Source organism: Oncorhynchus nerka, linkage group LG10, assembly GCF_034236695.1.
Source record: "Oncorhynchus nerka isolate Pitt River linkage group LG10, Oner_Uvic_2.0, whole genome shotgun sequence".
NCBI classification, from domain to species: domain Eukaryota; kingdom Metazoa; phylum Chordata; class Actinopteri; order Salmoniformes; family Salmonidae; genus Oncorhynchus; species Oncorhynchus nerka.
Genome location: NC_088405.1, coordinates 13,895,553 through 14,158,185, shown reverse-complemented (window position 1 = coordinate 14,158,185; position 262,633 = coordinate 13,895,553). Strand labels below are relative to the sequence as shown.

At 43.7% G+C, this 262,633-nt stretch overlaps 1 protein-coding gene across 1 annotated transcript; it reads right to left on the bottom strand.

Annotated features, from left to right (window-relative positions):
- Window positions 1-22,336: 22,336 nt before the first annotated feature.
- Window positions 22,337-234,766, bottom strand: lmbrd1 (LMBR1 domain containing 1). Its single transcript, XM_065023036.1, has 18 exons — window positions 234,641-234,766; window positions 232,436-232,612; window positions 218,379-218,442; window positions 160,259-160,356; window positions 156,648-156,715; window positions 134,298-134,386; window positions 121,202-121,275; window positions 93,406-93,553; window positions 91,109-91,125; window positions 91,048-91,065; window positions 89,481-89,564; window positions 75,593-75,657; window positions 68,329-68,431; window positions 64,003-64,107; window positions 62,754-62,903; window positions 60,339-60,405; window positions 25,595-25,686; window positions 22,337-23,807 (listed from the first exon to the last, which is right to left on the bottom strand). The coding sequence occupies exons 1-18, from the start codon at window positions 234,749-234,751 to the stop codon at window positions 23,697-23,699; spliced, it is 1,641 nt and encodes a 546-aa protein (XP_064879108.1). The 5' UTR covers window positions 234,752-234,766; the 3' UTR covers window positions 22,337-23,696.
- Window positions 234,767-262,633: the final 27,867 nt, after the last annotated feature.

Below are 262,633 nucleotides of genomic sequence, written 5' to 3'. Positions count from 1 at the left end.
TTATAATAATGTCATCCTTAAACATAATATCATCCTTATAATAATGTCATCCATCAACATAATGTCATCCTTATAATAATGTCAATCTTAAAATAATGTCATCCATCAACATAATATCATCCTTATATTAATGTCATCCTTGTAATAATGTCATCCTTATATTGTCATCCGTTGTCACGGCCGTTGAAAGAAGTGGACCAAGGTGCGGCGTTGCGAGCGTACATTTTCCTTTTATTATAAAAATGACACCAACAAAACAACAAACAAGAAAACAACCGTGAAGCTTACAGTGCGAAATGCCACAAACAAAGTTAACTTCCCACACTGAAAGGAGGGAAAAGGGTACCTAAGTATGGTTCCCAATCAGAGACAATGATAGACAGCTGTCCCTGATTGAGAACCATACCCGGCCAAAACATAGAAATACAAAATCATAGAAATCAAAAACATAGAATGCCCACCCCAAATCACACCCTGACCAAACCAAATAGAGACATAAAAAGGCTCTCTAAGGTCAGGGCGTGACATCCGTATCATAATTTCCTCCTTATGATAATGTCATCCATCAACATAAAGTCATCCTTATGATAATGTCATCCATCAACATAAAGTCATCCTTATCATAATGTCATCCATCAACATAAAGTCATCCTTATGATAATGTCATCCATCAACATAAAGTCATCCTTATGATAATGTCATCCATCAACATAAAGTCATCCTTATCATAATGTCATCCATCAACATAAAGTCATCCTTATCATAATGTCATCCATCAACATAAAGTCATCCTTATAAAGTCATCCTTATGATAATGTCATCCATCAACATAAAGTCATCCTTATGATAATGTCATCCATCAACATAAAGTCATCCTTATAAAGTCATCCTTATGATAATGTCATCCATCAACATAAAGTCATCCTTATGATAATGTCATCCATCAACATAAAGTCATCCTTATAAAGTCATCCTTATGATAATGTCATCCATCAACATAAAGTCATCCTTATAAAGTCATCCTTATGATAATGTCATCCATCAACATAAAGTCATCCTTATGATAATGTCATCCATCAACACAAAGTCATCCTTATGATAATGTCATCCACCAACATAAAGTCATCCTTATGATAATGTCATCCATCAACACAAAGTCATCCTTATGATAATGTCATCCATCAACATAAAGTCATCCTTATAATAATGTCATCCATCAACACAAAGTCATCCTTATGATAATGTCATCCATCAACATAAAGTCATCCTTATAATAATGTCATCCATCAACATAAAGTCATCCTTATAATGTCCAACTTGATGCTTTTTTTATATACAGTATTATATATTTTATATTTTTATTTATAATTGAAAATATATAAATAAAGTTATTATATTCTACAGAATATGATTTATTGAATATGCACAATGCATATAATAATTTAATCCAGATCTTATACAGTAATTGATATCTGGCTGAGAAACACTTAATTATTTTTATTTAACCTTTATTTAACTATTAAAGTCAGTTAAGAACAAATTCTTCTTTACAATGCCGTCCTACACCGGCCAAACCCTGACGGCGCTGGGCCAATTGTGCTCCGCCCTATGGGACTTCCAATCACGGCCGGTTGTGATACAGCCTGGATTCGAACCAAGGTGTCTGTAGTGACACCCTGGTGTTACCTTTATTTAACTATAAAACATGTCTGAAATCCTTGCTTTCTCCATCCCTGTTTCCTTAATTCCTCTGAAATTTCATTGGAGGAGGAGGTCTCAGGGTCTCCTCCAATTCTCTCAGAATAATGTCAAGGACAGAGGAAGCAAGGATTTGACGGCTGGTAATGTTTATTTTAGTTAAACTATATTTGTCCAGGTAGTGTCACTGAGCTCAAATCTATCGGTCAAGAGAGACCTTGAAAAAGACACTGCTTCAGTCAAATGACATCAAATAAAATTGTATTTGTCACATGCGCCACATACAACTGATATAGACTTTACCGTAAAATGCTTTCTTACGAGCCCTTCCCAACAATACAACATTTTAAAATTAAAATTAAATAGTAACTAACACAAGATGATTGAAATAAAACACACAAGAACAGAACTACAGTATATACAGTACAGGGAGTACCAGTACCAGATCAATGTGGAGCTATAAACAGGGAGTACCAGTACCAGATCAATGTGGAGCTATAAACAGGGAGTACCAGATCAATGTGGAGCTATAAACAGGGAGTACCAGTACCAGATCAATGTGGAGATATGTACAGAGAGTACCAGTACCAGATCAATGTGGAGCTATAAACAGGGAGTACCAGTACCAGATCAATGTGGAGCTATAAACAGGGAGTACCAGTACCAGATCAATGTGGAGATATATACAGGGAGTACCAGTACCAGATCAATGTGGAGCTATAAACAGGGAGTACCAGATCAATGTGGAGCTATAAACAGGGAGTACCAGATCAATGTGGAGCTATAAACAGGGAGTACCAGTACCAGATCAATGTGGAGCTATAAACAGGGAGTACCAGTACCAGATCAATGTGGAGCTATAAACAGGGAGTACCAGTACCAGATCAATGTGGAGCTATAAACAGGGAGTACCAGTACCAGATCAATGTGGAGATATATACAGGGAGTACCAGACCAGATCAATGGAGATATATGGAGCCAGATCAATGGAGCTAACAGGGAGTACCAGTACCAGATCAATGTGGAGATATATACAGGGAGTACCAGTACCAGATCAATGTGGAGATATGTACAGAGAGTACCAGATCAATATGGAGCTATATACAGGGAGTACCAGTACCAGATCAATGTGGAGATATATACAGGGAGTACCAGTACCAGATCAATGTGGAGATATATACAGGGAGTGCCAGATCAATGTGGAGCTATAAACAGGGAGTACCAGTACCAGATCAATGTGGAGATATATACAGGGAGTGCCAGTACCAGATCAATGTGGAGATATATACAGGGAGTACCAGATCAATATGGAGCTATATACAGGGAGTACCAGTACCAGATCAATGTGGAGATATATACAGGGAGTACCAGTACCAGATCAATGTGGAGATATGTACAGAGAGTACCAGATCAATATGGAGCTATATACAGGGAGTACCAGTACCAGATCAATGTGGAGATATATACAGGGAGTACCAGTACCAGATCAATGTGGAGATATATACAGGGAGTACCAGTACCAGATCAATGTGGAGATATATACAGGGATTACCAGTACCAGATCAATGTGGAGATATATACAGGGAGTACCAGTACCAGATCAATGTGGAGCTATAAACAGGGAGTACCAGTACCAGATCAATGTGGAGATATATACAGGGAGTGCCAGTACCAGATCAATGTGGAGATATGTACAGGGAGTACCAGATCAATATGGAGCTATATACAGGGAGTGCCAGTACCAGATCAATGTGGAGATATATACAGGGAGTGCCAGTACCAGATCAATGTGGAGATATATACAGGGAGTACCAGTACCAGATCAATGTGGAGATATATACAGGGAGTACCAGTACCAGATCAATGTGCAGAGGTCCGAGGTATTTGAGGTAAAGCATGAAGGCAGGATAAATTGACTTGGCATCAGGATAGATAATAATAAGAGTAAAATAAAGAACAGAGTAGCAGCAGCCATTTCTGAGTGTAAAAGTGTGTTTGTGTTGTCAGTCTGTGTGTGTGTGTGTGTGTGTGTGTGTGTGTGTGTGTGTGTGTGTGTGTGTGTGTGTGTGTGTGTGTGTGTGTGTGTGTGTGTGTGTGTGTGTGTGTGTGTGTGTGTGTGTGTGTGTGTGTGTGTGTGTGTGTGTGTGTGTGTGTGTGTAGTCTCTCCCTTCCATCTGTTGTATTGAGGGAGTTGTTAGTTAGTTAGTTACTTAGTTAATGAAGCATATATTTATCATCTCTCCTCTCTGGTCCTTAGTGTATTATAAAGGTTGTGGTCTGGGGGCTTCTGCAGAGCCTTATACTGAGATCATTACAAATGCTTTGGTCCGGCATTTTACACATTTGAGTAATTGTATAGAACTTTCCTTAATCCTTAAGGGTTAAAGAGCTACATCCGATTAAGTTACTGCAAACTGTGAGCCTCTGATTGGGGTTATTCAGACCAGTGTTTCAGTGTTGTGTTCTGAGACATCAGAGCCTTTGACTGGGGTTATTCAGACCAGTGTTTCAGTGTTGTGTTATGAGACATCAGAGCCTTTGACTGGGGTTATTCAGACCAGTGTTTCAGTGTTGTGTTATGAGACATCAGAGCCTCTGACTGGGGTTATTCAGACCAGTGTTTCAGTGTTGTGTTATGAGACATCAGAACCTTTGACTGGGGTTATTCAGACCAGTGTTTCAGTGTTGTGTTATGAGACATCAGAACCTTTGACTGGGGTTATTCAGACCAGTGTTTCAGTGTTGTGTTATGAGACATCAGAGCCTTTGACTGGGGTTATTCAGACCAGTGTTTCAGTGTTGTGTTATGAGACATCAGAACCTTTGACTGGGGTTATTCAGACCAGTGTTTCAGTGTTGTGTTATGAGACATCAGAACCTTTGACTGGGGTTATTCAGACCAGTGTTTCAGTGTTGTGTTATGAGACATCAGAGCCTTTAACTGGGGTTATTCAGACCAGTCAGTGTTTCAGTGTTGTGTTATGAGACATCAGAACCTTTGACTGGGGGTATTCAGACCAGTGTTTCAGTGTTGTGTTATGAGACATCAGAACCTTTGACTGGGGTTATTCAGACCAGTGTTTCAGTGTTGTGTTATGAGACATCAGAACCTTTGACTGGGGTTATTCAGACCAGTGTTTCAGTGTTGTGTTATGAGACATCAGAGCCTTTGACTGGGGTTATTCAGACCAGTCAGTGTTTCAGTGTTGTGTTATGAGACATCAGAACCTTTGACTGGGGTTATTCAGACCAGTGTTTCAGTGTTGTGTTATGAGACATCAGAGCCTTTGACTGGGGTTATTCAGACCAGTGTTTCAGTGTTGTGTTATGAGACATCAGAACCTTTGACTGGGGTTATTCAGACCAGTGTTTCAGTGTTGTGTTATGAGACATCAGAGCCTCTGACTGGGGTTATTCAGACCAGTGTTTCAGTGTTGTGTTATGAGACATCAGAACCTTTGACTGGGGTTATTCAGACCAGTCAGTGTTTCAGTGTTGTGTTATGAGACATCAGAGCCTTTGACTGGGGTTATTCAGACCAGTCAGTGTTTCAGTCTTGTGTTATGAGACATCAGAACCTTTGACTGGGGTTATTCAGACCAGTCAGTGTTTCAGTGTTGTGTTATGAGACATCAGAACCTTTGACTGGGGTTATTCAGACCAGTGTTTCAGTGTTCTGTTATGAGACATCAGAACCTTTGACTGGGGTTATTCAGACCAGTGTTTCAGTCTTGTGTTATGAGACATCAGAGCCATTGACTGGGGTTATTCAGACCAGTCAGTGTTTCAGTGTTCTGTTATGAGACATCAGAACCTTTGACTGGGGTTATTCAGACCAGTGTTTCAGTGTTGTGTTATGAGACATCAGAGCCTTTGACTGGGGTTATTCAGACCAGTGTTTCAGTGTTGTGTTCTGAGACATCAGAGCCTTTGACTGGGGTTATTCAGACCAGTGTTTCAGTCTTGTGTTATGAGACATCAGAGCCTTTGACTGGGGGTATTCAGACCAGTGTTTCAGTGTTGTGTTATGAGACATCAGAACCTTTGACTGGGGTTATTCAGACCAGTGTTTCAGTGTTGTGTTATGAGACATCAGAACCTTTGACTGGGGTTATTCAGACCAGTGTTTCAGTGTTGTGTTATGAGACATCAGAACCTTTGATTGGGGTTATTCAGACCAGTGTTTCAGTGTATTCAGGACCTTGGAAAGCAGCCTGCAGTAAAGCAGTGTGGCCCCTTTCTTTCAATTTTCATCTAAAATGACATACCCAAATCTAACTGCCTGTAGCTCAGGCCCTGAAGCAAGGATATGCATTTTCTTGGTATCATTTGAAAGTAAACACTTTGAAGTTTGTGGAAATGTGAAAGGAATGTAGGAGAATATAACACATTAGATCTGGTGAAAGATAATACAAATTTTTTTTTTTTGTACCATCATCTTTGAAATGCAACAGAAAGGCCATAATGTATTATTCCAGTCCAGGTGCAATTTATATTTTGGCCACTAGATGGCAGCAGTGTTTGTGCAAAGTTTTAGACTGATCCAATGAACTAATTCTTTTACGTTCCAAATTTGGTATAAAGACTGCCCAAATGTGCCTGATTTGTTTATTAATAACTTTTCATGTTCAAAACTGCACTCTCCTCAAATAACAGCATGGCATTCTTTCACTGTAATAGCTCATGTAAATTGGACAGTTAGATTAACAAGAATATGATATGTCTATGTCCTGAGAAATGTTCATGTTACTTACAACCTTATGCTTATCGCATTAGCCTACGTTAGCTCAACCGTCCCGCAGGGGACCCACCAATCCTGAAGAAGTTTTTAATATGGAACAGAATAGCCTAGTTTGTACTGTATGTACCATTAAGACAACATGAACAGCTTTTATATCTATGGTATGCACCTCATTCATGTTTAAGTTTAGTTTATGAGTTTCAAAAATATAGAATCACATCATGAACTAGTACAATGCCCATATTGAATGACACAGACATTTCTGTAAGGACTTTCTGTGTGTCCTTTTAAATAGCCCAGCCAGGGGTAGATGTTCACTCCTGACAAGGACAGAGAGAGGGGGAAGAGACGGGGGGTGAGAGAAAGAGAGAGAGAGAGAGAGAGCGAGAGAGGGAGTGAGAAAGAGAGAGAGTGAGTGAGAGGAGAGAGAGAGAGAGAGAGATAGAGGGGGAGTGAGAAAGAGAGAGTTAGTGTGAGAGAGAGAGAGAGAGAGAGGGAGAGAGGGTAAGAGAAAAGAGAGAGAGAGAGTGAGAAGAGAGAGAGAGAGAGAGAGAGAGAGAGAGAGAGAGAGAGAGAGGGTAAGAGAAAGAGAGAGAGAAAGAGTGTGTGAGAGAGAGAGAGAGAGAGAGAGAGGGGGTGAGAGAGAGGGGGGAGTGAGAGAAAGAGAGCGAAAGAGAGAGAGAGAGAGAGAGTGGTTAGGGGGAGAGAGAGAGAAAGAGAGAGAGAGAGAGAGAGAGAGAGGGGAGAGAGGGTAAGAGAAAGAGACCTCCAGAGGGGGGTGAGAGAAAGAGAGCGAAAGAGAGAGAGAGAGGGTAGGGGAGAGAGTGAAAAGAGAGTGTGAGTGAGAGAGAGAGAGAGAGAGAGAGAGAGAGAGAGAGAGAGAGAGAGGGGAGAGAGAGAGAGAGAGAGAGAGAGAGAGAGAGAGAGAGAGAGAGAGAGAGAGAGAGAGAGAGAGAGAGAGAGAGAGAGAGAGAGAGAGACACACACACACACACAGGAACGGCAGAGAGAGAAAGCTGTGTATAGGGAAGTGGTTTTCTATTTTTGTGACCTCCATCTCTCTAGCAATTATCACTGTCACCATGACAACCATTAGGCCAACTCTCACCACAAGCAGTATGTTGCAGACCTGGGTTCAAATACTATTTCCAATCAATTCCCGTTGATCCCAGTAGATGTACTCTTTGTGGGTGTTCTCTATAGAACAAGGCTCAAACCCCTTCCAATCCTACACCGTTCATAGATCACTTCCTCTCTCACTCTTCTGCCTGACTATAGAAAAGCGGTCTTCAGTAAATTCCAGACCACTAGTAGCTTACAACTTATTTCCAGGGGAGATTCAAAGAAACACATTCAATTGCTAACCTTTCTAGTGAAAGGTAGCAGTAGCCACTGCAGGAAGCCTGGTGGGTGACCTTTCCTCAGCCGAACGATAATGATGTTACCAGGAGGATTATTCAAATCCCTTTCAAAGCAAAGAGGTTGAATTGAGACACGTTGGTCAGTGATAATAACAAGCCCATGTCCTCCAAGTAGGCTGCTCTCTCTGCATCTGAACAAACTGATAGTGACATTCTTCCATTTCATAATTGTGTTAAAATGATGTCCATCTCTTCAGACACGCTATTGATAATTTATTCAAATGGCCGTTTCTATTGATTTGTGTGTGTAAAAGTCCTCATCCTCCACCTTCTAATGCAGTCTGAGTAGAAAGCCCCCGCCTGGGGTCGTTGAGTTGACTAGCAAGTAAACACTGGCTCACAGCAACACAGAACCAATAGAATAGTCGCAAAAGTGTAATCTCCGCCCATCTGGCACTCAAGGCAGGCTAAAACAAATGCTCAAAGTATTTGAAAGATATTGAATAGTATTTAAATCCAGATTGGATATCTTGCTGATTTAGTCCCGCATCAACGATTCAATGGATTCGTCTTCCTTTTGACCTGACCTACTGAAGAACTAATGTCCTCTTAGATAAGGAGATGGAAATGAATACAGCACCGTGGCATTGTGTGGTATTTCTGAATTGGCAATGTGCCTGAGAGAGTAGGCAGACTTCAGGCACTTAAATGTTGTTCTCACTTCCCACCAAACTTGTTCTAACACATATATCTAAAATTTGTCTCCTAAAATTGCAGGGAGCTTAGCAACCAACTATCGCAGGCCCCACCACTAGCATACCACTTAGAATGAATCAAGGCTATTACAATTTACATTTTAACATTTTAGTCATTTAGCAGAGGTTCTTATCCAGAGCGAGTCAAAATTCATCTTAAGATAGCTAGGTGGGACAACCACATTTCATGGTCATAGTAAGTACACTTTTCCTCAGTAAAGTAGCTATCAGCTAGTAAGGTCAGAGCAAGTAAGGAAAATAATAAAAAGTCAAGTGTTGGTTATCTATGTATTTTTTTTTATATATATATTTTTTCACCTTTATTTAACCAGGTAGGCTAGTTGAGAACAAGTTCTCATTTGCAACTGCGACCTGGCCAAGATAAAGCATAGCAGTGTGAACAGACAACACAGAGTTACACATGGAGTAAACAATTAACAAGTCAATAACACAGTAGAAAAAAATGGGCAGTCTATATACAATGTGTGCAAAAGGCATGAGGAGGTAGGCGAATAATACAATTTTGCAGATTAACACTGGAATTGGGCTAGCATTGTGATTAGTTATCGATGTATTGGACTAGCATTGTGATTAGTTATCGATGTATTGGACTAGCATTGTGATTAGTTATCGATGTATTGGACTAGCATTGTGATTAGTTATCGATGTAGTGAACTAGCATTTTGATTAGTTATCGATGTATTGGACTAGCATTGTGATTAGTTATCGATGTATTGGACTAGCATTGTGATTAGTTATCGATGTATTGGACTAGCATTGTGATTAGTTATCGATGTATTGGACTAGCATTGTGATTAGTTATCGATGTATTGGACTAGCATTGTGATTAGTTATCGATGTATTGGACTAGCATTGTGATTAGTTATCGATGTATTGGACTAGCATTGTGATTAGTTATCGATGTATTGGACTAGCATTATGATTAGTTATCGATGTAGTGGGCTAGCATTGTGATTAACATGTATTGGACTAGCATGGTGATTACATCCATATTGACTTAGCATTGTAAGTGGTACAACTATCTAGCTCTGGGAAAATGTAGCTGTGATATATTGACTTCAGTATACAGTATGTACAACTATCTAGCTCTGGGAAAATGTAGCTGTGGCATGTTGACAGGCTTGTTGACAGGGCCAAATAGTCTTCATTGGGGAAATGACTATGGTAGACTGTGTCAGGTCCCAGCGGTTGTAGAGGGCAGAGAGGTTAACCAGGGGCTGTAAAACACAGCATCAACATAACCACACTGCTTCTGCCCTGCCTTGCCTGAATTCCCCTCTCGTTGCAAGTGTTCAACTCTCCAGAGGCCTGCTGAAGGCTAGAGTAACACAGTGGAAACGTAGTGTGAACTAGAAGTCTGTCATCAGACAGCAGGCGTCTCAGTGGAGGGACCCTACTGTAGTTCACTATGGCCTGGCTCCAGATCTGTTAGTGCTGTCTGTAGGGGTCTCAGTGGAGGGACCCTACTGTAGTCCACTATGGCCTCGTGCCAGATCTGTTAGTGCTGTCTGTAGGGGTCTCAGTGGAGGGACCCTACTGTAGTCCACTATGGCCTGGTGCCAGACCTGTTAGTGCTGTCTGTAGGGGTCTCAGTGGAGGGACCCTACTGTAGTTCACTATGGCCTGGTGCCAGATCTGTTAGTGCTGTCTGTAGGGGTCTCAGTGGAGGGACCCTACTGTAGCCCACTATTGCCTGGTGCCAGATCTGTTAGTGCTCTCTGTAGGGGTCTCAGTGGAGGGACCCTACTGTAGTCCACTATGGCCTGGTGCCAGATCTGTAATTGCTGTCTGTAGGGGTCTCAGTGGAGGGACCCTACTGTAGTCCACTATGGCCTGGTGCCAGATCTGTTAGTGCTGTCTGTAGGGGTCTCAGTGGAGGGACCCTACTGTAGTCCACTATGGCCTGGTGCCAGTCTGTTAGTGCTGTCTGTAGGGGTCTCAGTGGAGGGGGACCCCTGTAGTGTCACTATGGCCTGGTGCCAGATCTGTTAGTGCTGTCTGTAGGGGTCTCAGTGGAGGGACCCTACTGTAGTCCACTATGGCCTGGTGCCAGATCTGTTAGTGCTGTCTGTAGGGGTCTCAGTGGAGGGACCCTACTGTAGTCCACTATGGCCTGGTGCCAGATCTGTTAGTGCTGTCTGTAGGGGTCTCAGTGGAGGGACCCTACTGTAGTCCACTATGGCCTGGTGCCAGATCTGTTAGTGGAGGGCTATGGCCTGGTGCCAGATCTGTTAGTCTGTAGGGGTCTCAGTGGAGGGGGGTCTCAGTGGAGGGACCCTACTGTAGTCCACTATGGCCTGGTGCAAGATCTGTTAGTGCTGTCTGTAGGGGTCTCAGTGGAGGGACCCTACTGTAGTCCACTATGGCCTGGTGCCAGATCTGTTAGTGCTGTCTGTAGGGGTCTCAGTGGAGGGACCCTACTGTAGTTCACTATGGCCTGGTGCCAGATCTGTTAGTGCTGTCTGTAGGGGTCTCAGTGGAGGGACCCTACTGTAGTCCACTATGGCCTGGTGCCAGATCTGTTAGTGCTGTCTGTAGGGGTCTCAGTGGAGGGACCCTACTGTAGTTCACTATGGCCTGGTGCCAGATCTGTTAGTGCTGTCTGTAGGGGTCTCAGTGGAGGGACCCTACTGTAGTTCACTATGGCCTGGTGCCAGATCTGTTAGTGCTGTCTGTAGGGGTCTCAGTGGAGGGACCCTACTGTAGTTCACTATGGCCTGGTGCCAGATCTGTTAGTGCTGTCTGTAGGGGTCTCAGTGGAGGGGGACCCTACAGATCTGTTAGTCCACTATGGCCTGGTGCCAGATCTGTTAGTGCTGTCTGTAGGGGTCTCAGTGGAGGGACCCTACTGTAGTTCACTATGGCCTGGTGCCAGATCTGTTAGTGCTGTCTGTAGGGGTCTCAGTGGAGGGACCCTACTGTAGTCCACTATGGCCTGGTGCCAGATCTGTTAGTGCTGTCTGTAGGGGTCTCAGTGGAGGGACCCTACTGTAGTCCACTATGGCCTGGTGCCAGATCTGTTAGTGCTGTCTGTAGGGGTCTCAGTGGAGGGACCCTACTGTAGTCCACTATGGCCTGGTGCCAGATCTGTTAGTGCTGTCTGTAGGGGTCTCAGTGGAGGGACCCTACTGTAGTCCACTATGGCCTGGTGCCAGATCTGTTAGTGCTGTCTGTAGGGGTCTCAGTGGAGGGACCCTACTGTAGTCCACTATGGCCTGGTGCCAGATCTGTTAGTGCTGTCTGTAGGGGTCTCATGGCCTGGTGCCAGATATGTTAGTGCTGTGGAGTGGGGACCCTACTGTAGTCCACTATGGCCTGGTGCCAGACCTGTTAGTGCTGTCTGTAGGGGTCTCAGTGGAGGGACCCTACTGTAGTCCACTATGGCCTGGTGCCAGATCTGTTAGTGCTGTCTGTAGGGGTCTCAGTGGAGGGACCCTACAGTAGTCCACTATGGCCTGGTGCAAGATCTGTTAGTGCTGTCTGTAGGGGTCTCAGTGGAGGGACCCACAGTTCAAATGGCCTAAAGATCTGTTAGTGCTGTCTGTAGGGGTTTGGAAACTATAGTTCACTATGGCCTGGTGCCAGATCTGTTAGTGCTGTCTGTAGGGGTCTCAGTGGAGGGAACTGTAGTCCACTATGGCCTGGTGCCAGATCTGTTAGTGCTGTCTGTAGGGGTCTCAGTGGAGGGACCCAATGAGTCCACTATGGCCTGGTGCCAGATCTGTTAGTGCTGTCTGTAGGGGTCTCAGTGGAGGGACCCTACTGTAGTCCAAATGGCCTGGTGCCAGATCTGTTAGTGCTCTCTGTAGGGGTCTCAGTGGAGGGACCCTACTGTAGTTCACTATGGCCTGGCTCCAGATCTGTTAGTGCTGTCTGTAGGGGTCTCAGTGGAGGGACCCTACTGAGGTTCACTATGGCCTGGTGCCAGATCTGTTAGTGCTGTCTAGGGGTCTCAGTGGAGGGAACTGTGTCCACTATGGCCTGGTGCAGAAGTGCTTTCAGGGGATGGAGGGACTATAGTTCACTATGGCCAGCTCCAGATATGTTAGTGCTGTCTGTAGGGGTCTCAGTGGAGGGACCCTACTATAGTTTATGGCCTGGTCCAGATCTGTTAGTGCTGTCTGTAGGGGTCTCAGTGGAGGGACCCTACTGTAGTCCACTATGGCCTGGTGCCAGATATGTTAGTGCTGTCTGTAGGGGTCTCAGTGGAGGGACCCTACTGTAGTCCACTATGGCCTGGTGCCAGATATGTTAGTGCTTTCTGTAGGGGTCTCAGTGGAGGGACCCTACTGTAGTCCACTATGGCCTGGTGCCAGATCTGTTAGTGCTGTCAGGGGAGTAGGGATACTGCAGTCCACATGGCCTGGTGCCAGATCTGTTAGTGCTGTCAGGGTCTCAGTGGAGGGACCCTACTGTAGTCCACTATGGCCTGGTGCCAGATCTGTTAGTGCTCTCTGTAGGGGTCTCAGTGGAGGGACCCTACTGTAGTTCACTATGGCCTGGCTCCAGATCTGTTATAAGTGGAGGGCTGTAGTTCACTATGGCCTGGTGCCAGATCTGTTAGTGCTGTCAGGGGTCTCAGTGGAGGGACCCTACTGTAGTCCACTATGGCCTGGTGCCAGATCTGTTAGTGCTTTCTGTAGGGGTCTCAGTGGAGGGACCCTAGGATAGTTCACTATGGCCTGGTGCCAGATATGTTAGTGCTGTCTGTAGGGGTCTCAGTGGAGGGACCCTACTATAGTTCACTATGGCCTGGCTCCAGATCTGTCGAGTGCTGTCTGTAGGGGTCTCAGTGGAGGGACCCTATTGTAGTCCACTATGGCCTGGTGCCAGATATGTTAGTGCTGTCTGTAGGGGTCTCAGTGGAGGGACCCTACTGTAATTGGCCTGGTGCCAGATATGTTAGTGCTTTCTGTAGGGGTCTCAGTGGAGGGACTAGGCAGTCCACTAGCCTGATGCCAGATCTGTTAGTGCAGAGTCTGTGCAGGGGTCTCAGTGGATAATTACTGTAGTCCACTATGGCCTGGTGCCAGATCTGTTAGTGCTGTCTGTAGGAGTATTGGGAAAGATAGCACTAACAGATCAAATGAAATCAATATATATTTGTCACATGTTTTGTAAACAACAGGTAGACTAACAGTGCTCACTTACGAGTCCCGTCCCAACAATGCGGAGTTAAAGATAAAGATACAAAATATATATTTTAAATAGAAATAGTGAAATGAGGAAAGAAAACACAATGAATAAGAATAATGAGTAAATAAAATGGCAACATATAGGGAGTGGCAGTACAGAGTCGATGTGCAGCGGTAGGAGGTAATTATGTACATATACGTAGGGGTCAAGTGACTAGGCAACAGGATAGATAAGCAGTACAGAGTCGATGTGCAGCGGTAGGAGGTAATTATGTACATATACGTAGGGGTAAAGTGACTAGGCAACAGGATAGATAAGCAGTACAGAGTCGATGTGCAGGGGTACGAGGTAATTATGTACATATATACGTAGGGGTAAAGTGACTAGGCAACAGCATAGATAAGCAGTACAGAGTCGATGTGCAGCGGTAGGAGGTAATTATGTACATATACGTAGGGGTAAAGTGACTAGGCAACAGGATAGATAAGCAGTACAGAGTCGATGTGCAGGGGTACGAGGTAATTATGTACATATACGTAGGGGTCAAGTGACTAGGCAACAGGATAGATAAGCAGTACAGAGTCGATGTGCAGGGGTACGAGGTAATTATGTACATATACGTAGGGGTCAAGTGACTAGGCAACAGGATAGATAAGCAGTACAGAGTCGATGTGCAGGGGTACGAGGTAATTATGTACATATACGTAGGGGTCAAGTGACTAGGCAACAGGATAGATAAGCAGTACAGAGTCGATGTGCAGGGGTACGAGGTAATTATGTACATATACGTAGGGGTCAAGTGACTAGGCAACAGGATAGATAAGCAGTACAGAGTCGATGTGCAGGGGTACGAGGTAATTATGTACATATACGTAGGGGTCAAGTGACTAGGCAACAGGATAGATAAGCAGTACAGAGTCGATGTGCAGGGGTACGAGGTAATTATGTACATATACGTAGGGGTAAAGTGACTAGGCAACAGCATAGATAAGCAGTACAGAGTCGATGTGCAGGGGTACGAGGTAATTATGTACATATACGTAGGGGTAAAGTGACTAGGCAACAGGATAGATAAGCAGTACAGAGTCGATGTGCAGGGGTACGAGGTAATTATGTACTTATACGTAGGGGTAAAGTGACTAGGCAACAGGATAGATAAGCAGTACAGTGTGTGTGTGTGTGTGTGTGTGTGTGTGTGTGTGTGTGTGTGTGTGTGTGTGTGTGTGTGTGTGTGTGTGTGTGTGTGTGTGTGTGTGTGGTGTCTGTATGCGTGTGTGTGCATGTTATGTGTGTGTGGATGGATGTAGTGTGTGTGTAATGCTTGTTGAGGTGTCAGTGCAAGCGATTCTGGGACCAGCCTTCAACAAGCTTCCCACAATAAGTTGGGTGAATTTTGGCCCATTCCTCCTGACAGAGCTTGTGTAACTGAGTCAGGTTTGTAGGCCTCCTTGCTTGCACACGCTTTTTCAGTTCTGCCCACAAATTTTCCATGGGATTGAGGTCAGGGCTTTGTGATGGCTACTCCAATACCTTGACTTTGTTGTCTTTAAGTCATTTTGCCACAACTTTGGAAGTATGCTTGGGGTCATTGTCCATTTGCAACCAACCTTTAACTTCCTGACTGATGTCTTGAGATGTTGCTTCAATATATTCACATACATTTCCTCCCTCATGATGCAATCTATTTTGTGAAGTGCACCAGTCCCTCCTGCAGCAAAGCACCCCCACGACATGATGCTGCCACCCCCGTGCTTCACGGTTGGGATGGTGTTCTTTTGCTTCAAGCCTCGCCTTCTCCCTCCAAACATAATGGTGGTCATTATGGCCAAACAGTTTTATTTAGACCAGAGGACATTTCTCCAAAAAGTACGATCTTTGTCCCCATGTGCAGTTGCAAGCCATAGTCTGGTCTTTTTATGGCGGTTTTGGAGCAGTGGCTTCTTCCTTGCTGAGCGGCCTTTCAGGTTATGTCGATATAGGACTCGCTTTACTGTGGATATAGATACTTTTGTACCTGTTTCCTCCAGCATCTTCACAAAGTCCTTTGCTGTTGTTCTGGGATTGATTTGCACTTTTCGCTCCAAAGTACATTAATCTCCAGGAGACAGAATGTGTCTCGTTCCTGGGCGGTATGACGGCTGTGTTGTCCCATGGTGATACAGTGAATTATAAGTGATATAATCTGTCTGTAAACAATTGTTGGAAAAATGACTTGTGTCATGCACAAAGTAGATGTCCTAACCGACTTGCCAAAACTATAGTTTATTAACAAGAAGTTTGTGGAGTGGTTGAAAAACAAGTTTTAATTACTCCAATCTAAGCGTATGTAAACTTCCGACTTTAACTGTACATCATGTACCATACATTTCCCAACAAAACATCACTATCACAGTATAATATACATCATGTACCATACATCTCCCAACAAGACATCACTAACACAGTATAATATATATCATGTACCATACATCTCTCAACAAGACATCACTAACACAGTATAATATATATCATGTACCATACATCTCCCAACAAGACATCCCCAACACAGTATAATATATATCATGTACCATACATCTCCCAACAAGACATCCCTAACACAGTATAATATATATCATGTACCATACATCTCCCAACAAGACATCCCTAACACAGTATAATATATATCATGTACCATACATCTCCCAACAAGACATCCATAACACAGTATAATATATATCATGTACCATACATCTCCCAACAAGACATCCATAACACAGTATAATATATATCATGTACCATACATCTCCCAACAAGACATCCATAACAGTATAATATATATCATGTACCATACATCTCCCAACAAGACATCACTAACATTGTACTCTTTCTGGTAGGTGAAGAAAACTTCCAAAATAATGATAAAACTGGAAGACGTTTAGATACCGTGTAGGGTACATCTTGTCAGAGCAATTGAGAATGTACCATGGCAACATATAAATGTACAACACGTTGTGAAAGACTCAGACGTCAACGCCGTAAGGCTTGTAGCTTTATGTCTCGTTTCATGTGATATACAAGAGCCTTAGAACACTATTGGCTATTGAAAGATGGGGAAAAAAGCTGACCCAAAAAGCCAAGATAGACAATGTAATGTAAGCGAAGGTGAAACCAATAGGCCTCCAGCAACGTTGTGAAGGATTAGCTGTTCATCCATCCACAGTACATGTAATAAGTCTTTTTTTTCAGCTCAGGGAAGTTAGAGTCCATTACTGTCTGGAATACTAGTAATCCTTCCATTCATCCGTTCATCAAACAATGAGGATGTTATGCAGTGAAAGGCAACATGTCAAAGTTGTTGAGTTGATTTAACTGGGGGAACCACTAACCCCATGCTGGTCTCTCAAAGGAACAACACAAATTGACCTATTTTTAAGTGTAGTGATCTCAGCCAGCCTGTTTGTGAGAACTACAAGCTCTGGGGTCTGTAAAAACCACAAAGAAAACATTTCTGAGCATAGCCTAAAGGTCCCTCTGGTCAGGATGTCTGTTGTAGAAGGACGTTGAGTGTCTCTCATAGTGAGAAAGGTATTCTTCAGTCTCTATCCATCCCAAAGGACCACAACAATAGAATAGAAAACTGAACAAACGTGACCTGTGCAGAATATTGACATATTAAGTCACTTCCTAAGTGTGTTCTAAAACAGAAACAGAAACTGTACATTTGTATGTGTGTATTGTTTTGTATTGTTAGTTTTACTGCACTGTTGGAGTTAGAAATATAAACATTTGAACCTGCAATAAACAACATCTGAAAATATATGTGTATGAACCAATAAACTGTGATTTGATTTGAGCCTTATATTATTTTCCCTTGTCAGTATTTCTGTCCCACCTTTGACCCCCTATCTGAAATGAAAGATGACCTTCATTGTCTTATGAAAAAACCTATCAAAGAAAGCCTGTGGAAGGAATCGGCTCATTGTTCCATAACTCAACAAAACCACACAATAACAAAGGATGACCATAAAAGAAGAGTTATTACTGTAGGAACAGTTGTCATTTCCTCCAAGGTGATGTTAGGTAAAGCTAGAGAGTTCGACATAGGCTGTGTTAACACAGGAAGCCCAAGTCTGATCTTTTGCCACAAAATTGGTCTTTTGAACAATCAATCCGATGTTTAGCCAAAAAATGGGCAAAAGATCAGAATTGGGCTGCTTGTGTAAACACATCCATAGTGCTTGTTATTTCTTCTCCAGGTCCTTCCCATATGTTGTGTGTGTTTCATGTTCCCACCTGGAACAGATGTGATTCATGTCACATTGCAGTGCATTCTTGGAACCAACCAACCATCCAACCAACCATCCAACCAACTAACCATCAGATAATTGAGCTGCTTCAGAGAATGAAGAGGGTGTATCAGTGTACAGGGGCGAGTGGAGAGTTAATATCTTAACACCAGTCTTTTTAGAATACAAAACAACAAACAGAACGTGAAACTAATTACAGCCTATCTGGTGACTACAACACAGAGACAGGAACAAACACCCACGAAATACCAAGCGAAACTCAGGCTGCCTAAATACGGTTCCCAATCAGAGACAACGAAAGCACCTGACTCTAATTGAGAATCGCCTCAGGCAGCCAAGCCTATACCACACCCCTAATCAGCCGCAATCCCAAATAATACAAACCCCAACACGAAACATAACATATAAACCCATGTCACACCCTGGCCTACCCAAACATATGAATAAAAAACATAAAAATACAATGACCAAGGCGTGACAATAGTATGTAGCCCAGGGATCACCACTGTCTATGGAGATAGTGGAGAGTTAACATCTTAACACCAGTCTTTTTATCTATAGTATGTAGCCCAGGGATCACCACTGTGTATGGAGATAGTGGAGAGTTAACATCTTAACACCAGTCTTTTTATCTATAGTATGTAGCCCCAGGGATCACCACTGTGTATGGAGATAGTGGAGAGTTAACATCTTAACACCAGTCTTTTTATCTATAGTATGTAGCCCAGGGATCACCACTATGCTGACCCTTCATATTGTATATATGTGTCCTGGCATTAGTACTAGAAGCCATTGATTAAGCGTCACCGTGGTGATGACTAGAAGGTAAATAAATACTAAAGCCTGCGATGAGTTAGCACTTTTTTATATATACTGTACTGAAGCCAGCTACATGCCATCTTGTAGGCTAATAATGACCACTGTGACAGATTCAATGGATGCACTGGTATCTGGTATCTAGTGCAGTGATGAAAAGTGCATGGCACACTAAATAAGATGGGCCAACCTCTTTATTATCAACCGTTTTAAAGGATGCACTGGTATCTAGTGCAGTGATGAAAAGTGCATGGCACACTAAATAAGATGGGCCAACCTCTTTATTATCAACCATTTTAAAGGATGCACTGGTATCTAGTGCAGTGATGAAAAGTGCATGGCACACTAAATAAGATGGGCCAACCTCTTTATTATCAACCGTTTTAAAGGATGCACTGGTATCTAGTGCAGTGATGAAAAGTGCATGGCACACTAAATACGATGGGTGCAGTGATGAAAAGTGCATGGCACCATACGATGGGCCAACCTCTTCATTATCAACCGTTTTAAAGGATGCACTGGTATCTAGTGCAGTGATGAAAAGTGCATGGCACACTAAATACGATGGGCCAACCTCTTCATTATCAACCGTTTTAAAGGATGCACTGGTATCTAGTGCAGTGATGAAAAGTGCATGGCACACTAAATACGATGGGCCAACCTCTTTATTATCAACCGTTTTAAAGGATGCACTGGTATCTAGTGCAGTGATGAAAAGTGCATGGCACACTAAATACGATGGGCCAACCTCTTTATTATCAACCGTTTTAAAGGATGCACTGGTATCTAGTGCAGTGATGAAAAGTGCATGGCACACTAAATACGATGGGCCAACCTCTTCATTATCAACCGTTTTAAAGGATGCACTGGTATCTAGTGCAGTGATGAAAAGTGCATGGCACACTAAATACGATGGGCCAACCTCTTCATTATCAACCAGTGATTTTAAAGGATGCACTGGTATCTAGTGCAGTGATGAAAAGTGCATGGCACACTAAATACGATGGGCCAACCTCTTCATTATCAACCGTTTTAAAGGATGCACTGGTATCTAGTGCAGTGATGAAAAGTGCATGGCACACTAAATACGATGGGCCAACCTCTTTATTATCAACCGTTTTAAAGGATGCACTGGTATCTAGTGCAGTGATGAAAAGTGCATGGCACACTAAATACGATGGGCCAACCTCTTCATTATCAACCGTTTTAAAGGATGCACTGGTATCTAGTGCAGTGATGAAAAGTGCATGGCACACTAAATAAGATGGGCCAACCTCTTTATTATCAACCGTTTTAAAGGATGCACTGGTATCTAGTGCAGTGATGAAAAGTGCATGGCACACTAAATACGATGGGCCAACCTCTTTATTATCAACCGTTTTAAAGGATGCACTGGTATCTAGTGCAGTGATGAAAAGTGCATGGCACACTAAATACGATGGGCCAACCTCTTCATTATCAACCGTTTTAAAGGATGCACTGGTATCTAGTGCAGTGATGAAAAGTGCATGGCACACTAAATACGATGGGCCAACCTCTTCATTATCAACCGTTTTAAAGGATGCACTGGTATCTAGTGCAGTGATGAAAAGTGCATGGCACACTAAATAAGATGGGCCAACCTCTTTATTATCAACCGTTTTAAAGGATGCACTGGTATCTAGTGCAGTGATGAAAAGTGCATGGCACACTAAATACGATGGGCCAACCTCTTTATTATCAACCGTTTTAAAGGATGCACTGGTATCTAGTGCAGTGATGAAAAGTGCATGGCACACTAAATACGATGGGCCAACCTCTTCATTATCAACCGTTTTAAAGGATGCACTGGTATCTAGTGCAGTGATGAAAAGTGCATGGCACACTAAATACGATGGGCCAACCTCTTCATTATCAACCGTTTTAAAGGATGCACTGGTATCTAGTGCAGTGATGAAAAGTGCATGGCACACTAAATAAGATGGGCCAACCTCTTTATTATCAACCGTTTTAAAGGATGCACTGGTATCTAGTGCAGTGATGAAAAGTGCATGGCACACTAAATACGATGGGCCAACCTCTTTATTATCAACCGTTTTAAAGGATGCACTGGTATCTAGTGCAGTGATGAAAAGTGCATGGCACACTAAATACGATGGGCCAACCTCTTTATTATCAACCGTTTTAAAGGATGCACTGGTATCTAGTGCAGTGATGAAAAGTGCATGGCACACTAAATACGATGGGCCAACCTCTTCATTATCAACCGTTTTAAAGGATGCACTGGTATCTAGTGCAGTGATGAAAAGTGCATGGCACACTAAATACGATGGGCCAACCTCTTCATTATCAACCGTTTTAAAGGATGCACTGGTATCTAGTGCAGTGATGAAAAGTGCATGGCACACTAAATAAGATGGGCCAACCTCTTTATTATCAACCGTTTTAAAGGATGCACTGGTATCTAGTGCAGTGATGAAAAGTGCATGGCACACTAAATACGATGGGCCAACCTCTTTATTATCAACCGTTTTAAAGGATGCACTGGTATCTAGTGCAGTGATGAAAAGTGCATGGCACACTAAATACGATGGGCCAACCTCTTCATTATCAACCGTTTTAAAGGATGCACTGGTATCTAGTGCAGTGATGAAAAGTGCATGGCACACTAAATACGATGGGCCAACCTCTTCATTATCAACCGTTTTAAAGGATGCACTGGTATCTAGTGCAGTGATGAAAAGTGCATGGCACACTAAATACGATGGGCCAACCTCTTCATTATCAACCGTTTTAAAGGATGCACTGGTATCTAGTGCAGTGATGAAAAGTGCATGGCACACTAAATACGATGGGCCAACCTCTTTATTATCAACCGTTTTAAAGGATGCACTGGTATCTAGTGCAGTGATGAAAAGTGCATGGCACACTAAATACGATGGGCCAACCTCTTCATTATCAACCGTTTTAAAGGATGCACTGGTATCTAGTGCAGTGATGAAAAGTGCATGGCACACTAAATACTAAATGGGCCAACCTCTTTATTATCAACCGTTTTAAAGGATGCACTGGTATCTAGTGCAGTGATGAAAAGTGCATGGCACACTAAATACGATGGGCCAACCTCTTTATTATCAACCGTTTTAAAGGATGCACTGGTATCTAGTGCAGTGATGAAAAGTGCATGGCACACTAAATACGATGGGCCAACCTCTTTATTATCAACCGTTTTAAAGGATGCACTGGTATCTAGTGCAGTGATGAAAAGTGCATGGCACACTAAATACGATGGGCCAACCTCTTTATTATCAACCGTTTTAAAGGATGCACTGGTATCTAGTGCAGTGATGAAAAGTGCATGGCACACTAAATACGATGGGCCAACCTCTTTATTATCAACCGTTTTAAAGAGGACACAATAAATAGCACTAATGTCTAGTCCTTGAAAAACAAATGGCTACGCCAACCCCAAGTTCAAGGTCCAAAGCAATCCCTGAATTAACGTTAGAAATTTATAGATTAACAACGTAAATACAGCAATAATCAATTCAGAATTCATATTTTATTCCAAATTCATAAAGTAAATTGACATCGTGATCAGTAGTCAAGTGATATTATGCTCGGTTCATGTTCAGATAACTTTACAGCAAATCAATTCATCAACGCAATAACAGTTAGTCAAGCTAAGCCCAACCAAACACAACCAAAATCAGGGATAAGAGAATATATATTTTAACTCAGCAATGTGCATTATCAATATGGTCTCAAATACATGTCCATATTTGTTGCTGTAAGTTAACATGCTGAATGTGCTAAGTTAGTAATCTTAAAAATAATACATCTGTTAAAGGCTAAAATAAACATTTATCCAGCCATATATTACAGAAATGTACATGACAACAAAAATGTGCTGAGTTCAAATAAATCAGAAACAAAGTAATCCTGGACGATGTTTCCCCGACAACATCTGGTCTTTTCAGGATCCAAAACATCCAGTACCACAGGCTTGTTGAATAACTCACCGTTTGGTTCTCAACCAGGGATCTTTCTTAGGGTTGGAAAATGTTGGGAACGTTCCACAAATCACCTGGTTTTCTGGCTTTTTCGTCCCCATTTGAAGATTCCCAGAATAGTGAGGGAAATAAGCAGGAAATTCAGAATCCTCTCATTTTGGAAAATATACCAGAATTTTGCAACACTAAATATTTCTTTTTGGAAACATAAAACATGGAATTGGTGGAGATGACATTTGAAACAACAGGCACATACCCATAGTAACACAAAGAGGGTTGCATCTCAAATGGAACACTATTTCCTATATAGTGCACTACTTTTGACCAGGGTCCAATAGGGCTTTGGTCAAAAGAAGTGCACTATATTTGAAATAGGGTGCCATTTGGGATGCATTCAGGGTTTACATACTGCTTTGAACAAAGACACTTGACTGAACAAAAACAAAACGTTGCCCTAATAGAAAAAAGCAACCTCACCATCACCCTCTCCTGTTATAATAAATCAGTATCAACACAACGTTGTGGAATATTAACCAATCTCAGGCAGAAACCAGAAAACAACAGTTCAAATTAAAGTTTTACTGCCTTGTATGAACAATCCAAATGTCAAATTCTTATGTTATAGCAAACCAGCGGTAACAGAAACCAATCCGGTTTAAATGCAGGTAGCAGACCTGGGCCATATTCATTAGGGCACACTGTTTAAAATGATTTAAAATACTTCAATTGTATTTGATTAAGCCTGCCTTTTGCAGGTGAACCAATAGAAAAGTCCAGAACATGCAAACCCCGCCCACCCGACACTCCCAGGCAGGCTAAAGCAAATGCTCAAAAGTATTTAAAACATTTCAAATAGTATTTGAACCCAGGTCCGGCAGGCTGTGGTCTTGTCAGTGGACATATTCGTCTTCACTCATGTCAGAGTCATCTGCCTCCACCTCTCCTTCGATCACTGATTTCTTCCCCTTACAACATGACACCAACAGGCCAATGAGGAAAACCTACAGGTGGAAAACATGGAAAGTTACAATCAATCAAACAAACACCACCAGGTCAATGAGGAAAACCTACAGGTGGAAAACATGGACATTTACAATCAAACACCACCAGGTCAATGAGGAGAACCTACAGGTGGAAAACATGGACATTTACAATCAATCACCACCAGGTCAATGAGGAGAACCTACAGGTGGAAAACATGGACATTTACAATCAAACACCACCAGGTCAATGAGGAGAACCTACAGGTGGAAAACATGGACATTTACAATCAAACACCACCAGGTCAATGAGGAGAACCTACAGGTGGAAAACATGGACATTTACAATCAATCAATCACCACCAGGTCAATGAGGAGAACCTACAGGTGGAAAACATGGACATTTACAATCAATCACCACCAGGTCAATGAGGAGAACCTACAGGTGGAAAACATGGACATTTACAATCAATCACCACCAGGTCAATGAGGAGAACCTACAGGTGGAAAACATGGACATTTACAATCAAACACCACCAGGTCAATGAGGAGAACCTACAGGTGGAAAACATGGACATTTACAATCAAACACCACCAGGTCAATGAGGAGAACCTACAGGTGGAAAACATGAACATTTACAATCAAACACCACCAGGTCAATGAGGAGAACCTACAGGTAGAAAACATGAACATTTACAATCAAACACCACCAGGTCAATGAGGAGAACCTACAGGTGGAAAACATGGAACGTATGGAAATAAGTCATGGGCCATCTCCCAATACTCATACTAGCGTACTATATAAATAGTATGTGAAAAAATAAAGTTTTCTAGTATGTGAAATTTAGAAAATAGTACAGCAGGTCAATTTATCTGATTATCAGCTGTCGTCTAACACGTGAGTCAGAAAAGACCAATGAATTCTACTAGATCAAACGCCGAAATGAGTACGCAGTTTAAGTAAATGAGTACGCAGTTTAAGTAAATGAGTACGCAGTTTAAGTAAATGAGTACGCAGTTTAAGTAAATGAGTACGCAGTTTAAGTAAATGAGTACGCAGTTTAAGTAAATGAGTACGCGGTTTAAGTAAATGAGTACACGGTTTAAGTAAATGAGTACGCAGTTTAAGTAAATTGGTTTGCGGTTTAAGTAAATGAGTACACGGTTTAAGGTTTAAGTAAATGAGTATGCGGTTTAAGTAAATGAGTATGCGGTTTAAATGAGTACGCAGTTTAAATGAGTACGCAGTTTAAATTAGTACGCAGTTTAAATTAGTACGCAGTTAACGTACATGAGTATGCTGTTTAAATAAATGAGTATGCAGTTTAAGTAAATGAGTATGCGGTTTAAATGAGTATGCAGTTAAAGTACATGAGTACACGGTTTAAGTAAATGAGTATGCTGTTTAAATAAATGAGTATGCAGTTTAAGTAAATGAGGATGCGGTCTAAATGAGTGTGCAGATTAAGTACATGAGTATGCAGTTTAAGTAAATGAGTATGTGGTTTAAGTAAATGTGTACGCGGTTTAAGTAAATGAGTATGAGTATATGGTTTAAGTAAATGAGCATGCGGTTAATTAAGTAAATTAGTATGCAGTTTAAGTAGAACGCTAGTATGGCGGTCATCTTTAATGTCCAAACAATTTAACCAATCAATCAATGAATTGAAGCTATAATTCTAGCAGACTCAGCAGTACTCAGTAAATCTGATCTGCCTTTAAACTATAAATTGCACTTATAGTTACACCATCTGTGACATTTTTGCAAGAACATTGTCAACCAAATCTTTGAGTTTCCAACACATACCCCGATAAACACCCAGTTACCAAAGTAGTAGATGGTACTGAAGAACCAGAACTTGTGGAGGAAAAGGTACGACCTCGTCACTGTGCATTCGTCTGAAAAAGTGAGAAAACAAAAAAATTGAAAGAACATAATTGAGTCTTTGCTAACACTGCATTAGTTTGACATCAGGAGATAATCTTAGTTCTCTAAACTTAGTTTAGACTTCAAGTGTTGTGTGTTTGGAACGGCAAATGTATATTAAATGACACAAAAACAAGCATATATTTACATGTATATTTATATGTTTCAACAGCACAACATGGTCAGCCTTAGGAGTTCACTGAAGTCACTATGGCTGCGTTTACACAGGCAGCCCAATTCTGATCATTTTTTCAATAATTGTTCTATTGACCAATCAGAATTGGCTTGCCTGTGAAAATGCAGCCATTATGTCTTTAAAATGTTAAAGGATCTTATTCTGGGAGCAATTAGCGGCATTATACTAACTGGTAGTGACCCAACACCACCACCATTACAAGGTAGCCCCAAGAGACGCCTCCGACATTAATTACAGGCCCTGCAGCATCCGTTTGATCCATGATGTTAATGCAACAGTTAATGGGATGTAAGTAGGAGCCATTATCAACCAAATGCAGTAAAAAGACCAGTCAGACCAGAAATGGACATTCTAATGGTTGTCATTGAGATTGATAATCTAATGGTTGTCGGTTTCAGAACTAATAGGGACCCTCTTACACTTTTAGAAATGAAAGTAAACACGGAAATAGGAAAATAAGAACCTAGCATCCTACTGCATGTATTTTAGACTACCATCATGCAATGCAACAGTTAATGGAATGTAAGTAAAGCACTCAATAAACCAAATAACAGAAATCTGCATGTATTTTAGACTACCATCATACAATGCAACAGTTAATGGAATGTAAGTAAAACACTCAATAAACCAAATAACAGAAATCTGCATGTATTTTAGACTACCATCATACAATGCAACAGTTAATGGAATGTAAGTAAAGCACTCAATAAACCAAATAACAGAAATCTGCATGTATTTTAGACTACCATCATACAATGCAACAGTTAATGGAATGTAAGTAAAACACTCATAAACCAAATAACAGAAATCTGCATGTACTTAGCATACGAATGCTTTCAGTACCTTCTTATGAGTCAGAAAGGGGTTTGACATTATAACTCCAAATGCAGGGAAGGGAGATAAACAGCAGAACTTGGTGTGAATCCAGCATCCTAATGCATTTATATTAGACTACGTTCTTATGTATGAGTCAGTGTGTGAGGGGTTGAGAACTGGCAAAGTAACAACTAACTGTGTCCACGGGCGATATTCTCAATCCAAGGCGAGGCAGATGGAACAGGTTTAAGTAAATTAAGTTTACATCAAGTGTCACTGCGAGGTTAAGATGAAGCAGTGTGATTGGATCCTGTAAAAGGATTTTTTTTTTTGGGGGGGTGGACATCTTCAGGCCATTATTATATTTGAATATCTTTGCTTTTAGTCAATGTTATTATTCTAGTTATGAGTTTACTTCAAATGAGAGTTCTTCACTACAGTATGTAGCAATATATTCCATGAAATGGGAATATGGAGGTATTCACTTGTAGGTTTTGTTTTCCATGTTGAAGAAACATTGTTGTAAGAAACAACAGGGTGAGTTGGAAGGTTTCAACTGTCAATGAAAGTCCATAAGAAACACAGAGTGGCAGTGTGTGTACGATTAAGTGTGACAAAGCAATCACTTGCAGTGTGGTCAGGTGCCACAAAGAGGGACTTAGGGAAATTGCAGTTGGCTCAGAACAGGGCAGCATGGCTGTCTCAGAACAGGGCAGCATGGCTGTCTCAGAACAGGGTAGCATGGCTGGCACTTAAAAGTACACGGAGAGCTAACATTAATAATATGCATGTCAATCTCTCCTGGCTCAAAGTGGAGGAGAGATTGACTTCATCACTACTTGTTTTTGTAAGAAGTGTTGACAAGTTGAATGTACAAAGGTGTCTGTCTAAACAATGAACACACAGCTCAGACACCCATACATACCCCAAAAGACATGCCACAAGAGGATTAGTCACAGTCCCCAAGTCCAGAACAGACTATCGGAGGTGCACAGTACTACAGGAACTAATGGGGATCCATAATAAACACCAGGAAGAGTAGCTGCTGCCTTGGCAGGAACTAATGGGGATCCATAATAAACACCAGGAAGAGTAGCTGCTGCCTTGGCAGGAACTAATAGGGATCCATAATAAACCCCAGGAAGAGTAGCTGCTGCCTTGGCAGGAACTAATGGGGATCCATTATAAACCCCAGGAAGAGTAGCCGCTGCCTTGGCAGGAACTAATAGGGATCCATAATAAACCCCAGGAAGAGTAGCTGCTGCCTTGACAGGAACTAATTGGGATCCATAATAAACCCCAGGAAGAGTAGCTGCTGCCTTGACAGGAACTTTTTTTAATTTTTATTTTACCTTTATTTTACTAGGCAAGTCAGTTAAGAACAAATTCTTATTTTCAATGACGGCCTAGGAACAGTGGGTTAACTGCCTGTTCAGGGGCAGAACGACAGATTTGTACCTTGTCAGCTCGGGGATTCGAACTTGCAACCTTTCGGTTACTAGACCAACGCTCTAACCACTAGGCTACCCTGCCGCCCCAACTAATAGGGATCCATAATAAACCCCAGGAAGAGTAGCTGCTGCCTTAGTAGGAACTAATGGGGATCCATAATAAACCCCAGGAAGAGTAGCTGCTGTCTTAGTAGGAACTAATGGGGATCCATAATAAACCCCAGGAAGAGTAGCTGCTGCCATAATAAACCCCAGGAAGAGTAGCCTTAGTAGGAACTAATGGGGATCCATAATAAACCCCAGGAAGAGTAGCTGCTGTCTTAGTAGGAACTAATGGGGATCCATAATAAACCCCAGGAAGAGTAGCTGCAGTCTTAGTAGGAACTAATGGGGATCCCTAATAAATACAAATACTTGCATGCAGTCTTATTACCCAAGCAAAGCACTTGCTGTGCAACTGTGTAACTAACAATGGCCCTGTCCTCACTTAAGACTACAATCTGAGAATCTGTTCAATGGTCATTCCAATTGTTGATATTCACCTATGGATTCTTAATTAAAAAAACATTTTATAAATTAATTCCTTTTGAATTTATTTGGGAGGGGTTACATTTCCCTAGCCCATCCTTTAGCTGTATACCAAAACAAGTGGCAGGGCTACCGTTTTGTTGTTTTTCAAATCCCAGAATGGAACTTTAAGTGCCCCTGTCCTGACTGATGTGCCTTAGAGGGGCTGTTAACGCCATAGAGGAACCCAGCCTCGGGCTAACTGTGTCACGGTAACTGAAAGAGCCTACAACTCTTCTTGTAAAGTAGAAAGCTGTGTCACTGTCACTGTGGATAGGGCTGATCCCTGGATAACTTCCAATGTGAAGTCACAGTCGACAGAATCTTAAACACCACTCATATGTCATAATGTACTGCATACCTACACGTAATAAACTCAGCAAAAAAGAACCGTCCTCTCACTGTCAACTGCGTTTATTTTCAGCAAACTTAACATGTGTAAATATTTGTAAGAGCATAACAAGATTCAACAACTGAGACATAAACTGAACAAGTTCCACAGACATGTGACTAAAATAAATGGAATAATGTGTCCCTGAACAAAGGATGGGGGTCAAAATCAAAAGTAACAGTCAGTATCTGGTGTGGCTATCAGCTGCATTAAGTACTGCAGTGCAGATTTGCCAGTTCTCGCTGTGAGATGTTACCCCACTCTTCCACCAAGGCACCTGCAAGTTCCCGGACATTTCTGGGGGGAATTGCCCTAGCCCTCACCCTCCGATCCAACAGGTCGCAGACGTTCTCCATGGGATTGTGATCCGGGCTCTTCGCTGGCCAGAACACTGACACTCCTGTCTTGCAGGAAATCATGCACAGAATGAGCAGTATGGCTGGTGGCATTGTCATGCTGGAGGGTCATGTCAGGCTGAGCCTGCAGGAAGTGTACCACATGAGGGAGGAGGATGTCTTCCCTGAAACGCACAGCGTTGATATTGCCTGCAATGACAACAAGCTCAGTCCGATGATGCTGTGACACACGGCCCCAGACCATGACAGACCCTCTACATCCAAATCGATCCCGCTCCAGAGTACAGGCCTCGGTGTAACGCTCATTCCGTCGACAATAAACGCGAATCCGACCATCACAACTGGTGAGACAAAACCGCGACTCGTCAGTAAAGAGCACTTTTTGCCAGTCCTGTCTGGTCCAGCGACGGTGGGTTTGTGCCCATAGGCGACGTTGTTGCCGGTGATGTCTGGTGAGGACCTGCCTTATACAACAGGCCTACAAGCCCTCAGTCCAGCCTCTCTCAGCCTATTGGGGACAGTCTGAGCACTGATGGAGGGATTGTGCGTTCCTGGTGTAACTCAGGTGTTTGTTGTTGCCATCTTGTATCTGTCCTGCAGGTGAGATGTTCGGATGTACCGATCCTGTGCAGGTGTTGTTACACGTGGTCTGCTACTGCGAGGACGATCAGCTGTCCGTCCCATCTCCCTGTCTTAGGCGTCTCACAGTACGGACATGGCAATTTATTGCCCTGGCCACATCTGCAGTCCCCATGTCTCCTTGCAGCATGCCTAAGGCACATTCACACAGATGAGCAGGGACCCTGGGCATCTTTCTTTTGGTGTTTTTCAGAGTCAGTAGAAAGGCCTCTTTAGTGTCCTAAGTTTTCATAACTGTGACCTTAATTGCCCACCTAATTGTACTTAATTGTAAGCTGTTCGTGTCTTAACGACCGTTCTGCAGGTGCATGTTCATTAATTGTTTATGGTTCATTGAACAAGCATGGGGATTTTCTTTGAAAGACAGGGTCCTAAAAAAGGGATGTTTCTCTTTTTGCTGAGTTTATGTATGCTCTAGTCGGCTGGCCCTCGCTACATATTCATCGCCAGACCCACTGGCTCCAGGTCATCTACAAGTCCATGCTAGGTAAAGCTCCGCCTTATCTCAGTTCACTGGTCACGATGGCAACACCCATCCGTAGCACGCGCTCCAGCAGGTGTATCTCACTGATCATCCCTAAAGCCAACACCTCATTTGGCCGCCTTTCGTTCCAGTACTCTGCTGCCTGTGACTGGAACGAACTGCAAAAATCGCTGAAGTTGGAGACTTTTATCTCCCTCACCAACTTCAAACATCAGCTATCCGAGCAGCTAACCGATCGCTGCAGCTGTACATAGTCTATTGGTAAATAGCCCACCCATTTTCACCTACCTCATTCCCATACTGTTTTATTTATTTATTTACTTTTCTGCTCTTTTGCACACCAATATCTCTACCTGTACATGACCATCTGATCATTTATCACTCCAGTGTTAATCTGCAAAATTGTATTATTCGCCTACCTCCTCATGCCTTTTGCACACATTGTATATAGACTGCCCATTTTTTTTCTACTGTGTTATTGACTTGTTAATTGTTTACTCCATGTGTAACTCTGTGTTGTCTGTTCACACTGCTATGCTTTATCTTGGCCAGGTCGCAGTTGCAAATGAGAACTTGTTCTCAACTAGCCTACCTGGTTAAATAAAGGTGAAATAAAAAAATAAAAAAATGTGGTGTTAAGTCATATGTACTGCAGCCTTGTATCTTAGCAACAACACATCTCATATGTACTGCAGCCTTGTATCAGCAACAACACATCTCATATGTACTGCAGCCTTGTATAGCAACAACACATCTCATATGTACTGCAGCCTTGTATCAGCAACAACACATGTCATATGTACTGTAGCCTTGTATCTTAGCAACAACACATCTCATATGTACTGCAGCCTTCTATCTTAGCAACAACACATCTCATATGTACTGCAGCCTTGTATCTTAGCAACAAAACATCTCATATGTACTGCAGGCTTCTATCTTAGCAACAACACATCTCATATGTACTGCAGGCTTCTATCTTAGCAACAACACATCTCATATGTACTGCAGGCTTCTATCTTAGCAACAACACATCTCATATGTACTGCAGCCTTGTATCTTAGCAACAACACATCTCATATGTACTGCAGCCTTGTATCTTAGCAACAACACATATCATATGTACTGCAGGCTTCTATCTTGGCATCAACACATTTCGTATGTAGTGTAAGTATCTACCTAATAAAGGATGTTTTAGTCACAGTTAATGTACTGTAAGCTTCCATCTATATCTATATAATGTGTTTTAAAGACAGAGAGGTGAGGGACTGGATGGGCAAGCTAGCAACTGCTGCTGTTTTCTTTAGAATTTAAAAACAAATAAAAGAATGACTGACCTTTAAGGAAGAAAACCACAACTTTAACCAACACGATAGAAAAACAGTTTGACTATCATATACTGAATCTGGCCAGGAGATTTAAGGTGACTTCAAAGTGTCTGCAAAGAAAAGATCCAAGTCACAGAAATCCCACGACAAACTAACCATGCAAAACGTCTGAGACTGTCGCTGCAGCTCTAAAGAAGGTTAATTATGTGTGTGTGTGTGTGTGTGTGTGCAGACAAGGAGAATCCTGGGTAATAGCTAAGCGGCTCTCCAGTCGCCACAGTGCAACAAAAAAGAAAGACAAGAAAAAAATAGCATTTGAAAAGAAGTGGGTAAACTGTGTAATTCACTTGTCTGCAGGGCTGGAGGGCTGAGGTATCCATGACAGGCTAAGGCTGTTGTCCAAATGGAACTCTAGTCCTTACATTCTACACTACTTCTGATGAGAGCCCTATGGGCCTGGGTCATAAGTAGTGCACTCTATAGTAAATACGGTGCAATTTGGGATAGAGCCTAAGAGAGTGGCCAGTCAGTTGCTCTATTCAGCTCTAAATGGAGAAGAGGAGAGGCAGAAAGGAAGAGGAGGAGGAGGAGGAGGAGAAAAGAGGAGAGAGAGGAGACGGTCAGATTGCCCTTAGGCTTCAGAGTTTTCCTATTGTCAGAGTTTGGGGAATCCCCAGTCTTACCTGATGAGCCGGTCCCAGGAAGGGAAAGGTAGGGAGTTTACATGGATAAGAAGGAAATGAAAGGAGTTGTGATGTAATAAATAGGAGCTGTAGGGACAGATACTGTTGGGCAGAGGAATGGGTAGACCTTAAGTACAAGTACAAACAATGTGATTGGAAACAGGCTTTGCCAGTGACTTAAAAATAAACCCAACTCTGGAGAGAAAGCATTCAACAAGGGTCAAGAGATGAGGATGGAATAACATCCTATTCCATTCTAAAAGCTGGAGATGCTATATAGTAATTAGATATTTAGCTAAATATGGTGCAATATTTGTTCAATACTTTGCTCGGTCCCTGACATAAAACAAAGTACATAAAATAAAGAAACCAGTGCTTGGAGCCTACTGAAGACGGCTTAGCATGTATTTCAGCAGTTAGCTACATGTGAAGTATTGTATTGTAGCAGTTAGCTACGTGTGAAGTATTGTATTGTAGCAGTTAGCTACGTGTGAAGTATTGTATTGTTGCAGTTAGCTACGTGTGAAGTATTGTATTGTAGCAGTTAGCTACGTGTGAAGTATTGCATTGTAGCAGTTAGCTACGTATGAAGTATTGTATTGTAGCAGTTAGCTACGTGTGAAGTATTGTATTCTAGCAGTTAGCTACGTGTGAAGTATTGTATTTTAGCAGTTAGCTACGTGTGAAGTATTATATTTTAGCAGTTAGCTACGTGTGAAGTATTGTATTAGTTAGCTACATGTGAAGTATTGTATTGTAGCAGTTAGCTACGTATGAAGTATTGTATTGTAGCAGTTAGCTATGTGTGAAGTATTGTATTGTAGCAGTTAGCTACATGTGAAGTATTGTATTAGTTAGCTACATGTGAAGTGAAGTATTGTATTGTAGCAGTTAGCTACGTGTGAAGTATTGTAATGTAGCAGTTAGCTATGTGTGAGGTATTGTATTGTAGCAGTTAGCTACGTATGAAGTATTGTATTGTAGCAGTTAGCTACGTGTGAGGTATTGTAATGTAGCAGTTAGCTACATGTGAGGTATTGTATTGTAACAGTTAGCTACGTATGAAGTATTGTATTGTAGCAGTTAGCTACGTGTGAGGTATTGTATTGTAGCAGTTAGCTACGTATGAAGTATTGTATTGTAGCAGTTAGCTACGTGTGAGGTATTGTATTGTAGCAGTTAGCTACGTGTGAGGTATTGTATTGTCACAGTTAGCTACGTGTGAGGTATTGTAATGTAGCAGTTAGCTACGTGTGAGGTATTGTAATGTAGCAGTTAGCTACGTGTGAAGTATTGTAATGTAGCAGTTAGCTACGTGTGAGGTATTGTATTGTAGCAGTTAGCTACGTGTGAGGTATTGTATTGTCGCAGTTAGCTACGTGTGAGGTATTGTAATGTAGCAGTTAGCTATGTGTGAGGTATTGTATTGTCGCAGTTAGCTACGTGTGAGGTATTGTAATGTAGCAGTTAGCTACGTGTGAGGTATTGTAATGTAGCAGTTAGCTACGTGTGAGGTATTGTAATGTAGCAGTTAGCTACATGTGAGGTATTGTATTGTAGCAGTTAGCTACGTGTGAGGTATTGTAATGTAGCAGTTAGCTACGTGTGAAGTATTGTAATGTAGCAGTTAGCTACGTGTGAAGTATTGTAATGTAGCAGTTAGCTACGTGTGAGGTATTGTAATGTAGCAGTTAGCTACGTGTGAGGTATTGTATTGTAGCAGTTAGTTACGTGTGAGGTATTGTATTGTAGCAGTTAGCTACGTATGAAGTATTGTATTGTAGCAGTTAGTATTGGCATGTCTCCCTTAGCATGATTTATTTTGTAAATAGCAGGTGCTGTTATCTGGACCGTAAACACATGGTCGCCCCTGTGTGTGTGTGAGAGAGCCGAACACTGGAAGGAATTAAAATGACCAACCTTTGAAAGTGAAGCTCACTTTACTTAATCAGTTTGATTCTCACACTTCCCATTGATCATGGAAGCTTGTCACTTACGTAACTGGCCCAATTATTTTTGTGCGGTGATAAGGGAGGCCATCTACCACCACGGATATGTGATATGCTTTCCTATAATAATATACTGTGCATTCATCTTCTTGACTTTAGTCAACAATTGATTGTGTTATTATTGTTCGGCCATTTCAATAACAGTCAGATAAACACAATTGGTCTGATAAAAACGTGAAAAAAGTGTCAATCATTAACATAGCAAGCACAATACTTATTTAAACAAGAAAACTACTATCTCTTTACATACATTATCAACTCTGCTCCATAGCTATTATAAAGGTCCTACGCCCTCAGAGAGGCTCTAGATTTCCCCCCTGACGTTGGTAGAGACAGTCAGGATGACCTCCCTGACGTTGGTAGAGACAGTCAGGATGACCCCGCTGACGATGGTAGAGACAGTCAGGATAACCTCCCTGACGTTGGTAGAGACAGTCAGGATGACCTCCCTGACGTTGGTAGAGACAGTCAGGATGTTGGTAGAGACAGTCAGGATGACCTCCTGACGTTGGGTAGAGACAGTCAGGATGACCTCACTGACGTTGGGTAGAGACAGTCAGGATGACCCCTCTGACGTTGGTAGAGACAGTCAGGATGACCTCACTGATGTTGGTAGAGACAGTCAGGATGACCCCTCTGACGTTGGTAGAGACAGTCAGGATGACCCCTCTGACGTTGGTAGAGACAGTCAGGATGACCTCCCTGACGTTGGTAGAGACAGTCAGGATGACCCCACTGACGTTGGTAGAGACAGTCAGGATGACCTCACTGACGTTGGGTAGAGACAGTCAGGATGACCCCTCTGATGTTGGTAGAGACAGTCAGGATGACCCCGCTGACGTTGGTAGAGACAGTCAGGATGACCCCGCTGACGTTGGTAGAGACAGTCAGGATGACCCCGCTGACGTTGGTAGAGACAGTCAGGATGACCCCACTGACGTTGGTAGAGACAGTCAGGATGACCCCACTGACGTTGGTAGAGACAGTCAGGATGACCTCACTGACGTTGGGTAGAGACAGTCAGGATGACCCCTCTGACGTTGGTAGAGACAGTCAGGATGACCTCACTGACGTTGGGTAGAGACAGTCAGGATGACCTCACTGACGTTGGGTAGAGACAGTCAGGATGACCCCTCTGACGTTGGTAGAGACAGTCAGGATGACCTCACTGACGTTGGGTAGAGACAGTCAGGATGACCTCACTGACGTGGGTAGAGACAGTCAGGATGACCCCGCTGACGTTGGTAGAGACAGTCAGAATGACCTCACTGACGTTGGTAGAGACAGTCAGGATGACCCCGCTGACGTTGGTAGAGACAGTCAGGATGACCTCACTGACATTGGTAGAGACAGTCAGGATGACCCCTCTGACGTTGGTAGAGACAGTCAGGATGACCTCACTGACGTTGGTAGAGACAGTCAGGATGACCCCGCTGACGTTGGTAGAGACAGTCAGAATGACCCCGCTGATGTTGGTAGAGACAGTCAGAATGACCTCACTGACGTTGGTAGAGACAGTCAGGATGACCCCGCTGACGTTGGTAGAGACAGTCAGGATGACCTCACTGACGTTGGTAGAGACAGTCAGGATGACCCCGCTGACGTTGGTAGACACAGTCAGAATGACCCCGCTGATGTTGGTAGAGACAGTCAGGATGACCCCGCTGACGTTGGTAGACACAGTCAGAATGACCCCGCTGATGTTGGTAGAGACAGTCAGGATGACCCCGCTGACGTTGGTAGACACAGTCAGAATGACCCCGCTGATGTTGGTAGAGACAGTCAGGATGACCTCACTGACGTTGGGTAGAGACAGTCAGGATGACCCCTCTGACGTTGGTAGAGACAGTCAGGATGACCTCACTGATGTTGGTAGAGACAGTCAGGATGACCCCACTGACGTTGGTAGAGACAGTCAGGATGACCTCACTGACGTTGGTAGAGACAGTCAGGATGACCCCACTGACGTTGGTAGAGACAGTCAGGATGACCCCGCTCACGTTGGTAGAAACAGTCAGGATGACCCCGCTGACGTTGGTAGAGACAGTCAGGATGACCTCACTGATGTTGGTAGAGACAGTCAGGATGACCCCGCTGACGTTGGTAGAGACAGTCAGGATGACCTCACTGACGTTGAGGGGGAGGGGTTAGGGTCCTCTCTGGTTTAATTTAAATGACAACTTTCCCCAGGCCTTTATAAACTATCGTCTAGTTAGGCTGTAACACCAGAAAATAATAGGTTTTGTGACAACTGCAATGTGATTTCAATTTTGTGGGAGGGATTTTTCATAAGGTTAAGGATCCCAACTTGGTTTAAACGTTCATACCTCTATTTCTAATACAGCCATTTCTAATGTCAGTACACAATGAGGGACTAACTTAGATGATAGGAAAGCAACCCGGCCACCCTGTTTCTCCCACCACCTCCCCTCTCTCTTTGTCCTGCACCACCTTCCCTCTCTTTGTCCTGCACCACTTCCCCTCTCTCTTTGTCCTGCACCACCTCCCCTCTCTCTTTGTCCTGCACCACCTCCCCTCTCTCTTTGTCCTGCACCACCTCCCCTCTCTCTTTGTCCTGCACCACCTCCCCTCTCTCTTTGTCCTGCACCACCTCCCCTCTCTCTTTGTCCTGCACCACCTTCCCTCTCTTTGTCCTGCACCACCTTCCCTCTCTTTGTCCTGCACCACCTTCCCTCTCTTTGTCCTGCACCACCTTCCCCTCTCTCTTTGTCCTGCACCACCTTCCCTCTCTCTTTGTCCTGCACCACCTTCCCCTCTCTCTTTGTCCTGCACCACCTTCCCCTCTCTCTTTGTCCTGCACCTCCTCCCCTCTCTCTTTGTCCTGCACCTCCTCCCCTCTCTCTCCTACACATCCAACTCTTCTCCCGGTTATTTTTTCTCCACCTCTTCGGCCATCTGCAGCACCCCAGCTGCCCTGGTGAATTACAGGGCTCAGAGTCTCCGCCTCCACAGATGGCTCTCTACAGTGGTCTGCCTAAACAAATTACTGTGTACACCCCTGACCCACTTCACCTTGAAATACACCTCTAATGTTCCAGTTCCGTGTGCGTGCGTGCGTGTGGAGAGAGCACTGTTACCGTTCCTAGACTGGAGGAGGAACACAGACCACTTTTGAACATCAGGTAATTCAACCTTCAGTAAAGATGCAGAGGCGAGGGGAGTGTGTGTGTGTGTGTGAGGGGAGGTGAGCGCTGGCTGGCTTCTCTTACATGATACATTATGTATGGTAGTTTTTATACACACACACATACAGACAGCCAAGTAGATCTATAAGGGGATCACAGTCTTTCCCACAGTACTAACAAGGACACTATTTCCCACAGTACTAACAAGGACACTCTTTCCCACAGAACTAACAAGGACACTCTTTCCCACAGAACACACACACACACACACACACACACACACACACACACACACACACACACACACACACACACACACAATCACATCCCATTTCCATGGAGCACACACATACACACAATCACATCCCATCTCCATGGAGAGCGCACACACACACACACACAATCACATCCCATCTCCATGGAGCACACACACACAATCACATCCCATCTCCATGGAGAGCACACACACACACACACACACACAATCACACCCCAACAAGAAGAGAGTAACCCTCCAGTCTGGACTGAGAGACAGACAAGAAGAGAGTAACCCTTCCGTCTGGACTGAGAGACAGACAAGAAGAGAGTAACCCTCCAGTCTGGACTGAGAGACAGACAAGAAGAGAGTAACCCTCCAGTCTGGACTGAGACAGACAAGAAGAGAGTAACCCTCCAGTCTGGACTGAGACAGACAAGAAGAGAGTAACCCTCCAGTCTGGACTGAGAGACAGACAAGAAGAGAGTAACCCTCCAGTCTGGACTGAGAGACAGACAAGAAGAGAGTAACCCTCCAGTCTGGACTGAGACAGACAGACAAGAAGAGAGTAACCCTCCAGTCTGGACTGAGAGACAGACAAGAAGAGAGTAACCCTCCAGTCTGGACTGAGAGACAGACAAGAAGAGAGTAACCCTCCAGTCTGGACTGAGAGACAGACAAGAAGAGAGTAACCCTCCAGTCTGGACTGAGAGACAGACAAGAAGAGAGTAACCCTCCAGTCTGGACTGAGAGACAGACAAGAAGAGAGTAACCCTCCAGTCTGGACTGAGAGACAGACAAGAAGAGAGTAACCCTCCAGTCTGGACTGAGACAGACAAGAAGAGAGTAACCCTCCAGTCTGGACTGAGAGAGACAAGAAGAGAGTAACCCTCCAGTCTGGACTGAGAGACAGACAAGAAGAGAGTAACCCTCCAGTCTGGACTGAGAGACAGACAAGAAGAGAGTAACCCTCCAGTCTGGACTGAGAGACAGACAAGAAGAGAGTAACCCTCCAGTCTGGACTGAGAGACAGACAAGAAGAGAGTAACCCTCCAGTCTGGACTGAGAGACAGACAAGAGAGTAACCCTCCAGTCTGGACTGAGAGACAGACAAGAAGAGAGTAACCCTCCAGTCTGGACTGAGAGACAGACAAGAAGAGAGTAACCCTCCAGTCTGGACTGAGAGACAGACAAGAAGAGAGTAACCCTCCAGTCAAACTTGCCCCTCGGCTTCACCGACCAACCGGTGTGCCCCTCTCGGGCTTCCCTCGTGGTCGTGAACTTCGGAGTCGCCGTTGGTTCTCCTTCGCTGCCTCCGCCTGCTTCCATGGCAGGGTCTTGTCCCCTACCATAACCTCCTCCCATGTCCATGATGTCCTCCACTCATTTTTCTCCCGGGTCCAGGATCCCTGCTCCTCCTGGCCACATTGCTTGTTCCTTGGTGGTGGCATCTTCGGTTACATCCATTGGTAGAAGGAGACCAAGGTGCAGCGTGGTAGACGTACAGTATACTTTTATTTTAAAACACACCAAAAAACAACAAAATGCAAAACGAACGTAAAGATATATGTAGTGCAGAAAGCCACTACACACAAACAAGATCCAACAACTGAAGGTGGGAAAAAGGGCTGCCTAAGTACGATCCCAAATCAGAGACAACGATAGACAGCTGCCTCTGATTGGGAACCATACTCGGCCAACAAAGAAATAGACAAACTAGAATGCCCACCCAAATCACACCCTGACCTAACCAAATAGAGAAATAAAAAGGCTCTCTAAGGTCAGGGATTGACACCTGAAGTTCCAAATTTGCAGTTTTGATACTTTTCTAATGGTTCTATGGCAGCAGGCAAGCTCAATCAAGCACAGATACATTATTTGACATGATTGCAAATAGTATTTGAACCCGGGTCTGGTCTAAGAGTGAGGGGGTTGAAGTGCTCGGCCATAATTACATGTGAAATATATGAATATGTTACAGATCTTTAACTGACTCCCTGATCCTCACCTGGCCCTCCACCAGCCTCAATATGTTACACATGATGCTGATGCCCTTTTCCTCCGTTTCATCAACAAAACAAAAACAATTACAAATGCGCTGGGGGTGAACAGAGGTGCTGTTTCTCCTGATGCTGACTGATCAGAGGTGCTGTTTCACCTGATGCTGACTGATCAGAGGTGCTGTTTCACCTGATGCTGACTGATCAGAGGTGCTGTTTCACCTGATGCTGACTGATCAGAGGTGCTGTTTCACCTGATGCTGACTGATCAGAGGTGCTCTTTCACCTGATGCTGACTGAACAGAGGTGCTGTTTCACCTGATGCTGACTGAACAGAGGTGCTGTTTCACCTGATGCTGACTGATCAGAGGTGCTGTTTCACCTGATGCCGTCTGAACAGAGGTGCTGTTTCTCCTGATGCTGTCTGAACAGAGGTGCTGTTTCACCTGATGCTGACTGAACAGAGGTGCTGTTTCACCTGATGCTGTCTGAACAGAGGTGCTGTTTCACTTGATCCTGTCTGAACAGAGGTGCTGTTTCACCTGATGCTGACTAAATTTATTTTCTTTGATTTGATTCTAGTAGCACTTTACTATCTGAGGGAAATATATTCTGTTCAGGGAACTGAGCAGGAAAGACCACTTGACTCAATAAACGCAGATGTTGCTAGTCAAACTGCCATTTGGGGATAAAGGTCTGGGCTCTGATGGGAGAAATGAAAGCTTATCAGGATGAAGACCACAGACAGACAGCAGCCTAGCTGTGGTGTGAGGGATTCACCCTGCTGTAGTTTAGAGGCTCACTAAGACACAGGAGTAGATCTAACAGAGAAACATCTTTATAAAGGCACATCTGACGTTTTCATGTCGGCCATAGATAAGTCTGGCTGAATCCTGTTGAAGTGTGAACAATGTCGGTGTCCCAAATGGCACCTTATCTAGTGCACTACTTTTGACCAGGGCCCTAATCTAGTGCACTACTTTTGACCAGGGCCCTAATGGTAGTAGGACCCTATGGGCTCTGGTCAAAAGTAATGGATTAAATAGGGAATAGGGTGTCATTTAGGATGCTGTCAGTGAGTTCTCTGTAATGTCCAGATCAGTGGTCTTCATTTATGAAGGCTCAGGGAATGGACTATGCTCTAGATGACCTCTCCTAGTGATCTCTAGACAATGGAGGCTCAGAGAATGGACTATAATCTAGATGACCTTTCCTAGGGATCTCTAGACAATGGAGGCTCTGAGAATGGACTATGCTCTAGATGACCTCTCCTAGTGATCTCTAGACAATGGAGGCTCAGAGAATGGACTATGCTCTAGATGACCTTTCCTAGGGATCTCTAGACAATGGAGGCTCAGAGAATGGACTATGCTCTAGATGACCTTTCCTAGGGATCTCTAGACAATGCAGGCTCTGAGAATGGACTATGCTCTAGATGACCCCTCCTAGTGATTTCTTGACAATGGAGGCTCTGAGAATGGACTATGCTCTAGATGACCCCTCCTAGTGATCTCTAGACAATGGAGGCTCTGAGAATGGAATGATGACTCCTAGTGATCTCTAGACAATGGAGGCTCTGAGAATGGACTATCCTAGATGATCTCTAGACAATGGAGGCTCTGAGAATGGACTATGCTCTAGATGACAATGGAGGCTCTGAGAATGGACTATGCTCTAGATGACCTCTCCTAGTGATCTCTAGACAATGGAGGCTCTGAGAATGGACTATGCTCTAGATGACCTCTCCTAGTGATCTCTAGACAATGGAGGCTCTGAGAATGGACTATGCTCTAGATGACCTCTCCTAGTGCTCTCTAGACAATGGAGGCTGAGAATGGAATATGCTCTAGATGACCTCTCCTAGTGCTCTCTAGACAATGGAGGCTCTGAGAATGGACTATGCTCTAGATGACCTCTCCCAGTGATCTCTAGACAATGGAGGCTCTGAGAATGGACTATGCTCTAGATGACCTCTCCTAGTGATCTCTAGACAATGGAGGCTCTGAGAATGGACTATGCTATAGATGACCTCTCCTAGTGATCTCTAGACAATGGCGGCTCAGAGAATGGACTATGCTCTAGATGACCTTTCCTAGGGATCTCTAGACAATGGAGGCTCTGAGAATGGACTATGCTCTAGATGACCTCTCCCAGTGATCTCTAGACAATGGAGGCTCTGAGAATGGACTATGCTCTAGATGACCTCTCCTAGTGATCTCTAGACAATGGAGGCTCTGAGAATGGACTATGCTCTAGATGACCTTTCCTAGGGATCTCTAGACAATGGAGGCTCTGAGAATGGACTATGCTCTAGATGACCTTTCCTAGGGATCTCTAGAAAATGGAGGCTCTGAGAATGGACTATGCTCTAGATGACCCCTCCTAGTGATCTCTTGACAATGGAGGCTCTGAGAATGGACTATGCTCTAGATGACCCCTCCTAGTGATCTCTAGACAATGGAGGCTCTGAGAATGGACTATGCTCTAGATGACCTCTCCTAGTGCTCTCTAGACAATGGAGGCTCTGAGAATGGACTATGCTCTAGATGACCTCTCCTAGTGCTCTCTAGACAATGGAGGCTCTGAGAATGGACTATGCTCTAGATGACCTCTCCCAGTGATCTCTAGACAATGGAGGCTCTGAGAATGGACTATGCTCTAGATTACCTCTCCTAGTGATCTCTAGACAATGGAGGCTCTGAGAATGGACTATGCTCTAGATGACCTCTCCTAGTGATCTCTAGACAATGGAGGCTCTGAGAATGGACTATGCTCTAGATGACCTCTCCTAGTGATCTCTACACAATGGAGGCTCTGAGAATGGACTATGCTCTAGATGACCTCTCCTAGTGATCTCTCGACAATGGCAGCAAATAATTAGAATTTCTAGAACGGACATTCCAAGTCAAGTTAATATTTGTGATGGGTGGACCGGCGACCATATTGTGTGTACTGTCTAACTGCTATCGTCTGAGTTGTTTTCCTGTTCTAGTAATTCTATGAAGGAACCAATGGGCATGGGTCAGTGTAGAGTTTTAAATAAAACAGTTTGTAACGCATCCTGATTGCTCCTGTTCATTTTATATCTTTTTTCATCATTAGGTGTTTACTTTTATTTTTTATGGAATTGTTTCTGTTATTTTTTTAAAATGAATTTGCATTTACAAAATCATTTTGATGATCCAAATCACTTAGCAAGTTAAACTAGCAAGCAGGCTATCTGCAGGACTGTTAGTTTGGATTTCCATGACAACAGCTTGAGGGGGAGAGAAGAGAGAAGACTGCAATGCCTCGTAGAGACCTTGAAGCTCGTGTGGTGAGCTTCCAGTGCCTTTGTGGCTGCTGTTGAGTAGCACCAGCCACGTGGGTGCTAAACAGTGCTGGTGGAGAGGAGTGGCTATCTAGCTAACCATCTGCAAACCCGGAGGACGGAGAACGTGAGACGACAGCGAGGTCCATTGCTGAGGCAGCGGACCTCACCGTCTCTGACACCGACTGACTGGCTCCCTCCGAGACCATCAACACTTCCTCCACACTTGATACAATCTGAACTGCTTCAACTTCCAGAGAAACAATCCATCCTTCAGCTCCCATCCTGACTGACACTTTTACAATTGCTTTTGTTTTGACCTTTTTGTATGTTTTTTTTCTGATATGTTGTATGCTCATGGATTTCAGTTTGTATTGACCACTATATGAGTGTAATAAAAACTTGAAAGAAAAACAAGTTATTCTGGCCCTTAGTATCTTCAGAGCATGGTGCTGGAAATATCAGAGTTGTGGGGCCACAGAATATATGAGTAACTGTCATTGTCAACAGTTATGTAAGTGACTGTTAATTATTAGGGAGTGGGTTGTCATTGTTTGCAACAGTCAAAAGCTCAAAGTGAATCTTTAAAACACATTTTTAAAATTCCTGTACCAATACAGACGTCAAGCAAAACACATGACTCCCCCTAATCATAATTTAATTACTCCATTGTCAGGGTCTCCGGATGTATCAATCCGTATTCCGTATTCATAAGCAAACAGACAAGCCTTGGAATAACAGCACACTGCTTTGACAAGCTAGAGGCAAGATGACACGATGGCCTCCTTTCTCTAAGAACAAAGTGAAGGGAGTCTTGACTGACACATTCTATTGTCATACAATTCAAAAGACAATCCTCTTGATACTGACAGAATTCTAATTGATTTGTTGGGAAGAGGGATGCTCATATTGCCCTGTTGAATGGCCCACCTGCCTTCTCTGAGGCAGCAATAGATAAATATAAAACATCATGTTACTGCATCAGTCTCCTCACGCTAAGTACAGTCACTGCAGTCGATGTAGCCTTGTCTTCTCATGTTTCCTTCTACTGTTTGCACTTCTGAAGGAGCATTTGTCTTCCAAAGTGATGATATACAGGTAACTGCCAAAATAAAGGAAACAACAAAATAAAGGAAACACCAACATAAAGACTCTTAACAGGGCGTTGATTCACCACGAGCCAGAACAGCTTCAATGCACCTTGGCAAAGATTGTACAAGTGTCTGGAACTCTATTGGAGGGATTTGACACCATTATTCCACGATAATTACCATCATTTGGTGTTTTGTTGATAGTGGTGGAAAACGCTGTCTGAGGCGCTGCTCTAGAATCTTCCATAAGTGTTGAGATCCGTTGACAGACAGCCATGGCATATGGTTTACATCGTTGTCATGCTCATCAAACCATAGCCATGACAGGCAAAATAATGGCCAGCCCATTTTTATACAGTTGAAGTCATAAGTTTACATAGACTTAGGTTGGAATCATTAAAACTCGTTTTTCAACCATTCCACAAATTTCTTGTTAACAAACTATAGTTTTGGCAAGTTCGTTCGGACATCTACTTTGTGCATGACACAAGTCATTTTTCCAACAATTGTTGACAGGTTATTTCACTTATAATTCCCTGTATCACAATTCCAGTGGGTCAGAAGATAACATACACTTAAGTTGACTGTGCCTTTAAACAGCTTGGAAAATCCCAGAAAAATATGTCATGGCTTTAGAAGCTTCTGATAGACTAATTGACATCATTTGAGTCAGTTGGAGGTGTACCTGTGGATGCATTTCAAGGCCTACCTTCAAACTCAGTGCTTCTTTGCTTGACATGGAAAATCTAAAGAAATCAGCCAAGACCTCAGAAAAAACATTGTAGACCTCCACAAGTCTGGTTCATCCTTGGGAGCTATTTCCAAACGCCTGAATATACCACGTTCATCCGTACAAAAAATAGTACGCAAGTATAAACAACATGGGACCACGCAGCCGTCATACCACTCAGGAAGGAGACGCATTCTGTCTCCTAGAGATGAAAGTACTTTGGTGTGAAAAGTGCAAATCAATCCCAGAACAACAGCAAAGGACCTTGTGAAGATGCTGGAGGAAACAGGTACAAAAGTATCTATATCCACAGTAAAACAAGTCCTATATCGACATAACCTGAAAGGCCGCTCAGCAAGGAAGAAGCTACTGCTCCAAAACCGCCATAAAATAGTCAGACTACGGTTTGCAACTGCACATGGCGACAAAGATCGTACTTTTTGGAGAAATGTCCTCTGGCTTGATGAAACAAAAATAGAACTGTTTGGCCGTAATGACCATCGTTATGTTTGGAGAAAACATGAAGTTTGCAAGCCGAAGAACACCATCCCAACCGTGAAGCACGGGCGTGGCAGCATCATGTTGTGGGGGTGCTTTGCTGCAGGAGGGACTGGTGCACTTCACAAAAATGATGGCATCATGAAAATGATGTGGATATATTGAAGAAACATCTGAAGACATCAGTCAGAAAATTAAAGCTTGGTCGCAAATGGGTCTTCCTAATGGACAATGGCCCAAAGCAAACTCCCAAAGCTGTGGCAAAATGGTTTAAGTTAAGGACAACAAAGTCAAGGTATTGGAGTGGCCATCACAAAGCCCTGACCTCAATCCCATAGAACATTTGTGGGCAGAACTGAAAAAGTGTGTGCGAGCAAGGAGGCCTACAAACCTGACTCAGTTACACCAGCTCTGTCAGGAGGAATGGGCCAAAATTCACCCAACTTATTGTGGGAAGCTTGTGGAAGGCTACCCGAAACATTTGACCCAAGTTAAACCATTTAAAGGCAATGCTACCAAATACCAATTGAGTGAATGTAAACTTCTGACACACTGGCAATGTGATGAAAGAAATAAAAGCTGAAATAAATAATTCTCTCTATTCTGACATAAAATAAAGTGCTGATCCTAACCCTGGATCAACCCTGGCCCTGGAGAACGACCCTCCTGTAGGTTTGAACTCCAACCTTGTTGTTGGTTTATATTTAGGGTTATGTTTATTTTAAAACCCTCTTATGTTATATATTTGATATAAGTTACCTAAATTCTGGTAGTTTACTGGTAAACTTTGAACATTTCCAGTAATATACCCTCCCTTTGCAACCCTTGGATACATCTTTGATTGACATCTGCATGGCCTCAATTCAGTAAATAATTGATGCAGCTGAATGCCTAACTATGCCCTCAAGTTTAGACATTTTTAAGGTCTAACCCCCAAAAAATCAATTTCAGACAAACAAAACCTGAAATCTGAATGACAACCTAAATGGGGGCCCTCGCCTTCCACGTCCTTTTAATCCTAAAGGTGTTAATTAAGGGACTTTCTCAATCCAAAATAAACGGTCTCAACCCAATAGGAGCAGGGCCAAAATCCCCCCCTCCCCGGCCCAGCACTGCCATCTCTCCCCACCACCCCAGGCTGTTCATCTAAACCTGGTGCCACTCAGAAGTCTGATAGCACTATTCCCAATAGCACCTAATCAGATTCCTAACAAAGATAAGAAAAGGTGGGTGATGGGGAGGAGGTAAGGAGAGACAGACAGAGAGAGAGAGAGACCAGAGAGAAAGAGAGAGAGAGAGAGACACACTCTTTTCAAAATAGCTTCCTATCTTTTTGTGAAATCCTCAGTGGCATTAGACCATTAGTGCCATTTCAGACCAGCCTAAGAAACGTTAGTCTGTATTATATGCTGAGTGAGTGAGTAATAGCCGTGGTAATGACCTTAGAGGAGATAATGGAGAAGCTTGGCACTCAGCACCTGCTCACCAACATGTAACAAACCACTACACCCCCGAGGACCGCTGGCAAATCAGTCACAAGTTTGACCTCTAACCCCACCCCCACCTGCACCTACTGCCTGTCTGTCTGTCAATCTGATGTTGCCATGGCAGCAGGCGTAACATAACGGTTAGGTAGAATGTTTGTTTTTATATTATAGCAAGTTTTTATGTTAAAGTATGCTGCGACCATATGTGCTGGCAGAATTTCCAGTCGGGAAATTAAATAGTTCATCTGGAAAATAACCCTGCAGCGACAGGAAATGTGAATTGTTTTGTGGATTATAATGAATGGACATTTTGAGGGGTTGATACATTTTTTCATAAGGGATCAAGTCAAAGTTAAAAATGGAAATTACAAACTTCAGAATCCTTTTTAAAATTCAAATAAGCTACAAGTTGAACATTTCCTTCATTGCAGGAAATTTCTCCTTCAACAGGGTGATTAAATTCATATCCTACATCTGTACATGACAAAATCATATTCACAGTCGTCCATATGTCACAAATCATACACTGCTCAAAAAAATAAAGGGAACACTTAAACAACAAAATGTAACTCCAAGTCAATCACACTTCTGTGAAATTAAACTGTCCACTTAGGAACCAACACTGATTGACAATAAATTTCACATGCTGTTGTGCAAATGGAATAGACAACAGGTGGAAAGTATAGGCAATTAGCAAGACACCCCCAATAAAGGAGTGGTTCTGCAGGTGGGACCACTGACCACTTCTCAGTTCCTATGCTCCCTGGCTGATGTTTTGGTCACTTTTGAATGCTGACGGTGCTTTCACTCTAGTGGTAGCATGAGACGGAGTCTACAACTCACACAAGTGGCTCAGGAAGTGCAGCTCATCCAGGATGGAACATCAATGCGAGCTGTGGCAAGAAGGTTTGCTGTGTCTGTCAGCGTAGTGTCCAGAGCATGGAGGTGCTACCAGGAGACAGGCCAGTACATCAGGAGACATGGAGGAGGCCGTAGGAGGGCAACAACCCAGCAGCAGGACCGCTACCTCCACCTTTGTGCAAGGAGGAGCAGGAGGAGCACTGCCAGAGCCCTGCAAAATGACCTCCAGCAGGCCACAAATGTGCATGTGTCTGCTCAAACGGTCAGAAACAGACTCCATGAGGGTGGTATGAGGGCCCGACGTCCACAGGTGGGGGTTGTGCTTACAGCCCAACACCGTGCAGGACGTTTGGCATTTGCCAGAGAACACCAAGATTGGCAAATTCGCCACTGGCACCCTGTGCTCTTCACAGATGAAAGCAGGTTCACATTGAGCACATGTGACAGACGTGACAGAGTCTGGAGACGCCGTGGAGAACGTTCTGCTGCCTGCAACATCCTCCAGCATGACCAGTTTGGCGGTGGGTCAGTCATGGTGTGCGGTGGCATTTCTTTGGGGGGCCGCACAGCCCTCCATGTGCTCGCCAGAGGTAGCCTGACTGCCATTAGGTACCGAGATGAGATCCTCAGACCCCTTGTGAGACCATATGCTGGTGCGGTTGGCCCTGGGTTCCTCCTAATGCAAGACCTCATGTGGCTGGAGTGTGTCAGCAGTTCCTGCAAGAGGAAGGCATTGATGCTATGGACTGGCCCGCCCGTTCCCCAGACCTGAATCCAATTGAGCACATCTGGGACATCATGTCTCGCTCCATCCACCAGACTGTCCAGGAGTTGGCGGATGCTGTAGTCCAGGTCTGGGAGGAGATCCCTCAGGAGACCATCCGCCACCTCATCAAGAGCATGCCCAGGCATTGTAGGGAGGTCATACAGGCAGGTGGAGGCCACACACACTACTGAGCCTCATTTTGACTTGTTTTAAGGACATTACATCAAAGTTGGATCAGCCTGTAGTGTGGTTTTCCACTTTAATTTTCAGTGTGACTCCAAATCCAGACCTCCATGGGTTGATAAATTTAATTTCCATTTATCATTTTTGTGTGATTTTGTTATCAGCACATTCAACTATGTAAAGAAAAAAGTATTTAATAAGAATATTTTATTCATTCAGATCTAGGATGTTATTTTAGTGTTCCCTTTATTTTTTTGAACAGTGTATTTACAGTCACAAATCATATTTACACTCGTCCATATGTCACAAATCAGATATAGATGACATGAACATACGGTAAATTATGACAGGACACAGGATCAACCTCATATGTTAACATGGCCCACTAGGGCCCTATGAGGACATTCTGTTTTAAAGCATGTTATCTCAGTCCAGGATCAACCTCATATGTTAACATGGCCTACTAGGGCAGTGTTTCCCAACCCTGGTCCTGGTGGGAGTACTCGAGAACCAGGGTTGGGAAACACTGCCCTAGGGCCCTATGATGACATTCTGTTTTAAAGCCTGCCATCTTAGTCCAGGATCAACCTCATATGTTAACATGGCCCACTAGGGCCCTATGAGGACATTATGTTTTAAAGCCTACCATCTCAGTCCAGGATCAACCTCATATGTTAACATGACCCACTAGAGTCTCTTCTCTGGGTTACGGCTTACATAAAACACATGCTACTTTCTCTCCTGTCCCTGCTCTAACAGAGATTAGTATTTTCTGTATGGCACATGCTAATATGTTCACTTAGCAGACACTTTTATCCAGTGACCTACAGAACTGTCAGGTCACTGGACAGTGACACATATTCAGTATATGTGGCCCATACGGGAAGCGAATCCACAACAACCCTGGTGTTGCTTGCTTAGCACCATGCTCTAACCCTGGTGTTGCTTGTTAAGCCCAAAGCTCTAACCCTGGTGTTGCTAGTTAAGCCCCATGATCTAACCTTGGTGTTGCTAGCTAAGCCTCATGCTCTAACCCTGGTGTTGCTAGCTTAGCACCATGCTCTAACCCTGGTGTTGCTTGTTAAGCCCAATGATCTAACCCTGGTGTTGCTAGCTTAGCACCATGCTCTAACCCTGGTGTTGCTAGCTAAGCGCCATGCTCTAACCCTGGTGTTGCTAGCTAAGCCCTATGCTCTAACCTTGGTGTTGCTAGCTAAGCCCTGTGCTCTAACCCTGGTGTTGCTAGCTAAGCCCTATGCTCTAACCTTGGTGTTGCTAGCTAAGCCCTGTGCTTTAACCTTGGTGTTGCTAGCTAAGCCCTATGCTTCAACCTTGGTGTTGCTAGCTAAGCCCTATGCTCTAACCTTGGTGTTGCTAGCTAAGCCCTATGCTCTAACCTTGGTGTTGCTAGCTAAGCCCTGTGCTCTAACCCTGGTGTTGCTAGCTAAGCCCTATGCTCTAACCTTGGTGTTGCTAGCTAAGCCCTGTGCTCTAACCCTGGTGTTGCTAGATAAGCCTCGTGCTCTAACTAACACACTGAGTCATCAGAACCACGTAGGAAACGCAGGTACAACAGTCAGTCAACCCCAATCTCACTAAGGGAGAAGAGAGCAGAAAGCATTTCATGTCTCAGTCATCTTGATTTGCAGCTGAATGTATTGAAACACCCCCTGTTTCACCATGGAAAACTTGCTGAGTGGTAGCCATGGTAACCCACTTGATCTTGCAGAAGCATAGGCTGTAGAGCTCGTGTCTCGCTGTGGCGACCGAGATACATGATAATATTATCCATTACTGTAAGACTGGAGAGAGCCATGTTTACTGTTCATTACTGATTGCTTATTTCACTTTTGTTTATTATCTATTTCACTTGCTTTGGCAATGTAAACATGTTTCCCAATAGCCTTTTGAATTGAATAATAGTGAAACAGAGAGCGAGAATCATTCTTCTTCCCTGACCGGGTTCCTCTGTAGCTAAACATGATTGAAATGAACTTCTCCAAGTGTGATGAAAGTTCCTCTTCTCTGTCAGTTCAGAAGGCAGGTAACAGGTCCTGATAGGAGTGTGGCTAGTCCACAGGTCTGAGGATACTGCTTTCAAGAGAGAGAGAAGTAGCAAACATTCATTGTTCTTTGATCATGGTGTTCAAAAGAGATGAGTAGAACCTAATGAATTGATAATGAAAGAATTGACATGGACACATCTGAGACAAAATAGTGGATGTGGAAACTGAATTCTAGTTGACATCTTGCCCCTGTATCACTTTGTCAAGGAGACCTATTGGTCTCACAAAGGAAATGCATGTTCATGGAAGAGACAACATGAAGTTGTGATTTAAACCCTCCCTTTCCTCTGTCTCACAACCAACAAGACACCGCCACCCTCACGGAAAAGACACATTGAGGCTCTTAAAGGCTTGGATTGATCTGTGCCCCAACACTACACTCTACAGAGCAAAGGGCTGGTACTGACAGGGAGAGGGGGTGTGTTCAAATCTCTCCCCATTCCAATCGTAACCAGACTCTGGCCTACTCTTTGACCATGGTATCGCGCCGAGACTCTCCCCGCTACTCCTCCTCTTTCCTATCTCACCAACCTATCTCTGATTCTGCCTCTCACCCTCCTCTCCTCCCTTTCTGCATCCTTTGACTCTCTATGTCCCCCCTCCAGGCCGGCTCGGTCCTCCCCTCCCGCTCCGTGAGCGACTCATTGAGCTCACAGAACCGGGCTCCGGGCAGCGAGCGGAAATGGAGAAAACTCGCCTCCCCGGACCTGACATCCTTTCCTCCCTCCTCTCTACATTTCCTCTTCTCTCTCTGCTGCCCTTTCTACCACTCTAGAATTCCAAGCATCTCTCTAACCCTAGGAAGCTCTTTGCAACCTTCTTCCCCCTCTCCCCCTCAAACCTTCCCTCTGCAGATGACTAATCTCTCATTTTTGAAAAAGTGTGGCAACATCATGTCCGTTTGTGGTGGGCAGTGACGTTCCCTCCCAGTCCCATGTGTTGTCTCAGCTGGACACTTCCTAGTCCGTTGTGCTAACGGCTGTTACGCGAGACGGCCAAAAGAGGCCCAGGCTGGTACTGTCATACCCTTTTCACACTACAGCGCCAACCCAAACCATACTGTGCTGGCTCTTACTGTTTCACATTGTCCTTTCCACCACGGTTCAAACCACTACGGTGGATGCATAATCAGGCCAGCACGGTACGGCTGCACTTGGTTCGCTAGTGTTGAAAGCATATAGGCTGGTCGGAGGAGTCGGTACATGTTCCGTTGTATAAAAGCCTGGCAGTGTCTCAATAACTTGACATTGGATATGCTCCCTGGTGAACAGCTAGTGGGCAATGGACTTGGGCATACAGGGAAGGCAGGCAGGGATAACCACAGCCATAAATATACATGCATGTATACTGCTTCTATAGACAGAATTGTATGGCTCTGAGGATAACACGAGAAATACAACTAGGGGCTTCATATCCTCTTCTTTTGGGTACACCTTTCCATTCACTTTCCAAACAGGTGTGTAATTCTGAACATCTAAAGGTCCTGAGCCCTCACATTCTGATCATACAGTAATATGGGTTGTATCTTTGTGGTGCATCATGGGTGTGTTCATAAAGAGTACATCCTTACTGTTCTGATCTACCATGAGGATGTTCCTGTGCTGCCTAGGTCGTGTGGTGGAAAGATACAGTGGTTGAAGGATGCAGTGAACACCCTCAGCATGGTGACCACAAAGACCTGGCTATCCCCTCAGCCACTGGCTTTCAATGTCCCCTCAGCCACTGGCTTTCACTACCCCCCTCAGCCACTGGCTTTCACTACCCCCCTCAGCCACTGGCTTTCACTACCCCCCTCAGCCACTGGCTTTCACTACCCCCCTCAGCCACTGGCTTTCACTACCCCACTCAGCCACTGGCTTTCACTACCCCCTCAGCCACTGGCTTCAGCCACTGGCTTTCACTACCCCCCTCAGCCACTGGCTTTCACTACCCCCCTCAGCCACTGGCTTTCACTACCCCCTCAGCCACTTTCAGCCACTGGCTAGCCACTGTCCCCTCAGCCACTGGCTTTCACTACCCCCTCAGCCACTGGCTTTCACTACCCCCTCAGCCACTGGCTTGGATGTTCACTGTCCCCTCAGCCACTGGCTTTCACTGTCCCCTCAGCCACTGGATGCAGTGAACACCCTCAGCCACTGTCCCCTCAGCCACCCCTCAGCCACTGGCTTCCACTGTCCCCCTCAGCCACTGGCTTCCACTGTCCCCTCAGCCACTGGCTTCCACTGTCCCCTCAGCCACTGGCTTCCACTGTCCCCCTCAGCCACTGGCTTCCACTGTCCCCCTCAGCCACTGGCTTTCACTACCCCCCTCAGCCACTGGCTTCCACTGTCCCCTCAGCCACTGGCTTCCACTGTCCCCTCAGCCACTTGCTTCCACTGTCCCCTCAGCCACTGGCTTTCACTGTCCCCCTCAGCCACTGGCTTCACTGTCCCCTCAGCCACTGGCTTCCACTGTCCCCTCAGCCACTGGCTTCCACTGTCCCCTCAGCCACTGGCTTCCACTGTCCCCCTCAGCCACTGGCTTCCACTGTCCCCTCAGCCACTGGCTTCCACTGTCCCCTCAGCCACTGGCTTCCACTGTCCCCTCAATCCACACATCCCTATTTCTCCTGCTAAAATACTTTCCAGTGTAGTGGGCTTTACACATTATTTCAATGCATTTGTTAGTCCTTTTGGGTTAATAACGTGCTTCAAACTGTAAGCTGTATTTCAAGTATCATGCTCTGATGCACTTAGAGGCTACACATTCCCTCCTAAGTAGCTGAAAATGTTACATAAGCCAAGTTGGATGGACATGTTCCGTTAAAATGTTGGCTATTTTCAAATGCTTCTTCGCTAAGAGCTATGCCATTTCTAAGAGCCCTGAGAATCATCTCCTCTGTCTGCCCTGTGCATCTCCACTGGTTTGGTCAACATCCAGGGCTTATAGTGTTTGCGCTCTGCAGCCAATTTAGCTGGAGGTAATCAAAAAGGTTTTATACTGTAGCACCTCACACATACAAACACACACACAGCCTCATACTGCAGCATCCCACACATGTCCTCACACACATCCTCCTCACAAATCCCAATCCAGGATAGAGCAAGTTGTCATCCCATAGTTTAATATACTGTGCGAACGCTACCGTGTGTTGCTCAAATAACATGTCTGAGGACCCACATCCTGTCTCAACCAAGGTGTCATTCAACAGCTTACTGGACTGTGAAAACACTACAAAATGTTTCTAGAACATCACGCAAACATGTCTCAATATAGCCACAAATACTGCTCCCCCTGTAAAGTGTTCGTCTTAGCCGGAGTGCAAAATTATCATTAAATACATACATTGAATACATAAACACAACAGTTTGCTAGCTTTCAGTAGCGCCAATGTCTATAGCTTCCTAGTGAGGCACTAACATCTCCCATAGCGTTAGAAGCACTACAGTACACAACCTGATGATGTGGAGTCAGTAGCTGCTACAGTACATAACCTGATGTGGAGTCAGTAGCTGCTACAGTACATAACCTGATGTGGAGTCAGTAGCTGCTACAGTACACAACCTGATGTGGAGTCAGTAGCTGCTAGAGTACATAACCTGATGTGGAGTCAGTAGCTGTTACAGTACATAACCTGATGTGGAGTCAGTAGCTGCTACAGTACACAACCTGATGTGGAGTCAGTAGCTGTTACAGTACACAACCTGATGTGGAGTCAGTAGCTGCTACAGTACACAACCTGATGTGGAGTCAGTAGCTGCTACAGTACACAACCTGATGTGGAGTCAGTAGCTGCTACAGTACATAACCTGATGTGGAGCCAGTAGCTGCTACAGTACGTAACCTGATGTGGAGTCAGTAGCTGCTACAGTACACAACCTGATGTGGAGTCAGTAGCTGCTACAGTACATAACCTGATGTGGAGTCAGTAGCTGCTACAGTACATAACCTGATGTGGAGTCAGTAGCTGCTACAGTACATAACCTGATGTGGAGTCAGTAGCTGCTACAGTACATAACCTGATGTGGAGCCAGTAGCTGCTACAGTACATAACCTGATGTGGAGTCAGTAGCTGCTACAGTACATAACCTGATGTGGGGCCAGTAGCTGCTACAGTGCATAACCTGATGTGGAGTCAGTAGCTGCTACAGTACATAACCTGATGTGGAGCCAGCTGCTGCTACAGTACATAACCTGATGTGGAGTCAGTAGCTGCTACAGTACATAACCTGATGTGGAGCCAGCTGCTGCTACAGTACATAACCTGATGTGGAGTCAGTAGCTGCTACAGTACATAACCTGATGTGGAGCCAGCTGCTGCTACAGGACATAACCTGATGTGGAGCCAGCTGCTGCTACAGTACATAACCTGATGTGGAGCTAGCTGCTGCTACAGTACATAACCTGATGTGGAGTCAGTAGCTGCTACAGTACATAACCTGATGTAGAACCAGCTGCTGCTACAGTACAGTACAGTAAAGTACAGTGTGTGTGTGTGTGTGTGTGTGTGTGTGTGTGTGTGTGTGTGTGTGAGAAGCTTTATCCAGATACTGCTGGTGGGCGGCGAGGGAGGGATGGTTACAGAGTGTGACCACAGATGGGAAAGGCCAAACCCACACAAACAGATTGTGAGACTGTGATATCTGGCAAGCGGAGGGTGAAAAATAGCGTCGGTTTAAACTGTGAAGTCGACTGGAGAAGGATTGATTTGTGGTAACCCCGCAGAGCAACTTCTGTGCAGCAGACTGATGCTTCATTGTGACAGACAGGAAGCCCAAACTGGATCCAAAATTCACATGATACTGTATGTATTCACAAACAAGTCAAACTGGGTCCACGAGTCACATGATACTGTATTCACTAACAAGTCAAACTGGGTCCAAGATTCACATTATACTGTATTCACTAACAAGTCAAACTGGGTCCAAGAGTCACATTATACTGTATTCACTAACAAGTCAAACTGGGTCCAAGATTCACATTATACTGTATTCACGAACAAGTCAAACTGGGTCCAAGATTCAAATACTATATTCCTCACTAACAAGGGAGATGCATGTGCTGTGCTGCCTCTGTGGCCAATACTTAAGATAATCAATCTCTCTCTCTCTCTCACTCATCCAAACATTCAGACATGTAAAATACGATCTGTATCCTGACGAGAGGGTGTGTAAAACAGAGATGCCTTTCATTTGTTGGTAATGGTGCTGAAGTGGTTGAAATAAACAGGAAACTTCAACCGATTAGACTGATCAACTCCTTTATGTAGCCTTCACTTAAATCATGACAACTGTTCCTTGTGCTGAGAGAAGAACTGTCTTCAATACATTATGAAAGCTTGTTTGCCTCTCTCTCTCGTTGGTTCACTGAGAGAAGAACTGTCTTCAATACATTATGAAAGCTTGGTTGCCTCTCTCTCTCTCGTTGGTTCACTGAGAGAAGAACAGTCTTCAATACATTATGAAAGCTTGGTTGCCTCTCTCTCTCTCTCTCGTTGGTTCACTGAGAGAAGAACAGTCTTCAATACATTATGAAAGCTTGGTTGCCTCTCTTTCTCTCGTTGGTTCACTGAGAGAAGAACGGTCTTCAATACATTATGAAAGCTTGGTTGCCTCTCTCTCGTTGGTTCACTGAGAGAAGAACAGTCTTCAATACATTATGAAAGCTTGGTTGCCTCTCTGTCTCTCTCTCGTTGGTTCACTGAGAGAAGAACAGTCTTCAATACATTATGAAAGCTTGGTTCACTTGTCTTCAATACATTATGAAAGCTTGGTTCTCTCTCTCTCTCGTTGGTTCACTGAGAGAAGAACAGTCTTCAATACATTATGAAAGCTTGGTTGCCTCTCTCTCTCGTTGGTTCTGAGAGAAGAACAGTCTTCAATACGTTGGTTCACTGAGAGAAGAACTGTCTTCAACACATTATGAAAGCTTGGTTGCCTCTCTCTCTCGTTGGTTCACTGAGAGAAGAACAGTCTTCAATACATTATGAAAGCTTGGTTGCCTCTCTTTCTCTCGTTGGTTCACTGAGAGAAGAACTGTCTTCAATACATTATGAAAGCTTGGTTGCTCTCTCTCTCTCTCGTTGGTTCACTGAGAGAAGAACAGTCTTCAATACATTATGAAAGCTTGGTTGCCTCTCTCTCTCGTTGGTTCACTGAGAGAAGAACTGTCTTCAATACATTATGAAAGCTTGGTTGCCTCTCTCTCTCGTTGGTTCACTGACAGAAGAACTGTCTTCAATACATTATGAAAGCTTGGCTGCCTCTCGCTCGTTCACTGACATATTGACAGTAGCTACATATTCCCAGCTCAGTGTAATTATAATTCCAGAGCTACATATGAGTGCACTCCTCTGGATGTCTTGGGCCAAAAGGACAACCCAAGTCATCCAAGCATTACATTCCTCGCTCCCTATGAAAGCTTTCTATAGGCCTTCTGTGAATCTGTGAAATTACAAAACTGCAAACCTTCTGTCAAATTAAGTAATTACATGATTATGTAAAAGGTCTGTTGTTTGAGAAATCATAGACGAATCCGTAATGTAGCGATATGAATACGTACTCAGAATACAATACTTATCTGTAATGTAACACCATCAGGAAGTATTCACACCCCTTGATTTAAACATTTTGTTGTGTTACTGCCTGAATTGAAAATGGATTAAATATATATATTTTATACATAATAGCCCATCATGAACAAAGTGAAAACATGTTTTTAAGAAATGTTTACACATGTATTGAAAATGAAATACAGACATGAGTCAATACATGTTAGAATCACCATTGGCTGTGATTACAGCAGCGAGTCTTTCTGGGAGAGATTACAGCTGTGAGACTAAGAGCTTTGCACACCTGGATTGTGCAATATTTGCACATTTGTATTTTTACAATTTTTCAAGCTCTGTTAAGTTGGTTGCTGATCATTGCTGGAGAGCCATTTTCAAGTCTTGCAAGTCAGTTAAGAACAAATTCTTATTTTCAATGATGGAATAGGAACAGTGGGTTAACTGCCTGTTCAGGGGCACAACGACAGATTTGTACCTTGTCAGCTCGGGGATTTGAACATGAAACCTTTCGGTTACTAGTCCAACGCTCTAACGCTACCCTGCCGGCCCATTCTTGACTCAAGACATTTCAGCTTTTCATTTGTAGAAATGTCAAAAATATATAATTCTTGTTTGACATTATGGAGTATTGTGTGCAGGCCAAAGACACAAACTCTAAATGTAATCAATGTTAAATTCAGGCTGTAACAACAAAATGTGGGAAAAGTCAAGTGGAGTGAACACTTCCTGAAGGCATAAGTCTGGTCACTATTCTATTAGCTAATTACTCTGTCACGTGATACACTAGATTGACCTCAATGACACAAACACACACACACACACTTTGTAGTTAATTACTCGTTTACTTTTGGACTTTGACTTTTAGCATTCTAATTAGTTGTTTTCATTATGCACAAGCTAATATTTCAGAGGTCGCAAAAGAACAAAAACAACAGCCGACCGGTATGTTTGTTGGTGGTTGATACATTAGCTCTAATCTAAAATCATTAGAATTTCAGTTGGTGCAACCCCCCAGTGTGGGTTAACGATAGCCATGACTTCAACTCCATTAGACCACTATATCCAACCTCTCACCCTGTGAGCCCCTGCACCAGCTCAGAGCTTCTTTCCTTTCAGCCTCTCTGATGGGGGTTTATTTGGTCTGGACTAAAAACAGTCAACTGCTGATACACAAATACAGTGATATGGTCTATACATGCATTTAGGATTTTGAGTGAAGAGGCGTCTGACAGTGGTAGACATTACAACTCCAACTTCTCTGAAGTACTGTATCCCCACATCTCTCCCTCTGAGCCACCTTACAACTCCAACTTCTCTGAAGTACTGTATCCCCACATCTCTCCCTCTGAGCCACCTTACAACTCCAACTTCTCTAAAGTACTGTATCCCCACATCTCTCCCTCTGAGCCACCTTACAACTCCAACTTCTCTGAAGTACTGTATCCCCACATCTCTCACTCTGAGCCACCTTACAACTCCAACTTCTCTGAAGTACTGTATCCCCACATCTCTCCCTCTGAGTCACATTACAACTCCAACTTCTCTGAAGTACTGTATCCCCACATCTCTCCCTCTGAGTCACCTTACAACTCCAACTTCTCTGTATCCCCACATCTCTCCCTCTGTACAATCCCCCAGTACATCATCTCTCCTCTGAGCCACCTTACAACTCCAACTTCTCTGAAGTACTGTATCCCCACATCTCTCCCTCTGAGTCACATTACAACTCCAACTTCTCTGAAGTACTGTATCCCCACATCTCTCCCTCTGAGCCCCCTTACAACTCCAACTTCTCTGAAGTACTGTATCCCCACATCTCTCCCTCTGAGCCCCCTTACAACTCCAACTTCTCTGAAGTACTGTATCCCCACATCTCTCCCTCTGAGCCACATTACAACTCCAACTTCTCTGAAGTACTGTATCCCCACATCTGAGCCACCATCGTCCCTGAGCACTTCCTCCCAAACGTGGAAAACACAGGGACTGATTTAGACCCACCAGGTGGGTGCAATTCATTAACAGGTAGAACAGAAAACCCTGCAGGCTCCGGACCTCGTAGGGTAAGAGTTGAATACCCCTGCCCTATATAGTGCACTACTTTTGATAAGGCTCTCTGTCTAATGTAGTGCACTACATAAGGAATAGGGTGCCATTTGGGAAACATACACTATCTAAGAATGCCTCGAGCATTAGGCAGGATGAATAAATGCATGTGATCCAGCTCGCTGGAATAGGAATGATGCATATTCCCGTTTGTGTCTGCATGGCTGACTTCACCGTAGTAACTGTTGAGGAGGCTAGGAGGCCATGTAATCCATCAGTAAATGCTTGTCCTTGACATTAATTCATCCTGGTTGAATAATGAATGATACCAAAGAAGGTCTTGTGTACCACTGTTGGACATGAGGATAACTCGCCTCTACACCACCATCTCTTTGTCTGTATCCTTATTTAGTGCAATACTTTTGACCAAGGCCCATGGTAGAAAGTAGTGCACTAAATAGGGAATAGGGTGCCATTTGGGATGTAGGCCTTTTGTGAGATATTAAACATTGATCATATATTCTAATGTGTTCATTATATATTACACGCTTCCTTCTTTATCCCGAGTCTTCTTTCCTCTGATGGACTGGTAGGTCTCTACGTATGGAAAGAATATAGCATCTCGCTGTACTGCTAGAGATAGTCCTCGTGTGTGTGTGTGTGTGTGTGTGTGTGTGTGTGTGCGTGCGTGTGTGCGTGTGTGTGTGAGGCTGGCAGTCTTACCTTGAGGTGCGTCGGCATCGCAGGTCTTGGTAGTCCAAGTGGTATTATTCCCTGGTGGCATCGGGCTCTGACCAAACACACACACAAAAAGAGGCATGTTTCTCTTCTCCATAGCAAACAAAGTATCCGGTACTGTTTGTTTGCTATAATATGAAGGATGTGCACTTAAACTAACTAAGCGTACACAGTTTTCCATTCAACTCAACTGCAATCCAGAAAATAAAACATGTATGGTCATCATTGTATTCCACCAAGGTGTGTAGCTAAGGCAGCTAAGGCAGCTAAGGCAGCTAATGAGGCTAAGGCAGCTAATGTAGCTAATGTGGCTAATGAGGCTAATGTAGCTAATGTGGCTAATGAGGCTAATGTAGCTAATGAGGCTAAGGCAGCTAATGTAGTTAATGTACTGATGTAGTTGATGTAGCTAATGAGGCTAAGGCAGCTAATGCAACTAATGTAGCTAATACAATAACTGTTCGTTATCATATTTTGTTGTGCTGCCATTTACATTTAAAAGCACATGTTTATCCTTCAACCAATCATGAACCGAAGCCTTTAGGAGGATTCAGGAGGATGGAACCCTCATTCCTTCAGGAGGATTCAGGAGAATGTAAACCTCACTCCTTCAGGAGGATTCAGGAGGATGGAACCCTCACTCCTTTAGGAGGATTCAGGAGGATGGAACCCTCACTCCTTTAGGAGGATTCAGGAGGATGGAACCCTCACTCCTTTAGGAGGATTCAGGAGGTTGGAACCCTCACTCCTTCAGGAGGATTCAGGAGAATGTAAACCTCACTCCTTCAGGAGGATTCAGGAGGATGGAAACCTCACTCCTTTAGGAGGATTCAGGAGGATGGAACCCTCACTCCTTTAGGAGGATTCAGGAGGATGGAACCATCACTCCTTTTAGAGGATTCAGGAGGATGGAACCATCACTCCTTTAGGAGGATTCAGGAGGATGGAACCCTCACTCCTTCAGGAGGATTCAGGAGGATGGAACCCTCATTCCTTCAGGAGGATTCAGGAGGATGGAACCCTCACTCATTCAGGAGGATTCAGGAGGATGGAACCATAACTCCTTTAGGAGGATTCAGGAGGATGGAACCCTCACTCCTTTTAGAGGATTCAGGAGGATGGAACCCTCACTCCTTTTAGAGGATTCAGGAGGATTGAACCATCACTCCTTTAGGAGGATTCAGGAGGATGGAACCCTCACTCCTTTTAGAGGATTCGGGAGGATGGAACCCTCACTCCTTTAGGAGGATTCAGGAGGATGGAACCCTCACTCCATTTAGAGGATTCAGGAGGATGGAACCATCACTCCTTTAGGAGGATTCAGGAGGATGGAACACTCACTCCTTTAGGAGGATTCAGGAGGATGGAACCCTCACTCCTTTAGGAGGATTCAGGAGGATGGAACCCTCACTCCTTCATGATTCAGGAGGATGGAACCCTCACTCCTTTAGGAGGATTCAGGAGGATGGAACCCTCACTCCTTCAGGAGGATTCAGGAGGATGGAACCATCACTCCTTTAGGAGGATTCAGGAGGATGGAACCCTCACTCCGTCAGGAGGATGGAACCCTCACTCCTTCAGGAGGATTCAGGAGGATGGAACCCTCACTCCGTCAGGAGGATGGAACCCTCACTCTTTCAGGAAGATTCAGGAGGATGGAACCCTCACTCCTTCAGGAGGATGGAACCCTCACTCCTTCAGGAGGATTCAGGAGGATGGAACCCTCACTCCTTAGTTTGAGATTTAATTCAAATTGAGGATGGAACCCAAATGGAAGAATGTCAGAGAGGATGGAATCCCCTCACTCCCTTCAGGAGGATTCAGGAGGATGGAACAATGGTATTCAGGAGGATGGAACCCTCACTCTTTCAGGAAGATTCAGGAGGATGGAACCCTCACTCCTTCAGGAGGATGGAACCCTCACTCCTTCAGGAGGATTCAGGAGGATGGAACCCTCACCCCTCACTCCTTCAGAGTTTGTTAGATTTAATCCACCCAAATTGACAGTGAAACCCAAATGGAAGAATGTTAGAGCAGGGTTTAAAGTTATAAATCCCCTGGTTCCCTGTTCCAATGGATCAGAAGGAGACAATGGTATTAAGGACAGAGAGAGAGATGATGAATGAGGCTGGGTATAGGGGTGAACAGTATTGGTGTGTGTTAGTGATGTGGATTTACACTCATTAAAATATCTTTGCTTAGAGTTCTAACATTATTAATGACTTGCTTTTTTACACAAGATATGACCCCTCCCCCCCAGACACCTCTCACCCCCCGGACAAAACACCCACCCACAAAGAGATCTTCCCACCTCCTCCCCAGACATTCTCAACCCCACCCCCTCCCCAGACACCCCCACCCCAGATCCCACAAACACACCCCCACTCCCTCTGAGGTCACCTGCAGCAGATAGTTCTGGCTCCCGTACATGACGTACTGCGGGGCCAGACTGTAGATCATGAAGCTGGTGTGAAGGACAATCAGCAGTAGAATCATGCAGAGGAAGAGGAGGGCCTGGGGACGGGTTCTCTTGGGTCTGATCTTGTACAGCTGTCAGACAACACAGTTCAGTTAGATTAGTATGTCTGCTGTCAGACAACACAGTTCAGTTAGATTAGTATGTCTGCTGTCAGACAACACAGTTCAGTTAGATTAGAATGTCTGCTGTCAGACAACACAGTTCAGTTAGATGATTAGGTCTGTTGTCTGTTAGGTGATTACGTCTGTTGTCTGTTAGGTGATTACGTCTGTTGTCTGTTAGGTGATTACGTCTGTTGTCAGTTAGGTGATTACGTCTGTTGTCAGTTAGGTGATTAGGTCAGTTAGGTGATTACGTCTGTTGTCAGTTAGGTGATTACGTCTGTTGTCAGTTAGGTGATTACGTCTGTTGTCAGTTAGGTGATTATGTCTGCTGTCAGTTAGGTGATTATGTCTGCTGTCAGTTAGATTAGTATGTCTTCCAGCTAGTTAAAAACAATAGAGAATGTCTTCTAGGAAGTGATAGAGACAGGAAACATGCAGTTATAGATAGTATGTCTGCTGTCAGTTAGATTAGCATGTCTTCCAGCTAGTTAAAAACAATAGAGAATGTCTCCTAGGTAGTGATAGAGACAGGAAACATGCAGTTATAGATAGTATGTCTGCTGTCAGTTAGATTAGCATGTCTTCCAGCTAGTTAAAAACAATAGAGAATGTCTCCAGGAAACATGCAGTTATAGGTAGTGATAGAGACAGGAAACATGCAGTTATAGATAGTATGTCTGCTGTCAGTTAGATTAGTATGTCTTCCAGCTAGTTAAAAACAATAGAGAATGTCTCCTAGGTAGTGATAGAGACAGGAAACATGCAGTTATAGATAGTATGTCTGCTGTCAGTTAGATTAGTATGTCTTCCAGCTAGTTAAAAACAATAGAGAATGTCTTCTAGGAAGTGATAGAGACAGGAAACATGCAGTTATAGATAGTATGTCTGCTGTCAGTTAGATTAGCATGTCTTCCAGCTAGTTAAAAACAATAGAGAATGTCTCCTAGGTAGTGATAGAGACAGGAAACATGCAGTTATAGATAGTATGTCTGCTGTCAGTTAGATTAGTATGTCTTCCAGCTAGTTGTGTGTGTGTGTGTGTGTGTGTGTGGGGAGCTGTCCTGACCCGTATCCAGAAGAACCAGATGCCCAAGTTCCTGATGCCGGCCATGGAGGTGAACACAAAGTACATGGTGATGACAGTGATCAGGACATAATCCAACGGGAACACCTGGGAGACATCAGGTCAAAGGTTAGAGACACAGAGAGAGAGAGAGAGAGAGAGAGACACAGAGAGAGAGAGAGAGACACACAGAGAAAGAGAGAGACACAGAGAAAGAGAGAGACACAGAGAAAGAGAGAGAGACAGAGAGAGAGACAGAAGGCGTGAGAGATACAGAGACAGTGTGATAGCCTCCCAACTCATTCCTTTTTAACAGGGAATCATTCCAATATCCACACACACACAGAGCTGTGTTGAGATGGGGCAATTAGCATCAGTAGTCTGCTGTACTGTAACATTCTGTCCTGGTAGTAGTCTGCTGTACTGTAACATTCTGTACTGGTAGTAGTCTGCTGGTCTGTAACACTCTGTCCTGGTAGTAGTCTGCTGGTCTGTAACACTCTGTCCTGGTAGTAGTCTGCTATACTGTAACACTCTGTCCTGGTAGTAGTCTGCTATACTGTAACACTCTGTCCTGATAGTAGTCTGCTATACTGTAACACTCTGTCCTGGTAGTAGTCTGCTATACTGTAACACTCTGTCCTGGTAGTAGTCTGCTGGTCTGTAACACTCTGTCCTGGTAGTAGTCTGCTGGTCTGTAACACTCTGTCCTGGTAGTAGTCTGCTATACTGTAACACTCTGTCCTGGTAGTAGTCTGCTGGTCTGTAACACTCTGTCCTGATAGTAGTCTGCTATACTGTAACACTCTGTCCTGGTAGTAGTCTGCTATACTGTAACACTCTGTCCTGGTAGTAGTCTGCTGGTCTGTAACACTCTGTCCTGGTAGTAGTCTGCTATAATGTAACACTCTGTCCTGGTAGTAGTCTGCTATACTGTAACACTCTGTCCTGGCAGTAGTCTGCTATACTGTAACACTCTGTCCTGGCAGTAGTCTGCTATACTGTAACACTCTGTCCTGGCAGTAGTCTGCTGGTCTGTAACACTCTGGAGCATGGGACGGTCAGAGTAGGAGTCCAAATCAAAGTATGTGAAACGGAGCCCGGAGGGCACTTCTCTGATGTGTACTCCGTTTGTACATATTTTGAAGAGTCCATCCATGCAAGCTTCAACGGAGAGTATGCAAAGAAATAGGATGCAACCACGTAGAAAATTACTCCATTTATTTTTTTAAATCAATGGCAAAATAAACTCAGACTTTGGACTGTAACATTTCCTATTCACATCTCATATGTTGCCTGACTACAATATCTTATCTTGATACGTTAATAAATACACACTGTGTTAATTTTAGAATGTTTACCTGCCTACAATACCCACTGTAGTGTGCATAGGTCGCAAGCCTAAGTCAATAGGGCTAACTAGCTACTAGTACTGTTAGCTATCCACAAAGAATTGACATTTATCATGCAGAGGGGGAGTGCTGCTCAGCGTGAGGTAATACAGTAGGGGGAGTGCTGCTCAGTGTGAGGTAATACAGTAGGGGAAGTGCTGCTCAGTGTGAGGTAAAACAGTTGGGGAAGTGCTGCTCAGCGTGAGGTAATACAGTAGGGGGAGTGCTGCTCAGCGTGAGGTAATACAGTAGGGGACAGTAGGTAATACAGTAGGGGGAGTGCTGCTCAGTGTGAGGTAATACAGTGAGGTAGTGTGATACAGTAGGGGGGAGTGCTGCTCGGCGTGAGGTAATACAGTAGGGGAGTGCTGCTCAGCGTGAGGTAATACAGTAGGGGAGTGCTGCTCAGCGTGAGGTAATACAGTAGGGGGAGTGCTGCTCAGCGTGAGGTAATACAGTCAGAGGGTAGTGCTGCTCAGTGTGAGGTAATACAGTGAGGGGAGTGCTGCTCAGTGTGAGGTAATACAGTAGAGGGTAGTGCTGCTCAGCGTGAGGTAATACAGTAGGGGGTAGTGCTGCTCAGTGTGAGGTAATACAGTAGGGGAGTGCTGCTCAGCGTGAGGTAATACAGTAGGGGAGTGCTGCTCAGCGTGAGGTAATACAGTAGAGGGAGTGAGGCAGTAGGGGGAGTGGCTCAGTGTGAGGTAATACAGTAGGGGAGTGCTGCTCAGTGTGAGGTAATACAGTAGGGGAGTGCTGCTCAGTGTGAGGTAATACAGTAGGGGGAGTGCTGCTCAGCGTGAGGTAATACAGTAGGGGAGTGCTGCTCGGCGTGAGGTACAGTACAGTGAGGGGAGTGCTGCTCAGTGTGAGGTAATACAGTAGGGGAGTGCTGCTCAGTGTGAGGTAATACAGTAGGGGAGTGCTGCTCGGCGTGAGGTAATACAGTAGGGGGAGTGCTGCTCAGTGTGAGGTAATACAGTAGGGGGAGTGCTGCTCAGTGTGAGGTAATACAGTAGGGGGAGTGCTGCTCGGCGTGAGGTAATACAGTAGGGGTAGTGCTGCTCAGTGTGAGGTAATACAGTAGGGGAGTGCTGCTCAGTGTGAGGTAATACAGTAGGGGGAGTGCTGCTCGGCGTGAGGTAATACAGGAACGTACTCAAGAGAACGTCTTCAGAGAATGCACTCAGAGCATGGTAGTATGGAGCTTGGTAGTATACATATTGAGAAACTGTAGGTGTGTGTGTGTGTGTGTCTAGGTGTGTGTTCGCTTCAGTGGGTCGCTCAAAAAATAATATATTTAAACGTTTTTGAAAAGTCTTTGAAAGTCATGCTGACGGAAAAGGACTGTCCAATAAGTTGCTTTGGCTGCACGTCACTGTGGAGGAAATGTTAATGCCTGGCACTTTGGCAGCTTTACACTCATAACTCTGACTGGGCTTGACATGCATGTTAAATAGTAGGATACACTGTGACCTTTACAATTCCCATCATCATATTCTCCTACAAGCCAATCAGGGGCTGGATGATCTCAAATAGCAGCCTATGTTCTATATAGGTCAACAACTCTCTATCTATCTCTCAAAAGTAGTGCGCTATATAGGGATTAGGAACCCAGGGTTTTGGTCATTCACATCACATAGAAGACATTATGAATACGCCAGTAATGTGGTGGTGATTATTCTCCTTCACCATGGGTCCTAGGGGAATAATATATTTTAATTAAAGTATCCTACTCTAATTGCAGAAATCAACGGCCAGGACTTCTCTCTGGCGGTGTCCCAAATGGCACCTTATTCCATATATAGTGCACTACTTTTAACCTGGGCCCATAGGGATCTTGTCAAAAGTAGTGCACTATATAGGGAATGGAGTGCCATTTGGGACTCATTCTTTCTCTAGTACTTCTTGATCTAATTAGCTGATTTGACAACGATGATGAAGGGTGGCAATGGAACAATTATATACCAAGGCACCAGAACACTTACCATTCCACTACTAACATCAAGTTAAAGTAAACTACATTGAACTACTCATTTAAATCTCTACCGAGCCACTTACCATTCCACACTTCTGATAAAGTAATATCTAAAAGTTAAAATTATGAACATTATCCCACTGAGGACAACGACTTTGAACATTATCCCACTGAGATCAACGGCATGGAACATTATCCCACTGAGGCCAACAGCATGGGACATTATCCCACTGAGGCCAACAGCATGGGACATTATCCCCCTGAGGCCAACGGCATGGAACATTATCCCAGTGAGGCCAACAGCATGGAACATTATCCCAGTGAGGCCAACAGCATGGAACATTATCCCACTGAGGCCAACAGCATGGAACATTATCCCACTGAGGACAACATTATCCCAGTGAGGCCAACAGCATGGAACATTATCCCACTGAGGCCAACGACATGGAACATTATCCCACTGAGGCCAACGACATGGACCATTATCCCACTGAGGCCAACGACATGGAACATTATCCCACTGAGGACAACATTATCCCACTGAGGACAACATTATCCCACTGAGGCCAACGACATGGAACATTATCCCACTGAGGCCAACGACATGGAACATTATCCCACTGAGGACAACATTATCCCACTGAGGCCAACGACATGGAACATTATCCCACTGAGGCCAACGGCATGGAACATTATCCCACTGAGGCCAACGACATGGAACATTATCCCACTGAGGACAACGACATGGAACATTATCCCACTGAGGACAACGACATAGAACATTATCCCCCTTTAAGGAAAGAGGGATTCAGTATACTCCCAGGCTGCGCGGAGACACACATGACATACACACATACACACACAAACACTTAACCGTTTTGTCATTCAGCAGACGTTCTTATTCAGAGCGACTTACAGTAAGTGCATTCATCTACACACAGACACACAAACAGTACTCACAGGCTGTAGAGTCAGCAGGAGTTCATTCAGAGGGTTGGTCAGGTTGGTGCCAAACACCATGAAGCCAGAACTGATGCCAGCAGAGTGAAGAGCTTTGTCCAAACTGCAGAACAGAACAGACTAGTTTAGTTCTCTTCCAAGGAAATTATTGTTCACAGGAGGGTACATTCACAGACACAAACTATTTCACATGAGATTAACAACATGTTACTATAACAGACAACATGTTACTATAACAGACAAACTATTTCACATGAGTTTAACATGTTACTATAACAGACAAACTATTTCACATGAGATTAACAACATGTTACTATAACAGACAACATGTTACTATAACAGACAAACTATTTCACATGAGATTAACAACATGTTACTATAACAGACAAACTATTTCACATGAGTTTAACAACATGTTACTATAACAGACAAACTATTTCACATGAGATTAACAACATGTTACTATAACAGACAAACTATTTCACATGAGATTAACAACATGTTACTATAACAGACAAACTATTTCACGTGAGATTAACAACATGTTACTATAACAGACAACATGTTACTATAACAGACAAACTATTTCACATGAGTTTAACAACACGTTACTATAAAAGACACACTATTTCACATGAGTTTAACAACATGTTACTATAACAGACAAACTATTTCACATGAGATTAACAACATGTTACTATAACAGACAAACTATTTCACATGAGTTTAACAACATGTTACTATAACAGACAACATGTTACTATAACAGACAAACTATTTTTAACAACATGTTACTATAACAGACAAACTATTTCACATGAGATGTTTTAACATGTTCTATAACAGACAACCTATTTCACATGAGTTTAACAACATGTTACTATAACAGACAAACTATTTCACATGAGTTTAACAACATGTTACTATAACAGACAACATGTTACTATAACAGACAAACTATTTCACATGAGTTTAACAACATGTTACTATAACAGACAACATGTTACTATAACAGACAAACTATTTCACATGAGTTTAACAACATGTTACTATAACAGACAAACTATTTCACATGAGATTAACAACATGTTACTATAACAGACAACATGTTACTATAACAGACAAACTATTTCACATGAGTTTAACAACACGTTACTATAACAGACACACTATTTCACATGAGTTTAACAATAACAGACAAACTATTTCACCTGAGTTTAACAACATGTTACTATAACAGACAAACTATTTCACATTAGTTTAACCAGGCATCATCCATATGAACATTTATCAGATATGAGATCTGACAGAACTCTGAAACTTCACTGACTACACTAACTACACTCACACTGTCAGGACCCTGCAACCTCACTGGCTACACTAACTAACTACACTCACACTGTCAGGACCCTGCAACTTCTCAGGCTACACTAACTACACTAACTACAATCACACTGTCAGGACCCTGCAACTTCTCTGTCTACACTAACTACACTAACTACAATCACACTGTCAGGACCCTGCAACTTCTCTGGCTACACTAACTACACTAACTACAATCACACTGTCAGGACCCTGCAACTTCTCAGGCTACACTAACTACAATCACACTGTCAGGACCCTGCAACTTCTCAGGCTACACTAACTACAATCACACTGTCAGGACCCTGCAACTTATCTGGCTACACTAACTACAATCACACTGTCAGGACCCTGCAACTTCTCAGGCTACACTAACTACACTAACTACAATCACACGGTCAGGACCCTGCAACTTCTCAGGCTACACTAACTACACTAACTACACTAACTACAATCACACTGTCAGGACCCTGCAACTTCTCAGGTTACACTAACTACACAAACTACAATCACACTGTCAGGACCCTGCAACTTCTCTGGCTACACTAACTCCACTAACTACAATCACACTGTCAGGACCCTGCAACTTCTCAGGCTACACTAACTACAATCACACTGTCAGGACCCTGCAACTTCTCAGGCTACACTAACTACACTAACTACAATCACACTGTCAGGACCCTGCAACTTCTCTGGCTACACTAACTACACTAACTACAATCACACTGTCAGGACCCTGCAACTTCTCAGGCTACACTAACTACAATCACACTGTCAGGACCCTGCAACTTCTCTGGCTACACTAACTACACTAACTACAATCACACTGTCAGGACCCTGCAACTTCTCAGGTTACACTAACTACACTAACTACAATCACACTGTCAGGACCCTGCAACTTCTCTGGCTACACTAACTCCACTAACTACAATCACACTGTCAGGACCCTGCAACTTCTCAGGCTACACTAACTACAATCACACTGTCAGGACCCTGCAACTTCTCAGGCTACACTAACTACACTAACTACAATCACACTGTCAGGACCCTGCAACTTCTCAGGCTACACTAACTACAATCACACTGTCAGGACCCTGCAACTTCTCAGGCTACACTAACTACAATCACACTGTCAGGACCCTGCAACTTCTCTGGCTACACTAACTACACTAACTACAATCACACTGTCAGGACCCTGCAACTTCTCAGGCTACACTAACTACAATCACACTGTCAGGACCCTGCAACTTCTCAGGCTACACTAACTACAATCACACTGTCAGGACCCTGCAACTTATCTGGCTACACTAACTACAATCACACTGTCAGGACCCTGCAACTTCTCAGGCTACACTAACTACACTAACTACAATCACACGGTCAGGACCCTGCAACTTCTCAGGCTACACTAACTACACTAACTACACTAACTACAATCACACTGTCAGGACCCTGCAACTTCTCAGGTTACACTAACTACACTAACTACAATCACACTGTCAGGACCCTGCAACTTCTCTGGCTACACTAACTCCACTAACTACAATCACACTGTCAGGACCCTGCAACTTCTCAGGCTACACTAACTACAATCACACTGTCAGGACCCTGCAACTTATCAGGCTACACTAACTACACTAACTACAATCACACTGTCAGGACCCTGCAACTTCTCTGGCTACACTAACTACACTAACTACAATCACACTGTCAGGACCCTGCAACTTCTCAGGCTACACTAACTACAATCACACTGTCAGGACCCTGCAACTTCTCAGGCTACACTAACTACAATCACACTGTCAGGACCCTGCAACTTATCTGGCTACACTAACTACAATCATACTGTCAGGACCCTGCAACTTCTCAGGCTACACTAACTACACTAACTACAATCACACTGTCAGGACCCTGCAACTTCTCAGGCTACACTAACTACACAAACTACAATCACACTGTCAGGACCCTGCAACTTCTCAGGTTACACTAACTACACTAACTACAATCACACTGTCAGGACCCTGCAACTTCTCTGGCTACACTAACTCTACTAACTACAATCACACTGTCAGGACCCTGCAACTTCTCAGGCTACACTAACTATAATCACACTGTCAGGACCCTGTAACTTCTCAGGCTACACTAACTACACTAACTACAATCACACTGTCAGGACCCTGCAACTTCTCTGGCTACACTAACTACACTAACTACAATCACACTGTCAGGACCCTGCAACTTCTCAGGCTACACTAACTACAATCACACTGTCAGGACCCTGCAACTTCTCAGGCTACACTAACTACAATCACACTGTCAGGACCCTGCAACTTATCTGGCTACACTAACTACAATCACACTGTCAGGACCCTGCAACTTCTCTGGCTAAACTAACTACACTAACTACAATCACACTGTCAGGACCCTGCAACTTCTCAGGCTACACTAACTACACTAACTACAATCACACTGTCAGGACCCTGCAACTTCTCAGGCTACACTAACTACAATCACACTGTCAGGACCCTGCAACTTCTCAGGCTACACTAACTACACTAACTACAATCACACTGTCAGGACCCTGCAACTTCTCAGGCTACACTAACTACAATCACACTGTCAGGACCCTGCAACCTCTCAGGCTACACTAACTCCACTAACTACAATCACACTGTCAGGACCCTGCAACTCTCAGGCTACACTAACTACAATCACACTGTCAGGACCGTGCAACTTCTCAGGCTACACTAACTACACTAACTACAATCACACTGTCAGGACCGTGCAACTTCTCAGGCTACACTAACTACACTAACTACAATCACACTGTCAGGACCCTGCAACCTCTCAGGCTACACTAACTACACTAACTACAATCACACTGTCAGGACCCTGCAACTTCTCAGGCTACACTAACTACACTAACTACAATCACACTGTCAGGACCCTGCAACTTCTCAGGCTACACTAACTACACTAACTACAATCACACTGTCAGGACCCTGCAACTTCTCAGGCTACACTAACTACACTAACTACAATCACACTGTCAGGACCCTGCAACTTCTCAGGCTACACTAACTACAATCACACTGTCAGGACCCTGCAACTTCTCAGGCTACACTAACTACACTAACTACAATCACACTGTCAGGACCCTGCAACTTCTCAGGCTATACTAACTACAATCACACTGTCAGGACCCTGCAACCTCTCAGGCTACACTAACTACACTAACTACAATCACACTGTCAGGACCCTGCAACTCTCAGGCTACACTAACTACAATCACACTGTCAGGACCGTGCAACTTCTCAGGCTACACTAACTACACTAACTACAATCACACTGTCAGGACCGTGCAACTTCTCAGGCTACACTAACTACACTAACTACAATCACACTGTCAGGACCCTGCAACCTCTCAGGCTACACTAACTACACTAACTACAATCACACTGTCAGGACCCTGCAACTTCTCAGGCTACACTAACTACACTAACTACAATCACACTGTCAGGACCCTGCAACTTCTCAGGCTACACTAACTACAATCACACTGTCAGGACCCTGCAACTTATCAGGCTACACTAACTACAATCACACTGTCAGGACCCTGCAACTTCTCAGGCTACACTAACTACACTAACTACAATCACACTGTCAGGACCCTGCAACTTCTCTGTCTACACTAACTACACTAACTACAATCACACTGTCAGGACCCTGCAACTTCTCTGGCTACACTAACTACACTAACTACAATCACACTGTCAGGACCCTGCAACTTCTCAGGCTACACTAACTACAATCACACTGTCAGGACCCTGCAACTTCTCAGGCTACACTAACTACACTAACTACAATCACACTGTCAGGACCCTGCAACTTCTCTGTCTACACTAACTACACTAACTACAATCACACTGTCATGACCCTGCAACTTCTCAGACTACACTAACTACACTAACTACAATCACACTGTCAGGACCCTGCAACTTCTCAGGCTACACTAACTACACTAACTACAATCACACTGTCAGGACCCTGCAACTTCTCTGGCTACACTAACTACAATCACACTGTCAGGACCCTGCAACTTCTCAGGCTACACTAACTACAATCACACTGTCAGGACCCTGCAACTTATCTGGCTACACTAACTACACTAACTACAATATCACTGTCAGGACCCTGCAACTTCTCTGACTACACTAACTACAATCACACTGTCAGGACCCTGCAACTTCTCAGGCTACACTAACTACACTAACTACAATCACACTGTCAGGACCCTGCAACTTCTCTGGCTACACTAACTACACTAACTACAATCTCACTGTCAGGACCCTGCAACTTCTCTGGCTACACTAACTACAATCACACTGTCAGGACCCTGCAACTTCTCAGGCTACACTAACTACACTAACTACAATTACACTGTCAGGACCCTGCAACTTCTCTGGCTACACTAACTACACTAACTACAATCTCACTGTCAGGACCCTGCAACCTCTCTGGCTACACTAACTACTCTAACAACAATCACACTGTCAGGACCCTGCAACTTCTCTGGCTACACTAACTACACTAACTACAATCACACTGTCAGGACCCTGCAACTTCTCTGGCTACACTAACTACACTAACTACAATCTCACTGTCAGGACCCTGCAACTTCTCTGGCTACACTAACTACAATCACACTGTCAGGATTCTGCAACTTCTCAGACTACACTAACTACAATCACACTGTCAGGACTCTGCAACTTCTCAGACTACACTAACTACAATCTCACTGTCAGGACCCTGCAACTTCTCTGGCTACACTAACGACAATCACACTGTCAGGACCCTGCAACTTCTCTGGCTACACTAACCACACTAACTACAATCACACTGTCAGGACCCTGCAACTTATCTGGCTACACTAACTACACTAACTACAATCTCACTGTCAGGACCCTGCAACTTCTCTGGCTACACTAACTACAATCACACTGTCAGGATTCTGCAACTTCTCAGACTACACTAACTACAATCACACTGTCAGGACCCTGCAACCTCTCAGGCTACACTAACTACAATCACACTGTCAGGACCCTGCAACCTCTCAGGCTACACTAACTACACTAACTACAATCACACTGTCAGGACCCTGCAACCTCTCAGACTACACTAACTACAATCACACTGTCAGGACCCTGCAACTTCTCAGACTACACTAACTACAATCACACTGCCAGGACCCTGCAACCTCTCAGACTACACTAACTACAATCACACTGTCAGGACCCTGCAACTTCTCTGGCTACACTAACTACAATCACACTGTCAGGACCCTGCAACCTCTCAGACTACACTAACTACACTAACTACAATCACACTGTCAGGACCCTGCAACTTCTCAGACTACACTAACTACACTAACTACAATCACACTGTCAGGACCCTGCAACTTCTCAGACTACACTAACTACAATCACACTGTCAGGATTCTGCAACTTCTCAGGCTACACTAACTACACTAACTACAATCACACTGTCAGGACCCTGCAACTTCACTGGCTGCACTAACTACAATTACTAGAGTTGACGTTTGACTCATGAGTCTTAGTAACAACACTGTCTGTGTGACTCATGAGTCTTAGTAACAACACTGTCTGTGTGACTCATGAGTCTTAGTAACAACACTGTCTGTGTGACTCATGAGTCTTAGTAACAACACTGTCTGTGTGACTCATGCGTCTTGGTAACAACACTGTCTGTGTAACGTGGGCCTGTACTATCTATACTAACTATTACTATCGTACCCAGAAACAGTCATACTTACGTGTTGTAGTAAATAAGAGTGACTGCATTACATTTGTATGGCAGGTTAGGTGTACATGAGTCTACTTACTTTGAAATGAACAGAGCCACAACAAACAGCAGAGCGAACAGGATGAAGAAAATTCCCAGCAGAATCTGGAGAGAGGGAGAGAGAGAGAGAGAGAGAGAGAGAGAGAGAGAGAGGAGGGAGGAGAGGAGGAGGGAGGGAGAGAGAGGAGGGAGGGAGAGAGAGAGGAGGGAGGAGGGAGGGAGAGAGAGAGGAGGAATAGGGAGAGAAAGAGAGGAGAGAGAGGGAGAGGAGGGAGGGAGAGAGAGAAGAGGGAGGGAGGAAGAGAAAGGGAGGAGGGTGGGAGAGAGAGAGAGGAGGGAGGGAGGGAGAGAAAGGGAGGGAGGGAGGGAGAGAGTGAAGGAGGGGGGGAGAGAGGAGGGAGGGAGAGAGAGAGAGAGAGAGAGAGAGAGAGAGAGAGAGAGGGAGGGAGGGAGGGAGAGAAAGAGAGGAGGAATAGGGAGAGAAAGAGAGGAGAGAGAGGGAGAGAGAGAGGAGGGAGGGAGAGAGAGAGGAGGAGAGAGAGAGAGAGAGAGAGAGAGAGAGAGAGAAGGAAGGAGGGAGAGAGAGAGAGAGGAGGGAGGGAGGGAGAGAGAGAGAGGGAGGGGGGGGGAATAGGGAGAGAAAGAGAGGAGGGAGAGAGGGAGAGAGAGAGGAAGGCGGGAGAGAGAGAGAGGAGGGAGGGAGGGAGAGAAAGGGAGGAGGGGGGATAGGGAGAGAAAGAGAGGAGGGAGAGAGAGAGAAAGAAAGAAAGGAGAAAGAGACAAAGAAGAGCGAAAATGCGAGAGAAAGAGAGAAGATAAAAGAGAGATGTTATGTTGTTGAAGGCATCAGTCACAAGGGAAGTGTTCAGTATTAATATCCTCCATGCTGTAGACTACATGCAGAGGGGACTGAAACGTGTTAGAATGGCAACTCATGAGCCTTCAGACTTTAACCTAAAGGTCATGTCATTTGTCAAAGCATGGCCATATGGACTGGCCGGGCACAGAGCGCGGTCTGCTACTGCTGCCAAAGGTGACGGGGAGGCGAAACAGAGGCCCAGACCTCTGTGTGTGTGTGTGTGCGTGTGTGTGTGTGTGTGTGTGTGTGTGTGTGTGTGTGTGTGTGTGTGTGTGTGTGTGTGTGTGTGTGTGTGTGTGTGTGTGAGTGTGTGTGTGTGTGAGTGAGTGTGTGAGTGAGTGTGTGTCTGTCTGCTCGCCAGCCTTTCAGTGGCCCTTCTGGCCTCAGGTCAGCTAAAAATTTAACTTACCAACTTTGTCCACCAGGGGAAAAAATACAGTCAAACACATGTACACACATATGCCAGATACAGACACCCCACAACACACACACACCAAACACCATGACATTGCTGAGCCCAATCACATCTGGCAGCCTGTGTTAATCTTCTGGGTCTAACTGTGTCTCCTTCAGAAAATGCTGTCTCTCTCTGAACAACATGTAGTATCCCTGTAATAACCACGGCTGTGTCCCACATGTAGGTTTGCAAAGGGGGGGGAAACCTTCCGGGACATGTTCCATGGGAAGTCAAGCCTGGGAATTTCGCTTAAGTTCATCAAAAAAAGTAAGCTTATAACAGTGAACCTTTTTTTGTGGGATACACATAGGGAAATTCTAGGTCTTGTGGCATATTTTGGTTAAACTATCCCCAATTCAATGGAATTGCAACACTCCACATACACAGTGCATTCTGCCATCACATGTACAGCTGATTCTCAAGATCTTGCAAACTAATGAGATGCTATTGAGCCCACTACTGCTCCTCGAGGACATCATGGCACTGAAAACAATGGATACATTCTACAATAGAGCCAAGGGAATTGTTAGGTATGGGAAGGGTCATATAGCAACAATCTACCTCACCAAGCAAAGTGAGAAGAATTAGTGCACCACATTCTGTTCTGAAATACATCAAAAAGCATGAAGACTTCTGCCTGAAGCCCATACACGCCGCAGCGTACATGTTGGACCCCAAGTATACTGGCAAGAGCATCCTGTCTGGTGCAGAGATCAACAAGGCCTATGGTGTCATCACTACCGTGTCTCGCCACCTTGGCCTGGATGAGGGCAAGGTTCCTGGCAGTCTGGTGAAGTACACATCCAAGCAAGGGCTTTGGGATGGAGATGCAATATGGCAGTCGTGCCAACATATCTCATCAGCCACCTGGTGGAAGGGACTTTGTGGATCTGAGGCTCGCTCTTTCTTTCTTTCTTTCTTTCTTTCTTTCTTTCTTTCTTTCTTTCTTTCTTTCTTTCTTTCTTTCTTTCTTTCTTTCTTTCTTTCTTTCTTTCTTTCTTTCTTTCTTTCTTTCTTTCTTTCTTTCTTTCTTTCTTTCTTTCTTTCTTTCTTTCTTTCTTTCTTTCTTTCTTTCTTTCTGTATGCACGTTCAGGCTGCCCTTCCGTTTTCTCAATATATATTGATTGGCAGGGTATTGAAGAGAGATGGCCCTCGCCTATCATTTTTTAATAGAGAGAAAGAAAGAGCGAGAGGTGCCTCCATCCCCTCTGTGATAATGACCAGACAGTGTGTGTAGAGATGGCTCGGTCAGAGGGTTCATCTGTCTGGATCAGTCATATAGTCTTTCGTCTGCCTGGATTGCCAGATGGGTGGGGATCGCCATTTTGGGACAAGTGAAATAGTTCCATTGTGCCAGAAAAGTTCAATCAAGCACAGATAAAGTATTTTAAATGATTTTAAATAGTATTGGAAGCCAGGTCTGCTCTGCACTGGGATAAGGGCTTTGTCTGTATTGGACAGGAGATGGTACGGGAGGCTACTGTATGATGGCAATGTTGTTATACCGTACTCTCTCTCTGTGTGTGTGTGTGTGTGTGTGTGTGTGTGTGTGTGTGTGTGTGTGTGTGTGTGTGTGTGTGGGGTCTGGCACAGAGGAGCGGACTAAACCCCACCACAAGGCCTTTGGCCCGGCACAGAGGAGCAGACTAAACCCCACCACAAGGCCTTTGGCCCGGCACAGAGGAGCAGACTAAACCCCACTACAAGGCCTCTGGCCCGGCACAGAGGAGCAGACTAAACCCCACCACAAGGCCTTTGGCCCGGCACAGAGGAGCAGACTAAACCCCACTACAAGGCCTTTGGCAAGGCACAGAGGAGCAGACTAAACCCCACCACAAGAAACCCCACCACAAGGCCTTTGGCCCGGCACAGAGGAGCAGACTAAACCCCACCACAAGGCCTTTGGCAAGGCACAGAGGAGCAGACTAAACCCCACCACAAGGCCTTTGGCCCGGGACAGAGGAGCAGACTAAACCCCACTAGAAGGCCTTTGGCAAGGCACAGAGGAGCAGACTTGTGTTCCGGCACAGAGGAGCAGACTAAACCCCACCACAAGGCCTTTGGCAAGGCACAGAGGAGCAGACTAAACCCCACACAAGGCCTTAGTTAAACCCCACCACAAGGGACAGAGGAGCAGACTAAACCCCACCACAATTTACAGAGGTTTATAAAGGACTTTGGCAAACCCCACCCCACAAGGCCTTTGGCCCGGCACAGAGGAGCAGACTAAACCCCACCACAAGGCCTTTGGCCCGGCACAGAGGACAGACTAAATATGTATAGACTAAACCCCACCACAAGGCCCGGCACAGAGGAGCAGACTAAACCCCACCACAAGGCCTTTGGCCCGGCACAGAGGAGCAGACTAAACCCCACCACAAGGCCTTTGGCCCGGCACAGAGGAGCAGACTAAACCCCACCACAAGGCCTTTGGCCCGGCACAGAGGAGCAGACTAAACCCCACTACAAGGCCTTTGGCCCGGCACAGAGGAGCGGACTAAACCCCACCACAAGGCATTTGGCCCGGCACAGAGGAGCAGACTAAACCCCACCACAAGGCCTTTGGCCCGGCACAGAGGAGCAACAGTAATTCTACAAGCTGAGCTGTATTGCAGTGTTGACAGCAGCCTCTGAGACACACTTCAAGGCTGTCATTGTGTTCCACTTTACATAGTGTTCTATTGGTGTGATGCCACATCTTCCAGGGAACGTTAGCTGCCAGGCAACACAATGTTAGTTACAGGAAGGTAGGCCAACAAATTACATTATTTAAGTAGGTTTATAAAGACAATATATGTATAGATAGTTTATAGTTTAAGCTTATACATCTGTAACAAACAGTGATTGTTATTTTGGATCTGCAACATAGCGAGCTTGTGTTACCGAATAGTGTAGGCATAAATGCTGAATTGTGCGCCATGGAACAAAGACATCTCCGGTATCTAGACTGAGGCTGTATTGAGGCTATGTATCTGAGCATGGACTGGGGCCATCTATTAAACGTTAATGATCACTGCAACAGCCCCACACATGCAGAGACAGCAGACTACCTGGAGCAAGGAGAAGTGGTCCCTGCTCTCCATTCACCTCGACAGACAGACAGACAGCCTGGGTAGCTGAATAACAAATCCTGGAGCATTTATGTGCCTTTCTGATACACCAAGATGATACCAAGAAGCTCTGTTTCTGTCCAAGATCACCCACCAACATCATACAGACAGGTACAGTATGGACTGGCTGGTGGGTAGACATGAGCTGGTGTGAAGGTAAATGTTATTGTCTGAGGTGAAGTTACATGGTTATCAGCTAAGCTAATTAACTAATTATCAACCAATTAGTGAATTAGGCCTCATTGAAGTCTCTCTAGGCTCATTAGGGAAGCAGATGACAAAATGCAATACAAAATGCAATACAAAATGCAATACAAAAACATCCATCAAGATTAATTCATCAGATTGAGTTCACTACGGTCACTCACAAACACGCCTGTCTGTCAATCATCCAAATGTATTTATGAAGCCATTTTACACCAATACTGGTTAGGTAATGTGACCGACACAGACACTAAGGCATTAAAGCAACCACAGCAGAAGCGTGTGCAGGGCTCTACGCTGGCCTTTTTAACAAGGAGCACGTGTGTGACTAAATTGAAAAATGGAAGCGCACACAAATACATTTAGGAGCACAATAAAAAAGATTTGAGGTAATAAAGAATCCTTCATTTTTCTAGGAGCACTGGTGCTCCTAAATAACATGTCCAGGTTGCACTGGTGCTCCTAAATAACATGTCCAGGTTGCACTGGTGCTCCTAAATAACATGTCCAGGTTGCACTGGTGCTCCTAAATAACATGTCCAGGTTGCACTGGTGCTCCTAAATAACATGTCCAGGCACTGGTGCTCCTAAATAACATGTCCAGGTTGCACTGGTGCTCCTAAATAACATGTCCAGGTTGCACTGGTGCTCCTAAATAACATGTCCAGGTTGCACTGGTGCTCCTAAATAACATGTCCAGGTTGCACTGGTGCTCCTAAATAACATGTCCAGGTTGCACTGGTGCTCCTAAATAACATGTCCAGGTTGCACTGGTGCTCCTAAATAACATGTCCAGGTTGCACTGCACTGGTGCTCCTAAATAACATGTCCAAATAAATAACATGTCCAGGTTGCATGTCCAGGTTGCACTGGTGCTCCTAAATAACATGTCCAGGTTGCACAGGTTGCACTGGTGCTCCTAAATAACATGTCCAGGTTTGCACTGGTGCTCCTAAATAACATGTCCAGGTTGCACTGGTGCTCCTAAATAACACTGGTGCTCCTAAATAACATGTCCAGGTTGCACTGGTGCTCCTAAATAACATGTCCAGGTTGCACTGGTGCTCCTAAATAACATGTCCAGGTTGCACTGGTGCTCCTAAATAACATGTCCAGGTTGCACAGCACTGGTGCTCCTAAATAACATGTCCAGGTTGCACTGGTGCTCCTAAATAACATGTCCAGGTTGCACTGGTGCTCCTAAATAACATGTCCAGGTTGCACTGGTGCACTCCAGGTTGTGCTGGTGCTCCTAAATAACATGTCCAGGTTGCACTGGTGCTCCTAAATAACATGTCCAGGTTGCACAGCACTGGTGCTCCTAAATAACATGTCCAGGTTGCACTGCACTGGTGCTCCTAAATAACATGTCCAGGTTGCACTGCACTGGTGCTCCTAAATAACATGTCCAGGTTGCACTGCACTGGTGCTCCTAAATAACATGTCCAGGTTGCACTGCACTGGTGCTCCTAAATAACATGTCCAGGTTGCACTGGTGCTCCTAAATAACATGTCCAGGTTGCACAGCACTGGTGCTCCTAAATAACATGTCCAGGTTGCACTGCACTGGTGCTCCTAAATAACATGTCCAGGTTGCTAAATAACATGTCCAGGTTGCACTGGTGCTCCTAAATAACATGTCCAGGTTGCACTGCACTGGTGCTCCTAAATAACATGTCCAGGTTGCACTGCACTGGTGCTCCTAAATAACATGTCCAGGTTGCACTGCACTGGTGCTCCTAAATAACATGTCCAGGTTGCACTGCACTGGTGCTCCTAAATAACATGTCCAGGTTGCACAGCACTGGTGCTCCTAAATAACATGTCCAGGTTGCACTGGTGCACTAACACACTGGTGCTCCTAAATAACATGTCCAGGTTGCACTGCACTGGTGCTCCTAAATAACATGTCCAGGTTGCACTGCACTGGTGCTCCTAAATAACATGTCCAGGTTGCACAGCACTGGTGCTCCTAAATAACATGTCCAGGTTGCACTGCACTGGTGCTCCTAAATAACATGTCCAGGTTGCACTGCACTGGTGCTCCTAAATAACATGTCCAGGTTGCACTGCACTGGTGCTAACATGTCCTAAACTGGTGCTCCTAAATAACATGTCCAGGTTGCACAGCACTGGTGCTCCTAAATAACATGTCCAGGTTGCACAGCACTGGTGCTCCTAAATAACATGTCCAGGTTGCACAGCACTGGTGCTCCTAAATAACATGTCCAGGTTGCACTGCACTGGTGCTCCTAAATAACATGTCCAGGTTGCACTGCACTGGTGCTCCTAAATAACATGTCCAGGTTGCACTGCACTGGTGCTCTAAATAACATGTCCAGGCACTGCACTGGTGCTCCTAAATAACATGTACAGCACTGGTGCTCCTAAATAACATGTCCAGGTTGCACAGCACTGGTGCTCCTAAATAACATGTCCAGGTTGCACTGCACTGGTGCTCCTAAATAACATGTCCAGGTTGCACAGCACTGGTGCTCCTAAATAACATGTCCAGGTTGCACTGCACTGGTGCTCCTAAATAACATGTCCAGGTTGCACTGCACTGGTGCTCCTAAATAACATGTCCAGGTTGCACTGCACTGGTGCTCCTAAATAACATGTCCAGGTTGCACTGGTGCTCCTAAATAACATGTCCAGGTTGCACTGGTGCTCCTAAATAACATGTCCAGGTTGCACAGCACTGGTGCTCCTAAATACAGCACTGGTGCTAATAAATAACACGTCCAGGTTGCACTGGTGCAATAACATCCTAAATAACATGTCCAGGTTGCACTGCACTGGTGCTCCTAAATAACATGTCCAGGTTGCACAGCACTGGTGCTCCTAAATAACATGTCCAGGTTGCACTGCACTGGTGCTCCTAAATAACATGTCCAGGTAACACTGCACTGGTGCTCCTAAATAACATGTCCAGGTTGCACTGCACTGGTGCTCCTAAATAACATGTCCAGGTTGCACTGCACTGGTGCTCCTAAATAACATGTCCAGGTTGCACTGCACTGGTGCTCCTAAATAACATGTCCAGGTTGCACAGCACTGGTGCTCCTAAATAACATGTCCAGGTTGCACTGGTGCTCCTAAATAACATGTCCAGGTTGCACAGCACTGGTGCTCCTAAATAACATGTCCAGGTTGCACTGCACTGGTGCTCCTAAATAACATGTCCAGGTTGCACTGGTGCTCCTAAATAACATGTCCAGGTTGCACTGCACTGGTGCTCCTAAATAACATGTCCAGGTTGCACTGCACTGGTGCTCCTAAATAACATGTCCAGGTTGCACTGCACTGGTGCTCCTAAATAACATGTCCAGGTTGCACTGCACTGGTGCTCCTAAATAACATGTCCAGGTTGCACTGCACTGGTGCTCCTAAATAACATGTCCAGGTTGCACTGCACTGGTGCTCTAAATAACATGTCCAGGTTGCACAGCAATGGTGCTCCTAAATAACGTCCAGGTTGCACTGCACTGGTGCTCCTAAATAACATGTCCAGGTTGCACAGCACTGGTGCTCCTAAATAACATGTCCAGGTTGCACTGCACTGGTGCTCCTAAATAACATGTCCAGGTTGCACTGCACTGGTGCTCCTAAATAACATGTCCAGGTTGCACTGCACTGGTGCTCCTAAATAACATGTCCAGGTTGCACTGCACTGGTGCTCCTAAATAACATGTCCAGGTTGCACTGCACTGGTGCTCCTAAATAACATGTCCAGGTTGGTGGTGATCCTAAATAACATGTCCAGGTTGCACATACTGGTGCTCTAAATAACATGTCCAGGTTGCACAGCACTGGTGCTCCTAAATAACATGTCCAGGTTGCACAGCACTGGTGCTCCTAAATAACATGTCCAGGTTGCACTGCACTGGTGCTCCTAAATATGTCCAGGTTGCACTGCACTGGTGCTCCTAAATAACATGTCCAGGTTGCACTGCACTGGTGCTCCTAAATAACATGTCCAGGTTGCACTGCACTGGTGCTCCTAAATAACATGTCCAGGTTGCACTGCACTGGTGCTCCTAAATAACATGTCCAGGTTGCACTGCACTGGTGCTCCTAAATAACATGTCCAGGTTGCACTGCACTGGTGCTCCTAAATAACATGTCCAGGTTGCACGCACTGGTGCTCCTAAATAACATGTCCAGGTTGCACTGCACTGGTGCTCCTAAATACACGTCCAGGTTGCACTGCACTGGTGCTCCTAAATAACATGTCCAGGTTGCACTGCACTGGTGCTCCTAAATAACATGTCCAGGTTGCACTGCACTGGTGCTCCTAAATAACATGTCCAGGTTGCACGTCTGGTGTGATAAATAACATGTCCAGGTTGCACTGCACTGGTGCTCCTAAATAACATGTCCAGGTTGCACTGCACTGGTGCTCCTAAATAACATGTCCAGGTTGCACTGCACTGGTGCTCTATAACATGTCCAGGTTGCACTGCACTGGTGCTCCTAAATAACATGTCCAGGTTGCACTGCACTGGTGCTCCTAAATAACATGTCCAGGTGTGCACTGCACTGGTGCTCCTAAATAACATGTCAGGTTGCACTGCATATAATCTAACATGTCCAGGTTGCACTGCACTGGTGCTCCTAAATAACATGTCCAGGTGTAATATAATCTCCTAAATAACATCTCCAGGTGTGCATATAATCTAACATGTCCAGGTGCACTGGTGCTCCTAAATAACATGTCTAACACGTCTAGGTGTCCTAAATATAATCCTAACACGCACTGGTGTAAATAACATGTCCAGGTTGCACTAGGTGTAATATAATCTAACATGTCCAGGTAATGCACTGCACGTCTGGGTGTAATATAACTATGTCCAGGTTGCACTGCACTGGTGTAATATAATAACATGTCCAGGTGTAATACATGTCCAGGTTGCACAGCATACTCCTAACACGTCTATGTGTAATATAATCTAACACATGTCCAGGTTACTGGTGCTCCTAAATAACATGTCCAATTTAACACGTCTAGGTGTAATATAATCTAACCCTGTCTAGGTGTAATATAATCTAACACGTAGGTAACTCTAGGTGAATAATCCCTGCCTAACACTTGGTGCTCCCAGGTGTAATATAATCTAACACGTCTAGGTGTAATATAATCTAACACGTCTAGGTGTAATATAATCTAACACGTCTAGGTGTCTAACACGTCTAGGTGTATAATCTAACACGTCTAGGTGTAATATAATCTAACACGTCTAGGTGTAATATAATCTAACACGTCTAGGTGTAATATAATCTAACACGTCTAGGTGTAATATAATCTAACACGTCTAGGTGTGATATAATCTAACACGTCTAGGTGTAATATAATCTAACACGTCTAGGTGTAATATAATCTAACACGTCTAACACGTCTAGGTGTAATATAATCTAACATGTCTAACACGTCTAGGTGTAATATAATCTAACACGTCTAGGTGTAATATAATCTAACACGTCTATATAATCTAACACGTCTAGGTGTAATATAATCTAACACGTCTAGGTGTAATATAATCTAACACATCTAGGTGTGATATAATCTAACACGTCTAGGTGTAATATAATCTAACACGTCTAGGTGTAATATAATCTAACACGTCTAGGTGTAATATAATCTAACACGTCTAGGTGTAATATAATCTAACACGTCTAGGTGTAATATAATCTAACACGTCTAGGTGTGATATAATCTAACACGTCTAACACGTCTAGGTGTAATATAATCTAACACGTCTAGGTGTAATATAATCTAACACGTCTAGGTGTAATATAATCTAACACGTCTAGGTGTAATATAATCTAACACGTCTAGGTGTGATATAATCTAACACGTCTAGGTGTGATATAATCTAACACGTCTAGGTGTGATATAATCTAACACGTCTAGGTGTGATATAATCTAACACGTCTAGGTGTAATATAATCTAACACGTCTAACACGTCTAGGTGTAATATAATCTAACACGTCTAGGTGTAATATAATCTAACACGTCTAGGTGTAATATAATCTAACACGTCTAGGTGTGATATAATCTAACACGTCTAGGTGTAATATAATCTAACACGTCTAGGTGTAATATAATCTAACACGTCTAGGTGTAATATAATCTAACACGTCTAGGTGTAATATAATCTAACACGTCTAGGTGTAATATAATCTAACACGTCTAGGTGTGATATAATCTAACACGTCTAGGTGTAATATAATCTAACACGTCTAGGTGTGATATAATCTAACACGTCTAGGTGTAATATAATCTAACACGTCTAGGTGTAATATAATAACACTAACACGTCTAGGTGTAATATAATCTAACACGTCTAGGTGTAATATAATCTAACACGTCTAGGTGTAATATAATCTAACACGTCTAGGTGTAATATAATCTAACACGTCTAGGTGTAATATAATCTAACACGTCTAGGTGTAATATAATCTAACACGTCTAGGTGTAATATAATCTAACACGTCTAGGTGTAATATAATCTAACACGTCTAGGTGTAATATAATCTAACACGTCTAGGTGTAATATAATCTAACACGTCTAGGTGTGAGGTGTAATATAATCTAACACGTCTAGGTGTAATATAATCTAACACGTCTATAACAGGTGTGATATAATCTAACACGTCTAGGTGTAATATAATCTAACACGTCTAGGTGTAATATAATCTAACACGTCTAGGTGTAATATAATCTAACACGTCTAGGTGTAATATAATCTAACACGTCTAGGTGTAATATAATCTAACACGTCTAGGTGTGATATAATCTAACACGTCTAGGTGTGATATAATCTAACACGTCTAGGTGTAATATAATCTAACACGTCTAGGTGTGATATAATCTAACACGTCTAGGTGTAATATAATCTAACACGTCTAGGTGTAATATAATCTAACACGTCTAGGTGTAATATAATCTAACACGTCTAGGTGTAATATAATCTAACACGTCTAGGTGTAATATATAATCTAGGTGTAATATAATCTAACACGTCTAGGTGTAATATAATCTAACACGTCTAGGTGTAATATAATCTAACACGTCTAGGTGTAATATAATCTAACACGTCTAGGTGTAATATAATCTAACACGTCTAGGTGTAATATAATCTAACACGTCTAGGTGTAATATAATCTAACACGTCTAGGTGTAATATAATCTAACACATCTAACACGTCTAGGTGTAATATAATCTAACACGTCTAGGTGTAATATAATCTAACACGTCTAGGTGTAATATAATCTAACACGTCTAGGTGTGATATAATCTAACACGTCTAGGTGTAATATAATCTAACACGTCTAGGTGTAATATAATCTAACACGTCTAGGTGTAATATAATAATCTAACACGTCTAGGTGTAATATAATCTAACACGTCTGGGTGTAATATAATCTAACACGTCTAGGTGTAATATAATCTAACACGTCTAGGTGTAATATAATCTAACACGTCTGGTGTAATATAAACTAACAGCCTAGGTGTAATCATAATCTAACACATCTGACAGGTGTATCATAACACAGCCTAGGTGTAATCAACTAACACACTAACACATGACAGGTGATCAACTAACACAGCCAATCAGACACTAACACATGACAGGTGATCAACACACAGCCAATCAGACACTAACACATGACAGGTGATCAACACACAGCCAATCAGACACTAACACATGACAGGTGATCAACACACAGCCAATCAGACACTAACACATGTCAGGTGATCAACACACAGCCAATCAGACACCAACACATGACAGCAGTGGAAACAGAAGAGCCAGAAGACTGGTAGGTAGTGTAGCTCTGCTCTTGGGCTCCCTGCTCATCGTTCCTGGCTGGTGCCTGGACATACAGTAGATATATCTGCCATCTCATTACTGTGTAGATGTGAGTTTGGGGAGTGTCATTAGGACTGGCCCCCCTCAGTTAAAGACACACTGTTACAGAAGCTAGCCGGCTGCTTTAACGTTTCATTAGAGCTTGTGAATAAACAGTGGGCCTGTGGAGATGTAAACTGGGAGAGGATGAACGGTGGGGAGGATTGTGACACGTGAACCACAGAGAGACACTGAGGTTGGAACACAGAATGAATGACTATATAATATGAAGGTCTTTCTATGCCATTAGGAGTCTGTGCTGTTCAGTGGGCCTGTGGAGATGTAAACTGGGAGAGGATGAACGGTGGGGAGGATTGTGACACGTGAACCAAGAGAGGGAGGTTGGAAGGCTTTCTATTCTATTCCAATTATCTTCCATTCTACTCTGTGCTGTGCTCAATGTGAGCTGTTAGAGAATGAATGGTGGGGAGGAGGAGTCTAACACTTGAACCATTGTCAAGACAGGTAGGTTGGAACCATTAGAACGGTGGTATTCAAAGTCGGGGGGCAACAGGGGAACTGCAGTGGGGTCGCCCCCAAAACAATGTATAATAAGATACGTTTTTTTTTAAAGATGATTTGACTGAGTAAATTAATTTATTGGTTTTGTTTTCATTTTGATAAGAGATGAAAATGTAATGAAGGGTATTCAGTGCTGTAAAAATCAACATGTGTTATTAGATTTGGGGTGGCGATACATTCTGAAAATGTTTGAGATCCAATATAATACTTTGTGTTCTGTGTTTAATTATTTGGTTTAAAGATAGACATTGAATGACTATAATAGCCCGGTGAACACAGCCTGGTGACTACAATGACTATGTGTTAGTGTGTTACAGCCTGGTGACTACAGCCTATGGTGGGTGAACAGGTAGGTGACCACAGCCTGGTGACTACAGCCTGGTGACTACAGCCTGGTGGTAGAACACAGCCTGGTACAGGTAGGTAGGTACACAGTAGGTGGGTAGGGAGGGAGGGCCTGGTGACTACAGGTGGGTTGGTAGGCAGGCAGGTGGGTAGTGTAGGGAGGGTGGGTAGGTACAGCCTGGTGAACACAGCCTGGGAGTGGTGGGGCCTGGTGGTGGTGACTACAGGTGAACACAGGTGACTACAGCCTGGTGAACACAGCAATGGACAGGTGGGTGGGTGGGTGGGTAGTTAGGTAGGTTTCTTTCCAGCCGGTAAAGAGAGATGACAGTGTTACATTATCAGCACACTTATAGAATATTGATTGTTCAATATCTCTTTACTCTCCGATGGAACACCGTATTGGAACCGGTTGAAACTGGAAAATCCATTTAACTTCTCAAAGTGAAAAGTTAAATGACAGACCGGCTTCTGGTTAGATGGGGACCTGAAAGTGTGTTTGTGTGTCTCACCTTGAGTGGTCTGAGGGCAGATCCAACCTTGGTGCAGCAGTGACTCTCTGCTATCTCCAGGTGCCTGCCCCTCCTCTGGAGCACCTAAAGGACCTCAATGAAAACAAGTCTCAATGTTATGTTGTTCCCTAAACAAGCAGTTAATAAGCCCTGAGAGAAATGAGCCTTGTCTGTGCCAGAACGGACCAGTCTTTGTTCCATTCTCAGTGTTATTACTTATGAATCTTGTCTTGGATGTCTGGTTTTTTAATTGTTATGTAAACAGATTGAAACAGAGAGAGATGCTTATAAACAGGGTAAGGTGACACAGTACAAATACGACCTACGCAGATGGATCAACATGGTGAAACCCAAGTACAGGGACAAAGTAGAGGAGCAATTCAGCGGGTCGGACACGGATACGTGACAGGGGCTCCTAACGGTCACGGAGTATAAAAACAAATCCAGCCCAGGCCACCCACATTAACTACCGCCCCCCTGGAGGACATGTTTCTCCCGGTTTCAACACAAATCGAGAACAACAATCCCTCCTGCAAGTGCCGGCCACCATCATCCCTGTTCCTAGAACGCAAAAGTAACTCAACTGAGTGACTATTAAAGTTCCGTCTCCCCCTATGGTCATGAGGCCAGTCAAGGTTCAGATCAACTCCTCCTTCCCCAACACACAGGACCGTCTCCAGTTCACCTTCTGCCCTGACAGATCCACGGACCAGGCAATCTGCACTGCACATGACTCTTTTCTCCCCACACCACCTCAACGGTCACTTACACACCCCCCACCCCCACCCCAACCTCCTGCATTAATCACCTGCAGAACTATAGATACATGTTTTCTAATGCATTGGACTTTAGACCCACCTTCCTCAATGGTCATGCTGATGGTCATACTTTAACAATCAATGGTCAGTCTTTAACTCCTCAATGGTCATGTGACTATGGTCATAGTCTTTACACTGCCCCCACCTCCTCAAACAGTCTTTACAATCCCTCCTCAATGGTCATGAACATGCCCCCACCTCCTCAATGGTGCTGCTCCCCTATGGTCATAGTCTTTACTTAAACACCTCCTGAATGGTCATGCTGAACCCTATGGTCATAGTCTTTACAATCACACCTCCTCAATGGTTATGGTCTAGTCTTTACATGTGCCCCCACCTCCTCAATGGTCATGCTGCTCCCCCTATGGTCATGAGTCTTTACTCTGCCTGCACCTCCTCAATGGTCATGCTGCTCCCCTGAACTTTACTCTGCCCCCATCTCCTCAATGGTCATGCTTAAACAGTCTGACTCTGAACCCTAATGGAATGTATTCACATCCCTGTTACAGTTCTGAACATGATGATTTATATTGTATTTAGGACCATGTTCATGATTTACACTTGGTCCTGCATGTTGGAGAACTAATATTTCTATTGTACCCTGCAATCACACCTGAACCTGTAACACCTGAATCTGAACAACAATCAACTGTTACCCTGAACATGTGACTATTAAACACTGAACAACAATCACACCTGTAACTCCTGAACATGTGACCATTAAACACTCTGAATCTGAACAATCACACCTGTAGCTTGTCCTCAAACTCCTAGGTTAAACACTGACTGGAGACAAACACACAAACAGACAGAGGACAGGTCCCTACCTGTAACCCTGAACATGAGAGGACTGTAGGTGTTCTTAGTTTCAACAGTCTGAAGGATGAGAGGACAAGGTGTTCTACAGTTTCCTGAGAGGACTGAAGGTGTTCTACAGTTTCAACCCTGAAGACATAGGTGTTCTACAGTTTCAACAGTCTGAAGGTATGAGAGGACTTAAACACAGTCTGAAGGTATGAGAGGACAGGTGTTCTCAGTTTCAACAGTCTGAACATGAGAGGACTGAGGTGTTCTACAGTTTCAACAGTATTACAGTTTCAACAGTCTGAAGGTATGAGAGGACAGGTGTTCTACAGTTTCACAGTCTGAAGGTATGAGAGGACTAAGGTGTTCTGTTTCAACACATGAGAGGACTAGGTGTTCTACAGTTTCAACAGTCTGAAGGTATAGGTGTTCTACAGTTTCAACAGTCTGAAGGTATGAGAGGACAGGTGTTCTCCAGTTTCAACAGTCTGAACATGTGACTAGGTATGAGAGGACTGTAGGTGTTCTACAGTTACTGTAGGTGTTCTACAGTTTCAACAGTCCCTGAGAGGACTGAAGTTTCAACAGTCTGAAGGTATGAGAGGACTGTAGGTGTTCTACAGTTCCAACAGTCTGAAGGTATGAGAGGACAGGTGTTCTACAGTTTCAACAGTCTGAAGGTATGAGAACACAGTCTGAAGGTATGAGAGGACAACAGTTTCAACAGTCTGAAGGTATGAGAACTGTAGGTGTTCTACAGTTTCAACAGTCTGAAGGTATTAAAGGTGTTCACAGTTTCAACAGTCCTGAAGGACTGTAGGTGTTCTACAGTTTCAACAATCAGTTTCAACAGTCTGTATGAGAGGACTTGTTTCAACAGTCCTCAGTTTCAACAGTCTGAAGGTATTGTAGGTGTTCTACAGTTTCAACAGTCTGAAGGTATGAGAGGACTGTAGGTGTTCTACAGTTTCAACAGTCTGAAGGTATGAGAGGACTGTAGGTGTTCTACAGTTTCAACAGTCTGAAGGTATGAGAGGACTGTAGGTGTTCTACAGTTTCAACAGTCTGAAGGAGAGAGGACTGTAGGTGTTCACAGTTTCAACAGACAAACTGTAGGTGTTCTACAGTTTCAACAGTCTGAAGGCATGAGAGGACTGAAGGTGTTCTACAGTTTCAACAGTCTGAAGGTATGAGAGGACTGTAGGTGTTCTACAGTTTCAACAGTCTGAAGGTATGAGAGGACTGTAGGTGTTCTACAGTTTCAACAGTCTGAAGGTATGAGAGGACTGTAGGTGTTCTACAGTTTCAACAGTCTGAAGGTATGAGAGGACTGTAGGTGTTCTACAGTTTCAACAGTCTGAAGGTCAGGACTGAAGGTGTTCTACAGTTTCAACAGTCTGAAGGTATGAGAGGACTGTAGGTGTTCTACAGTTCAACAGTCTGAAGGTATGAGAGGACAACAGTCTGAAGGTATGAGAGGACTGTAGGTGTTCTACAGTTTCAACAGTCTGAAGGTATGAGAGGACTGTAGGTGTTCTACAGTTTCAACAGTCTGAAGGTATGAGAGGACTGTAGGTGTTCTACAGTTCCAACAGTCTGAAGGTATGAGAGGACTGTAGGTGTTCTACAGTTTCAACAGTCTGAAGGTATGAGAGGACTGTAGGTGTTCTACAGTTTCAACAGTCTGAAGGTATGAGAGGACTGTAGGTGTTCTACAGTTCCAACAGTCTGAAGGTATGAGAGGACTGTAGGTGTTCTACAGTTTCAACAGTCTGAAGGTATGAGAGGACTGAAGGTGTTCTACAGTTTCAACAGTCTGAAGGTATGAGAGGACTGAAGGTGTTCTACAGTTTCAACAGTCTGAAGGTATGAGAGGACTGTAGGTGTTCTACAGTTTCAACAGTCTGACTCTGGCTCTGGAGGGAAGGGGTTTTAATAGGGGAGTGAGGAGACGCCCCTTTCTGTTTTTTTAACACCCTTCGTCACATGTTATAATTATGCAAGCTCAGTAAAGCTCAGTAAAGCTCAATCAGGCTTAAATAGAGCATTTGAAATGATTTCCAATAGTATTTGAACCCAGGTCTGGCTGCATGCCACCAGCTCACGTCAGCTCTGTGGCATCACCTACAACAGGGACCAATGGGACCAATGGCAGACTGGCTTTAGTCATCAACCTCCACATTCCTTACAGCCAGAGGTCATAACAAATTCCATCCCATTCTTATTTAAAAACAATTCCCACCCCCCCAAAAAAACAAAAAACATTTTCACCACAATAGATATGCAGCTGTATGGTTTTCAGCGTTGGTGATAACTGAGACCCACCTTGGCTTTGATCTTTTCCATCTGGTGTTCAACCTCTTCAATATCTTCAGTGTTCTCCAGACGCTCGTACACCACACTGCGTGTCCCTTTAATCAGGTTCAACGGCAGCACTGACATACCATACGCCTGTAGAGAATGAATACAAACAGACATTTAATAACATAGTACTACACTGACATACCATACACCTGTTAGAGAATGAATACAAACAGACGATTAATAACATAGTACTACACTGATATACCATACGCCTGTAGAGAATTAATAATAACATAGTACTACACTGATATACCATACACCTGTAGAGAATGAATAATAACATAGTACTACACTGATATACCATACACCTGTAGAGAATGAATAATAACATAGTACTACACTGATATACCATACACCTGTAGAGAATGAATACAAACAGATGTTTAATAACATAGTACTACACTGATATACCATACACCTGTAGAGAATGAATACAAACAGACATTTAATAACATAGTACTACACTGATATACCATACGCCTGTTAGAGAATGAATACAAACAGACATTTAATAACATAGTACTACACTGATATACCATACACCTGTAGAGAATGAATACAAACAGACATTTAATAACATAGTACTACACTGATATACCATACACCTGTAGAGAATGAATAATAACATAGTACTACACTGATATACCATACACCTGTAGAGAATGAATACAAACAGACATTTAATAACATAGTACTACACTGATATACCATACACCTGTAGAGAATGAATACAAACAGACATTTAATAACATAGTACTACACTGACATACCATACACCTGTTAGAGAATGAATACAAACAGACATTTAATAACATAGTACTACACTGATATACCATACGCCTGTAGAGAATGAATAATAACATAGTACTACACTGATATACCATACGCCTGTAGAGAATGAATAATAACATAGTACTACACTGATATACCATACGCCTGTAGAGAATGAATAATAACATAGTACTACACTGATATACCATACACCTGTAGAGAATGAATACAAACAGATGTTTAATAACATAGTACTACACTGATATACCATACACCTGTAGAGAATGAATAATAACATAGTACTACACTGATATACCATACACCTGTTAGAGAATGAATACAAACAGATGTTTAATAACATAGTACTACACTGATATACCATACACCTGTAGAGAATGAATAATAACATAGTACTACACTGATATACCATACACCTGTAGAGAATGAATAATAACATAGTACTACACTGATATACCATACACCTGTAGAGAATGAATACAAACAGACATTTAATAACATAGTACTACACTGATATACCATACGCCTGTTAGAGAATGAATACAAACAGATGTTTAATAACATAGTACTACACTGATATACCATACACCTGTAGAGAATGAATAATAACATAGTACTACACTGATATACCATACACCTGTAGAGAATGAATAATAACATAGTACTACACTGATATACCATACACCTGTAGAGAATGAATGAATACATAGTAACACTGATACGCCTGTAGAGAATGAATAATAACATAGTACTACACTGATATACCATACGCCTGTAGAGAATGAATAATAACATAGTACTACACTGATATACCATACGCCTGTTAGAGAATGAATACAAACAGATGTTTAATAACATAGTACTACACTGATATACAATACGCCTGTTAGAGAATGAATACAAACAGATGTTTCATAACATAGTACTACACTGATATACCATACACCTGTAGAGAATGAATAATAACATAGTACTACACTGATATACCATACACCTGTTAGAGAATGAATACAAACAGATGTTTAATAACATAGTACTACACTGATATACCATACACCTGTAGAGAATGAATAATAACATAGTACTACACTGATATACCATACGCCTGTAGAGAATGAATACAAACAGACGATTAATAACATAGTACTACACTGATATACCATACGCCTGTTAGAGGCAATCAGCAGTTGAAACAATCACAAAGCCCCCCTGTGTCCCGAATGACACTCCATTATACACTTTTGACCAGGGCCCACAGGGGTGCACTATGTAGGGAATAGGGTGCCATTCTGGACGCAGCCATGAAACAGACCGTTTCCATCACATTATTACAGTGGTGCCAAGGCCCTTTAGTGTCTGTGAATCTGTAGCACGTGTATGTGAACACACCTACCACCTACGACCCACACTCCATGACGCATGACTGTACAGAGTGGAGATGTATAGGGAGCAATAACACACACAGCTATATCACGTTACAGCTGTACCCCTCCGGCTCCATGTCATTCTTTAAATGGTGCAATTCGCAATTGTGCTGCACGGAGCTTATGTGTGAATCTGCAGCCAGCAACCATTTTGTGTGTAGAGAAATGACATGTAGGCTTCTGGCTGTCTCTCTCTCTCTCTCTCTCTCTCTCTCTCTCTCTCTCTCTCTCTCTCTCTCTGCAGCTCCAGACAATATATACAGCCTAACAGCGCCCCCCAGTGACAGCACTGAGGAGAGAGGAACGCTCCAGCATTCACAGAGACAATGAATAAACTCATAGAAAAAAAAAGAAAGGACGTTGAGGGCAAGAAATGGCCTTTGAGGGAATAGCTTTTTAAAAACAGCAAATCAGCTATTATTTGAACAAGGACTGTTGCAACACATCAATAGACTAATTCCTCTTCCTTAAATAAAGAGAGGAAAAGACAGGAAAGAAAGAAGGAAAGAGCAGAAAGAAGGAAAGAGCAGAAAGAAGGAAAGAAAGAAGGAAAGAAAGAAGGAAAGAAAGAAGGAAAGAGCAGAAAGAAGGAAAGAGCACAAAGAGACAGGAAAGAAAGAAGGTAAGAGCAGAAAGAGGAAATTAATGGAGAGAAATGTGAGAAATGAGAGATAATGGGAGATAAGGAGAGGAAAGGAGAGGAAAGGAGAGATAAGGAGGGGAGAGGAAAGGAGAGAAAAGGAGAGGAAAGGAAAGGAAAGGAGAGAAAATGAGAGAAAAGGAGAGGAAAGGAGAGAAAAGGAGAGGAAAGGAGAGAAAAGGAAAGGAAAGGAGAGAAAATGAGAGGAAAGGAGAGGAAAGGAGAGAAAAGGAGAGGAAAAGAGGTAAGAGATGAAAGGAAAGGAAATGCGGGAAACGGAGGTAGGAGAGGAAATGAGAGAAAACTAGGTAAGAGACGAAATGAGAGAAAACAGAGGAAAGGAGGTAAGAGAGGAAAAGAGAGAAAACAGAGGAAAGGAGGTAAGAGAGGAAATGAGAGAAAACAGAGGAAAGGAGGTAAGAGAGGAAATGAGAGAAAACAGAGGAAAGGAGGTAAGAGAGGAAATGAGAGAAAACAGAGGAAAGGAGGTAAGAGAGGAAATGAGAGAAAATAGGGGAAAGGAGAGAAAAGAGAGAAAGGACTCAGGGTGCTCAGTAGCACATCCCATTCAGAGTGTTGCCGGGGCAGTGGTGGGGTGAGGCATCTGGCAGGCACAATACAGCATGCTTGAACATCATCAAAAATGAGAGTAGAGGGCAATCTCTCTCTCCAATAACCTGCTCAGCGGCCAATCAATACACACACACACACACCAACCTGGGCGCTGCCATTTTACCAGCTATTTCATAATAAAACAAAAGAGCGTTTTGTGAGATTACACCTTAACCCCGCCAAGAGAGGCTGACCTCCTCGTCTCTCCATTGAAGGTTTCATTCCGAGGCTGAAAAGGGAAATTCTGGATCACTCTGAAGTCCTTTTTCCATGAAAAACAAACTATTTTACTGGCTGGTGAGTGTTAGGTGACATTAGAAGGAGAGAGCAGGAGAGCATCAGGGGATGAAGGCATGAGGCAGGGCCAGACCTATTATTAGTCCTAGCTTCTGCGGTGGATGGATCTCTGCTAGGGGCTGTGTCGCACCTCCTGCAATGAATCACGGGGCCTCTTAAGGCCGGAGCATGTCCCGAATACCAAGCAGCTCGCTCATAAAAGAAGAACCTGTCCCCCTGTTCACATCCCTAGGAGTGTCTGTGTGTGTGTGTGTGTGAGAGAGAGAGAGAGAAGCACATCCCTTCTTCTCCGATGTGCTGCCTCCTTAACATGAGAAAAATACAAACCCGACGCGACCGACCGACACAGGTGCCTTGACTCTTTTCCTCTCCAGCCCAGAGCTGTAACCCTCTGACATGAGTCACAAGTACAGGAAGGGGTGGAGTTCAACCCATTGGAAAAAGAAATGACAAATAACTGTAGAATATACAGAGAGACGTTTAGTGTGTAGAGATTGAGAGAGTGTAATCATTGGCTGGAATCTTAAAGAGAGATATCTGACTGAGGGAGGGAGTGCTATTGAGAAGGGACTGGACCCCAGGCACAAGACACCTCTTTGTCCCCTTCTCTGGTCTCCGTTAGGGCAGGAGAGGAAGGGGTCTCTCTTCGGAGAGGAGAGGGGGGTTTCTCTCTTAGGGGGAGGAGAGGGATGGGGGTCTCTCTTAGGGCAGGAGAGGGAGGGGTCTCTCTTCGGAGAGGAGAGGGGGTTTCTCTCTTAGGGGAGGAGAGGGGGGGTCTCTTTGGGGAGGAGAGGGGGGTCTCTCTTAGGGCAGGAGAGGAGAGGGGGGTCTCTCTTCGGAGAGGGAGGGGGTTTCTCTCTTAGGGGAGGAGAGGGGGGGGGTCTCTCTTTGGGGAGGAGAGGGAGGGGGGGGGTCTCTCTTTGGGGAGGAGAGGGAGGGGGTCTCTCTTTGGGCAGGAGAGGGAGAGGGGGTTTCTCTCTTAGGGCAGGAGAGGTAGAGGTCTCTCTTCAGGGAGGAGGGGGTCTCTCTTTGGGGAGGAGAGGGAGGGGGTCTCACTTAGGGGAGGAGAGGGAGGGGGTCTCTCTTAGGGGAGGAGAGGGAGGGGGAGGTCTCTCTTTGGAGAGGGAGAGGGGGTTTCTCTCTTAGGGGAGGAGAGGGGTCTCTCTTTGGGGAGGAGTGGGAGGGCGGGTCTCTCTTAGGGGAGGAGAGGGAGGAGGAGTCTCTCTTAGGAGAGGAGAGGAGAGGGAGAGGGGTCTCTCTTAGGGGAGGAGAGGGAGGAGGGGTCTCTCTTAGGGGAGGAGTGGGAGGGCGGGTCTCTCTTAGGGGAGGAGAGGGAGGAGGGGTCTCTCTTAGGGGAGGAGTGGGAGGGCGGGTCTCTCTTAGGGGAGGAGAGGGAGGAGGGGTCTCTCTTAGGAGAGGAGAGGGAGGGCGGGTCTCTCTTAGGGGAGGAGAGGGAGGAGGGGTCTCTCTTAGGGGAGGGAGGGAAGAGGGGTCTCTCTTAGGAGAGGAGAGGGGGGTTTAGGAATATAAAAATAAAACGTTTCAAAGTGACAACCTTCCTGGATGTGTCCCAGAGGGCATCCTTCCCCTATATCGTACACTAATGTTGACCACAGCCCTAAATGACCTGGTCAAAAGTAGTGCACTTTATAGGCAATAGGACACCATTTGGGATGTACCCTCCCTCTCTAATTCACCCAGAGGCCCTGGTCTACCCCAGGTCAATTTACTGGCATCTGATTAGATCGAAGGAAATTAATCTCCTCACCTATTCTTTCCCCCATCAGCATCTTAACGCCGGCGATTTAAGAGCGAGGGGAGGATGGAAGGAGGGAGAGGAGAGAGGAGGGGTGGGGGGCTCCAGAGCCATAAGTCACTGTGCTAGCCAGGCTTTTAAATCAAGCCAGAGAAGACTTCAGTGATCAGATGACGCATGAGACTGCAGATTTTCAGACACCATTAGCCTTGTAGGGTGAAGTTTCCCCCAGAGGATGACCTTGCACTTTCCCCACTAATGGTTCAGGTTAGGATTGGGGGACATTAAACTGATCCTTGATCTGTACCTAGAGGAAACTTCACCCCAGAGCCCTCACCCCTCCTTGAGTCAATCGACTTGAGGCTGAGGATGTCCTAATATGGTCACCGTACAGAACTGGGTGAGGCCCACAGGAGGTTGGTGGCACCTTAATTGGGGAGGACGGGCACGTGGTGGTAATGGCTGGAGTGGAATCAGTGGAATGATATCAAATACATCAAAACACATGGTATGATGTCATTCCATTGACTCTGTTCCAGCCATTATTATGAGCCATCCTCCCCTCAGCAGCCTCCACTGTTGACGGCCCTCGTCTACTCTGATATGCAACTACCTCAGTCGAACACAGAGTTGGGTAGTCTGGGACTGTGATATACTGCCATACGCATATGGAAATATAATAGACGCATTAAAAAGTCACTGTGCCGATCATTTTCATTGTAATGTCATCTGAAAGGTGAAATGGAACCCTAAGGCGTATTAAACGAGCACTGATTCACAGAGTGAGTGGTTCGATAAACGGCGTAACATTTTCATGGAATATCCCAAAAAAATCTGTCACAGAAATAAATACATTTAGGAGACACAGATACACTTTGGAGTGGTTCAGGTTGAAATGAAATGTAGCCTATGAACTATTTTAATGGATTTGGACCTACACCCTCAGAATCCAAGTTAAATAACATCATCAGGTGAAATATTTTGAAGGGACGGAATTATAAAAGAAGCAACATAAAAGGAGCGTGTGGGTTTTTTACAAGAATTCTGTGGTAAGTCACTGTGTAGGTAGCAGCAACATAATACCAGCAGTGTGTCACTGTGTAGGTAGCAGCAACATAATACCAGCAGTGTGTCACTGTGTAGGTAGCAGCAACATAATACCAGCAGTGTGTCACTGTGTAGGTAGCAGCAACACAGTGTGTCACTGTGTAGGTAGCAGCAACATAATACCAGTGGTAAGTCACTGTGTAGGTAGCAGCAACATAATACCAGCAGTGTGTCACTGTGTAGGTAGCAGCAACATAATACCAGCAGTGTGTAACTGTGTAGGTAGCAGCAACATAATACCAGCAGTGTGTCACTGTGTAGGTAGCAGCAACATAATACCAGCAGTGTGTCACTGTGTAGGTAGCAGCAACATAATACCAGCAGTGTGTCACTGTGAAGGTAGCAGCAACATAATACCAGCAGTGTGTCACTGTGAAGGTAGCAGCAACATAATACCAGCAGTGTGTCACTGTGAAGGTAGCAGCAACATAATACCAGCAGTGTGTCACTGTGTAGGTAGCAGCAACATAATACCAGCAGTGTGTCACTGTGAAGGTAGCAGCAACATAATACCAGTGGTATGTCACTGTGTAGGTAGCAGCAACATAATACCAGTGGTATGTCACTGTGTAGGTAGCAGCAACATAATACCAGTGGTAAGTCACTGTGAAGGTAGCAGCAACATAATACCAGTGGTATGTCACTGTGTAGGTAGCAGCAACATAATACCAGTGGTAAGTCACTGTGTAGGTAGCAGCAACATAATACCAGCAGTGTGTCACTGTGAAGGTAGCAGCAACATAATACCAGTGGTATGTCACTGTGTAGGTAGCAGCAACATAATACCAGCAGTGTGTCACTGTGAAGGTAGCAGCAACATAATACCAGCAGTGTGTCACTGTGTAGGTAGCAGCAACATAATACCAGTGGTATGTCACTGTGTAGGTAGCAGCAACATAATACCAGCAGTGTGTCACTGTGTAGGTAGCAGCAACATAATACCAGCAGTGTGTCACTGTGAAGGTAGCAGCAACATAATACCAGCAGTGTGTCACTGTGTAGGTAGCAGCAACATAATACCAGCAGTGTGTCACTGTGTAGGTAGCAGCAACATAATACCAGTGGTAAGTCACTGTGTAGGTAGCAGCAACATAATACCAGCAGTGTGTCACTGTGTAGGTAGCAGCAACATAATACCAGCAGTGTGTCACTGTGAAGGTAGCAGCAACATAATACCAGTGGTATGTCACTGTAGCAGCAACATAATACCAGTGGTAGTCACAGCAACATAATACCAGTGGTATGTCACTGTGTAGGTAGCAGCAACATAATACCAGTGGTATGTCACTGTGCAACATAATACCAGTGGTATGCAGCAACATAATACCAGCAGTGTGTCACTGTATAGGTAGTAGCAACATAATACCAGTGGTATGTCACTGTATAGGTAGTAGCAACATAATACCAGTGGTATGTCACTGTGAAGGTAGCAGCAACATAATACCAGTGGTATGTCACTGTGTAGGTAGCAGCAACATAATACCAGCAGTGTGTCACTGTGAAGGTAGCAGCAACATAATACCAGTGGTATGTCACTGTGAAGGTAGCAGCAACATAATACCAGTGGTATGTCACTGTGTAGGTAGCAGCAACATAATACCAGCAGTGTGTCACTGTGAAGGTAGCAGCAACATAATACCAGTGGTATGTCACTGTGTAGGTAGCAGCAACATAATACCAGCAGTGTGTCACTGTGTAGGTAGTAGCAACATAATACCAGCGGTATGTCACTGTGTAGGTAGCAGCAACATAATACCAGTGGTATGTCACTGTATAGGTAGTAGCAACATAATACCAGTGGTATGTCACTGTATAGGTAGTAGCAACATAATACCAGTGGTATGTCACTGTGTAGGTAGCAGCAACATAATACCAGTGATATGTCACTGTATAGGTAGTAGCAACATAATACCAGTGGTATGTCACTGTGTAGGTAGCAGCAACATAATACCAGTGATATGTCACTGTATAGGTAGTAGCAACATAATACCAGCAGTGTGTAACTGTGTAGGTAGCAGCAACATAATACCAGCAGTGTGTCACTGTGTAGGTAGCAGCAACATAATACCAGCAGTGTGTCACTGTGTAGGTAGCAGCAACATAATACCAGCAGTGTGTCACTGTGAAGGTAGCAGCAACATAATACCAGCAGTGTGTCACTGTGAAGGTAGCAGCAACATAATACCAGTGGTATGTCACTGTGTAGGTAGCAGCAACATAATACCAGTGGTATGTCACTGTGTAGGTAGCAGCAATATAATACCAGTGGTATGTCACTGTGTAGGTAGCAGCAACATAATACCAGTGGTAAGTCACTGTGAAGGTAGCAGCAACATAATACCAGTGGTATGTCACTGTGTAGGTAGCAGCAACATAATACCAGCAGTGTGTCACTGTGAAGGTAGCAGCAACATAATACCAGTGGTATGTCACTGTGTAGGTAGCAGCAACATAATACCAGCAGTGTGTCACTGTGAAGGTAGCAGCAACATAATACCAGCAGTGTGTCACTGTGTAGGTAGCAGCAACATAATACCAGTGGTATGTCACTGTGTAGGTAGCAGCAACATAATACCAGCAGTGTGTCACTGTGTAGGTAGCAGCAACATAATACCAGCAGTGTGTCACTGTGAAGGTAGCAGCAACATAATACCAGCAGTGTGTCACTGTGTAGGTAGCAGCAACATAATACCAGCAGTGTGTCACTGTGTAGGTAGCAGCAACATAATACCAGTGGTAAGTCACTGTGTAGGTAGCAGCAACATAATACCAGCAGTGTGTCACTGTGTAGGTAGCAGCAACATAATACCAGCAGTGTGTCACTGTGAAGGTAGCAGCAACATAATACCAGCAGTGTGTCACTGTGAAGGTAGCAGCAACATAATACCAGTGGTATGTCACTGTGTAGGTAGCAGCAACATAATACCAGTGGTATGTCACTGTGTAGGTAGCAGCAACATAATACCAGCAGTGTGTCACTGTATAGGTAGTAGCAACATAATACCAGTGGTATGTCACTGTATAGGTAGTAGCAACATAATACCAGTGGTATGTCACTGTGAAGGTAGCAGCAACATAATACCAGTGGTATGTCACTGTGTAGGTAGCAGCAACATAATACCAGCAGTGTGTCACTGTGAAGGTAGCAGCAACATAATACCAGTGGTATGTCACTGTGAAGGTAGCAGCAACATAATACCAGTGGTATGTCACTGTGTAGGTAGCAGCAACATAATACCAGCAGTGTGTCACTGTGAAGGTAGCAGCAACATAATACCAGTGGTATGTCACTGTGTAGGTAGCAGCAACATAATACCAGCAGTGTGTCACTGTGTAGGTAGTAGCAACATAATACCAGTGGTATGTCACTGTGTAGGTAGCAGCAACATAATACCAGTGGTATGTCACTGTATAGGTAGTAGCAACATAATACCAGTGGTATGTCACTGTGTCACTACCAGTGATATGTAGTATAGGTAGTAGCAACATAATACCAGTGGTATGTCACTGTGTAGGTAGCAGCAACATAATACCAGTGATATGTCACTGTATAGGTAGTAGCAACATAATACCAGTGGTATGTCACTGTGTAGGTAGCAGCAACATAATACCAGTGGTATGTCACTGTGAAGGTAGCAGCAACATAATACCAGCGGTGTGTCAGTGTGAAGGTAGCAGCAACATAATACCAGTGGTATGTCACTGTGAAGGTAGTAGCAACATAATACCAGTGGTATGTCACTGTGAAGGTAGCAGCAACATAATACCAGTGGTATGTCACTGTGAAGGTAGCAGCAACATAATACCAGTGGTATGTCACCAGAAACATAATACCAGTGTATGTCACTGTGAAGGTAGCAGCAACATAATACCAGTGGTATGTCACTGTAGCAGCAACATAATACCAGCAGTGTGTCACAGCAGCAACATAATACCAGCAGTATGTCACTGTGAAGGTAGCAGCAACATAATACCAGTGGTATGTCACTGCAACATAATACCAGTGGTATGTGTGTAGGTAGCAGCAACATAATACCAGTGGTATGTCACTGTGTAGGTAGCAGCAACATAATACCAGCAGTGTGTCACTGTATAGGTAGTAGCAACATAATACCAGTGGTATGTCACTGTATAGGTAGTAGCAACATAATACCAGTGGTATGTCACTGTGAAGGTAGCAGCAACATAATACCAGTGGTATGTCACTGCAGCAACATAATACCAGGTAGTCACAGCAACATAATACCAGTGGTATGTCACTGTGAAGGTAGCAGCAACATAATACCAGCAGTGTGTCACTGTATAGGTAGTAGCAACATAATACCAGTGGTATGTCACTGTATAGGTAGTAGCAACATAATACCAGTGGTATGTCACTGTGAAGGTAGCAGCAACATAATACCAGTGGTATGTCACTGTGTAGGTAGCAGCAACATAATACCAGTGGTATGTCACTGTGTAGGTAGCAGCAACATAATACCAGTGGTATGTCACTGTATAGGTAGTAGCAACATAATACCAGTGGTATGTCACTGTGTAGGTAGCAGCAACATAATACCAGTGATATGTCACTGTATAGGTAGTAGCAACATAATACCAGTGGTATGTCACTGTGTAGGTAGCAGCAACATAATACCAGTGATATGTCACTGTATAGGTAGTAGCAACATAATACCAGTGGTATGTCACTGTGTAGGTAGCAGCAACATAATACCAGTGGTATGTCACTGCAGCAACATAATACCAGTGGTATGTCACTGTGTAGGTAGCAGCAACATAATACCAGTGATATGTCACTGTATAGGTAGTAGCAACATAATACCAGTGGTATGTCACTGTGTAGGTAGCAGCAACATAATACCAGTGATATGTCACTGTGTAGGTAGCAGCAACATAATACCAGTGGTATGTCACTGTGAAGGTAGCAGCAACATAATACCAGTGGTATGTCACTGTGTAGGTAGTAGCAACATAATACCAGTGGTATGTCACTGTGTAGGTAGCAGCAACATAATACCAGTGGTATGTCACTGTGAAGGTAGCAGCAACATAATACCAGCGGTGTGTCACTGTGAAGGTAGCAGCAACATAATACCAGTGGTATGTCACTGTGTAGGTAGCAGCAACATATTACCAGTGGTATGTCACTGTGTAGGTAGCAGCAACATAATACCAGTGGTATGTCACTGTGAAGGTAGTAGCAACATAATACCAGTGGTATGTCACTGTGAAGGTAGTAGAAACATAATACCAGTGGTATGTCACTGTGTAGGTAGCAGCAACATAATACCAGCGGTGTGTCACTGTGAAGGTAGTAGCAACATAATACCAGTGGTATGTCACTGTGTAGGTAGCAGCAACATAATATCAGTGGTATGTCACTGTGAAGGTAGCAGCAACATAATACCAGTGGTATGTCACTGTGAAGGTAGCAGCAACATAATACCAGTGGTGTGTCACTGTGAAGGTAGTAGCAACATAATACCAGTGGTATGTCACTGTGTAGGTAGCAGCAACATAATACCAGTGTACTAAGGTGAGAGGCAGACTCACTCAGCCTACGTCCCAAATAGGACCCTATTTCCTACATACACAGTGTATGGGCCCTGGTCAAAAGTAGCGCACTATATAGGAGAATAGGAATAGAAGAGTGATGGTTTTGATTATCATGGTTAAAAGACTATACTAATGCCGTCACCTTCCTTTTCAATGGTTTGATACAGTGTGAGATGTATTTTTATCAGACATGACCAGTCTGTATCCTTCCTGTCATTGGCAAGCTAGATAGAAACACAATAAAGTACCATAACTTGTTGAAGTGCTAAAGTACAGCGAGGGCATAAACACAGGTCTAGTGATGATGCCACCGGGATTGATTGACGGTAGGCTTTGCTGAGCTGAGAACATGCAGTGTGACTTACACTAGCTGAGGTCATGGTTGAACGTGTGTCTGTGATGTCAACAGCTACGGTGTGCAGGAACAGAACAGAACAGAGAGGCTAGTGATCTAGGATCAGGTACAGAACAGAACAGAAAGGCTAGTGATCTAGGATCAGGTACAGAACAGAACATAGAGGCTAGTGATCTAGGATCAGGTACAGAACAGAACAGAGGCTAGTGATCTAGGATCAGGTACAGAACAGAACAGAGAGGCTAGTGATCTAGGATCAGGTACAGAACAGATCAGAGATGCTAGTTATCTAATCTAGGATCAGGTGACTATCTCACTTATTCATTAGGATCTAAGAGGCTTAATTAACTGATCCTAGATTAGCCCTCCTACTCTGAGATGCCTTGTGGATAAAGACCCGGGTCCCCCCTGTCCATATAATCTTATTCATTAGGATCTAAAAGCTGAACTGATCCTAGATCAGCACTCCTACTCTGAGATGCCTTGTGGATAAAGACCCGGGTCCCCCCTGTCCATATAATCTTATTCATTATGATCTAAAAGCTGAACTGATCCTAGATCAGCACTCCTACTCTGAGACACAGTGAAAACGTTCTCTGGCCTCTAACCAGTAGCCAGATGGCCCTATAAGATACACATAATAGGTGATAGCTCCATTCTGCATCTGCTGTGGTCAAATATTAATTTGCTCACACCTCAGAAAGTGTTGTGTTGGCCGAAAAACACTCTTGTGAAGGTTACAACTTGCTTACTCTTGAATTTAGTTAAAGTGCACCCACCAGTCTGGGACTGGGCTGTAGCAGAGAGAGAGAGAATATCTCAGCTCTGTTAGGGAGTTACATAGGACAGTTTATATACACCCTGGGCTATAGCAGAGAGAGAGCGCGAGAGAGAGAGAGTGAGAGAGAGAGAGAGAGACAGAGACAAAGAGAGAGAGAGAGAGAGAGAGAGAGAGAGAGAGAGAGGGCTGCTCTGTTAGGGAGTTATCTAGGACAGTTTATATACACCCTGGGCTGTTTGAATTAAGGGGGAGTGGCCACCTCGGCACAAAGACTAGTGATAAATAAACCCTGCAGAGTCATGGAGTATACGGGACCTGTCACTTAGGTTCCATTAGGTTAATCATGCAGAATAATAACACACAGCTGCAGTGATAAATCACATGGACCCTGAAGAAACACAGAGAGGCTGAGGACTGGAGGCTGGGCTGGAGTGGGTTGGAGAGGGAGAGAGTCCAGTATGGAGAGACCAGGAAGAGAAGAGAGACCAGGGAGAGAAGAGAGGACTCCAGTATGGAGACACCAGGGAGAGAGGAGAGAGGAGAGAGGACTCCAGTATGGAGAGACCAGGGTGAGAGGAGAGGGAGAGAGGACTCCAGTATGGAGAGACCAGGGAGAGAGGACTCCAGTATGGAGACACCAGGGAGAGAGGAGAGGGAGAGAGTCCAGTATGGAGAGACCAGGGAGAGAAGAGAGGACTCCAGTATGGAGAGACCAGGGAGAGAGGAGAGAGGAGAGAGGACTCCAGTATGGAGAGAACAGGGTGAGAGGAGAGGGAGAGAGGACTCCAGTATGGAGAGACCAGGGAGAGAGTAGAGAGGACCAGTGTGGAGAGACCAGGGTGAGAGGAGAGAGGACCAGTATGGAGAGACCAGGGTAAGAGGAGAGGGAGAGAGGACTCCAGTATGGAGAGACCAGGGAGAGAGTAGAGAGGACTACAGTATACAGAGACCAGGGAGAGAGGAGAGAGGACTCCAGTATGGAGAGACCAGGGAGAGAGGAGAGAGGACTCCAGTATACAGAGACCAGGGTGAGAGGAGAGAGTACTCCAGTATGGAGAGACCAGGGAGAGAGGAGAGGGAGAGAGTCCAGTATGGAGAGACCAAGGAGAGAGGAGAGAGGACTCCAGTATGGAGAGACCAGGGAGAGAGTAGAGAGGGCTACAGTATACAGAGACCAGGGAGAGAGGAGAGAGGTCTCCAGTATAGAGAGACCAGGGAGAGAGGAGAGAGGACTCCAGTATTGAGAGACCAGGGAGAGAGGAGAGAGGACTCCAGTATACAGAGACCAGGGTGAGAGGAGAGAGGACTCCAGTATGGAGAGACCAGGGAGAGAGGAGAGGGAGAGAGGACTCCAGTATGGAGAGACCAGGGTGAGAGGAGAGAGGACTCCAGTATGGAGAGACCAGGGAGAGAGGAGAGGGAGAGAGGACTCCAGTATGGAGAGACCAGGGAGAGAGGAGAGGGAGAGAGGACTCCAGTATGGAAAGACCAGGGAGAGAGGACTCCAGTATACAGAGACCAGGGAGAGAGGACTCCAGTATACAGAGACCAGGGAGAGAGGACTCCAGTATGGAAAGACCAGGGAAAGAGGACTCCAGTATACAGAGACCAGGGAGAGAGGAGAGAGGACCCTAGTATACAGAGACCAGGGTGAGAGGAGAGGGAGAGAGGACTCCAGTATGGAGAGACCAGGGAGAGAGGAGAAAGGACTCCAGTATGGAGAGACCAGGGAGAGAGGAGAAAGGACTCCAGTATACAGAGAACAGGGAGAGAGGAGAGAGGACTCCAGTATGGAGAGACCAGGGAGAGAGGACTCCAGTGTACAGAGACCAGTATGGAGAGAGGAGAGAGGACTCCAGTATGGAGAGACCAGGAGGAGAGAGGACTCCAGTATGGAGAGTGGGAGAGACCAGGTGAGACCAGCGAGAGAGGACTCCAGTATGGAGAGACCAGGGAGAGGAGAGGACTCCAGTATGGAGAGACCAGGGGAGAGGAGAGAGGACTCCAGTATGGAGAGACCAGGGGAGAGAGGAGAGAGGACTCCAGTATGGAGAGACCAAGGAAAGAGGACTCCAGTATGGAGAGACCAGGGAAAGAGGACTCCAGTGTACAGAGACCAGGGAGAGAGGAGAGAGGACTCCAGTATGGAGAGACCAGGGAGAGAGGACTCCAGTGTACAGAGACCAGGGAGAGAGGAGAGAGGAGAGAGGACTCCAGTATGGAGAGACCAGGGAGAGAGGACTCCAGTATACAGAGACCAGGGGGAGAGGAGAGAGGACTCTAGTATACAGAGACCAGGGAGAGAGGAGAGAGGACTCCAGTATGGAGAGACCAGGGAGAGAGGACTCCAGTATACAGAGACCAGGGGGAGAGGAGAGAGGACTCTAGTATACAGAGACCAGGGAGAGAGGAGAGAGGACTCCAGTATAGAGAGACCAGGAAGAGAGGAGAGGGAGAGAGGACTCCAGTATACAGAGAACAGGGAGAGAGGAGAGAGGACTCCAGTATACAGAGACCAGGGAGAGAGGAGAGAGGACTCCAGTATACAGAGAACAGGGAGAGAGGAGAGAGGACTCCAGTATGGAGAGACCAGGGAGAGAGGACTCCAGTGTACAGAGACCAGGGAGAGAGGAGAGAGGACTCCAGTATGGAGAGACCAGGGAGAGAGGACTCCAGTGTACAGAGAGAGACCAGGGACTCCAGATGGAGAGACCAGGAGAGAGGAGAGAGGACTCCAGTATGGAGAGACCAGGAGAGAGGAGTATACAGAGACCAGGGAGAGAGGAGAGAGGACTCCAGTATAGGACTCCAGAGAGACCAGGGAGAGAGGAGAGGACTCCAGTATACAGAGACCAGGGAGAGAGGAGAGAGGACTCAGTATACAGAGAACAGGGAGAGAGGGAGAGACCATGGAGAGAGGAGAGAGGACTCCAGTATGGAGAGACCAGGGAAAGAGGACTCCAGTGTACAGAGACCAGGGAGAGAGGAGAGAGGACTCCAGTATGGAGAGACCAGGGAGAGAGGAGAGAGGAGAGAGGACTCCAGTATGGAGAGACCAGGGAGAGAGGACTCCAGTATACAGAGACCAGGGAGAGAGGAGAGAGGACTCCAGTATGGAGAGACCAAGGAGAGAGTACTCCAGTATGGAGAGACCAGGGAAAGAGGACTCCAGTGTACAGAGACCAGGGAGAGAGGAGAGAGGACTCCAGTATGGAGAGACCAGGGAGAGGACTCCAGGAGACCAGGGGGAGAGAGGACTCCAGTATACAGAGACCAGGGAGAGAGGACTCCAGTATGGAGAGACCAGAGACCAGTGTACAGAGACCAGGGAGAGAGAGAGGACTCCAGTATGGAGAGACCATGGAGAGACCAGGGAGAGGACTCCAGTATACAGAGACCAGGGAGAGAGGAGAGAGTACTCCAGTATGGAGAGACCAGGGAGAGAGGAGAGAGGACTCCAGTATAGAGAGACCAGGGAGAGAGGAGAGAGGACTCCAGTATACAGAGACCAGGGAGAGAGGACTCCAGTATAGAGAGACCAGGGAGAGAGGAGAGAGGACTCCAGTATGGAGAGACCAGGGAGAGGGAGAGAGACCAGGGAGAGAGGAGAGAGGACTCCAGTATAGAGAGACCAGGGAGAGAGGAGTGAGGAGAGAGGACTCCAGTATGGAGAGACCAGGGAGAGAGGAGAGAGGACTCCAGTATACAGAGACCAGGGAGAGAGGAGAGAGGACTCCAGTATGGAGAGACCAGGGAGAGAGGAGAGAGGACTCCAGTATACAGAGACCAGGGAGAGAGGAGAGAGGACTCCAGTATACAGAGACCAGGGAGAGAGGAGAGAGGACTCCAGTATAGAGAGACCAGGGAGAGAGGAGAGAGGACTCCAGTATAGAGAGATCAGGGAGAGAGGAGAGAGGACTCCAGTATGGAGAGACCAGGGAGAGAGGACTCCAGTATACAGAGACCAGGGAGAGGGGAGAGAGGACTCCAGTATACAGAGACCAGGGAGAGAGGACTCCAGTATACAGAGACCAGGGAGAGGGGAGAGAGGACTCCAGTATACAGAGACCAGGGAGAGGGGAGAGAGGACTCCAGTATACAGAGACCAGGGAGAGAGGAGAGAGGAGGACTCCAGTATACAGAGACCAGGGAGAGAGGACTCCAGTATACAGAGACCAGGGAGAGAGGACTCCAGTATACAGAGACCAGGGAGAGAGGACTCCAGTATACAGAGACCAGGGAGAGAGGAGAGAGGACTCCAGTATACAGAGACCAGGGAGAGAGGAGAGAGGACTCCAGTATACAGAGACCAGAGAGAGAGAGAGGACTCCAGTATACAGAGACCAGGGAGAGAGGAGAGAGGACTCCAGTATAGAGAGACCAGGGAGAGAGGAGAGAGACAGAGAGACCAACTCCAGTATATAGAGACCATATAGGAGAGGAGAGAGAGAGAGACAGGAGAGAGGGATTGAGACAGTATAGAGAGACCAAATAGGAGAGAACTCCCAGACCAGGGAGAGAGGAGAGAGGATTTGTCTGGAGAGACCAGGAGAGAGGAGACCTATTTGTGTGATTGACTCAGCATCACAACACAGCACATCAAAACACAAAGCTTGCTGGGAGACTTGATTTCCTGCAGGCCTATCTCACCAAGCCTCTTTAACAACATGGGGTCAACCCAGCAAAGCTTGAAAGACCAGCAACGTCTGCATCCCAAATGGCACCGTATTGACTTAGGGCACTATTTTGGGCTCTAGTCAAAGTGCACTATATAGGGAATGAGGTGCCATTTGGAACGCAAGCAACATCTCTATCCTCCAGAAGCTCCCGCGTGGCGCAGCGGTCTAAGGCACTGCATCTCAGCGGTCTGAGGCACTGCAGCTCAGCGGTCTGAGGCACTGCATCTCAGCTACAGAGACCTGTCTGAGGCACTGCATCTCAGAGACCGGAGAATCTCAGCGGGAGAGGCACTGCATCTCAGCGGTCTGAGCACTGCATCTCAGAGACTGCACTCCAGCTCAGCGGTCAGGAGAGAGAGCACTGCAGCTCAGAGGTCTGAGGCACTGCAGCTCAGCGGTCTGAGAGCACTGCAGCTCAGCGGTCTGAGGCACTGAAATAGAGAGAACTCAGCCTCTGATTTGTCGGTCTGATTTGTGTGGCACTGCAGCACTCAAAACACGGTTGCTGGGAGACTTGACTGCCTATCTCAGCGGTCTTAACAACATGGGGCACCCAGCAAAGCTTGAAAGCACTGGCACTCAGCGGTCTGAGGCACTGCAGCTCAGCGGCTCTGAGGCACTGCATCTCAGCGGTCTGAGGCACTGCAGCTCAGCGGTCTGAGGCACTGCAGCTCTGAGGCACTGCATCTCAGCGGTCTGAGGCACTGCATCTCAGCGGTCTAAGGCACTGCAGCTCAGCGGTCTGAGGCACTGCAGCTCAGCGGTCTGAGGCACTGCAGCTCAGCGGTCTGAGGCACTGCAGCTCAGCGGTCTGAGGCACTGCATCTCAGCGGTCTGAGGAGGCACTGCAGCTCAGCGGTCTGAGGCACTGCTCATCTCACTGCGGTCTGAGGCACTGCAGCTCAGCGGTCTGAGGCACTGCAGCTCAGCGGTCTGAGGCACTGCAGCTCAGCGGTCTGAGGCACTGCATCTCAGTCGGTCTGAGGCACTGCAGCTCAGCGGTCTGAGGCACTGCAGCTCAGCGGTCTGAGGCACTGCAGCTCAGCGGTCTGAGGCACTGCATCTCAGCGGTCTGAGGCACTGCAGCTCAGCGGTCTGAGGGCACTGAGGCACTGCATCTCAGCGGTCTGAGGCACTGCAGCTCAGCGGTCTGAGGCACTGCAGCTCAGCGGTCTGAGGCACTGCAGCTCAGCGGTCTGAGGCACTGCAGCTCAGCGGTCTGAGGCACTGCAGCTCAGCGGTCTGAGGCACTGCAGCTCAGCGGTCTGAGGCACTGCATCTCAGCGGTCTGAGGCACTGCATCTCAGCGGTCTGAGGCACTGCATCTCAGCGGTCTGAGGCACTGCAGCTCAGCGGTCTGAGGCACTGCAGCTCAGCGGTCTGAGGCACTGCAGGCACTGCAGCTCAGCGGTCTGAGGCACTGCAGCTCAGCGGTCTGAGGCACTGCAGCTCAGCGGTCTGAGGCACTGCAGCTCAGCGGTCTGAGGCACTGCATCTCAGCGGTCTGAGGCACTGCATCTCAGCGGTCTGAGGCACTGCATCTCAGCGGTCTGAGGCACTGCATCTCAGCGGTCTGAGGCACTGCAGCTCAGCGGTCTGAGGCACTGCATCTCAGCGGTCTGAGGCACTGCAGCTCAGCGGTCTGAGGCACTGCAGCTCAGCGGTCTGAGGCACTGCATCTCAGCGCATCTCAGCAGCGGTCTGAGGCACTGCATCTCAGCGGTCTGAGGCACTGCATCTCAGCGGTCTGAGGCACTGCAGCTCAGCGGTCTGAGGCACTGCAGCTCAGCGGTCTGAGGCACTGCATCTCAGCGGTCTGAGGCACTGCAGCTCAGCGGTCTGAGGCACTGCAGCTCAGCGGTCTGAGGCACTGCAGCTCAGCGGTCTGAGGCACTGCAGCTCAGCGGTCTGAGCACTGCACTGCACTGCTCAGCGGTCTGAGGCACTGCAGCTCAGCGGTCTGAGGCACTGCATCTCAGCGGTCTGAGGCACTGCAGCTCAGCGGTCTGAGGCACTGCAGCTCAGCGGTCTGAGGCACTGCAGCTCAGCGGTCTGAGGCACTGCAGCTCAGCGGTCTGAGGCAGCAGCGGTCTGAGGCACTGCAGCTCAGCGGTCTGAGGCACTGCAGCTCAGCGGTCTGAGGCACTGCAGCTCAGCGGTCTGAGGCACTGCAGCTCAGCGGTCTGAGGCACTGCAGCTCAGCGGTCTGAGGCACTGCAGCTCAGCGGTCTGAGGCACTGCATCTCAGCGGGCTGAGGCACTGCAGCTCAGCGGTCTGAGGCACTGTAGCTCAGCGGTCTAAGGCACTGCATCTCAGCGGTCTGAGGCACTGCAGCTCAGCGGTCTAAGGCACTGCATCTCAGCGGTCTAAGGCACTGCAGCTCAGCGGTCTGAGGCACTGCAGCTCAGCGGTCTGAGGCACTGCAGCTCAGCGGTCTGAGGCACTGCATCTCAGCGGTCTAAGGCACTGCATCTTAGCGGTCTAAGGCACTGCATCTCAGCGGTCTAAGGGACTGCATCTCAGCGGTCTGAGGCGTCACTACAGACCCTGGTTTGATTCCAGGCCGTATCACAACCGGCCGTGATTGGAAGTCCCATAGGGCGGCTCATAATTGGCCCAGCGTCGTCCGGGTTTGGCCGGTGTAGGACGGCATTGTAAAATAAGAATTTGTTCTTAACTGACTTTAATAGTTAAATAAAGGTTAAATAAAAATAAAAAGAAGTGGCCAGTGTAATTATCCACTCTTTAAATAAGGATAGTAGAAAGCAAAGTGAAGCAGAGAGAACAGAACAGTGGGGTAAAATCCCTGCTGAGCAGGACGATACATCTTTAAAGAGAGAGAGGCTCTTTAGAAACTCAATCTATGTGACTATATATTATCTATATAAAGAGGCCTGGTCTGCTTCAAATGGGGGACGACATGTCATTTCTTGAATAACAGCATTAAAGGCATATTTCTATGTGTGTGTGTACGTAGCAACGTGCCTCCCACCTGAGGATCTGTCTCCTGTGTCTGAGAGGTGCAAAATCCACGTGTCACTTAAATCTCGCTGGATTGATTGCTTTCCTTTTACTCCTGTGAGTCTTTCATATTCGTGCCTGTCTTTTTGTTCCCTGTCAACGTTACGACCGTGGAAATGTCTGGAATGACCTGTCAAACACACCTAGTAATGGCTGTAATGGACTCAATGGGATACATTGTCTTTCCGTTGATTCTATAAGAATTTAACGCACCATCTTGACACTTACTGAACATCACAAGAAAGAGAACTGAACTTTATTTTGATGAGTGTTCATTTCTTGGAAAAAGTTAATTGAAAATAGCAATAATTTTATACAGTTGGGAATGTTTACTAATTAGATGCGCTGAAATGAAAGCAACTTCCGAGAAGGAACACTGGGATGATAGTGATATTATATCTGATCTCACAAACAACGTGAAGTATGATTAGATCGGCCATGCGTTTTGATTTTAAATCCCATGGGTATCTTCCTTGACATAAATGTTTAATAATGTCTGAGAACGTGACAACAGTAATTAATGAGGCAGTCTAGACAGCACGGGTGAGCGCAGGTAGAGTAGAGAGAGCAGTTGTTTGGTGGTGGCAGCCTAGCTCCACCTCTTTATGTTCAATTATTAATATATGCAAATACACCTGGTGCATTTATGCAAATATGACACATATAACTGTCTTGATTTTTTTTTTTTAATTGGTGGAAATTCCAGATACAATAAGAAAATATATAAATATATGAGTGCATTCTAAGAAAAAAGTGACATTTTACAAAAGTGACAATTAATTGAATATCTAAAATCCCACCAAAATCCATGAACTTCATTCATTATTTGTCTGCACCCACCAGTAAAATATGTTATGTTCTATAATTCAGTCAATATCTGCTGTATTGTAACAATTCAGTGTGGAGTATCTTCAACCGCGACACCAATAACCTCTGCTAATAACAATAACATCTGCTAACCATGTGTATGTGACCATTAACATCTGCTAACCATGTGTATGTGACCATTAACATCTGCTAACCATGTGTATGTGACCATAAACATCTGCTAACCATGTGTATGTGACCATTAACATCTGCTAACCCTGTGTATGTGACCATTAACATCTGCTAACCCTGTGTATGTGACCATTAACATAACCCTGACCATTAACATCTGCTAACCCTGCTAACCATGTGTATGTGACCATTAACATCTGCTAACCCTGTGTATGTGACCATTAACATCTGCTAACCTAACCCATCTGCTAACCCTGTGTATGTGACCATTAACATCTGCTAACTGTGTATGTGACCATTAACATGTGTGACCATGTGACCATTAACATAACCCTGTGTATGTGACCATTAACATCCTAATGTGTATGTGACCATTAACATCTGCTAACCCTGTGTATGTGACCATTAACATCTGCTAACCATGTGTAACATCTGCTAACCATGTGTATGTGACCATTAACATCTATTAACATCTGCTAACCATGTGTATGTGACCATTAACATCTGCTAACCATGTGTATGTGACCATTAACATCTGCTAACCATGTGTATGTGACCATTAACATCTGCTAACCATGTGTATGTGACCATTAACATCTGCTAACCCTGTGTATGTGACCATTAACATCTGCTAACCATGTGTATGTGACCATTAACATCTGCTAACCATGTGTATGTGACCATTAACATCTATTAACATCTGCTAACCATGTGTATGTGACCATTAACATCTGCTAACCATGTGTATGTGACCATTAACATCTGCTAACCATGTGTATGTGACAAATAAAATTAGATTTGATTGGAACTGTTGCTTTTACTAGAACTGTTATTAAAACTATTTGATGACCGTTTCTAGTGTACGTACAGTTGAAGTTGGAAGTATACATAAACCTTAGCCAAATCAGAAGTTTACATACACTCAATTAGAATTTGGTAGCATTGCCTTTAAATTGTTTATCTTGGGTCAAACATTTCGGGTAGCCTTCCACAATAAGTTGGGTGAATTTTGGCCCATTCCTCTTGACAGAGCTGGTGTAACTGAGTCAGGTGTGTAGGCCTCCTTGCTCGCACACACTTTTTCAGGTCTGCCCACACATTTTCTACAGGATTTGAGGTCAGGGCTTTGTGATGGCCACTCCAATACCTTGACGTTGTTGTCCTTAAGCAATTTTTGCAGACAGATTATTTCACAAGCAATTTTTGCTTAAGGAAGTATGCTTGGGGTCATTGTCCATTTGGAAGAACCATTTGCGAACAGGCTTTAACTTCCGGACTGATGTCTTGAGATGCTGCTTCAATATATCCACATAATTTTCCATGCACATGATGCCATCTATTTTGTGAAGTTCACCAGTCCCTCCTGCGGCAAAGCACCCCCACAACATGATGCTGCCACCCCCGTGCGTCATGGTTGGGATGGTGTTCTTCAGTTTGCAAGCCACCCCCTTTTTCCTCCAAACATAACGATGGTCATTATGACCAAACAGTTCTATTTTTGTTTCATCAGACCAGAGGACATTTCTCCAAAAAGTACGATCTTTGTCCCCATGTGCAGTTGCAAACCGTAGTCTGACTTTTTATGGCGGTTTGGAGCAGTGGCTTCTTCCTTGCTGAGCGGCCTTTCAGGTTATGTCGATATAGGACTCGTTTTACTGTGGATATAGATACTTTTGTTTCCTCCAGCATCTTCACAAGGTCCTTTGCTGTTGTTCTGGGATTGAATTGCACTTTTCGCACCAAAGTACGTTCATCTCTAGAAGACAGAATGCGTCTCCTTTCTGAGTGGTATGACGGCAATTTTTTGTCTGAGGTATTGGCTGATTTCTTTAGATTTTCCCATGATGTCAAGCAAAGACGCAGTGAGTTTTAAGGTAGGCCTTGAAATACATCCACAGGTACACCTCCAACTGACTCAAATTATGTCAATTAGCCTATCAGAAGCTTTTAAAGCCATGACATCATTTTCTGGAATTTTCCAAGCTGTTTAAAGGCACAGTCAACTTAGTGTATGTAAACTTCCGACCCACTGGAATTGTGATACAGTGAATTGTGAAATAATCTGTCTGCAAATAATTGTCAGAAAAATGACTTGTGTCATGCACAAAGTAGATGTCCTAACCGACTTGCCAAAACTAAAGTTTGTTAACAAAAAATTTGTGGAGTGCTTGAAAAATGAGTTTTAATGATTCCAACCTAAGTGTATGTAAACTTCCGTTAAGTGTGTGTGTGTTGCTCCCCTCTCCCACTGACACCACCACCCCACACCCTCCAGACATGTTCAGTTCACAGACTAGGTACCATGATAGCAGCCATGAAAAATAGACAACATTAAGGAGAGTTAGGGCACAGGCAATTTCTCTTATCTGGTAGAAAAACCTGGGACAGCTACAGTATGCTGAGGGAATCAAATACAGGCCTATATTAAATGGCCCCTGAGACTGACATGTATAAATAGGGGGCGAACGAGTGCGACGGCGGAGTGCGTATATACATCACGTCAAAAGCCCCCAGCACTCTCAGGTGAAAGACGACAGCGAATGTGAGTGATTGAATGCCACATCCCTAGAATCACAAAGCATTACTAATACTGAAAGGCCCCTCAATCACTGAGAGCATCTGTAGGTCTCTAAGATGCTGTGATTCAAACATGTTCTCTCTTCTCCAACACGTCTCTAACTAAATTCACTGAACCAAATATTTAGTCAACTAGATAGTGTTCACCTTAGGCTAAGACTACACTGTAGTAGTAGTAGTAGTAGTAGCAGCAGCAGTAGTAGTAGTAGTAGTAGTAGTAGTAGTAGTAGTAGTAGTAGTAGTAGTGGTAGCAGGGGTGTAAATTACTTAAGTAAAAAATACTTTAAAGTACTATTATTTTTTTTTGGTATCTGTACTTTACTATTTATAATTTTGACAACTTTTACTTCACTACATTCCTAAAGAAAAGTATGTACGTTTTACTCCATACATTTTCCCTGACACGCAAAAGTACTCGTTATATTTTGATTGCTTAGCAGGACAGTAAAATGGTCTGATTCACACACGTATCAAGCGAACATTCCTGGTCATCCCTACTGCCTCTGATCTGGCGGACTCACTAAACACAAATGCTTCGATTGAAAATAATGTCTGAGTGTTGGAGACAGCCCTTGGCTATGCGTCATTTTAAAAAACAAGAAAATGTTTAAGTATATTTTAGCAATTAAATTTACTTTTGATACATAAGTATATTTAAAACCAAATACTTTTAGACTTTTACTTTACTTAGCATTTTACTGGGTGACTTTCACTTTAACTTGAGTCATTTTCCATTAAGGTATCTTTACTTTCACTCAAGTATGACAATTTGGTACTTTTCCACCACTGACTGGTGGTAGTGGTAGTGGTGGTAATTGGTAGTGGAAGTAGTATTGGTGGTGTGAGTGGTATTATTGGTAGTAGAGGTAGTAGTGGTGGTAGCAGTAGTGGTAGTAGCAGTACTGGTCATAGTAATGGTGGTAGTAGAAGTGGTGTTAGTGGTAGTAGTGGTAATGGTAGTAGTAGTGGTAGTGGTAGTAGTAGTAATGGCATTAGTAGTGGTGGTAGTAGTAGTAATGGTATTAGTAGTGGTGGTAGTAGTAGAAGTAGTAGTAGTTGTAGTAGTGGTAGCAGCAGTGGGAGTGGTAGTAGCAGCAGTGGGAGTGGTAGTAGCAGTAGTGGTAATGGTGGTGGTAGTGGTAGTAATGGTAGTGGTAGTAGTAGTGGTGGTAGTAGTAGTGGTAATGGTGGTGGTGGTAGTAGTGGTAGTAATGGTAGCGGTGGTAGTAGTAGTTGTAGTGGTGGTAGTAATGGTAGTAGTAGTAGGAGGAGTAGTAGTAGTAGTAGTGGTACTGGTAGTGGTAATGGTGGTAGTAGTAGTAGTGGTAATGGTAGTAGTGGTAATAGTAGTGGTAGTAGTGGTAATAGTAGTGGTGGTAGTGGTAGTGGTGGTAAAGGTAGTAGTAGTAGTGGTCGTAGTGGTAATGGTAGTAGTAGTAGTCGTAGTGGTAGTAGTGGTAATGGTAGTAGTAGTGGTAGTGGTAGCAGTAGTAATGGTATTAGTAGTAGTAGTAATGGTAGTGATGGTAGTTGTAGTGGTGGTAGTAGTGGTAGTAGTAGTAGTAGTAGTGGTACTGGTAGTGGTAATGGCGGTAGTAGTAGTGGTGGTAGTAGTGGTAATGGTAGTGTTGGTGGTAGTAGTGGTAGTAGTAGTAGTAGTGGTAGTAGTGGTGGTAGTAATGGTAGTAGTAGTAGTAGTAGTAGTGGTACTGGTAGTGGTAATGGTGGTAGTAGTAGTAGTGGTAATGGTAGTAGTAGTAGTAGTGGCAATGGTAGTGGTAGTGGTAGTAATGGTAGTTGTAGTGGTAATGGTAGTAGTGGTAGTAGTGGTAATAGTAGTGGTGGTACTGGTAGTGATTGTAGTGGTAAAGGTAGTAGTAGTAGTGGTGGTAGTGGTAATGGTAGTAGTAGTGGTAGTGGTAGTAGTAGTAATGGTATTAGTAGTAGTGGTAATGGTAGTGGTGGTAGTAATGGTAGTAGTAGTAGTAGTGGTACTGGTAGTGGTAATGGCGGTAGTAGTAGTGGTGGTAGTAGTGGTAGTAGTAGTGGTAATGGTAGTGTTGGTAGTAGTAGTGGTGGTAGTAGTGGTAGTAGTAGTAGTAGTAGTAGTAGTAGTGGTGGTAGTGTAGTAGTGGTGGTAGTAGTAGTGGTGGTAGTAGTGGTAGTGTAGTAGTGGTAAGGTGGTAGTAGTAGTAGTAGTAGTAGTAGTAGTGGTAGTAGTGGTAGTAGTAGTGGTGGTAGTAGTAGTAGTAGTAGTGGTAGTAGTAGTAGTAGTAGTAGTGGTAGTAGTAGTGGTAGTAGTAGTAGTAGTGGTGTAGTAGTGGTAGTAGTAGTAGTGGTAGTAGTGGTAGTAGTGGTAGTAGTAGTAGTGGTAGTAGTAGTAGTAGCAGTAGTAGTAGTAGTAGTAGTAGTAGTAGTAGTAGTGGCAGTAGTAGTAGTGGTAGTAGTAGTAGTAGTAGTAGTGGTAGTAGTAGTAGTAGTAGTAGCAGTAGTAGTAGTGGTAGTAGTAGTAGTAGTGGTAGTAGTAGTAGTAGTAGTAGTAGTAGTAGTAGTGCAGTAGTAGTAGTAGTAGTAGCAGTAGTAGTAGTAGTAGTGTAGTAGTAGTAGTAGTAGTAGTGGTAGTAGTAGCAGCAGCAGCAGCAGCAGCAGTAGTAGTAGTAGTAGTAGTGGTAGTAGTAGTAGTGGTAGTAGTAGTAGTGGTAGTAGTAGTAGTAGTGGTAGTAGTAGTAGTAGTGGTAGTAGTAGTAGTAGTAGTAGTAGTAGTAGTAGTGGTAGTAGTAGAAACACTGATGTGTTCTAAATATTTAACTTCAGAACTGTACCCTTTCCAACCCTGTGTAGTTCAGTTGGTTAGAATGTGGCGTTAGCAACACCAAGGTCATGGGTCTCAGCCTACATACATGACTGAACAGACAGGGAGGTCATGTCCCTTTAAGCCACTGGACCGGTAACACTTGGAACCTTTCCCCTTGGATGATTAGAATATTTTATGTGCGGTTATGGCCCTCTCGAGCCACATGCAAATCAATGAAGTGACAGCGGCCATCGGCCACCCGTCGAAGGTCCCTGGTCCCCACTCACCCTGTAAGTGATCACTGCCAGGACACACACAATGTAAGTGATGAAAACACACACACTCACCGTGTAAGTGATCACTGCCAACATGCCAATCAAGGTCAATGAGCTGATGGAGAAAGACAGAGCTGGTACACCATCTGTAGGAAAGAAAGAAAGAAAGAAAGAAAGAAAGAAAGAAAGAAAGAGAGAGAGAGAGAGAGGGAGGGTGAGAGGGAGAGAGAAGGGAGGGTGAGAGGGAGAGAGAAGGGAGGGTGAGAGGGAGAGGGAGAGAGAAGGGAGAGGGAGAGAGAAGGGAGGGTGAGAGGGAGAGAGAAGGGAGGGTGAGAGGGAGAGAGAGAGAGAAGGGAGGGGGAGAGAGAGAGAGAGAAGGGAGGGGGAGAGGGAGAGAAAGAGAGAAGGGAGGGTGAGAGGGGGGAGAGAGAGAGAAGGGAGGGAGAGAGAGAGAGAGAGAGAGAGAGAGAAGGGAGGGAGAGAGGGAGAGAGAGAGAAAGAGAGGGAGAGAGAGAGAAGGGAGGGTGAGAGGGAGAGAGAGAGAAAGAGAGGGAGAGAGAGAGAAGGGAGGGTGAGAGGGAGAGAGAGAGAAGGGAGGGTGAGAGGGAGAGAGAGAGAGAAGGGAGGGGGAGAGGGAGAGAGAGAGCACAAAAAAACATTGTAAGTAGATGCCAAACAGTGAGAGCATGTTCTATTCTGTTATCTTCCTGTAACTGTAACTGAAATGATGAATGGACACTTGAGATATTTCAATCAGCTGAAAGAGATGCCTGTTTCAGATAATGTACATATTTGATTTGTTTCCATTCATTCCCCCATTTCATCTCTGGTTCAAGGGTTGTCACAGAAAGGTCACAGATACTTTTGGCCTCGAAACATCAAACATTTTCGGTACGTCAGGAAAAATACATTTAGAAAATGAAAAAGGGCATTTAGAACGGGCTAATGTCATTTCAAATGCTAAAGACAGTATTATATGAAAAATGACATAAAGAAAGCACTAATGTTATCCCAGTATATTATTTCAGAGTTCAGCATATTATCAGAAGTGTCCTTTACCATTTGTAAAGAACATTTCAAATGGATGTTCTTTAGGGTTTTAGGCTGGGTGTCCGTAAAGCACTGTGACAACTGCTGATGTAAAAAGAGCTTTATGAAAAACATTTGATTTGATTATAAATTGATTGATGTTGAGAATAATCTAATACTATTATAGATCCTAAACAATCCAAGAGTGCAGAATATTAACAAAGCCAAACGCCTGGCTCTCTGTCCTGTTGATTAGCTTGATGTGTGTCACCTTTGATGGAGAAGAAGAAAGGCCATTTGATGAGAAGGGAAGGGGGGAGAAGGTGGCCGGGGCCTCCCGTCATGGATGAAAGACAGTGGGTGTCAGTCAGACCAGCTGTCAGGGATGGAGCCAGAAGACCCAGAAGACAGAAAGATTGATGGGTAGAGTGATCGCCTCTCTCCCATGATAGGATCCCAACTGTCAGGGAAGAGAGGGCTGAAAGCAGCCCCACTGTTGGCCCCTCATGGTTCCCCCTGGTTCTTGCCACAGTTCCCCCTCTGGCCCTCAGAAGCAGGCCTAAGCCCTGATGTGCCTAACAGCAGACCTGGGATCAAATACTATTTGAAATGGTTTTATTTGATTTAGTCTTAAAATAAATCAAATAAACCCTGACAACCTGGAGTGCCAGATGGCCAGGATTTCTAGTCTTGTAACTATTGTAATGGTTGCCCGTAATTGTTACTCTTCGTGCTGGTTTTACCCTGCTTCTCTGTACTGTTCCAGCATTACCTGGGTTCAAATATATTTGTAATACTTTAGCTGGGCTTAATTGAGCTTTCCTGACACAACAGATGTGGAAGTCCCAACAGTGCAAACCCTGCCCATCTGGCACTCCAGGCAGGCTAAAACAAACACTCAAATGACTGGAAATGATTTGAAATAGTAGTTGAACCCAGGTATGCCTAGTGGTGTGGAGATCACCTGTCATGTTAGCCTAGATATTACAGTATCCTGCTGCCTACCAGGCTGCTCAATCATCCTACTTCGTTTGATCATCAAAAACAACAAACTCCCTTTTATTTATTGATGACATCACCAAGATAGACGCTGCGTTTCCGTTTCTCGCAAACCACTTTTGTAGACTAGGACTTTTCCAGGACACAGACAGGGGAGGAAAATGGATATAAATGAAATACTTGCGCTTAATTGTCATGTGGACATAACGGGGAAAAGAACCAACCCGTTTGAATTCTGACAGCCTGAAATGAGCATTAACATTTGAATAGGTGTTTTCCTTTGTGATCTCCTCCAGCTTTTGTTAAGTGTCTGAGCTTGGTAAGTACGAGAGACAATACACTGAGCAGGTTCTGCAGAGGACAGCATGAGTGAAGTCCCCTCACAAAGAGATAGACCGGGGGATGTTATGTCTGCTGCCTCTGTCGGCTTTGGGTTTATTAAATCACTTTTTTCAGGGGATTAGACAGAGAGAATAAAGTCTATTACCAGGCGTGGTGCTCCACATCTGAAGAATAAGAAAGCTAGGTTCCATAGACATGGAGAGAAGGCTAACCTCCACCACTCTCAGCATCAGCAGAAGAAAGCTAGGTTCCATAGATATGGAGAGAAGGCTAACCTCCACCACTCTCAGCATCAGCAGAAGAAAGCTAGGTTCCATAGATATGGAGAGAAGGCTAACCTCCACCACTCTCAGCATCAGCAGAAGAAAGCTAGGTTCCATAGATATGGAGAGAAGGCAAACCTCCACCACTCTCAGCATCAGCAGAAGAAAGCTAGGTTCCATAGACATGGAGAGAAGGCTAACCTCCACCACTCTCAGCATCAGCAGAAGAAAGCTAGGTTCCATAGATATGGAGAGAAGGCTAACCTCCACCACTCTCAGCATCAGCAGAAGAAAGCTAGGTTCCATAGATATGGAGAGAAGGCTAACCTCCACCACTCTCAGCATCAGCAGAAGAAAGCTAGGTTCCATAGATATGGAGAGAAGGCAAACCTCCACCACTCTCAGCATCAGCAGAAGAAAGCTAGGTTCCATAGACATCAGCAGAGGAAAGCTAGGTTCCATAGACATGGAGAGAAGGCAAACCTCCACCACTCTCAGCATCAGCAGAAGAAAGCTAGGTTCCATAGACATGGAGAGAAGGCAAACCTCCACCACTCTCAGCATCAGCAGAAGAAAGCTAGGTTCCATAGATATGGAGAGAAGGCTAACCTCCACCACTCTCAGCATCAGCAGAAGAAAGCTAGGTTCCATAGACATGGAGAGAAGGCAAACCTCCACCACTCTCAGCATCAGCAGAAGAAAGCTAGGTTCCAAGCTGGAGAGAAGGTTCAGCATCAGCAGAAGAAAGAGGTTCCATGGAGAGAAGGCAAACCTCCACCACTCTCAGCATCAGCAGAAGAAAGCTAGGTTCCATAGACATGGGAGCAAACCTCCACCACTCTCAGCATCAGCAGAAGAAAAGGTTCCATAGATATGGAGAGAAAACCTCCACCACTCTCAGCATCAGCAGAAGAAAGCTAGGTTCCATAGACATGGAGAGAAGGCAAACCTCCACCACTCTCAGCATCAGCAGAAGAAAGCTAGGTTCCATAGATATGGAGAGAAGGCAAACCTCCACCACTCTCAGCATCAGCAGAAGAAAGCTAGGTTCCATAGACATGGAGAGAAGGCAAACCTCCACCCCACTCTCAGCATCAGCAGAAGAAAGCTAGGTTCCATAGACATGGAGAAGGCAAACCTCCACCACTCTCAGCATCAGCAGAAGAAAGCTAGGTTCCATAGACATGGAGAGAAGGCAAACCTCCACCACTCTCAGCATCAGCAGAAGAAAGCTAGGTTCCATAGACATGGAGAGAAGGCAAACCTCCACCACTCTCAGCATCAGCAGAAGAAAGCTAGGTTCCATAGACATGGAGAGAAGGCAAACCTCCACCACTCTCAGCATCAGCAGAAGAACTCTCAGCTAGGTTCCATAGATATGGAGAGAAGGCTCAGCATCAGCAGAAGAAAGCTAGGTTCCATAGATATGGAGAGAAGGCAAAACCTCCACCACTCTCAGCATCAGCATCAGAAGAAAGCTAGGTTCCATAGATATGGAGAGAAGGCAAACCTCCACCACTCTCAGCATCAGCAGAAGAAAGCTAGGTTCCATAGATATGGAGAGAAGGCAAACCTCCACCACTCTCAGCATCAGCAGAAGAAAGCTAGGTTCCATAGATATGGAGAGAAGGCAAACCTCCACCACTCTCAGTATCAGCAGAAGAAAGCTAGGTTCCATAGATATGGAGAGAAGGCAAACCTCCACCACTCTCAGCATCAGCAGAAGAAAGCTAGGTTCCATAGACATGGAGAGAAGGCAAACCTCCACCACTCTCAGCATCAGCAGAAGAAAGCTAGGTTCCATAGATATGGAGAGAAGGCAAACCACCACTCTCAGCATCAGCAGAAGAAAGCTAGGTTCCATAGACATGGAGAGAAGGCAAACCTCCACTACTCTCAGTATCAGCAGAAGAAAGCTAGGTTCCATAGACATGGAGAGAAGGCAAACCTCCACCACTCTCAGTATCAGCAGAAGAAAGCTAGGTTCCATAGACATGGAGAGAAGGCAAACCTCCACCACTCTCAGCATCAGCAGAAGAAAGCTAGGTTCCATAGACATGGAGAGAAGGCAAACCTCCACCACTCTCAGTATCAGCAGAAGAAAGCTAGGTTCCATAGACATGGAGAGAAGGCAAACCTCCACCACTCTCAGCATCAGCAGAAGAAAGCTAGGTTCCATAGACATGGAGAGAAGGCAAACCTCCACCACTCTCAGCATCAGCAGAAGAAAGCTAGGTTCCATAGATATGGAGAGAAGGCAGCAACTCTCAGCAGCACCACTGGGGGCTATCGCCATTTTAAAGTAGTTAATTTTCTTCTTCTTATTCTTCATTGGCGGTTTGTAAACAAACTGAAAATATGCATACCACCACCTACTGTGCTTAGACTGTGTAGTCTGAACAAGCATACATCCATAAAGCCTTTAATGCCCATGCAAAACAGGCTTTGTGGAAAATGTGCCTTCTATCCAACTCTGCAGGAATCTCTAAGTGCAGGAATGAGATCAGGAACCCCTTATCTCCTAGTGCATATAGCCTAGGCCCTTCAGGCTCTGTGTACACCGAGGAGAGGAGCCTTCCTACCTTCCACCGATGCAGTGAGGAGAAGTGTTTATTAAAACAGCTGCTTCAGCCCCAGCACTCCCAGACAGCACTTGGCTGCTTCTCCTTCCTGTCTGTAGCAGAGATGGAATCATGCGGATATGGACACGCACACTAAAGCTGCAACTGGATTAGTAGGCATGCAGGTGGTGGTGAGAGGTGGAAGTGGAGAGAGAGAGACACACACACACACACACACACACACACACAGGTGGAAGTGGATGTAGAGAGATACACACACAGGTGGAAGTGGAGAGAGAGACACACACACACACACAGGTGGAAGTAGAGAGACACACACACACACACACACACACACACACAGGTGGAAGTGGATGTAGAGAGATACACACACAGGTGGAAGTGGAGAGAGAGAGAGACACACACACACACACACACAGGTGAAAGTGGATGTAGAGAGACACACACACACACACACACAGGTGGAAGTGGATGTAGAGAGATACACACAAACACACATGTGCACACACACACACACACCACACACACACACAGGTGGAAGTGGATGTAGAGAGACACACACACACACACACACACAGGTGGAAGTGGATGTAGAGAGAGAGAGAGAGACACACACACACACAGGTGGAAGTGGATGTAGAGAGAGAGACACACACACACACACACACACACACACACACACACACACAGGTGGAAGTGGAGAGAGAGAGACACACACACACACAGGTGGAAGTGGATATAGAGCGAAGGTGAGAAGCTGTCTGAGACATGTTGGTGTAAGACCTGGGGGGGGTCTGTCTGTTCAAATAGCTGGTGAGATTATCATGGCGAACCATGGACAAATACTGCTGTTATGCCCCTTAAGGTTCAAGCACAATATATTTATCGAACTGTACATGGATAGTAGTAGATATCCAAGCAATCCTGTCATACAGTATAGGTGTTTACAGCGTGTTTAAAGGGTGAATATGGAACAGGGGTCAAGGAGAATAAAACCCTTCACCAGTGACCATAGTATTGTTTTAATCATGTATCATTACTATTTCTGTTGGATACTTAAATTTTTTTTTTTTTACCTTTATTTAACTAGGCAAGTCAGTTAAGAACAAATTCTTCTTTTCAATGACGGCCTAGGAACAGTGGGCAGAACGACAGATTTGTACCTTGTCAGCTCGGGGGTTTGAACTTGCAACCTTCCGGTTACTAGTCTAACGCTCTAACCACTAGGCTACCCCGCCGCCCCACTGAGGTGGGGGTTGGTGAGTTGTTCCCTGATAATATGTTTCGTATATTTCCTTTAATCTAAAGGACAGCCTTCTTCCACTGCTTCCCAGTATCAAAAGGCTAAACAACCAGATATTGCTGAACATTGACAACAAGCTTTCAAATATTTAGTGATGAGAAGACAATATGGTCTTAAAAAACAGCTGCACTTCCTTCCGATGCTTCTCAACAATCTGAGTCACTAACTATGGTTGAAAAGTGAAACTGCCGACAGGCATCAAAACCCTTCAGTGTGGCATCACGTGCTCAGTCTTCCATCCTGGTACTGGTCTTATTAAATGGGTCTGCTTCTCCAGGCTCTCGATCTGGTAAGCAGGAGGGTTAAGGAAAGGGGTGACCTACTCAGATGCACAACTGAATGCATTCAACCAAAATGTGTCTTCTGCATTTAACCCAACCCCTCTGAATCAGAGAGGTGAGGGGGGGCTGTTTTGGGACTGTCCTAAATCGCACCCTATTCTCTACAGTTGAAGTCGGATGTTTACATACACTTAGGTTGGAGTCATTCAAACTCATTTTTCAACCACTCCACAAATGTCTTGTTAACAAACTATAGTTTTGGCAAGTCGGTGAGGACATCTACTTTGTGCTTGACACAAGTAATTTCTCCAACAATTGTTTACAGACAGATTATTTCACTTATTCTATCACAATTCCAGTGGGTCAGAGGTTTACACACACTACGTTGACTGTGCCTTTAAACAGCTTGGAAAATTCCAGAAAATGATGTCATGGCTTTAGAAGCTTCTGATAGGCTAATTGACATCATGAGTCAATTGGAGATGTACCTGTGGATGTATTTCAAGGCCTACCTTCAAACTCAGTGCCTCTTTGCTTGACATCATGGGAAAATCAAAAGAAACTAGTATAAACACCAGCTCTGTCAGGAGGAAAGGGCCAACATTCACCCAACTTATTGTGGGAAGCTTGTGGAAGGCTACCCGAAACATTTAACCCAAGTTAAACAATTTAAAGGCAATGTTACCAAATACTAATTGAGTGTATGTAAACTTCTGACCCACTGGGAATGTGATGAAATAAATAAAAGCTGAAATAAATCATTCTCTCTAGTATTATTCTGACATTTCACATTCTTAAAATAAAGTGGTGATCCTAACTGACCTAAAACAGGGATTTTTACTTGGATTAAATGTCAGGAATTGTGAAAAACAGAGTTGAAATGTTTTTGTCTAAGGTGTATGTAAGCTTCTGACTTCCACTGTATATAGTGCACTACTTTTAACCAGGACCCATGGCATTTGAGATGCAGACTTGTTATGTCTATGCTATATATCCAATCCAGCCAGACTGAAACCTTCCCCTACGCAACTGAAAACTACCGTAGCCTCATTACTGATAGGAACAAGGATGCTTTTGCCTTACAGGCTTTTTTTATGCTTTTCCAAAACGAAACAGAAATTCAATCAACGGATCCTGAGAGACGAGACCCAGCCAGAAAATAAAATAGCTCAAATTGAACTGATCATTAATTTAAATGGAATGAACCACTGACTGATCATTCAAATAATTAATAATTTCATGGCAGTGAACCGCTGAGGATAGAATGTTTTGCAAGCATGAAAGACACAGACGGCTTCTGTTCTGTTGTAACCAGTCACCATTACACCCTGAATCTCTGGGGAGCATTTGACCCCATTTAGTTGATGTGAAACAGAAAGCCCTTCGGGGTAGACATTATGCACTGGGACACACCACGATCAGAGCACTGGGCCAGGGAACACGAACGCGGTGGTTGTGTGTGTCTGTGGTTGTGTGTGTCTGTGGTTGTGTGTGTCTGTGGATGTGTGTGTCTGTGGTTGTGTGTGTCTGTGTGTGTTGTCTGGCCCAGTGCTCTGATCCAGGGAACACACCTGGAAGGTAATGAAGCATAAGGTGTTTCAGGTGTTGATTGTGAAAAACAAGTTCATTTTAATACTGATTATTAGTAAGAGGGTGGTGCTAGCACAACCAGGGTACCGATTGACTATGGGTAAGAGGGTGGTGCTAGCACAACCAGGGTACCGATTGACTATTGGTAAGAGGGTGGTGCTAGCACAACCAGGGTACCGATTGACTATTGGTAAGAGGGTGGTGCTAGCACAACCAGGGTACCGATTGACTATTGGTAAGAGGGTGGTGCTAGCACAACCAGAGTACCGATTGATTATTAGTAAGAGGGTGGTGCTAGCACAACCAGGGTACCGATTGACTATTGGTAAGAGGGTGGTGCTAGCACCACCAGGGTACCGATTGACTATTGGTAAGAGGGTGGTGCTAGCAAAACCAGGGTTGCGATTGACTGATGGCAAGAGAGTGGTGATAGCTAAGCCAGGGTCGTGGGTGACTATTGGTAAGAGGGTGGTGTAGCTAAGCCAGGGTCGCAGGTGACTATTGGTAAGAGAGTGGTGATAGCTAAGCCAGGGTCGTGGGTAACTATTGGTAAGAGAGTGGTGATAGCTAAGCCAGGGTTGTTGGTAACCATTGGTAAGAGAGTGGTGATAGCTAAGCGTCGTGGGTAACTATTGGTAAGAGAGTGGTGATAGCATGGTCGTGGGTGACTATTGGTAAGAGAGTGGTGATAGCTAACCCAGGGTTGTGGGTAAATTGGTAAGAGAGTGGTGATAGCTAAGCCAGGGTCCTGGTGACTTTTGGTAAGAGGGGGGTGATAGCTAAGACAGGGCCATGGGTCCAATCCCATATATGAAATCATTATACACTCATTATACTCTAACTGACTTTTGTTAGGAATGTAGAAATAGGCTAGGTGGTTTCGCAAAAACACTTTTGATAAGCACCTGCTAAATTACAGATAGTCTTTACATTTTGGTTGAAAATGAATTATTATGTCTCCAGTATGGTTGCGAGGCTCAGAGAGAAGACTGGGTGTGGGACAAGGATATGAGAGTCTGCGACAGCCTTAACACCCCTCAGAGGAGAGGACAGTAGCTCTCTGCCACACACAGTCACTCAAGGCTATCATTGGATTACTGTGGAGTCTCTCTCGCTCAAAGACTTGGAGGGGAAGGAGGGAAGAGGGGAGGGGAAGGAGAGTGTCTATCCACTTTGGGAAATGCAGGGAGAGATAAATTACCACCCTGACTGATCCTCTCAGAGAAACAGAGGGAAGAATGGTTGACTGGAGAGCATGCCCTTGAGCGTATTAAAACCACACACAGATGACTGGCGTTAGAAAAGAAAGTGACATTCAGAGACCAGGTCTAGAAAAGATTGGAACCAATAGTCAGTCTTCACTGCACAAAATAACCAACCCATGTCCCAGATGCAATAGTCAAGCCCTGCTTCAACCTACAAGCCCTGCTTCAACCTACAAGCCCTGCTTCAACCTACAAGCCCTGCTTCAACCTACTAGCCCTGCTTCAACCTACTAGCCCTGCTTCAACCTACTAGCCCTGCTTCAACCTACTAGCCCTGCTTCAACCTACTAGACCTGCTTCAACCTACTAGCCCTGCTTCAACCTACAAGCCCTGCTTCAACCTACAAGCCCTGCTTCAACCTACTAGCCCTGCTTCAATCTACTAGCCCTGCTTCAACCTACTAGCCCTGCTTCAACCTACAAGCCCTGCTTCAACCTACTAGCCCTGCTTCAACCTACAAGCCCTGCTTCAACCTACAAGCCCTGCTTCAACCTACAAGCCCTGCTTCAACCTACAAGCCCTGTTTCAACCTACAAGCCCTGCTTCAACCTACAAGCTCTGCAAGAAAGCACAAGCAATTCCAAGCAGCTATTCTACGTCCCAAACGGCACCCTACTCCCTACGTAGTGCACTACTTTTGACCATGGCCCAGAAGGGTAATAGGGAGCAATTTGGGATGTGACCAAGTCGCTGAGGGGATTTCTACACCGGCATGCCTCATTGCACCATTGTGGATAATGTAATGGCCACCCCATTTGAGCTGCAGTCGCTGCAGTTTGTGGCCTAAATTAGCGGTTTGCAGGGCCGGGGTCGGGAGGCTGACTTAGTGAGGAGCGTCTTCCCCCAAGCTCAATTAACCTCCCATCTGGAGTAGGAGAGAGAGGGGGAATTAGCGGAGGGATGATCCTGCCTTAATGTTGTATTGGTCCCAAATTGCACCCTATTCACTGTACTGTATATTACACTACTTTTAAAACAGGGACTGGTCAAAAGTAGTGCACTATGAAGGGAATAGGGTGCCATTTGGGGGACAGACACTTCCTCCTGAGCAACACTGACATTTCCCCACAGGAAGGGAGGCTGCAGTAGAAGATCAATAGCCCTGAGGAAGGGGTCAGGCATGGTGGGAGGAGTCAGGAAGGGTGAGGAAAGTATTGGAGAGAGGGGAGAGGTGGGAGGAGTCAGGAAGGGTGAGGAAAGGCTTGGAGAGAGGGGAGAGGTGGGAGGAGTCAGGAAGGGTGAGGAAATGCTTGGAGAGAGGGGAGAGGTGGGAGGACAGTCAGGAAGGGTGAGGAAAGCGTTGGAGAGAGAAGAGAGGTGGGAGGACAGTCAGGAAGGGTGAGCAGAGAGAGCCTCCTGATTCCTCTCTTGGAGCTGTGCACAACATGATCCCGGCTGCTGCTAAACCCACCATTAAAGGCCTACTTATTAATTCACCTGGTTGGCTATAACCCTGGCTCTGTCACGACTATCTGGAAGCCCAAGATCTAACAAGTACAGTGTACACAGACATTAGTCCTACATACAGTGTACATAGACATTAGGTCTACATACAGTGTACATAGACATTAGGTCTACATACAGTGTACATAGACAATAGGTCCTACATACAGTGTACATAGACATTAGGTCTACATACAGTGTACATAGACATTAGGTCTACATACAGTGTACATAGACATTAGGTCTACATACAGTGTACATAGACATTAGGTCTACATACAGTGTACATAGACATTAGGTCTACATACAGTGTACATAGACATTCACATGGACCCACACAGACAGCAGACATATGAGGGCCATAGAGGACCACTCAACTTGGACTGGCACATTCAAATGCAAGTCACGTTAGGAGAAATAGATATATATATATATACACGTGTGAACTGCTATAGAGGGAAGGGGTCATACTCGTCACAGTTCTGCAGTGAAGAGAGAACCGTCTTTCTTGAGTGACACATCAAAGCAAGGGAGGCTTTCTCCCTTTTTTTCCGGGAGACAGATGGTTGCGAGTGGCACAATGAGGATGGTTGACATTGACGAGGGAAAATGTTGCCTCTGCCAAGTCCACACGTCACCTCAGTATGCAGCCTTGTGTCAGCCATCCATCCATCGCTCTCTGGTCCATACAGCTTTTCAATACCACCACTAAATGGAGATTCATTACCAACCACACTGAGACAAGTGAGTGATGTGCTGGGTCATTCACGAGGGCTATCTGATCAAAGGACTGAGTGTGGAAGCCACATTGGAGCCTAAGAGGTGGTAACACATCACATTAAGAAGTGACTGTAAATGGTTTATAAGTAGGTTATAAACAGTTAGTATGTAGTTTATAAATCACTTATAAACAGTTAAAACTTTGTTAGGAATTGTATAATTGTCATTTTGGTAGAACTTTTAAACCATACCTAGATGTAAAGTGATATTTAAACCGTACCTAACTGTACCTAAATGTAAAGTGATATTTAAACTGTACCTAAATGTAAAGTGATATTTAAACTGTACCTAAATGTAAAGTGATATTTAAACTGTACCTAAATGTAAAGTGATATTTAAACCGTACCTAACTGTACCTAAATGTAAAGTGATATTTAAACTGTACCTAAATGTAAAGTGATATTTAAACTGTACCTAAATGTAAAGTGATATGTAAACCTTACCTAAATGTAAAGTGATATGTAAACCTTACCTAAATGTAAAGTGATATTTAAACTGTACCTAAATGTAAAGTGATATTTAAACCTTACCTAAATGTAAAGTGATATGTAAACCTTACCTAAATGTAAAGTGATATTTAAACTGTACCTAAATGTAAAGTGATATGTAAACTGTACCTAAATGTAAAGTGATATTTAAACTGTACCTAAATGTAAAGTGATATGTAAACCTTACCTAAATGTAAAGTGATATGTAAACTGTACCTAAATGTAAAGTGATATGTAAACCATACCTAAATGTAAAGTGTTATTTAAACCTTACCTAAATGTAAAGTGTTATTTAAACCTTACCTAAATGTAAAGTGATATTTAAACCGTACCTAAATGTAAAGTGTTATTTAAACCTTACCTAAATGTAAAGTGATATGTAAACCTTACCTAAATGTAAAGTGATATGTAAACCTTACCTAAATGTAAAGTGATATGTAAACCGTACTTAAATGTAAAGTGATATGTAAACCTTACCTAAATGTAAAGTGATATTTAAACTGTACCTAAATGTAAAGTGATATGTAAACCTTACCTAAATGTAAAGTGATATGTAAACCTTACCTAAATGTAAAGTGATATGTAAACTGTACCTAAATGTAAAGTGATATGTAAACCATACCTAAATGTAAAGTGATATGTAAACCTTACCTAAATGTAAAGTGATATGTAAACCATACCTAAATGTAAAGTGATATGTAAACCATACCTAAATGTAAAGTGATATGTAAACCATACCTAAATGTAAAGTGTTATTAAAATGTACCTTACTGTAAAGTGTTACCAGTCAGACAATACTTACGGTTGTTCCCCAGCTCCTCAAACAGATACTGCATCTTTTCCCACTGGGTACCATTCTGATTAGGTGGGGCTTCAAGAGGAACGAAGGCCCTGCAAAAAAATACTATTCATTAAAACCATTGGCTTTATTAGAAGTAAAATATGACATAGCCTGATCCCAGATCTGATGGAAGTTGGCTATACAGCACAAACAGATCTGATGGAAGTTGACTATACAGCACAAACAGATCTGGGACCAGGCGAGTTAAAATAAGGTTAGAACATGTGATAGCCTACTTTGTAAAGTAAATGTATTAGAGAAGCCATGACTGGGTATCTCCAGTGCATTTCTTAATGGAAACACAATGTTTTGATTACGTCCCTTGATAATAATTGCTTCTATCAACAGCCGTCAGCATCATCAGCAGTGCAAAACAACTTTTAGTTTCCCATACACTATTTACATAAAGTTGTCCCTGCTAGACAAGTTTATTTACCTAGCATTGAAGAGAATGTATTCAGGGAACTCTCTTCACTGTCAGAATGTCAAAACATACCCCCCAGTCTGAGTCGAGAGACTAGCTAACACCTGCCACTGAAACCAACAGGATGGAGTGAAATATTGAAATATTCATATTTTCTGTATTGAAAGCCTTCTTCAGGGTTGATGGCAAAGTTAATTTACTGTTTCATTTCTTTTGGACCTGCAATTAAATGGATCAAGGTGTGCATTTTGTTGGACTAAAATAGACATTGCCAAACACTGACTAGAGATGGAATGTATTCCTGGGAATGGCTTTCACTGTTATTAACTTAGCTGAGTAGGGCAGACCATTTCTTTTACCCAGGAAAACAACAGCATTAATCCAACTACACATTGGCAGAGGGTTTAGTAGAGGCAACAATGACTATTGGTAGAGGGTTTAGTAGCAGCAACAATGACTATTGGTAGGGGGTTTAGTAGCTGCAACAGCATCAATGACTATTGGTAGAGGGTTTAGTAGCAGCATCAATGACTATTGGTAGAGGGTTTAGTAGAGGCAACAGCATCAATGACTATTGGTAGAGGGTTTAGTAGCTGCAACAGCATCAATGACTATTGGTAGAGGGTTTAATAGCAGCATCAATGACTATTGGTAGAGGGTTTAGTAGCAGCAACAATTACTATTGGTAGAGGGTTTAGTAGCAGCAACAGCATCAATGACTATTGGTAGAGGGTTTAGTAGCTGCAACAGCATCAATGACTATTGGTAGAGGGTTTAGTAGCAGCAACAGCATCAATGACTATTGGTAGAGGGTTTAGTAGCAGCAACAATGACTATTGGTAGAGGGTTTAGTAGAGGCAACAACATCAATGACTATTGGTAGTGGGTTTAGTAGAGGCAACAACATCAATGACTATTGGTAGAGGGTTTAGTAGAGGCAACAGCATCAATGACTATTGGTAGACAGTTTAGTAGAGGCAACAACATCAATGACTATTGGTAGTGGGTTTAGTAGAGGCAACAGCATCAATGACTATTGGTAGACAGTTTAGTAGAGGCAACAACATCAATGACTATTGGTAGAGGGTTTAGTAGAGGCAACAGCATCAATGACTATTGGTAGAGGGTTTAGTAGAGGCAACAGCATCAATGACTATTGGTAGAGGGTTTAGTAGAGGCAACAGCATCAATGACTATTGGTAGAGGGTTTAGTAGAGGCAACAGCATCAATGACTATTGGTAGAGGGTTTAGTAGAGGCAACAGCATCAATGACTATTGGTAGAGGGTTTAGTAGAGGCAACAGCATCAATGACTATTGGTAGTGGGTTTAGTAGAGGCAACAACATCAATGACTATTGGTAGTGGGTTTAGTAGCAGCATCAATGACTATTGGTAGAGGGTTTAGTAGCTGCAACAGCATCAATGACTATTGGTAGAGGGTTTAGTAGCAGCAACAGCATCAATGACTATTGGTAGAGGGTTTAGTAGCAGCATCAATGACTATTGTTAGAGGGTTTAGTAGCATCAATGACTATTGGTAGTGGGTTTAACAGCATCAATGACTATTGGTAGTGGGTTTAGTAGACTATTGGTAGAGGGTTTAGTAGGCAACAGCATCAATGACTATTGGTAGAGGGTTTAGTAGAGCAACAGCATCAATGACTATTTAGAGGGTTTAGTAGAGGGTTTAGTGGGTTTAGTAGCAACAGCATCAATGACTATTGGTAGAGGGTTTAGTAGAGGCAACAGCATCAATGACTATTGGTAGAGTGGGTTTAGTAGAGGCAACAGCATCAATGACTATTGGTAGTGGGTTTAGTAGAGGCAACAGCATCAATGACTATTGGTAGAGGGTTTAGTAGACATCAATGACTATTGGTAGTGGGTTTAGGCAACAGCATCAATGACTATTGGTAGAGGGTTTAGTAGAGGCAACAGCATCAATGACTATTGGTAGAGGGTTTAGTAGAGGCAACAGCATCAATGACTATTGGTAGAGGGTTTAGTAGAGGCAACAGCATCAATGACTATTGGTAGAGGGTTTAGTAGAGGCAACAGCATCAATGACTATTGGTAGAGGGTTTAGTAGAGCAACAGCATCAATGACTATTGGTAGAGGGTTTAGTAGAGCAACAACATCAATGACTATTGGTAGAGGGTTTAGTAGCAACAGCATCAATGACTATTGGTAGAGGGTTTTTAGGCAACAGCATCAATGACTATTGGTAGAGGGCAGCAACAGCATCAATGACTATTGGTAGAGGGTTTAGTAGAGGCAACAACATCAATGACTATTGGTAGAGGGTTTAGTAGAGGCAACAACATCAATGACTATTGGTAGAGGGTTTAGTAGAGGCAACAGCATCAATGACTATTGGTAGCATCAATGGTTTAGTAGAGGCAACAGCATCAATGACTATTGGTAGAGGGTTTAGTAGAGGCAACAGCATCAATGACTATTGGTAGAGGGTTTAGTAGAGGCAACAGCATCAATGACTATTGGTAGAGGGTTTAGTAGAGGCAACAGCATCAATGACTATTGGTAGAGGGTTTAGTAGAGGCAACAGCATCAATGACTATTGGTAGAGGGTTTAGTAGAGGCAACAGCATCAATGACTATTGGTAGTGGGTTTAGTGCAACAGCATCAATGTTTAGGGTTTAGTAGAGGCAACAGCATCAATGACTATTGGTAGAGGGTTTAGTAGAGGCAACAGCATCAATGACTATTGGTAGAGGGTTTAGTAGCAGCAACAGCATCAATGACTATTGGTAGAGGGTTTAGTAGCTGCAACAGCATCAATGACTATTGGTAGAGGGTTTAGTAGCAACAGCATCAATGACTATTGGTAGAGGGTTTAGTAGCAGCAACAGCATCAATGACTATTGGTAGAGGGTTTAGTAGCAGCAACAATGACTATTGGTAGAGGGTTTAGTAGCAGCAACAGCATCAATGACTATTGGTAGAGGGTTTAGTAGCAGCAACAGCATCAATGACTATTGGTAGAGGGTTTAGTAGCTGCAACAATGACTATTGGTAGAGGGTTTAGTAGAGGCAACAACATCAATGACTATTGGTAGAGGGTTTAGTAGCAGCAACAATGACTATTGGTAGAGGGTTTAGTAGAGGCAACAGCATCAATGACTATTGGTAGTGGGTTTAGTAGAGGCAACAGCATCAATGACTATTGGTAGAGGGTTTAGTAGAGGCAACAACATCAATGACTATTGGTAGAGGGTTTAGTAGAGGCAACAGCATCAATGACTATTGGTAGAGGGTTTAGTAGAGGCAACAGCATCAATGACTATTGGTAGAGGGTTTAGTAGAGGCAACAGCATCAATGACTATTGGTAGAGGGTTTAGTAGAGGCAACAGCATCAATGACTATTGGTAGAGGGTTTAGTAGAGGCAACAGCATCAATGACTATTGGTAGAGGGTTTAGTAGAGGCAACAGCATCAATGACTATTGGTAGAGGGTTTAGTAGAGGCAACAGCATCAATGACTATTGGTAGTGGGTTTAGTAGCAGCAACAGCATCAATGACTATTGGTAGTGGGTTTAGTAGAGGCAACAACATCAATGACTATTGGTAGTGGGTTTAGTAGCAGCAACAATGACTATTGGTAGAGGGTTTAGTAGCTGCAACAGCATCAATGACTATTGGTAGTGGGTTTAGTAGAGGCAACAACATCAATGACTATTGGTAGAGAGTTTAGTAGCAGCAACAGCATCAATGACTATTGGTAGAGGGTTTAGTAGCTGCAACAACATCAATGACTATTGGTAGAGGGTTTAGTAGCTGCAACAGCATCAATGACTATTGGTAGAGGGTTTAGTAGCAGCAACAGCATCAATGACTATTGGTAGAGGGTTTAGTAGCAGCAACAATGACTATTGGTAGAGGGTTTAGTAGAGGCAACAACATCAATGACTATTGGTAGTGGGTTTAGTAGAGGCAACAACATCAATGACTATTGGTAGAGAGTTTAGTAGAGGCAACAGCATCAATGACTATTGGTAGAGGGTTTAGTAGAGGCAACAGCATCAATGACTATTGGTAGTGGGTTTAGTAGAGGCAACAGCATCAATGACTATTGGTAGAGGGTTTAGTAGAGGCAACAGCATCAATGACTATTGGTAGAGGGTTTAGTAGAGACAACAGCATCAATGACTATTGGTAGAGGGTTTAGTAGAGGCAACAGCATCAATGACTATTGGTAGAGGGTTTAGTAGAGGCAACAGCATCAATGACTATTGGTAGAGGGTTTAGTAGAGGCAACAACATCAATGACTATTGGTAGTGGGTTTAGTAGCAGCATCAATGACTATTGGTAGAGGGTTTAGTAGCTGCAACAGCATCAATGACTATTGGTAGTGTGTTTAGTAGAGGCAACAACATCAATGACTATTGGTAGAGGGTTTAGTAGCAGCAACATCATCAATGACTATTGGTAGAGGGTTTAGTAGCTGCAACAGCATCAATGACTATTGGTAGAGGGTTTAGTAGCAGCAACAGCATCAATGACTATTGGTAGAGGGTTTAGTAGCAGCATCAATGACTATTGGTAGAGGGTTTAGTAGCTGCAACAGCATCAATGACTATTGGTAGAGTGTTTAGTAGCTGCAACAGCATCGATGACTATTGGTAGAGGGTTTAGTAGCAGCAACAGCATCAATGACTATTGGTAGAGGGTTTAGTAGCAGCATCAATGACTATTGGTAGAGGGTTTAGTAGCTGTAACAATGACTATTGGTAGAGGGTTTAGTAGCAGCAACAGCATCAATGACTATTGGTAGAGGGTTTAGTAGCAGCAACAGCATCAATGACTATTGGTAGAGGGTTTAGTAGCTGCAACAATGACTATTGGTAGAGGGTTTAGTAGAGGCAACAACATCAATGACTATTGGTAGAGTGTTTAGTAGCAGCAACAATGACTATTGGTAGAGGGTTTAGTAGAGGCAACAACATCAATGACTATTGGTAGAGGGTTTAGTAGCTGCAACAGCATCAATGACTATTGGTAGACGGTTTAGTAGAGGCAACAACATCAATGACTATTGGTAGAGGGTTTAGTAGCAGCAACAGCATCAATGACTATTGGTAGAGGGTTTAGTAGCAGCAACAACATCAACGACTATTGGTAGAGGGTTTAGTAGCAGCAACAACATCAATGACTATTGGTAGAGGGTTTAGTAGCAGCAACAGCATCAATGACTATTGGTAGACAGTTTAGTAGTGACAACAACATCAATGACTATTGGTAGAGAGTTTAGTAGAGGCAACATTAATGACTATTGGTAGAGGGTTTAGTAGTGGCAACAACATCAATGACTATTGGTAGACAGTTAAGAAGTGACAACAACATTAATGACTATTGGTAGAGGGTTAAGTAGTGGCAACAACATCAATGATTATTGGTAGACAGTTAAGTAGTGACAACAACATCAATGACTATTGGTAGAGGGTTTAGTAGCGGCAACAACATCAATGACTATTGGTAGACAGTTTAGTAATGACAACAACATCAATGACTATTGGTAGAGGGTTTAGTAGTGACAACAACATCAATGACTATTGGTAGACAGTTTAGTAGTGACAACAACATCAATGACTATTGGTAGACAGTTTAGTAGTGACAACAACATCAATGACTATTGGTAGAGGGTTTAGTAGTGGCAAAAACATCAATGACTATTGGTAGAGGGTTTAGTAGCACAACGTCTTGAAATAAATGCAATGCAATCATTTAAAGTGAGAGTAGGTTGTAGCTTTGACAATGCTTTTCACACTAGCCAAATCTAATCAATAGATAACAGAATGATTCATTTCTTTCTTTGTCTATTTGTCTGTTTGTTTGTGTACAAACCAAAACAAGGCCTTGAACTCATAGTTTTTTTTTGCAGTCTATTGTTGAGACCTTTACCTTCTCCACCCGCAGCCTGTCCTACCCATCCAATTACTTTTATAATTAACAGGCAATTCATCTAATTATGACGTTTAAACTACGACCCAAATGGCACCCCATTCCCTTTACAGTGCACTATTGTTTCCAGGGCCCCCTAGGACTCTGGTCAAAAGTAGTGCACTAATTAGGGAATAGGTGCTATTTAGGATCCCAGGATCTATTTTTTGCTGGCGTTAACACATTGCTAGTGCCAAACCACGTTCGCTGGCAATTTCGACCTGTTAAAGCCAGCACTGTGCTATTTTCAAACTGTTATGCAAGGATTAGTAATTGACCTGTTTAATATCAGCACACTTGCGGTCAGATGGGAGGGGTGGAAATATTTGAAGTGTGTCCTTAAAAACATGATCCAGAGTGCTAATTTCAGGCAGCGCTGATATTTAAGAAACAACCAAAAGCTGGTTTTGATTTGATTTGATTTATTAGGAACCCCATTAGCCGACACCAACGATGACAGCTGGTCTGACTGGGGTCCGACACATCGCGAAAAATACATTACAGACAAAAGACTTACATACATTTATAAACATGAACATGTAGTCTGTGTGTGTGTGTGTGTGCGCGCATCTATTAGTTCCACATACATGTCAGTACACACACACAAGTAGGTCACATGGGGGAGAGGCGTTGAAACCAGGTTTGGCTGTTCACTATATAAGATGGAAGGGAGTTCCATGCACTCTGTAACGGCTCTGTAAAATACTGTACGTTTTCTTGAATTTGTTCTGGACCTGGGGACTGTGAAAAGACCCCTGGTGGCATGTCTGGTGGGGTAAGTGTGTGTCAGAGCTGTGTGTAAGTTGACTAAGCAAACATTATGGAACTTCCAAAACATTGTTTCTTATGAAAACAAGAAAACAGTCGTTTGTTATAAAAACAAGAAGTCAGTCTCTCCTCAAGTCTTAGCCAAGAGAGACTGACATGCATAGTATTTATATCAGCACTCTGATTACAATGAAGAGCAAGACGTCCCGCTTTGTTCTGGGCCAGATGCAGCTTAACTAGGTATTTCTCTGCAGATCTCGACCACATGACTGGACAATAATCAAGATAAGATAAAACTAGAGCCTGCAGGACTTGCTTTTTGGTGTCAAAAAAGCTGAGCGTTTCTTTATTAAGTACATACCTCTTTACAACCATTGAATCTAAATGTTTTGACCACGACAATTTACAATCTAAGGTAACACCAAGTAATTTAGTCTCCTCAACAGCCACATCATTCATTACCAGATTCAGCTGAGGTCTAGAGTTTAGGGAATTATTTATACCATATACAATGTTCTTAGTTTTAGAGATGTTCAGGACTAGTTTATTATTGGCCACCCACTCCAAAACAACTCCTTGTTAAAGGTTTCAGTGACTTCATTAGCTGTGGTGACTGACATGTATATGGTTGAGTCACCAGCATACATGGAAGTGCATCGACGACGTCGTCCCCACAGGGACTGTACGTACATATCCCAACCAGAAGCCATGGATCCCAGGCAACATCACATCGAGCTAAAGGCTAGAGCTGCCGCTTTCAAGGAGCGGGAGCCTAATTCGGATGCTTATAAGAAATCCCTCTATGCCCTCAGACGAACCATCAAACAAGCAAAGCGTCAATACGGGATTAAGATTGAATCCTACTACACCTGCTCGGACGCTCGACGGATGTGGCAGGGCCTGAAGACTATTAAGGATTACAAAGGAATACCCAGATACAAGCTACCCAGTGACGCGAGCCTACCAGACGAGCTAAATGCCTTTTATGCTCACGTCGAGGCAAGCAACACTGAAGCATGCACGAGAGCACCAGCTGTTTTGGATAACTGTGTGATAATGCTCTCGGTAGCCGATGTGAACAAAACCTTTAAAAAGGTTAGCATTTACAAAGCCGCTGGGCCAGAGGGATTACCAGGACGTGTACTCAAATCATGCGCGGACCAACTTTGAAGTGTCTTCACTGACATTTTCAACCTCTCCCTGACCGAGTCTGTAATACCTACATGTTTCAAGCAGACCACCATAGTCCCTGTGCCCAAGGAAGCAAAGGTAACCTCCCTAAATGATTATCACCCCGTGGCACTCACGTCGGTAGCCATGAAGTGCTTTGAAAAGCTGGTCATGGCTCACATCAACAGCATCCTCCCAAACACCCTGGACCCACTCCAATTTGCATACCGCCCCAATAGATGACGCAATCTCAATCGCACTCCACACTGCCCTTCCTCACCTGGACAAAAGGAACACCTATGTGAGAATGCTGTTCATTGACAACAGCTCAGCATTCAACACCATAGTGCCCACAAAGCTCATCACTAAGCTAAGGACTCTAGGACTAAACACCTCCCTCTGCAACTGGACCCTGGACTTCCTGACGGGCCGTTCCCAGTTGGTAAGAGTAAGCAACAACACGTCTGCCACGCTGATCCTTAACACTAGAGCCCCTCAGGGGTGTGTACTTAGTCCCCTCCTGTATTCCCTGTTCACCCACGACTGCGTGGCCAAACAACTCCAACACCTTCATTAAGTTTGCTGACGACACAACAGTGGTAGGGCTGATCACCGACAACGATGAGACGGCCTCTAGGTAGGAGGTCAGAGAACTGGCAGTGTGGTGCCAGGACAAAAACCTCACCCTCAATGTGAGCAAGACAAAGGAGCTGATCGTGGACTACAGGAAAAGGAGAGCCGAACAGGCCCCCATTAACATCAAAGGGGCTGTAGTGGAGCGGGTCGAGAGTTACCTTGGGGTCCACATCACCAACAAAACTATCATGGTCCAAACATACCGCAACAGTCGTGAAGAGGGAACGACAAAACCTATTCCCCCTCAGGAAACTGAAAAGATTTGGCATGGGTCCCCAGATCCTCAAAAGGTTTTACAGCTGCACCATGGAGAGCATCCTGACCGGTTGCATCAATGTAACATCATTACATTTTACATGTATTTATTGTTGTTGTAAAGAAAAAAATGCTTGTTTAATTTAATAAAGTTAAACTTATTAGAATGATTCACCATCCTGGTTTTAGTAGTAACGTGGTTGGTTATGGCATGAATTTTGACAGCAGAAACACAGCCTATCTAGCCATGATGCACACTGCCAATATGAACATGGAACAACAGTAATGTGTAGAGTAGACTAATATGGAACAACAGTAATATGTAGAGTAGACTAATATGGAACAACAGTAATATGTAGATTAGCCTAATGTGGAACAACAGTAATATGTAGATTAGCCTAATGTGGAACAACAGTAATATGTAGAGTAGACTAATATGGAACAACAGTAATATGTAGAGTAGACTAATATGGAACAACAGTAATATGTAGATTAGCCTAATGTGGAACAACAGTAATATGTAGATTAGCCTAATGTGGAACAACAGTAATATGTAGAGTAGACTAATATGGAACAACAGTAATATGTAGATTAGCCTAATGTGGAACAACAGTAATATGTAGATTAGCCTAATGTGGAACAACAGTAATATGTAGATTAGCCTAATGTGGAACAACAGTAATATGTAGAGTAGACTAATATGGAACAACAGTAATATGTAGAGTAGACTAATATGGAACAACAGTAATATGTAGAGTAGACTAATATGGAACAACAGTAATGTGTAGAGTAGACTAATATGGAACAACAGTAATGTGTAGAGTAGACTAATATGGAACAACAGTAATATGTAGAGTAGACTAATATGGAACAACAGTAATGTGTAGAGTAGACTAATATGAAACAACAGTAATGTGTAGAGTAGACTAATATGGAACAACAGTAATGTGTAGAGTAGACTAATATGGAACAACAGTAATGTGTAGAGTAGACTAATATGGAACAACAGTAATATGTAGATTAGCCTAATGTGGAACAACAGTAATATGTAGATTAGCCTAATGTGGAACAACAGTAATGTGTAGATTAGCCTAATGTGGAACAACAGTAATGTGTAGATTAGCCTAATGTGGAACAACAGTAATGTGTAGATTAGACCAATGTGGAACAACAGTAATGTGTAGATTATCCTAATGTAGACCAACAGTAATGTGTAGATAAAACCAATGTGGACCAACAGTAATGTGTAGATTAGCCTAATGTAGACCAACAGTAATGTGTAGATTAGCCTAATGTAGAACAACAGTAACATGTAGATAAGACCAATGTGGAACAACAGTAATGTGTGGATTAGCCTAATGTGGAACAACAGTAATGTGTAGATTAGACCAATGTGGAACAACAGTAATGTGTAGATTAGCCTAATGTAGACCAACAGTAATGTGTAGATTAGCCTAATGTAGAACAACAGTAATATGTAGATAAGACCAATGTGGAACAACAGTAATGTGTAGATTAGCCTAATGTGGAACAACAGTAATGTGTAGATTAGCCTAATGTGGAACAACAGTAATGTGTAGATTAGCCTAATGTGGAACAACAGTAATGTGTAGATTAGCCTAATGTGGAACAACAGTAATGTGTAGATTAGCCTAATGTGGAACAACAGTAATGTGTAGATTAGCCTAATGTGGAACAACAGTAATGTGTAGATTAGCCTAATGTGGAACAACAGTAATGTGTAGATTAGCCTGATGTAGAACAACAGTAATGTGTAACAGTAATGGAATGACTTGGTTTCCTCTATCGTAATCGCTTCTCTTTCACCCCTGCTGCCAAACTAACCCTGATTCAGATAACCATCCTACCCATGCTAGATTATGGAGACATAATTTATAGATCAGCAGGTAAGGGTGCTCTCGAGCGGCTAGATGTTCTTTATCATTTGGCCATCAGATTTGCCACCAATGCTCCTTATAGGACAAATCACTGCACTCTATACTCCTCTTCTGGGTCATATCTGTAAACCCGTCGCAAGACCCACTGGTTGACTCTTATTTATAAAACCCTCTTAGGCCTCACTCCCTCCTATCTGAGATATCTACTGCAGCCCTCATCCTCCACATACAACCCTGTTCTGCCAGTCACATTCTGTTAAACGTCCCCAAAGCACACGCCTCCCTGGGTCGCTCGTCTTTTCAGTTCGCTGCAGCTAGCGACTGGAACGAGCTGCAAAAAAACACTCAAACTGAACAGTTTTATCTCCATCTCTTAATTCAAAGACTAAATCATGGACACTCTTACTGACACTTGTGGCTGCTTCGTGTGATGCATTGTTGTCTCTACCTTCTTGCCTTTGTGCTGTTATCTGTGTTCAATAATGTTTGTACCATGTTTTGTGTTTCTACCATGTTGTGCTGCTGCCATGTTTTTGCCATGTTGTGTTGTTACCATGCTGTGTTGTCATGAGTTGCTGACATGCTGTGTTGTCATCTGTTGCTGTCATGCTATGCTGTTGTCTTAGGTCTCTCTTTATGTAGTGTTGTCTCTCTTGTCTTGATGAATGTTTTGTCCTATACATTTTTATCCCAGCCCCTGTCCCTGCAGGAGGCCATTTGCCTTTTGGTAGGCTGTCATTGTAAATAAAAACGAGTTCTTAACTGAATTGCCTTGTCAAATAAAGGTAGGGAGGTTGGAGGGACGCCATGTGTGACTGATGTGTTTTCCATTTGCTCCCGCAGTATTCTTAAAGTTTATGGGAATTTTGCAGCAGAACCATATTTATTTTCAAATATTAGTTTGGTGATCCCTTTCCGTAAAAACCAAGACTAGTTTGCTTTCGAATGTCGACCGGAACATAGGGCCAAAACCATGACTTTGAGAAAACCCGGCCCACAAGACCCCCTCTCCTGAGTCTGAGGGCCAGGGGACTCACACTTTACCTGGGGGTGTGGCTTGGCCTGACGGCACTGAAATGAGCATTCTCGTGGCCATCAAACTACTACCCTCTGAGATAGTTGGAATGAAAACGGAGGTAGTTGCTACGATTGAGGCACAAATACAGGAGGTTTCTTATACTTTAAAAGCAGATCTAACCATCTTGCGGAACGAGACGGTGCCAGCAATCACTTCACTCAAAACAACAACAGATTTGCACAATTACAATGAGTGCAGCACTGGAGACCTCCGCTACCAATGTCTCTGACTTAACCACCTCCCTGGAAGCTGACGTGAAAGACCTGGCTGTGGATTTGAAAAAGGTGCAGGAGAGTTGTGTGAGTTTAGAGGGATTCTCTCGCCTCAATAACCTGAGACTGGTATCAGTCCCAGAATCAGCGGAAATGCCTCGCGCCACGGATTTAGTTTCTGGGCTGCTGAAGAATGTTCTTGCCTTGGATGAGAAGCCCATGATTGATCGTGCCCAAAGCCCCGGGATGGTGAGAGGCCCTGTGACATAATTCTTCGAGTGCACTTTTTCCATGACAGAAGATGGAGATTCTCCGACGAGCCGGCAATACCACTCTGAGCTTTCAACGACAGAGCTTCTCCATCTACCAGGACTACTCCCCCACTATTTCCAAGCAGCGCACAGCTTTCGGGCAGGCCAAATGACTACTACTACACCATCCAGGTGTGAAGTATGGACTGCGATTCCCGGCCGTTTATGGATATCTCATGATGGTAAAGACCACACATTTGAGTCTCCGGATGAGGCTATGGCTCACATTCAACGTCACATCAAGAAGTCTAGAACTTGCTCATAGATCAGCAACTGTTGCTTGCGAACTGTGGATAGCAAGTAGCCCACCTGTGGTACAATTATGTTTAGTAATAACATGCTAGTCTTGTATAGTTGGGGAGTTGGTGAACCCATTCAGGATTATTTGATGTGATCTAATGTTTTGATCATCTAGAGTGCCTGCCTTACAAGCATTCAGTCATTTTAATTTCATTGTATTAAGGTTTTACTTAACTAATTTGTTTCTAGGCTGTCTCGTTCACCTATTCAGTTTGTTGACAGTGTTTCAGTGACTCAACATATTTCTGGTTATTTGTTTACTGCATCCGTTTGTACCGACCCAGTAAACAGTAAATGTTCCGAGGCTACACGTTTTTGGGGTTCTTCAGTTCAATTTTAAAAGTTTTGAACGTCATTTATGCCCAGCAAACTTTCAACGTTGCGCACACATAGTTTTTTGGTCTTGGCTGTAAGTTGTCTTAGCATCAAACTAGACCATTATTATTATTTTTTGATTGTCTGTTATAAGACTGGGAATATAATTATATACATCTACAAGTGGTGCTTTTGTAATTTCGTTTGCACAAGGAATTCACTTTTATTTTTCTCTCTTTTTGCTGCTTGATCCATTAACACAAAACGCAACTTTAAAGAGCGGGACTGTGGGTTTAGGTTTAACACCGCACTCTCATAGACATACTGTGTGAAGAGAACACGTTCTATTTAGGCTTGTACCTCGTTTGGGGAGGTACTGTCTGGGATGGGGGAGGTGGTTTAGGGGAGGAAGGAGGTTGAATTTTTCAGTTCGAATGTTGTCATTCTGTCTTTTTAGTTTTTTTTCTGTACTTTTTCCAAATATCTTGCACCGTACATTATTACTCTGAGACAATTTATTCTGGGTTTTTGGGGGTACTCATTGCTTTTCCGATCTATGCTCTAATGACAGGGTTGTATAACGGGAGTGCCCAGGGTGGCCAAAATAAGTGCATTTCGTGGAACATCAAAGGCGTTAACAACCCTGTGAAGCGTAAGAGGGTGTTGACACACTTAAAAGGTTTGAATGCAAATGTTGCAGTTCTACAAGAGACTCACTTGAGGACTGGTGAGCATTTTAGGATGAGTAGGGACTGGGTAGGTCAAGTGTTCCACTCACTTTCATAGTAAATCAAGAGGTGCTGCCATTTTGGTTGATAAATCTACTCCCTTTGTAGCTTCTGAGGTTATTGCTGATCCTAAGGGACGAAACGTCATAGTAACCGGTGAACTGTTTTCTACCCCTCTTGTGGGGCTAGTGTTTATGCTCCCAATTGGGATGACAAGTTTCATTTCTTCCTTTTTATCTGCTATTCCCAATTTAGATTCTCATTTGTTGGTTTTAGGGGGGGATTTCAACTGTACAATCAGTTCTTGACAAGTCCTCACGAAGAACTACAGGCCCATCTAAATGCGCCCTACTTATTCAATCTTTTCTTCAGAAATATGCTATGTTTAAGGCCTAGCGTTTCCTACACCCTACAGATATACAGTATTCCTTTTATTCTCATGTTCATCAAACATACTCCCGCATTGATTACTTCTTTTTGGACAAATAACTTCTGCCTAACCTTCGGCGGTGAACTTACGAGAGTATTGTTATTTCTGACCATTCACCATTAGTGCTTGAACTAGAGTTTCCCCAGCGACCTCCTATGTGTTATGAATGGCGTCTTAACCCCATTTTACTCTCAGATAAGGAGTTTGTCAATTTCATTTCTACTGAAATCCCCTTATTCCTAGTAAACTATTTCAACGCCAGGTATGTCCTGCTCTACCATATGGGAGTCTCTCAAAGCATACCTACGTGGCCAAATTATTTCATATACAACCAACCAAAACAGAGTTCGCTCTCAGCGACTTCGGGACCTGAGCGAGTCCATAGCCACATTGGATGAGAAATATGCTACGTATCCTTCCTCTGATCTGCATAAAGAGCGCCAACTACTCCAATCTGAATTTGATGAGCTTTCTACCAGGCAAGCTGAACAGTTACTCTTGCGAGCTCAGTACAGATTGTATGAACAAGGCGACAAGGCCAGTAAACTCCCTGCACATCAGATCCGTAAATCTGAGGCATCACGTTTAATCCCACAAATAAGGACCCTGTCTGGTGCCACCACAGTTATACATAAAGAAATCAAGGATCAATTCAAACAGTTGTACTCTGCGCTATACACCTCTGAATCTCCTCAAGAGCCTTTGCTGATTGATTCAGTCTTCAATGGCTTGAATATGCCTTCAATTGATACAGACTCCCATGACTGTCTAGAAGAAGAATTTACACCTGAGGAGATTGCAACAGCAATGAAAAGTGGTAAATCACCAGGTCCGGACGGTTTTCCAACCAAATTTTACAGGACGTTTTCTGGTCTGCTTTGCCCATTCTTGACTCGACTATTTGCAGAGTGCCTTAATACCTCAAAGCTACCGCCTAATCTTTATCAGGTTTCAATTTCATTACTATTAAAGAAAAACAAAGAACCCCTGGAATGTGGATCCTATAGCCCAATCTCACTTTTAAACTGTGATTACAAAATCCTAGCCAAGCTTTTAGCCATCCGTATGGAAGGCTCGCTGCACCAAGTAATACACTCTGACCAGACTGGCTTTGTGAGAAATAGGCATTTGTTTTTCAATATTAGGCGCCTTATGAATTTACTGTACTCCCCAGCGTCGGGGGACCCGGAGGTGGTGGTCTCACTTGATGCAGAAAAAGCTTTTGACCGCGTTGAGTGGGACTACCTAACAGCTGCCCTTTATAGATTTGGCTTTGGCCCCAAATTCATTGTGTGGATAAAGATTCTTTATTTTTCCCCCATGGCTTCGGTATGGACTAACAACTTGTCCTCTGACTATTTTCCCTTGCACCGCGGATCCAGACAGGGTTGTCCACTCTCCCCCTTGTCTCCCCCTTGGTCTTTGCTTCGAGCCTCTCGCCATTGCACTACGCTCTAATGATGCCATTCAAGGTATAATCAGGACGCGCTTAGAGCAGAAAGTTTCGCTATATGCTGACAACCTCCTTTTGTTTATCTCCAACCCTGATAGCTCATTGCCACTTGCCTTATCTGTTCTTAAAAAGTTTGGATCAATCTCAGGGTACAAGCTGAATCTAGGCAAGAGCAAGCTTTTTCCTGTAAATAAGGCTGCTTTAGAGTGCTCTTTTACAAGTTTTCAGTTTAGGATTGTCCGGGATCAATTCACTTACTTGGGAGTTAAAGTGACAAGGAAATATTCAAATTTGTTTCTAGCAGAGAGTTTGAAACAATATTTTACTTTTTGGAATTCGCTACCTCTTTCTCTTATCGGAAGGATTAATGTCATTAAAATGAATGTGTTGCCCAAATTTTTATATTTATTTCAATGTTTACCCATTTTTGTTCCCAAATCTTTTTTAAATTCACTGGATCAAACATTAATGTATTTTATCTGGGATGGGAAGGTACCACGGATTGGTAGAAAACATTCACAGAAGCCTAAGGTGGTTTAGCTCTACCAAATTTCCAGACATACTATTGGGCTGCAAATTTCAGAATCCTTCTGTACTGGCTACAAGCTGATCCTACTGGCCCTAGACCACTCTGGGTCCAGTTGGAGTCTGAATCGTGTAAACATGCTGCACTTTCTTCTGTGTTGTGCTCATCTCTCCCAGTGTCCCTAGGCAAAAGTTGCGTCAACCCAATTGTAAAGCAGTCTCTTAAAATTTGAAATCAGTTCCGTTTAGCCTTTAGCCTCCGAGGCTTTTCTCTATCAGGCCCAATCAGAACATTTTATTTCCTCCATCTTTGAATGATGGGGCTTTTGCCATCTGGCACTCACTAGGCCTCTCCTCACTAGCCCAATTATTATTTGATGATACATTTGCCTCTTTTGCTCAGCTACAGGAAAAGTTCAACCTCCCCCAATCCCACTTTTTCCGCTATCTCCAGACTCGGAACTTTGTCAGAGCTAACACACCTGAATTTCCCCATAGGACTTGCGAATACAGCTATAGAGAGCATCTTTGAGCTGAACAAGATTCCTAGGGGAGCAATTTCAGATGTATTTGCAATCATTGACTTACAGAACCCTTCTTTGGTGCCTTTAAAGACTCGATGGGAAAAGGATTTGGGGGAGGAACTTGGGGAAAACACCTGGGAATCTGTGCTGCACAGGGTGCATTCATCCTCTTTTATGTAACGGTTCATGTGGTGAAGGAGAGTCGGACCAAAATGCAGCGTGTAGATTGCGATCCATGTTTAATGAAACAAACGTAACACGAATCTAAATACAAACACTACAAAACAAAGAAAGTAATGAACGTAACGAAAACCGAAACAGCCTATACTTGTGTAAACTAACACAGAGACAGGAACAAGGACACTAAGGACAATCACCCACGAAACACACAAAGAATATGGCTGCCTAAATATGGTTCCCAATCAGAGACAACGATACACACCTGCCTCTGATTGAGAACCACTCCAGACAGCCATAGACTTTGCTAGATAACCCCACTAAGCCACACACCCAACACCCCACAAAACCCCAAGACAAAACACCCCACAATAAACCCATGTCACACCCTGGCCTGACCAAATAAATGAAGAAACACAAAATACTTCGACCAGGGCGTGACATTTTAGCTGTTTTGGGGCTGTCATAAAGTGTCTTTAAATGCTTCTCTGATATATGTACACTGCTCAAAAAAATAAAGGGAACACTAAAATAACACATCCTAGATCTGAATGAATTAAATATTCTTATTAAATACTTTTTCCTTTACATAGTTGAATGTGCTGACAACCAAATCACACAAAAATTATCAATGGAAATCAAATGTATGGAGGTCTGGATTTGGAGTCACACTCAAAATTAAAGTGGAAAACCACACTACAGGCTGATCCAACTTTGATGTAATGTCCTTAAAACAAGTCAAAATGAGGTTCAGTAGTGTGTGTGGCCTCCACGTGCCTGTATGACCTCCGTACAACGCCTGGGCATGCTCCTGATGAGGTGGCGGATGGCTACCTCTGGCGAGCACATGGAGAGCTGTGCGGCCCCCCAAAGAAATGCCACCCCACACCATGACTGACCCACCGCCAAACCGGTCATGCTGGAGGATGTTACAGGCAGCAGAACGTTCTCCACGGCGACTCCAGACTCTGTCACGTCTGTCACATGTGCTCAGTGTGAACCTGCTTTCATCTGCGAACAGCACAGGGCGCCTGTGGCGAATTTGCCAATCTTGGTGTTCTCTGGCAAATGCCAAACGTCCTGCACGGTGTTGGGCTGTAAGCACAAATCCCACCTGTGGACGTCGGGCCCTCATACCACCCTCATGGAGTCTGTTTCTGACCGTTTGAGCAGACACATGCACATGTGTGGCCTACTGGAGGTCATTTTGCAGGGCTATGGCAGTGCTCCTCCTGCTCCTCCTTGCACGAAGGCGGAGGTAGCGGTCCTGCTGCTGGGTTGTTGCCCTCCTACGGCCTCCTCCACGTCTCCTGATGTACTGGCCTGTCTCCTGGTAGCGCCTCCTAGCTCTGGACACTACGCTGACAGACACAGCAAACCTTCTTGCCACAGCTCACATTGATGTTCCATCCTGGACGAGCTGCACTACCTGAGCCACTTGTGTGGGTTGTAGACTCCGTCTCATGCTACCACTAGAGTGAAAGCACCGCCAGCATTCAAAAGTGACCAAAACATCAGCCAGGAAGCATAGGAACTGAGAAGTGGTCGGTGGTCACCACCTGCAGAACCACTCCTTTATTGGGGGTGTCTTGCTAATTGCCTATCATTTCCACCTATTGTCTATACCATTTGCACAACAGCATGTGCAATTTATTGTCAATCAGTGTTGCTTCCTAAGTGGACAGTTTGATTTCACAGAGGTGTGATTGACTTGGAGTTACATTGTGTTGTTTAAGTGTTCCCTTTATTTTTTTGAGCAGTGTATATATGACACTCTTCTAGATCTGGAGTACTGCCCATAGGTACCCACCTGTCAAGAATCCAGTTGGACACTGTTGCTTTACAACTCTTTTAGCTAGACGGCTAATAATACAGAACTGGAAGATGGCAGCTCGCCCATCTTATAAATATTGGGTTAGAGATGTGTTGTGCTCTCTGAAACTAGAAAAAATGCAATACACGTGGGAACCCCAAACTGTTTTATGAGGCTTGGGCTCCATTCCGGTCTTACTTCAAACAGTCCATCCTCTGATGGCATTCATATTAAAACAAAAATAAGTCTGTATTTGACTCCCCTGTGATTTAAGGGTTGGATGAGCATTTCTTTGTGGAATTAAGGTTGATGATGTGCTTACTGATTGTGACCTGCAGATGCCTTGTTCATCTTGCCCGGTCAGAGACTAAAATGTGAGCTTGTTTTGCCCAGTTTTTTAAAACATTTTGTTCACGCTTACATAAAACTACAAATAAAATGTTAAAGCAAGGTAAACTTTATATTGGGTCCAGTGGATGGTCGGTCTGTGGCCATGACTGTCTGTGAGTGGTTGCATTTCTCCACCCCTATCCCTTGACTGTTTACAGGAACAATGGGGTGGTGTTTGCTCTGTCCCTGTACTACAGATTGCCCTTTAACCTTTGTAGCCTTCTGCCCGGTGTGTTTAACTTGTCTAAAGTACGGTATCTTTGAAGCTCATTTTATTTTATTTAAAAAAATATATAGTTGAGTATATTATTTATATTGTTTCGTGTTGTCTTGTGTGTAAAACTGAATAAACAGAGTTTTCAAAAAGGTCAAATAAAAATATATACAAAATATGTATGTTATCTATGTATTGTTGGTAGGCCTACATTATGTTAGCCATGCAGCTCCTGTTAAAGACGTGTGTAAAAACCCCTCCATGTGTCCATGCCATCATGAAGAGCATCATGAAAGGAGAGAAGAACTTCTGGGAATGCACTGGTGAACCTCGTATTCACAAGTTATTTGCCTGTAACAATTGCTTGTTTTCCCGTTTGATGTGTTGAATACCCAAGCCCCCCATAGGCAACCCTTACGCTAGGCCTACTATAATGACAGCTCATTTAAAACAAGGCTGGATTCAGAAATAAATATTGGCAATACTTTACTTGAAGCCTGCAAGTATAATGCTTTTTAACTTGTTATAAGCACGTATGGGCCTTTATAATGTCTAATAATAAAGTGTATAATATGTTGTCTCTATGGATCAACAATTCAACTAAGAAACAACGTGCTGAATGTAGACCACCCTATAAAAGGACAATCACCTCAAAAGCCCAAGTTTAAAGAATCAGCAGCAGCTGAAAGGTCAATAGTTATTTTTAGGAGTTTTGAGTCATGCCTAGCCCTCTAGACCAGTCAGACAGGCTGCAAACAAAAGACTGTGGTTCAAGCAGAAAAGCCCTTGAATGAACAGTCACCCAAACAGGGGCCTGATGTCTCCCTGTACCACAGGGCATCACACAGAGAGGAGAGGAGATGAGTGGAGTGGAAAGGAAAGCAGAGGAGAGGCAGAGCAGGATAAAAGCCATCATGTCGCCTCGCATCAAGAGACCTGAACAACAATCCCCCGGTACAAAGAGGTACAAAGGGCTGACGGTTCAAAAAGGTAAAATAGACACTAAATTGCTTCTGTCTAAAGAATCCCAAACTTTCCAACTTGAAATGGACCATGTGGACTCGTCCTAGGCTGTGTCTCAAATGTCAACATGTTGTCTAAGGCCCATAGGGCTCCTGTCAAAAGTAGTGCACTATGTAGGGAATAGGGTACCATTTAGGATGACACGTTTCTATCCACCCACCGTCCAATCCAGGCAGCCTCCTCTATAGGATCAGAGTGCCATTTAATGGTTGAACGAACATTACATTACATTACATGACCTGAACAGCAAGCATGTTACTGTGGTGTTGGTGGCTAGGAGAAATCCATTATGTTTATGCTGCACAGGCACAGTTCAACACAGAGTAAACTGGAGGTTAAATGGGACATGGTTTCCACTGTGTATCACTATAGATTTAAGCATCAAGTCATCTTTCAGACACTTAATCACGAAAGGGACACTTCACAATGGCTTTATCTGAGACCGTGATTAAATAAGTCTAGAGATGGGGCTGGGGCTGGGAGCTGAGGTTGGGTGCTGGGGATGAGTGCTGGGGATGGGGCTGGAAGCTGAGGTTGGGTGCTGGGGATGAGTGCTCGGGATGGGGCTGGGAGCTGAGGTTGGGTGCTGGGGATGAGTGCTCGGGATGGGGCTGGAAGCTGAGGTTGGGTGCTGGGGATGAGTGCTCGGGATGGGGCTGGAAGCTGAGGTTGGGTGCTGGGGATGAGTGCTCGGGATGGGGCTGGGAGCTGAGGTTGGGTGCTGGGGATGAGTGCTCGGGATGGGGCTGGAAGCTGAGGTTGGGTGCTGGGGATGAGTGCTCGGGATGGGGCTGGGAGCTGAGGTTGGGTGCTGGGGATGCGGGAACTCAGATGTCCCTCCACATAAGGTTAAGCATATTGGGGCATTATCTATAGCAGAGGGCATCTTGGGTCAGTAACTATAGCAGAGGACATCTTGGGTCAGTAACCATAGCAGAGGGCATCTTGGGACAGTAACTATAGCAGAGGGCATCTTGGGACAGTAACTATAGCAGAGGGCATCTTGGGTCAGTAACTATAGCAGAGGGCATCTTGGGTCAGTAACTATAGCAGAGGGCATCTTGGGTCAGTAACTATAGCAGAGGGCATCTTGGGACAGTAACTATAGCAGAGGACATCTTGGGACAGTAATTATAACAGAGGGCATCTTGGGAAATTAACTATAGCATAGGGCATCTTGGGACAGTAATTATAACAGAGGGCATCTTGGGAAAGTAACTATAGCAGAGGGCATCTTGGGTCAGTAACTATAGCAGAGGACATCTTGGGAAAGTAACTATAGCAGAGGGCATCTTGGGACAGTAACTATAACAGAGGGCATCTTGGGACAGTAACTATAACAGAGGGCATCTTGGGACAGGAATATGACTAAAGCTCCAGAGTTGTGAAGTTAGATTGAACCAGTAGAAGAACCCAGGAGTTTCACAACTACTCTGGTGGAAGAGGACTTTTTTATGTGATGTCTGGCTGCTCATGGCTGAACAGATGGCAGTTTAAAGAACTTTGATTTCCTTGAAGAGGAAAACACCTTGCTCATTAAGCGATTATAATGACATGTTGTACACACCTCTCCCCACCATCTATGGCTGTGTCCAAAATAGAACCCTATTCCTTGTTATTATAGACATCGTAATGCCGGCCCGGGTCAAATGTTGTGCACTAAATAGGGAATAGGGTGGGTGCCAATGTCTCATAGTACTTACCCAATTAATAGCAGTGCTGCACAGACGATGATGAATCCAATTGTGTATTTCAGAGCATTTTTCACTTGCTGTAATGAAAGACAGAATTATTAATACTGTGATTATTAATCAGGAATGTAACAATATCTAATTCTTCAATGGGGTTGGTTGGGGGGGCGGGTGTGTGTGTGTGTACGTTTGAGGTGAGTGGCTGGCTAACTAATTCCATATTCCATTTAGTGAGGGGACAATGGAGTGTGAAGTGGAATCCAGAGTCCCGTTCAACCTGCCAAAGACTCTCAGAGTAGTGTCACACACACACACACACACACACACACACACACACACACACACACACACACACACACACACCTTACTCCCAGCGCTGTTATTAAAGGGTGCTTTGAAAGTAATGATTCAAAAGAACTCCTTGGCTGTGAGAGGAAGTGCTTCTGTCAGCTCCAAACCAACCCAGAGGAAAGGGAAGAAGCTCACTGTGGCATGTAATCTATATAATCACTACCGTGTCCTTTGGAGACCAATATATGACATTTCAGCAATATTCAGTTTAAGATGAAGAGGGGGGGTAGTCTATTCCTATGGGCTTTGGCTTTTTCTACACTTAACTTAACAGAGGCCATGTATACGTAATATCCAAGAGTCGACAGTAAAGTCTCAACTCTCTCCTTTTCTTCTTGCTTTTCTACAGTATGTACTTCTATAGGATACTGTATGCTTTTCTACAGTATGTACTTCTATAGGATATTGTATGCTTTTCTACAGTATGTACTTCTATAGGATACTGTACGCTTTTCTACAGTATGTACTTCTATAGGATACTGTATGCTTTTCTGCAGTATGTACTTCTATAGGATACTGTACGCTTTTCTACAGTATGTACTTCTATAGGATACTGTATGCTTTTCTACAGTATGTACTTCTATAGGATACTGTACGCTTTTCTACAGTATGTAGTTCTATAGGGATACTGTACGCTTTTCTACAGTATGTAGTTCTATAGGGATACTGTATGCTTTCTACAGTATGTACTTCTATAGGATACTGTACGCTTTTCTACAGTATGTACTTCTATAGGGATACTGTACGCTTTCTACAGTATGTAGTTCTATAGGGATAGTGTACGCTTTTCTACAGTATGTACTTCTATAGGATACTGTACGCTTTTCTACAGTATGTACTATAGGATACTGTACGCTTTTCTACAGTATGTTCTATAGGGATACTGTTTGCTTTTCTATAGTATGTAGTTCTATAGGGATACTGTATGCTTTCTACAGTATGTACTTCTATAGGGATACTGTATGCTTTCTACAGTATGTACTTCTATAGGGATACTGTATGCTTTCTACAGTATGTAGTTCTATAGGGATACTGTACACTTTCTACAGTATGTCGTTCTATAGGGATACTGTATACTTTCTACAGTATGTAGTTCTATAGGGATACAATGTACTTTCTACAGTATGTAGTTCTATAGGGATACTGTACGCTGTCTACAGTATGTAGTTCTATAGGGATACTGTACACTTTTCTACAGTATGTAGTTCTATAGGGATACTGTACGCTTTTCTACATTATGTAGTTCTATAGGGATACTGTACGCTTTTCTACAGAATGTAGCTCTATAGGGATACTGTACACTTTCTACAGTATGTAGTTCTATAGGGATACTATACACTTTCTACAGTATGTAGTTCTATGGGATACTGTACACTTTTCAACAGTATGTACTTCTATAGGGATACTGTACACTTTCTACAGTATGTACTTCTATAGGGATACTGTACACTTTCTACAGTATGTCCTTCTATAGGGATACTGTACACTTTCTACAGTATGTACTTCTATAGGGATACTGTATGCTTTCTACAGTATGTACTTCTATAGGGATACTGTATGCTTTCTACAGTATGTACTTCTATAGGGATACTGTATGCTTTCTACAGTATGTAGTTCTATAGGGATACTGTACACTTTCTACAGTATGTCGTTCTATAGGGATACTGTATACTTTCTACAGTATGTAGTTCTATAGGGATACAATGTACTTTCTACAGTATGTAGTTCTATAGGGATACTGTATGCTTTTTACAGTATGTACTTCTATCGGGATACTGTACGCTTTCTACAGTATGTAGTTCTATAGGGATACTGTACGCTTTTCTACAGTATGTAGTTCTATCGGGATATTGTACGCTTTCTACAGTATGTAGTTCTATAGGGATACTGTATGCTTTTCTACAGTATGTAGTTCTATAGGGATACTGTACGCTTTCTACAGTATGTAGTTCTATAGGGATACTGTACGCTGTCTACAGTATGTAGTTCTATAGGGATACTGTACACTTTTCTACAGTATGTAGTTCTATAGGGATACTGTACGCTTTTCTACATTATGTAGTTCTATAGGGATACTGTACGCTTTTCTACAGTGTGTAGTTCTATAGGGATACTGTACGCTTTTCTACAGTATGTAGTTCTATAGGGATACTGTACGCTTTTCTACATTATGTAGTTCTATAGGGATACTGTACGCTTTTCTACAGTGTGTAGTTCTATAGGGATACTGTACGCTTTTCTACAGTATGTAGTTCTATAGGGATACTGTACGCTTTTCTACAGTATGTAGTTCTATAGGGATACTGTACTCTTTTCTACAGAATGTAGCTCTATAGGGATACTGTACACTTTCTACAGTATGTAGTTCTATAGGGATACTATACACTTTCTACAGTATGTAGTTCTATGGGATACTGTACACTTTTCAACAGTATGTACTTCTATAGGGATACTGTACACTTTCTACAGTATGTACTTCTATAGGGATACTGTACACTTTCTACAGTATGTCCTTCTATAGGGATACTGTACACTTTCTACAGTATGTACTTCTATAGGGATACTGTACACTTTCTACAGTATGTCCTTCTATAGGGATACTGTACACTTTATTTGTAGCATAGAGCTTTAAGTATCACTTCTGTATCTATTTTGGGGGATTGTGATATATTAATATTGAGTGAGTGTCTTAATTGAGAGTGATGTGTTTACATTCAGCCTCTGGTTGGTCAGTGTTTTACTTGTTATATTGTATTTACTTTGCCACCATGGCCTTTTTTTGCCTTTACCTCCCTTATCTCACCTCATTTGCTCACATCGTATATAGACTTGTTTATACTGTATTATTATGTGTCGAACTGCTTTGCTTTATCTTGGCCAGGTCGCAATTGTAAATGAGAACTTGTTCTCAACTTGCCTACCTGGTTAAATAAAGGTGAAATATATATATATTTTTTAAATTAGGAATGCAATCTCTCACGATATGTGGGACCGATGGGATTAAGTCCAAAATAATGAATAATACAGTGTTTACCTTCCTTAATCCAGAGACAGACAGCTAGTGACTGCTGTTCATAGCCAAGGTCAATGTGTGTGTGTGTGTGTGTGTGTGTGTGTCTAGAGTACAGTAAGAGGATGGGTAGCAGCAGTCTTACTGAACACTTGTTGATATGTGCGTGTGTGTGTGTGTGTGTGTGTGTGTGTGTGTGTGTGTGTGTGTGTGTGTGTGTGTGTGTAGAGTACAGTAAGAGGACAGGCAGCAGCAGTCTTACTGAACACTTGTTGATGTTGTCATCATCCTTCTCCTCATAATAGAAGTAGACAAAGGGGATCCACAGGAAGACACAGAACAGGAGGAGAGAGTACAGTGCTGTAGGGAGAGAGAGAGTCGAATCAACTTCATATCCACTTTTAATCAAACAAAAAATATGTTTTTCCTACTGATCACATTGAAACAGTGTGGATAACTGATTGGATTTAACAAAAAGTTATGAATGTAAAGAAATTGATGGAATTTGTATTTTAAAAAAAAGTTAAATTCAAAGTGTACTTTTAACATAAATCCAATGTCTTTGAATTCCCGTTGGTTGACAACTCAGTCCGCTGGGTGATCTACAAAGCCTCACATATGACTGTGTAATGCAAATACACAAGGTCCTGTCTGGCTGGGTTGGTAGAGCATGGTGAATACACATGGTCCTGTCTGGTAGAGCATGGTGAATACACATGGTCCTGTCTGGTAGAGCATGGTGAATACACATGGTCCTGTCTGGTAGAGCATGGTGAATACACATGGTCCTGTCTGGTAGAGCATGGTGAATACACATGGTCCTGTCTGGTAGAGCATGGTGAATACACATGGTCCTGTCTGGTAGAGCATGGTGAATACACATGGTCCTGTCTGGTAGAGCATGGTGAATACACATGGTCCTGTCTGGTAGAGCATGGTGAATACACATGGTCCTGTCTGGTAGAGCATGGTGAATACACATGGTCCTGTCTGGTAGAGCATGGTGAATACACATGGTCCTGTCTGGTAGAGCATGGTGAATACACATGGTCCTTTCTGGTAGAGCATGGTGAATACACATGGTCCAATTTGTAAGTCGCTCTGGATAAGAGCGTCTGCTAAATGACTTAAATGTAATGTAAATGTCCTGTCTGGTAGAGCATGGTGAATACACATGGTCCTGTCTGGTAGAGCATGGTGAATACACATGGTCCTGTCTGGCTCAGTTGGTAGAGCATGGTAAATACACATGGTCCTGTCTGGCTCAGTTGGTAGAGCATGGTAAATACACATGGTCCTTGTCTGGCTCAGTTGGTAGAGCATGGTAAATACACATGGTCCTGTCTGGCTCAGTTGGTAGAGCATGGTAAATACACATGGTCCTGTCTGGCTCAGTTGGTAGAGCATGGTAAATACACATGGTCCTGTCTGGCTCAGTTGGTAGAGCATGGTAAATACACATGGTCCTGTCTGGCTCAGTTGGTAGAGCATGGAGCTTGCATTGACAAGAATAGTGGGTTTGATTCCCAGGGCTACCCATACGTATAATGTATACACACATGACCATAAATGGCTTTGGATAAAAGCTTCTGCGAAAATGGTATATATAAACATATATTAGTATATATTAATACGTTTCTTGAGTCATCTTGCGGGGGAATTAAATTAACTTGAATTGGCAAAATGTGGAGAATTGACATTAACATTACATATCATTTTTCTTCAGAGGGTAAAGCAAATTGAGAATCATTTGATAGAGTGCAGTGTTGCTTTGGGGACCAACGTGAGGGTCAAAAATAAAGTGGTGGTCTCTGCTTAATTAACAAATGTATTTTTTATTACATTTTTTTAAATCTTGTTGACTGAATTAATGCCTTATGATAATTAGATAGGCCTAGAAGATCTCCCATCTGTGTTGTGTGGTTTTGTCATCATCCCATTACTGCAACAGGCCGTGTTATCATCCGATTACTGCAACAGGCCGTGTTATCATCCGATTACTGCAACAGGCCGTGTTATCATCCGATTACTGCAACAGGCCGTGTTATCATCCGATTACTGCAACAGGCCGTGTTATCATCCGATTACTGCAACAGGCCGTGTTATCATCCGATTACTGCAACAGGCCGTGTTATCATCCGATTACTGCAACAGGCCGTGTTATCATCCGATTACTGCAACAGGCCGTGTTATCATCCGAATACTGCAAAAGGCCGTGTTATCATCCGATTACTGCAACAGGCCGTGTTATCATCCGATTACTGCAACAGGCCGTGTTATCATCCGATTACTGCAAAGGCGTGTTATCATCCGATTACTGCAACAGGCCGTGTTATCATCCGATTACTGCAACAGGCTGTGTTATCATCCCATTACTGCAACAGGCTGTGTTATCATCCCATTACTGCAACAGGCTGTGTTATCATCCCATTACTGCAACAGGCTGTGTTATCATCCCATTACTGCAACAGGCTGTGTTATCATCCCATTACTGCAACAGGCTGTGTTATCATCCCATTACTGCAGGCAGGCTGTGTTATCATCCCATTACTGCAACAGGCTGTGTTATCATCCCATTACTGCAACAGGCTGTGTTATCATCCCATTACTGCAACAGGCTGTGTTATCATCCCATTACTGCAACAGGCTGTGTTATCATCCCATTACTGCAACAGGCTGTGTTATCATCCCATTACTGCAACAGGCTGTGTTATCATCCCATTACTGCAACAGGCTGTGTTATCATCCCATTACTGCAACAGGCTGTGTTATCACCCGATTACTGCAACAGGCTGTGTTATCATCCCATTACTGCAACAGGCTGTGTTATCATCCCATTACTGCAACAGGCTGTGTTATCATCCGATTCCTGCAACAGGCTGTGTTATCATCCCATTACTGCAACAGGCTGTGTTATCATCCCATTACTGCAACAGGCTGTGTTATCATCCGATTACTGCAACAGGCTGTAAGAGGAGGACTGAGGAGTTATACAATCCAGTGTACAAGTCTATCTTCCGAGACCACAGTTTACGTCACCATGAAGTCAAAAGCACCATGAAAGCAAAAGCAACAGCATTCATGCCAAGGGAAAATGTGAGAAAAACATGGCAAAGGAATGATATTCAAACATTGAGGGGATCGGTTGGGCTCAGTGGAGGGGCAGTTTCCTGGACCCAGATTAGGCCTAAAACTACTCCTGAACTAAAAAGCACACTCAACGGAGAATCCCCATTAAAAATGCTTTTTAGTCCAGGATCAGGCTGAATCTGGGTTCGGAAAACCATCCTTCAATGTTTTCATGGCTAAACATAAACACAAAGGTCTGAGTACAACAAAGATGTGTGAAATAGCAGAGGACCCTTACAGGGGCCAGAAGTTGTTGGCACAGCAAAACAACATCTAATGTGCGAACAACAGCCGCTGAAAGTATCTGACGGTCTCCAGGCCCCGAGGCAAATAAAAACGCTCTCTCTCAAAATCTTTCACATTCCCTTTGCGTTCTTGTTAAAGGTGCTGCATTGTGATTTCAGAAAAGGTCTATAATACATCTGCAGTAATAGTTGTATGATAGTGTTTCACAGAATTACTTACGCACCAGTGCAGTGAAAATGTGTTTTTTCGCATTACTTGTAACTTATTTTGTACATAATGTTCATGCTACCATCTTTCATGACCCGAAAAGAGTTTCTGAACAGAACAGCGACAACTCCCCTCGAACTGGACAAAGATTTTCCCTTTAATGAGTCTGACGCAAAGGATATAATGTTGCTCCCGGACAAGGTCCAAATCCCCGTCATTTGCATGAAGAAAAGAAGGAGATACAGGGGTGCAGATCAGGGTGCCTTGTGAGAATTCGTAGGCAAGTGGCTAAATGCTCATACAGAAGTGGCGCTCCTAGTGGCCGGGGACTTTAATGCAGGCAAACTTAAATACGTTTGACCTCATTTCTACCAGCATGTTACATGTGCAACCAGAAGAAGAAAAAAAACTATAGACCACCTTTCTACACACACAGAGACACATACAAAGCTCTCCCTCACCCTCCATTTGGCAAATCTGACCAGAATTATATCCTCCTGATTTCTGCTTAAACACTAAAGTAAAGCAGGAAGTACCAGTGACCCGCTCAATACGGAAGTGGTCAAATGACGCGGTTGCAAAGCTACAGGACCGTTTTGCTGGCACAGACTGGAATATCTCCCGGTATACCATACCCCCGGCTCATACCACCGGCTTCATCATAAAGTGCATCAACAACGTCATCCCCACAGTGACCGTACATACATACGTGGCAGGGTTTGCAAACTATTACCGACTACAAAGGGAAACCCAGCCGCGAGCTGCCCAGTGATGCAAGCCTACCAGACGGGCTAAATCAAATCAAATCTAACTGCCTTTTATGTTCGCTTCGAAGCAAGCAACACTGAAGGATGCATGAGAGCACCAGCTGCTCCGGACGAATGTGTGATCACGATCTCCGTAGCAGATGTTAGCAAGACCTTTAAACAGGTCAACATTCACAAGGCCACGGGGCCAGACAGATTACCAGAAAAAGTACCGGAGCTCCAAGTCTAGGTCCAAAAGGCTTCTTAACAGCTTCTACCCCCAAGCCATAAGACTGCTGAACAATTAATCAAATGGCTACCTGGACTATTTGGCTACCCCCCCCCCCCCTTTGTTTTTACACTGCTGCTAGTCACTGCTTATTATCTATGCATAGTCACTTTACCCCTAACTACATGTACAAATTACCTCGACTGACTCGGTATCGGTACCGAGTCAACCGGTCAACCTGACCTGTTGAGGTACATTCACTCGGTACCAGTACCCCCTGTATATAGCATCATTATTGTTATTTTATTATTTACTTTACATTAGTTTATTTTGTAAATACTTTATTAAATCTGCATTGATGGTTAAGGGCTTGTAAGTAAGCATTTCATGTTAAGGTCTACACCTGTTGTATTTGGTGCATGTGACAAATACAATTTGATTTGATTGTTTGTGATATTAGCCTCAAAATGGGAAAGTTGTTTTGACTGGGTGGTTGTGTTATCTAGTGGAAATCCCTCTATCGTTTCCTGGTTGTGTTATCTAGTGGAAATCCTTCTATCGTTTCCTGGTTGTGTTATCTAGTGGAAATCCCTCTATCGTTTCCTGGTTGTGTTATCTAGTGGAAATCCCTCTATCGTTTCCTGGTTGTGTTATCTAGTGGAAATCCCTCTATCGTTTCCTGGTTGTGTTATCTAGTGGAAATCCCTCTATCGTTTCCTGGTTGTGTTATCTAGTGGAAATCCCTCTATCGTTTCCTGGTTGTGTTATCTAGTGGAAATCCCTCTATCGTTTCCTGGTTGTGTTATCTAGTGGGAATCCCTCTATTGTTTCCTGGTTGTGTTATCTAGTGGACATCCCTCTATCGTTTCCTGGTTGTGTTATCTAGTGGGAATCCCTCTATCGTTTGCTGGTTGTGTTATCTAGTGGACATCCCTCTATTGTTTCCTGGTTGTGTTATCTAGTGGACATCCCTCTATCGTTTCCTGGTTGTGTTATCTAGTGGACATCCCTCTATCGTTTCCTGGTTGTGTTATCTAGTGGAAATCCCTCTATCGTTTCCTGGTTGTGTTATCTAGTGGAAATCCCTCTATCGTTTCCTGGTTGTGTTGTCTAGTGGAAATCCCTCTATCGTTTCCTGGTTGTGTTATCTAGTGGACATCCCTCTATCGTTTCCTGGTTGTGTTATCAAGTGGACATCCCTCTATCGTTTCCTGGTTGTGTTGTCTAGTGGAAATCCCTCTATCGTTTCCTGGTTGTGTTATCTAGTGGACATCCCTCTATCGTTTCCTGGTTGTGTTATCTAGTGGACATCCCTCTATCGTTTCCTGGTTGTGTTATCTAGTGGACATCCCTCTATCATTTCCTGGTTGTGTTATCTAGTGGACATCCCTCTATCGTTTCCTGGTTGTGTTGTCTAGTGGAAATCCCTCTATCGTTTCCTGGTTGTGTTATCTAGTGGAAATCCCTCTATCGTTTCCTGGTTGTGTTATCTAGTGGAAATCCCTCTATCGTTTCCTGGTTGTGTTATCTAGTGGAAATCCCTCTATCGTTTCCTGGTTGTGTTGTCTAGTGGAAATCCCTCTATCGTTTCCTGGTTGTGTTATCTAGTGGAAATCCCTCTATCGTTTCCTGCTGGCTCAATTTCACTTTATGTGAGAAAACAAGCACTGAATAGTATAGGGAATCATTGTACCATCTAAATCACTGTTAAATATCTTCAAAAAATACAAAAGAATATAATGTTTTTCCAGCTGTTTGAAGCTGGTGGACCAAAACAGAAAGTAAAAGGTTCAAGTGCGAGGCTCCGCCATGTTACGGGGAAATGGGATTCTGGGGAGGAGGGAGATTTGTTTTAAATGCAGCCTAGCTAAGTGAATTGCAAGATATTTCACAGTGATTCAGATGGTACAATGATTCCCTACACTATTCAGTAGTTGTTTTCTCACATAAACCCTTCAGAATTTTAGCAACCAGGAAATGAGCTAATTTAGCTATTTAGCTAATTTCCTGGTTGCTAAAATTCTGAAGGGTTTATATATGACAGCCAAAGTCAGAACAGCTTTCCCACAGATGCCGGCCACAGATGCCGGCCACAGATGCCGGCCACAGATGCCGGCGGGAGAAATCAATAGACGAATGTCACAGCCGATCACAACACTGGCATGTAAGTAATACTGTGAAACACTATCATTACAAAATTACTGCAGATATGGACATTTGGTGAAATTAAAATGCAAAACTATAAAATACTATCATATAGTCTCTCTCTATCCATCCCTCTCTGTCAGACAGTACACTATGATCCTCACATCCCCATTACTTCACCAGATCAAAGCGGCTGTATTCTCCAGTCCATTCCTTTCCTGCATTCAGACACAGAGTAGCCTAGCGCGTAGGCATACATAACACGAAGCTCTATTTCACTAGTGGGATACATCTGACAATGAGGCTCCCTCCTCGACTCGCAAACATGATTTGATAAAAGTATTCTTCATGGATATGATGACAGAGATGTTTATTAGCTTGGATGCCTCTCATTGTGAATAACAAACAAACAACATTAAATCAGTACAATAGATTACTGTTGGGGCTCTGCAGTGGCCATCATCCGCCTAGTAGCATGAACATGCCCAACAGATGCACAGCAATCAGCATCATATTGAAGAGGTTAGTCATTGTAGACAACTAGAGGGACTCGTGTTGTGTCCATGGAGACCTATAGTCTAATCACCTCCAAAGGAAGGCTCTTTAAGAGCAGGGCTATTCATCTAGAATCATGTAAACTTATTAGACCATATGTGATGTAAAAGACAAAACTGATCCTTTTTCACAGCACTGTAAACTACAACTCCCTACTACATTGCACAGTTCAGGCTGGATCTGATTTATCTCTGGAGAAACTGTGTGATGTGCACATTGAGCTTACAGAAAATAAATGTTGCAGCGATGAGACAAGATCGTAATCACGAAATTGGGGAGAAAAAAGGGGTAGAAATTACAACAATAAAAAAATCAATAACGGAAATGTCGGTTAATCGCTCTACACTAACAGAAACAGGACAATTTCACTTCCAACAGGCACAGTAGTGGAAAAAGAAGAGGCAGGGTAAGTCATAACTCCATGGCACACAACACCCCTCCCCACTCAACTCTAATGTAAATATGACTCCAGAAGAAGCTTTTATCCCACCAAAACCAGTGAAGCTATTGCAGCTGCTGCGTGTATGAAGAGTGCTAGTCAACCCACCCCTCTCGGGAGATACCTAGGTCTACATTTTTACAGGATGCAGAGTGAGTTTGCTTTCTTGTTTAGTTGTTGCTGTGTGCCAGCAGCCTTTTTTAGGCAAGACTCTTACATCCTTCAACATTAGGAATTCATAGAATGGAGGAGACATAGGAAACACACTGAAAGGAGAGGAGGAACACAGTAATTTTAACCTGTGTGTGTGTGTGTGTGTGTGTGTGTGTGTGTGTGTGTTGTGTGTTGTGTGTTGTGTGTGTGTGTGTGTGTGTGTGTGTGTGTGTGTGTGTGTGACAGCTTCTCTCTCTGAAGCTAATGGATGTCAGTGAAGACAGCCCATAAACCCACAAATAACTACCTTACAGTAGAGAAACACTTCTGAGACAGACTGTTCCAAATGGATTCCTTATATAGCACAATGTTCTGACCAATAGTTACACAGTTTAATGGCTGTGTGAGGAGAAAACTGAGGATGGATCAACAGCATTGTAGTTTCTCCACAATACTAACATATTGTGAAAAGAAGGAAGCCTGTGCAGAATCAAAAATATTCCAAAACATGCATCATGTTTTAAATAAGGCACTAAAGTAAAACTGCAGCAAAGAAATTCACTTTATGTCCTGAATACAAAGTGTTATGTTTGGGGAAAATCCAACACAACACATCACTGAGTACCACTCTTCATATTTTCAAGCATGGTGGTGGTGGCAGTAATGGGTATGCTTGTCATCGGCAAGGTCTAGGGAGATTTTTAGGATACAAATAAACAGAATAGAACTAGGCACAGGAAAAATCCTAGCGGAAAACTGGGTTCAGTCTGTTTTCCAACAGACACTGGTAGACAGGACAATAACCTAAAGCACAAGGCCAAATCTACACTGGGAGACAAATTCACCTTTCAGCAGGACAATAACCTAAAACACAAGGCCAAATCTACACTGGGAGACAAATTCACCTTTCAGCAGGACAATAACCTAAAACACAAGGCCAAATCTACACTGGGAGACAAATTCACCTTTCAGCAGGACAATAACCTAAAACACAAGGCCAAATCTACACAGCTTACCAAGACATTGAATAACCTGAAAAACACAAGGCCAAATCTACACTGGGAGACAAATTCACCTTTCAGCAGGACAATAACCTAAAACACAAGGCCAAATCTACACTGGAGTTGCTTACCAAGACAACATTGAATGTTCCTGAGTGGCCGAGTTAGTTTTATCTTAAAATCGGCTTGAAAATCTATGGCAAGACTTGAAAAAGGCTGTTTAGCAATGATTAACCAACAAATAATTTTTAAAGAATAATGTGCAAATATTGTACAATCCAGGTGTACGAAGCTCTTAGAAACTTACCCAGAAAGACTCACAGATGGAATCACAGCCAATGGTGATTCTAACATGTATTGACTCAGGGGTGTGAATAATTATGCAAATGAGATTTCAAATGTATTGAAAATGAAATACAGAATAAACATTTCTAAAAACATGTTTTCACTTTGTCATTATGGGCTAGTGTGTGTAGATGGGTGAGAAACATTTCACTTTGTCATTATGGGCTAGTGTGTGTAGATGGGTGAGAAACATTTCACTTTGTCATTATGGGCTAGTGTGTGTAGATGGGTGAGAAACATTTCACTTTGTCATTATGGGCTAGTGTGTGTAGATGGGTGAGAAACATTTCACTTTGTCATTATGGGCTAGTGTGTGTAGATGGGTGAGAAACATTTCACTTTGTCATTATGGGCTAGTGTGTGTAGATGGGTGAGAAACATTTCACTTTGTCATTATGGGGTAGTGTGTGTAGATGGGTGAGAAACATTTCACTTTGTCATTATGGGCTAGTGTGTGTAGATGGGTGAGAAACATTTCACTTTGTCATTATGGGCTAGTGTGTGTAGATGGGTGAGAAACACATTAAATACATGTTGTAATTCAGGCTGTAACCACAGAATGTGGAATAGGTCAAGGGGTATGAATAAACATTTCACTTTGTAATATGGGGTATAATTAAACAATAAGGCACGAGGGGTGTAGTGTGAAACATTTCACTTTGCCAATATAGATGGGTGAGAAACATTTCACTTTGTCATTATGGGCTAGTGTAGATGGGTGAGAAACATTTCAGCCTTTGGTCATTATGGGCTAGTGTGTATATTGGCCATTACCACAACTTTGTCATTATGGGCTATTATAAACTGGTCACCAACGTAATTACAGCAGTAAAAATAAATGTTTTGTCATACCCATGGTATACAGTCTGATATACCATAGTTGTCGGCCAATCAGCATTCAGGGCAGGAACCACCCAGTTTATAATGCTGTTTTTTTTAACATTACAACGATGGGTTACACTGCTCTACTAAATCACCCTGCTGGGTTTGGACTGTCTGGGTGTGAATAGACAAGTTGTAAAATATGGACTCTCATCTGTCAGCATTTGAGTCAGTCGCCCAGTTCACTAAATTAGCCCTGTCACCTGACAATGGTTCTTAGTGGTGAGTTCATGGCCTTAGGAATACATCAGGCTCCTACACAGAAGCCAGTGCCAACACACACACAGTGGAGAGACACATGCTTGTCAATGTGTTAGAGATTCCAGTTTCTCCTCCAGCAGTGTCTGTGACAGGACATTTGTTTCAATAAATGTTTTGTCATACTCAGGTGTTTGTTTACAGTCGTTTATACCATAGTTACCTCAGTGAATCAGTCTATTCAGGCAGGAGTTACCTCAGTTTAGGATCAGTCTTTTTCAGTGAGGATCACATTACCTCAGTGAGGATCAGTCTACTGCGAGTTACTTCAAATCACCCTGCCGGGTTTGGACTGTCTGGGTGTGAATAGACAACTTGTAAAATATGGACTCTCATCTGTCAGGCCATTCAGTGAGGATCAGTCTACTCTAGGCCCAGTTCACTAAATGAGGCCCTGTCACTCTAGGACAATGGTTCTTAGTGTGGTGAGTTCTCTGGCCGAGTTTCAGTGAGGATCACATCAGGCCCTACCACAGTGAGGCCAGTCTATTCAACAGTTACACTCAGTGAGGATCAGTCATGCTTACCTCAGTGAGGATTCAGTTTCTCCTCCAGGCAGTGTACCTCAGTGAGGATCAGTGCCGAGTTACCTCAGTGAGGATCAGTCTACTCTAGGCCGAGTTACTTCACTGAGGATCAGTCTACTCTAGGCCGAGTTACCTCCGTGAGGATCAGTCTACTCTAGGCCGAATGACCTCCGTGAGGATCAGTCTACTCTAGGCCGAGTTACCTCAGTGAGGATCAGTCTACTCTAGGCCGAGTTACCTCAGTGAGGATCAGTCTACTCTAGGCCGAGTTACCTCAGTGAGGATCAGTCTACTCTAGGCCGAGTTACCTCAGTGAGGATCAGTCTACTCTAGGCCGAGTTACCTCAGTGAGGATCAGTCTACTCTAGGCCGAGTTACCTCAGTGAGGATCAGTCTACTCTAGGCCGAGTTACCTCAGTGAGGATCAGTCTACTCTAGGCCGAGTTACCTCAGTGAGGATCAGTCTACTCTAGGCCGAGTTACCTCAGTGAGGATCAGTCTACTCTAGGCCGAGTTACCTCAGTGAGGATCAGTCTACTCTAGGCCGAGTTACCTCAGTGAGGATCAGTCTACTCTAGGCCGAGTTACCTCAGTGAGGATCAGTCTACTCTAGGCCGAGTTACCTCAGTGAGGATCAGTCTACTCTAGGCCGAGTTACCTCAGTGAGGATCAGTCTATTCTAGGCCGAGTTACCTCAGTGAGGATCAGTCTACTCTAGGCCGAGTTACCTCAGTGAGGATCAGTCTACTCTAGGCCGAGTTACCTCAGTGAGGATCAGTCTACTCTAGGCCGAGTTACCTCAGTTAGGATCAGTCTACTCTAGGCCGAGTTACCTCCGTGAGGATCAGTCTACTCTAGGCCGAGTTACCTCAGTGAGGATCAGTCTACTCTAAGCTGAGTTGTCTCAGTGAGGATCAGTCTACTCTAGGCTGATTGCTGACAAGAAACAAATGGCTAGAAAGGAAACTTGTGCACAGCGTCCTGCCACTAGGCATTATGTGCATATGGGGAACTAATTATATTGTTCCATTGTGCCACACACACACACACATTCATCATAACACTATGAATATTAAGATACTCAGGGAATAGGTCACACCACATTACAGCAGATCATCCATTACTCTTGAACAGACCAGTGTTGGGTTCAAATACTTTTGGATGGGCTTACTTCGGCTTGGCAGCTTTCCTGGCGCAATGGACCCAATAGAATGGTACCAAAAGTGCAGGAATAGTCAAACACTTCAGGCAGGCTCAGTCAAATGCAAAAATAGTTGCTAGATAGGCCTCATTTGTAAACATTGCATACGTACAAAATAAACCATCAAAACGTTTGCGCCAGTTTTCCCGCAAAAGTTGGCATTCATAAAAACTGAACTTGGAGTGAGAATGCCCTTTCCTCCACACAAACTTTAGACCATGTATGCACATTCACTAATGGTTGGCGATTTGAATTGCAGGCAGGCAAGTAAGTATTTTGTGCAAATGGTTGATATTGGGGGGGGGGTTAAAACGTTGTGCTGACAGCTTCACAACCATTTGTGATCCTTTACTCTTCCAGAAACTGTCCCAGTCCTTTGCCAGATACAGCAAAAGTTAATGCGACAAAATGCAAACATTGTGCAAACCCAGTACATAGACTGGTAGCTGATGTAAAAGATGTGACAGTATGGGTAGGAGTGACGTCATATACCTATTCCATCTCAGAGCCTGTACCAACGCAGATAGAAACATTGTACAAACCCAGTACATAGACTGGTAGCTGATGTAAAAGATGTGACAGTATGGGTAGGAGTGACGTCATATACCTATTCCATCTCAGCCTGAGCCATTGTACAAACCAGTACATAGACTGGTAGTTGATGTAAAAGATGTGACAGTAAACATTATTCCATCTCAGAGCCTGTACCAACGCAGATAGAAACATTGTACAAACCCAGTACATAGACTGGTAGCTGATGTAAAAGATGTGACAGTATGGGTAGGAGTGACGTCATATACCTATTCCATCTCAGAGCCTGTACCAACGCAGATAGAAACACAATCTATTGACAAACTAAATATTCAACAACTATTTCTCTGATGTAAAAGATTTGACAGTAGAAGTGTCATATACCTATTCCATCTCAGAGCCTGTACCAACGCAGATAGTATTGACAAACTAAATATTCAACAACTATTTTACTTTGAACTTGTTTCTAAAAGACAATCAATCAAGTGTTTGGCACTGGCTTTAGGCAGCATGTTTAGATATGAAAAGTTCCTGTAATAGATGAAAACATTCTGCCCCGTCACACCTCTAGAGAAATGGGATCACATTTGCCATTGCTCTCTCTTTTAGAAAGCAGAAACTGCCGTGGCCTAAGTCCAATAGTTCCACATTATACAGCAAAAAAAAGGGTGTTATGGTCACCATAAAAGGGTGAATGAAGGGTGTTATGGTCACCATAAAAGGGTGAATGAAGGGTGTTATGGTCACCATAAAAGGGTGAATGAAGGGTGTTATGGTCACCATAAAAGGGTGAATGAAGGGTGTAATGGTCACCATAAAAGGGTGAATGAAGGGTGTTATGGTCACCATAAAAGGGTGAATGAAGGGTGTTATGGTCACCATAAAGGGTGAATGGGTGAATGGTCACCATAAAAGGGTGAATGGAGGGTGTTACGGTCACCATAAAAGGGTGAATGGAGGGTGTTACGGTCACCATAAAAGGGTGAATGGAGGGTGTTATGGTCACCATAAAAGGGTGAACGAATGAAGGGTGTTATGGTCACCATAAAAGGGTGAATGAAGGGTGTAATGGTCACCATAAAAGGGTGAATGAAAGGTGTTATGGTCACCATAAAAGGGTGAATGAAGGGTGTTATGGTCACCATAAAAGGGTGAATGAAGGGTGTTATGGTCACCATAAAAGGGCGAATGAAGGGTGTTATGGTCACCATAAAAGGGCGAATGAAGGGTGTTATGGTCACCATAAAAGGGTGAATGAAGGGTGTAATGGTCACCATAAAAGGGTGAATGAAGGGTGTTATGGTCACCATAAAAGGGTGAATGAAGGGTGTTATGGTCACCATAAAAGGGTGAATGAAGGGTGTTATGGTCACCATAAAAGGGTGAATGAAGGGTGTTATGGTCACCATAAAAGGGTGAATGGAGGGTGTTATCGTCACCATAAAAGGTGAATGGAGGGTGTTTTTCTGACAGAGTTATAATTCTCGTTCACACGTGCACAGTTTTACGACAGGTCTGATTTATAATGAGAAACATACCTATGTACGGCGTGCGCCAAGTTTATAAATACATGTTTTTTAATGTATACGTACTTGTTTTTTCATAAATGGTACATCCAGATATTTAGTGTAAATGAGGCTTCTGCTCCCTAAGCAGATGTAATGTTGCTATGAGAGGGAGAAGAGAACACCTAACCAGTGAAGAAAATAGCACATTATTAACCCCTAGACAGAAGGGGAAGAGTAGAGAGAGAGATAACTAAATAATTAAGTGGCATACGTCAGCCCTCCACTAAGTTCTTCTGGCCTAATTATAGCTTTCCCCAAAACCCTTGCTCCCAACTGGGAAGCAAAAGAGCATTTCTAAGGATTTCTTCAAAGTGGATAGATTATCAAAACATGCCATCTTTAATTAAAAACTAAGCCTGACATCTGTACAAATAAACAAAAACAAATATTTAATCTGAGATTAATTTTACAGTATATCATTGCTTGCTTGTTGTTATCTGACTGGATCACAGATATTGAATTTGAAAATAAACACTGGATATTGCTACATGATGGGACTAACATAACAGTAAGGCTACCCCACAGACAAACTCCTATCAGATAACAGTAAGGCTACCCCACAGACAAACTCCTATCAGATAACAGTAAGGCTACCCCTACAGACAAACTCCTATCAGATAACAGTAAGGCTACCCCACAGACAAACCTATCAGATAACAAACCCACAGACAAACTCCTATCAGATAACAGTAAGGCTACCCCACAGACAAACTCCTATCAGATAACAGTAAGGCTACCCCACAGACAAACTCCTATCAGATAACAGTAAGGCTACCCCACAGACAAACTCCTATCAGATAACAGTAAGGCTACCCCACAGACAAACTCCTATCAGATAACAGTAAGGCTACCCCACAGACAAACTCCTATCAGATAACAGTAAGGCTACCCCACAGACAAACTCCTATCAGATAACAGTAAGGCTACCCCACAGACAAACTCCTATCAGACAAACTAAGGCTACCCCACAGACAAACTCCTATCAGATAACAGTAAGGCTACCCCACAGACAAACTCCTATCAGATAACAGTAAGGCTACCCCACAGACAAACTCCTATCAGATAACAGTAAGGCTACCCCACAGACAAACTCCTATCAGATAACAGTAAGGCTACCCCACAGACAAACTCCTATCAGATAACAGTAATGCTACCCCACAGACAAACTCCTATCAGATAACAGTAAGGCTACCCCACAGACAAACTCCTATCAGATAACAGTAAGGCTACCCCACAGACAAACTCCTATCAGATAACAGTAAGGCTACCCCACAGACAAACTCCTATCAGATAACAGTAAGGCTACCCCACAGACAAACTCCTATCAGATAACAGTAATGCTACCCCACAGACAAACTCCTATCAGATAACAGTAAGGCTACCCCACAGACAAACTCCTATCAGATAACAGTAAGGCTACCCCACAGACAAACTCCTATCAGATAACAGTAAGGCTACCCCACAGACAAACTCCTATCAGATAACAGTAAGGCTACCCCAGGACAAACTCCTATCAGATAACAGTAAGGCTACCCCACAGACAAACTCCTATCAGATAACAGTAAGGCTACCCCACAGACAAACTCCTATCAGATAACAGTAAGGCTACCCCACAGACAAACTCCTATCAGATAACAGTAAGGCTACCCCACAGACAAACTCCTATCAGATAACAGTAAGGCTACCCCACAGACAAACTCCTATCAGATAACAGTAAGGCTACCCCACAGACAAACTCCTATCAGATAACAGTAAGGCTACCCCCCAGACAAACTCCTATCAGATAACAAACTCTACCCCACAGACAAACTATCAGATAACAGTAAGGCTACCCCACAGACAAACTCCTATCAGATAACAGTAAGGCTACCCCACAGACAAACTCCTATCAGATAACAGTAAGGCTACCCCACAGACAAACTCCTATCAGATAACAGTAAGGCTACCCCACAGACAAACTCCTTCAGATAACAGTAAGGCTCACAGACAAACTCTATCAGATAACAGTAAGGCTACCCCACAGACAAACTCCTTCAGATAACTGTAAGGCTACCCCACAGACAAACTCCTATCAGATAAGGCTACCCCACAGACAAACTCCTATCAGATAACAGTAAGGCTACCCCACAGACAAACTCCTATCAGATAACAGTAAGGCTACCCCACAGACAAACTCCTTCAGATAACAGTAAGGCTACCCCACAGACAACTACAAACTCCTATCAGATAACAGTAAGGCTACCCCACAGACAAACTCCTATTAGAGTTAATGCTACCCCACAGACAAACTCCTATCAGATAACAGTAAGGCTACCCCACAGACAAACTCCTATCAGATAACAGTAAGGCTACCCCACAGACAAACTCCTATCAGATAACAGTAAGGCTACCCCACAGACAAACTCCTATCAGATAACAGTAAGGCTACCCCACAGACAAACTCCTATCAGCAAACTTTTAAAGTAAAACACTTTCATTCAAACGATCTTCTTAAAGATTTTCCTGTTGATTGTTCTCTGGCTTCTAACGATATAGGAAAACTCCTCCAATAAGAATGTGTTCTTGCGTTGAGCAACACAGCTCTAACCCCATTGAGTTAACTTCAAAGGTATTGTCATCAAATGGAAACTACACAAGGTGTCTGTGAGAACACTTTTAGCATGTCTAATGAAAGAAAAACCCCTAGGAAGGTACAGTGGGCAGCATGAGATCAGGCCCCTAGGAAGGTACAGTGGGCCAGCATGAGATCAAGCCCCCTAGGAAGGTACAGTGGGCCAGCATGAGATCAGGCCCCCTAGGAAGGTACAGTGGGCCAGCATGAGATAAAGCCCCCTAGGAAGGTACAGTGGGCCAGCATGAGATCAAGCCCAGTTTGAGAACCAGAAGATACAGCTTCATTTCTAGTCCTCTAATTTCCCGAATCATACCATTTTACCAATTGTGAAAGGGAAGGGGGGGGGGGGACGTGCAAAGGCCACCCTTGTTCAAGTGGTGTTCAATCAGTCAGACAACAGTCAGGGTGGAAACGTGTTCTGTCAGACAGACAACAGTCAGGGTGGAAACGTGTTCTATCAGACAGACAACAGTCAGGGTGGAAACGTGTTCTATCAGACAGACAACAGTCAGGGTGGAAACGTGTTCTGTCAGACAGACAACAGTCAGGGTGGAAACGTGTTCTGTCAGACAGACAACAGTCAGGGTGGAAACGTGTTCTGTCAGACAGACAACAGTCAGGGTGGAAACGTGTTCTGTCAGACAGACAACAGTCAGGGTGGAAACGTGTTCTGTCAGACAGACAACAGTCAGGGTGGAAACGTGTTCTATCAGACAGACAACAGTCAGGGTGGAAACGTGTTCTATCAGACAGACAACAGTCAGGGTGGAAACGTGTTCTATCAGACAGACAACAGTCAGGGTGGAAACGTGTTCTATCAGACAGACAACAGTCAGGGTAGAAACGTGTTCTATCAGACAGACAACTGTCAGGGTGGAAACGAGTTCTATCAGACAGACAACAGTCAGGGTGGAAACTTGTTCTATCAGACAGACAACAGTCAGGGTGGAAACATGTTCTATCAGACAGACAACAGTCAGGGTGGAAACGTGTTCTGTCAGACAGACAACAGTCAGGGTGGAAACGTGTTCTGTCAGACAGACAACAGTCAGGGTGGAAACGTGTTCTGTCAGACAGACAACAGTCAGGGTGGGTTGAAGGACGAGGCTCAACTTTTCCTCTGTTTTGTTCTGGCCTTCAGACAGATGTGAACCAGTCAACATGCAGATACGTGTTGACTGTCAGACAGACAACAGTCAGGGTGGAAACGCCTGCCTTCTGCTCTCCCTCACGCTGGCTCACCTGCTCTTTCCTAATGATACGAGTGTTAACTTTATGAGGATCCCCAGTAGTCACAGCACATGCAGCAGCTACTCTCCCTTCGGTACACATAAAACAAACACATTATAAAGTATACAAGAGTTATAGACAAAACATAAGATATTACATTAAAATAAAGACAACATATATAACCAATGTGTTAGTTGTTTTGACTACTTTCTTGTCATCCTCGCTGGCACCAAAAGTTTTAAAAAGTGTTGATAGGGGACAGAATGCGGTCGGAACGTCAAATAATTGGCATATATATTACTCTTCCAGAATTGCCACGTGGGCGAGGATACTGGACATTGAATCAAAGCCTATTGGATGATAACTTTAGTTTTTTTACCAGGACAGAAGAATTTATAACTGACTTTTTCCAACATAACATAGGTACAGCAGGCCAAATTCGTGTTCTGTCAGACAGACATATTAACAAAGGAAATAAGGACTAACAGAACAGATAGATGGCAATACAAACTGTACCATAGAGGCTCAGAGTAAGTTAAAGGAAAAACAAAAAGACATGTAGGAACTTATTCAAGAAAGACCCAGTGCAATATATTATAACAAATAAAGCGAACTGGATGGAATATGTGGAGAAAAAAGACCCAATTCTTTATTAACCTTCAACCTAGAAACGCTACAAAAAAATGATTTACTGTTACAAATGACCAAGTCACCCATGATTCACCAAAATATATTTTGAAAGAGGAAGCAAAGTACTTTAATTAAGCCCATGTATTAGTTTCAGTTCCCGCCATCTCTACTAACCAAAGTCAATTGTAAGCATTTTTTTATTTGAATAATGTCAAATGAACAGCTGTACAGAAAGAAGGCCAAATTCCAGAGGAGAAACTTACTGATGTAAATAAAGCCTTTAAGTCTGGGAAACCTCCAGGGCTGGATGGCATGCCAGCTGAGGACCTTCCCCAGATCTGTACCTCGACACAATCCTGTCTCGGAGCTCTACGGACTACTTCTTTGACCTCATGGCTTGGTTTTTGCTCTGACATGCACTGCAAACTGTGGGACCTTATATAGACAGCTAGTCATTTTAGCTTATTGTAAAACAAGTGGCAAATCATTTGTAAAAATAGAGAACAGTAAGGCAACAAGGCAACTGCCCTGAGGGACACCGCACTGTATATATCTGATGTTAGATAAGCTTCCATTGAAGAACACTCTCTGAGTTCTATTAGAGAAGTAACTCTCCAACCATGTGGCTGGTGATGTAAAGTCATAAGGGAGTTTTTTCAATAACAAATTATGATCAATAACATCAAAGGCTGCTATTATGCATTTATTTTAGCCAATCATCAGTCATCTGAGTCAGTGCAGTAAGTGTGTTCAGTCTTCATTCTGTTGCATTTAGAAGAGCATAAGTCATTGATGATAGGTCCTGCTTTAATGAAGCTGCGAGACATTGCAAGCCAAGAAATTGCAAGATTCTCACAGTGGAATGCTGTTACAGTTTTTGATTGCCGATAGATAGGCCTAGTGCACAGTTCTGACTGTCTGCCTGCTGGCCGACTTGCCTATACTGATAGATCGGCCTAGTGCACGGTTCTGACTGTCTGGTGACTGACCTGCCTATACTGATAGATAGGCCTAGTGCACGGTTCTGACTGTCTGGTGGCTGACCTGCCTATACTGATAGATAGGCCTAGTGCACGGTTCTGACTGTCTGTCTGGTGGCTGACCTGCCTATACTGATAGATAGGCCTAGTGCACGGTTCTGACTGTCTGGTGACTGACCTGCCTATACTGATAGATAGGCCTAGTGCACAGTTCTGACTGTCTGCCTGCTGGCCGACTTGCCTATACTGATAGATAGGCCTAGTGCACAGTTCTGACTGTCTGTCTGGTGGCTGACCTGCCTATACTGATAGATAGGCCTAGTGCACGGTTCTGACTGTCTGGTGGCTGACCTGCCTATACTGATAGATAGGCCTAGTGCACGGTTCTGACTGTCTGTCTGGTGGCTGACCTGCCTATACTGATAGATAGGCCTAGTGCACAGTTCTGACTGTCTGTCTGGTGGCTGACCTGCCTATACTGATAGATAGGCCTAGTGCACGGTTCTGACTGTCTGTCTGGTGGCTGACCTGCCTATACTGATAGATAGGCCTAGTGCACGGTTCTGACTGTCTGGTGGCTGACCTGCCTATACTGATAGATAGGCCTAGTGCACGGTTCTGACTGTCTGTCTGGTGGCTGACCTGCCTATACTGATAGATAGGCCTAGTGCACAGTTCTGACTGTCTGTCTGGTGGCTGACCTGCCTATACTGATAGATAGGCCTAGTGCACGGTTCTGACTGTCTGGTGGCTGACCTGCCTATACTGATAGATAGGCCTAGTGCATGGTTCTGACTGTCTGTCTGGTGGCTGACCTGCCTATACTGATAGATAGGCCTAGTGCACGGTTCTGACTGTCTGTCTGGTGTCTGACCTGCCTATACTGATAGATAGGCCTAGTAGTGCTGTCTGGTGGGTTCTGACTGTCTGTCTGGTGGCTGACCTGCCTATACTGATAGATAGGCCTAGTGCACAGTTCTGACTGTCTGTCTGGTGGCTGACCTGCCTATACTGATAGATAGGCCTAGTGCACAGTTCTGACTGTCTGTCTGGTGGCTGACCTGCCTATACTGATAGATAGGCCTAGTGCACAGTTCTGACTGTCTGTCTGGTGGCTGACCTGCCTATACTGATAGATAGGCCTAGTGCACAGTTCTGACTGTCTGTCTGGTGGCTGACCTGCCTATACTGATAGATAGGCCTAGTGCACAGTTCTGACTGTCTGTCTGGTGGCTGACCTGCCTATACTGATAGATAGGCCTAGTGCACAGTTCTGACTGTCTGTCTGGTGGCTGACCTGCCTATACTGATAGATCGGCCTAGTGCACAGTTCTGACTGTCTGTCTGGTGGCTGACCTGCCTATACTGATAGATCGGCCTAGTGCACAGTTCTGACTGTCTGTCTGGTGGCTGACCTGCCTATACTGATAGATCGGCCTAGTGCACAGTTCTGACTGTCTGTCTGGTGGCTGACCTGCCTATACTGATAGATAGGCCTAGTGCACAGTTCTGACTGTCTGTCTGGTGGCTGACCTGCCTATACTGATAGATCGGCCTAGTGCACGGTTCTGACTGTCTGTCTGGTGACTGACCTGCCCTCCCTTCTCTCTCCATCCCTCGCAAGCTCGTTATGAAAGGTGCAAGTGTTTATGTTCTCGGAAGTATGGCAACTAAATTCGTCTCTTCCGTTCCAAAAATACTGAAACTTACTGGACGTGTCAATTCCTAGCGGAATCTTGACACTCAAAGATGTTCCTGTTGATTGTTCTCTGGCTTCTACCTTGATTCAAACACACTCTCCAAACACACTCTCCAAACACACTCTCCAAACACACTCTCCAAACACACTCTCCAAACACACTCTTCAAACACACTCTCCAAACACACTCTCCAAACACACTCTCCAAACACACTCTCCAAACACACTCTCCAAACACACTCTCCAAACACACTCTCCACCACTATGTTATCATTGTTAACAGTTGGAAAAAAGGCAGAGAAAGGCAAGCGATAGCAGCGAAGTCCTGTTTGGGAAACTGCGAGGTGAGACCCAAACCTCTTCTGGCAGCAGCGCAGCTGCATTGTGAAATAACTCATCTTTATTATCGTTTTAAACTAACAAACAGTGCAAGGGCATCAGCTAGCTCCCTCCCTGCCAGCCCTCCTGGACACTCTGTGTGTGTGTGTGTGTGTGTGTGTGTGTGTGTGTGTGTGTGTGTGTGTGTGTGGGACTCCTGTCGTTCCCAGACAGCCAAAATATATTACATTTATGTGAGAATGTAATGTCAGGGGAGACTTACAGTGAAATGCCACTGTGACAAAAGGACTTTGGAAATCTTAGTGGTGCCTGTGTGTGTGTGTGTGTGTGTGTGTGTGTGTGTGTGTGTGTGTGTGTGTGTGTGTGTGTGTGTGTGTGTGTGTGTGTGTGTGTGTGTGTGTGTGTGTGTGTGTGTGTGTGTGTGTGTGTGTGTGTGTGTGTGTGTGCGTGTGTGTGTGTGTGTGTGTGTGTGTGTGCGCACCTGTGGGGGTTTTCACATCTGGGGGTTTGTGATGAGACATTGGAAACACTTAGTACACTCTGTTCAATTCAATTCAATCTGGCCTCTCTTTCACCACTTTACTTTAGTGTAGCCTATGTACCTCCCCAAGAGACGAGGACAATACATCCTAGTTCTACTGCACAGAGTAGAGAGATCCTCAAAATAACTGTATAGACCTTTTTTGGAACGTAAACAATAGCAAACCCATTTAGAAAGCGTGGCCCCATTCTACATCCGGCTAGCTAGCTGCTCCAGAAAACATGTAAAGTGCACGTTCCAGGCAGAACAAGTCAACAGTCTACTTATACAGAGGGGAAAGCGAGGTTACATGTGGCCTGGTCAGTGTATGGAGAAGTCGGAGGCGGAGCTAGCCAGCCAGACACTTCAGAGGAAGCTACTTGGCCTGGATAGTGGCGAGAGGCGACGGGCCGTGTAGGGGAGGTGTGCCTCGGACACTGTAGCCTAATGGTAGCCTGTTTTGCATAACAGGCAGAGACGGTGGGGTGTAGGAAAAAAAAATACACTCTTAAGTCTCATTTGAATATTTATCTGCTTATAATTTACCAAATTTGCTAGGCTAATATAGTCAACTTGTCTTGTCAAATAGGCCTAAGCTAGGCCTGCAGCTTTTCTTCAGTCATAATGTGTTGCCCTAGAAGACCAATAAATGATAGGCTAACACATAATACATTAATAGACCCTCACAAAATAAATGTGTTAAATGAATGAGTGAATGAATGAATGCATCAGTCATGGAGCTGTAAAGCTTTCTCGTTGAATGTCGCTCCTCTGTACGGGGCCCAGTAGAAAACACAACAGCTCTAAACAGGGGAGAGAAATATTCTCCCCTTGCAAACATTTGCAGATTAAAAGCAGTGAAAAGTCAAATCCCTGTTTCTGCTAATAATTCACTTTGTCAGTGATGCATATTTTTCAGACACTGAAAGAAATACATCTTACCATATTTCTCAACTCCTTTTTCCGAGACAAAAATAACATTTGATGTATCATTGTACTACAAGAAATATTTAATTCCGCAGGAGTTCATTTAATATTAGGCTACATGTGAGATGCTATACGTCTGTCAGTGTCCATATTTCTGTTAGTATTCCATTTAACACATCTCAAGTTCAAAGGTCTCATTTCAGCTCTCTCATTTGTTGGCAAAGTAATCATGTTGTAAATGTGATATATTAGACTCTCAAAATATCACAATCTTTCACAATAAACAACTCAATCCCAATAATACTCAAAGTAGGCAGCCACAGTAGTAGAGACATTAGTGTTTCAGTGTCAAATATTGAAGTAGGCATAGCAATAAACTCAATAGATTTGTTCTAAAGATACAGAATAGTTTACATAGCACAATGAAATAGTAGCGAAACACACAGTAATGGCAGTGTAGTACATGGAATAAACACACAGTAATGGCAGTGTAGTACATGGAATAAACACACAGTAATGGCAGTGTAGTACATGGAATAAACACACAGTAATGGCAGTGTAGTACATGGAATAAACACACAGTAATGGCAGTGTAGTACATGGAATAAACACACAGTAATGGCAGTGTAGTACATGGAATAAACACACAGTAATGGCAGTGTACTACATGGAATAAACACACAGTAATGGCAGTGTACTACATGGAATAATTACACAGTAATGGCAGTGTAGTACATGGAATAAACACACAGTAATGGCAGTGTAGTACATGGAATAATTACACAGTAATGGCAGTGTAGTACATGGAATAATTGCACAGTAATGGCAGTGTAGTACATGGAATAATTACACAGTAATGGCAGTGTAGTACATGGAATAATTGCACAGTAATGGCAGTGTAGTACATGGAATAATTGCACAGTAATGGCAGTGTAGTACATGGAATAATTACACAGTAATGGCAGTGTAGTACATGGAATAAACACACAGTAATGGCAGTGTAGTACATGGAATAATTGTTCAGTGGTGCAGTGGAGGCAACAGTGATGTGGGTGTAGAGAGGTGCAGAGTCATCTTGTGACAAGAACACGGAGAGAGTTCCATTCTAACCAATGGAAAATAAAGTCGATTTTGCTTCTCCCAACACGCTACAGTGCTGCACCCCTGGCTGGAGCGCAATTGTGGGGCGTTAACTGCCTTGCTCAAGGGCACAAAGGCAGGAGATGGTCCATAGGATCCTTCTGGCTACCAGTTCAGTTCTATACCCATTTCTGTGTTATCCTGGGGTTGAACCATTGTAGTCATAGCACCACACTGGTTAAGTGCTCCTGTAGTAGCCCAGCCTTAGAGCAGTGTTTCCTGATCCTGGTCATTGGTCCTGTAGTAGTCTAGCCCTAGAGCAGTGTTTCCTGATCCTGGTCATGTAGTAGTCTGTTTCCTGATTCTGGTCAGCATGTAGTAGTAGAGCAGTTTCCTGATCCTGGAGCAGTGTTTCCTGATCCTGATCCTGGTCATGTAGTAGTCTAGCCTTAGAGCAGTGTTTCCTGATTCTGGTCATTGGTCATGTAGTAGTCTAGCCTTAGAGCAGTATTTCCTGATCCTGGTCATGTAGTAGTCTAGCCCTAGCGCAGAGTTTCCTGATCCTTGTCATGTAGTAGTCTAGCGTTAGAGCAGTATTTCCTGATCCTGGTCATGTAGTAGTCTAGCCTTAGAGCAGTGTTTCCTGATCCTGGTCATTGGTCCTGTAGTAGTCTAGCCTTAGAGCAGTGTTTCCTGATCCTGGTCATTGGTCCTGTAGTAGTCTAGCCTTAGAGCAGTGTTTCCTGATCCTGGTCATTGGTCATGTAGTAGTCTAGCCTTAGAGCAGTGTTTCCTGATCCTGGTCATGTAGTAGTTTAGCATTAGAGCAGTGTTTCCTGATCCTGGTCATTGGTCATGTAGTAGTCTAGCCTTAGAGCAGTGTTTCCTGATCCTGGTCATGTAGTAGTCTAGCCTTAGAGCAGTGTTTCCTGATCCTGGTCATATAGTAGTCTAGCCTTAGAGCAGTGTTTCCTGATCCTGGTCATGTAGTAGTCTAGCCTTAGAGCAGTGTTTCCTGATCCTGGTCATGTAGTAGTCTAGCCTTAGAGCAGTGTTTCCTGATCATGGTCATGTAGTAGTCTAGCCTTAGAGCAGTGTTTCCTGATCCTGGTCATGTAGTAGCCCAGCCCTAGAGCAGTGTTTCCTGATCCTGGTCATTGGTCCTGTAGTAGTCTAGCCTTAGAGCAGTGGTTCCTGATCCTGGTCCTGTAGTAGTCTAGCCTTAGAGCAGTGTTTCCTGATCATGGTCATGTAGTAGTTTAGCCCTAGAGCAGTGTTTCCTGATCCTGGTCATATAGTAGTCTAGCCCTAGAGCAGTGTTTCCTGATCCTGGTCATTGGTCATGTAGTAGTCTAGCCTTGGAGCAGTGTTTCCTGATCCTGGTCATATAGTAGTCTAGCCCTAGAGCAGTGTTTCCTGATCCTGGGACACAAAGTGAGGCACATTTTCGTTTTTGCCTTAGCACTCCACATCCGATTCAAATCATCATCGTGTAGCGTTAGAACAAAAAGAAGAATGTGCACCTCTTTTGGTCCCCAGGACCAGGATTGAGAAGCAGAGGCTGGAGAGGCAGATCAGCAGCTGGAAGGTTGCTGGTTTAAGCCCCGGGCCAGGCAACACAACAATGTCAATGGAACTAAACTGGCAGCTGGAAGGTTGCTGGTTTAAGCCCCGGGCCAGGCAACACAACAATGTCAATGGAACTAAACTGGCAGCTGGAAGGTTGCTGGTTTAAGCCCCGGGCCAGGCAACACAACAATGTCAATGGAACTAAACTGGCAGCTGGAAGGTTGCTGGTTTAAGCCCCGGGCCAGGCAACACAACAATGTCAATGGAACTAAAATGGCAGCTGGAAGGTTGCTGGTTTAAGCCCCGGGCCAGGCAACACAACAATGTCAATGGAACTAAACTGGCAGCTGGAAGGTTGCTGGTTTAAGCCCCGGGCCAGGCAACACAACAATGTCAATGGAACTAAACTGGCAGCTGGATGGTTGCTGGTTTAAGCCTCGGGCCAGGCAACACAACAATGTCAATGGAACTGGCAGCTGGAAAGTTGCTGGTTTAAACCCCGGGCCAGGCAACACAAAAATGTCACTGGAACTAAACTGGCAGCTGAAGGCTACTGGTCATCTCCTGCCACTGTGCCCATGAGCAAGGCACCGAACCCCCCACAATTGCTCTCTATCCAGGGGCCCTGCGCTGCTGCCGACCCTGTGTCAACTTGTATTTGTTGGTGTTGGGAAAGGGAGAAGACACATTTATTAAATATTAAATTCCTCTTCAGAGTCATCCACACCTTGATCCAGAATGTTGTCCATCTAGAGAGGGATAGACAGCCCTGACAAAACAAGCTCCCCATGTAGTCCTCTCCAGGAACAATATGTCTGAAACAAAGGACAACAGACTGCCCTGCACAGGTATTTCAAGGAAATATATCGGCACAATGTTGATGGGAAACATTTCCCTTTGATTGTAACTCACAGAACCCCAAAACGAATAGGAATTATTACCCTTGGCAGCCGATAGTGAAATAAGTGCCTCGGCTAATGAACTGTCTAAAGACACATTATAATGTAGCCATGTCCTCTACTTTAGTTAGTTAGCTATTAGCTTCATTACAGGGTTAACTGGGCAAACCATCCAATCAGCTTTGGCCATTACAGGATTAACTGGGAAGTACGTCCAATCAGCTTTGACCATTACAGGATTAACTGGGAAAGACATCCCATCAGCTTTGGCCATTACAGGATTAACTGGGAAAGACCCCCCATCAGCTTTGGCCATTACAGGATTAACTGGGAAACACATCCCATCAGCATTGACCATTACAGGATTAACTGGGAAAGACGTCCCATCAGCTTTGGCCATTACAGGATTAACTGGGAAACACATCCCATCGGCTTTGACCATTACAGGATTAACTGGGAAAGACATCCCATCAGCTTTGGCCATTACAGGATTAACTGGGAAGTACGTCCCATCAGCTTTGGATATTACAGGATTAACTGGGAAAGATGTCCCATCAGCTTTGGCCATTACAGGATTAACTGGGAAAGACGTCCCATCAGCTTTGGCCATTACAGGATTAACTGGGAAAGACGTCCCATCAGCTTTGGCCATTACAGGATTAACTGGGAAGTACGTCCAATCAGCTTTGGCCATTACAGGATTAACTGGGAAACACATATCATCAGCTTTGGCCATTACAGGATTAACTGGGAAGTACGTCCAATCAGCTTTGACCATTACAGGATTAACTGGGAAACACATCCCATCATCTTTGGCCATTACAGGATTAACTGGGCAAGCCATCCAATCAGCTTTGGCCATTACAGGATTAACTGGGAAAGACTTCCCATCAGCTTTGGCCATTACAGGATTAACTGGGAAACACATCCCATCAGCTTTGACCATTACAGGATTAACTGGGAAACACATCCCATCAGCATTGACCATTACAGGATTAACTGGGAAAGACGACCCATCAGCTTTGGCCATTACAGGATTAACTGGGAAAGACGTACCATCAGCTTTGACCATTACAGGATTAACTGGGAAAGACGTCCCATCAGCTTTGGCCATTGCAGGATTAACTGGGAAAGACGTCCCATCAGCTTTGGCCATTACAGGATTAACTGGGAAAGACGTTCCATCAGCTTTGGCCATTACAGGATTAACTGGGAAAGACGTCCCATCAGCTTTGACCATTACAGGATTAACTGGGAAAGACGTCCCATCAGCTTTGGCCATTACAGGATTAACTGGGAAAGACGTCCCATCAGCTTTGGCCATTACAGGATTAACTGGGAAAGACGTTCCATCAGCTTTGGCCATTACAGGATTAACTGGGAAAGACGACCCATCAGCTTTGACCATTACAGGATTAACTGGGAAAGATGTCCCATCAGCTTTGGCCATTACAGGATTAACTGGGAAAGACGTCCCATCAGCTTTCACCATTACAGGATTAACTAGGAAAGACATTCCATCAGCTTTGGCCATTACAGGATTAACTGGGAAAGACGACCCATCAGCTTTGACCATTACAGGATTAACTGGGAAAGATGACCCATCAGCTTTGGCCATTACAGGATTAACTAGGAAAGATGTCCCATCAGCTTTGGGGGTATGAAGCTGTATCACTGTTGTTCATACAGATAGCAGCTATGGGAGATTACTATCAATACACCGATGTAGCTATTGCTGTGTCTCACAAAATGAGATATTCAAGTTAGCTGATGTTAGATAGTTAAGAGTCGAGAGCTAGCTACAGATGTTACAGCATGTTACCATTTAGATGTATTTTCCTGTTCCACAAAGGTTGTTTTTTGGTGGCATACAAAATAGACCTTCAGACACTGAGTGGAAAACAGATAGCTGGACAAATAACACATTCACGCTAGATGAAGTGAAATGTAGCCAGCCCTTCATAGCAGTGATCCACGCATGTTGTCCTGTTTCAACAAACCCCAACACAGCACTCGCCCCTTAGATACCCTAGTAGCTAAAGCTAGCTAGCTAAACAACTCTTGTTGTTGTAGCTTTCCAGCAGACTATACGCTTTGTGGAGTATTGCTGCCTTTCACAGGTCGGAGTGTGAATTCCACATTTGGGAAACAGAAAAGGGTAGAGGGGAAGGGGGAAGGGGAGCTACAGCTTGTTGACGGCGCTCACTACAATGAAAACTAAAACTTACACCACGTGACTGGAAGTGGTCAGGGGCCAAGATTCAACAGTTCTAGAATGTGTCAAAAAACAAGGTCCATATTTTTATTTATTTTTTATTTAACCAGGCAAGTCAGTTAAGAACAAATTCTTATTTTCAATGACGGCCTAGGAACAGTGGGTTAACTGCCTGTTCAGGGGCAGAACGACAGATTTGTACCTTGTCAGCTCGGGGTTTGAACTTGCAACCTTCCGGTTACTAGTCCAACACTCTAACCACTAGGCTACCCTGCCGCCCCAGAGTCCATGTTATATTAAGCTGTTCTCTTGAACTGGAGTTTAGCATTCAAACTTTTCAATAAAGTCAGAGTTGTCTCTACTGCTGTAAGAGCAGGGGCTTTAATTATGATCTACAATACAGGTTGAGTTGAGCTGTTGACTCTGAACCTCTATGGATCCAAACCACACCAAGGTCATCCCCATATCTCTGTTAGTATCAAAATCAACATCTCCTTCTAACGGGATCAAAAATAAATCAACCCTGAAAACAAGTCCCTCATGTCATGCAGCACATCCTATTCCTCCATTACAAGTCCCTCATGTCATGCAGCACATCCTATTCCTCCATTACAAGTCCCTCATGTCATGCAGCACATCCTATTCCTCCATTACAAGTCCCTCATGTCATGCAGCACATCCTATTCCTCCTTAACAAGTCCCTCATGTCATGCAGCACATCCTATTCCTACAAAACAAGTCCCTCATGTCATGCAGCACATCCTATTCCTCCTTAACAAGTCCCTCATGTCATGCAGCACATCCTATTCCTCCATTACAAGTCCCTCATGTCATGCAGCACATCCTATTCCTCCATTACAAGTCCCTCATGTCATGCAGCACATCCTATTCCTCCATTACAAGTCCCTCATGTCATGCAGCACATCCTATTCCTCCTTAACAAGTCCCTCATGTCATGCAGCACATCCTATTCCTACAAAACAAGTCCCTCATGTCATGCAGCACATCCTATTCCTCCATTACAAGTCCCTCATGTCATGCAGCACATCCTATTCCTCCTTAACAAGTCCCTCATGTCATGCAGCACATCCTGTTCCTCCATTACAAGTCCCTCATGTCATGCAGCACATCCTATTCCTACAAAACAAGTCCCTCATGTCATGCAGCACATCCTATTCCTCCATTACAAGTCCCTCATGTCATGCAGCACATCCTATTCCTCCATTACAAGTCCCTCATGTCATGCAGCACATCCTATTCCTCCATTACAAGTCCCTCATGTCATGCAGCACATCCTATTCCTCCTTAACAAGTCCCTCATGTCATGCAGCACATCCTATTCCTACAAAACAAGTCCCTCATGTCATGCAGCACATCCTATTCCTCCATTACAAGTCCCTCATGTCATGCAGCACATCCTATTCCTCCTTAACAAGTCCCTCATGTCATGCAGCACATCCTGTTCCTCCATTACAAGTCCCTCATGTCATGCAGCACATCCTATTCCTACAAAACAAGTCCCTCATGTCATGCAGCACATCCTATTCCTCCATTACAAGTCCCTCATGTCATGCAGCACATCCTGTTCCTCCATTACAAGTCCCTCATGTCATGCAGCACATCCTATTCCTCCTTAACAAGTCCCTCATGTCATGCAGCACATCCTATTCCTCCATTACAAGTCCCTCATGTCATGCAGCACATCCTATTTCTCCTTAACAAGTTCCTCATGTCATGCAGCACATCCTATTCCTCCTTAACAAGTCCCTCATGTCATGCAGCACATCCTATTCCTACAAAACAAGTCCCTCATGTCATGCAGCACATCCTATTCCTACAAAACAAGTCCCTCATGTCATGCAGCACATCCTATTCCTCCTTAACAAGTCCCTCGTGTCATGCAGCACATCCTATTCCTCCATTACAAGTCCCCCATGTCATGCAGCATATCCTATTCCTCCATTACAAGTCCCTCATGACATGCAGCACATCCTATTCCTCCTTAACAAGTCCCTCATGACATGCAGCACATCCTATTCCTGCTTAACAAGTCCCTCATGTCATGCAGCACATCCTATTCCTCCTTAACAAGTCCCTCATGTCATGCAGCACATCCTATTCCTCCTTAACATGTCCCTCATGTCATGCAGCACATCCTACTCCTACATAACAAGTCCCTCACCCTCCACACACACACACACACACACACACACACACACACACACACACACACACACACACACACACACACACACACACACACACCCTCTCAGCTGTGCAGGACCTGCGAATGATTGTCACAAGCTTGTAAATTAGCACAGTCTGCCAGTATAGCAGCATTACCCTCTTGGCCTGTGCCGAGCCTCATCACATTACAAATCAGCCCGTTTGATCATTTGCTGTTGTATTAGATTCTCTGCAGACCGACCTCCAGGGCCTGACCGTCCTATTTCGGAGCAACACCAAGAATACTGATGACAGAATATGCCACACACACAGACACACCCCCCCCCCTCCCCCAAGCTGCAAGAGGAATTTCTCCACATGATCTCTGACTGCAATAGAATCCAAATCGATACCATAAAAAATATATATATATCCTTCCATTAATTAGGAAAAGGTGGATGACTGTGGCCTGGGGACCCGGACACAAAGTATGATGTTAAATTCCATCATGTGAGAATGAGGTTTGGATTACGACATGAAAATGCAATGTTATGTCAGCCAGGCTAACTGCCCTCTAAATGGAGAAAGATTCATTGCTACAGCCCACATTGTACAGGCATAAAGCGTACATTGTTCATGTCATGCATGATATAGCTGAGACCTAGGCCTATTCAATTGGATGGTGACCTCAGTATGTGGTGTCCGAGACCAACCCACTGCACTGTTCATGTCATCATCTCGGTCGTTTGGAGAACTGCACAAAAATCCCTGAGACGTTTAAAAGGTTGAAGACAGCCCTTTTGAACTGTTTTCTATGGTGCGTTATCTGATTGAAAAGCAGACAGTCTCTAGTCCTCTTGTAAGATATACTAAATCTGTGCTTAATTCACCTTGCATGGCGCAATGGGCCAATAGAGTAGTCCCCAATACGGTAAATCCTGCCTATATGGCTCTCCAGCCAAGCTAGAGCAAACACCATAACTGTTTGAAAGATTTCAAATAGTGTTTGAACTCAGGTCTTGTGGAACTCTGCAGGGCTCCTTGTCCTGGCGTTGCAGGATGCAGAGTCCACAGGACTCCTTGTCCTGGTGTTGCAGGAGGCAGAGTCCACAGGGCTCCTTGTCCTGGCGTTGCAGGAGGCAGAGTCCACAGGGCTCCTTGTCCTGGCGTTGCAGGAGGCAGAGTCCACAGGGCTCCTTGTCCTGGCTCTGCAGGAGGCAGAGTCCACAGGGCTCCTTGTCCTGGCGTTGCAGGAGGCAGAGTCCACAGGGCTCCTTGTCCTGGCGTTGCAGGATGCAGAGTCCACAGGACTCCTTGTCCTGGCGTTGCAGGAGGCAGAGTCCACAGGGCTCCTTGTCCTGGCGTTGCAGGAGGCAGAGTCCACAGGGCTCCTTGTCCTGGCGTTGCAGGAGGCAGAGTCCACAGGGCTCCTTGTCCTGGCTCTGCAGGAGGCAGAGTCCACAGGGCTCCTTGTCCTGGCGTTGCAGGAGGCAGAGTCCACAGGGCTCCTTGTCCTGGCGTTGCAGGAGGCAGAGTCCACAGGGCTCCTTGTCCTGGCATTGCAGGAGGCAGAGTCCACAGGGCTCCTTGTCCTGGCGTTGCAGGAGGCAGAGTCCACAGGGCTCCTTGTCCTGGCTCTGCAGGAGGCAGAGTCCACAGGGCATCTTGTCCTGGCTCTGCAGGAGGCAGAGTCCACAGGGCTCCTTGTCCTGGCTCTGCAGGAGGCAGAGTCCACAGGGCTTCTTGTCCTGGCTCTGCAGGAGGCATAGTCCACAGGGCTCCTTGTCCTGGCGCTGCAGGAGGCAGAGTCCACAGGGCTCCTTGTCCTGGCGTTGCAGGAGGCAGAGTCCACAGGGCTCCTTGTCCTGGCGTTGCAGGAGGCAGAATCCACAGGGCTCCTTGTCCTGGCGCTGCAGGAGGCAGAGTCCACAGGGCTCCTTGTCCTGGCGTTGCAGGAGGCAGAGTCCACAGGGCTCCTTGTCCTGGCGTTGCAGGAGGCAGAATCCACAGGGCTCCTTGTCCTGGCGCTGCAGGAGGCAGAATCCACAGGGCTCCTTGTCCTGGCGTTGCAGGAGGCAGAATCCACAGGGCTCCTTGTCCTGGCGCTGCAGGAGGCAGAGCTGCATCAATTTCTTGGAGTGGCCGTGCAATACAAGACATGAATAGTGGATTGATGTGGACCACTCTCACACACACACACACACACACACACACACACACACACACACCAGGGGAAGGGCAGGATGGGCAGCTTCTTGATGCAATACATTATCATAATGAGCCACTGACCCAAAAGACCGGCACACAGGCCACTTTCTGAAGGGAACTCATTCATTACAGTTCATTCACCTCCTTCATAACACCGGTGCATTAAAGTGATATTTAACCGTACCATGGGCCCAGGAGATTGAACAACCTATTCCCTGATAGTTCCAGTAGTGTTCTTCGGTGGCCTGGCCTCCAAACCTTACAGAACACAAGCTGAGGTAAACTGAGGAGAGAAGAAGAAGATAGAGGCCTTGCCAGAAGTGCTTTCACCTGGCAGGCTGTTCAAACTATTATTTAGTAAAAGAACAGATAGAAGTGGAGGAAAAAGGGAAGTAGAAAGTGTTCAGTGTTGACCATGTAAAGTACTGCAGCCCACTGGAGAACAGACACGTACTGTAGCTACATACTTCTTCAGCCAAGACAATTAGGCTTTACACTCCCTTGTCCATCCTTCTGTGCACCATCTAATACCAGCTTCACACCACGGTGCCAACCTGAACTGCACCCTGCTGGCTTAGATATCTGGTCTGTTCACATTGTGGTTCCAGTACTATGGTGGATATGTAACCAGGCCAGTACTAAGCTCTGCTAGGCACGGCTGGCTCACTAGTGAGAATCAAAGCTAAAAGTGGGGCCTATGGGATACCCTGCAGGCCTGGGTCAACACAAGGTCCCTTTAAAGAGAACAGGGTGCCATTCAGGAAGCAGTCCGACATTCTTAACTGATTGAAGGCTTGAAGCCCTGTATGAGAAGAAAGCTGCAGGACAGTGGGTACAGAGGGGATGTGAGGTGTAACACACAGGACAGTGGGTACAGAGGGGATGTGAGGTGTAACACACAGGACAGTGGGTACAGAGGGGATGTGAGGTGTAACACACAGGACAGTGGGTACAAAGGGGATGTGAGGTGTAACACACAGGACAGTGGGTACAGAGGGGATGTGAGGTGTAACACACAGGACAGTGGGTACAGAGGGGATGTGAGGTGTAACACACAGGACAGTGGGTACAGAGGGGATGTGAGGTGTAACACACAGGACAGTGGGTACAGAGGGGATGTGAGGTGTAACACACAGGACAGTGGGTACAAAGGGGATGTGAGGTGTAACACACAGGACAGTGGGTACAGAGGGGATGTGAGGTGTAACACACAGGACAGTGGGTACAGAGGGGATGTGAGGTGTAACACACAGGACAGTGGGTACAGATGGGATGTGAGGTGTAACACACAGGACAGTGGGTACAGATGGGATGTGAGGTGTAACACACAGGACAGTGGGTACAGAGGGGATGTGAGGTGTAACACACAGGACAGTGGGTACAGAGGGGATGTGAGGTGTAACACACAGGACAGTGGGTACAGAGGGGATGTGAGGTGTAACAGGACAGGACAGTGGGTACAGAGTGGGTACAGGATGTGAGGTGTAACACACAGGACAGTGGGTACAGAGGGGATGTGAGGTGTAACACACAGGACAGTGGGTACAGGGGGGATGTGAGGTGTAACACACAGGACAGTGGGTACAGGGGGGATGTAAGGTGTAACACACAGGACAGTGGGTACAGGGGGATGTGAGGTGTAACACACAGGACAGTGGGTACAGAGGGGATGTGAGGTGTAACACACAGGACAGTGGGTACAGAGGGGATGTGAGGTGTAACACACAGGACAGTGGGTACAGAGGGGATGTGAGGTGTAACACACAGGACAGTGTGTACAGAGGGGATGTGAGGTGTAACACACAGGACAGTGGGTACAGAGGGGATGTGAGGTGTAACACACAGGACAGTGTGTACAGAGGGGATGTGAGGTGTAACACAAAAGGGTTCTGGTTCTGTACATGTTCTGACAGTTGAATTTAAAACAGCACACACGCAGGTGAACATACCAGTAACTCAGAGACAGGTTGTTCTGACATGCTCAACCTTCTGTCCTACAGTATTCCTCTTTACCTCTACCTGGGGTGGTTTACTCTACCTGGGGTGGTTTACTCTACCTGGGGTTGGATGGGTGGTTTACTCTACCTGGGGTGGTTTACTCTACCTGGGGTTGGATGGGTGGTTTACTCTACCTGGGGTTGGATGGGTTGTTTACTCTACCTGGGGTTCAAATCTCAGAGCCGACTATGTGAAAAATCTGCGGTGTGCCCTTGAGCAAGGCACTTAACCTTAATTGCGCCTGTAAGTCGCTCTGGATAAGAGCATCTGCTAAATTATGTAAATGTAAATAATTAAGGACAAAGCACCCCACAAAACACATACTTTCTCTCACACACCTCCCCTAGAATACACACACGTTGACCATGAGGATTGCATACCTACATCCTCTCTAGCCACTCTTCCATCCCCAAAATGAGGGTGCATGGGGGCGGGAACGCAGCAGAAGAAACTGAAAGCCATGATTTATTTAGAGAGCTCAGGGTTGTTAGGCCTGTTGCTAGAGGGGCTTATCTTGCACCACTGCTTTGAAGTGCTCACTGTTCAACACCCGGCCTGAGAACAAGATGCCTCAACGGAGAGAGAGAAGCAGCTGATTAGAGTTCATCTGAGTTTTGGATGTTTGGGACATTAACCTTTTGTAAATGCAAGGTCAAATGTGGGTCCATATTCAAAGAGCTTGTCAGAGTATGAGTGGTGATCTAGGATCAGGTTCAACCTCTTATTCATTATGATCTAAAAGGCAAAAGCGATCCTAATTATCCAACCTTATCAGCACTCCTTACCAGAAATACTTGATGAATAGGGACCCAGATCCTACGGCAATTCACAATCAGAATAGACTGGGAGACAGGTTTAGCTCTCTGGATCCAATGTGAATGTTGGTAAGTCGCTTTGGATGAAAGTGTCGGCTAAATGGCATATTAATACCATTATAATATTGAGCACCCGGTGTCACAGGAAGGCCAAGAAGATCATGAAGGACCTCAGCTACCGGAGCCACGGCCTGTTCACCCCTCTACAATCTAGAAGATCATGAAGGACCTCAGCTACCGGAGTCACGGCCTGTTCACCCCGCTACAATCTAGAAGATCATGAAGGACCTCAGCTACCCGAGCCACGGCCTGGTCACCCCGCTACAATCTAGAAGATCATGAAGGACCTCAGCTACCCGAGCCACGGCCTGTTCACCCCGCTACAATCTAGAAGATCATGAAGGACCTCAGCTACCGAGCCACGGCCTGGTCACCCCGCTACAATCTAGAAGATCATGAAGGACCTCAGCTACCCGAGCCACGGCCTGTTCACCCCGCTACAATCTAGAAGATCATGAAGGACCTCAGCTACCCGAGTCACGGCCTGTTCACCCCGCTACAATCTAGAAGATCATGAAGGACCTCAGCTACCCGAGCCACGGCCTGTTCACCCCTCTACAATCTAGAAGATCATGAAGGACCTCAGCTACCGGAGCCACGGCCTGTTCACCCCGCTACAATCTAGAAGATCATGAAGGACCTCAGCTACCCGAGCCACGGCCTGGTCACCCCGCTACAATCTAGAAGATCATGAAGGACCTCAGCTACCCGAGCCACGGCCTGTTCACCCCGCTAGAATCTAGAAGATCATGAAGGACCTCAGCTACCGAGCCACGGCCTGGTCACCCCGCTACAATCTAGAAGATCATGAAGGACCTCAGCTACCCGAGTCACGGCCTGTTCACCCCGCTACAATCTAGAAGATCATGAAGGACCTCAGCTACCCGAGTCACGGCCTGTTCACCCCGCTACAATCTAGAAGATCACGAAGGACCTCAGCTACCCGAGCCACGGCCTGTTCACCCCGCTACAATCTAGAAGATCACGAAGGACCTCAGCTACCCGAGCCACAGCCTGTTCACCCCGCTACAATCTAGAAGATCACGAAGAACCTCAGCTACCGAGCCACGGCCTGGTCACCCCGGATGGTGGGGACTGAGGGGGGAGGGGGGAGGGGGTTGGGTTGGGGTGTGGATGGGGGTGAGTTGGGGTGTGGATGGGGACTGGAGGGGGGGTTGGGGTGTGGATGGGGACTGGAGGGGGAGTTGGGGTGTGGATGGGGACTGGAGGGGGGGTTGGGGTGTGGATGGGGACTGGAGGGGGGTTGGGGTGTGGATGGGGACTGGAGGGGGGTTGGGGTGTGGATGGGGACTGGAGGGGGTTGTGGTGTGGATGGGGACTGGAGGGGAGTTGGGGTGTGGATGGGGATGGGGACTGGAGGGGGTTGGGGTGTGGATGGGGACTGGAGGGGGTTGGGGTGTGGATGGGGACTGGAGGGGGTTGGGGTGTGGATGGGGACTGGAGGGGGGGGGGGGGTGGATGGGGACTGGAGGGGGTTGGGGTGTGGATGGGGACTGGGGGAGGGGGGTTGGGGTGTGGATGGGGACTGGAGGGGGGTTGGGGTGTGGATGGGGACTGGAGGGGGGGTTGGGGACTGGAGGGGGGTTTGGGGTGTGGATGGGGACTGGGGAGGGGTTGGGGTGTGGATGGGGACTGGAGGGGGGTTGGGGTGTGGATGGGGACTGGAGGGGGAGGGTTTGGGGTGTGGATGGGGACTGGAGGGGGTTGGGTTGTGGATGGGGACTGGGGGGGGTGGATGGGGACTGGAGGGGGGTGTGGATGGGGACTGGAGGGGGGGGTGGATGGGGACTGGAGGGGGGTTGGGGTGTGGATGGGGACTGGAGGGGGTGGGGTGTGGATGGGGACTGGAGGGGGTGGGGTGTGGATGGGGACTGGAGGGGGTGGGGTGTGGATGGGGACTGGAGGGGGTGGGGTGTGGATGGGGACTGGAGGGGGTGGGGTGTGGATGGGGACTGGAGGGGGGGTTTAGCTCTGTTTATCCTTTTCTTGGTATTTTGTTATTTGAGCAGATGATTAGGCTTCTATTATTGTTTGTTGTACAACCAAACATGTTTCAGTCTAATGATTAAATCAATCTCTGAAGAGGTTTAAAGCTTATCAACTTGATGATTAAGTGTGTGGATCGTATCTTTCAAGGAACAAAATGAAACCAGCATTATGGTTGCAAAGGGCTGGAAACTTTCCGGTAAATTTACAGAATTTTAAAAAATATTTTTAAAAAGTTTGCTTATAACAGTGAACCATTTTAAATGGGATACACAAAGTCAATGGAATTACAACCCTCTGCATGCACAGTGCATTTTCCATCACATTTCTGGTAAGTTTTGATTAAAATACTGGGTGGGGTGAATACATTTGATATGACATACATTTTTTTTGTTAACTAGCAAAGTGTGTTTAAATCATGTCTAACTTGTTTACAATTGCTGCTAGTTAGTTTTTGCTACCATGTGAGTTTTAGCTTGATTGAGCCTGCTAACTGAGGAGTGTTAATTCACCCGTTGTTAAGCAGTTTAATCTAACTGCTTAAATATTTATCTGTACATGGAATTGTATTTTTATTTATTTTTTATTTAAAAAATTCTAATCTTTACAGGAAAATGCCATGGGCACTGTCTGATGTGTGGAGACATCTCACTGCAGCTAATGTAGAAGGAAAAGCTGTGTACATTTGCAAATAGTGTGCTAAATCATATGTGAAGAATGCAACAAAGATACAGAATCATCTGGCCAAGAGCATAAAGTTCCCTCAGTGCTCACAACAAGCAACCTCTGACTGAAAGTCCCTCTACTTCCACTCGAGGTGAAAATGATGAATCCGACACCTTATCGATAGCAACAGCTCATGGTCGTCCTGGAATCAGAAGTTTTTTGACTCAATGGAGGAACGTAGTCAGAGAAATGCTGATGAATGTCTAGCTCGAGCTGTGTATGCAACTGGTTCACGTCTGATGCTCACAGGAAATGTGTATTGGAAGAAATTTCTGAATGTTCTTCACCCAGCATACACCCCTCCAACCAGACATGCTTTATCTACTCATTTGCTGGATGCAGAGTTCAACAGAGTTCAAGTGAAGGTCAAGCAAAGCTGAAGGCAGTCATCAATGACCTTGACCACAGAAGGTATTTGCACTGGTGACGGACAATGCCATGAACACGAAGGCTGCTTGGTCTAAGGAGGAGCCCTACCTTCACATCACACCCATTGGCTGTGCTGCTCATGCATTGAATCTGCTCCTCAAGGACATCATGGCACTTAAAACCATGGATACACTCTACAAGAGAGCCAAGGAAATGATTAGGTATGTGAAAGGTCATCAGGTTATAGCAGCAAAGTGAGAAGAATAAGAGCACCACATTGAAGCGGTCATCATGTTTGACAGTCTCCTGGAGGGGAAGGAGTCTCTCCAAGAAATGGCCATATCACAGTCTGCCGATATGGACAGTCCCATCAAGAGGATCCTCCTGGATGATGTATTTTGGGAGAGAGTGGTTAGCAGCCTGAAACCTATAGCAGTAGCCATTGCACGGATTGAGGGAGACAATGCCATCCTGTCTGACGTTCAGACTCTGCTTGCAGATGTAAGACAATAAATTCGTACTGCCCTGCCCACTTCACTGTTGCTCCAAGCAGAGGAAACTGCAGTTCTGAAATGCATCAAAAAGCATGAAGACTTGTTCCTAAAGCCCATACACGCCGCAGAGTACATGTTGGACCCCAAGTATGCTGGCAAGAGCATCCTGTCTGGTGCAGAGATCAACAAGGCCTATGGTGTCATCACTTCTGTGTCTCGCCACCTTGGCCTGGTTGAAGGCAAGGTTCTTGGCAGTCTGGTGAAGTACACTTCCAAGCAAGGGCTTTGGGATGGAGATGCAATATGGCAGTTGTGCCAACATATCTCATCAGACACCTGGTGGAAGGGACTTTGTGGATCTGAGGCTCTTTCCCCTGTTGCCTCCATCATCCTCCAAATCCCACAAACATCAGCCGCCTCAGAGCGCAACTGGTCCTTGTTTGGAAACATTCACACCAAAGCACTAAACAGGCAGACCAACAAAATGGTTGAAAAATTGGTGGCCATCCGGAAAAATTTGAGACTTTTTGAGCCTGACAACAAGCCATCCTCAACAAGGTTGGAAAGTGACCGTGAAGATGAGGCCTCAGAGTCTGATGTTCAAGAGGTGGACATGGAGGAGACATGGAAGCCTGAGAGGAAGACAGTCTAGAAACTAAAGCTTTGGTTATCATTTTACAGATGTATGTTGAAAACGTTTTTTGGGGAGATGCGATGGATCAATGGGGATCATTCAATATTCCCTTTCTTTTGTTGTTCAGTGAAATCATCCCGTGTGAAGAGTCAACTTATTTAATTAAAGTTCAATTCGTAACTAAATTGTTTTATTTAATAATTTGCAATTATGTCTACTTATGATGAGGTAAAAGTTTTATGTTTCGGTCTCCATATTTTGGTAAATATATCCATTGCAAAAAAACATCTACATTTAAATGGTATTAATATGAATTTGCATATATTGCCGTTATTAATTCCCATATATTCCCATGGAAAGTTTCCACCTCTGAATATTCCCCAAAACGTGCAACCCTAACCAGCATAGACAAAACTGTGATTGAAGCGAGAGAGAAGATAGAGGAGACAGACATATTTGTTTATTTTACCTTTTACCTATTTAAATAGGCAAGTCAGTTAAGAACAAATTCTTATTTTCAATGACGGCCTAAGAACAGTGGGTTAACTTCCATGTTCAGGGGCAGAGCGACAGATGTTTTACCTTGTCAGCTCGGGGATTCGATCTTGCAACCTTTCGGTTACTAGTCCAACGCTCTAACTACTAGGCTACCTACAACCACCTGAAAGGAAGCGATTCCCAAACCTTCCACAACAAAGCCATCACCTACAGAGAGATTAACCCGGAGAAGAGTCCCCTAAGCAAGCTGGTCCTGGGGCTCTGTTCACAAAGACAAATAGACCCCACAGAGCCCCAGGACAGCAACACAAGTAGACCCAACCAAATCATGAGAAAACAAAAAGAAAATTACTTGACACATTGGAAAGAATTTACAAAAAAACAGAGCAAAAGAGAATGCTTTTTTGGCCCTAAACAGAGAGTACACAGTGGCAGAATACCTGACCACTGTGACTGACCCAAACTAAAGGAAAGCTTTGACTATGTAAAGACTCAGTGAGCATAGCCTTGCCATTGAGAGAGGCCACCATAGATAGACCTGGCACTCAAGAGAAGACAGGCTATGTGCACACTGCCAACAAAATAAGGTGGAAACTGAGCTGCACTTCCTAACCTCCTGCCAAATGTATGACCATATTAGAGACACATATTTCCCTCAGATAACACAGATACACAAAGAATTCGAAAACAAATCCAATTTTGATAAACTCCCACATCCATTGGGTGAAATACCACAGTGTGCCATCACAGCAGCAATATTTGTGACTTTTTGCCACAAGAAGAGGGTAACCAGTGAAGAACAAACACCATTGTAAATATTTATTTATTTTCCCTTTTGTACTTTAACTATTTGCACATCATTACAACACTGTATAAAGACATAATATGACATTTGAAATACTTTCATCCTTTTGGAACTTTTGTGAGTGTAATATTAATTATTTATTGTTTATTTGACTTTTATTTATGATCTATTTCACTTGCTTTGGCAATGTAAACATATGTTTCCCATGCCAATAAAGCCTCTTCAATTGAAAATGAATTGAGAAAGAGAGAGAGAAAGCGAGGGAGGAGAAATAGATAGGAGAGAAAGAGAGAGAGAAAGAGAAAGAGAAAGAGAGAGAGAGAGAGAGAGAGAGAGAGAGAGAGAGAGAGAGAGAGAGAGCAAGGGAGGATAAATATGGAGGAGAGATAGAGAGGGAGACAGGGAGAGAGGGAGAGAGATTTTGACAACCCCTGTCAATCTACCTTTGAATAAAAATCCTGCTTTCAAGGTTAGATCAGGAGGAACCCTCTTTAGAAGCCTTGGTGGCTGTGGTGTTGAGGCTCAGATATACATGGAGCTTCAGCTCCCCCTACTGGTGAATAAAAACACACCCCTCCCCCTTCCATCCCTCACAGGATGCAGAAGAGGAGAGAATGAGAGGAGGAAAAATGCACTCAATCAATAACTCTAATTCAACATGAAATACAGCGGTAGGAGCCCTGAGAAATACCTTCAAAATCCAGCTATGGGATTTAACCCTGCTACTACATGGGATGTGTCCAGGATGAGAACTTCTAGAAGTCGCTGTCGTTGTCAAATAGCCAACGTGTTGCAGTTCTCCCTGCATCTGATTACCCCTCTGTACCACTGCAGTGTATCTGCATGCTGCCACGGGGAATAGATTCAAGTGGATCACTGCAACAGTCTGCCTTAGACTTAGAGTAGAGACCTTCTATAGAGGATGGTAAAACACCGTCTACAATATCTGATTCTAGTTATATTACAGTAGAGACCTTCTATAGAGGATGGTAAAACACTGTCTACAGTATCTGATTCTAGTTATATTACAGTAGAGACCTATAGAGGATGGTAAAACACCGTCTACAATATCTGATTCTAGTTATATTACAGTAGAGACCTTCTATAGAGGATGGTAAAACACTGTCTACAATATCTGATTCTAGTTATATTACAGTAGAGACCTTCTATAGAGGATGGTAAAACACTGTCTACAATATCTGATTCTAGTTATATTACAGTAGAGACCTATAGAGGATGGTAAAACACTGTCTACAATATCTGATTCTAGTTATATTACAGTAGAGACCTTCTATAGAGGATGGTAAAACACTGTCTACAATATCTGATTCTAGTTATATTACAGTAGAGACCTTCTATAGAGGATGGTAAAACACTGTCTACAATATCTGATTCTAGTTATATTACAGTAGAGACCTTCTATAGAAGATGGTAAACACTGTCTACAATATCTGATTCTAGTTATATTACAGTAGAGACCTTCTATAGAGGATGGTAAAACACTGTCTACAATATCTGATTCTAGTTATATTACAGTAGAGACCTTCTATAGAGGATGGTACAAAATTCACTGTCTATAGAGGATGGTAAAACACTGTCTACAATATCTGATTCTAGTTATATTACAGTAGAGACCTTCTATAGAGGATGGTAAAACACTGTCTACAATATCTGATTCTAGTTATATTACAGTAGAGACCTTCTATAGAGGATGGTAAAACACTGTCTACAATATCTGATTCTAGTTATATTACAGTAGAGACCTTCTATAGAGGATGGCAAAACACTGTCTACAATATCTGATTCTAGTTATATTACAGTAGAGACCTTCTATAGAGGATGGTAAACACTGTCTACAGTATCTGATTCTAGTTATATTACAGTAGAGACCTTCTATAGAGGATGGTAAACACTGTCTACAATATCTGATTCTAGTTATATTACAGTAGAGACCTTCTATAGAGGATGGTAAAACACTGTCTACAATATCTGATTCTAGTTATATTACAGTAGAGACCTTCTATAGAGGATGGTAAAACACTGTCTACAATATCTGATTCTAGTTATATTACAGTAGAGACCTATAGAGGATGGTAAAACACTGTCTACAATATCTGATTCTAGTTATATTACAGTAGAGACCTTCTATAGAGGATGGTAAAACACTGTCTACAATATCTGATTCCAGTTATATTACAGTACAGACCTTCTATAGAGGATGGTAAAACACTGTCTACAGTATCTGATTCTAGTTATATTACAGTAGAGACCTTCTATAGAGGATGGTAAAACACTGTCTACAATATCTGATTCTAGTTATATTACAGTAGAGACCTTCTATAGAGGATGGTAAAACACTGTCTACAATATCTGATTCTAGTTATATTACAGTAGAGACCTTCTATAGAAGATGGTAAACACTGTCTACAATATCTGATTCTAGTTATATTACAGTAGAGACCTTCTATAGAGGATGGTAAACACTGTCTACAATATCTGATTCTAGTTATATTACAGTAGAGACCTTCTATAGAGGATGGTAAAACACTGTCTACAATATCTGATTCTAGTTATATTACAGTAGAGACCTTCTATAGAGGATGGTAAAACACTGTCTACAGTATCTGATTCTAGTTATATTACAGTAGAGACCTTCTATAGAGGATGGTAAAACACTGTCTACAATATCTGATTCTAGTTATATTACAGTAGAGACCTTCTATAGAGGATGGTAAAACACTGTCTACAATATCTGATTCTAGTTATATTACAGTAGAGACCTATAGAGGATGGTAAAACACTGTCTACAATATCTGATTCTAGTTATATTACAGTAGAGACCTTCTATAGAGGATGGTAAAACACTGTCTACAATATCTGATTCTAGTTATATTACAGTAGAGACCTTCTATAGAGGATGGTAAAACACTGTCTACAATATCTGATTCTAGTTATATTACAGTAGAGACCTTCTATAGAGGATGGTAAAACACTGTCTACAATATCTGATTCTAGTTATATTACAGTAGAGACCTTCTATAGAGGATGGTAAAACACTGTCTACAATATCTGATTCTAGTTATATTACAGTAGAGACCTTCTATAGAGGATGGTAAACACTGTCTACAATATCTGATTCTAGTTATATTACAGTAGAGACCTTCTATAGAGGATGGTAAACACTGTCTACAATATCTGATTCTAGTTATATTACAGTAGAGACCTTCTATAGAGGATGGTAAAACACTGTCTACAATATCTGATTCTAGTTATATTACAGTAGAGACCTTCTATAGAGGATGGTAAAACACTGTCTACAATATCTGATTCTAGTTATATTACAGTAGAGACCTTCTATAGAGGATGGTAAAACACTGTCTACAATATCTGATTCTAGTTATATTACAGTAGAGACCTTCTATAGAGGATGGTAAAACACTGTCTACAGTATCTGATTCTAGTTATATTACAGTAGAGACCTTCTATAGAGGATGGTAAAACACTGTCTACAATATCTGATTCTAGTTATATTACAGTAGAGACCTTCTATAGAGGATGGTAAAACACTGTCTACAATATCTGATTCTAGTTATATTACAGTAGAGACCTTCTATAGAGGATGGTAAAACACTGTCTACAATATCTGATTCTAGTTATATTACAGTAGAGACCTTCTATAGAGGATGGTAAAACACTGTCTACAATATCTGATTCTAGTTATATTACAGTAGAGACCTTCTATAGAGGATGGTAAAACACTGTCTACAATATCTGATTCTAGTTATATTACAGTAGAGACCTTCTATAGAGGATGGTAAAACACTGTCTACAATATCTGATTCTAGTTATATTACAGTAGAGACCTTCTATAGAGGATGGTAAAACACTGTCTACAATATCTGATTCTAGTTATATTACAGTAGAGACCTTCTATAGAGGATGGTAAAACACTGTCTACAGTATCTGATTCTAGTTATATTACAGTAGAGACCTTCTATAGAGGATGGTAAAACACTGTCTACAATATCTGATTCTAGTTATATTACAGTAGAGACCTTCTATAGAGGATGGTAAAACACTGTCTACAATATCTGATTCTAGTTATATTACAGTAGAGACCTTCTATAGAGGATGGATCTGATTCTAGTTATATTACAGTAGAGACCTTCTATAGAGGATGGTAAAACACTGTCTACAATATCTGATTCTAGTTATATTACAGTAGAGACCTTCTATAGAGGATGGTAAAACACTGTCTACAATATCTGATTCTAGTTATATTACAGTAGAGACCTTCTATAGAGGATGGTAAAACACTGTCTACAATATCTGATTCTAGTTATATTACAGTAGAGACCTTCTATAGAGGATGGTAAAACACTGTCTACAATATCTGATTCTAGTTATATTACAGTAGAGACCTTCTATAGAGGATGGTAAAACACTGTCTACAATATCTGATTCTAGTTATATTACAGTAGAGACCTTCTATAGAGGATGGTAAAACACTGTCTACAATATCTGATTCTAGTTATATTACAGTAGAGACCTTCTATAGAGGATGGTAAAACACTGTCTACAATATCTGATTCTAGTTATATTACAGTAGAGACCTTCTATAGAGGATGGTAAAACACTGTCTACATATCTATCTGATTCTAGTTATATTACTAGTTAGTAGAGACCTTCTATAGAGGATGGTAAAACACTGTCTACAATATCTGATTCTAGTTATATTACAGTAGAGACCTTCTATAGAGGATGGTAAAACACTGTCTACAATATCTGATTCTAGTTATATTACAGTAGAGACCTTCTATAGAGGATGGTAAAACACTGTCTACAATATCTGATTCTAGTTATATTACAGTAGAGACCTTCTATAGAGATGGATGGTAAACACTGTCTACAATATCTGATTCTAGTTATATTACAGTAGAGACCTTCTATAGAGGATGGTAAAACACTGTCTACAATATCTGATTCTAGTTATATTACAGTAGAGACCTTCTATAGAGGATGGTAAAACACTGTCTACAATATCTGATTCTAGTTATATTACTTCTATAGAGGAGTATCTGAGAGACCTTCTATAGAGGATGGTAAAACACTGTCTACAATATCTGATTCTAGTTATATTACAGTAGAGACCTTCTATAGAGGATGGTAAAACACTGTCTACAATATCTGATTCTAGTTATATTACAGTAGAGACCTTCTATAGAGGATGGTAAAACACTGTCTACAATATCTGATTCTAGTTATATTACAGTAGAGACCTTCTATAGAGGATGGTAAACACTGTCTACAATATCTGATTCTAGTTATATTACAGTAGAGACCTTCTATAGAGGATGGTAAAACACTGTCTACAATATCTGATTCTAGTTATATTACAGTAGAGACCTTCTATAGAGGATGGTAAAACACTGTCTACAATATCTGATTCTAGTTATATTACAGTAGAGACCTTCTATAGAGGATGGTAAAACACTGTCTACAATATCTGATTCTAGTTATATTACAGTAGAGACCTTCTATAGAGGATGGTAAAACACTGTCTACAATATCTGATTCTAGTTATATTACAGTAGAGACCTTCTATAGAGGATGGTAAAACACTGTCTACAATATCTGATTCTAGTTATATTACAGTAGAGACCTTCTATAGAGGATGGATGGATTCTAGTTAAACACTATAGAGGATGTCTACAATATCTGATTCTAGTTATATTACAGTAGAGACCTTCTATAGAGGATGGTAAAACACTGTCTACAATATCTGATTCTAGTTATATTACAGTAGAGACCTTCTATAGAGGATGGTAAACACTGTCTACAATATCTGATTCTAGTTATATTACAGTAGAGACCTTCTATAGAGGATGGTAAAACACTGTCTACAATATCTGATTCTAGTTATATTACAGTAGAGACCTTCTATAGAGGATGGTAAAACACTGTCTACAATATCTGATTCTAGTTATATTACAGTAGAGACCTTCTATAGAGGATGGTAAAACACTGTCTACAATATCTGATTCTAGTTATATTACAGTAGAGACCTTCTATAGAGGATGGTAAACATAGAGGATGGTAAAACACTGTCTACAATATCTGATTCTAGTTATATTACAGTAGAGACCTTCTATAGAGGATGGTAAAACACTGTCTACAATATCTGATTCTAGTTATATTACAGTAGAGACCTTCTATAGAGGATGGTAAACACTGTCTACAATATCTGATTCTAGTTATATTACAGTAGAGACCTTCTATAGAGGATGGTAAAACACTGTCTACAATATCTGATTCTAGTTATATTACAGTAGAGACCTTCTATAGATCTGGATGGTAGAGGAAAACACTGTCTACAATATCTGATTCTAGTTATATTACAGTAGAGACCTTCTATAGAGGATGGTAAAACACTGTCTACAATATCTGATTCTAGTTATATTACAGTAGAGACCTTCTATAGAGGATGGTAAAACACTGTCTACAATATCTGATTCTAGTTATATTACAGTAGAGACCTTCTATAGAGGATGGTAAAACACTGTCTACAATATCTGATTCTAGTTATATTACAGTATCTGATTCTAGTTATATAGAGACCCTAGAGACCTTCTATAGAGGATGGTAAAACACTGTCTACAATATCTGATTCTAGAGACCTTCTATAGAGGATGGTAAAACACTGTCTACAATATCTGATTCTAGTTATATTACAGTAGAGACCTTCTATAGAGGATGGTAAAACACTGTCTACAATATCTGATTCTAGTTATATTACAGTAGAGACCTTCTATAGAGATGGTAAAACACTGTCTACAATATCTGATTCTAGTTATATTACAGTAGAGACCTTCTATAGAGGATGGTAAAACACTGTCTACAATATCTGATTCTAGTTATATTACAGTAGAGACCTTCTATAGAGGATGGTAAAACACTGTCTACAATATCTGATTCTAGTTATATTACAGTAGAGACCTTCTATAGAGGATGGTAAAAACACTGATTCTAGAGACTATAGAGGATATCTGATTCTAGTTATATTACAGTAGAGACCTTCTATAGAGGATGGTAAAACACTGTCTACAATATCTGATTCTAGTTATATTACAGTAGAGACCTTCTATAGAGGATGGTAAAACACTGTCTACAATATCTGATTCTAGTTATATTACAGTAGAGACCTTCTATGGTAAAACACTGTCTACAATATCTGATTCTAGTTATATTACAGTAGAGACCTTCTATAGAGGATGGTAAAACACTGTCTACAATATCTGATTCTAGTTATATTACAGTAGAGACCTTCTATAGAGGATGGTAAAACACTGTCTACAATATCTGATTCTAGTTATATTACAGTAGAGACCTTCTATAGAGGATGGTAAACACTGTCTACAATATCTGATTCTAGTTATATTACAGTAGAGACCTTCTATAGATCTGGATGGTAGAGGAAAACACTGTCTACAATATCTGATTCTAGTTATATTACAGTAGAGACCTTCTATAGAGGATGGTAAAACACTGTCTACAATATCTGATTCTAGTTATATTACAGTAGAGACCTATAGAGGATGGTAAAACACTGTCTACAATATCTGATTCTAGTTATATTACAGTAGAGACCTTCTATAGAGGATGGTAAAAAAACACTGTCTACAATATCTGATTCTAGTTATATTACAGTAGAGACCTTCTATAGAGGATGGTAAAACACTGTCTACAATATCTGATTCTAGTTATATTACAGTAGAGACCTTCTATAGAGGATGGTAAAACACTGTCTACAATATCTGATTCTAGTTATATTACAGTCTACAGACCTGATTCTATAGAGGATGGTAAAACACTGTCTACAATATCTGATTCTAGTTATATTACAGTAGAGACCTTCTATAGAGGATGGTAAAACACTGTCTACAATATCTGATTCTAGTTATATTACAGTAGAGACCTTCTATAGAGGATGGTAAAACACTGTCTACAATATCTGATTCTAGTTATATTACAGTAGAGACCTTCTATAGAGGATGGTAAAACACTGTCTACAATATCTGATTCTAGTTATATTACAGTAGAGACCTTCTATAGAGGATGGTAAAACACTGTCTACAGTATATCTGATTCTAGTTATATTACAGTAGAGACCTTCTATAGAGGATGGTAAAACACTGTCTACAATATCTGATTCTAGTTATATTACAGTAGAGACCTTCTATAGAGGATGGTAAAACACTGTCTACAATATCTGATTCTAGTTATATTACAGTAGAGACCTTCTATAGAGGATGGTAAAACACTGTCTACAATATCTGATTCTAGTTATATTACTATAGAGGAGTAAAAGAGACCTGATTCTATAGAGGATGGTAAACACTGTCTACAATATCTGATTCTAGTTATATTACAGTAGAGACCTTCTATAGAGGATGGTAAAACACTGTCTACAATATCTGATTCTAGTTATATTACAGTAGAGACCTTCTATAGAGGATGGTAAAACACTGTCTACAATATCTGATTCTAGTTATATTACAGTAGAGACCTTCTATAGAGGATGGTAAAACACTGTCTACAATATCTGATTCTAGTTATATTACAGTAGAGACCTTCTATAGAGGATGGTAAAACACTGTCTACAATATCTGATTCTAGTTATATTACAGTAGAGACCTTCTATAGAGGATGGTAAAACACTGTCTACATGGTATCTGATTCTAGTTATATTACAGTAGAGACCTTCTATAGAGGATGGTACTGTCTACAATACTGTCTACAATATCTGATTCTAGTTATATTACAGTAGAGACCTTCTATAGAGGATGGTAAAACACTGTCTACAATATCTGATTCTAGTTATATTACAGTAGAGACCTTCTATAGAGGATGGTAAAACACTGTCTACAATATCTGATTCTAGTTATATTACAGTAGAGACCTTCTATAGAGGATGGATAAAACACTGTCTACAATATCTGATTCTAGTTATATTACAGTAGAGACCTTCTATAGAGGATGGTAAAACACTGTCTACAATATCTGATTCTAGTTATATTACAGTAGAGACCTTCTATAGAGGATGGTAAAACACTGTCTACAATATCTGATTCTAGTTATATTACAGTAGAGACCTTCTATAGAGGATGGTAAAACACTGTCTACAATATCTGATTCTAGTTATATTACAGTAGAGACCTTCTATAGAGGATGGTAGTTAAAACACTGTCTACAATATCTGATTCTAGTTATATTACAGTAGAGACTACAATATCTTCTAGTTATATTAAAACAGTAGAGACAGTAGAGACCTTCTAGAGGATGGTAAACACTGTCTACAATATCTGATTCTAGTTATATTACAGTAGAGACCTTCTATAGAGGATGGTAAAACACTGTCTACAATATCTGATTCTAGTTATATTACAGTAGAGACCTTCTATAGAGGATGGTAAAACACTGTCTACAATATCTGATTCTAGTTATATTACAGTAGAGACCTTCTATAGAGGATGGTAAAACACTGTCTACAATATCTGATTCTAGTTATATTACAGTAGAGACCTTCTATAGAGGATGGTAAAACACTGTCTACAGTATCTGATTCTAGTTATATTACAGTAGAGACCTTCTATAGAGGATGGTAAACACTGTCTACAATATCTGATTCTAGTTATATTACAGTAGAGACCTTCTATAGAGGATGGTAAAAACACTGTCTACAATATCTGATTCCAGTTATATTACAGTAGAGACCTTCTATAGAGGATGGTAAAACACTGTCTACAATATCTGATTCTAGTTATATTACAGTAGAGATTACAGAGACCTTCTATAGAGGATGGTAAAACACTGTCTATCTGATTCAATATCTGATTCTAGTTATATTACAGTAGAGACCTTCTATAGAGGATGGTAAAACACTGTCTACAATATCTGATTCTAGTTATATTACAGTAGAGACCTTCTATAGAGGATGGTAAAACACTGTCTACAGTATCTGATTCTAGTTATATTACAGTAGAGACCTTCTATAGAGGATGGTAAACACTGTCTACAGTATCTGATTCTAGTTATATTACAGTAGAGACCTTCTATAGAGGATGGTAAAACACTGTCTACAATATCTGATTCTAGTTATATTACAGTAGAGACCTTCTATAGAGGATGGTAAAACACTGTCTACAATATCTGATTCTAGTTATATTACAGTAGAGACCTTCTATAGAGGATGGTAAAACACTGTCTACAATATCTGATTCTAGTTATATTACAGTAGAGACCTTCTATAGAGGATGGTAAAACACTGTCTACAATATCTGATTCTAGTTATACAGTAGAGACTTCTATAGAGGATGGTATTACAGTAGAGACCTTCTATAGAGGATGGTAAAACACTGTCTACAATATCTGATTCTAGTTATATTACAGTAGAGACCTTCTATAGAGGATGGTAAAACACTGTCTACAATATCTGATTCTAGTTATATTACAGTAGAGACCTTCTATAGAGGATGGTAAAACACTGTCTACAATATCTGATTCTAGTTATATTACAGTAGAGACCTTCTATAGAGGATGGTAAAACACTGTCTACAATATCTGATTCTAGTTATATTACAGTAGAGACCTTCTATAGAGGATGGTAAAACACTGTCTACAATATCTGATTCTAGTTATATTACAGTAGAGACCTTCTATAGAGGATGGTAAAACACTGTCTACAATATCTGATTCTAGTTATATTACAGTAGAGACCTTCTATAGAGGATGGTAAAACACTGTCTACAATATCTGATTCTAGTTATATTACAGTAGAGACCTTCTATAGAGGATGGTAAAACACTGTCTACAATATCTGATTCTAGTTATATTACAGTAGAGACCTTCTATAGAGGATGGTAAAACACTGTCTACAATATCTGATTCTAGTTATATTACAGTAGAGACCTTCTATAGAGGATGGTAAAACACTGTCTACAGTATCTGATTCTAGTTATATTACAGTAGAGACCTTCTATAGAGGATGGTAAAACACTGTCTACAGTATCTGATTCTAGTTATATTACAGTAGAGACCTTCTATAGAGGATGGTAAAACACTGTCTATAGTATCTGATTCTAGTTATATTACAGTAGAGACCTTCTATAGAGGATGGTAAAACACTGTCTACAATATCTGATTCTAGTTATATTACAGTAGAGACCTTCTATAGAGGATGGTAAAACACTGTCTACAATATCTGATTCTAGTTATATTACAGTAGAGACCTTCTATGGAGGATGGTAAAACACTGTCTACAATATCTGATTCTAGTTATATTACAGTAGAGACCTATAGAGGATGGTAAACACTGTCTACAATATCTGATTCTAGTTATATTAAAGTAGAGACCTTCTATAGAGGATGGTAAAACACTGTCTACAATATCTGATTCTAGTTATATTACAGTAGAGACCTATAGAGGATGGTAAAACACTGTCTACAATATCAGATTCTAGTTATATTTCGAAACATCTCATTCTCTAAGTCCCTAGTCAGATGTACCTTGACTCATTGAAAGGATTGCAAGCTCTTTGATTCACTAGCTACCAAATAAATGATTTCTTCCTCATAAAAAGAGCTGCTTTCGATTTAAAGACAAAGTGTTGACTCCTCAGTTTATTTTGAGAACTATTTGCTCCTGATACTCCTCCCCCTCTGTTTCTGGCTGCCATGACAACATCCATTTTATCAAGACAGCCATTTCAATTGTTCTCACTACAAGGGGACAGACTAGTTGAGCTGAAAAGTCTAGACACCAAATAATACACTTGTTATCATAAACACCAGTGACAGAAAGACACTTGTTATCAGAAACACCAGTGACAAAAAGACACTTGTTATCAGAAACACCAGTGACAAAAAGACACTTGTTATCATAAACACCAGTGACAGAAAGACACTTGTTATCAGAAACACCAGTGACAAAAAGACACTTGTTATCAGAAACACCAGTGACAGAAAGACACTTGTTATCAGAAACACCAGTGACAAAAAGACACTTGTTATCAGAAACACCAGTGACAGAAAGACACTTGTTATCAGAAACACCAGTGACAAAAAGACACTTGTTATCATAAACACCAGTGACAGAAAGACACTTGTTATCAGAAACACCAGTGACAAAAAGACACTTGTTATCAGAAACACCAGTGACAGAAAGACACTTGTTATCATAAACACCAGTGACAGAAAGACACTTGTTATCATAAACACCTGTGACAGAAAGACACTTGTTATCAGAAACAAGAGAAACCAATGCATGTTGCTGCTAATGCGAATAAGCCTCATCAATGGCTTTGAAGAGTCACATTATTTATATATGTTTTATGTACTGTATGTTTTTTAACCAACAGCCTTGAACCTTCTTGATCGACTGCTGAAGGTTATTTCCACAGCACAAAACACACACACACACACGCTTCTGCATAGACAGGCACCTATGCATAGACAGGCACCCTTAGTCACCATCACATTGACACACAATGTCACATGCTAGGGTATGCAAGCTCTTTAAAGCCTGCTCCCCTGCTCCCTCCTCCTTTCTGGGTAAAAAAGGAATCATAGTCTCTCAACCATGACAAAACAAAACAACTGCCAGCCAGCCCAGAGGATCTGTCCAGCTTCTGTCAAACTCAACGCTGTAATTGGAGGAATGACACGTCCCCCTTTTAAAGCCGGACTCTTTATATAGATAATACACAATCACATAGTGAGTTTCTAGAGAGACAATCTCTCTTTAAGGATTTATAATCCTGCTCAACAGGGATTTTACCCCACTGTTCTGTTCTCTCTGCTTCACTTTGCTTTCTACAGTTCTTATTTAACCCATTACAGTGTCAGCCCTGTCTAAGCCGGGGCAGTGTTGGAATAAGCTATATGGAATTGTTTTAAGGAGGTTCACTTTGCTTTCTACAGTTCTTATTTAACCCATTACAGTGTCAGCCCTGTCTAAGCCGGGGCAGTGTTGGAATGAGCTATATGGAAGTGTTTTAAGGAGGTTCACTTTGCTTTCTACAGTTCTTATTTAACCCATTACAGTGTCAGCCCTGTCTAAGCCGGGGCAGTGTTGGAATGAGCTATATGGACGTGTTTTAAGGAGGTTCACTTTGCTTTCTACAGTTCTTATTTAACCCATTACAGTGTCAGCCCTGTCTAAGCCGGGGCAGTGTTGGAATGAGCTATATGGAAGTGTTTTAAGGAGGTTCACTTTGCTTTCTACAGTTCTTATTTAACCCATTACAGTGTCAGCCCTTTCTAAGCTGGGGTAGTGTTGGAATGAGCTATATGGAATTGTTTTAAGGAGGTTCACTTTGCTTTCTACAGTTCTTATTTAACCCATTACAGTGTCAGCCCTGTCTAAGCCGGGGCAGTGTTGGAATAAGCTATATGGAATTGTTTTAACAGACGTTGGACTGTTCGGAAGCTACAGACGATTTTGTAAGAAGAACGATTTCGGGATATCACCACTCTAGCTCTGTCCCCTTTCACCAAAGATGCAGAAGTGCAACATTGGCAGATGCAGTGGACTGAGACGCATCCAATGCAAAAACACAGATATCTAAAGTTTAAACAGACTGTTTTTATGGGAATGGTATTATGCTAATTAGATTGCGCAGACATCACCTCTAGGGGTTAAAGAGTGGATGATTACGCTGGCCAGTTCTGGAGGATAGAGATGTTGCTGCTATTTCCATCTTTGCTGGTTTGACCCCATGGTGTTAGCGAGGCTTGGTGTTAGCGAGGCTTGGTGTGAGAGAGGCTTGGTGTGAGAGAGGCTTGGTGTGAGAGAGGCTTGGTGTGAGAGAGGGCTTGGCTTCCCTCAAATCAAATCAAATTTGATTTTAACATTTGATTTGATTTGAGGCTTGGTGTGAGAGAGGCTTGTTGTGAGAGAGGCTTGGTGTGAGAGAGGCTTGGCTTCCCTTCACTCTATACTGTCCTCCCTCCTACCTCCCTCCCCTCTGTCCTCTCCTTCCCCCCTACCTCCCTCCACTCTGTCCTCCCTCCCTCCACTCTGTCCTCCCCCTCCCTCCACTCTGTCCTCCCCCTCCCTCCACTCTGCCCCCCCTCCCTCCACTATGTCTTCCCCCTCCCTCCACTCTGTCCTCCCCCTCCCTCCACTATGTCCCCCCTCCCTCCACTATGTCCCCCCTCCCTCCACTCTGTCCTCCCCCTCCCTCCACTCTGTCCTCCCCCCACTCTGTCCTCCCCCTCCCTCCACTCTGTATGCAGGGAGAGATATGATGCTTCCACGTACTGTAAGCTAAGTACCTTGAGATACAACTGACAAATCTGAGTAGAACTGCTGTACCATACACAAGACAAAATATATCCAGGCCATTTGGCCATTAAATAAATTACATTCCTGATAGGATCCAAATCTGCATTTAAGACCTCACTACTTCTGCATTATATCAGACCCTGTAAATTCAACTCTTCCTTTGAGTGCATTTTTCATCCAAATCTTTGACGGCAACACAGAAAATCATATTAGTGGCGTCTCCGACTCAGTCTAGAGGACAAAGTCAAGTAACGCATGGTGGGCAGGTGAATTGAAATGCATGCTGGGATTTACATGCACAGTGTTGTACCTTGTCTGTCAAAGAGAAATTCTGATGACATTATGCGACTGATGGAAGTAGATTCTCTGATTGGGTAGGGTCTGGGCTGAGGAAACTAACGGCTCATGATCAAATAGGCTAACAGAGTATTACTGCCTAGGTAGGCTAACTGAGATTAATACAGACTGTATTACTGCCTAGGTAGGCTAACTGAGATTAATACAGATTTTATTACTGCCTAGGTAGGCTAACTGAGATTAATACAGACTGTATTACTGCCTAGGTAGGCTAACTGAGATTAATACAGACTGTATTACTGCCTAGGTAGGCTAACTGAAATTAATACAGACTGTATTACTGCCTAGGTAGGCTAACTGAGATTAATACAGATTTTATTACTGCATAGGTAGGATAAATGAGATTAATACAGACTGTATTACTGCCTAGGTAGGCTAACTGAGATTAATACAGATTGTATTACTGCCTAGGTAGGCTAACTGAGATTAATACAGATTGTATTACTGCCTAGGTAGGCTAACAGATTAATACAGATTGTATTACTGCCTAGGTAGGCTAACAGATTCATACAGATTGTATTACTGCCTAGGTAGGCTAACTGAGATTAATACAGACTGTATTACTGCCTAGGTAGGCTAACTGAGATTAATACAGACTTCATTACTGCATTATGGAGGTAGGCTAACTGAGATTAATACAGATTGTATTCATGTCAGTGTTATTGACCAGGCAACCAGAGACACAAATAAATCCAACCATTCATTAGTTCATTATGGAGAAGGTGGGGACCCTCTGTCCCTTACAGCTTAATGGCTAGTTTCCCAGACAGATTAATCCAACCATTCATTAGATCATTATGGAGAAGGTGGGGACCCTCTGTCCCTTACAGCTTAATGGCTAGTTTCCCAGACAGATTAATCCAACCATTCATTAGATCATTATGGAGAAGGTGGGGACCCTCTGTCCCTTACAGCTTCATGGCTAGTTTCCCAGACACAGATTAATCCAACCATTCATTAGATCATTATGGAGAAGGTGGGGACCCTCTGTCCCTTACAGCTTAATGGCTAGTTTCCCAGACACAGATTAATCCAACCATTCATTAGTTCATTATGGAGAAGGTGGGGACCCTCTGTCCCTTACAGCTTAATGGCTAGTTTCCTGGACACAGATTAATCCAACCATTCATTAGTTCATTATGGAGAAGGTGGGGACCCTCTGTCCCTTACAGCTTAATGGCTAGTTTCCCAGACACAGATTAATCCAACCATTCATTAGTTCATTATGGAGAAGGTGGGGACCCTCTGTCCCTTACAGCTTAATGGCTAGTTTCCCAGACACAGATTAATCCAACCATTCATTAGTTCATTATGGAGAAGGTGGGGACCCTCTGTCCCTTACAGCTTAATGGCTAGTTTCCCAGACAGATTAATCCAACCATTCATTAGTTCATTATGGAGAAGGTGGGGACCCTCTGTCCCTTACAGCTTAATGGCTAGTTTCCCAGACACAGATTAATCCAACCATTCATTAGTTCATTATGGAGAAGGTGGGGACCCTCTGTCCCTTACAGCTTAATGGCTAGTTTCCCAGACACAGATTAATCCAACCATTCATTAGTTCATTATGGAGAAGGTGGGGACCCTCTGTCCCTTACAGCTTAATGGCTAGTTTCCCAGAAAGATTAATCCAACCATTCATTAGATCATTATGGAGAAGGTGGGGACCCTCTGTCCCTTACAGCTTAATGGCTAGTTTCCTAGACACAGATTAATCCAACCATTCATTAGTTCATTATGGAGAAGGTGGGGACCCTCTGTCCCTTACAGCTTAATGGCTAGTTTCCCAGACACAGATTAATCCTAGACCTGGACAAAAACATCTATTCCTATGGAGATTCTCACTCCATACAAAATCACTCTCTACCAATCAGGAATTAGTTGATTTGTTCAAACTATTAAAGTCACAACGGGTACAAACATAAGTCAATGGTAAATATTTGACTATAAACAAAAGGTTTAGCAAACAGAAAATGATTTGCTGGCACTGTGCCTTGATAAATATGCCTATATGAATACAAATAGTATCCTACTCACAGTAATAAGCATACAGCACAGTGTCTTCGATTTGGCCTCGTGTCTCATTGTTTTCTGCCCACTCCTGTATTGAGAAGAAATAGGACATTGATTACAATAAAGACAACAGACCTTACACAACAACATCTGAACAGATTAAAACACTAAACAGACCTTACACAACAACATCTGAACAGATTAAAACACTAAACAGACCTTACACAACAACATCTGAACAGATTAAAACACTCAACAGACCTTCACAGCAACATCTAAACAGATTAAAACACTCAACAGACCTTCACAGCAACATCTAAACAGATTAAAACAATCAACAGACCTTCACAGCAACATCTAAACAGATTAAAACACTCAACAGACCTTCACAACAACATCTGAACAGATTAAAACACTCAACAGACCTTCACAGCAACATCTAAACAGATTAAAACACTAAACAGACCTTCACAGCAACATCTAAACAGATTAAAACAATCAACAGACCTTCACAGCAACATCTGAACAGATTAAAACACTCAACAGACCTTCACAGCAACATCTAAACAGATTAAAACAATCAACAGACCTTCACAGCAACATCTGAACAGATTAAAACACTCAACAGACCTTCACAACAACATCTGAACAGATTAAAACACTCAACAGACCTTCACAACAACATCTGAACAGATTAAAACAATCAACAGACCTTCACAGCAACATCTGAACAGATTAAAACACTAAACAGACCTTACACAACAACATCTAAACAGATTAAAACACTAAACAGACCTTCACAACAACATCTGAACAGATTAAAACACTCAACAGACCTTCACAGCAACATTGATTGCAAAGCTATTTATGAAGGAGTCACGAACTAAACATACAGCTAAACATTAGTGTATAATTCCATAATCCTAGATTCACAGAGATTTCTGAGACATAGGTAATATTAAACGATAAAGCCAGGCTAGGACAATGATGAAAACTAACACAGGGCTATTTGCCAGGGTACTACAATGATGAAACAGCCACAGGGCTATTTGCCAGGCTAGGACTATGATGAAACGGACACAGGGCTATTTGCCAGGGTACTACAATGATGAAACAGCCACAAGGCAATTTGCCAGGCTAGGACTATGATGAAAACGGACACAGGGCTATTTGCCAGGCTAGGATTATGATGAAAACGGACACAGGGCTATTTGCCAGGCTAGGATTATGGTGAAAACGGACACAGGGCTATTTGCCAGGCTAGGACTATGATGAAACGGGCACTAAGACTATTTGCCAGGCTAGGACTATGATGAAACGGGCACTAGGACTATTTGCCAGGCTAGGACTATGATGAAACGGCCGCTAAGACTATTTGCCAGGCTAGGACTATGATGAAACGGCCGCTAAGACTATTTGCCAGGCTAGGACTATGATGAAACGGGCACTAAGACTATTTGCCAGGCTAGGACTATGATGAAACGGCCGCTAAGACTATTTGCCAGGCTAGGACTATGATGAAACGGCCGCTAAGACTATTTGCCAGGCTAGGACTACGATGAAACGGGCGCTAAGACTATTTGCCAGGCTAGGACTACGATGAAACGGCCGCTAAGACTATTTGCCAGGCTAGGACTACGATGAAACGGCCGCTAAGACTATTTGCCAGGCTAGGACTATGATGAAACGGGCACTAAGACTATTTGCCAGGCTAGGACTATGATGAAACGGCCGCTAAGACTATTTGCCAGGCTAGGACTATGATGAAACGGGCACTAAGACTATTTGCCAGGCTAGGACTATGATGAAACGGCCGCTAAGACTATTTGCCAGGCTAGGACTATGATGAAACGGCCGCTAAGACTATTTGCCAGGCTAGGACTATGATGAAACGGGCACTAAGACTATTTGCCAGGCTAGGACTATGATGAAACGGGCACTAAGACTATTTGCCAGGCTAGGACTATGATGAATTGGGCACTAAGACTATTTGCCAGGCTAGGACTATGATGAAACGGGCACTAAGACTATTTGCCAGGCTAGGACTATGATGAAACGGCCGCTAAGACTATTTGCCAGGCTAGGACTATGATGAAACGGGCGCTAAGACTATTTGCCAGGCTAGGACTATGATGAAACGGCCGCTAAGACTATTTGCCAGGCTAGGACTACGATGAAACGGCCGCTAAGACTATTTGCCAGGCTAGGACTATGATGAAACGGGCACTAAGACTATTTGCCAGGCTAGGACTATGGTGAAACAGCCGCTAAGACTATTTGCCAGGCTAGGACTATGATGAAACGGCCGCTAAGACTATTTGCCAGGCTAGGACTATGATGAAATGGGCGCTAAGACTATTTGTCAGGCTAGGACTATGATGAAATGGGCGCTAAGACTATTTGTCAGGCTAGGACTATGATGAAACAGCCGCTAAGACTATTTGCCAGGCTAGGACTATGATGAAACGGCCGCTAAGACTATTTGCCAGGCTAGGACTATGATGAAATGGGCGCTAAGACTATTTGTCAGGCTAGGACTATGATGAAACAGCCACAGGGCTATTTGTGTTATGGAAAAAGAAAGAGATCTTTATTCATTGATAAGGATATCATGAAAAAAAGTCAAAAAAATATGATTCACATACCAGCAGTAGTGCCTATATGATGACCTATATGATCCCTGGTATAATGTTAATCATGTGTCTTCTTTATTCATCAATAATGAACCATCTCTGCTCTCTTCGTTTTACAAAAAACATATGGCTATTGCATCACTGTCCTTGCTTTTATAGTAGGGGGTAAGGTATTTCAGCAGTAGCTGTATATTAGACTGGATGTGTTTATTTAGTCACTTACGTAGCAGATATTCTAAGATGTGACTTGACACAGGTTATGATAAAACGGTCACAGGGCTATTTTGTTGAAGCACCTTTAGCAGCGATGACAGCCTTAGATCTTCTTGGGTATGACACTACAAGCTTGGCACACCTGTATATGGGGAGTTTCTCCCATTCTTCTCTGCAGATTCTCTCAAGCTCTGTCAGGTTAGATGGGGAGCATATCTGCACAGCTATTTTCAGGTCTCTCCAGAGATGTTAAGATATTAGTCCTGACGCCACTCCTGCGTTGTCTTGGCTGTGTGCTCAGGGTCGTTGTCCTGTTGGAAGGTGAATCTTTGCCTTCCAAAATCCTCAGGACCTCCCGTCTGAGCATTTTTTCATCAAGGATCTCTCTGTACTTTGCTCCGTTCATTTTTCCCTCGAACCTGACTACTCTCCCAGTCCCTGCCACTGAAAAACATCCCCACAGCATGATGCTGCCATCACCATGCTTCACCGTAGAGATGGTGCCAGGTTTCCTCCAGACGTGACACTTGGCATTCAGGCCAAATCTTGATTTCATCAGACCAGAGAATCTTCTTTCTCATGGTCTGAGAGTAATTTGGCAAACTCCAAAGGGGCTGTCTTTTACTAAGTAGTGGCCACTCTACCATAAAGGCCTCCAGAACTCTGGAGCTCTGTCAGAGTGACAATCGGGTTCTTGGTCACCTCCCTGACCAAGGCCCTTCTCCCCCGATTGCTCAATTTGGCCGGGCGGCCAGCTCTAGGAAGATTCTTGGTGGTTCCAAACTTCTTCCATTTAAGAATGATGGAGGCCACTTTGTTCTTGTGAACCTTCAATGCTGTAGACATGTTTTGGTATCCTTCCCCAGACCTATGCCTCGACATAAACCTGTCTCTGAGGTCTACGGACAATTGCTTCGACCTCATGGCTTGTTTTTTATTTTTAGACCACTGCTAGTCAGTTATTAGAGTCATACCATTATCTATTTAAGGTAGAGTAGACCACTGCTAGTCAGTTATTAACATCATCTATTTAAGGTAGAGTAGACCACTGGTACTGTCAGTTATTAACATCATCTATTTAAGGTAGAGTAGACCACTGGTACTGTCAGTTATTAACATCATCTCTTTAAGGTAGAGTAGACCACTGGTACTGTCAGTTATTAACATCATCTCTTTAAGGTAGAGTAGACCACTGGTACTGTCAGTTATTAACATCATCTATTTAAGGTAGAGTAGACCACTGGTACTGTCAGTTATTAACATCATCTATTTAAGGTAGAGTAGACCACTGGTACTGTCAGTCATTACCATCATCTATTTAAGGTAGAGTAGACCACTGGTACTGTCAGTTATTAACATCATCTATTTAAAGGTAGAGTAGACCCCTGGTACTGTCAGTTATTAACATCATCTATTTAAGGTAGAGTAGACCACTGGTACTGTCAGTTATTAACATCATCTATTTAAGGTAGAGTAGACCACTGGTACTGTCAGTTATTAACATCATCTATTGAAGGTAGAGTAGACCACTGGTACTGTCAGTTATTAACATCATCTATTTAAGGTAGAGTAGACCACTGGTACTGTCAGTTATTAACATCATCTATTTAAGGTAGAGTAGACCACTGGTACTGTCAGTTATTAACATCATCTATTTAAGGTAGAGTAGACCACTGGTACTGTCAGTTATTAACATCATCTATTTAAGGTAGAGTAGACCACTGGTACTGTCAGTTATTAACATCATCTATTTAAGGTAGAGTAGACCACTGGTACTGTCAGTTATTAACATCATCTATTTAAGGTAGAGTAGACCACTGGTACTGTCAGTTATTAACATCATCTATTTAAGGTAGAGTAGACCACTGGTACTGTCAGTTATTAACATCATCTATTTAAGGTAGAGTAGACCACTGGTACTGTCAGTTATTAACATCATCTATTTAAGGTAGAGTAGACCACTGGTACTGTCAGTTATTAACATCATCTATTTAAGGTAGAGTAGACCACTGGTACTGTCAGTTATTAACATCATCTATTTAAGGTAGAGTAGACCACTGGTACTGTCAGTTATTAACATCATCTATTTAAGGTAGAGTAGACCACTGGTACTGTCAGTTATTAGCATCATCTATTTAAGGTAGAGTAGACCACTGGTACTGTCAGTTATTAACATCATCTATTTAAGGTAGAGTAGACCACTGGTACTGTCAGTTATTAACATCATCTATTTAAGGTAGAGTAGACCACTGGTACTGTCAGTTATTACCATCATCTATTTAAGGAAGAGTAGACCACTGGTACTGTCAGTTATTAACATCATCTATTTAAGGTAGAGTAGACCACTGGTACTGTCAGTTATTAACATCATCTATTTAAGGTAGAGTAGACCCCTAGTACTGTCAGTTATTAACATCATCTATTTAAGGTAGAGTAGACCACTGGTACTGTCAGTTATTAACATCATCTATTTAAGGTAGAGTAGACCACTGGTACTGTCAGTTATTAGCATCATCTATTTAAGGTAGAGTAGACCACTGGTACTGTCAGTTATTAACATCATCTATTTAAGGTAGAGTAGACCACTGGTACTGTCAGTTATTAACATCATCTATTTAAGGTAGAGTAGACCCCTGGTAGTCAGTTATTAACATCATCTATTTAAGGTAGAGTAGACCCCTGGTACTGTCAGTTATTAACATCATCTATTTAAGGTAGAGTAGACCCCTAGTAGTCAGTTATTACAGTCATTACCATCATATTTAAGGTAGAGTAGACCACTGGTACTGTCAGTTATTAACATCATCTATTGAAGGTAGAGTAGACCACTGGTACTGTCAGTTATTAACATCATCTATTTAAGGTAGAGTAGACCACTGGTACTGTCAGTTATTAACATCATCTATTTAAGGTAGAGTAGACCACTGGTACTGTCAGTTATTAACATCATCTATTTAAGGTAGAGTAGACCACTGGTACTGTCAGTTATTAACATCATCTATTTAAGGTAGAGTAGACCCCTAGTAGTCAGTTATTACAGTCATTACCATCATATTTAAGGTAGAGTAGACCCCTGGTACTGTCAGTTATTAACATCATCTATTTAAGGTAGAGTAGACCCCTAGTAGTCAGTTATTACAGTCATTACCATCATATTTAAGGTAGAGTAGACCACTGGTACTGTCAGTTATTAACATCATCTATTGAAGGTAGAGTAGACCACTGGTACTGTCAGTTATTAACATCATCTATTTAAGGTAGAGTAGACCACTGGTACTGTCAGTTATTAACATCATCTATTTAAGGTAGAGTAGACCACTGGTACTGTCAGTTATTAACATCATCTATTTAAGGTAGAGTAGACCACTGGTACTGTCAGTTATTAACATCATCTATTTAAGGTAGAGTAGACCCCTAGTAGTCAGTTATTACAGTCATTACCATCATATTTAAGGTAGAGTAGACCACTGGTACTGTCAGTTATTAACATCATCTATTTAAGGTAGAGTAGACCACTGGTACTGTCAGTTATTAACATCATCTATTTAAGGTAGAGTAGACCACTGGTACTGTCAGTCATTACCATCATCTATTTAAGGTAGAGTAGACCACTGGTACTGTCAGTTATTAACATCATCTATTTAAAGGTAGAGTAGACCCCTGGTACTGTCAGTTATTAACATCATCTATTTAAGGTAGAGTAGACCACTGGTACTGTCAGTTATTAACATCATCTATTTAAGGTAGAGTAGACCACTGGTACTGTCAGTCATTACCATCATCTATTTAAGGTAGAGTAGACCACTGGTACTGTCAGTTATTAACATCATCTATTTAAAGGTAGAGTAGACCCCTGGTACTGTCAGTTATTAACATCATCTATTTAAGGTAGAGTAGACCACTGGTACTGTCAGTTATTAACATCATCTATTTAAGGTAGAGTAGACCACTGGTACTGTCAGTTATTAACATCATCTATTGAAGGTAGAGTAGACCACTGGTACTGTCAGTTATTAACATCATCTATTTAAGGTAGAGTAGACCACTGGTACTGTCAGTTATTAACATCATCTATTTAAGGTAGAGTAGACCACTGGTACTGTCAGTTATTAACATCATCTATTTAAGGTAGAGTAGACCACTGGTACTGTCAGTTATTAACATCATCTATTTAAGGTAGAGTAGACCACTGGTACTGTCAGTTATTAACATCATCTATTTAAGGTAGAGTAGACCACTGGTACTGTCAGTTATTAACATCATCTATTTAAGGTAGAGTAGACCACTGGTACTGTCAGTTATTAACATCATCTATTTAAGGTAGAGTAGACCACTGGTACTGTCAGTTATTAACATCATCTATTTAAGGTAGAGTAGACCACTGGTACTGTCAGTTATTAACATCATCTATTTAAGGTAGAGTAGACCACTGGTACTGTCAGTTATTAACATCATCTATTTAAGGTAGAGTAGACCACTGGTACTGTCAGTTATTAACATCATCTATTTAAGGTAGAGTAGACCACTGGTACTGTCAGTTATTAACATCATCTATTTAAGGTAGAGTAGACCACTGGTACTGTCAGTTATTAACATAGACCACTGGTACTGTCAGTTATTAACATCATCTATTTAAGGTAGAGTAGACCACTGGTACTGTCAGTTATTAACATCATCTATTTAAGGTAGAGTAGACCACTGGTACTGTCAGTTATTACCATCATCTATTTAAGGAAGAGTAGACCACTGGTACTGTCAGTTATTAACATCATCTATTTAAGGTAGAGTAGACCACTGGTACTGTCAGTTATTAACATCATCTATTTAAGGTAGAGTAGACCCCTAGTACTGTCAGTTATTAACATCATCTATTTAAGGTAGAGTAGACCACTGGTACTGTCAGTTATTAACATCATCTATTTAAGGTAGAGTAGACCACTGGTACTGTCAGTTATTAGCATCATCTATTTAAGGTAGAGTAGACCACTGGTACTGTCAGTTATTAACATCATCTATTTAAGGTAGAGTAGACCACTGGTACTGTCAGTTATTAACATCATCTATTTAAGGTAGAGTAGACCCCTGGTAGTCAGTTATTAACATCATCTATTTAAGGTAGAGTAGACCCTGGTACTGTCAGTTATTAACATCATCTATTTAAGGTAGAGTAGACCCCTAGTAGTCAGTTATTACAGTCATTACCATCATATTTAAGGTAGAGTAGACCACTGGTACTGTCAGTTATTAACATCATCTATTGAAGGTAGAGTAGACCACTGGTACTGTCAGTTATTAACATCATCTATTTAAGGTAGAGTAGACCACTGGTACTGTCAGTTATTAACATCATCTATTTAAGGTAGAGTAGACCACTGGTACTGTCAGTTATTAACATCATCTATTTAAGGTAGAGTAGACCACTGGTACTGTCAGTTATTAACATCATCTATTTAAGGTAGAGTAGACCCTAGTAGTCAGTTATTACAGTCATTACCATCATATTTAAGGTAGAGTAGACCCTGGTACTGTCAGTTATTAACATCATCTATTTAAGGTAGAGTAGACCCTAGTAGTCAGTTATTACAGTCATTACCATCATATTTAAGGTAGAGTAGACCACTGGTACTGTCAGTTATTAACATCATCTATTGAAGGTAGAGTAGACCACTGGTACTGTCAGTTATTAACATCATCTATTTAAGGTAGAGTAGACCACTGGTACTGTCAGTTATTAACATCATCTATTTAAGGTAGAGTAGACCACTGGTACTGTCAGTTATTAACATCATCTATTTAAGGTAGAGTAGACCACTGGTACTGTCAGTTATTAACATCATCTATTTAAGGTAGAGTAGACCCTAGTAGTCAGTTATTACAGTCATTACCATCATATTTAAGGTAGAGTAGACCACTGGTACTGTCAGTTATTAACATCATCTATTTAAGGTAGAGTAGACCACTGGTACTGTCAGTTATTAACATCATCTATTTAAGGTAGAGTAGACCACTGGTACTGTCAGTCATTACCATCATCTATTTAAGGTAGAGTAGACCACTGGTACTGTCAGTTATTAACATCATCTATTTAAAGGTAGAGTAGACCCCTGGTACTGTCAGTTATTAACATCATCTATTTAAGGTAGAGTAGACCACTGGTACTGTCAGTTATTAACATCATCTATTTAAAGGTAGAGTAGACCACTGGTACTGTCAGTTATTAACATCATCTATTTAAGGTAGAGTAGACCCCTGGTACTGTCAGTTATTAACATCATCTATTTAAGGTAGAGTAGACCACTGGTACTGTCAGTTATTAACATCATCTATTTAAGGTAGAGTAGACCACTGGTACTGTCAGTTATTAACATCATCTATTTAAAGGTAGAGTAGACCACTGGTACTGTCAGTTATTAACATCATCTATTTAAGGTAGAGTAGACCACTGGTACTGTCAGTTATTAACATCATCTATTTAAGGTAGAGTAGACCACTGGTACTGTCAGTTATTAACATCATCTATTTAAGGTAGAGTAGACCACTGGTACTGTCAGTTATTAACATCATCTATTGAAGGTAGAGTAGACCACTGGTACTGTCAGTTATTAACATCATCTATTTAAGGTAGAGTAGACCACTGGTACTGTCAGTTATTAACATCATCTATTTAAGGTAGAGTAGACCACTGGTACTGTCAGTTATTAACATCATCTATTTAAGGTAGAGTAGACCACTGGTACTGTCAGTTATTAACATCATCTATTTAAGGTAGAGTAGACCACTGGTACTGTCAGTTATTAACATCATCTATTTAAGGTAGAGTAGACCCCTGGTAGTCAGTTATTACAGTCATTACCATCATATTTAAGGTAGAGTAGACCACTGGTACTGTCAGTTATTAACATCATCTATTTAAGGTAGAGTAGACCCCTGGTAGTCAGTTATTACAGTCATTACCATCATATTTAAGGTAGAGTAGACCACTGGTACTGTCAGTTATTAACATCATCTATTTAAGGTAGAGTAGACCCCTGGTAGTCAGTTATTAACATCATCTATTTAAGGTAGAGTAGACCCCTGGTACTGTCAGTTATTAACATCATCTATTTAAGGTAGAGTAGACCCCTAGTAGTCAGTTATTACAGTCATTACCATCATATTTAAGGTAGAGTAGACCACTGGTACTGTCAGTTATTAACATCATCTATTGAAGGTAGAGTAGACCACTGGTACTGTCAGTTATTAACATCATCTATTTAAGGTAGAGTAGACCACTGGTACTGTCAGTTATTAACATCATCTATTTAAGGTAGAGTAGACCACTGGTACTGTCAGTTATTAACATCATCTATTTAAGGTAGAGTAGACCACTGGTACTGTCAGTTATTAACATCATCTATTTAAGGTAGAGTAGACCACTGGTACTGTCAGTTATTAACATCATCTATTTAAGGTAGAGTAGACCCCTAGTAGTCAGTTATTACAGTCATTACCATCATATTTAAGGTAGAGTAGACCACTGGTACTGTCAGTTATTAACATCATCTATTTAAGGTAGAGTAGACCACTGGTACTGTCAGTTATTAACATCATCTATTTAAGGTAGAGTAGACCACTGGTACTGTCAGTCATTACCATCATCTATTTAAGGTAGAGTAGACCACTGGTACTGTCAGTTATTAACATCATCTATTTAAAGGTAGAGTAGACCCCTGGTACTGTCAGTTATTAACATCATCTATTTAAGGTAGAGTAGACCACTGGTACTGTCAGTTATTAACATCATCTATTTAAAGGTAGAGTAGACCACTGGTACTGTCAGTTATTAACATCATCTATTTAAGGTAGAGTAGACCCCTGGTACTGTCAGTTATTAACATCATCTATTTAAGGTAGAGTAGACCCCTAGTAGTCAGTTATTACAGTCATTACCATCATATTTAAGGTAGAGTAGACCACTGGTACTGTCAGTTATTAACATCATCTATTGAAGGTAGAGTAGACCACTGGTACTGTCAGTTATTAACATCATCTATTTAAGGTAGAGTAGACCACTGGTACTGTCAGTTATTAACATCATCTATTTAAGGTAGAGTAGACCACTGGTACTGTCAGTTATTAACATCATCTATTTAAGGTAGAGTAGACCACTGGTACTGTCAGTTATTAACATCATCTATTTAAGGTAGAGTAGACCACTGGTACTGTCAGTTATTAACATCATCTATTTAAGGTAGAGTAGACCCCTAGTAGTCAGTTATTACAGTCATTACCATCATATTTAAGGTAGAGTAGACCACTGGTACTGTCAGTTATTAACATCATCTATTGAAGGTAGAGTAGACCACTGGTACTGTCAGTTATTAACATCATCTATTTAAGGTAGAGTAGACCACTGGTACTGTCAGTTATTAACATCATCTATTTAAGGTAGAGTAGACCACTGGTACTGTCAGTTATTAACATCATCTATTTAAGGTAGAGTAGACCACTGGTACTGTCAGTTATTAACATCATCTATTTAAGGTAGAGTAGACCACTGGTACTGTCAGTTATTAACATCATCTCTTTAAGGTAGAGTAGACCACTGGTACTGTCAGTTATTAACATCATCTATTTAAGGTAGAGTAGACCACTGGTACTGTCAGTTATTAACATCATCTATTTAAGGTAGAGTAGACCACTGGTACTGTCAGTTATTAACATCATCTATTTAAGGTAGAGTAGACCCCTAGTACTGTCAGTTATTAACATCATCTATTTAAGGTAGAGTAGACCACTGGTACTGTCAGTTATTAACATCATCTATTTAAAGGTAGAGTAGACCACTGGTACTGTCAGTTATTAACATCATCTATTTAAGGTAGAGTAGACCACTGGTACTGTCAGTTATTAACATCATCTATTTAAGGTAGAGTAGACCACTGGTACTGTCAGTTATTAACATCATCTATTTAAGGTAGAGTAGACCACTGGTACTGTCAGTTATTAACATCATCTATTTAAAGGTAGGGTAGACCACTGGTACTGTCAGTTATTAACATCATCTATTTAAAGGTAGAGTAGACCACTGGTACTGTCAGTTATTAACATCATCTATTTAAGGTAGAGTAGACCACTGGTACTGTCAGTTATTAGCATCATCTATTTAAGGTAGAGTAGACCACTGGTACTGTCAGTTATTAACATCATCTATTTAAGGTAGAGTAGACCACTGGTACTGTCAGTTATTAACATCATCTATTTAAGGTAGAGTAGACCACTGGTACTGTCAGTTATTAGCATCATCTATTTACGGTAGAGTAGACCACTGGTACTGTCAGTTATTAACATCATCTATTTAAGGTAGAGTAGACCACTGGTACTGTCAGTTATTAACATCATCTATTTAAGGTAGGGTAGACCACTGGTACTGTCAGTTATTAACATCATCTATTTAAGGTAGAGTAGACCACTGGTACTGTCAGTTATTAACATCATCTATTTAAGGTAGGGTAGACCACTGGTACTGTCAGTTATTAACATCATCTATTTAAGGTAGAGTAGACCACTGGTACTGTCAGTTATTAACATCATCTATTTAAGGTAGAGTAGACCACTGGTACTGTCAGTTATTAACATCATCTATTTAAGGTAGGGTAGACCACTGGTACTGTCAGTTATTAACATCATCTATTTAAGGTAGAGTAGACCACTGGTACTGTCAGTTATTAACATCATCTATTTAAGGTAGAGTAGACCCCTAGTAGTCAGTTATTACAGTCATTACCATCATATTTAAGGTAGAGTAGACCACTGGTACTGTCAGTTATTAACATCATCTATTTAAGGTAGAGTAGACCACTGGTACTGTCAGTTATTAACATCATCTATTTAAGGTAGAGTAGACCACTGGTACTGTCAGTTATTAACATCATCTATTTAAGGTAGAGTAGACCACTGGTACTGTCAGTTATTAACATCATCTATTTAAGGTAGAGTAGACCACTGGTACTGTCAGTTATTAACATCATCTATTTAAGGTAGAGTAGACCCCTGGTACTGTCAGTTATTAACATCATCTATTTAAGGTAGAGTAGACCACTGGTACTGTCAGTTATTAACATCATCTATTTAAGGTAGAGTAGACCACTGGTACTGTCAGTTATTAACATCATCTATTTAAAGGTAGAGTAGACCACTGGTACTGTCAGTTATTAACATCATCTATTTAAGGTAGAGTAGACCACTGGTACTGTCAGTTATTAACATCATCTATTTAAGGTAGAGTAGACCACTGGTACTGTCAGTTATTAACATCATCTATTTAAGGTAGAGTAGACCACTGGTACTGTCAGTTATTAACATCATCTATTTAAAGGTAGGGTAGACCACTGGTACTGTCAGTTATTAACATCATCTATTTAAGGTAGAGTAGACCACTGGTACTGTCAGTTATTAACATCATCTATTTAAGGTAGAGTAGACCACTGGTACTGTCAGTTATTAACATCATCTATTTAAGGTAGGGTAGACCACTGGTACTGTCAGTTATTAACATCATCTATTTAAGGTAGAGTAGACCCCTAGTAGTCAGTTATTACAGTCATTACCATCATCTTTAAGGTAGAGTAGACCCCTGGTAGTCAGTTATTACAGTCATTACCATCATCTTTAAGGTAGAGTAGACCCCTTGTAGTCAGTTATTACAGTCATTACCATCATCTTTAAGGTAGAGTAGACCCCTGGTAGTCAGTTATTACCATCATCTTTAAGGTAGAGTAGAACCCTGGTAGTCAGTTATTACAGTCATTCCCATCATCTTTAAGGCAGAGTAGACCCCTGATCTGTTCATGCTTTTGCCGACTCCATTGTCAAGCTAAACATGTTTGGCATGACAGTTCCATTAGGAGTTGTCAGGAGAGCAGAAACAGACCGTCTACCAGGCTAGTATCGTTCACAAGCATGTCATGCTTGAATCATCAAGGATACTTGACTAGCGTAAATCATCAAATATCACCTCTTTGCAGACATATTCCTTGGTCTCTGACAATGAGTTGAAAACTAAGGACTGGTTTCCCAGACTAAAGATTATCCATCAAACATGCTGTTTAGCCCAGGAGTAGGTCTAATGGCTTGTTATGTTTCAAATGGACAACAACATGAGCTACTATTATAAGCTGCTATATCATTGAACTCAAATGGTCTTAAATGACATAGGCCTAAGTCTCAGGCCTTATGAAGCAGCTGAATACGTACCTTGTAAGTACCGTTGGGGTGCTTCATGTAAGACACTAGGAATATATCCACTGGAAGAAGTGCAGAGGTTATCAGTGCAATGGCCAATGCGCATATTGCAGTGATGGTTGAGATGACCTCACTCTCTTGGCGGCTCTGGTACTTCCTGATGTAGACCCAACAGAAGGACAGGATCACCTGTGGATGGAAAAACAATGGTTAGAGTTATCACGTAAAATATCCTAAAGTTATTGGGCCGCATCAGCTGTCAGAACATCTGAGTGTTTACAGTTCATTGTTATTGTAATGACTCTTAGCTAAGTAGGCTCATTATGATATCCCACTTCTGACACCAGTGCAGCCAACAGCGAGACTCAGATGTTTTCGATTTACAATATTCACAAATTAAATCTCACCACTACAAATGAATTCCTTTGCAAAAGTGTTGTTGAAAACTTGTTTTAATTGCCACTCGCATCAACCCTATTCACGCAGGCCATTATCAAATCAAATCCATTTATAAAGCCCTTTTACATTAGCAGATGTCACAAAGTGCTGTACAGAAACCCAGCCTAAAACCCCAAACAGCAAGCAATGCAAATGTAGAGGCACGGTGGCTAGGAAAACCTTCCTAGAAAGGCAGGAACCTAGGAAGAAACCTAGAGAGGAACCAGGCTCTAAGTTGTGGCCAGTCCTCTTCTGGCTGTGCTGGGTGGAGATTTTAAGAGTACATGGCCATTAAGGCCAGATTGCACTAATAAAGCTCTTTTTCATTTCAATGAAGACCCATCCACAGATAGATGGGATTTGATCATCCAATCCTTTTCAATGTAAAATGAAATAGGGACAGCAGAGATGGTGTTGTTGTTGTGGGATGATGGCTTGTCAACTCGCTAGAAAGAGCAGCACAGTCACAGGCTTGCATCCCAAATGGCACCCTATTCCCCATTGGGCTCTGGTCAAACGCAGTGCACTATGGGCCCTAGTCAAAAATAATGCACTACATATAGAACAGGGTGTTATTTGGGACACACAGACACATGGGGAACAGGGTGTTATTTGGGACACACAGACACATGGGGAACAGGGTGTTATTTGGGACACACAGACACATAGGGAACAGGGTGTTATTTGGGACACACAGACACATAGGGAACAGGGTGTTATTTTGGGACACACAGACACATGGGGAACAGGGTGTTATTTGGGACACACAGACACATGGGGAACAGGGTGTTATTTGGGACACACAGACACATGGGGAACAGGGTGTTATTTGGGACACACATGGTGCTGGAGCTCCAGAATCACAAGGTTGTATTCCAGGCACACACGGTGCCTAGTCCTAAACTGTGAGGACACTGCTAAAGCCCATTGGCTGCTCAGATCCTGAAGGAATGCCATCCAGAGACCGGATCAATTAACACTAGCCCACGCCTGCGTGTTTTGCCAGGTAATGACACAAGCTTTGCATCTAAACTAAGACCCATTGAGAGGATTGCATTGCATAATAAATAGAGAGGGGGAGCAATTCAGAGACCAATCTGGTGTTTCAGCTTGTTAGCTAAAAGAAAGCAAAAACACATTTCTCTAAGCTATATTGGCTATTATAATCACTAGCTAGGTACAAAGCCTTCCTGATTGATATGAAAACGGAAATGACTGAAGCAGGCAGGCTCAGCAGCGCCTCTGTAAATGTAGCTGTCTGCAGTCATGTGACATTGTGTAGGGTAACTAGTTAGCTAACTAACAATTGATAATGCATGTAGTTAGTTATTCTTTACAAATAAGGCAGGAGAAGTCTACTTTAAGTTAAACTTTGACATTTAACTTAGAAGCAGGCATGATCCAATAACAACATGTTAGCAACTAGCTAACTTCATTGCAAACTACTGTAAACTAGCTAGCATTGCTTGGAAAAATTGATAGATGCGACCATGACAACCACAATGATTCACTATAACACTGTAAACAAATTAATTAGCTACAACAGTTAGCTATTGATATGGTATTAGCGAGGCTATTAGAGGCAGGTTAGTTAAACTCTGAGTTAGCTACAACGTTAGCTAACTAAGCCATGACAGCTGTCAAACTAGCTAACGTTAGCTAGCTACGTAAAGTTGTAGCGAACTGAGCGTGACAAAGACAACTGTGGCCAAAGGAAAGTCCTCCACTACATACACAGAGTAATAATTCGAGTTTCTGTAGCGACTTAAGTGTGCTTACCAAAAATACAAGGGCGAATATAGACCACCCGAGAGCAGACTCAGATAGCAACGACTGGTCCGCCATCTTCACTTCCTGCAACAAACACGGACCATGTGCTTCTATTGACATTACGGAAGGGGCGATGCAGTGGATACAAAGTTACCAAACAGAGAGACAGACCACATCAGACAGGTAGATAGATACACTACAATGATCATGTGGTAGAGTAGACCTACTGTTGAGTTGGCCTTCTTTAAATTAGATTGTTGAATCAGTCTTTTGGATGTTTCCTCCCAAGCTCAGACAGGCAAAAAAACAACACTTATCTATTTTGCAAAGTATGAGTGCAATGAGTGTTGCAGTTTTGTGGTGCCCATCCCAAATGTCACCCTATTCCCAATAAACGCAGTACCTTTGACCAGGGCTGTAGGGCAAAAGTACAGGCTAGTGCACTGCCAATTGGGACGTAAACCATGGTAATTTAATGAGACCCTCCAGTCATTTCAGATTAGAATGTTCATGTTGTTGAAGGATATCTTGCCCTTCATGGTGTCCCTGCGTTCTGGGCTGGAACGTAGCATTCATTTGGGACTGAAAACGATCAAGGAAATGTATCTGTCAAGTTTTAGCTGAGTTACACCCATTTAAATCCTGACCTCTTAATCACTGATATTCCATTACTAAATATTATAAACTTCTATTGGGTGTTAAATTGGTTTAGTCCAAAGCTCCAGTGTAGCTACATTTGAATTTTCACTCTGGTAATGAATGATCTGGTCATTTAGAGTCTGATAAGATAGTGAACCCAGTAGCCTGGGGCTCCCAAGTGGTGCAGCGTTCTAAGGCACTGCATCTCAGTGCTAGAGAGGTCACTACAGACACCCTGTTTCAAATCCGGGCTGTATCACAATCGGCCGTGATTGTGAGTCTCATAGGGCGGCGCACAATTGGCCCAGCGTCGTCCGGGTTGGACGGTGTAGGCCGTCATTGTAAATAAGAATGTGTTAACTGACTTGCCTATAAAGGTTAAATAAAAAATATTTAGTTGGTGTGGAGCCCAAGCCAGTAGATCAGGTGCAAAAATAAGTGGTATTTATTTAGACTGCAAATAAGAAAAGGTGTGAAACCTGTGGGTAAAGCCATGAATTTACCGGTGCACGAGTAGAACAGGTTGTCATTTAAACATAGCGAAATATTTCTAAAGTTGCTACATGATTAACAGACTCTATCGTCTGTTGTTTTACATGGTATAATACACAATGTTTGAATTAGGACTAGGGATAACTTAGTTAATGAGATATACATGTTTGAATTAGGACTAGGGATAACTTAGTTAATGAGATATACATGTTTGAATTAGGACTAGGGATAACTTAGTTAATGAGATATACATGTTTGAATTAGGACTAGGGATAACATAGTTAATAATATATACATGTTTGAATTAGGACTAGGGATAACTGTCACGTTCTGACCTTTATTTCCTGTGTTTTGTAATTAGTTAGTATGGTCAGGGCGTGAGTTGGGTGGGCAGTCTGTTTTTCTATGATTTGAGTATTTCTATGTTTCGGCCTAGTATGGTTCTCAATCAGAGGCAGGTGTCATTAGTTGTCTCTGATTGAGAATCATACTTAGGTAGCCTGGGTTTCACTGTGTGTTTGTGGGTGATTGTTCCTGTCTCTGTGTTTGCACCAGATAGGACTGTTTTGAGTTTTCACATTTCTTGTTTTTTGTAGTCAGTTGTTCATGTGTACCTTAACGCATTAAAAAGAACCATGGACACTTACCACGACGCATATTGGTCCTCAGATCCGTTTCGCCTCTCCTCTTCGGAGGAGGAGGAAATTCATTACAATAACATAGTTAATGAGATATACATGTTTGAATTAGGACTAGGGATAACATAGTTAATAATATATACATGTTTGAATTAGGACTAGGGATAACATAGTTAATAATATATACATGTTTGAATTAGGACTAGGGATAACATAGTTAATGAGATATACATGTTTGTAACGTCGTTCTTCGTTTGTAGAAAGAGAGTCGGACTGAAATGCAGCGTGTTTGTTACTCATGATCTTTAATGAAGAAAACGAAACGATACATGAAATAACTAAATACAAAAACAACAAACGGAACGTGAAACTTATTACAGCCTATCTGGTGAATACACAAAGACAGGAACAATCACTCACAAATTACAAAGTGAACTCAGGCTACCTAAATACGGTTCCCAATCCGAGACAACGAGAAGCACCTGACTCTAATTGAGAACCGCCTCAGGCAGCCAAGCCTAACTAGACACACCCCTAATCATAAGCAATCCCAAATCCTATAAAACCCCAATATGAAACACAACACACAAACCCATGTCACACCCTGGCCTGACCAACTATTAACAAAATACAATGACCAAGGCGTGACAATGTTTGAATAATGACTAGGGATAACTTAGTTAATGAGATATACATGTTTGAATTAGGACTAGGGATAACATAGTTAATGAGATATACATGTTTGAATTAGGACTAGGGATAACATAGTTAATGAGATATACATGTTTGAATTAGGACTAGGGATAACATAGTTAATGAGAAATACATGTTTGAATTAGGACTAGGGATAACATAGTTAATAATATATACATGTTTGAATTAGGACTAGGGATAACATAGTTAATAATATATACATGTTTGAATTAGGACTAGGGATAACATAGTTAATAATTTACATTTACATTTAAGTCATTTAGCAGACGCTCTTATCCAGAGCGACTTACAAATTGGTGCATTCACCTTATGACATCCAGTGGAACAGCCACTTTACAATAGTGCATCTAAATCTTTTAAGGGGGTGAGAATGATTACTTTATCCTATCCTAGGTATTCCTTAAAGAGGTGGGGTTTCAGGTGTCTCCGGAAGGTGGTGATTGACTCCGCTGTCCTGGCGTCGTGAGGGAGTTTGTTCCACCATTGGGGGGCCAGAGCAGCGAACAGTTTTGACTGGGCTGAGCGGGAACTGTACTTCCTCAGTGGTAGGGAGGCGAGCAGGCCAGAGGTGGATGAACGCAGTGCCCTTGTTTGGGTGTAGGGCCTGATCAGAGCCTGGAGGTACTGAGGTGCCGTTCCCCTCACAGCTCCGTAGGCAAGCACCATGGTCTTGTAGCGGATGCGAGCTTCAACTGGAAGCCAGTGGAGAGAGCGGAGGAGCGGGGTGACGTGAGAGAACTTGGGAAGGTTGAACACCAGACGGGCTGCGGCGTTCTGGATGAGTTGTAGGGGTTTAATGGCACAGGCAGGGAGCCCAGCCAACAGCGAGTTGCAGTAATCCAGACGGGAGATGACAAGTGCCTGGATTAGGACCTGCGCCGCTTCCTGTGTGAGGCAGGGTCGTACTCTGCGGATGTTGTAGAGCATGAACCTACAGGAACGGGCCACCGCCTTGATGTTATTTGAGAACGACAGGGTGTTGTCCAGGATCACGCCAAGGTTCTTAGCGCTCTGGGAGGAGGACACAATGGAGTTGTCAACCGTGATGGCGAGATCATGGAACGGGCAGTCCTTCCCCGGGAGGAGGAGCAGCTCCGTCTTGCCGAGGTTCAGCTTGAGGTGGTGATCCGTCATCCACACTGATATGTCTGCCAGACATGCAGAGATGCGATTCGCCACCTGGTCATCAGAAGGGGGAAAGGAGAAGATTAATTGTGTGTCGTCTGCATAGCAATGATAGGAGAGACCATGTGAGGTTATGACAGAGCCAAGTGACTTGGTGTATAGCGAGAATAGGAGAGGGCCTAGAACAGAGCCCTGGGGGACACCAGTGGTGAGAGCACGTGGTGAGGAGACAGATTCTCGCCACGCCACTTGGTAGGAGCAACCTGTCAGGTAGGACGCAATCCAAGCGTGGGCCGCGCCGGAGATGCCCAACTCGGAGAGGGTGGAGAGGAGGATCTGATGGTTCACAGTATCGAAGGCAGCCGATAGGTCTAGAAGGATGAGAGCAGAGGAGAGAGAGTTAGCTTTAGCAGTGCGGAGCGCCTCCGTGATACAGACAAGAGCAGTCTCAGTTGAATGACTAGTCTTGAAACCTGACTGATTTGGATCAAGAAGGTCATTCTGAGAGAGATAGCGGGAGAGCTGGCCAAGGATGGCACGTTCAAGAGTTTTGGAGAGAAAAGAGAGAAGGGATACTGGTCTGTAGTTGTTGACATCGGAGGGATCGAGTGTAGGTTTTTTCAGAAGGGGTGCAACTCTCGCTCTCTTGAAGACGGAAGGGACGTAGCCAGCGGTCAGGGATGAGTTGATGAGCGAAGTGAGGTAAGGGAGAAGATCTCCGGAAATGGTCTGGAGGAGAGAGGAGGGGATAGGGTCAAGCGGGCAGGTTGTTGGGCGGCCGGCCGTCACAAGACGCGAGATTTCATCTGGAGAGAGAGGGGAGAAAGAGGACAGAGCACAGGGTAGGGCAGTGTGAGCAGAGCCAGCGGTGTCGTTTGACTTAGCAAACGAGGATCGGATGTCGTCGACCTTCTTTTCAAAATGGTTGACGAAGTCATCTGCAGAGAGGGGGAGGAGGGGGGGATTCAGGAGGGAGGAGAAGGTGGCAAAGAGCTTCCTAGGGTTAGAGGCAGATGCTTGGAATTTAGAGTGGTAGAAAGTGGCTTTAGCAGCAGAGACAGAAGAGGAAAATGTAGAGAGGAGGGAGTGAAAGGATGCCAGGTCCGCAGGGAGGCGAGTTTTCCTCCATTTCCGCTCGGCTGCCCGGAGCCCTGTTCTGTGAGCTCGCAATGAGTCATCGAGCCACGGAGCGGGAGGGGAGGACCGAGCCGGCCTGGAGGATAGGGGACATAGAGAGTCAAAGGATGCAGAAAGGGAGGAGAGGAGGGTTGAGGAGGCAGAATCAGGAGATAGGTTGGAGAAGGTTTGAGCAGAGGGAAGAGATGATAGGATGGAAGAGGAGAGAGTAGCGGGGAGAGAGAGCGAAGGTTGGGACGGCGCAATACCATCCGAGTAGGGGCAGTGTGGGAAGTGTTGGATGAGAGCGAGAGGGAAAAGGATACAAGGTAGTGGTCGGAGACTTGGAGGGGAGTTGCAGTGAGGTTAGTGGAAGAACAGCATCTAGTAAAGATGAGGTCGAGCGTATTGCCTGCCTTGTGAGTAGGGGGAAGGTGAGAGGGTGAGGTCAAAAGAGGAGAGGAGTGGAAAGAAGGAGGCAGAGAGGAATGAGTCAAAGGTAGACGTGGGGAGGTTAAAGTCGCCCAGAACTGTGAGAGGTGAGCCGTCCTCAGGAAAGGAGCTTATCAAGGCATCAAGCTCATTGATGAACTCTCCGAGGGAACCTGGAGGGCGATAAATGATAAGGATGTTAAGCTTGAAAGGGCTGGTAACTGTGACAGCATGGAATTCAAAGGAGGCGATAGACAGATGGGTAAGGGAGAAAGAGAGAATGACCACTTGGGAGAGATGAGGATCCCGGTGCCACCACCCCGCTGACCAGAAGCTCTCGGGGTGTGCGAGAACACGTGGGCGGACGAAGAGAGAGCAGTAGGAGTAGCAGTGTTATCTGTGGTGATCCATGTTTCCGTCAGTGCCAAGAAGTCGAGGGACTGGAGGGAGGCATAGGCTGAGATGAACTCTGCCTTGTTGGCCGCAGATCGGCAGTTCCAGAGGCTACCGGAGACCTGGAACTCCACGTGGGTCGTGCGCGCTGGGACCACCAGATTAGGGTGGCCGCGGCCACGCGGTGTGGAGCGTTTGTATGGTCTGTGCAGAGAGGAGAGAACAGGGATAAAGTAATCCCTCCCCCCCCCTTAAAAGATTTAGATGCACTACTGTTCCACTGGATGTCATAAGGTGAATGCACCAATTTGTAAGTCGCTCTGGATAAGAGCGTCTGCTAAATGACTTAAATGTAAATGTAATGTAATGGATAGACAGACATATAGTTGACAGGCTACAGAAGAGGCTACGCTAATGCAAAGGAGATTGGAATGACAAGTGGACTACACGTCTCGAATGTTCAGAAAGTTAAGCTTACGTAGCAAGAATCTTATTGACTAAAATGATTAAAATGATACAGTACTGCTGAAGTAGGCTAGCTGGCAGTGGCTGCGTTGTTGACTTTGTAGGCTAGCTGGCAGTGGCTGCGTTGTTGACACTACACTAATCAAGTCGTTCCGTTGAGTATAAAAGTTTCTACAGTGCTGCTATTCGGGGGCTAGCTGGCTAGCTAGCAGTGTTGATTACGTTACGTTGCGTTAAAAGAACGACAATAGCTGGCTAGCTAACCTAGAAAATCGCTCTAGACTACACAATTATCTTTGATACAAAGACGGCTATGTAGCTAGCTACGATCAAACAAATCAAACCGTTGTACTGTAATGAAATGAAATGAAAATGTGATACTACCTGTGGAGCGAAGCGGAATGCGACCGGGTTGTTGAGTGCGGAAGTTCTATTCGGTAGACGTTGGCTAGCTGTTGGCTAGCTAGCAGTGTCTCCTACGTTAAGGACGACAAATAGCTGGCTAGCTAACCTCGGTAAATTAAGATAATCACTCTAAAACTACACACTCTAAACTACACGATTATCTTGGATGCGACGACAGCAAAGACAACTATGTAGCTAGCTAACACTACACTAATCAAGTCGTTCAGTCGTTCAGTTGAGTGTGATAGTTACTACAGTGCTGCTATTCGGTAGACGGTGGACGTTTGCTAGCTGGCTAGCTGCTGGGCAGATAGCAGTGTAGACTACCTTAGGACGACGAAATAAGATAATTACGCAATTATCTTTGATACAATGACGGCTATGTAGCTAGCTAAGAAGAAATTGCTAAGATTAAACGAATCAAACCGTTGTACTATAATGAAATGTAATGAAATGTAATGAAAAGTTATACTACCTGCGGACCGAAGTGCAGATGCGACCGCTCGCTCCAACCCGGAAGTAACACAATATATACATGTTTGAATTAGGACTAGGGATAACATAGTTAATAATATATACATGTTTGAATTAGGACGAGGGATAACATAGTTAATAATATTGTAGCGACCCGCACAGACAGCTGTGTGTTATGTGCTAGGCTAGGAGGTGGTTGTGTTGTACTGACCAGTACCCGGTGTTCGCGGGGTCCGACATGTCAATCAACCTGCTATCTGCCAATCACGGGAATGCCTGGAATGTTCTGATGCCGGGCATCCTGGTGGTTGGCGGAGTGGCGTGGAGGGGGGTGGAGCATTGGAAGTTAAGACCAGGTTCAGCCTTTGTTCTCTCTCTCTTACGTCTGGGCTTCACAAGAGAAGGTCACGATTGGCTTGTGGGTTATCTGTCATCTATTTGGCGTGTGCTACGGCCCAAACAGTAGCCTGTGTAAAGTTGGTTTAATAAACCGTCAATTCGCAAACTCAAGCCTCTGTCTGGACAATTGTTCATTTATGATCTAGTCAGGTCATTACATTGGTGTCAGAAGTAAAAACGTTGATACAAGTTAGCCAGCTAGCTAGCTGACTTATGTGGCTAGCTACCGTAGGTGAGAACGGGGATTGAAAATGCTTCGAGGGAATCCGAAAGTGAAGGTGGAGGTAGGGGACGATTATGGCCAAGGAGGTGCGTGTGAATGGACGTCGGGGGTTCTGTCTGAGGAGATCGCCAGGGCGTCGGAGCGCAGAGGCCGCTTGAGGGAGGACGTTAGAGTGATGGCGGCTGAAGCGGGCATGAGTGCTTCGTCGAGTGTATTTCGCGCGGATTCTGGTGGGCGGACCGAAGTGGTGACGTCGACGCGGCGTGACGAGGAATCTGGGGCTCAGGATGTAAACAAACATGGCGGCGCCCAGTTCCCGGCTGCGTCCGTATCTGTTAAGACCCCGAAGTATTCCGGTAAGGCGGATTGGGAAGCTTTTCATGCTCAGTTTGAACTGTTAGCTCATTTTAGGGGGTGGTCGGATGAAGAAAGGGCACTGCAGTTGGCTTTATGCCTCACGGATTAAGCTCTGGCCTGTTTGATATTGATTAGCCCCGAGGACAGGCATGATTATGGTGCTCTAGTGGGAGCACTGAGGAGGCGCTATGGACAGTGTGTACAGCCCGGGCTACTGCGCTCCGAACTGAGTAATAGACGCAGGCAGCCTGGAGAGCCTCTACGGGTGCTAGCTAATGACATTGAGAGCCTCTCTCGGTGGGCATATGCTCACATGCCCCCCTCCGTGCAGAGCGAGCTAGCACGGGACCAGTTCATACAGGCGCTCTCCCCTACGGAGCTGCGCATACAGACCCAGCTGGCTCATCCTGAGTCATTGCAGACAGCCTTGGAGATGGCTTTGGAGAGGGAGCTGGTGTGGGCTGGGGCTTCAGCTGGGGCTCTGGTGGGGGTGCAGGGAGACACACCCTCTGTGCGAGCTGGGGGGCAGAGCAGCCCGGAACCGGAAAAGCCTGCTTGGGTGGCCGAAATGACAGAACTCATTCGGGCTGTGTCGCTACAGGCGGCACGAAACACAAGCCCTGGTCCCAGGGTCTGCTGGGGTTGTGGCCAGCCAGGCCATCTGCGCCGAGATTGCCCCATGGCCCCCAGAGCTCAGGGAAACGGCTCGGGGTCCGCATAGACCGGGTAGTGCGGACCCCTGGCTTTCTATCCCAACCACCATCATCTTCAGGAGGAGCCCACCGGCACAGACGGGGAAGCAAGGCTCCACTTCCCCAGAAGCAGACGAGGGCAAGCGGATGGAGCCTGTTGTTGTGGTGGGCCGGACCTGTGTTGGGGACTTTTGTCATGTCCCTGTCACTGTGGAGGGGGTGCCCTGCTCCGCCCTGGTGGACACTGGGTCCACAGTAACCCTGGTGAGGCCAGATATTGTGCCAGGTTGGACTCAGTGTGAGCCTACAACTGTGCAGCTCCGCACAGTCACAGGTGAGCTGGCACCCATGAAAGGGAAGGGAATAATGACTCTGACAGTAGGGGCAGGACTGTGCGTCATCCTGTGTGGGTGGCGGCTGTGCAGGACCCTTGTATCCTGGGGTTGGACTTTCTTAGGAACACAGGCTGCCAGTTAGACCTAAATAGGGGCACACTGAGCTTCCAGGGAGGGACGGAAGTCACCATGGCCCCCCCTAATGTCACATTCACTCAACCCAACAAACCCTTTACTCCAACAGTTAAAGCAGCAGAGACTCATGGCTGCGCCCCCTCCCCCACAGCTGTGTGTGACTTTTCCCCAGTCCCCCTGTCACCTACGGCGGTGTGTTACATTCCCCAGCTACCTCCATGACACAGCCCTCTGTGAGCCCGGGCCGCACCCCCAGCCCAGCTACCCCAGATGGGAGAGGAGAGGACACTGTCTGCAGTGAGGGAGATATGGGGAGGAACTGTGTTGGTCTTGACCCCGAGCAACAGGAACGGTTGTGGCAGTTGCTGTTTGAATTCAGAGACAGCTTTGCGTTGAGTGAGGAAGAGGTGGGTCAGACCCATCTGGTGCAGCATGAGATCGACACAGGTGATGCTCGACCCATCAAGATGCGTCCCCGCCGTATCCCGCTGGCACGCCAGGAGGCGGCAGACAAGGCTGTGTTGGAGATGCAGCGGGCAGACTTCATTGAGCCCTCAGACAGCCCCTGGGCGGCGCCAGTCGTCATGGTTCCGAAGAAGGGGGGCAAGCTGAGGTTCTGTGCGGACTACAGGCGGCTGAATGAGGTAACCAGGAAGGACTCATACCCCATACCACGTATCGATGAGTCGCTGGACCTGGTTAGGGGTCCTCCTGGTTCTCCTCACTAGACCTCCGCAGCGGCTACTGGCAGGTGCCCCTCTCCCCAGAGGCCAGAGCCAAAACTGCGTTCTCCACTAACAGAGGACACTGGCAGTTCAAGGTCCTGTGCTTTGGCCTGTGCAACGCTCCAGCTACTTTTGAGCGTTTGATGGACAGGGTGCTGGATGGCATCCCCCGACAGCAGTGTCTGGTATACCTCGATGACATCCTGGCCCATGGCAGCTCATTCCAGTCAGCCCTGGGGGCGCTACGGCGTGTGCTGGAGAGGGTGGCTGCCGCAGGTCTGAAGCTCCACCCCGAGAAGTGCCACTTCATGAGGAGAGAGGTGTCCTTCTTGGGCCACCGAGTGGGGAAGGAGGGGATCAGCACCATGGAGGACAAGGTAGGGGCTGTCAGAGACTGGCCCACCCCCACCGACCAGCGTCAGCTGAAGAGCTTCCTGGGCCTGGCCTCGTACTACAGGAGGTTTGTACGGGGCTTCTCAAGCGTTGCTGCTCCACTGAACCGCCTGCTGCCGAAGGACAAGGCTTTCACTTGGACAGTGGAGTGTGAGGAGGCGTTCAACACCCTCAAACGTGCACTGATCGAGGCCCCGTGCTCGCCCCCTGACCTCACCTTGCCCTTTATCCTGGACACAGACGCGAGCAATGTGGGCATGGGTGGGGTGCTGGCCCAGGTGGGGCCAGAGGGGGAGAGAGTGGTGGCGTACTTCAGCAAAACATTTGACAAACATGAGCGCCGCTACTGTGTCACCCGGCGGGAGCTCTTGGCTGTTGTGGCTTCCGTCAAACACTTCAAGTACTACCTGGGTGGTCTGCCCTTTACTGTAAGGACTGACCACTCTGCTCTCCAGTGGCTCATGTCTTTCAGAGAGCCAGAGGGGCAGGTGGCACGCTGGTTGGAGGAGCTTCAGCCGTATGACTTCACGGTGGTGCACAGGGCAGGGGCACGCCACTCCAACGCAGACGCCATGTCCCGTCGGCCCTGTACTGCAGACGGCTGCCGCCACTGTGAACGGAGAGAGGGACGGGAGAGAGAGCTGCGGGCAGAGGAGGGTGTCTGTGCCACAGTGTGTCGGGCGAGCGGGCCTGTCTGCTGTGAGCTGCAGACTGTCGACGTGGCTGAATGGCGGCAGCAGCAGGGACGGGACACAGACCTACAGCCAGTGCTACAGTGGGTAGAGGCGCAGGTGAGGCCACCATGGGAAGAGGTGACAGCGCTCTCACTCGCGACCAAAGGGTTGTGGTCGAAGTTTGAGAGACTGCGGCTGGCTGACGGCGTGCTACAGCGGGCATGGAAGGAGTCAGCTACGGGAGAGGAGAGGTGGCAGGTGGTGGTCCCAAAAGCATTGCGGGAGGCTGTGCTCCAGAGTACTCATGGGGGGTGGGGACTGGACACTTTGGGGTCACAAAACACTGCGCCGTCTCCGTCAGGGCTTCTACTGGGGGCAGCACAAGAGGGATGTGGAGGACTTTTGTCGCCGCTGTGACAACTGCACAGCGAGAAAGGGCCCCCAGGCCGCTCTCATGCTCAGCTCCAACAGTTCCCAGTGGGGGCTCCCATGGAGAGGGTGGGAGTGGATGTAGTTGGGCCATTCCCCACCACAGACAGTGGAAACCGCTGGGTGCTCACGGCCATGGACTATTTCACAAAATGGCCCGAGGCCTATGCTCTGCCTGACCAGGAGGCAGAGACCATCGTCGACGCCCTGACAGCGGGGATGTTCAGCAGGTTTGGAGCTGCAGAGTCCATCCACAGCGACCAAGGCAGAAACTTTGAGTCCCGTGTGTTCGCCACCATGTGTGAGAGGCTGGGTATGCACAAGACCCGCACTACTCCTCTCCATCCTCAAAGTGATGGCCTTGTGGAGCGCTTCAACAAAACGCTTGGACAGCAGCTGGCCATCGTCTCTTCCAAACACCAGCGTGACTGGGACAAGCACCTGCCTATGGTCCTCATGGCATGCCGCTCTGCTGTCCAAGACTCCACCTCCTGCACGCCTGCCCTCCTCATGCTGGGGAGAGATCCGCACCCTGCGGAGATGGCGTTTGGTCGGCCCCTGGATAGCCCTCATGTTCCTCCGGGGCCGGAGTATGCCCGGAGACTCCAGGACCGCCTGGAGACAGCCCACACCTTCGCCAGAGAGCAGCTGGTGAATGCAGGTGTGAGGCAGAAAAGGAACTATGACGTGCACACCCGGGAAGGCACTTTGTGGCTGGGGAGCTGGTCTGGGTCTACAGCCCCTAAGGAAAAAAAGGCAGATGCCCCAAGTTGGACAGTCACTGGGTGGGACCCTGCAGTGTCCTGGAGAGGGTAGGGGAGGTTGTGTACTGGGTGCAGCTTCCTCCCAGGGGGAGAAAGGTGGCACTGCACCGGGACAGGTTAGCCCCATACAGAGGGGCCTCTTCTCCCCAAACCCCAGGAACCCCCACAATTCCCCTCTCTGGCAATGACATTCTCCAGGCACCCACCCTCAGGTGCCGTAGACAAGGCTCCAGACAGCCCACTCCCCCTGTCTCCCCCCCTGTGTCACCGCGTGGTTCCCCAGAGCCACGGACTGTATTACCCGTTCCCGCTTCCTTGTCCCCCATATCCCTGCCTTCATCCCCTGGTTCCCAGAGGGGCACTCTGCGACCATCACGGCCACGCAGGCAAAGGAGACCTCCGGGTCGCTTCAGAGACTTTGTTTGTTCCCTCAGGGACGAGGGACTTTGTGGTGGGGGGGCTGTGTAGCGACCCGCACAGACAGCTGTGTGTTATGTGCTAGGCTAGGAGGTGGTTGTGTTGTACTGACCAGTACCCGGTGTTCGCGGGGTCCGACATGTCAATCAACCTGCTATCTGCCAATCACGGGAATGCCTGGAATGTTCTGATGCCGGGCATCCTGGTGGTTGGCGGAGTGGCGTGGAGGGGGGTGGAGCATTGGAAGTTAAGACCAGGTTCAGCCTTTGTTCTCTCTCTCTTACGTCTGGGCTTCACAAGAGAAGGTCACGATTGGCTTGTGGGTTATCTGTCATCTATTTGGCGTGTGCTACGGCCCAAACAGTAGCCTGTGTAAAGTTGGTTTAATAAACCGTCAATTCGCAAACTCAAGCCTCTGTCTGGACAATTGTTCATTTATGATCTAGTCAGGTCATTACAATATATACATGTTTGAATTAGGACTAGGGATAACATAGTTAATGAGATATACATGTTTGAATTAGGACTAGGGATAACATAGTTAATAATATATACATGTTTGAATTAGGACTAGGGATAACATAGTTAATGAGATATACATGTTTGAATTAGGATTAGGGATAACATAGTTAATGAAATATACATGTTTGAATTAGGACTAGGGATAACATAGTTAATGAGATGTACATGTTTTGAATTAGGACTAGGGATAACATAGTTAATGAGATATACATGTTTGAATTAGGACTAGGGATAACATAGTTAATGAGATATACATTTTTGAATTAGGACTAGGGATAACATAGTTAATGAGATATACATGTTTGAATGATGACTAGGGATAACATAGTTAATGAGATATACATGTTTGAATTAGGACTAGGGATAACATAGTTAATGAGATATACATGTTTGAATTAGGACTAGGGATAACATAGTTAATAATACACAGTGTTTGAATTAGGACTAGGGATAACATAGTTAATGAGATATACATGTTTGAATTAGGACTAGGGATAACATAGTTAATGAGATATACATGTTTGAATTAGGACTAGGGATAACATAGTTAATGAGATATACATGTTTGAATTAGGACTAGGGATAACATAGTTAATAATAGTTAATTGAGAGGGATAACATAGTTAATGAGATATACATGTTTGAATTAGGACGAGGGATAACATAGTTAATAATACACAGTGTTTGAATTAGGACGAGGGATAACATAGTTAATGAGATATACATGTTTGAATTAGGACTAGGGATAACATAGTTAATGAGATATACATGTTTGAATTAGGACTAGGGATAACATAGTTAATGAGATATACATGTTTGAATTAGGACGAGGGATAACATAGTTAATAATATGCACATAGAATAGAATAGAAAAATGTATAGGACTAGGGATAACATAGTTAATGAGATATAAAAATGTTTGAATTGTCCATCCAGGATGGACATGTTTCTTTGGAATCACCTTCCATTAAAAGTATCACATACACAGACATTCTCACATCAGACACATTTAACAGTCAGTCCATCATGTTGCAAACACTAACAACATAGAGGACATTAATACATTCACTCACAACCGATCACTGTCCCAACTGCACTAGATAGATCAGTACATGTACAGATACAATGTACTTGGCATTTAGTAGTCCAACAGCACAAGGAACACATTCCTGTTTGAACACATTCTTCTTGGCCATGGGCATTCTGAAGCTTCTCAACCTGAGGGTGTAACAACCAGTGCCTTTTTGTTTGTCCTGTGGAACAGACTGCTCAGATGTGCCTGTGGTCGACCAATTACTTTGCTGGCTGTGTTTACTATTCTTGTCAGCTTGGTTTTGCTCCTCACGCTCAGATTACCATACCAGACTGTCATATTGAACTTGAGGATGCTCTCCACCAAGCTGCTGTACACCCTCTCCAGAACATCCTGGCTGACCCCAAACCCCTTCATTTTCCTAATTAAAAACAGGTACTGGCTTGCTTTAAAAAGAAATACAGTCTGAATTCTCTGTAAAACTCAGGTTGTTAGCAATTTGTGTCCCTAGGTATTTGAAACACTCAACCACCTCCACTGGTTGGTCGTTCAGAGAGCGTGATTGGGACACTGGTAAGTTGTTTCAATTGGTGATCAGATCCTTTGTCTTTTCCACATTGATGTGGAAGGCACTTGACCAGACCCATTCTTGAAGGTTGTTGGTCTGTTTACAATAGCTGTCCACATCTGATGTAACATCTTTGTAGCATCTTTTAAAAAGAGCCCTACCAGAGCCATGTCATCCGCGTACTTGAAAAGGCTCACATTGTTTCCTAAGTCAGCTGTGATACCTCCATTGTGATACCTCCATTGTGATACCTCCATTGTGATAACTCCATTGTGATACCTCCATTGTGATACCTCCATTGTGATATCTCCATTGTGATACCTCCATTGTGATACCTCCATTGTGATACCTCCATTGTGAAACCTCCACTGTGATACCTCCATTGTGATACCTCCATTGTGATACCTCCATTGTGAAACCTCCATTGTGATACCTCCATTGTGAAACCTCCATTGTGATACCTCCATTGTGATACCTCCATTGTGATACCTCCATTGTGATACCTCCATTGTGATACCTCCATTGTGAAACCTCCATTGTGATACCTCCATTGTGATACCTCCATTGTGAAACCTCCACTGTGATACCTCCATTGTGATACCTCCATTGTGATACCTCCATTGTGATACCTCCATTGTGATACCTCCATTGTGAAACCTCCACTGTGATACCTCCATTGTGATACCTCCATTGTGATACCTCCATTGTGATTCCTCCATTGTGATACCTCCATTGTGATACCTCCATTGTGATACCTCCATTGTGAAACCTCCACTGTGATACCTCCATTGTGATACCTCCATTGTGATACTGTAGATGGCTCCATTGTGATTCCTCCATTGTGATACCTCCATTGTGATTCCTCCATTGTGATACCTCCATTGTGATTCCTCCATTGTGATACCTCCATTGTGATACCTCCATTGTGATACCTCCATTGTGATAACTCCATTGTGATACCTCCATTGTGATACCTCCATTGTGATTCCTCCATTGTGAAACCTCCACTGTGATACCTCCATTGTGATACCTCCATTGTGATACCTCCATTGTGAAACCTCCACTGTGATACCTCCATTGTGATACCTCCATTGTGATACCTCCATTGTGATACCTCCATTGTGATACCTCCATTGTGATACCTCCATTGTGATTCCTCCATTGTGATACCTCCATTGTGATACCTCCATTGTGATACCTCCATTGTGATACCTCCATTGTGATTCCTCCATTGTGAGACCTCCATTGTGATTCCTCCATTGTGATTCCTCCATTGTGATACCTCCATTGTGATACCTCCATTGTGATACCTCCATTGTGATGGCAGTGAATCTATAGATGGCAGTGAATCTGTAGATGGCAGTGAATCTGTAGATGGCAGTGAATCTGTAGATGGCAGTGAATCTATAGATGGCAGTGAATCTGTAGATGGCAGTGAATCTATAGATGGCAGTGAATCTATAGATGGCAGTGAATCTGTAGATGGCAGTGAATCTGTAGATGGCAGTGAATCTATAGATGGCAGTGAATCTGTAGATGGCAGTGAATCTGTAGATGATAGGGTATCGCTAACCTTGGCTTTATAACTGTTCAAACAACACACTCTAGGTGGCAATGTGCACCCTTTCAGTTTGTTTGCCAACTCATTGAGGTACTAGAAGAAGAAAATTGAATACTTCAATGGCGCTGCCCATGCTCTCACAGACGCCATAATGGGACAGATACAATGAGGCGATGTCTTTCTAAATTTATGGCCTAAGGCCCTCTCCAGCACCACTTCAACATCAACATATGTGAAAATGGCGCATTTCTATTGTTTGTACTAATAAAGATATGTTTCCAATGATATCATCAACCAATTAGTAGGCAATTAGTAGGCCATGCCTTCTCACAACTAGTCAAAATTACATGGTTCACACCGATGATGTCATTGGAAACACTTATCTTCCTCTATCTTGTTTACTACAAATCATAGAAACATGCCATTTTAACATATGTTGATGTTGGGGTGGTGCTGGAGATTCATATGATGTTGAAAAATGTTGTAGTATCCCTTCAAAAACATGCCACTTCCATACAGCTATGACCAGAAGTGTTTTTTTTTATAGCAGGTGAGGAGAATTAGGTTAAGGTTTGGAAAAGGGTTAGAGTCAGCGAAAATGTTTTCCTAATCTGCTACGCAAAGTAACTTCCGGTCGTAGCTGTATTGAAGTGCCTGTTTCTAGAGAATCCCATGGCCTATTTGAAGCCACCGTGCCTCCACCTTGGCACTCTGCCACCATTCTAAAAAAATATTGGAATCTATAAAGATGCATTTATTAATGTCTACCTTTGTTTTTGACACGTTTATTCTATTTACAGAAGCTTTAAAACATGCTTTTGAATTAAATTATGGGAGCTAAACATTTTTTTTAAATGTCCCCCCCACTACAACAGAACAATACTTAAATACATGTAATTTTGTTCTTGAAACATTTAATTGAAATACTGTAGAATTCCATTAATTCTTATAGAGGACTGCTTATCGAGTTCTAATATGGCTGGTGGTTTCAAAGCCTCTCATTGGCTAATATATAGCATCAGCAATTCAGGGATTATACAGGAAACATCATTGGACTGAATGTACCGACTCCGCATGTTTCTCTCTTGCTCATTAAGAAACATTTGATTTCAGTCTTTGGGGTTATGGTTTGATGTGGCAGTTATTGATGTGTGTCCCCCATGAGACACCACAGGAACAAAGCCAGTGTCACTTCCTCAAAGTAGTCAGAATGAATTTAAGATAACACAAGAAATCTGTAATTACTTTTGAAGTTTTTGCTGAGGAAGTTTTAGTTGTATAGGTACAGTAGCTAAGGTGTTTGGTGCACTATTTCTCAAGTTAAACAATGTGTGGTATGTTGTCTTGTGTAAAAAACAGCTTGATCCGCTGCTGTGTTGGGTGGGTTTATCTCACTGTCTGTGTGTTCTGCGTAAGATTGGATAGATCGCAACTGTGTATCCTATGCTAGTAATCAAGTGAGCATTGTCGAAATCAAAAACCCAACCCTCAAGTCATGACGAACTCACTTACACAACTCAGTTTTGAACGAGACTGACTTTATAACTAACATTATACTATTTACACTCCCTTTTTTGGACACTAGAATAAATGTTTGAGTAATATCGATGCCACACAGGCATTTTCTATCAGAGAAGTTGTATATTGCCTTCAGTTGTGTGATAATTCAGATTGATAAAAGTCTGAGATCACTCCTGCTAAAGGACAGTTAATGATTCCGGTCATATCCTCCATGCTGCTAAGACGACACTCAAATGTCAGCTCTCCTCTTTTACATTATCTCCTCGAGAAATTATATCAACTTACACTTTTCACATAAGTAATTATGCTCATTAAATCAAATTGCATTCGTTTTTATTCGTATTGTAAGCCCAGACTTGGCACGTACGGAGAAACGGAGAAAAGTAATTAAAAGGATGAGAGTGACTGAATGGGGATGTCTGCTGCATGTCAATGGAAATGTACAACATTATTGATGTTCGTTAGTTACTTTCTAAACTTTGCAGTCTGTGAAAGAAGCAGGTGGACATTTAAAGTAACAGTTGCATGGCAAATGATCTCTTCTTACTCCTAAAGCTGCACTTATTATCTACCCTTCGCTGGCTTGAAAGGAAATTACTGGTGGTATATGAAATATGGTGGAAACTCATGCTCACCCATGTCTCCACTAATCCAATGCTTTTAGATTTGTTGGGAAGTAGTGAACATGTGCACACTTGTGAGGAAGGAGAGATGATTGAGACGGAGCCCTTCACTGCTGGGTTACAGAACAGCTGTGGTACCTGTTTATTTATTTTACTGAAAAGGAATACAATTATCCAATTACATTTGACTTTACTATACCATTTATGTTTTAGCACCTGTCTTCCTGTGAGTGTCGGCTATCTAGAACCTAAAATGGTCATTTGTTTCTCCCCATAGGAGAGACCTTTGAAGAACCCTTTTTGGTTCCAGGTAGAACCCTTCTCGATTTCATGTAAAACACTTTTCACATAGGGTTCTACATGGGACCCAAAATAGTTCTACCTGGAACCAAAAAGGGATCTAATATGGAGACAGCCAAATAACCATTTTGGAACCCTCTTTTCTAAGAGTATAGACCTGAATGGAATTGGTAAACAAGCAGTGAAAATGGAGAGGACAAGTGAAATAGATGTGAAATTGGAGACGGCATGTGGTGGCCCTCTTGAATAATGCACAGCCCACTTTTCTTCATACATTTCATATTTGATGAGCTTGTTGAATTTGGACTCTGCTGCATGGCTGCATCCCAGCTGGAAAGTTCCAGGAAAATAAGACGTTGTTAATTGTCATAGGATGTCTAATCCAGACAAAACATGTACAGTTCATTGAGGTGAATGTAACTGCTAACTGTCATATGAAATATGAACCCTTTTGGAGACCGTTTCATTCAGAATCAGGTTCAATGAGAGTTAAGAGTGAGTCATACAATCAGTGATTCACAACACGCTCTGCCTAAATTACTTCCAATCTTTTAGCAGTCGTATCGGTTTATTGACAGGGTTTTTCACCTGTGTTATTATTAGTGTCTTGTCCAAGCTGCCTAATGCTACAGAAACAGGAGACAGGCTCCTGCCCTGCGGTCCTTTCCGGCTCAGTACCATTAGTTCTTGGGAAGACAGATGAACAGCACAGAGACACATGTTGTTTTTAATGTCAGTCACGCAGTGCTTTGCTCTTTGTATCATCTTACCTAACTGAAAGCCATCTTGAACATCGTTCCAACAGTTTCTATAGAGATCAGCCACCCCCAGTGCTTCGTGGGAAAACGATCATGATGGAGAGATACAAGATCTGATAATGACTTCTGACACATTAAACTAAATGAGTGTCGGTTGCTAGCTACACTAGGGGTCAAATGCTAGATGAGGTTACAACGTTAGAGCACTGATTTGATTCAAAGCTGTAAGTGATAGACAGACATTTTCCCACAGACATTTTCTGTGTTAGATTTAAATTGTCACCCTGAAGAAGGCACAGTGACACCGAAACGTTGGTGATTTACCCATTACAGGGCCTTGCAAAAGTATTCACCCTGCTTGGCGTTTTTCCTATTTTGTTGCATTACAACCTGTAATTTAAATTGATTTTTATTTGGATTTCATGTAATGGACATACACAAAATAGTCCAAATTGGTGAAGTGAAATGAAATGCATATGTTTTCACCCCCTTTGCTATGAAGCCCCTAGATAAGATCTGGTGCAACCAATTACCTTCAGAAGTCACATAATTAGATAAATAAAGTCCACCTGTGTGCAATCTAAGTGGCACATGATCTGTCACATGATCTCAGTATATATACACCTGTTCTGAGTCTGCAACACCACTAAGCAAGAGGCACCACCAAGCAAGTGACACCATGAAGACCACGGAGTGTGCCAAACAGGTTAGGGACAAAGTTGTGGAGAAGTACAGATCAGGGTTGGGCTATAAAAAAAATATCAGAAACTTTTAACATCCCATAGAGCACCATTAAGTCCATTATAAAAAATTGAAAGAATACGGCACCACAACAAACCTGCCAAAAGAGGGCCGACCACCAAAACTCACAGACCAGGCAAGGAGGGCATTAATCAGAGAGGCAACAAAGAGACCAAATATAACCCTGAAGGAGCTGCAAAGCTCCACAGCGGAGATTGGAGTATTTGTTCATAGGACCACTTTAAGCCATACACTCCACAGAGCTGGGCTTTACGGAAGAATGGCCATTAAAACGCATTGTTTAAAGAAAAAAATGTGCAAACACATTTGGTGTTCACCAAAAGGCATGTGGTAGACTCCCCAAACATATGGAAGAAGGTACTCTGGCCAGATGAGACTAAAACTGAGCTTTTTGGCCATCAAGGAAAACGCTATGTCTGGTACAAGCCCAACACCTCTCGTCACCCTGAGAATACAATCCCCAAAGTGAAGCATGGTGGTGGCAGCATCATGCTGTGGGGATGTTTTTCATCGGCAGGGACTGGGAAACTGTTCAGAATTTAAGGAATGATGGAGGGCGCTAAATCCAGGGAAATTCTTGAGGGAAACCCGTTTGTCTTCCAGAGATTTGAGACTGGGACGGAGGTTCACCTTCCAGCAGGACAATGACCCTAAGCATACTGCTAATGCAACACTTGAGTGGTTTAAGGGGAAACATTTAAATGTCTTGGAATGGCCTAGTCAAAGCCCAGACCTCAATACAATTGAGAATCTGTGGTATGACTTAAAGATTGCTGTACACCAGCAGTAACCCATCCAGCTTGAAGGAGCTGGAGCAGTTTGCCTTGAAGAATGGCCAAAAAATCCCAGTGGCTAGATGCACACTCAACTTTTCTGTTGTTTTTTTGTCTCATTTCTTGTTTGTTTCACAATAAAAAATATTCATCAAAGTGGTAGGCATGTTGTGTAAATCAAATGGTACAAACCTCCCAAAATCTATTTTAATTCCAGGTTGCAAGGCAACAAAATATGAAAAATGCCAAGGGGGTGAATACTTTAGCGAGGCACTGTAAATTTTTCTAGTTTATTCACTGTTAGTCAGCACCTCTACATAAAATTATTTTCTCTGGGTGTGCGCCAGCTCATGTTTTTCATTAGATTTAAATGGTTCTCCATGATACATCATGACTTTCTTCTTAACAGGTGTCCATTACAGAAAAGTTAATGAAACCCAATGAGTGGATTGCCCTCTGTCCTGGACTAGAACATAGACTGATATAAGGTAAGGAAACAAACATGTAATTTGTGATTACATCCCTTTAAAATGGAGGTATTCATAAAGTTATGAATATCCCTTCCTGTGTTCATTTTAGGACATCCCTCAGCCCTGACAGGACAATGTCAACCCTGGTTGTTCATTTTACCTTTATGACTAGGCCTGACTAGGCAAGTCAGTTAAGAACAAATTCTTATCTTCAATGACAGCCTAGGAACAGTGGGTTAACTGCCTGTTCAGGGGCAGAACAACAGATTTGTATCTTGTCAGGTTGGGGATTTGAACTTGCAACCTTCCGGTTACTAGTCCAACACTCTAACCACTAGGCTACCCTGACTCCTGGAGGACAAACATCAACCTATCAGGATTCTCCTCAAGTAAGGACCATTGTTCCAAATGAGAGGTTAGGTTCAGGAATAAGGAATTGATTAACCACTGTACTGCAGAAACCTGTCACACACACACACATTGAGTTTAATGTCGTGTTCTACTGCATTGATTAAGCACACTGACGCTGTTCTTCATTTGAAGTTGGCTGCATCGAAACAGACAACAGAAGCAGCCAGTGGACTCTAAGCTAACAAAACATTTCTGGCATCGGGTTTCTTCTTTACTTTATCTTTGTTTCTATATATTGAGCTTTTATTCAATAAATGTCTGTATGGGCACTCTGCCCCAACAGTAAAATGAATTGATCTTGTTTAGGATTTTTGAGGTTAGGCCATTACCTGTTTCTCTATGCACAATGGCAGGCAGCAGTGACCTCAACATAACTCATGTCTGCATTTGCATTTCTGAGACAAAGTATGCTTTTTACCAAATAATTTTATCACTAAAACCATTTGCTTTGTCACATGCAGGGCCCAGGGCAATACAGGTTGAGCTTCCATGTGAGTGACTAAACATTTTACTGGGTATACAAGCAGACTGTATGATATTTTTAGAATACAGGATTTAATACATCATCCATAGATAAAGATGTTCCTATGCATTTCATATCCAGTTAAAAGGCAGGTGTTGAACATTAGCCTCAAGGCAATAATAACCTGAAAGGCACAATGAGAGCTCATATAGGCACAGTGTACGGTACACCAATGCTTATAGGCAGGTGGACCACCACACAATGCAGCCATGCTAATGTGTTTGCTTAGAAAACACCTATTTTCAGGCCTCTTTGAAGTATAAAGCTAATCATACACATGTCCCATATCCATGCCTACTGATTGGATGATGTCCCAGATCCCTGCCTACTGATTGGATGATGTCCCATATCCATGCCTACTGATTGGATGATGTCCCAGATCCCTGCCTACTGATTGGATGATGTCCCAGATCCATGCCTACTGATTGGATGATGTCCCAGATCCATGCCTACTGATTGGATGATGTCCCAGATCCATGCTGACTGATTGGATGATGTCCCATATCCATGCCTAATGATTGGATGATGTCCCAGATCCATGCCGACTGATTGGATGATGTCCCATATCCATGCATACTGATCGGATGATGTCCTGTCCCAGATCCATGTCTACTGATTGGATGATGTCCCAGATCCCTGCCTACTGATTGGATGATGTCCCAGATCCATGCCTACTGATTGGATGATGTTCCAGATCCATGCCTACTGATTGGATGATGTTCCGGATCCATGCCTACTGATTGGATGATGTCCCAGATCCATGCCTACTGATTGGATGATGTTCCAGATCCATGCCTACTGATTGGATGATGTTCCAGATCCATGCCTACTGATTGGATGATGTTCCAGATCCATGCCTACTGATTGGATGATGTCCCAGATCCATGCCAACTGATTGGATGATGTCCTGTCCCAGATCCATGCCTACTGATTGGATGATGTCCCAGATCCATGCCGACTGATTGGATGATGTCCTGTCCCAGATCCATGCCTACTGATTGGACGATGTCCCAGATCCATGCCTACTGATTGGATGATGTTCCAGATCCATGCCTACTGATTGGACGATGTCCCAGATCCATGCCTACTGACTGAATGATGTCCCAGATCCATGCCTACTGATTGGATGATGTTCCAGATCCATGCCTACTGATTGGATGATGTTCCAGATCCATGCCTACTGATTGGATGATGTTCCAGATCCATGCCGACTGATTGGATGATGTCCTGTCCCAGATCCATGCCTACTGATTGGATGATGTCCCAGATCCATGCCGACTGATTGGATGATGTCCTGTCCCAGATCCATGCCTACTGATTGGACGATGTCCCAGATCCATGCCTACTGACTGAATGATGTCCCAGATCCATGCCTACTGATTGGATGATGTCCCAGATCCCTGCCTACTGATTGGATGATGTCCCAGATCCATGCCTACTGATTGGATGATGTCCTGTCCCAGATCCATGCCTACTGATTGGACGATGTCCCAGATCCATGCCTACTGACTGAATGATGTCCCAGATCCATGCCTACTGATTGGATGATGTCCCAGATCCCTGCCTACTGATTGGATGATGTCCCAGATCCATGCCTACTGATTGGATGATGTCCTGTCCCAGATCCATGCCTACTGATTGGATGATGTCCTGTCCCAGATCCACACCTACTGATTGTTTTAAAGACATGTCAGGTATCAGAGTCCACAGATAAAATGGATTAGTGTTTGTCTAATTCAACATGAAGCAGCAATAACCCAACACACACACACACACACACACACAGAAACTTCTTACTGAAAGTAAGGAACTAACAAATCAGCTAGAACAGAATAGCATAGGACACAATAGAAAAGACTGATTTGTATATATATGTTTTTCCACCTTTATTTTACCAGGTAGGCTAGTCGAGAACAAGTTCTCATTTGCAACTGCAAACTGGCCAAGATAAAGCATAGCAGTTCTATGCATACAACAACACAGAGTTACACATGGAATAAACAAACATACAGTCAATATTACAGTAGAAAAAAGGAAAACAAAAAGTATATATGCAGTGAGTACAAATTATGTAGGATAAGGGAGTTAAGGGAATAAATAGGCAATGGCGGTGAAGTAATTACAATATAGCAATTAAACACTGGAATGGGAGATGTGCAGAAGATGAATGTGAAAATAGAGATACTGGGGTGCAAAGGAGCAAGATAAATAAATAAATACAGTATGGGGATGAGGTAGTTGAATGGTCTGTTTACAGATTGGCTATGTACAGGTGCAGAATATAACAAAATAGAATTGAAGAGAACCGAATAGAACAGAACAGAATAGAACACAATAGAATTGAATAGAACCGAATAGAACAGAACAGAATAGAACACAATAAAATAGAATAGAATAGAACAGACTAGAATAACATATAAATACTTCATAAATGGCTGCTGGTATAAAGGGAGGTACCAAGGAAGGTAAGGGAGGTAACTAGTGTTTACTTCAATGGCATGACTTATTTGTGTGGAGGTGGAGTTCTTTATCTGTTGCCGAAGTTCGTGAAACTATTTTTACTCTGACCATGTATTACTGTTTAAACGTACATACTACATGACCAAAAGTATGTGGACACCTGCTTGTCGAACATCTCATTCCAAAATCACGGGCATTAATATGGAGTTGGTCCCCCCCTTTGCTGCTATAACAGCCTCCACTCTTCTGGGAAGACTTTCCACTAGATGTTGGAACATTGCTGCGGGGACTTGCTTCCATTCAGCCACAAGAGCATTAGTGAGGTCAGGCACTGATGTTGAGTGATTAGGCCTGGCTTGCAGTCGGCGTTCCAATTCCTCTCAAATGTGTTCGATAGGGTTGAGGTCAGGGCTCTGTGCGGGCCAGTCAAGTTCTTCCACACCGATCTCAATAAACCATTTCTGTATGGACCTCGCTTTCTGCACAGGGGCATTGTCATGTTGAAACAGGAAAGGGCCTTTACCAAACTGTTGCCACAAAGTTAGAAACACAGAATTGTCTAGAATGTCATTGTATGCTGCGCCGTTAACATTTCCCTTCACTGGAACTAAGGGGCCTGGCCCAAACCATGAAAAACAGCCCCATTATTCCTCCTTCACCAAACCTTACAGTTGGCACTAAGCATTGGGGCAGGTAGCGTTTTCCTGGCATCTGCCAAACCCAGATTTGTCTGTCGGACTGCCAGATGGTGAAGAGTGATTAATCACTCCAGAGAACACGTTTCCACTGCTCCAGAGTCCAATGGCGGAGCGCTTTACATCACTCCATCCAACGCTTGGCATTCCATATTGGTGATCTTAGGTTTGTGTGGCTGCTCGGCCATGGAAACCCATTTCATGAAGCTCCCGATGAACAGCTTCCAGAGGAGGTTTGTTTCGATCTTGGTAATGAGTGTTGCATCCGAGGATGGACGATTTTTATGATTTATGCATTTCAGCACTTGGCGGTCCTGTTCCGTGAGCTTGTGTGGCCTACCACTTCGCGGCTGAGCCGTTGTTGCTCCTAGACGTTTCCACTTCACAATAACAGCACTTAGAGTTGACTGGGGCAAATTTTAAGAACTGACTTTTTGGAAAAGTGGCATCCTATGACAGTGCCACGTTGAAAGTCACTGAGCTCTTCAGTAAGGCCAATCTACTGCCAATGTTTGTCTATGGGGATTGCATGGCTATGTTCTCCATTTAATACATCTGTCAGCAACGGGTGTGGCTGAAATAGCCAAATCCACTAATTTGATGGCGTGTCCACGTACTTTTGTATATATAGTGTATATGAATATCTCTTTGAATATTTAATATCTTCTTTACCAATAGCTATGGTGGAGACTGGGAAGAAGTAATACAATATCAGTTTAGATTTAACAATGTAGTTTTCAGGTATTCCATGTAGTCTTTCCATCATATATTTATCATGCAATTAGCATAATCTCTGTACCCACTCGTTATGTCTTTTACAGAATGTGTTGAAGTTGTATGGGGTCAATGGGGTGCCTGCAGATGAAAAGGTATCACAGGCTTTTCTTCATTCTTAGATCAGTTGTGAATAAACCATGAAGTTACAAACAAGGCTAGATGTCCATTATCACTGTGATGCTGCTGGCCCTCCACTTCAACTCTACTTCACCTTGGGCTCTGACAATATCTCAGAATAAAGATAGGCCTACTTATTATTTTCAAACTACACTGAACAAAAATATAAACACAACATGTAAAGTGTTGTTCCCATGTTTCATGAGCTGAAATAAAAGATCCCAGAAATGTTCCATACGCAAAAAAAGCTTATTTCTCTCAAATTTTTGTGCACACATTTGTTTACATTCTGGCTAGTGAGCATTTCTCTTTTTCCAAGATAATCTATCCAACTGACATGTGTGGCATATCAAGAAGCAGATTAAACAGCATAATCATTACACATGTGCACCTTGTGCTGGAGACAAAAGGCTACTCTAAAATATACAATTTTGTCACATAACACAATGCCACAGACATCTCAAGTTTTGAGGGAGTGTGCAATTGGCGTGCTGACTTCAGGAATGTCCACCAGAGCTGTTGCCAGATAAGTGAATGTTAATTTCTCTACCATGGGCCGCCTCCAACCTCATTTTAGAGAATGAAACTGAGGAGTATTTCTGTCTGTAATAAAGGCTTTTTGTGGGGAAAAACTCATTCTGATTGGCTGGGCCTGGCTCCCCAGTGGGTGAACCTGTCTCCCCAGTGGGTGAACCTGTCTCCCCAGTGGGTGAACCTGTCTCCCCAGTGGGTGAACCTGTCTCCCCAGTGGGTGAACCTGGCTCCCCAGTGGGTGAACCTGGCTCCCCAGTGGGTGAACCCGGCTCACCAGTGGGTGAACCCGGCTCCCTAGTGGGTGAACCCGGCTCCCCAGTGGGTGAACCTGGCTCCTCAGTGGGTGAACCTGGCTCCCCAGTGGGTGAACCTGGCTCCCCAGTGGGTGAACCTGTCTCCCCAGTGGGTGAACCTGTCTCCCCAGTGGGTGAACCTGGCTCCTCAATGGGTGAACCTGGCTCCCCAGTGGGTGAACCTGGCTCCCCAGTGGGTGAACCTGGCTCCCCAGTGGGTGAACCCGGCTCCCCAGTGGGTGAACCCGTCTCCCCAGTGGGTGAACCCGGCTCCCCAGTGGGTGAACCCGGCTCCCCAGTGGGTGAACCCGGCTCCCCAGTGGGTGAACCCGTCTCCCCAGTGGGTGAACCCGGCTCCCCAGTGGGTGAACCCGGCTCCCCAGTGGGTGAACCCGGCTCCCCAGTAGGTGAACCCGGCTCCCCAGTAGGTGAACCTGGCTCCCCAGTAGGTGAACCTGGCTCCCCAGTAGGTGAACCCGGCTCCCCAGTAGGTGAACCTGGCTCCCCAGTAGGTGAACCCGGCTCCCCAGTAGGTGAACCTGGCTCCCCAGTAGGTGAACCCGGCTCCCCAGTAGGTGGGCCTGTGCCCTCCCAGGCTCACCCATGACTGCGCCTCTGCCCAGTTATGTGAAATCCACAGATTAGGCTCTAATAATTTTTTTCAATTGAATTATTTCCTTATATGAACTGTGACTCAGTAAAATCGTTGGTATTGTTGTATGTTGCGTTTATATTTGTGTTCAGTATATATTAAAGATATATCTTAAATAACTATTCCTTATGTTCCTTGTGAAAAGATTTTGGATAAACATTTCAAGCACCATAGAGTTAATTCTAACTTGGTGTAAAACTCTACATGAGCCCT

Bases quoted from the DNA above. Each gene is read 5' to 3' on its own strand.
- lmbrd1 (XM_065023036.1), bottom strand. From the start codon at position 234,751: ATGTCAATAGAAGCACATGGTCCGTGTTTGTTGCAGGAAGTGAAGATG. The intron at 156,716-160,258 runs GTAAGACTGCTG...CTTTCATTACAG, and splicing joins ACAACATCAACAAGTGTTCA to CAAGTGAAAAATGCTCTGAA. The intron at 121,276-134,297 runs GTAAGTATTGTC...TCTTTCCTACAG, and splicing joins TGAGGAGCTGGGGAACAACC to ATGGTGTACCAGCTCTGTCT.